This window comes from Staurois parvus, unplaced genomic scaffold (assembly GCF_062004578.1).
Source record: "Staurois parvus isolate SC_StPar_1 unplaced genomic scaffold, SC_StPar_1.0 ptg000466l, whole genome shotgun sequence".
Taxonomy (NCBI): domain Eukaryota; kingdom Metazoa; phylum Chordata; class Amphibia; order Anura; family Ranidae; genus Staurois; species Staurois parvus.
Genome location: NW_028318262.1, coordinates 1405019 through 1693376, shown reverse-complemented (window position 1 = coordinate 1693376; position 288358 = coordinate 1405019). Strand labels below are relative to the sequence as shown.

The following is a 288358-nucleotide window of genomic DNA, read 5'->3' as shown; positions in this document are numbered from 1 at the left end:
ATGGGAATATCTCAGGTATCGGCTATGCAGGGTTATTCCCCAACACTGCAGTCCTGCTGTCATTATCCTTTTAAGCACAGACAGCTTACCGGATATGTTCTGTGTACGCGTTCCAAGTTAAAAGCCTATCACAAGGCAGCAAATATGTATGGAGTATGTATGCACATTCCATCCACCACCAGATGTGTGAGTACAACACACCCAGAACACACAGAATTACTCATCAACCCAACAGGTTAAACAATGCATAAATGTACGCAGACACTAAAGGATATAAAGATAAAAATAGCAACTACATGAAACAGGTTTGGTGTATTGATTGCCAAGCAATATAAAGATGTGGATCTGCCATACAAAGAAAACGTGGCAGCTGGAGACCAACCCAGTGTAGAAGACCTACAAGCCTCTGCATCTACATAGACCAGGTTCTGTACTTTATGGCCCCATCCACACTTGAATAGGCCCATGAAGGATCACCCGTGGGAGACTCAGCGGGGTTCTCAGCAATAAGCTGCAGGTAGGAAGCCCCACCAAAAGCAATGGAAGCCTGACATACGCCAGAGAATAGGGGACAGAAGAGACTTGGAGGTCGTGGACAACACTTTGGTAACACTGATGTAGGCCCCTGGCTGCTGTAGGGAATACAAGAATGAGCAGGCCCTGACACCAATGTCACAGTACATCTGTGTTTACACCAGTAATCACCAACCAGTGTCTCATCTACCTCTGCCAGTACTTCACAACCTCTCAGGAGTGCATGTGATTCATTATACACAACCCACACTCATGAAGACAGGGAACCCTTTATATCATGTCAGCAGCTCTACCATTAAAGTGGTTGTAAACCTCAGACATTAAATCTGAACAAGTCACATATTTCTATAATGTTTACTTGCCTCTCTTCAAAGTGTCATTTCTCTCTGCTGTCTAGTTCCTCTGTTATCAGCATGAGTCACTTCTGACATGTTTTCCTGACGCCAAGAGAAAAATGGTGACAAGGGAGGGACATTTAGCAGATTGACAGCCTCAGCTCTGGTTATTTGTGGTGTGTGAAGGGGGGGGGGGTGTGTCCCTTCAATCGAATCAGCTCTCAGAGCTCTTGTACAATGTGTAACTGCAGCTCCCCACCCTCTGCTCTTTGAGTCTGGGAAAAATACTTTTCACCTCTGAGTATTACAAGGATGCACAGGACAAATTTCTGCAGATAAACCAGTACAACTTATGTAGGAGGATTCGTTTCATCTCTGTATCACCTGAGGCCAGTCACTTCACTGGGTATATGTAAGGGTTTACAACCACTTTGAGGATCCGTTCACACCAAGTGTTGGCCGTCCCAACACACAGAAAAAGCTATTTGCTTTGAGTCCTATGTGTTCAGGTCATACCAATGCACTGTGGTGATGTGCATTGGTACAAACAGTAGGACATGCACTGCCTTTTCTCAGCATGGTGTGCGCTGAAGAAGTACACCACAACTGACTACAGTATGCGGTGAATAAAAATGAAAGAAATGTCACTTTGTGACACCAATCAATGCTGAGGATTAGTATTGCAGCCACTGACACCAGTGCTGGTGGTTATTGGTCAATAATACCAATTTGGGGCCATTAGTGCAGTCAATGACACCAATGCTGGGGGTTAGAATTGTGCCCACTGACACCAATACTAAAGATTATTATTGCACCCAATGACACCAATGCTGAGTATCATTATTGCACCCACTGACACCAAAGCTGAGCATCATTATTGCACCCATTGACACCAATGCTGGGGGTCATTATTGCTCCCAATGACACCAACACTAGAGGTGGGATTGAGCCCAATAACACCAATGCTGGGGTCATTATTGCACCCACCAATTCCAGTACTGAGAGCCTTTACTGCTCCCACTGACACCCATGCTGGAGGTAGGACAAAGGCCAATAACACCAATGCAAGGGGTTATTACAGCACCCATGCACACCAATACTGGGGGTTCTGTGTTGAGCCCACTGACACCAGCGCTGGGGGTTATTATTGTACCTGCTGACACAAATGCTGGCAGTTATTATGCCTTTTGACACCAATGCTAGTGGTCATTATTGCACTAATTGACACCGGTGTTGGGAATTATAACTGCAACCACTGACACCAATGCTGGGGGTTATTATTTCCCCTGACACCAATGCTGGAAGTTATTAGTGTGTCCCCTGACACCAATGCCGGAAGTTATTATTGTGTCCCCTGACACCAATGCCGGAAGTTATTATTGTGTCCCCTGACACCAATGCTGGGGAATATTATTGTGGTCACTGACACCAATGCGGAGGGTTATTATTGTGGTCACTGACACCAATGCTGGAGGTTATTATTGTGGTCACGGACACCAATGCTGGGGAATATTATTGTGGACACTGACACCAATGCTGGGGATTATTATTGTGGACACTGACACCAATGCTGGGAAATATTATTGTGGACACTGACACCAATGCTGGGTATTATTATTGTGGACACTGACACCAATGCTGGGGATTATTATTGTGGACACTGACACCAATGCTGGGAAATATTATTGTGGACACTGACACCAATGCTGGGTATTATTATTGTGGACACTGACACCAATGCTGGGGAATATTATTGTGGACACTGACACCAATGCTGGGGATTATTATTGTGGACACTGACACCAATGCTGGGGATTATTGTGGTCACTGACACCAATGCTGGGGATTATTATTGCGGTCACTGACACCAATGCTGGGGATTATTATTGCAGTCACTGACACCAATGCTGGGAAATATTATTGTGGACACTGACACCAATGCTGGGGATTATTATTATTGTGGACACTGACACCAATGCTGGGGATTATTATTGTGGACACTGACACCAATGCTGGGGAATATTATTGTTGTCACTGACACCAATGCTGGGGATTATTGTGGTCACTGACACCAATGCTGGGGATTATTATTGTGGACACGGACACCAATGCTGGGGAATATTATTGTGGACACTGACACCAATGCTGGGGAGTATTGTGGACACGGACACCAATGCTGGGGAATATTATTGTGGACACTGACACCAATGCTGGGGAATATTATTGTGGACACTGACACCAATGCTGGGGATTATTATTGTGGACACTGACACCAATGCTGGGGATTATTATTGTGGACACTGACACCAATGCTGGGAAATATTATTGTGGAAACTGACACCAATGCTGGGGATTATTATTGTGGACACTGACACAAAAGCTGGGGACTTCTTCTCACTTTCTCTCCAGTGAAAATACAGCAGATTATACATTTTCAGTTGCTGAGATGTCTAATTTAGCACAACGCACCTCAACACATACAATAATGTGCTGCTACTGCACAGCCTTCTCCAAGTGTTTGGGCCACACAGGAGACAATCTGTAATACAGTTTTTCAATTCCAAATTACCTCTCTGGGCGATCACAGTATGGAAGCCCTACCGGTAACGACAGGACAGGGGCCATCTAGTTAACAACAGAATAAGGGCCCTCCGGGTAATGACAGTATGGGGGCCCTCTAGTTAACAACAGAATAGGGGCCGACCGGGTAACGACAGTATGGTGGCCCCCTGGGTGATGACAGTATGGGGGCCCTTTAGTTAACAGAATAGGGGCTCTCCAGGTAATGACAGTATGGTGACCCTCCGGGTAATTACAGTATGGCGGCCCCCCTGGGTGATGACAGTATGGGGGCCCTCTAGTTAACAACAGAATAGGGGCCCTCCGGGTAATGAGAGTATGGGGACCCTTTGGGTAATGACAGTATGGCGGCCCCCCTGGGTGATGACAGTATGGGGGCCATCTAGTTAACAACAGAATAGGGGTCCTCTGGGTAATGACAGTATGGCAGCCCCTCCGGCTGACAGAACGGGGGCCCTCCTGGTGATGACAGTATAGGGGCCCTCCGGGTAATGAGAGTATGGGGACCCTTTGGGTAATGACAGTATGGTGGCCCCCCTGGGTGACGACTGTATGGAGGCCCTCTGGGTTGTGACAGTTTAGGGGCCCTTCAGGTGATCAGGGAACCCATTCCTGTGATGTAGACAATATGGTGCCATGTTGGGGCTCCTATGTTGATGTACTACAGATCCCAGCATGCCCCCAGCCAGTGTTGTGGTAGATGTTGAAGATCTGTGGGAGGAACTACAAGTGCCAGCACAGCCGGTGCAGCTGCTCCTCAGCTGTAGGGCCCCCCGGGGCCCCGTCCCAGGTGCAGCTCCCTGTCAGCCGCCCTCCAGTACTCCAGGGAAGGAGGGCCGGGCAGGAAGAGAAGACAAATCAGAGCTCACCCAGAAATTCTCCACGAAGTAGGCCATCACCATGATGCTGGCGGAGGCCGGACTCAGGCCCCCCGTGTCTTCTCCAATCCGGCCCAGTGTCCGCCGGCTCCCCGGCCCGATCCGCTCTCCCTTCTCGGCTTCTCCCCAAACCTACGGAACCAGACGGAATCCCTCCTCCCCCTCCCCGGACTGGGAGTACGCATGCGCGGCACGGCCAAGGGAGGGTCACCGACCTACAGCGCCAGCTGCTGGCTGAGTCTGGCGGTGCCGCCCATTCCTGCTGCAAACTGGGATAAACACAAGGACAGCAACTATGAGCGCCGTACTGTACTGCACCTCACTGACAGACCTACATGCAGCGTGCGGGCCTCAACCCACTACTGTGTCTGCAACAGCGTTTTAGCAACTTTATGTGCACTTTAAAGTGTAAAGGAAAAACATTTTTTCTTCATTTTGGATAGAGTAAGGGAGGGTTATCGCCCCTGTCAGGTTTTTATTTGCCATTTGTGCCCATTGGAGAGATCTCCCTTCACTTCCTGACCCATAGCCAAAACAGGAAGTGAAAGGAAATCCCTCCAAAATGACAGAATCCCAGGTTGTCACCAGAACTAGTGAAGATTTCCCCTCTATTCCTGTTCTGTTAACCCATAATTTAGGTTTCTTTTGCTTTCATTTTCAGTGATAACAGTAAACAGGACTAATATAGAGGGGGAATCTACCTAATGGGGATCCAGACAGCAATAAAAACCTGACAAGGGTTCTAATCCCTCCACTCCAAAACTAAATTTTAGGATACACAAACACCATAAACTTTCCAATTTTGGTAAAATATAAAAGATGAGGTTGCACCACGTAAAACATGTAAGTTAGCATGCCTGTAATGGCCACAAACTTCAGCAATTTCCATAGGCGATATTTTAAAAGCCCCTACTGGTCACGAGTTTAGCGTCAACTGCAAATAACAGGCTGAGACTGATTGCTCCCACGCCAGTGTGCACAGTGATTTGTAACGTGTAGCGCAAGATATGTTGTTATACATATGCAAACCCCAAGGCATGCATTTACTTTTGTACATGCATGTAATGGGGTGGGCTCAAACTGTTTTTTTTTTACTTTTTTTTTTACACCCCATGTCATGCATTTTTTTTTTTGTTCTCTTTAATGAGAGATCAGGGGTATGTGGAAGGGATCCAGCCGCCAGATCACTTACATCTGGCAGACTGTAAAACCCCCACAGCCACCAATGTAGTTTCTATGTTGGTAGTTTAGGCTGCATACCAAATCTTTTACAGCAAAATAAAATGTCTTTCACCACGGGGACACACAGGAAACAGTTCTTTTCTATGTGTCCCATTCACACTGAAAAGCATCATATGGCTGCGCTAAAATGCAGACATGCTGCATTTTATAGCAGCACACTGGGCCAAATAACATGGCAATGTATGAAAGCACAGCGTATCGCACTGGTCTACATTGCCATGAATGAAGTGTACATTTTGTACACTTCAAATAAAGTTTGTACAATAGAAAAAAGGAATCCATGTGATGTGCGGAATTGTACACCACACTGCCCCTACTACATTCAGGAACGTAGAGTTGTCGGAGCTGCAAAGCTCTCCAGCAGCTTTCTCCATTTATTGTGAATTCAGCCTCAGAATTATTATTATACAGGATTTATATAGCGCCAACAGTTTTCTCAGTGCTTTACAATATAACGGGAGACAATACAGCAACAATACAGTTCAATACAAGAGGGATAGGAGGGCCCTGATCCTTGGAGCTTACAATCTTGGAGGGAGGGGCTAGTGGTACAAAAGGTAGTAACTGTGGGGATGGACTGGTTGGAAGAGTAGAAGATTCCATTATTAGCGGAGGGCAGGATAGGCTTCCCTGAAGAGAAAGGTTTTCAGAGATGGCCTAAAAGTGAGCAGAGTAGGCGATAGTCTGATAAATTGGGGTAGAGAGTTCCAGAGGATGGAGGAAGCTCTGGAAAAGTCCTGGAGACGAGCATGGGAGGAAGAGACCAGGGAGCTAAGGAGCAGGAGGTCTTGATCACAAGTGTTTGCTTACAGCCACCTGTAAAGATCAGGGGCGGACTGACCATTAGGAAACTCGGGCACTGCCCGAGGGCCCGGGGTCAGTAGGGGGCCCCATGACATGATATGCCCTTGGTACCTTTTTCATAGGCTTTTTTGAGTTTGGGCAAGGACACAGGGGCCCCATGATCCCCTATTGCCTGGGGGCCCCATGACTTGTCAGTCCGCCCCTGGTACAGATCAATGACAGGCTGCAGTTTTATAATGAACATACATCAGAGCATTTATGTACGTACAGAGAAGGATACATGTGCCCCTGGAAGAAGACAGTTTGCATCTGGCTCCATTCATTTGTCCCTGTAAATGCTCAGATGTGCATTCACCAGCATACAGCTGCACCCCCATAATTGATTTGTACAGGCAGCTGTACACAAACACTTGAACTCCCAGTGCAGAAATAGATGCTTCAATTGGCGGTGTATGGTCCTCTATGGACCAAAAGTAAAAACTCATAGGATGGTAGCTTAAAGTGTTACTAAACCTACAACAGTAAAATCAGTCTGTAGATGCAGTAAAGCATGCTTGTTATACTCACTGTGGAACCTAAGGAGTTAATCCTCTGCATTGTGTAAAAAGGCTGTTTGATCCTGACTTCTCTGATCCTCCCCTTTTTCCACTGCCCCCCTCTTATTTCCTGATTAGATATTGTGTGGAGTTACTCTGCACATACTCAGTTTGGTGTGTATTGCTAGAGTTTTTTTTTTTCTTGGGAGAGTTCATGTGATCAGCACAGGGCCAATCAGCACTGTATGGACAGAGGGTCAGGGGTCCTGCAGTCTCAGAGGAGAATGAAAACTCCTCCTACGAGCTTTAACCACTGCTCTGCTGGACACTGACAGAAGTCACAAGACTGCTCAAGCTGCTGACAAAAGTTATTTAGCAGTTTATATTTACTAAAATGATTACACTTCCTTTTTCTGTGTACTGTGAGAGACCAGATATAGTGATCGCAGGGTCCTGGGTTTATTAACACTTTAATCTGACTGTGAAGGTCATCATTTATCCAGGTCATGATATATCTAGTAGTAGTCGCATTGAACTGGACTTGTTCCGTAATGTTAAGAATATTTCATAGCTTGTCCAAGCTTCTTAGTTCTAATGAGTGTCAGGAAAATAGCCCCAGCATTTATATACCATACACAGGTAGCACCCACATGTAAGGGGGCTTGTATGTTGGTACCAAATTGCTAGAGCCCCCCCTGTCCTGCTTCTTCTTGTGCTAGTTATGCATATTAGGCACATGGAAGCTGTAGGCGACATCCATCGTGTTCAGGTCTTGCATATCCTAGTGTTCGTACCCCTTCCCTCCTCCTTCAATCTATGGACTTCATAGCCTTAACTTTTAGTACACTACAGAAGAGCCTGTTATCTCAACTTAGGGACAGCAGACAGCAGCACACAGGCTTTAGTCAGAGCTGTAAACAGCTGAGTCCTGTCAGGATGTCTGTTAGTTTATGCTGACCATAAAAAACTCCTACAGCTTATCACTTTCCAGAGGGGATTGGAAGTGATCCATCGTAAAACTCTGAAAAATCCTTCAGGCAATTAAAGCACTACAAACACAACCATAAAATGTCTACACAGAAAGCAGCTAGGTGTGGGGCAAACTCTCCAAGACCTCTGCCCAATTCACAACTTAACAAAATCCACACACAATTCATAAAATCCAAACAGGACCAAGACACAATAATATTAAGTATATATTTGAATGGAGAATATCATACCGAACAAATCAAGGTCACACATGACTAAGCCAGCACATATGAAAGGGGAGATCGAGGTCTCCTACCTCCTGGGTGACAGACCCATCCTAAATATTATAGGAGTATAAGGTGAAGAGCTGGCAGTTCGTTCTCCCGATAAAAGTACTTTATTCATAAAAAGGTACAGTTTTGGTAAAAACCTTATTCATAGCCCATCCTAAATACACCATGTTTGGTATCACTAGACACAAAATATAATGCTAAACAGTAATCTACCAGTTTCCAGAATGCAATCTGTAAATCTGTACATAGTGGAAGATATTAATAGTAGTATAAAACTGTAAGGGATGGCCACGATACAGTCAAACATGGTGACCTCCTAGCCACCACCCCTTAAACTTGGTAGTTGGCCTCATCAACTGATTAACATGATGACAGATTTAAAAAAAAAAAAAAAAAAAAAAAAAAGAGTGCAAGCAGTTTGGCAGCTCTTGTTTTAACATCAAGAAAGAAACACCTAACCTGGATGTGAGAGAGCCACTGTACCATTTTTGCTTGACCAATTGGACTCTAGAACCAAAGACTTTGCAAGTGTTCTTCCTTTTCAACTCCTTTTTTAATTCTCTGTTGCTTTATTGTCTCTTTATTTCTTGGTAACACCTTAGTTTTGTAGATATTTTATTTGCACCATTTTGACCTTTTCATTATTAAACCCTATTTTGAAAAGTGTTAAAACTGTCCCTAAGGCTGTTAATGCAAACTAAAGAATCCCTGTCTCTTGAAGAGTGCTACTGTATATTATACATTTCTGAATATACCTCTCTGTGGTGACAGTGTGTGTACAGACGTTTATTTTTCATATTTGTTCTTGCTAATATTGTGAAGGGTCGATATGCTTAAAGCTATCTGGTGGCAATTTGGAGTTTAAAGAGTTAATTGTTTAGGTAACTTTACCAAGTGGCAATCGCTCTCAGGCTGCTGGCACCTAGATTGTGGTCCCCCAAGCTGGAAAATCTTTGTGCAGGGTGCAGCTGAGAGTGGCATTGTTACATAAGTGACAGTGCACTGTTAGATTGGCCAGTTCTTTGGCACAAGTTGGTGAGAAGGCCAGGGGTTGGGCACTGCATTCATCACAAGTCCCTGTCCTGCTTCTTCTTGGATAGGACATGGACCAGCCTTCACTATATTGTGTCCAACTATTGGCCATTGTTTTCGCTATGCTACATATAAGCTTTGCACACAAGATGCAATCTGTTTTATAGTCCCTACACCTTCCCCTATAGGTGGCCACACATTTATCAACATGAGCATTCAATCGATAATCCAAAGTGACTAATAATGGCCATACACATCACACTCTAATCAAACAATCCTTAACAGAATCAATAATATGACAGAATCTATTAATTATTGAAAAGACAAACTGTGTCACTGTTTGTTTTTGAGCAAAACCAATCAATTTATTGAAATGATTTTGATCAGTCTTAACAGAAATTCTGATCGTAGGAAAGTAAATAGGTTAATATGATCATTAATTAGTTGCAGACTTTGGGCGTGCTATACATGCCAGAAAAAAAAAAACTTAAAATCGCTGTACACAGGTGTATGTAGCTCATCCAGTCTCTCTACCTCACTTCTGGGACCCCCCCCTCCCAGTATACCATGACTGTCGGCTGTGATTAATCATAGCCAGAATTACAGTATACTCAGAGAAGTCTGCAGCTGTAGCTGTCAAACCACAAACACTACTCTAGACCTTGATTATACAAGGATACAATGTAATATATTGTTACATTTGTATCTTTCTGTGCACTCATCTGCAGATGAAAGGGATAAACTTAGATCTTAAGATGATGTCATTTAAAGCAGCAATCCTCAACCTTTTTTGGCTCTGGGGACCAGTTTCATGGAGGAAAAATTGCCAAGGACCAGGGGGTGGGGGAGAGAAGATTCACCCAATTATTCTAACACCATGGTTGATATAGTGCCAGGATGATTGAAGTGCATTATTTCTATTACATTGTAATATATAATGAAACAGTTAAACTCACCATAATGCAGAATTAGTGGAAGTCCTGAACTTGTCACTGTATCTTGCCACCAGATGCAGCAAGTAACTTGTCTCCATTGCCTACCAGCAGATGCAGCGTGTCACTTGATGCCATCACCTACAAAACAGATGCAGCATGTCACTTACCACTGTATTCTGCCTCTAGATGCAGCTTTCCACTTGCCACCTTCGCCTACCACCAGATGCAGTTTTTTCTTTGCAGCGAAACCTCTCAATGTATGGCTATGCAGCCTCTCCCCAGCGCTAGCTACTCAGGCAGCTAGCATTAGATTCTCAAGGAGGGAAACCTACAATCGGTACATGCGCAGTTCACAATAGGTTTCCCCTCCTATGAGAATCTAATACACTGCTGATGTCACAGGAGGAGGAGTCCCAGCTCACAGGATCTGACAGCGGTGAGAGACACTATGTAAACAAATAGCCTCTCTCATTCCAGTGGCAGTGCAGCTGGTCCGCAGCCTGGGGGTTGGGGATCCCTGAGTTAAAGCAACCTGACAAGTAAAAAAAAAAAAGAAAAAAATTAAATTTTTAATAAAATGTTCCTCTGTTTAAACCCTTATTACCCCTTTACTCTAATCAGTCCTAATTAACTCCTATTTTATTAACTATTAATATTTTAATTTTGTTTTTGTTTTGTCTGTTAATATTTTTACACAATTCCTCCCAAAAATACTAAAAAAAAACCCCAACCCCATTCATTTGTAAATAATTTTGCAATGCTTTATATCAGAATCACAATTTTAGACTAATTTTGAACAGGTCAAAATACAGAATAAAATGTGCAATTTTTTCGTGTGTAGTAACACTATTTTAAAACTAAGGACTATGAAAAAAAATGATTGTTTCAAGACAAAATCATGAAAAGAAAGTCTTGTTTGTCTTAAAAATAAAACAATATACACTATATTTCCAAACGTATTGTGACATCCCTCCAAATCATTGGATTCAGGTGTTCCAATCACCTCAATGGCCACAGGTGTATGGGTTGCTCTTAGGAGCTCAGTGAATTCGAGAATGGTACCGTGATAGGTTGCCACCTGTGCAATAAGTCCATCCGTTAAATTTCTTTGCTACTAAATATTCCACAGTCAACGGTTAGTGGTATTATAACAGAGTGGAAGCAACTGGGAACAGCAACTCAGCCACCAAGTAGGCCACGTAAAATGATAGAGAGGTGTCAGCGCGTGCTGAAGTGCAGAAGTTGCCAACTGTCTATAGTCAATAGCTAAAGACCTCCAAACTTTGTGTGGCCTTCAGATTACCACAACTGTGCATAGAGAGCTTCATGGAATGGGTTTCCATGGCCGAGCAGCTGCATCCAAGCCTTACATCACCAAATGCAATGCAAAGCGTTGGATGCAGTGGTGTAAAGCATGCCACCACTAGACTCTAGAGCAGTGGAGACGTGTTCTCTGGAGTGACGAATCATGCTTCTCTGTCTGGCAATTCCGATGGGCGAGTCTGGCTTTGGCTGTTGCCAGGAGAACGATACTTGCCTGACTGCATTATGCCGAGTTGTAAAGTTCGGTGGAGGAGGGATTATGATGTGGGGTTGTTTTTCAGGGGTTGGGCTTGGCCCCTTAGTTCCAGTGAAGGGAACTCTTAAGGCGTCAGCATACCAAGACATTTTGGACAATTTCATGCTCCAAACTTTGTGAGAACAGTTTGGGGATGGCCCCTTCCTGTTCCAACATGACTGCGCACCAGTGCACAATGCAAGGTCCATAAAAACATGGACTGGCGAGTATGGGGTGGAGGAACTTGACTGGCATGCACACAGTCCTGACCTCAACCCGACAGAACACTTTTAGGATGAATTAGAGTGAAGACTGCAAGCCAGGCCTTCTTATCCTACATCAGTGCCTGACCGCACAAATGCGATGCTGGAAGAATTGTCAAACATTCCCATAGACACACTCCTAAACCTTGTGGACAGCCTTCCCAGAAGAGTTGAAGCTGTTATAGCTGCAAAGGATGGGCCAACTCAATATTGAACCGTACGGACTAAGACTGGGAATCCACTAAAGTTCATATGCATGTAAAGGCAGGCGTCCTAATACGTTTGGCAATATAGTGTATATATTACCTTGTTATCTTTAGTAATGACAGTTATTGCCAAATAAACAGGTCCATAGGAGGTTGAAGGGGTGTGAGAGAAAAACAGAAGTTTCACTTTCCCCCTCTCAAAAGCTGACACAACTTTATATACTCTATCATAGTCTATTATACCCCTCAAAAATTGTTTCATGGAGTTAACCTTCTGTCAACTGGGCACGTTAATTCATAAGTTATGGCATTGTGCTAAACTATTTTGTAATTAGAAAAATATATTTTAAATTCTATTTGAACTTTGCTCGATTCAATTGACACCAGATCCTAAACTTGTCCTGTTGGACATATTTCCGGAGGATTGGCCACTATTCTCCCACAAAATTTTACTTACCCGTTTGTTATTTCTTGCCGTAAGTTGATTTCTCATTGTTAGCTATCTCCTAAACGTATGTTCAATGGTGCAGAATGGTAAATGCTGTCCTGGAAAGAGAGCGCTCTATTTCCAGGCACAGGGATTGCATGAATAACTTTAATAAGATCTGGTCCTCTTGGTTATCTTCCCCATACATAGTGTCCACTAGTGTGGATGATCTCCTGAATTCTGTCGATAGTGCTGCTACTCTATGATGGGTCTATGGTGCAGAACTTAAAGTGGAGCTCTAGTCTCCAGTGAAAAAAAATAAACTGAGGCTGCTAACTTAAAAAAACAGCCACTCACCTGTTCCTTGATCCATCGGTGTGCTCACCACAGCCAGGTTCACCGACCGTCCTCTGTCCCCAACTTAAGTGTGGGCAAACAGCTGTAACAGTTTTTGGCTTTACAGCGGGGTGCCCACTGCACATGCACGAATAGCGCTGCGGGTCATGAACGGTCCCCACAGTCTTCTGGGACCTGTCATATGTCCCAGAAGACTGTGGGGGGGGGGGGGGAGCCCAGGCAGTCAGAGGAAGTAGTGAGAGTGTGTACATGGCAAAATAGGGTACCCGCTCCCCAAAGGTGCCAACTCTTAACAGGGAGCGGGGGACGAGTACTTAAAGCGGAACTTCCCCTTCTGGTGCAGCTTAATTGAATTTCTGATGCTGTGATGTTAAACATTTCTCAGCAATGACTGCTAAATACTGGAACAATTCATTGTTATATTTATCTATTTTAAATAATTTTTAATACTGTGTAGGTATTTGTGTTATGCTTTGTTTACCCCCCTTAATGACCAGGCCTCTTTTTGGCGCTCGGCGCTGTACTAATTCAACTGATTGCGCATGCAATGCTGTACCCAAACAAAATTTACATCTTTTTTTCACACAAATAAAGCTTTCTTTCAGTGGTATTTGATCACCTGTGCGCTTTTTATTTTTTGCACTATAAACAAAAAAAAAAAAAAAATTTTGAAGAAAAACAATATTTTTTACTTTCGGCTATAAAAAATATATAGTGAACTGAGTTATAAATTTAGACCAAAATGTATTCTGCTGCATGTTTTTGGTAAAACAAAAATCCCAACAAGTGTATATTGATTGCTTTGTGTGAAAGTTATAGCGTCTACAAACTATGGTATAGATACTGCAATTTACACCTTTTTTTGCTATACAGTACTGCATTAGTTTAACTGACAATTGTGCAGTCATGCAATACGGTACATAAATGAAATGTATGTCCTTTTTTTACACATATAGAGCTTTCTTTTGGTGGTATTTGATCACCTGTGCGCTTTTTATTTTTGGCGCTATAAACAAAAAAAGTTTTGAGAAAAACTTTATTTTTTAAATAAACAATATTTTCTCATTTCTGTCATAAAAAATATTCAAAAAAACTAAAATTTAGGCATAAATTTAGGCCAAAATGTATTCTGCTACATTTTTTGGTTAAAAAAATCCCAATAAGTGTATATTTATTGCTTTGTGTGAAAGTTATAGCGTCTAGCAAACTATGGTATAGATAATGGAATTTACACAGCTTTTCCTTTCTGACTGCTCATCACGTTTCTTGAGGTGCTAACATACCAGAATAGTACAAACACCCCCAAATGACCCCTTTTCGAAAAGTAGATATCCTAAGCCATTTGCTGAGAGGCATATTGAGTCCATGGAAGATTAATTTCTTTTCCACAAGTTTCCGGAAAATGACAAAGTTTTTTTTCTTTTACACAAAGTTGTCATTTAAATGATATATTTCTCACACAAGCCATGGGCATACTGTATGTGGAATTACACCCTAAAATACATTCTGCTACCTCTACAGAGTATGGGGATACCACATGTGAGACTTTTTGGGAGCCTAGCAGCAGAGGACCCTGAAATCCAATGACCACCTTGAAAGCCTGAAGGTGCGTAACTTCCTCATTTCACTTCCTCACTACCTATCACAGTTTCGAAGGCCCTGAAATGCCAGGATAGCACCAATCCCCCCCCCAATGACCCCTTTTTGGAAAGTAGACACCCCAAGGAATTTAAGAAGAGGTATGGTATTTTGCAGATCCCTTTTTTTCTCACAAGGTTTTGAACTATAAAAAAAGAAAACAAAAATATTAGTTTTTTTTCTTCATTTTCCAAAAACGTGTGGCAACAAACGAGATCTGCAAAATACTCACCATGCTTCTTATCAAATTCCTTGGGGTGCCTACTTTCCAAAAAGTGGTCATTTGGTGGAGTTTGGTGCTATCCTGGCATTTCAGGGCCTCCAAAACTGTGATAGGTAGTCAGGAAGTGTAATGAGGAAATAAAGCCTTTTAAACGCCTGAAGGTGCTTATTGGATTTTGGGGTCCTGTACTTGGCTAGACTGCCAAAACGTCTCTCACATGTGGTAGCCCCATACTCGGGAGACGTAGCAGAATGTATTTTGGGGAGTAATTCCACATATACCCATGGCATGTGTGAGCAATAAATCATTTAAGTGACAATTTTGTGTAAAAAAAAAATAATAATTTTTTGTTTGTCATTTTCCAAAAACTTGTGGTAAAAAAAGAAACTCTTCTATTGATTCAACATGCCTCTCAGCAAATAGTTTGGGGTGTCTACTTTCCAAAAAGGGGTCGTTTTGGGGGGTGGGGGTGTTTTATGTCCAACATTAGAAGTTTATGCCACACAATGCATGCTTCTAACCACCTGAAGACCAAGCCTTTTCTAACACTTTTTGTTCACATGAAAAAAATCAGTATTTTTTGCTAGGAAATTAATTTAAACATCAAACATTATATATTTTTTTAAAGCAAACACCTTAGTGAATAAAATGTTGGGTGCCGCAATTTTTTATGTCACATATTAATCGCACAGCGATTTTTCACTCCATTTTTGTTTTTTTTAATATACTTTTTTTTTACTTTTAATGCACAAAAACACAATATATTGGGCAATTATTTGGTAAAGTATAAAAGATGATGGTATGCCGAGTAAATAGATACCAAACATGACATGCTTTAAAACTGTGCATGCCACGTGCAATGGTGACAAATTGTATACATTTTTAATATCCATAGGCGATGTTTTAAAAGTCTTTACAAGCTACCATTTTAGATTTACAGAGGAGGTCTAGTGTTAGAATTACTGCCCTTGATCTGAAGTTCGTGGCAATACCTCACATGCATGGTGCAACTGCTGTTTCCATACTGGCACAGGGTCAAGGCTCATGAACACAGGTGCGTGCGTGCGTGCGTGCGTGCGCAGGGGGGGGTGAGGGTACTTTTTTTGTTATTTTGATTTTTTTTTATTATTTTTACACTGTCCCTTTTAAAGTTTTTTTTTTTATTATCACTTTTAATGCTATCACAGGGAATGCAAATATCCCCTATAACTTCAATGGGCATTGTCATATATTAATTTTTCAGAAATCTGGGTTCTATCAGACTCTAGATCTCTCCTCTGCCCTTACATCATCTAATCAAACCAGGATTGGTGTGATCAGATGCTTTCCCAATTTACAAATGGCGCTGTTTATATCCTGCGAAACTGAAGTGATGAAATACTCGTAGCTTCTGATTTCTTAGGTTATAGAGATGATTGGCACCACTCTGGTCTCCAATCAGCTCTATGGTCAGCTGTCAGAAACACCGATTGCATTCTCAGGTTCCCCCGATGGCACGGGACTGCCCAAGAAGGCCGTGGAAGGCGGCAGGGGAGGGGGGGGGCATTGCCTCCCACTGCTTGTAAAAGCAATCCTGCAACTAATTAGCCACTAGGATTGCTTTTACATGAAAGTCGATCACCAGCAGAAAAAAATATACTAGGATGGTGCCTGCAGCTGTAGGCATCATCCTGGTATAACCAAAGTCCAGTGATGTACCAGTACGTTGCTGGTCCTTGTTGTGTATATATGCTATGTTTTTTTTTGTATGCAGCCTGTGAACTGAATGAAAAATCTCTGCCAAAAAAAAGTGTGGTATGCCCACCATTAGAATATACCACCCTGCATCCACCCACTTGTGGGCACACATTAGGTCCCACTTTGCCACATGCGCCGGTTCCAGGATTGTACAAATGTGTAAATAATGGCATGCTTGAAGTTATAGTGTTTACAAATGGCTGTATAGATACTGGATTTTTTTTAATATACTAATAATAGTGGTGATCAGCGACTTATGGCGGGACTGCGGCAGGCATTCTGACACGGGGGGAACTGACTTGGGGTCACTGACATCCCCAGTGACACCAATACAGTGATCAGTGCAAAAAAAAAAAACACTGACACTGTAATAATGGCACTGGGGAGGAAGGGGTTAACTTTTGGAAACAATCAAAGTGTTAACTGTGTGCAGGAAGTGTTTTACTAGGGGGCGGGGGTGTGTATCTCTCTGTTACACACGGTTCTGGAAGGCTGTGATCAGCGATCCCGGAACAGTGTGCTGAAAGCTGACAGGGAGGAAAGCTCCATTGAAAACAATGCAGCCTTCCTGTCAGTGATTGCCGGTAATCGCCGGCTCCGGCGGGTAAACACCGGCCGGGACCAGGTGATTGGCACCCGCGATCGGTGCCGTGGGTACAGCGGTAACGCACCTCGCACACACCCCCTACCCCGGAATGCAGGATCACGTTTATATACGTGATCCTTCACACAGGGGCCACCTTATAGCAGTATATGTACTGCGGGTGGTACCCTAATGGTTAATAAAAAGTATTTAAGGAAAAAAAAAAAAAGTAGAACGAAATCCAAAACATTTTTTTGTGTTTTGCATAGAGCGTACTGTAGAGGAATTAGAATACCTGTCAGATTTGTATTGCTGTCTGTGCCCTATTAAGAAGATTCACCCTCTCTGTTTGTCCTGGTGACAGTTATCAAAAGTGAAAGACAGCTCCAAATTGTGGGTTTTCACCAGAACAGGAATATGATCTTCCAATGGGAGTCCTAGTGACTCTAGTGACAACCATGGATTCCCTCGCTTTAGAGAGATATCCTCTCACTTCATTTTTTATATATGGGACACAAAGCAAATGGAACCTTCCAAATGGGACACAAATAGTAAGAAAAATCCTGTAAAACATAAATAAAAACCCTCCCTAGCCTTCGCAGTCCTGCAGCATTTGTTGTGAATATACACTTAGAATACATTCATAAACCCATATAATTGCTTTAATGATTTTTTTAGTGATGCCATTCACATTTTGCAATTAGGCACAGTCAGTTTAGCTGCCTTTAGAGAAAACAGTTCCTAGTGCCATGCCATAGTTTCTGCGTGTGAGAAGCTGCATTCCAGGCTGATTGGACAGCAGCTGAAAGATCTCCCTATCACCGTTGATCTTGGCTTCAGGTCTATGACACAAAGATGGATGCCACATTGCAATCATCCTCAGGGGCCACTGCAACTGAACTTTTCTGCAACCTTTGTCTGGAAGTATTTCTGTTAACTATATATACCCAGGTATATGTGCACAATTCTACTAGGACTCCTACCGGGCCCTTTGCTGATAATACCGGTTTGTAAATTGGATGTATGTACTATGATTTATCTTTTCATATATAAAACTTGTAGTATCTCCATACTGATATGCATCTATATACATATGGTTAATGTTATATGCTGGTTACAGTAGTTCCTCTGCTCCCAATTACTTTGATTAGAATAGTGGCAACCGATGCCTGAGCCTCCATCCTGGGGTGAGGAAGCTCACCCTCTATCCACTATCTGTGACTGAAATCTCCCTCCCACCCTTCCCTCTCAGAGAATACATTAATGTAAGGGGTGCTCTGTGGACTCTAATGTAAGGAGGGGCTTTGGTCAGCAGAGACTCCCTTACATCAGAGTCCACAGCATTTCCCCTTACATCTGAGCCCTCTCAAATCAGGGTTCCAGAGTACCCCTTACATCAGAGTTCCCCTTTACATTAGAGTCCACAGAGCTCCCCCTTTACAGTGTAAGTTGAAATTCTGCAGACTCTGATGTAAGAGAATTCTGTGGATGCTGATGTAAGGGAGATTGTGCAGACTCTGATGTAAAGGATGCTCTGTGGACTTTGATGTAAGGGAGAACTCTGTGGACTCTGATGTAAGGGGCGTTCTGTGGACTTTGATGTAAGGGAGGACTCTGATGTAAGGGGGGCTCTGCGACTTTGAAATAAGGGAGAACTCCGTGGACTCTGATGTAAGGTGGGCTGTGTTGACTTTCATGTAAACAGAAAACTCTGTGGACTCTGATGTAAGGGGCGTTCTGTGGACTTTGATGTAAGGGAGGACTCTGATGTAAGGGAGAACTCTGTGGACTCTGATGTAAGGGGCGCTCTGTGGACTTTGATGTAAGGGAGGACTGTGATGTAAGGGAGAACTTTGTGGACTCTGATGTAAGGGGGGCTCTGCGACTTTGAAATAAGGGAGAACTCCGTGGACTCTGATGTAAGGGGGGCTGTGTTGACTTTCATGTAAACAGAGAACTCTGTGGACTCTGATGTAAGGGGGGGAATGTGCAGACTTTTGGATGTAAGGAGGCCTGTGCAGACATTGATGTAAGGAGGGCTCTGCAGACTTTGATGTAAGGGAGAATGCTGTGGACTCTGATGTAAGAGGCGGTCTGCAGATTTCGATATAAGGGTGGCTTTGTGGACTTTGATGTAAGGAGGGCTGTGCAGACTCCAATGTAAGGGGGGTCTGCGGACCTTGATGTAGGGGGCTGTGCAGACTCTGATGTAAGGGGAGCTCTGTGGACTCTGATGTAAAGGTGGCTCTGGGAAGCCTGATTAAAGGGGAATGCCTCAAACACTGATGTAAGTAGGGGCTTTGGTTATCAGAGATCCCCTTATATCAGAGTTCCCTCTGTACTTCAGAGTTCTCAGTGTTCCCCCTTGGAGTCCCCAGAGTTCTTGCTTACATCAGAGTCTGGAGAGTCCCCCCTTACAGTGTAAGGGAACTCTTTAGACTCAGATGTAAGGGGGAACTTTGCGGATTCAGATGTAAAGGGAAACTATGGATACAGATGTAAAAGGGGGAAAATGTTTTTTGCTGTGCACCGTTAAAGTGTTAGGGTTTGGCTTGAAGAAAAGGTGGCGACCTTACCCAAGACAGGAGGAAGGGGGCGCACTGCAGAACATCTGAAAGGGTCCCACGGTGGAACTGTAATAAAGGGTCCTGTGAAGGTAGTAAAAAGCCCCAGGTTTGGTGGGAAGTGAGGGGTCAGGGGGCCCTTGATGGTTTCTTGCATCAGGGTCCTGAAGGTTCTAGCTACACCTCTGGTTCTTTTCTTTACCCACAGGTTTAGTGCACTAACCGGTTATTGGATCATGTCATTTCTCAGCCATTGAAATGAGGGAGCAAGAACGTGCTCCCTCATTTCTGGGCCCTGCCATTCTCCCACCAAATGACTAAGGCATACCTATATCATATCCCTGAGCACAGAGGAGATAGCTGAACATACTGTTGGATGTGGATTTTACCATGTCATCACTGCGTTTGTGAAATCTTTCAATTTATGCTTTGCTTGAAACGTTTTTTAGTCTAAAATACAAGTTATATCTTTTGCCATAACCTTGAGCGGTCTACTATTCTCAACAGTTATTTTATGGTAGTTGCCTGGGTCTTGCAACTTCTGAGCCACTGTAAATGCTGTACAGTGGGGAAAAACTGACATGGCAATTTTAAGAACCTTTTAGAATGCATTCCCTTTCTTCTGTGTCCTGCCTTGTGTCCCCCTCAAGTGGCTAAGATGTGGTGTTTCCATGTACAGGATGAGTGGTGTTATGCATTTTATATCATTATCAATCAACTTATATGCATAAGAAAATGGAAACAAAATTATCCACAAACAATTATTTATTTTCAGACTTATTTTTTTTATCACTTTCAGTTAACCTTAATATAAAACTGTTAAGTACAAATGTTTGAAACATTCACAATCCAATACTTCAGACTGTTTTCTGTTCAGTTGGGGCAATTGTGGGGGCTTTCGATATATATTCAAAGATAGGGCAGTTGTCATGTTAGAGTGTCAGAAATCTAAAAGAGTTTGTATAATCAAACTGAAACGTGTGGCCAGTAGTGAGGAACTAAAATGTCCCCAGGTTCAGGTCAGTGAACTTTAAGTTTGGATCCAGAATCTGAACCCCAATGAAATAAATAAGAGGAGAATGCTCATTTTTAGTAATGGCCATTTTCTAAGCTAAGAGTCAAAAGGATTGACAAAAAAGGGCATGCATTTGTGATTGGTTGTCATGCACAACTGCTTCAGATTCTGGCAGCTTCAGTTTTGATAAATTACAACAAATATCTTTTTCTTCTCCGTAGACCCAATTATAAAAAATTAATGCAGATTTCTTGAAGCCGTTTTGGTATTGTGCTATTCCAGAGGGAGAAAGTAGGCAGATGTGAAAAATGAAAAATTAGAGCTATTTTCTAAGTTTGAAGGACACCTTTTAAACTCTTATCACATTGGCTGACATTTTTGGAAGGAGAGAGAAATCAGATTGCACCCTGAAATCTAAAATATGTGCCTGTATAGATGGAAAAATGTGATAGTTTTTCAGTACAGTCATTAACCTTGTATGGACAAGTCTCAATTTATGAGCGGTTCAAAAAACATTTAGCATCCAAACACGGATGATGGAAATAGCATACAGATTTCTACCACAGCTAAAAATTTCACAATTTCTGGGAGACATAGCAGGCATTTAGCATCCAAAAAGAAAAAACGGTCTTTTAGACACTGATCATAGAAATAGCATACAGGTTTGCCCCATAGCTTGAAAACCTTTTTTGAACACCAACACCAGAATGAGGACACATGCCAGGTAAGGCACATGTTTGCACAACACCATTCCTGGTACAAATTACGGGGGGGGTGAAACATTTTTGGGCCTGCCCCTACACAGCCGAGAGTCTCTGCTCCAGGTGGCTCTTGTCCCTAATACATACATCACAACATGTCAACTTTTTGCCTATGCTGTTGCATAGCTTCTCGAATTTTTCTTTTTAAAGTCCGCAAACGTGCAACTATAACGAAAAACCCGTAAGTGTTCACAAAAAAGTGCGAGTGCAAAACACCACACGAAAAAGTGCACTTAGGGGTGTGCTTTGTCCTTCCCCGGAAGGGGATGGACCACTACCCTGATCCCCCGGGGCACGAAGCTCCTGACAGGGACAAGGTTCCCATTTGGTCCTCCTGGCCAAAAGGCCTGGTGGACCACCGTTCCTTGTGTCCAGCCGAAGCCGGACACCCAGTACTTGGTCAGGGGGCTCTCCCGAAGAGAAAACCCCCTAGGGACAGGGGAGGAAGGAACCAAAAGGCCACACATCCTCCCCCTAGACTTCAGGGCAGGCCCGAGGACCCACACCCACCTCCCTCCAAACACACACATAAGTAAAGAAAAAGTGACAAAACGTGGGAGGTGTAAAATTAAATAAATAAAAAAGTGGCCGTGCCAAATAGTGCACAGACCAGGCCCTGAGGCCTGTAGCAAAAATTGCCCTGGTCCTAGCCAAAAGGCCTGGTCCTAAGGGCGCTGTGCAGAAAAAGTGGTAAAACAGTGACCATGTGCCATCTTCACACTGTGGGGTCCCACACCCAGGTGTTACTAGTGGCACCCCTGAGGCGACTACTCAGGGGGCACTGGTTTGTGGACTCTCTGCCTTCCCGACCCCTGGCCAGACAAGGTAGATCCGTCCAAAATCAGGAGGACTTGGGTCCTTCCGGTCTCCTCGGAAGAATTACTCACGGGCCCCAGCTACTCGTGGGCACCACGCTTTCTGTCCCCCCAGTACTAGCCGTCCAGACCCCCATCATTCCAACAGGGGTACTATACAACCAGTCATCCCCGCAAAGCTAGAATGACCGTGGAGCACCCCTACCGGACACTGATGAGAACAGATACTACACTTGATCTTAGCCAAAAGGCCGAGAAGCGATAGCATAGCATCTCGAATGCTTAAGTTGACCTTATGGATCAGAGGAGCACTCAGGAGAACAGGGCATTGAGGAGGAGGTGAAGATGACAGGTCTGGCACCATCACCACCAGTTGTAGGGAGTTGGGGCGATTTTGCATTTCCGGGTAGGGGGCACACACAAGCTGTGCACTTGCCCTACCTGCGCTGCCATTTGTAGCCACGGCTGTCAATCACTGGGTCCCAGCCAGTAATTACTTGCCAGCACCCAGTGATTTCCGAGGATCTGTGACGGGGAGGACGACTGTTTTGTTTACTAACAGTCCTCCTCCCTGTCAGCTCGGGCACACTGCTGTGGATGGCTATGCACAGCACAGCCATCCATAGCAGTGTGATTACAGTGATTCACACACATTCCCCCACCCCCCAGTAAAACACTCCCAGCACACAGTTAACCGCTTTGATTGCCCCTGTTAACCCCCTTCCTTCCCAGTGCCATTAGTACAGTGTCAGTGCTTTTTTTTTTTTTTTTTTTTATTAATTTATAACATTTAACACAGGAGCAACAAATCACGCCCACGCAGGGGCTATCAATTGCACATAGAAGAATTAGAAAATTAGAGAAATCAGTGCTCTAACACCAACAGGGCAAAAGATACGCCCACAGAGGGGCTATCAATGGCACTTAAATAACAAAACATAAATATAACACTGATAATAACTCAGACTAAAAGGCAGCTATCCACTGCCACACCAAGAGCAAACAGTGCTTTTTTTTTTTTTTTTTTTTTTTTTAGCACTGATCATTGTATTGGTGTCACTGGGGATGTCAGTGACACAAAGTCAGTTCCCCCAGTGTAAGAATGTCTGCCACAGTCCCGCTATAAGTCGCTGATCACCGCCATTACTAGTAAAAAAAAAAAAAAATAATAATCCCAGTATATATACTGCCATTTGTAAACACTATAACTTTCACATAAACCAATTAATTTACACGTATTGGGATTTTTTTTTAGCAAAGACACATAGCAGAATACATTTTGGTGTAAATGTATGAAATTTGATTTTTAAGATTTTTTTACTGGACATGTTTAATAGCAAAAAGTAAAAAATATTGTTTCTCTCAAAATTGTTGGGTTTTTTTTTGTTGTAGCGCAAAAAATAAAAAAATGTACATGCAATCAAATACCACCGAAAGAAAGCTGAATTTGTGGGAAAAAAAAAGGACGTAATTTTCATTTTGGTGCAGCATTGCATGACCGCACAATTGTCAAAGTAATGCAGCGCAGTAACGCCAAAAATGGCCTGGTCAGGAAGGGGGGATAAATCCTCAGGGTTTAATGGGGATTTTAACCATTTGACCTCCAATAATTTAAAGCTCAAACACAAAAGCACAGTAAAAATGAAAAAAGTAAACACTAAAGAACATTAAATAACCAACCAAATTCACGTGACAAAACTTACATATAAAATATTACATATATGAAAACAATATAAAACCAACCCAACCCCTTGTTGCTTGCTGAACACAGATCAAATGAATCTCACCTCACTCTCAAGAGATATACCTCTTAAGAAAGTGCAGAACAACTCCCTCAGTACACCCCCTTCCTAAACAATACTTATACCACTACTAATAATGAATGGTGATAAACAATCGTGATTATAAATGTCCCATTAACAAAAAGTACATACAATACACCTATAGGTGTTAAGTGACACTGTGAATATTATTCTTTTCACTGTTTGGTGCACCACCATCACACCAGGTGAATGACCTGCTCACCTCCAAATTAAGTCATTAACGCTCTTCTGGATAACTCAGACTCAAATCTTCCTCCCCTCTTTTTGGTCAGACATCCAGCAGGGATGGTCTCATAAAGCAAAAAGGCCAACACGTAGTGCTCTCCATATAACACTTTGTTTCCCCACTAAAATAACACTTACAGATGTAAAAGACAAAACACATAAAAGGAGTCCACATATAGCTCATCGCTGCCACCATCTTGCTAGCAGAGCGCTGAGCTGGATGTGGACTCATTTTATGTGTTTTGTCTTTTACATCGGTGTTATTTTAGTGGGGGAAAAAAGTGTTATATTGAGAGCACTATGTGTTGGCCTTTTTGTTTCCCGAGACCATGGACTAGTGTTGCAAATCACAGCCTTTTTCCAGCCAGAAAGGATCCACAAAAATTACCGGTACTGTTTGCACCTTCTTCAGAGCCTGCAGAATTAGTTGAAAGGGGGGAAAGCATAGCATAACTGGAAGCTCCACCTTTGAGCAAGAGCATCTATTACCACTGCTCCATCTTCTCTGTTCAGGGAAAAAAAAACTAACCAGCTTTTGCATTCTTCCAGTTCACAAACAAATCAATTAGCGAATGACCCCATTCTTGAACTAAACTGATAAAAACTTCCTTATTTAGGCTTCCCTTCTCCCTCCTTCACTTGATGCCTGCTCAGGAAATCGGCTACCAGATTCAGCGGACCCTTGAGATGTGTCAGATGAATTCCCAGGTGTGCTCTCCAGCCCCAGGAACTTGCATATGTGATGAGGATCCTTTCTACTGGAAAGGACCAGGTTAGACCATTTGAGAGAACTTCTTGTTTCTTCCACCACCAGAGGGATCTCTTTACCCTGGAGGTAACCCTCACCTTCTTGTCTAGCAAGGCCAAGTCTTCCGTTGCAAACTCTCAAGATGAACAGTTGTAGGGGCCTGAAATGTATTCTTGATCACTGGACCACCAGGAGGGAGGCTGTTATCAGTCCAAGAGCTGACATCAGAAATCTGATTGATACCTGCTGAAGCAGTCAATGTCGCCTGTATTTTTGGCATTTGTTCTTCTGGCAAGAGAATCTTCTGTTCTGCCAAACAAATGCAAAACCCCAGAAACAAGACTTTCTTGGACAGGGTCAGGTTGGATTTTTATTTGTTTATGAGCTAGCACAGGCTCTCCTGATGATTGTGGGCCACCTGAAGGTCCTCCCTCAACTGATCTTGCCAGGAAAACATCATCTGTGTAGGGGATTACCATACCATCTCTGAGCCTTAAAGGAGCTAAGGCTTCCGCCATCACTTTGGTGAAAATGCGGGGAGATGATGATGGCCCAAAAGGCAGTGCCTGAATTGCAGGTGCTGAACCTTGTGTCCTGATCTCGGGGCCAGCCTCAAAAATCTTTGGGAGCACTCCCTGAATGGGATGTGCAGATAGGAGTTGATGCCATGACAATTTGGAAATAGCAGATTTGTGACCAAAAAGATAAAAAGTACATTTGGAACCTTTTGTATTGTACGGTTTTGTTCAAAGGTTTTAAGTATAGGAGGAAATGGAAATATATAGGAATAAAAAAAACTGTCTGATCTTCTCCTGATAGGACTGGAACCACCACTCTTTAAAATTAGATACTGAACCAGATTCTTCATGGCAAGAGCTTTTTCCAGATGTTTCAGAATATCCATGACAAAATACCTTCTTGGAGGAATCTCTGCAAACTCTATTTTGTAACCCCTGCCGAAAAAAATTTCAGATACACAGCCTTGAAATTATTTTCTCCCATTGTGGAAGGAACACCTGTAGTCTTCCTCCCACAGGAAGCAGCTGATTCATGGGATTTATCAGGATTTGCAGGAGTACGGAAAACAATCCTTTTTTTCCTCTTGCTCTCTGCAATGCCCAGACATTTTTCCTCCCTTGCAACTTGTCACCTTGCAAACCTCTCTAGGGGCAAAAAAAGTTTTGGAACTTGTTTCTTCTTCTTCACAGGGAAGGACTTTTTCCTATCTGCTGTGCGATCCAGAATTGACTCTAAGTCAGGCCTAAAGAGGAGATCTCCTGAAAAAGGGATTCCACACAGCCTAACTTTGGAGTTTGAGTCCCCCTGCCATGTTTTTAGCCATAATGCCCTTGTAACGCAGAGTTAGATAAGGCAGCTGAGCGAGCCGTCATGTGTACAGATTCTGCGAGAACATCCGCTATATATCCTACTGCTCTTGAAATCGTAGGGAAAAAATCTACAATCTCTTCCTTTGGGGTCCCTGCATTAATGTGCACTTTTAGCTGGCTCAACCTATGCTCAAGATTCCTTGCTATGCATTTGACTGCCATAGCTGGATTCAAATTCTCCATTGTGGCATGCCATGCTCTTTTCAGCAGCAAATCCATCCTTTTATCCATTGCCTCTTTTAGGCTTTCCGTGTCTTTAAATGCTAAATCTCTGCTTTTCGAGACTTGGAAGAAAGCAGAATACAACTTAGGCAGTTTGTACACTGACAAGGAGTCTTCTTCAAACAGGAACCATCTCTTGAAAAAAAAAAAAAAAAACCTGTTTCCTTTCTGGATCCTGACATTCTTTTTTTTTTTTTTTTTTTTATAACGTCTGAGACAGCTGAATGTACAGGAAAACATCTCCCTTTTTGTTCACGAAGCCCCAAGTATATCTTATCATAAAGGGAGAGCTCCAATTCCTCCTGTTTAATGCCCAAGATGATGTCAGTCACTTTGAGGAGATTCTCTACATCCTCCAGCAACAATTTATACTTATATGCTGAGGAATCCTCTGCCTCCTCCCCATCATCTTACAAATCTCCTTCCAACCAAGGGGAAGAGACAGCAACCTGTGCCGAGGGTATCCCTGACTCTGCATCTAAAGAAACTGATGACTGTGGTGTGGCAGTGGGCTCAGAAGCACTCTGGGAGGAAGACCCCAACATATCTCTAAATGACTGCATTCCTTGCACGAAGGGTTTTTCCATGGATCTGAAACAAAAGGACACTGCCTCTTGCTACTAGACTCCTTTTCATTGCTCTTAGCCTAAGAAAAAGCACAAAAAGAAACATAACCGCTTCAGCCACTGATTGACTAACACACCACCAACAACCGCACCCAGTGTAGCCAGATCCCAGACCTCCATACCGCCAGTGCACTGACCCCACACACAAAGGATCCAGTCAACAGACAAGCCCTCAGCCACCAGGGGGATGTGAAACCCAAAGTGTACACATAGGAAAAGCAGCATAAATTGCCCATAGGAAACGCTCTTCTACCTGGGCTTTGGCAGACCCTCCGACTGTCCCAGGAACTGTAGCCACTCCTGTTTCCTCCATAGCAGAGCCTGTATTGATCCACGTGGCTGTGACTCCTGTTCCTGGCGTCCTGGAACCCCACTGTGCCGGCCTGAGACCGGAAATAGGCACTGCCTGGGTCCTGCCCCCTCCCCGTTTCCTGCAACCAGAACAGATGCCGCAGGGCCAACTGGAAGCTCCATCTCTGCCCAGATGCCACTAGACACCAAAAACATGGCCTCCTGCACAGAGACATCAGGGCTATAAGCTTCCTGGCAGTACTGGCTCTCCCCGAGCACTGCACATGGAGAGTGGAACCAAGAACAGGGGCTGCTAACTCAGAAACATGGCTGACAAACTTGATAGCCACTTTGCAAAGACATTACCCAATGGATTTTCCATAATTGCTTCAAAGGGTGGATTCTGCAGGTCACAGAGAACCAGATTCAAAAGAACAGGGTTTTGTAAATGGTCTGACTGTGGAGACACCTTGAATAAAGGTTCTAACAAAAAGGAGCAAAGCCGGGAGGCTTGTGGAATAGGATGAATAAGAGTACTTCAGGCCAAATTCTGGTCAAGTCCCAAATGTAGGAAGGCCAGAATGTGAGCAGTCTCTGGGGTTGGTTGAAAACACGGTGTTCACATCTGGTGAAAAATTATTTCTAATATAGTAGTACATTTTTGTGGAGTGGCTTTTCTGGGGAGAATCAGAGGTACCCCTGTCCATTAATGACCTATGGTTCAATAGTCGATAAAAGCCAGTGACTAAGAAGCAGGATGGAATAGGGGACCTTGAGGCAGCGGTTCTGGTCTGTTTGGAAGAAGCCAGGAGTGCCCCACAGATGTTTGATTATGTCTGTACTAGGTTGTTGTGAGCCACTTTGGTGCAATGAGAATCTCCTGCTCTATTTTGAGGAAAAATTAAGAAAAAATTCACACCAGAGGAAGGGTCTATATTAGCCAGAATGAAGTCCAGAGAATTACGAGAATTTCCAGGACATCCAATGTCAGTGCTAGAGGATCCTTGGTCCTACCCGCAAATGGTAATCTAGGGCCCCTCATTTTTGACACAGCAGATTGAAGATGATGGGATGAAGGGACCATTCTCCCTGGACCTGGCGGGTCGCGGGAATACACTTTTTATTCGGCCCCACACCTGAGCTTTTGCAGAATAGATCACGTTTTCATTTCCTTACAACATTTATCTTTAATTCAAAAGATTGTTATCTCGACCTCACCCTGGTCTGATCATGATCCATTGATCTTTTCACTGTGTCTTTCTGGTATGGCTTGGCCCTCTTTTCTGTGGCGACTCAATGAATCCCTGCTCACCACTCAGGCTTCTTGTTCCCAGGTTCTTTCGCACATTCAATCCTATTTTATGGACAATGTGGGTTCTGTATCCTCGGCCGTCACTCTGTGGGAGGCTCACAAAGCCACTATTAGGGGTCACTTGATTCAGATTGCCTCGTCCAGAAAATGGGCCAGAGAGAAGAGGATGTTGGAATTTACCTCGAAATTGGCTGTGGTAGATGCTACTTGGAAAGCCTACCCCACTACAGCAAATAAGAAAGCTCGAGATGTGGTGGCTGCTGAACTTGATCTTTCCACTACACGAGCTGAGAAGGCTTTGCGCTGGGCCGGACATAAGTTTTATACATGCGCCAATAAACTGGGGCCAATGTTGGCCAAAAAGCTTAATTCGCTAGGTCGCATGCATAAACCTGTTCAACTCCGAATGAGGGGCAGTGGCCTTATCTCGGACCCTGTGCAGATTACTCATAGATTTGCAGATTTTTTTGTCCTCTCTACCAAAAACCGAACACTTTTGACGTTGAACATGTTGATAGTTTTTTCGCTGAGCTGCATCTACCCTCTTATCCACTGCAGCCCGTGATGCCCTGAATGCGGATATCTCTGAATCTGAACTTTATCAAGCCATCAAATCTTTGAAGGCTTCCAAGGCTCCAGACCCAGATGAGTTTTCTGGGTTTTACTATAAAAAAATTTGCCACCGTTCTGGTTCCTCACTTAACAGCCTTTTTCAATTCTTTGAAGCAGGGTTCCCGGCTTTCTTTTGAGTCTCTTCAGGTGCATATTACTATGATCCCTAAGAAATCTGAAGATGCCTTTGAACCGCAAGCTTTTAGACCAATCTCGCTGTTAAATGTGGACTTGAACATTCTGGGAAAGGTTCTGAGCACTCGAAAAAGTATCTACTCTCACGTCTTCATCGAGATCAGGTTGGCTTCGTTCCGGGACGTCAAGCTGCTGATAACATCCGTAAAGTCATCCATCTCATTCATATTTTGCATCGCCGCAGGATACCAGGGTTTCTTTTATCCCTGGACATTTATAAAGCGTTCAATTTGCTTTCTTGGGAGTACGTGACATATACGCTGTCTAGATGGGGGTTTGGTGACGCATTTCTGGCTTGGATCTCAGCTTTATACTGGTCCCCCTCGGCCTCTGTTTAATATGCAGGGTTTGTTTCCTCCTCTTTTCATATTATCAGGGGCACGAGACAGGGATGCCCATTATCACCTGCTCCTTTTGTTCTCGCCCTTGAACCTCTAGCTGCAGCCATTCGAAATCACCTGGATATTTCAGGAGTTCCCTATGCCGGCAGTCAATATAAGGCCAACTTTTATGCAGATGATGCTCTTTTGGTTTTAACCAATCCTCTCATCACTCTCTCCAATCTGCAGGTCATATTGGACCGTTTTTCAACTATATCTGGCCTTCACATCAATTTGTCTAAAACCACGGCATTGAATAGTACGCTCCCTGCCGACCTGGTTGCAGACACAATTTCCCTACCGTTGGGCATCCCATTCTCTGGTTTATCTTGGCATTACACTTACTTCTTCCTACTCTCATTTTCGGCGAATTATTACCCCTTACTGCGCTATTACTTCCCTGCTTCATTCTTGGCAGTTTCCTTCTTTATCTTGGATTGGCCGGATAAATGCTGTCAAGATGACTATCTTGTCGAAGATTTTGCACTTTTTCCGCACTCTCCCTATTCAGGTCCCTGCGTCTTTTCTTTGTGTACTGCAAAGCCGGTTTCTCAGTTTCATTTGGGCTCATAAACGTCCCAGAGTGCCTAGAGCCACTCTGTATACTCATAGTTTACAGGGAGGTTTGGGAGTTCCACATATTTCTAGATACTATTTGCGGCTCAGATTTCCCAGCTGTCTATGCTTCATGCCAAGACAGATATCCAGTTATGGGTACTCCCGGAATTACCCAACTGTGCTCCGCTTTCTTTAACTGCATTGCTTTGGCTCCCGCCTAAGATGCGTCCTCCGGATTTGAGCACTATCATGCTTCACAGTTTACGAACCTGGGATTCTGTTAAATATTCGGGTAATTTGAGATCGTTTATACCCCTTTTGCAGATTACACATAATACTCTATTTCCACCAGGCCTAGAACATCCCACTTCTTTCTCTTGGTGGACCTCCCATGGCTTTGTCATTGCACATGATTTCATGAGTTCTCCTATGTTTCCATCATGGGAATCTCTTCGAGAGGCAAGGGACGTCCCACCACGGTAATATTATCGGTATTTGCAGTTGCGCCACTGGGTTTTATCCCTCAGTCGTACCTCTACATATCCTTACCGCAAAATGCCCTTTGAGCACGTCTGTCAGCATTTCCCAGGGTCCCCTGGTCTCATTTCTGTAATGTATGCCTTTCTTAACAGTAGGTCCTCCTCATCACCCGTCTTATGTATCTCATTGGGAGCGAGATCTGGGTGTCTCGATTGCGGCGGAGGAGTGGCGTAGGGCCTGGGGGATGGTGGCGAAATGTTCATTCAATACAGTCACTCTTGAGGCAGCCTATAAAGTTCTCCTGCGGTGGTACTGGGTCCCGGCTCGGACTGCTCACTTTAATCCGACTGGCGGAGATAGGCGTTTACGGAACTGTGGTCTACGCGGTGACATCCTGCACATTTGGTGGTCGTGGCCACGATTGATAGGCTTCTGGTCTAGGGTTTTTGGTTTGCTACAAAAGCCATTTCAGATTACAGTCCTTAGGGATGCAAAGGTGGCCCTCCTGCATTGCCCAATTTTGGGTCTGTCTAGGTCTCAGCAGAAATTGGCATCCTACCTTTTTATTTTGGCCAAACGTGCTATAGCTCAAGCTTGGAGAACCCCTTCGGTTGTCTTCCAGGGGGTGAAGACCCGGACGAATGCTATGTTGTTCAATGAACAGATGTCTAGCATTCTTCATGATTCTCATTCGAGATTCCTTAAGGTTTGGGAACCTTGGATACGTTATTCCTTGCCATCCCTGCCTCCTACTAGTTATGGCCTCCTATAGTCGCTGCCTATGCTAGCCTAAGATCCATGATCCTTCTAGTTTCCCTTCTTTCATGTTTCCTTTCTGATACCCTTTTGTTTTCTTTTCTTCTAACCTTTTTTCTTTTCTCTTCTTTTTTCGATATTATGTTGGATTACTGCTGCTATTTGGTTCGGCATTTTGCCGTCTCTTTTTGATGTCATCGGACATTTCGTTATTTGACTAATACAATTCAGTAGGATTTCTCTGTTTATGTGTTATTGTTCTGCTCTGCCCCTGCGAGGGCGTATTTTGAGCTTGTTATATTCTTAAAAACAAAACTTTCTTAATAAAAATATTGAAACAGAAAGTTTACTGATGTGAGATATTACTCTTGCCTCAGGGGCATTTACTGACCTTAATTCCATTCAAAACTTTGGAAAACAAAGATATCTGTTTAAGTCCAGAAAAGTATGAATACTACCATAGGGTTTTGGTACCATAAAAAGGTTTGAATAGAATCCTCTAGAGAGATAGACCAGTCCCCTGGGACACGAAAAGGCTTAGGGCAGTCAGCAAATCTGACTGTCCTTTGGCATATTTGGTTGTTTTGGCATAGAAAATGAATTCATAAGTGAAAGAGGTCCATCACCTAAGGACACCAGCAAATAACTGAGGTTTAACATAGTGGGGTAGGGTTATAGGGGTATGCCAAGTGTGCATGCCCAAAAGCTTTGCTAGTGTTCAATCACCTGAAGGTAGCAGCCTATAACTATGATTAGTCGCCTGTGTCCTGTTCGATGAAGATTAGTGATCCATTTTATCATTTAGTCATAGTCAGCATATACAGGGTTAGTTTTTCCCAAGGGGCTCTTCAGTTGACAACTAGGTTTAATGCTAACAGGAGGTTGGTCATCATAAAACAAGCCACCCTAGGGGATGATCACCAGCATTTTAATCCATCAGAATGAGCATTATTACATACAGAGTCCATCCACCTAGGAATGGAACAGAACATCCCATCCAAACAAGTGCCATAGGTCATAAAGTACACTGTGCAAGGTCACAGCACACACAATATTGAACCTAAATGAACGTAATTAAAACACATCATAAACTTTATGTTTGTCATGAAGATGTGTCAGCATGAAAAAAAAAAATTATTTGGTTATCTATGTGTGTTAAAGCATGTGTTTTCTACGACTTTGAAACATTGAAAAGTATTTTTAAAAAAATGTTATTTGAAAAGCAATTGCAGTTTTATTACATTTGCTAACCAGGTTCCTAAAACACAACGGGGCCTTCCCATCTAAAAATAAATAAATTGTAAAATGGAATGTAGGCTCCTTTTTAGCCTGGGATCCTGATAGAGAGTAACTGAAAAAAATGTTAAAATGGTGGCTGTTATACTGTCATTCAACTACTTCAGGGTCAATGTCATTTTTAGAGTCAAATCATACAAGCATGTTATCACAATGGCAATTTTGGATGGCACCCCACTGCAGCAAGACAGTAGAGGTGTGGCCAGGTGCCAGCTATATCATTATGACTTTCAGGAACATTTACCAATATTAATCCTTTTCCCCCTGGTGCTCAGTACTGGGACTGCCATTCTCCTCCAGAGACATGTTGCCTACTGCTGTAGGACTCTGCACATCAGTTCAGCACAGCAGTGACACAGATCGCCACACCAGGATCACATCAGCTTATCTGCATCAGGACTGTCACTATCCGGTCTTCACACAGACACTTCTGCACGCTGGGCTGACAGGCCATCAGGCAGCAACTCTGCACATCCCTGCAAACAGCCAAAAGCCTGTGTATGAACTCTAATCCGAAGAGGGTGTGCTATCCATAGGATTGGTGAGTGGGCGGATGCCCAACCTTATCCTGTCATCACTCTAGATACTGCATGCAGACACCTTTATACCCTATTACAGGAGATCTTTGCTTTGAGCACTACCACAGCCTGTATAACTTCATTGAATTACCAGTATTTACTACTGTTCATGGTTCCCACCATTGCTAGCAGAAGACAACGGATACCACAATATCAGGAACTTTAAACATCGCAGGGCTCAACATACAATCTCTAGTTAAAAAGGGACCTCTTCTCTTCTAAGGGCATAAATATTCAAATTAGGATACTTATATAATTTTATGTCAGGAGTATACATTTACATAATTCTCTGCATCCACCAGTGGCCTAGAACAAACCTTTTCAACAAGGCGTTTATTCCCCCTATTTTTTTTTTTTAATCCAAACATTTCACCTTCTTACTGCTGGTGTTGCAGTCTAATAGTTGAAGCTTATTACTCATGACTGTATAATGTTAAAAACTTTGCTTAACTGATTATTCCCATTTTACCAGTGTTCTATCGTTATGTGTTAACTGGGCTTGTATATCCTAAACTTATTATTCTTGTGGTCTACTCTTTTGAACAAGACTAATATAGAGGTGTTACTAAAGAATTTTATCCTATACTGTTGAAATATGTCTGAACCCAAAGTGTCAGAGCTGTTGGGAAGCTTGCAAGATCAGGACAACCACTGGGGACAAATTTTATCAAGCGGCCCCTGTGGAGGTAGCGCTACAGAGGGTAAAAATACACCAGCACTGCAGTGCACCTAAAAACAACCCTACAGTACAAATATGATCCTAAGAAAATTAGGTTCTAGCCACCTACATTGCAGCCAATGGGGTCAAATACAGTCAGACCCACTTCTGGGATATTTACTATGTAACCTTTCCCCAACGCTGCTTGGCCTTTTGCTGTAAGGAGGTACATCCACAATGCATGTGCACCATTTGTCCCATTCATTCGTATGGGTGGGGCCATACTATAGTGCCTAGGACCAGCACCGTGCAGTGGTAGTGGGTGCACAGATTGGAGGACAAATCAACACTGGGCAATGCCACACAAGGAAGACCTGTCAGATGGGGCTAAAGAAAAAAAAAAAAAAAAAAAGATTTATTGCTACTGGGTATACTGAAATTGGTTCGAGGGGGTGCTATAAAGAATAACTTGTTGATGTCTTTCTAGGATGTTTACTACTACACCAAAACTGCATTGTGAAAACCCACTGCTCTCTTTTAAAGATGATCTCCAAGTTTTATTTGCCTTTAAATAGTTGTTTGGACAACGCTGGTCCACACAAACTATTTACTTCACTAACAGTTGCAGAGGCTGGGAGTGCTGTATAAACTGTATTTAGCCTCAGCTACGTACAGTGTACAGTGCTGTGTTCCTGCAGCAGGATGGAAATTCCCATCCTTCTCCAAAAACAAAATCAAGTTGCCACTCACAGGGAGCTTTGTATGCTTTGAATACAAGGATTCCTATGATTAGCTGAATCAGAGATCATGACGTCTTCCGCTTGCCTCAGCCAGAGGAAATTTGTATTTATTCGTAGATTGCAAATCTGCCTGTGAAAGGCTGAGCTAAGCTCAGCCAAACTCGATTTTGTTCTGTGAATGGGACAGGAAGTTCCCGTCCTGCTGCCAGAACAGCTTTGTACACTGTATGTCGCTCCCTCCAGTGGTAGCACAGGGTCAAGAAGTGAGAGGAAGTCTCCCTCCAGTGGGGTCACAGAGTCAGGAAGTGAGGAAAAAACTCCCACCAGTGGAGTCACAAACAGGAAGTTTCCCACCAGTGGGGTCACAGGGTCAGCTAGTGAGGGTAAGTCTCCCTCCAGTGGGATCACAGAAACAGGAAGTCTCCTTTTATGGTGTCACAGAAACACGAAGCGAGGGGAAGTCTCCCTCCAGTGGGGTCACAGAGTCAGGAAATGAGTGGAAAACTCCCACCAGTGGAATCACAGAAACAAGAAGTCTCCCTCCAGTGGTGTCACAGGATCAAGAAGTGAGAGGAAGTCTCCCTCCAGTGGGTGTTACAGAAACAGGAAGTCTCCCTCAAAGAGGAGTCAAAGAAACAGGACATCTCCCTCCAGTGGTGTCACAAGGTCAGGAAGTGAGAGGACATCTCCCTCCAGTGGGTGTCACAGAAACAGGAAATCTCCCTCTAGTGGGGTTACAAAAACGGGACATCTCCCTCCAGTGGGGTTACAGAAAGAGGAAGTCTCCCTTCAGTGGGGTCACAGGGACACCTGTATAAGGCATGTATAGTGTTAAATGCTTTCAGCTCCAAGCTTGCTGACAATTCTTTTTCCATCGGGGTTACCCAAGGTTCTGTTCTTGGACCCCTTTAATTCTCGATATACACCTCCTCTCTGGGTCACCTGATGGCCCTCCCATGGCTTTCAATATCATTTCTATGCTGACAACACCCATATCTCTCTACCCTTCAGCTTACATCAATCTCCTCACACATCACTAAGCTACTGACAGACGTAGCAGTCTGGATGTCACATCACTTCCTCAAACTGTCCAAAATTGAGCTTATATTTCCTCCCTCACATGCCCCTTCCCCTGGCTTCTCTGTCAAGATCGATGGCACAACTATTAACTTGCCCCCATTGCCAGGGTGCTAGGTGTAATCCTGGACTCTGAACTCTTTCAGCTCCACATCCAATCACTGTACAAAGCTATCTGCCTCACCCTCCGCAACATTTCCACAATATGCCCCTTTGCAAACCAATGTCAGCACAAAGCTTTGAATTCCCTTCCAGGTTACTGCAACTCCCTCATCATTAGATTACCTTTACATAGGCTATCCCCCCCTTCAGTCAATCATGAACACTGCTGCCAGACACATCCACCTCACCAACCGTTCAGCATCTGCTACCCTTTTCTTCAGAGAAACCTATACTGTCTCCACCTAACAGTATTTTCACTTTCTCCATCAGCTCCTCCCCCAGTTTACTAACTTTTGTTTTATTTGACCCTCCTTTTTAGACTGTAAGCTCTAATAAGCAGAGCCCTTCGATTCCTCCTGTATTGAATTGTATTGTAACTGTACTATCTGTCCTCATGTTGTAAAGCGCTACACAAACTGTTGGCACTTGTCTCATGGCATGTCCTAGGGCATCCACAAAAAGCAAAGCAGAAGGTAATTGCTGTAATTGCCGTGTAACAGAATTTTATTATACAGGATTTATATAGTGCCAAGTTTGCACAGTGCTTTGCAATATGAGGGCAAACAGTACAGTTACAATAGAATTAAATACAGGAGGAATCAGAGGGCCCTGCTCCTTAGTACTTACAATCTAAAGGGGAGGATCGAGTGATACAAAAAAGTTAATAACTGTGGGGGAGGAAATGATTTCAGTGGCAAAGGAACACCCCGAGAGATTCAGGAAGACTTGGGCTTGTTGGACTCACTTCCAAACTACTGATACTTATCGTTGTTTAATGAAGGAATGAACAAGAAGAGATTTGGAGACATGGAAGGCCTTTAAAGCTTTCACCTCAGGAATAGCTCCATAAATGGACTCTAACCGAACTGTATCCTTAATAAAGATAGAATCTGTGTCAGTTTGGCTGTTGCTTATTGATGTGACTGGTTTGGTTGCGCTTACCTAATTATAAACCCCATCCTTCCCCCCCCCCTTTTTTTTCCTTCTCTCTCCTTCCCCTCTTCCCTATATATTTGTCTTTTTTGCTCCCCCCCACCCCATTATATTACTTTTCATATTCCTCTTCCATTCACGCGCTCTTCTCTTTTACACCTTTTTCATACTCTAATTAATCATATTTTTCATAAGGTACAGAGTATTCATACATGTACAGGTGTCACGGTTATCTACAAAACTAACCTACACTTTTCGGATACGGAAACATAGGACATATATGCCTTGAGATGACACTTTTGTCTTACACTTCACAGTCCTGTTATCTGAGATCTCCCTACACAATGGACTAGTGTGCATCATACTTCTCTAAATTACATACTGTTATTTTTATTGTTATATATTATGCATCTGCCTTATTGTAGGACTTTGTTTCAGGATGATCTACAATTAAATGTCTTGGTCCCGTCTGCGTTACGGGAGAACATGTAAGAGGACATGCGCGGACTGTGATCCGTATCTGTATATGACTTGTTATGCCTTTCGTATTTCAATAAAACCTTTTTTGGGAAAAAAAATAACTGTGGGGGATCAGCCGATGGAAAAAATATATGTAGTTTTTAGGATAGGCTTCTCTGAAATGTTTTCAGGGATCACCTAAAAGTGGACAGAGTAGGAGCTAGTCTGACAGATTGGAGTAGGGAATTTCATAGGATGGGAGAGGCTCAGTAGAAGTCCTGCAGGTGAGCATGGGAGCAGGTGACAAGGGAACTAGAGAGCAGGTCTTGGGAGGAACGAAGAGTGTTATTTAGCTGATATTTTGAGACTAGGTTAGTGATGTAGCTGGGGGCTGAGTTGTGGATGGCTTTGTAAGTTCGTATTTTGAATTAAATTTGTTAGGTGTGTGGGAACCAATGGAGGGATTGGCAGAGAGGGGTAGCAGACACTGAACAGTTGGTAAAGTCTGGCCTAGCAGCAGTATTCATTATGGACTGGAGGGGAGATAGCCTATGTATAGGTAAGCCAATGAGGAGGGAGTTACAGTAGTCGAGGCGAGAGATAACCTGGGAGAGAATTAGGATTTTTGTTGTGTCGCTGATTGTGACGGGACGTATTTTGGAGATGTTGCTGAGGTTGAGACAGTAAGCTTTGGAAAGTGATTGGATGTGGTCCTGAAAGAAGAGGTCAGAGTCCAGGATTGCACCTAGCACCCTGGCATGCAGGGGACAGGTTGATGGTTGTGCCACTGAATTGACAGAGAAGTCAGGGTAAGGGGGGAGGTAATATTAGGAGCTCAGTTTTGGATAGATTGAGTTTGAGGAACTGGTGTAACATCCAGGCTATATCAGCCAGTAAGGTAGTGATACATGAGAAGACTGAAGTTGTGAGATAAGGGGTAGAAAGGTAGATTTGAGTGTCATCAGCGTAGAAATGAGTCACGGAGGTTATCAGTTGACCCAGGGAGGAGGTGTATATTAGAAATAGGAGAGGTCCAAGAACAGAAAACCTCGGGGGACCCCAATGGAAAAAGGAGGAAGTAGAATTGTAAGGGACACGATAGGTGTGGTGGGATAGGTAGATAGGAGAACCAACGAAGAGCACAGTCACAGATACCAAGGAAGTTTTTTTTGTTTTTTTTTGAGGAGACGGTGGTCAACCGTATTAAAGGCAGCAGAGATGTCCAGAAGTAGGAGTACAGAATAATGTCAATGGGTTTTTGTTAGGAAATCATTTGTGAGTTTTAGGAGAGCAGTTTGTGGAATGTTGAAAGGTAAAATCCAGACTGAAGTGGATCAAGGTTATTCTTGATGAGGTGGTCGCTCAGTTGGTAATAGACCAGGTGTTCAAGTTTACAGCAAAAAGGGTAGCAAGGAGATGGAGCATAGGTTGTTAAAATTGGCAAGGTCCAAGGATGGCTTTTCAAGTATGGGGGTGACTGGTGCATGTTTTAGTGTTGGGGAAAGTGCCAAAAGAGAGGGAGAGATTGAAGATGTGAGTTAGAGTGTGTAGGATAGAGCCAGAGGGTGACTGCAGTATTTGAGAGGGAATAGGGTCCAGGGGACAGGTTGTTAGGTGGGCGTTAAAAGTTTGGCAACCTTGTCTATAGTAGCAGCATTGAATAAGGGTAGTGTTGAGTGTACCTGTGGAGATAAGTGGGGGAGTTATCTGTAGAGTGATTTCATTACAAATTGTATTGATCTTACTTTATAAGCAATTGGCGATCTCCTGGACAGCGAGTGAGTTAGTAGGTGGAGGCAGTGGAGGACAAAGAAGCAAGTTACAGGTAGAGAAGAATTGACAGGGACTGGATAAGGTGGTGTTAAAATAGTTCTGCTTGGCAGTGTGGAGGCAAGAGTTGTATTTTTGGAGAGCAGTTTTATATTGGTTGCAGTCTTTGATTCTGAAATACAGGGTCACGTTTAGCTATTCATTGTTCTAGTCCAGTTAGCTGCAGTTTCACATGCTGAAATCACAGCAAGAACTGGTTGCCGACTCGGCCTGCATGAATAATAAGCCTTTAAGAGCATCACACATTTTATGGCTGTAGAATCTTTGAAAGGAGGAACATCTTCAAAAAGCACATTGTGATATTTATGACAGATGGCAGGATCAACCACAGCAACAGCTTATTTCTTTGAGTGATCCAGTTGTTAGACTGAACATGAACAGGGCATATTTTGCAGGTCTCTGTACCCAAAAGGGGCACAGCGAGATGGAGGAGAGTCAGGTTTCACTATGGCAGGGCATTTGTGGGAAAAGGCAATTAGCCTTTCAGCCTTTGCAGAGCAAATATTCACCTGTGATTCTGCTTTCAACTCCCTTTCACATGATCTCCACCATAAAGGTGAAGGTATTCCCCTGTGGGGTGCTCACTGAGTGGACTGTGGAGTATAGGTTAAGCTCGTCCATAAGTGGTACACAGTAACCCAATTGTAGAACATCCTGTAACAAATCCTTATGGCAAACGTGAACTCCTGCGTACCTTAAAGGCTCTAGGCAAAAGTGGCAGTAAAATGACCAGAGTTGTGATATAACACCTAGTCATCCACCTGAGACTTAAAACTTTGGTGGTTCAGTTTTAGGGCCAAGTTTGAAAAGTTTACACTGAGATGAATACAGTCCAAATGTATACACTTTTTTTCTTTATTACAGTAATAGATACAGGGTGACCCTGTCTTACCTGTCCATGACACTGGATGGTATATACAGTCATGGCCGAAATTGTTGGCACCCTTGATATTTCTCCAGGAAATCATGTATTTCTCACGAAACGTATTGCATTAACACATGTTTTGCTATACACATGTTTATTCCCTTTGTGTGTATTGGGACAAAACAAAAAAAGGGAGGAAAGAAAGCAAATTCGACATAATGTCACACAAACCTCCAAAAATGGGCTGGACAAAAGTATTGGCACCCTTTCACAACTGCGGATAAATAAGAATGTTACAAGCATGTGATGCTCCTGTAAACTCACCTGGGGCAAGTAACAGGTGTGGGCAATATAGAAATCACACCTGAAAGCAGATAAAAAGGAGAGACGTTCACTTAACCTTTGCATTGTGTGTCTGTCTGTGCCACACTAAGCATGGACAACAGAAAGAGGAGACGAGAACTGTCTGAGGACCTGAGAACCAAAATTGTGGCAAAATATCAACAATCTCAAGGTTACAAGTCCATCTCCAGAGAACTAGATTTGCCTTTGTCCACAGTGCGCAACATTATCAAGAAGTTTGCAACCCATGGCACTGTAGCTAATCTCCCTGGTCGTGGACGGATGAGGAAAATTGATGAAAGATTGCAACGCAGAATAGTCCGGATGGTGGATAAGCAGCCCCAAACATGTTCCAAAGACATTCAAGCTGTCCTGCAGGCTCAGGGAGCATCAGTGTCAGCGCGAACTATCCGTCGACATTTAAATGAAATGAAACGCTATGGCAGGAGACCCAGGAGGACCCCACTGCTGACACAGAGACATAAAAAAGCAAGACTACAGTTTGCCAAAATGTACTTGAGTAAGCCAAAAGCCTTCTGGGAAAACGTCTTGTGGACAGATGAGACCAAGATAGAGCTTTTCGGTAAAGCACATCATTCTACTGTTTACCGAAAACGGAATGAGGCCTACAAAGAACAAAACACAGTACCTACGGTAAAATATGGTGGAGGTTCAATGATGTTTTGGGGTTGTTTTGCTGCCTCTGGCACTGGGTGCCTTGACTGTGTGCAAGGCATCATGAAATCTGAGGATTACCAAAGGATTTTGGGTCGCACTGTAGGGCCCAGTGTCAGAAAGCTGGGTTTGCGTCCAAGATCCTGGGTCTTCCAGCAGGACAATGACCCCAAACATACGTCAAAAAGCACTCAGAAATGGATGGCAAAGAAGCGCTGGAGAGTTCTGAAGTGGCCAGCAATGAGCCCAGATCTAAATCCCATTGAACACCTGTGGAGAGATCTTAAAATTGCTGTTGGGAAAAGGTGTCCTTCCAATAAGAGAGACCTGGAGCTGTTTGCAAAGGAAGAGTGGTCCAAAATTCCGGGTGAGAGGTGTCAGAAGCTTATTGATGGTTATAGGAAGCGACTGATTTCAGTTATGTTTTCCAAAGGGTGTGCAACCAAATATTAAGTTAAGGGTGCCAATACTTTTGTCCAGCCCATTTTTGGGGTTTTGTGTGACATTATGTCATATTTGCTTTTCTGCCTCTGTTTTATATTTGTTCCAATACATACAAAGGGAATAAACATGTGTATAGCAAAACATGTGTTAATGCAATACCTTTTTTGTGTGAAATACTTGATTTTCAGGAAAAATATCAAGGGTGCCAACAATTTCGGCCATGACTGTAAATATAAGTCCAGGGTTCGCCAGTCACGATGGACATACTTTACTCTGTAGACTTTGCTCGTTGGAAGTGCAGCAGGACAAAAGTGCATAGTTTGAACAGCAAACAGCAGTAGATTGAAACCAGCAGGAACTTGGAAACAGCCAACTATCTTTGGTTAGTTCGTGTGTTGAATTCAAATAATTTTTTTTTTAAATGTCTGGTTTAGTTCAGTGCAGTACTTGTTTGGCATTTTTTGTGGTGCTTTTTGGAAGCTGGGATGCTGTCCTATTTGTATGCAGATTTCTAGTCTACGTATTGACATTGCTCGTCTAAATTCACTGGTTAGTGCCCTGCAGTCTGAGATCAAGAGGTTGTTTAAGCCACTTTTTTCTGTTGAGCTGCCTTGTGAAAAGCCACCTCTTCCTCAAGGACTGCACAGAAGGGCAATGTGGACAACTGTTGGGTCAGGAAGAGTGAGGCCTGTGGACCATAAATATGTATTTGGTATGACACTGCATAACTCCTATAGTGTTCTTTCTGAGCTAGAAGCAGATACAAAAGGATGTAAACGTATCTGATTGTGTAGCATAGGAAGGAGGAACCTGAGAAAAAAAATTGCTTTTGCTAAAAGTTTTATCAGAGGTTCCTTTCCAGGCAAGTGTTGTGGATAAGGCTCCTAAAATGAGAAGTCATCTTCTTGTTAGTGATTCAACTGTAAGAGGGATTTCTTTAGGAAATCATGTGGAAGTGTCAAAGGAAGTTAGATGTTTACCTGGTGCTACTGTTGGGCGTAAAAAGGCGTATTTTAAAAAATTGTCAAAAAAGCTAGTGAAGAATGCAACGTTGATGTTTTCGTGCACCTTGGCACAAATGATTTGTCCCAGAATGATGTGTTCTGTACAGAACAAGTTTCAGTATTAGGGATAGGACCTTCAACAGTTAGGGTGTACTGTTGCATTTTCAGAGGTGTTACCTGTGCATAATGGACAATAGAAAAGACTTTGTTTAGCAGAGTTCAGTGCTTGGTTAAAGGATTGGTGCAAAGCTGAAGGTTTTAGTTATGTTAGTCATGATGCTATCAGGTAGTCTGACATTGAGCTGCACAAAAGAGAGATTGTCGGCATCCCTCACCCAAGGGCACTGAGCTTCTTCATATGGAATTTAGGAGTTTTTTGGACATGCATTTAAACTGAGAAATGGGGGTCAGAGATGTAATTGTTGAGCAGCATTTCTGTCCCAAGCAGGTTGAAACAAATATGAGGGTTTGTGTTGCTAAGGACTGGTCTGATGCGGTGGTCACTTCAGTTAAAGTTTCTGGTAATAAAAGTAAAGCAGTAGATATCAGCGTTTGTCATGTCATGTGCACTAATGCTCGTAGTTTAGGCAATACGCTTTATGAGCTGATAGCTTTTATGTTTAGAGACAGCTTGGACCTTGTTGCAGAGAAGTGGTTCAAGGATTCAAATAACTGGGAAACAACTGGGAAATAACTATACCAGGGTATACACTATACAGGAAAGTATGAAAGAGGGGACATAGAGTTGCCATATATATAAAAAACATATAAGGCTAACATTAATACAAAAACAAATGAAATACTTAAAACCCTCTGTGTCTGCCTTCCAACCAGAGAGGGATCCTCACTTAGAATTGGTGTAATACACAGACACCCAAGACAGACTGAAGATTATAACTTGTTGATTAACGAGGTAACTCAAATGGCAATGAAGGGGGAGGTTTTGATTATAGGTGATTTCAACATGCTTGACATTAACTGGAATTCTCAAACTGCTATTACAAGCAGGGGCAGGGATGTACTGGAAGCACTGAATGAGCTTTCACTAAAACAGCAAAAAGTCCAACCTGAGGTGATCATATTCTAGAGCTAGTACTAACAAATGGGGATTGACTGTCTAATGTTTAGGTGGGAAAAAATTGTGTTCTAGTGATCACCAATGTCTTTGGTTTATTATTAAAATAAGAACTGAAAAATCATATACAAAAACAGATGTCAAAAAGAAAAATTTTGCGGAAATGGATGAATTTCTACAAAATGAGTTGAAAGGTTGGAGTAAATCGTCAGAAGTAATCAGTGGGCACTGTTAAAGTCTACCATCCATGAGGCAACTAGATTATACGTCAGGCAAGTAAGAATAAACGAAAGAAAAAAAAAATATGGTTCACTAAAGAGTTAAGTAGGATAGTATATAATAAAAAAAAAAAAATCAGCATATGAGATTCAAGGAAACAGGAGGTGTAGCGGACAGAAGAGTATAAGAATAAACAGGAGGCCTAACACATCATCAGTGCTGCCAAAGCACAAAAAGGAGGAGGAAATGGCTAAATCTATTAAAGTGGTAGTAAACCGCAACTGGAGGGGAACCCCCCCCCCAAAAAAAAACCCTGGAATGTAATATAATGTGCTAACATGCATCACATACTAGCACATTATGCAGGACTTCTCTTAAAACAAAGCCCTCCAGCGGTGCAGTGTCCCCGCTGCAGAGGCTTCCATCTTCACCCGGTCTTCCTTCTGGGTTTGAGAGTCCTGTCCGCCAGACTGGCATGGACGAGAGTCTTGGGACACGGCCCAGTGCTCTGAAGGAATGGCACGGGTGTGGCACTCCTTCAGAGCGCATACACCAGAGGACAAAAAGCGAATATTTCCTAAACGATGCACGTTTAGGAGATATTTTACCAACAATGTAAGCTATATTGTAAACTTACCTGTAGATAAAACCTGTAGTTGGTTTACTTCCACTTTAAGGAAATAAAACCTTTTCTAGGTAGATTAGTGATGGAAAGAAAAAAAATACGATGGGATCACTAACATGAAAACTGGGCACAACACTTATATTAAAGGGAGACCTGGATGTAGCAATCCACTTAATTACTTTTGTTCAGTTTTTACAGATATAAATTATACCAAGTTGGGAAACTATATTGGTTCTAGTAATGATGGTTCATCTTTAGGATTTCCGGAGACAGAGGTAGCAGAGGAACTGGCTCAGTTAAAGATTAATAAAGCAATGGGCCCTGAGCTTACTCATCCCAGAAGAGAACTTCGAGGTACAGTTGTTGGACCATTAACTGATCTTTTTAAACAAATCTCTTCTAACAGGAGAAGTTCCCCATGACTGGCGGACAGCTAATATTGTACCTATCCACAAGAAGGGCAATAAAGTAGAGGCTGGCAATTACAGTCCGTGGGTTCAACATCTGTTGTAGACAGGATAATGGAATCACTCCTGAAAAGAAGTATCATTGATCGCTTAAAAACCCACAACTTTACTAGATTCAAAGCAGCATGGCGTTACTGAGAGCAGATCATGTCAGACTAATCTGATTGGATTTTTTTACTATATTACCAATACTTTGGACCAGGATGGTGCTGTGGACATACAGCGGCTAAAAAGTATTGAACATGTCACCATTTTTCTCAGTAAAAATACATTTCTAAAAGGTGCTATTGACACGAAGTTTTCACCACATTCAGACAGTATTCAAATCTTGAAGGTTCCATGGGCCTCTTCTATGAACTCTTGAGCTTTAGCACTTTCCATAGATTTTCTATTCGATTCAAGTCAGGTGATTGGCTGGGCCATTCATGCAGCTTAATTTTCTCTATGAAACCAATTCAGCGTTTCCTTGGCTTTGTGTTTGGGATCATTGTCTTGCTGAAATGTCCACCCTTGTTTCATCTTCATCATCCTGGTAGATGGCAGCAGATTTTTATCAAGAATGTCTTGGTACATTTTTCTATTCATCCTTCCTTCAAAGACATTTAGTTTGCCAGTACCTTATGCTGAAAAACCCCACACCATGATGTTCCCACCTCCAATCTACACTGTTGGTATGGTGTTTTTGGGGTGATGTGCAGTGCCACTTGACTTCCAAACATGTTGTGTATTATAGCATCCAAAGAGTTCAATTTGGTCTCATCTGACCAGACTATATTCTCCCACTACTTTAAATGAGCTTCAACATGCTTTTTCTTCAGCAATAGTCTTGCGTGGTGAGCATGCATACAAAACAATTGTACCTGCTAATTCCAGGTCTTTCTGAAGCTCTCCAGTGGTCCTTGGCTCTTGAACAACGCGTCTGATAATTCTTTTCACTCCTCTGTCAGAAATCTTGCAAGGAGCACATGGTCGTGGCCGGTTTATGGTTTAGGAATCCTTCTGTAACCAATGCCATCAGTATGTTTTGCAACAATAAGGTTGCAAAGGTTTTGAGAATGCCCTTTGCTTTTCTTGTTCGTGTGACACCTTGATAATGAGACACCTTTTTATAGGCCATCAGTTGAGGCGGAACTTTATTATAACATGTAACTGCACTTGCATTTAGCAGAGTACAAGCACATATCAAAACATAACAGCCGGGACCAAAGATGGGAGACGATCGTGCGTGCCAACGTCACCATGTAGGCCACGCCCTACATGTTTCATCATAGACTGACATCATCAGGGGTACTCTGTGCTAAATATAAGTGTAATTACATGCCACAATAAAGTGCCTTAAGGATTTTACACTGTCGTCTGCAGGCTTTTTCTCTTTATATGCCATATGGTCATTTCCACTTGGAAAAGAAGTTTGGAGTCAATACGGAGTCTGGTCGAATAAGATTTCTGAGGATGCGCAGTAGTGAAGTGCATTAAGGCTTGAGACATTGACATCACTTCCAATGTTTGGAACACATGCCAGCCCTTGCGCATGAGAGCAGCTGTGTGAGGAAAATGATCCCCCTAGTGAGCCATTTGTGTTGCTGCCCCTTCTGACGCTTGCATCCTGTTAGTGTATAGCAATCTGTTTTTTATCCTCATTTAATAAAAGTACTGCACTATTTTATTCTTTTTCCTCATCTAATTTTGGGTTTATGAGGATTTTCCACTACTGATATTCATGAGCGAAGTGGTCTCAGTAATTTCATGGAGAATAAATATCACCTTATACACAGAACCTTATTTCTAATGCCTGCTAACTGCTTTGGTGGCTGCTGTAATTTGGCGTGATCAGCTGTAATTTGACATTTCAGCTGATCACGTGCTGGAGCACCATTAATTGAAAGCAGATTTGGTCATTTCTTTTTCCACAAGATTATGGTGATTGGAGACTTTTTGCACTTGATGCGGACATTTTAATCATTTTTGTATGTTTTATTGTGGGAGTATTTTTGATTCACATATGTTACCATGAGTTTCCATAAGTATTTAAAGGGCTAGTGCCTTTTACCATTTGCACGGTTTATCATTATCACTGAAAGTAAAAGAAAATCTCAAATTTTGGGTTGTCCCTAGAGCAGGAATATAGGGGAAATCTTCCAATGGGGACACTTGTTCTGATGACCTGTGGGCCCAAGAGATTCCCTTAATTTTCAGGGATTTCCATACTTCCTCGTTTGGCTATGGGACAAGTGAAGGGAAATCTCCCCAATGGGATTTAGATGGCAAACAAATTGACAGGCGTTATACCCTCCCTTCCTTTATCCAAAATGAAAAAAAATTGCTTATAGATCCACTTTAAATCAGGAGAACTTTAAAGCCTTGTCTTCCTATCTTATTGTGAATATATGATACATACTTTATAAATGAGTATGTTAGACAAAAAAACCCATGTCAGTTTGTACTTAAACAATTTTATTAACACAGCCAAGCAGTGATTAACATTCACATCTATTATCACATCATACAAATGTAAATACAAAATTACTACAGTACAATATATATATTCTCTGCATGATCCAAAATATTTGGTGGCCCCAAAAATGTTTAAAATTCAGCAGCTTATCAAAAACTAAAACCATATTTATTTTTTTCTTTTATTTAAAGTGTAGTTCAATAATCATAGGCAAACTTGAGAAATATCACTCAGTTGAATAGACCGGCAAAAGGAAGCCTTTGGCTCTCCAGCTATTGAGCCACCACTACATGCACATCCTGTTTGCATCTTCAATGCTGGACAGCCACAGGTTGCCCTATACCTGTATTAGACGGTTACGTAGCATGAGGATACAAGTCTAAAAATTAACATCTTCTAGGGTAAGGTAAAGAAATTGAATATAAAGCTTTCATTCAGAAATGCTCTCAACCTAAGTTGCCAGCAGAAAGACATCTGCTTGTAACAAAGCAATACAGTGGATGTTTTTCATGGGAACATCGACCCCAAATTCTTCTTTATGTATATGTGCATATTGCTTTATAAAAATATTACATTTGATTGTTTTCTCACATGGCTGATTGAACTGTTCAGAAATCACAGTGCTAGAGATTCTATTACTGATGGCTATCTATTCCAAATTTAGTGCTGTAAGTACCCCCACCCCACCCAAAGCAGTGGTCCTCAAATTTGTCCTTCGGACCCTGAGAACAAACAGGTTTCTGGGAATCTTGAAAAACATTCTGATTTATGAATTAGTAACATTCACCTAAAAGCACAAAATATGCTTGGTTCTAGAAAAATAAACCTTAAGAACCACTTCCAAGGCTAAGTTTTTTTTCCCCATTAGCGAGCAATACATAGAGAAGAGTAGTAGCTGTGACATTTGGAAATGATGCACAATGAAACATGCTTGTCTTGCTTTCACAAAATGACCACACAAATGACAAACTCAATATTGTGAAGAAAAGTACACATAACACACATACATACTATTTTCATGTTGTGGAATCACCTCCAAAGTAGCCATCTACCAGGTGCAGGTGTCATTTATTAATTCAGTTTGGTTACTTTTTTTAAATCTCAAAATAGATGTAAACAGTAATGGGTGCACTGCTCTAGAGCATCCAATCAGCATTTAATGTGCTTGAGTAGACTAATGTTTAGAACCTGTCTGATGGGCTGCCTACTACCCAGTCTAAATCAAGCAGGGGGTATTCAATGAAGGTAACTATAGGGATGACTGGACTCTATAGGACAGCAGAACAGGGGCAGAGCTAGTACATGATCAGGTGTTCTGCACAGCACAATGTTGGTAAAAAAACAGGGTGAGTGGAGGAGAAAGCACCGTGAGCAGAGGAATAAGCATACCAGTCTGCTGTGGCTCCTTCACTGTTAATCACATGCTTGAGTTAAGGAGCTGACTAAGTTGTATTGTTTAAATGCAGAAAAGAAAAAAAAAAAAATCAGATTACCCACCTGGCTTCACATTTTGGCTGGGCTGTGTAAATCTCAGACTGAATGAACAGAATTGCATGTAAAACAATGTATGCAAAAGGTATGTGAACTGTGTACTTTATAATTTTCCTACAGTTAAGCATTTAAAAAATCCTGTAGCTACAAACGTTCATGGAGATCAGAAGGGCTATCTGACCCTCTCTAAAGCCCAACTCCTGGAACAACAACCTTCCTAGGGTTAAAGCAGTAAAACTTTCTGTAAAAAAGCAGCCCAAGTTTTGTATAAATCCATCAAATCTGCTTGCGTGTCCAAATTAGTACAGCTCCTACATTACCTGTGCTTAGCTTAGATTAAAGAGCTGCAGGTCTCTTAGACGCCAGTGCTAAAGAGGTATATTTACCTCCTCCTGGCCATTCACAAAATGAAGCATGGGGCCATGTGGTTTGCAAATGGACTGAATGAAGTGGGGAGGAAAGGCCATGGGCTTTAACACAAAGGCAATGCTAGGGCCGAGCTTACATTCATACAGAACCGGAAGTACAATGAAAGCTGTACTAATCCCAGAATGTAAACAAGCAGATTTTACAGATGTAGAAGAAAGCCTGCAAGAAGGAAGTTTGATTCTGAGGCAAAGAGATGTTTGCATGTTTTAACCCCAGCAAGATCATTTGTGTCTGAAGGTGGGCTTTACATGGCCCATTACATAAGCCCTAATGAGAACTACTTTTCTTGGTTTGTATAGATTATAGCACACCACTGTTCTTCAGGACTGTCTACTGCAAAAGCAATAATATGCAGTGCAGCTCGTTTTCATATGAAGTCTTGCTATCTATTTTCTGAAAAACAACATCTTTTATGATTATTACGGCTTTCATGCATGCATTTAAGAAAAAAATCCTTGGAAATATGCAAATAATGGAATTTTAAAAGCCTATAAATGTTTTAGCGCATTTTTCAGCTTCCCCACAATTTTGGGTTTGGTTCACAAACCGACAGTGGCTCACATATATATAATTAAGCATTTAACCAGAATGCAACCCTGGGCACATGACCATTAGGTAATAGGTCATCCTTCCTTCACCTTTCCAGAGAGTTTTAGCTGTGTACTTCCCCCACTAGTAGCAGTTCTTTCACTGGCAGCTGTGTGTAGAGGGTGGCAACATAAAAAGTTGATAGTGAATTATATGCAAGGTCTATCCTTCCAATACCAGAAATACCCTTTTGTCAAAAAATATATTTTGTGGTTTCTCATCTAAATGGAGAAAAAAAATCCAATTATGCTAGTGTAAATTGCTGGATAACTTTAGTCTGTATAGTTCTTTTTTACAAATCAAGAAAAACTGAGCTGCTTCATTATATGACAAAACACAATCTAATATTTTCATCTTGATCACTTACACCCTAGGTTATTGGGTCCTTAGCGCTTAGTAACTATAAGAGAGCTGAGAACAGAGAAGGATCTAACTGGAAATGCTAGCACAAACCTTTACATCTACTCTGCGCATTTCTGGGCTCAAGAACATGGATTTTTGACTAATTAAATGCTTAAATCATCTGTTCTATACATGCAAAATAAAAGCAGCATTTCATAAGCTGTACTAGAGAAGGCAACCTTTTAATTTAAGACTAGTGGCATGACTTATACTGGCTCATCCCCAAAACTTATGTCATTGGGCTTAAATGAGAAGTGCTTAAAAATTCTGTTAATATGATCCAATGTAAAATATTTAACTCTTATTAAAACATTTCAATTTATGTTGGATTCCAATGCGCTGACCCCTTTGGGTTCAGGCATCCCTTGGGGACTCCCAGGTAAAGCTCTCTTTCCTTAACTTACTACTTTGGTTAGCCACTGCAGATATAAATTGGATGTCACTTCCCCACAAATGAAATTAAAAGTATACTGTATATTGCACAAAGAATGCAGAAGGAGGGGCTAGACCCTTTGCAATGACAGCAATGAAAAAGCTTTGTTCTGGGGAGATCAAGCAGGTACTCCCCAGTGAGATGTTAGAAACCTGGAGATGATTCAACCCACCAGAATCTATCTGTAATTCAGCTGTGGATGGTCTCAGCCTTTAACTACAGCACTAAAGTGAGATTCCCAAGATAGGTCCTTCCTACATGACAACTGAAGAATGTGCATGGATTTAAAGTGTTCAATTTCTGTTACCAACTTAGGTTGATGGGCAGTTTTGATCATTGTTAGAGTCCTTCAAAACAGGGAAGCTCAAACAGGAAAGAGAAGGTAGATATAAAAACAGTAAACACAGACCTCCTGAGGTTCCTACAACATAAAAATATTCAAGTAGAGAATCTACATCACATAGCAGCGGCTATTTCTGTAGTTTAGCACTCTAACAGCACTTTTATTCAGTGTGAAAGACAGACAGTTGTAAGCCGTGCTTTTAGCATGCCAAGAGGCAGAAAACACTGGAATGTAACAAGACAAAGACCCACAATTCTATAAACATTCCACTGACATTCAAAAACTGTCAAAACGAGACCACAATAGTAAGATGCTTTTAAATATCCCATGATGCAAGAATCGAACAATTAATAGAACAAAAACACAACTAAAAAGGAAACCCTGTCTCCTGTAACCATCAAGATGGAAAGACTGGTTTTACAGTGTCAAACATGGCTTGTACGTGAATTAAAACAGGTTTAAAAAAAAAAAAAAAAAAAAAAAAAAAAAACTCGTTTTGGAAAAATTTTGCATTTGAATGGTTTTATAATAACGTTCTTATGCTGGCAAAGTTTTGTGACAAATCAAATTAATTGCAATGGACAACTGTCAATACATCTAAAAATACGTAAGCTACAAATTATAATGGCTATACATTTAGCTTGTCACAACTCAAGATCTACAATGAAAAAATTATCTCTGGCAATCAAATCAAGTAAGAACGTCTGTAAAATAGTAAATGGCTAAACTGTAACTAAAGAAAAAAAAACTGTTTTGGATAGTGCACAAGAGGGTTATAACCCCTGTTTTTGCAATCTATGCCCCAGAGGAGACATTTTACTTCACTTCCTGTCCCATAGGTAAAACAGAACATGAGGAAATAAACCCCCCCCAAATGAGGGAATTCTGGTGTGTCATCAGAACTATCACCCCTCATTGGAAGATTTCCTCTCTATTAATGTTCTGATGTCAACCAAGCAATAAAAAAGGACAGGTGTTTTAATCCCTCTCCACTCTATCCAAAACTAAAACAGTTTTTCCTTTAGTTACACTTTAATGCTAACCAGTACCAGTAATAAACAAAAACAACTTTGTGCTGCCATTTAGAGACAATGAGAACTTAAGCACTGAAAAACTGAAAATTTGCCAAAGAAACAAGTTGGGTTGAGTTGGCAAACGTTTACATTTTATTAGATTACTACCTTAGCAGCATTATTAATACCAATAATTTATTAGGTAAATTAACAGCATTCACCATGTTTTTTAAAACACAAATGCACTTTTTTGTTTATCAAAATATGAAAGAAAGGGGAAAGTTTTGCTTTCTAAGCCTTTGATTCCCTTACAGCATTTTCCATCACTTTTCAAGATATAAAATAAATGTTTTTACTTGCCAAAGATTTGCCACAGCAAGACTAAATGCTTCCCAGCACCCCACTTAAATTAATTTTCTTTTTAGCCCACCTGTCCTCAGTTACCATTTCAAGCAATAGATATTCATAAAACCATGCAAAGTAAAGAACATTTCTTACTAAATGTATTTAAATGTTTTAATTGCAAAACGAGTTCAGGGCAAAGTAAATATTTTACTAAAATGGTTATGGCTTAACATTGCAAGTTTTTAGAATCTGCTCTAAGAAAGTTGAAAACTGTCTGTTTCGGCTCTGACCGGCAGAGTTTAAGTCAGTTACTTTTCTTCATCATCATGGGATACCTTTGAGGCGACTTGAATTATTAAAGACTTGCACTTTTACATCGGCACTTCTATTAAAGAGTGCCAGTTAAAGTTTTCACATTCACAGTACATAAGAAAATACACATGGAAAGAAAAATAAAAGGTTAACTTAATAAGGGTTTATTCACAGGAATACAAATGAGGGGGGGAAGCAACAAAAGAGCTGGACAAATTAATTAGGGGATGTAAAGAGGAACCAGAACCCAACATTCATTCTGTAGCTTTTTAACTTGTACCCCAAATATTTCAGCTCAGGGTACATAGGGCCACCAACATGCGCCATTGATACAGTGCATATACCCTGCATCACATCTACAAAATCAATGCTTTATGATCATGCTTTGACAAAAAACATATGAAAAAACTTATGATGGGTAATATGTTGTGAAGTGTCAATGAATACAAAATTATAGCAATTAACTTGTTGTCTAAAGTTTTCAGTATGCGCCATCTAAATTGATCTTACTCCGTGTAACTTTTAGTAATCACTAGTACTTAATCATGCAGAAAGCACATCACACTGATAGCACAAAGGCAAACAGGTTTTTGCACAATTCAACCAGCTTTCCATATCATGTTGCTATATGAAGTTTATTTTTTTTCCTAACAGATGCTGGAGATTCTCATTTAACCCTCCCTTCCCCAACAATGAGACTTGCAGGGCAGTGAGGTAGACCCTGCTGACAAACAAAAGGTTTAACCGTATTTTGTAGCACTTAAAGCAATCATCTATGATACCTAAAACAGACAATATGGATGCAGGGTGAATCTTAATGAATTAACCGCAAAAAAAAAAAAAAAAAGGGGGGGCGCATACAGGTAATGTTGGCCTACCTTACTATGTGATACAAACTTAACCCCACTAAAAATTATTCATTTTTAACCACTACAAGAATCCTGGACTGCATGCCCTGGGAGAAGGAAAACCCTCACGACACTGGTGCAAAAAAAGTTCATACTCTCCTCTAAACTGGAAGAAACAATATGCCTTGGTCTATTGTTTGACGATTGCTGCCAAAAAAAATTGCAAATTATCATTCAGCAAAGGAGTGATTCTTAAAAAAATATATACTTATATTAAAGGTTCTTCGTAAACTAAAATAAGGAGTTTTTTCTTTACTTGTTCCTTCCCCTCCTGAAGAGAAAAAAAAAATAAATAATATAAAAAAAAAAATACTAAATTTGGCATTTTGGTGGACATCAATTTATGCAGTAGATCTTAACTTATTTCACAGGCATTTGAAGTGCAGACTGCAATTATCTGCTCTTAATATGCGCAGCAAGCTGTGTTTAACTTTGCCAACTTCATCTATTTATGTCTTCATTAACATGCAAACACAGAAAATTCCCAATTAGTGGGATAGTTAGGCAACCCTTTTGCTTTAAAATAAATGCCATTTACTGCTATAATCCCCCATTCTTAAGATTTCCTCTGAAGTGTGCAAAAATTAGTTTCTTCTTACTTAACCCTCTAGAGTTCAATTATAAAGGTACTCAAGTACAATTCCCCATATACCAGAATGTGCTGTTTGGCGATGAGAATTTGCTTCTTCACATCCAGTGCAGAATTGTAAAGGAGACATATTTCCACCCACAAAGGCTCCAGACGGTTTAAACGTTTCCCAACATCGACTTAATACAGTGACGGCAACACCTCCCTCCCGCCCCTCCCAGTAGGCTTTGGGATTGTACTGTGTTTCCTACTGGTATGCCCTTCCCCCCTCTTAAAGGGTAGCTTTTTTCCCTGGGTGCAGAGGCTCCCCCGCTGTCTCCCAGACCGAAGGACCTATGAGAGGGGAAAAAAAAAAAATTGAAAAAAAAATTAATATACATAAGTGAACAAGCTTTTTAAAGCAATTTAGGTTTTGTCACCTGGCGTTATACAACATTGGGTCTGCAAAACCACACACTTACAGATAGGATCTACAATAAATGCTTAAGAGATAAGTGTGGGGCAACCTTAAAAATAGATCCATTCAGTGAGTAAATCTGATCATGCCTAGCTCGAATTTTAGTTGAAGCCTGAATTGCCAAAACATTTAAAACCCACCCCTAGTTTTGTAACCCCATATCTAAAAAAAATTTAAGAACCCTTTACAATAGTCAACTGGAAAAATGCAAAAAAAAAAAAATATATATATATATTTTTTTTTAAACAAACATTTTCTATTCATCTGCTCTGTGCAATGGTTTTGCACAAAGCAGCCTTATCCTACTCCTCTGGGGTCCCCCACAGGAGCTTCTGGCTCCTCTTTGGTAAGTGCCCCCATAGGAAGCCACCTCCTATGGGGGCACTTAGACTTATGCATGCTCGTTCCTGAGCTGTGCTGCCTGCATCCCTAGACACAAACAGCAGGGCTCAACCCAGACCCCATATCACAGGATTTGATAGGAGCTTCCCGCTGCTATCTGCCCTGTGAGGAGGGAGAGAGCTGCTGCTCTCAGGCACAGGGCTGGAATGAAATCGGCTCAGGTAAGTATAAGGGGGAGATGGAGGTCATGGACACAGTTTTTTTGTTTTACCTTCATGCAGAGAATGCATTAAAGTGAAAAACCTTAAAGCTTTAGAACACCTTTATGCTGAAACTTTTCTCAAAAGGAAATATTGTTGCTGCCAATATGGATCTCCTAGAAAAAGGTAATTACCTGGCTAGTATACCGACTCTCAATACTTTCTGAATCACTGACCTAAAACAATTATGCATAGCTAGTCAGAATAAAGTCAAAATCCCTTATCTACAATATTTGTTTTGGATTTGTGAACTAGATTAAACAAACAAGTGGTCAGCCAAGTACATATCTCTCAGAGGGGGAGGCTACAAATGGCAATCTTTAGGTTCCTCAGAGGAAAGGATTATCGCAAAGTGATTGTAAAGAGTCATTTTATTTTTAATTAAAAGAACAAATATGTTATACTTACCTACTCTGTGCAATGGTTTTGCACACAACAGCCTCAAACCTCCTTTTCTCAGGTCCCCCGAGGGCGCATTTGGCTCCTCTTCGTCCGGTGCTGCTTCTTATGGGGGCACTTGCTCCTGAGCCTTGCTGCCTGTGTCTATAGGCACAGACAGCAGGGAACAGCCCAACCCCTCACCAGAGTTTGACTGACAGCAGTAGAAGACAATGGCTCCAGCTGCTATCGATCAGCCCTCTGAGGAGGAACGTGATGGGGCTCAGGTAAGCAAACATATCATACTTACTGCTCTGTGCAGTGGGTTATACACATAGCAGTTCCAATCCTCCTATTCTGGGGTCCCCCGCAAGTGCTCCTGGTGCCTCCCTCCTGCCCACACAGCAAGCAGCATGTTATGGGATCTCCCAAGCCACTGCTATCTGTGTCCATTCACACACTAACATGGCTGGGCCCTGCAATCGCTCGCTCTACACTGGCTCACTGGCTGTGACTGACAGTAGTGGGAGCCAATACCTCCTACTGCTGTCTCAGCCAAAGAGGAGGAAGAGTCTCCGGAGAGCCACTGCTCTTGCGCACATCGCTGGATTGAGAGGGAGCTCAGGTAAGTATGATGGGAGGTATAAAATTCATAAAGGTAAAAAAAACCTTGAGCCTTTACAACTAAGTCTTACAAAGCAACCAAAGAGCTAGTAGATTAAGATCAAATTTAACATTAGTAGAGGCAGGAATTGCTAGAACATTATATACCATTTTGCAATGCTACTTACCCCTAACGGTGAGACTGCAGCTAGAGCACATCTAGGTTAAACTCCATAGTATGCTGCAAGACGTTCTTTAAGCGGAAGTGGAAACTGGTCTGAAAAGCGTCTCCAATTTTCATCCCCTACTTGGTTTTTAAATCCGTGAAGAATCTACAAAGAAAATCAAATTTCATTGCCTTAGACTGCAGAATCAAAACGAAGCAGCTGAATACATGCCTTGGCTAAAACACCATTAGTCCCCTCTGTTCACTAGCTTGAATATATGTAAACATAATATTCTGTATTATATTTTGGTGGCCCCATCCACATCATTATGCAGATTCCATATCCAACCTGTCAACCTGCAGTTTCCTGATCATGTGACATCTTAATACTGGGTTCACCGCTTCTCAGTAAACAATTGTGAGGAAAAAGATGAAACGATGGCTTCTCTATGTTATCTGAAGCTACCAAATATAGCAGCTCCAGAGCATTGGAGAGTGTTTGCCCCTTAAAAATTCTGGTATTAAATTACATTAGAGAGAAATATTTTTGCTCTTCTTAAAGAGCCAATAAGGAAAAGTACTCTTTACAGCACCACTGGATTCTATAGGCAATACACAGAAAGAAAATACAAAATTTAAATAATGCCAATCAAAAAATGGTGAGTGGTAACTACATTTCCAGCACATGAAATAACTCTACTATCCATCTGTTCCGTAACAGTGTTAAACTGCAGTGCTGTACAGTAACAGAATTAAAACAAACTAGGATATTAAAAGTCCAGAAGAGTCTTGTCAATAATTTGGAAAAATTAGAACTGAAGTTTGTGTAATACCTTACAGAACATGTCCCGAAGATCTTCCTTTGGATTAATCCACGATGCAACAGCATCACAGAAAAATATAAAATCCTGAAAATTATAAAAATGAGATCAATATCCAAGTACTACTTTGGCGAATGACGTTTTCTTTTAGAAACATTTATGAAAACTATAGTATACCTGTCCAATCCCATAATAAAAATATATACAACTTAATACTATAGATCAAAGAACGGATAACTAAAGTGAGGAGCATGTTTTTGCTCTGTTAGAAGTGTACACAGGAATGATAAGATAAATGTCAAAATTTTTAGATGCAACAATAAAAAAAAAATATAAAAAATTCAAGGCCATTTTTACCTGAACAACACCTCCAGGATTAACACTGATCATAGTACAAATTCCACGAAAAGCAGAATCTTTCTCCTCATTGTCCCGGATGTTTCGTAATGATGTACACCTAAGGAAATCCCAGACAAGTTACACTACCCTCAACTTTACCATAATATGAAAGATATAGAAGCAAGTGTTAAAACTCTAAATGCAAAGATGCTGAAGTGCTGGTGTTTTCTTTTAATTTTCAGAAAAATACATTTAACAGGCTAAAGGGAAAAAACAAAACAAAAGAAAAGTAAAATGGTATCGCAAATCTCACACACTATAAGGCACTATTGAAATGTCCATTCACATACAGAATCTGTAGAGTAGGATAATTTAACCCCTACTCTACCAATACCCAGCACACTTCAGCTGCAATTGACCTTTACCTGTTGGGACATCATCTGAACATGGAGAGAGATGATCTGGCATGTGTGACCCAAGTAAATTTTGACTACGTATTGACTATTTATCATATTTGGCCATCAGCATTGATTGTCTAACCTGTTGTACATGTGGCAGCCAGACAAAGAAGAGGAATCTAAGGTGGCTCCATCTGCCTGTGTATGTCCTCTTTTTAACAAAAGTCCCCACAGTATGGACCACTGCCTTAAAATATCTTTAATGTAGCAAAATAAAAACAGCTGTATATTTAAATCTGCCATATACCACAAAAAATACATTTCAGGAAAGTCGCCAATGTAACTAATGTATTGTAAGACATAACTCATTGGCGTGCAGAATATATGCATGCATCATTTCTATCAATTCACAATTGATGCCGCTTTAAGTGTACCTGTAGTTTACGCATGGGAGAGGGTTGAAGAATGTATTTTAACATTGAGATCACTAGTTTCTAGTTCAGAAAGGAGGCAACATCCACAAAATGGCTCCCTCCAATGTCTAGACTACAGGTAAACTTGATATACAACAAGCTCTAGACACAGCAAGCATGTGACAATCTTATCCCATGCTCCCATGCATCATCAATTAGTTAGCCACAACAAAGAAATAGGTAACAGTTTACATGACAATGTTTGAAAGGAAAAAAAAAAGTGACGAAACCTAGGACAAGATTAGTCACATTGTTGACAAATGACTTCATGTAATAACTGACGAAGAAAAAAAAAAATAAAAAAATCCAAAAGATGTGAACTATAAAGAAAACATGAAGAGAAATGATTTAAAAAAAGATTGAAGAATACACACCAGGGTCTTATAAACTGCTGTAGCATGGGGGCCACCTCTTGAGGACAAACGTAACCAAGACGACCAATTGTTATTGCTAAGGCAACGCAATCACGGTTATACACCACCAAACGCCAACCAAGACATGAGCAAATGAGGGGGGGAGGAGAAAAAAATAAAGAAAAAAACAACAAATAACTCAGAAACAGAAAACAGAATCTGTGTATGATAATAAACATAAGATATCACTAGTGTAGTTTATGAGCACTGCCTTTGCAAAGGTAGTGACACATGGCAAAACCATCTGAAGAAGGTTAGAGGTTTGGAAGGTAGGGGAAGGCAAGGGGAATGAAGAAGGGGAAGCAAATGAGAGAACACCTAAAACACAGAGCTTACTTTGCTCGATTGACAGACTGAATGCACAAATATGGAAAACTAATTATTAATTTTACAGCCGTAACCATTTACTGATAAAAGCTCTGAAGTTCCATATTGTCAGTGATCTATCTTCTAGGCATCTGATCCATGCCTTACTCTATTTTTTTAACCCCTTTAATAATCAAATGATACCACTTTTTACAACACATGCAATGTCACTGTTTTGCTATTACTGAAAATGCAATCAAGGACTGAGCAATCCAAACTGGGCCACAATCAGACACTATGATGTTTCACTAGAGATTTGTAATATTTTATCAAGCCCCATCAGATCTGTTTTTTGCTAGTGAGAAGTAACACATAGGCCTGATATACAAGCAGTCATCAAGAGCTAATCAGTTAAATCTAGGAGCAGACGGGCATCTTTAAGAAGCAAAAAATGGAGCCTGTGTGCTGACTGCTTTCTGGGACTTTTCCTTTTATTTCATATTAGCAAGTGCACTGAATAGCACATGCAACTTAGCTTCAGATTACTGCAGCTCTTTCTCAAAGGCACCAAAAAGTCATGCATGCTCTGCTTTAAGCCTCAGCACTAGGGCTTGTGTACAGGAGAAGTTGTTTACACTAGGTTTTCTCTTCTCCCATGGGCCAACGTGCCTGCAAAAGCAACTCAGAAAAAGGTCAAAAGGAACACAAGCTGAATGTAACTAAAAAATTATGCTGTTTTTTTTCTTTCTAGAAAAAACCTTTATGCTGTGTAAGGGACATGCTTACATGCATTAAAAGGCATACACCCCAAAATCGACTATGATCCAGAATCATTTGTTTCCAGATGGACAGACACTAATTGATAAATTTTGTTGTGTCCAGAGAAATCCTGCAAGTAGCATTAGGCAAAGCTAGACAACTACAGAAAAACTGCTCTTTTTGTGCACCCACCTATGACTTGCCAGTAAGGTCATGCTTACATTGACAGAATATGGCTCAAAAATACACCAGCAATGAACTACGCATCTGTCATTCTTGAAAATGTTTGTGACAAGGGATTCCTTTCATTTTCTTAGAGTTAAACAATATTCAGGGTGAGGAGTTAGAGCTTATCTAAACTCAAGAGCAAAAATGTGTACATAAAAGCTTACTAATACTTAGATGTGGTGACTGCATTAGTTTCCTTTATTCAAGCTTTTATTTATTTTCACCTGGTAAACCAGCCAGTAATATGCTTGTTTTCCAAAGGTGACAAGTTCCACTGAACTTTATCTGTGAGGTGTAGGACCACCCTAGGCTATTCTCCTATTTGGACTACAACCACTGCTACCTTGCATCTCCATACCATAGCAAGAACATTTACTATAGCCTATATTAAGTTTAGCGCACGAGAAGTAAAAAGAACATTGTGGGAATATATTCAAACTCCAGCAGTCAGAATCTGGAGCAGCTGAGCATAGTAACCAATCAACTTCTATTTTAACTTGTTTAGGCTTTCAAAAGTGGAAGCTGAATGGTTGCAATGCACAGCTGATCCAGTCTTTGTAAATTCCTCTTACTGACTTGGGCAAAAATAATAATAATAATAAAAAAAAAAAAGGGAGGGTCAATACATCTAAGAACTGTTTGATAAGCTGCAATATTTTAAAGCAGAACTAATAAATCCCATCCTTTACAGCCATAAACACTGCTATCTTAGCCTCTGCTTGATCTGCAGTAACCATGATGCTGCAGGTTTTCAGTTATGACACCAGTTATTTGATGGCTAGACAATTCAACTGGGAGCAGCCAATAAGCACACTAGAAACTATGAGGTTGCATTCACACGTGGAGATTTGGAATTGCTGGCAGAGTCGCAGTGATTCAGCTGGCAATTCCAAATTGCAGTAAAACGACTGATGCATGCTTGGGTGGCATTATCCTTCATGGCACCCAGTATGCATTGCAATTCTGCTGAGACTGATTTACGCCAAAATGTGCATTTAAAAATTACCTTAAGCGTGTCACCCTAAAAGGAGGAGTTTCTTTCGAGTGACAAACGTGCATAGGGCAGCCCAATGGTTTGAATGGGTTGCTCTATTTGTGACACGCAAAAGCTTTCAACAGAAATCACTTGTTCCCACAATGCAATGTGTTTGGCACTTTACAGTTATTCAAGGAAGTTAAATTGGTGGGTTTAGTTCCGCTTAATTTTTTGTTCCTGGGTTTAGATATACTTTGTCATGGAAAGTGATACCAATAGGATCAAGCAGATCATTACTGTAGAGCAAAAGGGATGGACTCAGCAGCTTCATAATCCAAATCTGGCTAGTGCAGAAGCTGCTCAGCGCTCACTCCCAGAAACAAATCCCAGAAAGTGCATGCATTAAAAAGACCCAAGTGACTGGTCAAACTGTCAAAACCAACTTGCACGTGTATTGCGGCAGGAATACCTGCCCTTTATGGAGTTAAGCACGTTCACGGCACACACTGTATAAAAGGTGGGGATTTGAATATACATATACAAATATCAAAAGCCAAGTTATTTCAAAGAGGCAAAAGGAGACTAGGAAACCTAGTAAGTATATAGCCAAGATGATAGTGTAAAAACAGGTATTGCAAAAATTGTATTGTGAAAACTAATTCCAAGCACTAGAAGAATGAAATGCTTTTAAACATAATCATATTGTTCTTTTATTTCAGTCTGTGCATTTTAGGTGTGCTCTCTCGTTAGGGGTGATTTAATTGTCCAGACAAGAGAAATGAGAGGGGATGCTGGAAGTAATTTAAAAATTCTGTAAGCAAAGTAAACAAATACTAAAAACTCAGCAGATCTGTATAGAAAGCAGCATAAAACAAAACCCATGTTCAGGTGACACAAACTATGCAACATTCCCATTAAACAGGCATTTGTGAACAGTCTGATGACAGCATGCAATTAAAAGCAGATGATGTTCTTTCAGTTTAAAAGCTCAATGTGGGATCATTACTTAATCACAGTTTGCCCTTCTGTCTTTTTTATGTGGGACAAAATATGAGGGGAAATCAAAAGTTAATGGCTGTCGCACTTCCTGTTTTGCCTGCAGTACAGAAAGTGAGAGAAAGTATTCCCAATGGGGACATAGATAAAAGAGCAATAAAAAACAACAGGGAATCTATCCCAAAACTTCAAAATCATTTTGGTTTGAGTTGTATTTTAAACTAGAATATTTCAGTATTTTTTAATGTACATACTGTTCCATAAGCAAAGCTTGTGTGGTGCAAAAAACCATCACAATCACTGCAATACCCAAGAGCAGCATGTAATTATGCAGACAGTAAATCTACTGTGGGATGTTTGCCATTATCACCTCGACTGTGGCAGCTATGTCTGCAGATATTTGCTCGGTAGTGTAAAAGATGCCAAGTTTTTCTTTCCTGCCGCACTCAGTGTCTGCTAAAGATTCCCATAATGGCTCTGTCATATCCAAACATAATAGAAAACCTTCTCTCCCAAAAAGCCAATGATCAGAAGTGTCAACATAACCTGTCTACACTCTGTATTGCCTTATTCTAGTGCAGAAAGCTCCACAGGTTATTTGGTAGGAACCCTGTTAAATTGCAGTATGTTGTAGAGAGTAAAGTTGGCCATAGATGGATCGAAATTCTGCAGCTTCAGCAGGGACCAGCCAAATTTTCATCCATCTATGGCAGTTTCTGTTTTACTCCCACCTATCTTCAAACAAAAAATTTTCACTTGGTGAGAATGGTGAGAGCAGAAGCATGTTAACAGAACCTGACGTGTGCTTTAATAAAAAGGATCTATTGAATTCCTCTTTTTAAATGTAAAGCACTGCTATTTACCACCCAGACAGATCAAGTACCATTCCCTGGGAAACTGCTTTATTCATTTAAAAGACAGAATGGGAAAAAGTATATAGAGGTTGCCTATAATAAAAAAACTGCATTAAAGGTTAATTTCACACCTTTGGAACATGTTCCAATCGTTTTTAGGGTGGAACATGCAACATGTTCCCGTTCCTGCAGCCACTCCCTGATACTCTGTCTCCCTTTGACCGCAAGCCAGGGATCTTCTCCTTGCACTCGCTGTCACTAATAAAAACGTGGCTGTGCAGGGCTCCACCCACATGGCCACGTCATTCATTCACATAGTTCTGTGAATGGAAGAACTACAGCTATGGTTAGCAACTGACAGCTTGTAGTTCTTAATGAACTACCAGGGTGCTGGTGAACGCTCTACGGAGTCAATTGATCTTTCCTGTCATTCAGTAAATGCCTGCTTGTATGATGTCCTGAGAAAGTCTGCAGGATCCAGGCACAGCAATCACGATCTGCACCAAAAGTTGTGCATGGACAACTTTATAAATAGAAGGAAAAAAAAAAAAAAACTGCACTGCAACTGGATCACATGGTACTTACAATTCGGTGCAGGAAAATGCACATTTGCAATCTGCATTTGGGGTGTCGTTAACTAATGCAGTGTGCTTGAACACGGTGTGGGATACGTGCACGGAACACTGGTTTTCCGCACCCAGTTCTGGTGTATATAAAAAAAAATTAAAAAAGGTATAGAAAATAAAATAACCGTACTGTTGCTTGTAAACACAGCCAGTCTGGAAAAGAAGGGGATAAATGTATACTTTTCTGTGGTGTGTGTTTTCGAATAGTTACACTGCTGCTCCTCGGCCACTGCAGGAATTTTTCCCTTCCAAGTGTTATGATTACCTGCTACCCTGGCAGGATGATGTGGTTCCTCCTTCAGACTCAAATGTCTGACAGTGACATACGAGTCATTGGGTGGAACAAAAGTATGCTGTGGAAGGAGCAGGTATACGTCGCACCCAAAAGTGTAATACCTGCAGCGGTGAAATTTGAAGAGAAGGGCCTCTGAAAAGGTAAACATGCTCTTCTTTTACAGCTTGGGCTGTGTCTACAAGGTACCATGTGGTGACAGGGCTACTTTAAATGGTTGATTCATTGGCTTTCATCTCATACATATACACTGCTCAAAAAAATTAACGGAACACATTGAAAACACATCAGATCTCAATGGGGAAAAATATCCTGCTGGATATCTATATGGATATGGACTGGGTAATGTGTTAGGAATGCAAGGATGCCCCATTGTTTGATGGAAATGAAAATTATCAACCTACAGAGGACTGAATTCAAAGACACCCTAAAAACCAGTTAAAAAATGATGGAGCAGCTAGTCCATTTTGCTGAAATTTCATTGCAGCAAGTAAAAATACTCAGTAGTTTGTATGGCCCCCACATGCATGTATGCATGTCTGATAACGCTGGGGCATGCTCCTAATGAGATGAATGGTGTCCTGGGGTAATTCCTCCTAGATCTGGATCAGGGCATCACTGAGTTCCTGGACAGCCTGAGGTGCAACCTGGCAGCGCCGGATGGACAGAAACATGATATACCAGTGGTGTTCTATTGGATTTAGGTCAGGCAAGCATGGTGGACATTCAACGGTATCAATTCCTTCATTCTATAGGAACTGCCTGCATACTCTCGTAACATGAGGCCAGGCACTGTCATGAACCAGGAGGAACCCAGGACCCACTGCACCAGCATAGGGTCTGACAATGGGTCCAAGGATTTCATCCTGATACCTAATGGCAGTCAGGTTGCCGTTGTCTAGCCTGTAGAGGTCAGTGCACCCCCCATGGATATGCCTTCCCAGACCATCACTGATCCACCACCAAAATGGTGAGACACAGCAAACATTCTGCCAAAGGCACGTATTGATGTGCTATCCTGGAGGAGTTGGACTGCCTGTGCAAACTCTGTAGGGTCCTGGTATCACCTCATGCTACCAGTAGTGACAATGACCCTAGCCAAATGCAAAACTAGTGAAAAACAGTCAAAAAGAGTAGGGAAAAAACGTCAGTGGCCTCCACCTGTAAAACCATTTCTGTTTTGGGGGTAGTCCCATTTTTGCCCATCTAGTGCACCTATTAATTTCATTAACACCAAAGCAGCTGAAACTGCTTAACAATCCCCTCTGCTACTTAACTGAGCAGATCAATATCTCAGGGGCCTTATTGACTTGATGCGATACTCTGATTAAAATGTGTTCCTTTAATTTTTTTGAGCAGTGTACATTTTCTTCAGGACTAAACCTCTTAGTTATTTTTTTAAATGTAGTCTGGTGATTGTGAAATATTGCATTTGAACATTTACTTTTTCCAGACAGCAAGAGAAGCTCCAGGACCTTTTTGCATATTACCAGATAATCTTAACTGCTCTGCTCAGAAAAGGCCTTTTTTTAGAGAGCACAAAAGCTCAAGCCCAAAATGCAAAAATTAAGGGGTCAGAGAAGTCTACCACATGTTGCATTCTCTTACGTCATTTTTCATCCCACAGTGAACTTTTAGTCAAAAAGCACATCACATTGAACATTTATAAAAAGAAAATACAAAAAACAACTAAACAAAAATACAACAGTACATGAGCCTTACAACAATGTTGCTGTAAATATATCAACTATTTCCCTACTATGGCTTGGAGATTATAGTTCTGCTATACACCATCTCCAATCACACAGGATTAAAACAATTCACAGGCTAAAAACCCTGCTGTAACGGACAACATTGAGCTTCCGTGACAAAAGGCATTCTCTTTATAAACTTAACACACTGCAAAAATGCATTAGTTTGTAAATGTGGAAGTTTTCTGATCATTTAATGTAGAAGTAAAAGCTAAAACACTAAAGCCTTGCCTCCCCACTGTTGATAAATAAGCTGCATACTACTTGCAATAAATTACAGTGTAAATACCTTTTCTTTTTCTCTTTTGGAGCGGTCATGTGGCTACACAGTTTGCTGTGTGTCAGTGAGAGGCTTGCTACAGCTACTGAGTGGGACCGCTCTCCCCCTTTGACAATGGTAGAAAACTGGAAGCTGGCGGGTGACATTACAGCGAAGTGAATTCAGTACTGCTGCCAGGCCTCTCACGGATGCACGGTGATGGAGGTGTGCAATCACGTGACCGCTCCAAACTATTGAGGGGGTAAAAAAAAAAAAAAGTATAATTTAGTGCAAACCGTGTGTAGCATGATTATCAGCAAAGGGGAGGACAAGGCTTTAAACCTTATTTTTGTCTTTACTTCTACTTTAAATTCACATTTGATAAAAAAAAAAGACAATAAAATGTTCAAGTCCAGTCTGTTACAGTAAAGCTGTAGAAAATCTATAGAAGCACGACTCAACATTTCTAAACCTTTTTATAGTTATCAATGAAAATTAAAAGTTCCCTGGCATCAATATGAATTCTAGGTATGGTATATTTATGACAGTTACACTGGTCCAGCTTGGACCAATGTAACTACATATATATCATACCTGGTCCTGGAAGCTGGAAATAACTGAATTAGACACCGCTACTCCATTGTTCTCTCTTGTTTTTGGGTCCTAAGCAGCTAGCCTGCTGCATTTAGAACACAGGAAGTTAGCCACTCAGAACAGGTGGCATTTATCACTGGCCCACCTTTCCACCTCATCCAATCAGAGAATGATTTGCATTCATTCAGAAAATGCAAAGAAGTCTCTGAAAGGCACTCGTGCTGAGCAGCTAACCTCCTGTGTTCAGCATGCGTCAGGCCAGTCACTCAGCATGGGACACAGAAGCAAGTGGAGATCACTGGAGTAGCAGTGTTTACACTTCAGTGATTTCCAGCTTTCAATGGCTTCAGCCAGATATGGTATTATACATTGATACATTGGTCCAGCTTGGACTAATATAACTATATATATATAAAAATCTCTAATTGAAAGTCCACTTTAAAGCCTAACTCCAGCCAAAACGATAATATTTTTAGACTTGTAAGAATAAAAACTCAAGTAATTTGTTTTTATTGTTGTTCATAATGCCATGGTATTCCTCTCCATTCCTACCCGTGGCACCAGGGCAAGAAATGAGAGCAATGAAAGGAATTTTTCACTTTCTGTCCTGACAGTAAGCAAGGGGAAACCTTCCTAATGAGGACATACACCTGAAAATAAAAACAGAGGTTCATTTAATTTCTGACTCTGTCCATATCTAAATATAAAACAAAGAAGCCTGGCTGGAGCTGAGCTTTAACCCTTTAGGTGCTGAACAAATTAAAATTAAACTTTTTGGCCTGAAAAATTAAACAGCTAAATACGTCATTTTTAGAAAGCAGAGGAATTGTAGAATAAAATATGGTAGTAGACATTTTTGAAGTCGTTAAAGATATTTGCTCAACTTTATCAAACCAATTTTTGCAGAAAAAATAAATTTTAGTGTACAAAAACACATTATCCATTTTTTTTTTTAATTTAAAAGATAAAATTTTGTAAAGCAAATATCAAATAAGTCAGGCCTCACAATTCCATGCACCTGAAAAACTACAACTTACGAAACTGTAGTAATAGCACATCAGCAATTTTTTAAAAATGTTTACAGGTTATCAGTTTAGAGACGACTGTAAAATGATGGCCCTGGAATTATTCCTCACTCTGGTGTGTGCGATCAGACATAATATGTGTGACACGATCGCTTACATATGCATCCTAGGTGTGCGTATGTTTCTTTGTGGGCCAAATGTATGAAGAATAACTCTTGGTGACCACATTTAAGCCATCAGAAAAAACAGACTATTTTAACCCTTTAACTGACATGGAAATTACTCACGACATGGAAATGAGAAATGCCTTAGCTGTCCTTTTCCAAGACCACTGGTCTCCAAATTGTGGAGCGCAAGCCCGATGCGCCCCTCTGCTAGCCTTTATCTGGCCCTTGGGGGGACTACTCCTCCCAATGATAAGAGGCACTAATCCTCCCACTGACACCAACAATGGGGCACTATTTACTCCACTGAAACCAATGATGAGGTACTACTCCTCCCACTAAGACCAATGATGGGGCACTATTCCTCCCACTGACACCAATAATGGGGCACTACTCCTTCTATCCCCACTAGCCACAACCTGGCCCTCCTTAAGTCTGAAAGACAATAAACTGGCCCTTTGTTTGAAAAGTTTGGAGACCCCTGTCCTAGACAATTAAGGACAAGTCAACACTCCTTTTCCCTGTGAAAGAGAAACTGATGTATTTGGAAAAAGTGGCTTGGCCACATGGAGTAAATAAATGGTTACAATACAAAGTGTTTTATTCTTTCTAGGATGTACAGCATTGGGGAACATTTTCTTTTGATAACTACTAAATGTTGCGAACTGCAAAACAACTGTGGCTTGTAAACATTTTGGCATTTAAAGAAGTGATCATGAGTATAAAAAGCAGAAAACTCCCACATCTTTAGAAAAAAAAACACTCGCTCTTCAAACAGTTGGCACAGGGTACCTGTATTCTCTAAAAGAGTCTTTGGCGTGTTGGGTTTGTTAATGATTTCTACAAGTTGGTGCAACACCATTGGAATATAAGGCTGCATTTCAATTCCTAAAAAAAATAAATAAATAAAAAATAAATAAAAACAGGCTTCTTAGTTAATACACCTGCTGTGTATTCACATCCAGTAGGACAAAAAAAAAATAATTTTTTGGTACTCACCATAAAATCCTTTCCTTGGAGTCCCTGAATGACACAGAGGTCTTTCACTTTCTTGTTATACTGAAGTATTGGACAATGGCAAACAAAAAGCAGTAGGCCAGCCAGGGATAACACGTTCAGCTACTAGCATGTCACAACTAGGTAGAAAAGCATATACCTCCAAGAAAAGGATTTTACAGCACGTACAAAATTCCAATTTTTTTTTTCTTATCCATTGAGGGACACAAGAAATATTTCACCTTTGGGACTTCCACCTGCTAGTAATTTGAGAACATGTAAACAGAAGACCAGGGGACTATGCTGCAAAGAGGAAAACTGTTGCTTGAAGCGGAAAAAGCCCAAGAAGCACTAACTGACCTAGCAGAGTGTGCCTTGACAGGAAAGGGTGGGAACTGATCCTCGAGTCCATAAGCTTAAATTACAAATCAGTCTGCATCACCTTGGAGATGAAGAGGGGAATCAGCCGTTCTAAAAGCAGTGGCTAAGAAAAACTCGGACAGCCAAAGCCACAACCATACAATGGAGGGAAATTCCTTTTGGACAACTAAAGCATGTTGAGGTGAAAGGCAGAAAAAAGTCCCAAAACCGCCTTGTCCACATGCAAAATCAGAAAAAGCTCCCTGTAGGATGACAAATTCAACATTTGCCTTACAGAGATGATGGCTACAAGGAACACCACCTTGTGGGTGGGAGTAGAAAGAAGAATGTTTGATGGCTTCAAGCAGCAGCTTGTGAAGCACAGAGAGAACCAGATTCAGATCTCACAGTCACCCTGGAACAGGAGAAGCTTAAAGTTTGTGTGCGCAACGGTCTCTGAAACAAAATAGAGCATGAAAAAAGACAGGAACCTGACCTTAAGTAGCGTTTAGAGACAATGCTGATCCAGACCCAACTGTTGGAATGAAAGGATTTGTCCCTCAGAGAAACACCGAGGGTGGAAACCTTGAGACACTTGCAATATATAAAGTATCCCTTTCATGTCTGATGACAGTCCTTGTTGGAAAGAGGGTTCCCTAGCTTATAACACCATAGAAATCAGATTGAGATATCCCCATCTCAAAACCTGGGCTTCAAGAGCCATTGCATTAAAGCCAGCAGACAAAGCAGGATGGCAAATCTCTCTGAGACAAAAAAATCCTGATGACCTGGCAGAGCCCACAGAGCATCCACTAGAAGTCTTACCAAGTCACATTCAACATCTGCCTGAGCCAGTCCAGAGCAACGAGGAACACTAGAAGGCCATAAGGGCCTTACAAGATAACCAAAAGGTGTTTACACATTATGCAGGATTTGGATCACCTCACTTTCCTGTTCTTTGGAGTACAATACAGGGATGCCCTCTATACCCCTAAATAATTCGCTCCTGCGATTGAAACATGTCCTTCAGTACTAAGGCCAACCTGGACATTCAAAGCACAAGGGTGGCCAGATACCGACATAAGTTGTGTCTTTTTCAGACAGTGTCTTTTTGTTTCTTACTACTCCACTATCTTGCTTTCAAACCTTATTCAAATCTTAAATGACTTTCAGCTATTTCAGGATTGCTAGTTAACAAAATCCATGATCTTAAGTGTTATATTTACAGAGGATCAAATCCAATCTCTCAAAGATAACTTTCCCTATCGTTGGGTGTCTTCATAAGATTTATCATTGTTAAAGATTTTACATCCAGTTAACCAGTTTTTTTTTACAAATCGTATCTACAACTGAATCCTGGAGGAAAAATGTAATATCTTGGCTGGAAAAGACAACTGTAAATTCAGGGTCCTCCCATTCATAAATTCCCTTCCAGTTATCACAGTCGATTCAACAGGCATGTAAAAGGTTCATGTGGCAAGATTTTAGATGAAGTCTCTAAAAAGATTTTATTTTTCCCAATGGCCAAAGGGAGATCATCAATACCATATATTACTACCTAGCAGCACAAATTACCCCCCTGGCCTCTTTATCATACACTCCATTTTAAAACAGCATCAGAGAATACCTGGTCAGGCTCCTGGCAATAGACACTGTCCTATCGACAGCTCCTGACTCTCAAACAATAATTCAGTGCGCTAGCACTAGCAAAATAATAGGGTTTCTGTAAAATATTCTAGGAGACTACTTACATCCCTTGCAACCCTCACTAACAATCTTTTTCCCCAGGATGCAATGAGCCATGTTGATTTTTGTGGTGGTATAAAACAGATATTCGCTGGGTGCATGATTTGTAAAATTTCTCTTCACTGTAAATCTTCACACCAGGCTCCATCTGTAGAACTAATTATCTTCAAATTTGTAAAAAAGTACAGTCGACCATAAAAGACAATCGCTTTTGACTCTCACCACTTTTAAGCATATATTGCCTGCACGATCCACTTTCTAAAAACGGTATACTATCTTCAATCTATAACTCCCCTTTGGAGGACAATCTGTCATACCCCTACCTTATGTCTTTTGGTGGGAAAAAGACCTGGGCGGACCACTGGAGCCGCACCAGTGGGTCCAAATCTGCGATACAATTGCACATGTATTGTTAAACTCATTTATTGAAGGCAAATATAAGCTTTTGTTTAGGTGTTAAGTGGTAGCTTAAAGATTGGCCAAATTTGTCTAGGGCACCTCAAACCTCTGCTTTCAGGGTTGAGAACCTGGTATTCTAGAACACATTTGGTCAGAATGTGAAAGAACCAAACTTTTATACTAGGGGTTATCAACTAGCTTACATGGTCTTGGGCTTTAGCGTCCCTAAAAATTAACCATTGCAATGCACCGCACACCAATTTAAGCTCCTGACTTATCTTTACATTCACTAAACAGACTTTAGAAAGACCATGTTGGTTTGGAACTCTGGTCACAGGTGAAATAAAAGGTCATGGTACTTTTTAATCAAAAGCTGGCAGCTATCTTACAGGATAAAGTAAAAAAAATTAAATAAAAAGGCATGGAATCCATGTACGATTTAATTCTCCAACCGTTTACCTTCCTGGCATCCCTTCTCACTTTACAAACTATTTCTCTGTTCAATTATTTCTATTTTTTTGGATTTGTCACTTTTGTCATACACAGCCTCCTTGCCTTGGTTTAGGCCTCAGGGATCTTCCCTGTGTTGGGACACTTAAATATTTACAGACCTACTGTAGATATCTAGAGTATGTAGAGTCCCATCCAAAATTAACCTTTCATTATTTGCGTCGTAACTTGAAATATACACAGAATGGTCAAGTGCAGCAATTTGATGTACTCTTATTTGTACTCTCTTATTGTACCCTGTGTTAAGACATTTACACTTGTGCCACTGAAGTTCGATAAATGTATTGAAACAAAGAACTAGAAGACTCCAAGTGGAATTTCTCAACACAAAGGAAGACATTCAGAGTTTTGAGATCCAAGAGAGGGTGGTGCCCTCAGAGAGACTGGAAACTGACTAGCTTGGAGTAAAATTCTTAAAATCTTTCTACCATAGGAAATGGGGTAATGACACATTGGTGCATAAGATCATGGAGGGCACTACAGAAATCTGTTAATCTCTACAGCGACAGGAAATTTTAAGGTGGAAAAGCAAGGAGCAGGAAACAAAACTCCTTCCACAGTGGAAAGATGCGGAAAAGAGGGAAATTTTTAAGGCATCTTTATAGACAGGCCAAGTGCTAAAGCAATGGAAGCTCCTATAGACCTGGAAAGTGTTAAATATGATAAGGGAGTCACTGGAAAGCGCTTTATGTTGAACGTAGGGCTCAAATGTCATTCTCAAGACTATCCATGTCCAGCACAGAGGAATTCAGACACAACACTTTAAATCCAGGCTAAGAACAGCCATGTCATATCGCTGCAATTGAAGAGGCAAGCTTCAGCAGTGATCCTCCTATGACATGAAAAAAAAAAAAAAAAAAATGAGGCATGCTAGTACAGGGGAGGGGATAATCTGGGCTGGATTGCAGTCTTGTTTGCCAGAGTCCAAATATCTTGCAGGAGGTAGCATAACCTGATCGTTATAGACTTCCTGTGTCTCTCAAAGGACAGGAAAGAAAACATTTTTAAAATAAAACACACACAGTATACCAGGATGAATGCACAACAGACTAGGTGGCAGGATTAAAACAAGGTTAAAGTAAATATGACAGTATTGAAAGTCAGTCGAAAGAGCTTACGAGTTTTTTTCCATATAAGTGATAAAATCAGCAATTACACCAAATGCCCTTTATAAGCACTCTTTCAAGGCAGCTCTAATAAGCTAGATTGTCTCAGCATACCAACTAGAACAGGAAGTTGGGGGTTGAAAAGGCCTTTCCTACACCAGCTCCTCATGTTGCCAAATAGAGTTGCATTCAGAGCCAATTATTAAAGAATTCATAAAGGGAAACAGAATTATCAGGGTGCAGTAAAGATTTCCACAAAAGCAGTTACTGTATTTCTGCTCTCTCTTGCCCTCCTATACCTTTATAAATTTACCAGATTAAAACTTGGGTGATAAAAGCCTAGGCAGCCTTTTCAACCAGGTCCACCCGAGGTTAACATGGGTTCCCTGAATAGTGGTTTTTTGAAGCCTGCCAAGTTTTAGCATCAACATCTCACACTAGCCAGCAGTGAAACCTCTCCTCTCATCTCTCAGGTAAGAAACCAATGGTAGTTCTGTAAGAGGGGATCATTCATCCAGTGGACATGTATGCAGTCAATTTCCACTAACCACCAATGCAGGAAAGCCCTTTTACACTGACCACCAATGTAAGTCCTTCTCTATTAGCTACTAATGTAAAATGACAACAATTATCACTGTCTGGTTTCTTTTCTGGCAGTTAATAATTTCGACAACAATTTTTCCTTCTAAAACATGGAGTGTTAAAAAAACGGTAAATTCTGAATGCCAAATACACTAGGTATGCATGTGAAATTTATTTATATTGACAACTAATATTTTTAACAGGTGTTACCTGAGACCTAAAAAAAATTGTTTATCTGTAGTAAAAAGGTTGAGAAAAGCTGATCTAGGGAAATGTCAAATCAAACTCTCACCAGCTATTACATTTATGCAACTTAAAAGGGTAATATGTTATTTAAAAAAAAAATGCAGCTTAAAAGCACAGACACCATCTGAGCAACAAAAATGTTAAAGGGAAACTGATTGTGTAACAATCCCACCCACCGAATGAATAATACAACCCATAAATTATTGTACTTTGGTAAAATTGAGTAATCTAATCACCACCTTAAACCTGTCCATACATGGATCAAATCTCAGCCGGTCCCTGCTGAACCAGCTGAAGTTTGATCCATGTATGGCTGGCTTAAAGTGGTAATCAGATTATTGTATTTTTGGTATCTGCATGGGGTAATACCTGATCATTTTCAGTATACGAATTCCCATATTTCCCTTCATGTGCCCTTATATTTTTTCCCCACCTCTATATGCAAGCCAAGCTGTGCAACAAAAAAAAAAGGACAGACGTCCCAGTTACAGACGATGGGACAAGCCATACAACACTGCCAGGTGGGCTTAGAAAGGCTGGCTTTTATTGATATGGTTTTTAAACTTTGTTCTAAAAGGAAAAAACTTGTTGCTGTAACTGCCTACAAAATGTTACTGGACTTGAGCTTAAGCTTGTCACTTACAGGTCTAAGGAAAATAAGAGGAAAGAGGTGTTTAAGTACTGCAGTTGGAAAACAGTAGCTCTGAAAAAGTGATTTAGACAAACCATATTGAAAAATAAACTGCATAACTTGCATAAAAACTGATGAATATGACATTCAAAAGTGACAGATTCAGGTTAACGCTTTGAAGGTGAGGAGAGAGAACATGTTACTTTTTTTGCTGGTAAAATTTAAAATTTCAGTTAAACTTCTTTGAAAACAAAAGTGACAGATTCTTTGTCAATTACCAAGCATGCATAACCGGTGACTGCTTCACTACAAGGCAGTGGCACACCAAGTAGTAAAGGACATAGCCAGCAACTTGGCTTTCATCCCTGTAAAGCAAGAATAGGCTTGGCCACCTGCTATGCCACATTTTGCACTTGCCAAGAATCCCTAAAAAGAATGCACAAAAAGGAGGAACATTAAATAAAATGGCATGGTCAGATTCTTCACCCCATCAGATGCATTCTTTAAAAAGCTCAACATTAAAATATGCCCCCTTCAGTGGGGCTCCCCCCCATACAGCTAGGGATAAATGTTTTTTGTCAAGGGGAAATAGCAACCATAAATACCCAATTGGGGGGGGGGGGGGGGGGGAAGAAGACAACACAATGGCAAGAGTTCATGTTCAAAAACAGAGTGGACTCGAGTATAGCATAACAGTAATGGTTTTTTTTTTTGTTTTTTGTTTTTTTAGAACACTAGCAATTCACAAAATTATTACAATCATTTCCTTTAAACACCTCTGAACTATACCTAAATTGAGTAACTTAATGACAGCAGTCAAGTGTCCACCTGTTTTACACCAAGTAAAGCTTACCCATTTGTATAGAAATTTCACCAATTGCCCAGGTAGCATTGTTGCATACAGAAATTAAATCAGGGTTTAGGTTTGTTCCTAAGATAGGCATGAAATCCGCTATAAAAAAAAAAAAAAAAAAAAAAAGAAACTAAGTATGTTTAATAAAAATTCTCAAGTATTAAATGTTCTAAGGTTAAAGCAACTGTCACTACTTTTTACATGGTTATCTTTTTTTTTTGTATTATACTTATGTCACCCATGTCTTGCTCTCCTTAACAGTTATGTCAACTGAAGAATCTTCAGCATCTAAAACTTACAAAAAAGTGTTCGAGGCCCAGTCTCCCAAAGTGTGCTGGACACAGCAGTGAGTGGAAATCAGAGGGTGGGAGCCACAGTGCATGGGGTGGAGGATCAGGCATCTTATGCTCCCAGCAGATACTAAAGATTCTTCAGCAGACGTAGCTCTTGAAAACAGTGAAGACCAGAAGTACGGGTGCATGTATAACCCCTTTAATAGAATATTTTTTTGTATATTTATTGTTTGTGACAGAGTGGCTTTAACTGTAATAGGAAAGCATAGTAACATACGTACCAATGCATGATTTGACATGTTGAAAGCATGCCTTGGTAAGGTCTCCCAATAATGCAAAAGAACTTTGCCTCACCTCTGGCATCTTATCCTAGGGAAACAAAGTTTACACTGAGGTTAAGAGGCTGCAATACAAAACGACTTAAGATTTAGGAACAGATGGTAACATTTTCTACTGTTCTGTCACAGGCAGATCTCTTACCTGCATACACTGGTACATTAGAGTCAGGATGTTGCTCCGAGCCACAAGCTGTTCAATGTTACCACCAAGCCCTTCAGCTAGCCCACTCAGTAGATCTAGGGCCACAATCATAAAATCTTTATCTGGAGACTCGTACTGGTCCGGCTGAGCATTGTGCATCTGAAATTAAATAAAATGTTGCTACTTTTTATAGATATAAAAACCAGGGGGGGGGGGGGGGGGGGGTCATGGCTGTGCCCGCTGAGAGTAAATAAAGCTTCCTGGGTATTAAGGGAAGAAACATTTAGTGCCAGTGGGAGGAATAATGCCCCATTGTTGATGTCAGTAGCAGAAATAATGCCTCAAGGACTGGATAAAGGCAAGTAAAAGGGCCGCAGTTTAGAGACCACCGGTTAAAATCATTGTTTTTTTCTTTAATTCAAGGAGATTGCTGTTTCTGAAGTGATTAAACTACAGAAATTCTGTAAAAACCATAACTGTACAAAATTGCATTCTATATCAACTGGAACACACTACCCCAATTTATCAGACTATCGCCTACCCTGCTCACTTTTAGGCGATCTCTGAAAACGTCTCTCTTCAGCTAATAATGGAATCTTCTACTCTTCCAACCAGTCCATTCCCCACAGTTACTACCTTTTGTACCACTAGCCCCTCCCTCCTAGATTGTAAGCTCCAAGGAGCAGGGCCCTCCTATCCCTCTTGTATTGAACTGTATTGTCTCCCGTTATATTGTAAAGCACTGAGCAAACTGTTGGCGCTATATAAATCCTGTATAATAATAATTACAGTGGAACATGACACTACAATTATGTTTTTTATTTTTATCTACATACATACTATATAGCCAAATGCCTGAGGAACGCCTGACCATCACATATACACTATATTACCAAAAGTATTGAGACACCCCTCCAAATCATTGGATTCATGTGTTCTAATCACCTCCATGGCCACAGGTGTATAAAATCAAGCAACTAGGTATGCAGACTGCTTCTACAAACATATGTGAAAGAATTGGTCGCTCTCAGGAGCTCAATGAATTCAACAAGGGTACCACACATGATAGGTTGCCACCTGTGCAATTCCATCTGTGAAATTTCCTTGCTACTAAATATTCCAACTGTTAGTGGTATTATAACAAAGTGGAAGCAACTGGGAACAACAGTAACTCAGCCATGAAGTGGTAGGCCACGTAAAATGACAGGAGCGGGGTCAGCGCATGCTGCAGCGCAGAAGTCGCCAACAGTCTGCAGAGTCAATAGGTAAATACCTCCAAACTTTGTGTGGCCTTCAGATTACCACAACAGTGCGTAGAGAGCTTCATGACATGGGTTTCCAAGGTCGAGCAGCTGCATCCAAGCCTTACTTCAAGTGCAAAGCAAAGTGTTGGATGCAGTGGCGTAAAGCACGTCGCCATTGGACTATAGAGCAGTGGAGAGGTGTTCTCTGGAGTGACGAATCACGCTTCTCTGTCTGGCAATCTGATGGATGTATCTGGGTTTGGCGGTTGCCAGGAGAATGGTACTTGCCTGACTGCATTGTGCCAAGCGTAAAGTTTGGTGGAGGGGGGATTATGGTGTGGGGTTGTTTTTCAGGGGTTGGGCTTGGCTCCTTCATTCCAATGAAGGGAACTCCTAAGGCATTAGCATACCAAGACCTTTTGGACGATTTAATGCTCCCAACTTTGTGGGAACAGTTTGGGGATGCCCCCTTCCTGTTCCAACAGGACTGACTGGGGTGGAGGAATTTGTCTGGCCTGACCTCGACTCGATAGAACACCTTTAGGGTGAATTAGAGTGGAAACTGCGAGCAAGGCATTCTCGTCCGAAAGCCGTGCCTAACCTCACAAATGAGCTTCTGGAAGAATGGTCAAACATTCCCATAGACACACTCCTAAACCTTGTGGACAGCCTTCCCAGAAGAGTTGAAGCTGTTAATTATTATTATACAGTATTTATATAGCGCCAAAGGGTTTGCTCAGCGCTGTACATTAGCGTGGGGGACAGAACATGAGACAAAACAGTACAATACAATACACGAGGGGTTCGAGGGCCCTGCTATTTCGAGCTTACAATCTAGGAGGGAGGGGATAGTGGTACAGGAGGAAGTGGCTGTGGGGGATGGAGTGGTAGGAGTAGTGGAGATCGGTTGTTAGGTTAGGGTGGGGTAGGCTTCCCTGAAGAGATGGGTTTTTAGGGTGCGCCTGAAAGTGAGGAGGGTAGGTAACAGTCTGATGGATTGGGGTAGGGAGTTCCAGAGGATGGGGGAAGTCCTGGAGAAGTCCTGCAGTCGGGAGTGGGAGGAGGAGACTAGGGAGCTGGAGAGTAGGAGGTCCTGTGAGGAGCGAAGGGCACGGGTAGGGTGGTATTTGGGGCAGCGTTGTGAATGGCTTTGTATGTCAGAGTTAGTAGTTTGAATTTAATGCGTTGGGCAATCGGGAGCCAGTGAAGGGATTGGCAGAGGGGGGTGGCAGAAGTGGAGCGGTTGGTGAGATGGATGAGTCTAGCCGCTGAGTTCAGGATAGACTGGAGTGGGGATAGCATTTGTTTGGGTAGGCCAGTGAGAAGGGAGTTGCAGTAGTCCAGGCGTGAGATAATGAGGGAGTGTACAAGTTGTTTAGTAGTGTCTGGGGTGAGGAACGTACGTATCTTGGAGATGTTGCGAAGGTGGAGCCTGCATGACTTTGATAGTGATTGGACATGAGGTTGGAAGGAAAGGTTTGAGTCCAGGGTGACACCCAGGACTTTGGCGTGTGGGGTGGGATTGATGGTGGCGTTGCTAGTCGTGATTGAGAGGATGGGGGGCGCGGGCTGGGGGGAAAACTAGGACCTCGGTTTTGGACCGGTTTAACTTGAGGAAATGGAACGACATCCAGTCAATGTTGTTCAGGAGGTGGGCGATGCTGCAAAGGGTGGGCCAACTCAATATTGAACCCTACGGACTAAGACTGGGATGTCATTAAAGTTCATAGGCGTGTAAAGGTAGGCGTCCCAATACTTTTGGCAATATAGCGTATATCAGCCTGTTGGACATTCCAAAACTATGAGCAATAATAACAGTTTCTGCCCCACTTTGTAGGTTTAACACTCTTCTTTCATCAGACTTTGGGGTGTCTGTGAGAATTTACAGCCATTCAAAAAAATTTAAATAAATAGTGAGGTAAGGTACGGATGTTGGTAGAGAAGACCTGGTTCACAATCAGCATTCCAATCATTACAAGGATGTTTAGTAGGGTGGAGGTTAAGTCTCTGGGCAGGGCACCAAAGTGCCCAGGCACCATTATGCTGGAACAGAAAATGGCCTTCCCCAAACTGCTGCCACACGGTTGGATAGCGATAGTCATTTAAAATGTCTTATAACATGCAAGCATTATGAGGTACCCAGAACAATTTATGCTATAACATATTTCCAATGTTGTAGAAAACCTGGCAGGCATCACTATCAAGATGCAAGACCTCATGGAAAAAAATTACTGCAGTATGCACTAAAAGCCCCATATTTTATATAAACAAGCACACTTGACGCAGATATTAAGAGTTCAAGAAAAACTGTAGCAAAGACAGACGCAGCCTTTTAGTATGCCATTGTGTAAACGTATGTTAATAAAACATTACCATTGCTTGTTGAAGAGTCTTTTGTACCAAGTTCACACAACGCTGGTATACAGGTTCACAGTATGGTAAGAAACCAGACTGAAGTGCAGTAGCAACAGAAGATAGGCACTGAAACATAATGAAAAATATACACAAGATTACTTTTTGTGCAAGAGCACATAGTATTGTGATCTCTTTAACTTTTCAGGTGAACAGTCTTAACTTTCCAAACCTATTTCACATAATGGACAGTGCAATACTTATCTCCCGATGCTTTCTTGAAAAACCTTACACATAGATGTGTCTTATACTTTCACTCTGAGCCATTAAAAAAAAAAAAAAAAAAAAAAAACACGTTCTGCAAAAAAAATTAATATTGATACTTACAGGGGAAAAAACCCCCCAAAAAACCTATATGGACCCATCATTAAACCCACGGTATTTTCAGCTTTGCAAATTTAGCACAATGAAAACATTCCCTAGCAAGCCATTAGTCAAAATTCTTACTCCAACAAACTTTAATACTGCTGACTCCTGTTCTCAGTGCCGCTTCCCTGAACCTGTAGTCTTCACAGGACAGTCCACCTTACACCAGTCTGTTAGCATGGGAGGGGCAGAGGAGTGTTTCCCTGTTGATGCACACAGTGTAGGGAAACATAACTAGTCCCTGCATGAAAGAGTGACTTCAAAAGACTCTTCAAGAGAAAGGAACCACCCTGAAACAGGGACTGGGTACTGTGCAATGCACCTAAGAGGACAAACACCTAAATCTGACCTAGATGTGAAAAAGACCCCTATAAGATAGGGGACACTACTAATGAGCAAGGAGAGAACACACAGTCAACCTGATGCTAAAGTGTTACTAAACCCACTACAGTAAAATCAGCCTATATATCCAGTAGAGCATGCTTGTTATATGCACTGTGCAACCTAAGGAGTTAATCCTCATTGTGAAAAAAATAATTTTTGATCATGTCCTCTCTAAACCTTCCCTCCTACTGTCCCCAATCCATCTGCTGATGGAACAGAGACTTGGGGGCCAGTTGAACATGCTCAGTTTGGTGTGTATTGCTATTGCTGAGTTTTCTTTTCTTGGGAGAGTGCATATGATCAGCACAGTGCCAATCAGCACTGTCAAGACAGAGGGTCACGTGTTATGCAGCTTCATAGAAGAGAATTAAAACTCCTCCAACAAGCTTTAACCAGTGCTCTGCTGGACACATAGAAGTCACAAGACTGCTTTAAATGCTGAGTGGAAAAGGTATTTATCAGTGTCTACTTACTAAAATAATATCTGTGTACTGTTGGAGACCTGATATAGTGAATAGATCAGAATGGAGGAAATCACCACCAGATGGGAATGAACACTACCAAGCCTGAACCAGTGAGAGACAAGGCAAAAATCAGCCAAAACAGGTATAAGATACACAAATTTTTTTTGTCTTTCAGCAATTGGCTGCAGCGGCTATCAAATTAAAGTTTTCCAGCAGTCCCTTTTTACAGGAGTCGGTCTGCCGATTGACCTATGTAAAATGGAGGACCACAGATTGAAATTTGGCCAGTCCCAGCTGAAACAAATGAATTGCGATACATGTATACCCAGCTTAACACCTGGGGGTGTTTCAAGTGTCTGGTAGAAGAGTTCAACAGTGCTAGTCTTACCCCTAGTACAGAAAGTAACTTTCAGCAAGTTAAGAAAAAACAGACTCAAACACCTGTATCCTTTTAACATCTAGTTAGTAACTAGGAAGACCTTGGGATAACGGATCTGGCCTGTTGGGAAAAGACCAAATGGTCCTTGCCAGAAGTCTGAGTATGTTTGCGTAACAGGTTCTTCAGGGCCAATTTGCTGCCAGACTAATCACAGTCTTCCTTCCTTGTTTTATTTTGTGTGAGGAAAGAAAGATTTTCCTACTGTCAAAGCTGAAGCGGTCATCAACCAAGACAAGTACTTTCTTGCTTGGGCTGTAGGAGCATGGGGAGACCTAGGAAAAGAGCTAGTTTTTTTCCATGTTGACTGGATGTTTAGTTGGAGTGTTCTTAAATGGAATTGGGTAAAAAGTACTGCGTCAAAAGAGGCCACCATTAGGTCCAAAACTCACTATAAGGATTTCTTTTGGATCCAAGTTCTCGAGCACAACCTCAAAGAACTTTCTTTCTGGAAGAAAGACCTTTGCCAAGGATGTTTTCAGGATAAGACCCAAGGAGGGCCAGAGAGTAGATTTGTTAAAGGTGATCACTAGAGATGAGCGAATTTTTCAAAAATTCGATTCGGCTGATTCGGCGAATTCCAGGAAGAAATTCGATTCGATGCGAATTAATTCGCTACGAACTTAACTTATAAAAAGGGTTTCTAGGCTTCAGAGAGCCTTTAAATTAGTGCAGAACACTGTACCTTTAATTTAAATGCCCTTGGAGATGGAGAAGGAGAAGGAGAAGGATGAGAAGAAGGAGAAGGAGAAGGATGAGAAGAAGGAGAAGGATGAGAAGAAGGAGAAGGAGAAGGATGAGAAGCAGGATGAGAAGAAGGAGAAGGATGAGAAGAAGAAGGATGAGAAGAAGGAGAAGGATGAGAAGAAGGAGAAGGAGAAGGATGAGGAGAAGGAGAAGGATGGGAAGAAGGAGAAGGATGAGAAGAAGGAGAAGGATGAGAAGAAGGATGAGAAGAAGGATGAGAAGAAGGATGAGAAGAAGGATGAGAAGAAGGATGAGAAGAAGGATGAGAAGAAGGATGAGAAGAAGGAGGAGAAGGAGAAGGAGAAGGAGAAGGACGAGAAGAAGGATGAGAAGAAGGAGAAGGATGAGAAGAAGGAGAAGGATGAGAAGAAGGAGAAGGATGAGAAGAAGGAGAAGGATGAGAAGAAGGAGAAGGATGAGAAGAAGGAGAAGGATGAGAAGAAGGAGAAGGATGAGAAGAAGGAGAAGGATGAGAAGAAGGACAGTTCTGTGACCGTTTCTGTCTATTTCTGACAGTTCTGGGACATTCACTCCATACAGCGGTTTCAACCGCTGTATTGAGGGAATGTCCCAGAACTGTCAGAAATAGTCTATTTCTGACAGTTCTGGGACATTCCCTCCATACAGCGGTTTCAACCGCTGTATGGAGGGAATGTCCCAGAACTGTCAGAAATAGTCTATTTCTGACAGTTCTGGGACATTCACTCCATACAGCGGTTGAAACATTGTATCTATTTGTTTCCATAAATGACATTCTGCAGATACACTTAGAGGAGCTCTGCAGATACACTTTTTGCCGGCTTGGAATTATTCTTATTTTCATCCTACTTCTTCTTCATCCTCATCCTCAGAAGAAGAAGAAGAGGATGAGGATGAAGAAGAAGAAGAAGTAGGATGAAAATAAGAGTAATTCCAAGCCGGCAAAAAGTGTATGTGCAGAGTTCCTCTATTCTGCAGATACACTTAGAGGAGCTCTGCAGATACACTTAGAGGAGCTCTGCACATACACTTTTTGCCGGCTTGGAATTATTCTTATTTTCATCCTACTTCTTCTTCTTCTTCTTCATCCTCATCTTCTTCTTCTGAGGATGAGGATGAAGAAGAAGAAGAAGAAGTAGGATGAAAATAAGATTAATTCCAAGCCGGCAAAAAGTGTATGTGCAGAGCTCCTCTAAGTGTATCTGCAGAGCTCCTCTAAGTGTATCGGCAGAATAGAGGAACTCTGCACATACACTTTTTGTCGGCTTGGAATTATTCTTATTTTCATCCTACTTCTTCTTCTTCTTCTTCATCCTCATCCTCTTCTTCTTCTTCTGAGGATGAGGATGAAGAAGAAGAAGTAGGATGAAAATAAGATTAATTCCAAGCCGGCAAAAAGTGTATGTGCAGAGCTCCTCTAAGTGTATCTGCAGAGCTCCTCTAAGTGTATCTGCAGAATAGAGGAACTCTGCACATACACTTTTTGCCGGCTTGGAATTATTCTTATTTTCATCCTACTTCTTCTTCTTCTTCTTCATCCTCATCCTCTTCTTCTGAGGATGAGGATGAGGATGAAGAAGTAGAAGAAGAAGAAGTAGGATGAAAATAAGAATTCCAAACCGGCAAAAAGTGTATGTGCAGAGTTCCTCTATTTCTGACAGTTCTCTGACAGCTTCTTCACATGTACAGCGGTTGAAACATCTGTATCCTAAATGGAAACTAATAGATACAATGTTTCAACCGCTGTACATGTGTTCCTTCTGTCAGAGAACTGTCAGAAATAGCGGAGCTCTCTGCAGGGACACTTTTGCCGGCTGATCGGGAAAAATCCGATTCGCGCACCCGAAGTAGGCAAATATTCGGATTCGACGCGAATCGAATTTTTCCTGAAATTCATATCGAATTCCGGTTCGCCTGCTTCGATTCGCTCATTTCTAGTGATCACCCAGCCTGAAGCGGTCTTTTGGATATTTTCTGAGAGTAGTAAGGGAGGTGAATTCTTCAGGATAAGGTCATCTATTTAGCCTTAAAGAGAGAAGCAGCGACGACTAAGTACAGCACTGTAAGCAAATTATTTCCACAAAACTGGCAACTCACAATAGTAGTAGTCAAATGAGCGCTTGTCAAACTAGTGTCAACCACTGTGCAACTCTTGGCCGGTCCCAATGCGGACAGGTCTCCAATACACTGTCCTTGGCAGTGCTGGTGGTTCCCAGTACTTCCTGATCAGTGTGGATCCACAGGGCAGGCAGGAGTGATGTCAGCTCCAGGAACAGCAGCAGTAGACGTGGCACGCATGCTCCTTCATTAGGCCATAGAGAGAGCATATATTGGCAAATGATAGTGGCGGACTATAGGGCCCAGCCAACTCAGAGAGGCCCAAGTGTCATCATAGGTTAGTACAAAAAACACATCACGCCTCCCTAACTTAAACAAATTAGACTAAGCGCTCTTAAATTACAATAAATAAAATACAACATATAAGGAGGATATTATAGGAAAATTATGCAAATTAGGTATGTATCTCACTATATCTTGGAAAATGACTGAACATTTCTGTCATAATTAAATAATTGTTCTTCATAAATAAAGGCCAAAATGTATTCTGCTACATTTCTTTGGTGAAAATAACCCAAATCAGTATTTATCTGTAAGAAATTAGTGTGTAAGAAAGTTATAGAGTCCAAAAACTATGGTATATATCTGAAAATCCATAAATCCTGAAGGACAATCTAATTTCCTGAGGCCCAAAAATGTCAGGACAGTACAGATATTCACCAAATTACCCTTTTTTACAAAGTAGACAGTCCAAAGTATTGAGTAAGAAGCATGGCACGTTTTTTGAAGTTGTAATTTATCATACTTTTTTTTGAAAATTAAGAAATCTAAAAATTTTCACAATCAGTGCAGTACAGCGTCATCATATAACTGGTGTGGCGGTGATCAGGAACACTTACTGGCGACAGTAGGAAAAAACCCAATTCTCATGTGACCTGTTGTGATTGGTCACAGCAGTCACATGATACTGGCAACAGGCCGGTACACAGATCTGTCATTGGCTGTGTCCGAGGGTCACAGCCTGTGATAGATCACAACACAGCACAGGCCTGCGCGGGGAGTGATCTTGGTGGACGTTATATGACACCCACCTAGATCGCCGAGAGTCTCGCTCACCCGTCATTTTGTTATTAGCTGAGTGGGAACTGGTTAAAAGGCTTTTTTTAAAAAGTTTTTTTGGAAGAAGGATCATTATTACGTACAGTTAGAGGTTTAGGACAGAGACCGTGAGGTCAACCAGAGGAATAACCCATTTTTGTTCAAGCACTTGTTGCACTGAGCAGAATTCAGCAATGATTTTTAAGGGCATAAAAAAAACCTTTCATGAATGACCTAGTCATTATAGACTGCACATTCTATCTGTTCATAAACGGGAAATATTTTGCAAGTTTTTGTAGGCCTCTCTGTACCGGAAGCGACATGGTGAAAGAAAAGAGTCAACCTGTACTATGCCCAAGTTTTTCCAGACAGAGGAAATTAGCTTTTCAACATTACAATGCATCTTGTATGAAGCTCCCTCTTCAATACAGTGACAATGTGGGGGAGAGAATCTTCTATAGCTTCCTCCAATGCTGTCCTGACATCCTCGTCATTCCCCCTTTTCCATATTCCTCTAGGACAGGCATACCAGGGTCTGACTCAGGCTGAACAGGGGTAGAAGAGGGAGGGCTTTTCTGAGCTCTGGATAAAGATGGTTGCATTAGGGCTTTAACTTGTCAAAGGTATTGGGAGAAATTAGAGGATTACATGAGCACCTGCCTGAAGAAAAGGCACAATAAGAAAGTAAAGCAGTGTGGACAAAGGTAAACTGGTTGCAGTTGTAAGATATTTTCTGTAGAGGGGGCCTCTTTAAGGGTTACCCTGGGTCAGACGCTGATGAAGACTAGACTGCAGAAAGGCCAGAATATGAACAGGGTATTCCCTGGGTCTCAGCGGTAGATTTTCTTACAGAGTAAGGTGGAAATCCGAAATACTGAAACCCAGGAAGGATAAGTGGTAACTACGTTGTTAATGTCAGTGACTGAGAAGTAAGATGGTATAGGTGTCTTCACGCAAGGAAGTTTTGGTCTGTTTGGAAGACGCCAAAGCTCGTCCACCAGGAGACCGCATATATGTCTGTTTACAGTGTCTGCTGGTTTGAAGTGCTCTACATTATCATTAGAGTATTAGGGTAGATTACATATATCCTTTATACTTTCTTTTTGGGGATGTGCTTTCCTCTGGTCCCTGACAGCGCCTCCTCTCTTTTCATGCCCTGAAAACATGGCTATCCACATGATTGCATGTGGAAGGATTTTATCATACCTTCTTTTAGTATGATATACGCTAGATTGATTACCTTTCATTAACCCCTGAAGATGTTGGAAATATTCAACAGGTTTACTATAAATGTACTTTTAGAAGATGTTGCTCTAGTTACTTAAAATGATATACAGCAACAAGGGGAATAGACGCATGGTGGTGTAGTGCTTAAGAGGTTTTACTTTGTGCGAGTTGGACTGTGTACAGTTTTAAGACTGTTCAAATGAAATCTATCGATTTTTTATTACAGTGTATGCACAAGTACTTTTATGACTTCTCTAGTACACTGAAAGTCCCTTAATCTTTTTCTTCTATATATAACTAAAGAAAAAAAAGACCACTATACAATCTCTTTAGACATCACTATTCACCTTTAATTCCAAGACTGGAGGGACGCACACAAAACCATGCATGCTTAATTCAGACCAACCTTAAACAAGATGTTAGGTAAATAACCAAAAGAAGCCTTACCTCAAGTAAAGGGAAAAGATCTTTGTCTTCATCCTTTAAAACATTCCATTTTTGAATAAGTGGAGGCATCAGCATCTGAATATATTCCTATGGCAAAAGAAAATGATTAAATTAGGCAATATCTATAACCACTTCTGCCCCAAGGCATTTCTAGCACTTTTCTTGTTTACATTTTAAAAACAGTATTTTTTTGCTAGATAATGACTCTTGGAACCCCCAAATATTTTTTTTTAAAGCAGAGATTTGATGGTTTTTGCTTTTTTTATGTCACAGGATTTGAGCAGTGGTTTTTTTTCAAACGCGATTATTGGTAAAAAATACTTTGCATTTTTGCAAAAAAAAATAAAATGTATTTTTGTTGTGAAAGATAATGTTGCGCCGCGTAGATACCAATTATGTCACACTTCAAAATTGCGCCCACCTGTGCAATGGCTAGAATTACTGTCCATGATCAGATGATCTTGGCGATACCTCACACGTGTGGAACAATTGCTGTTTGCATGCATGCAGGACCAACCTGTGCATTCACTTTTGCATGCGGGCACTTTTAACTTTTTTTTTTTATTTTTTTAACTGTCCCTTTATTTTTATTTTTTTTCAATCACATCCCCTGTGACAGCAATAGACATGTGACGTGTATTTTTATGGAGGAATCTGGTGTTTATGAGACCCCAAATCCCTCCTCTGCACTTGAAAGCATTCAAAACACAAAGATCTGTGTTTTTGAATGCTTTCAGATTTTTAAAAGTAGTGCTGAAAGTTTACAGGAAGTGATGTCAGGTCATTGCTTCCAGTTTACAATAAAAGAGGGCCGATCAAAGCTGATTCCAGGTCTGCTGGGACGAGAGTTTCTGAGAAAGCGGAGGTGTGCCTAACTACGCCTAATGGTAAGGGTAGGGTGGAGCCTATCTGGTGACGTCACGCCGTTCGGGCCACGTGGAGGCCAGCGGCCATCTTTACTGCTTTTTTTTTTGCTGATTCCCTCCCCTTTCAAGGTGGATCCCTGTTTTGGTGCCCAATACCTGCCACTGTGAGTTTTACATGCTGGATGGCTTAGTATCTATGATACCTGGATCATGACCCCCTGCTAGATGGATGAGTAATAGCACTTGGAGAGAGATGACATGCTGATCGCCTGTCGTGCTGCTGGTTTGCCAGATGATCTCCTGATTCTTGCCTTTTCCAGATCCTGATGACCAGGAGTGGTCTGACAACTCAAAAGGCACATACATTTGCGCTATCTGGTTAGTGCAATATATAGACATTCACAGTCACGGGAGTCACTGTTTTCACCTTTATTTGAATATTGGACATTATATCATTACTTTGCGCAATTTCATATCCAATTTACTATATGTCACTTATTGCACTTTAAATGTCACCATCATAGACGTTTTACACTTGCTATTACATTAGCTCTCCACAGCGCATTTATATGAATATATGGCACATTGTCTATTTTTACTTATATCTTTCAATATAGAGCTGCATTTTCTGACAGTACTTGTTCCTCATGACAATATACTCCTGATAAAAAAATAACTTCTTTAACCAAAGCCGTACTTAAATAAGGTTTTAACATTGCACTGTTTATCTCCTACTCATCTCCCTGCCTGTCTCCAGCACCACACCTGGAGTCTAGGAAGGAGGGGAGAGACCTTGCAGTGTGACAAGCACCGATTGGGTGCCCATCAGGAGAAGGGCGTGCCGGGCTCTCAGTGTTCAGCAGAAGCACATCTGGTGAGTAAATGAAGCTCCAGCCCAAATGAGGGGGGACAACAAAAAAAACCCTCTATTACTTCAGGTAACCTTCCCACACGGAAGCACTTGATTTGGCTGCTCAGCATGCTCTTGTACTAAGCATTCAAGTCTGCTCCATTAGACCTCATTTACACCTGGGCATTTTAGGACTGAGGCAGAATCACTGCTATTCTGTCCGCAATCTCGAAACACACTGCAAGTTGCAGGTTCTGGTGCCATTATTCTCAATGGCACTGAAAATGTGGTGCAGTTTTTCCACGACTGTCGCGCGATTTAATACATCATGTGAAGCTTGGTGCCCAAAAGAAGCTCCTGCTCATTTTTGGGAAACAAGCTTCACATAATGCCATTTGCCATGATAAACTGCAGCAAAACCAAATAGCATTTTAGGTGCCATTAGAAATTATGCCACCTGAACCAGCGTTGTGATTGTAGTGTGCTTTAAGAACGCGGGCAGAATCACAATGATTCTGCAGTGAGCCCAAAACGCCTAGGTGTGAACAGAAACTTAGCCCTGATTCACACCAATGCGAATCTGATGTGATCCGAAAGGCACAGATTCACATGGCATCTAAAAATACATTGTTTTCTATGAAGAACCTTTACATCTTCACTTGCCCAGCACCCGGAACTGCATGCCCCGGGTGTCAGGCGAAATGATTTGTACATCCTCGTAACTGCATTAAAATAAAATCCATCTTCTCTGAGGATTGGATTTAATCTTCCTTTGTGGAGCTGATTTTGGGCTTGCACATCCAGGTTAGATCTCTACATGAACATATGATGGGTGAGTTGGTCATTACAAACTTTCTATTAATATACAGTATTCAATAAATCGAGGAAAAACAAAAAACTTGATAGCTATAAAGTCAACTGTTTGCACCCAGATACAAAATACTTATACAATGATTGGCAGAAGAGTTAAAATGGTTGTAAACCCCCTACATGTACCCACTGAAGTGACTAGCCTCAGGGGAAACAAATCATCCTACAAACATTGTACATGTTAATTTGCAGCCTTTTCTCCTCTACATTCTCCTAAAACACACAGACCAAAGGCTATTTCTCAGTAGTAGAACACAGGGGGCAGAGATCGGATATTTTACACTGCAGAGCTAGAGCACAGTGCTCAGTGAAAACTTTGTATGGACACACCCCCCTTTACACACGGATAGGGAAATGTACACAGTTCAGGATGTACGCTGTGTGCTAGGGGGGAGGGGTGTCAGTGTGACTCATGCAGATAGAGGGAAGAATGATCAGGGAAAAAGGACACTTTGTGCTATGGATGGACGCAAACACACACTATAGAAGGATATGCTTTGTTCATGTTTCATGTGAGAGGTTTACAACCACTTTAACCTATATTAGACTCAAAAGGTCTCATGACAAAAGGTATCTCTATATGATCCAGACCACTTCAGACACTGCACACATGCCAATGTTCAGCAAGGGTAAACAGAATTCCCGGTGATGCTTCAGCATTATACTTGTGCATAGGAGGTTTCTGAAGCTCAGACGTAAAAACAGTTATATTGCACTATGCTGATATATGTCAAAATTACCAATTCCTAAAGTTTTTAATACAAAACAAAAGCAGCCAGTGAAAAAACTGACAGGAAGAAGTGAATGTACTCACTGGCTTATTTAAGTGATGTCCAACGGAATCCGCTAACGTTCCTATAGCATCATAAAGGATGAGAAGGTTTTTGTGCTGGTATTTACTGAATGCAAAGACCAATGTATCCAGAATGTAAGCTAAGTAGGGAACAAGCTCTGTACAAGCTTCCTCTTCTAAAGTAGCAAAGGCACTAGAGAAACACAAAAATGAAATGGTATTCAAAACACATCAGGAATATTATACCACAGTGTTTAGGCTTTGTATACACCAGCATCAGATGCCACTTCACATCTAGCACTCTTCTTTTGCTTCATCAAGTAAATGGCTCCTCCTGCAGTCAATCAAATCCTAGGAGTGGGGCCCAGCTACGCTGTGTCCCCCTGGGCACACAGCCCAGCTCGGGAGCAAGCCCGCACATTTGCCCCCATATCAAGCACTTGCTATGGGGGCAGACACAAGAGACGTAGCCAAGAGCACAGTGGGAAACCCCAAAAGAGAAGGTTCAGACAGCTCTGTGCAAAACCATTGCACAGAGCAGGTAAACCATTTATTTTTTTTTTAATGCAATCATTTTAATTACAGTCAAACGATGGCAGTTCCCATATTTCTCACAGCAGATTCATTGAGCTTAATTCACTGTTTCTCACGCCAACATCAATTTTACAGAACTTTATAATAAATTAGTAGTTCTAGGATGATGAAAAAATCGACCACAGTATCTTATTGCTTAGAACCACCACAGTATTAGTGTTAGAAATTACTATGCATTATCATCAAAGTGTAAGATGAATATCTCATAATTTTGAACAAAAACATTTGTTACAAAAAATACACCAAAAGTAAGCATACCTGCAAGCAGCTTCTTGTACTCGCTTGTTGCTGTCAAGAATGCGTTTTAGCAGCTCTGTCATTAATGGCTTTAAATACATGTCTGGGGGCTGGCTGACTACCCAGTGTGCATAGCGGCTAAGGGTCCAGCAAGTAATGGAACGAACAAGAGCCTTCTTATCAGCAAGGCACTGAATAAGATGGGGGATCAGCTCAGGAAGGTAAGGAATCATACCCTGCATGCAACCTAGAACACAAAACATTAGTAATCATTAATAGGTACTCTTATACATTTCATCACCATCTTGAAAAAGTTGCTGTTTCCCCCTTTACACATTTCAAGCCATCCATAGAGTGAAAGTGGGGAGAAAATGTCAAAATGGTCTTCATGATTTGGTTTATGCAAGCTTCATTCCCATCACAGCTTAAAAGCCCAAATGAATCTTCAGTTTAAATGGTCTCTAAACACATCCCCGGTGCACCAAAACAAATAGGCGATCGATATCTTAGAGTGCATTTTTCCATCTAAAGTAGCCAGAAATCTTCTGTCCTGCAGGCTTGAAGCAGAGAAGGACCCTTGCTCTCTGTGGGTAGGCAGAAATGTCTCTGCAGAGACCCAACACACCCCTGCTACCTCATAACCAGAGCGCTCCAAACAGAGTGTACGTCAGAACTCACCAGAGAGAATTCTGCTTTCACACAGAGCACAAAGGATCCCAATCTACAGCTCCCAGCAGGGGACATGCTTTTCTGCTCAGGATACATGAATAAAACTGGAAGACATTGAACACTTTGTTTTGAAGCACCTGGAATGTATTTAGCAGATTTAACCTAATGCAGGGTACACACTGAAAGGAAAAAAAAAAACCTGACAGATTGCTGTACTAACATCGCTTTTGTTAGTACAGCAATCTTCCCCGCTGATGAGCTATTGTGTTTTGAAGGGCGAGGGCGGGGGTTGGGGGCAAAGGGACCGCCCCAATGCTTCTTCAGGGGGTTATCAGGATGTGGTGTTCTTAGCAACCCTTTACATTATGTCTTATAACACCAGAAATAATGACTGTCTAATCCAGCAATGGGCAAACTACGGCCCGCGGGCCGTATACGGCCCGGCGGACCTTTTAATCCGGCCCGCGGAGCTAGGCTCCCGCTAGGCTCCTCTCAGTCCGCCCTGAAGACTGGTGTAGCATGAAAATCTGTCTCCTATGAGGATCTGTCCCCCTCGACGTATCTGCGCATGTGCCGGAGATCGCCGATCGGCTGCTAATGCCTGAAACTGGCACATGCGCAGATACGTCGAGGGGGACAGATCCTCATAGGAGACAGATTTTCATGCTACATGAAAATCTGGGAAGACGGGAAGACGGTGAGAGGAACGCGCGGAGCAAAGGTAAGTGAATTGACACAGGGGGGACTTGGGGACTTAATATGGGGGATGAATTAATATGGGGAATGAATTACTATAGGGGGGATGAATTACTATATGGGGGATGAATTACTATATGGGGGATGAATTACTATATGGGGAATGAATTACTATATGGGGAATGAATTACTATATGGGGAATGAATTACTATATGGGGGATGAATTACTATATGGGGAATGAATTACTATATGGGGAATGAATTACTATGGGGGATGAATTACTATGGGGGATGAATTACTATATGGGGGATGAATTACTATATGGGGGATGAATTACTATAGGGGGGATGAATTACTATATGGGGGATGAATTACTATAGGGGGGATGAATTACTATAGGGGGGATGAATTACTATGGGGGATGAATTACTATATGGGGGATGAATTACTATATGGGGGATGAATTACTATATGGGGGATGAATTACTATATGGGGGATGAATTACTATATGGGGGATGAACTACTATATGGGGGATGAACTACTATATGGGGGATGAATTACTATGGGGGATGAATTACTATATGGGGGATGAATTACTATATGGGGGATGAATTACTATATGGGGGATGAATTACTATAGGGGGGATGAATTACTATATGGGGGATTAATTACTATGCTTACTATGGGGGAATATTACTATACTTACTATGGATGACATATACACATCATTCATCTACTCTTGGTCCGGCCCCCGGGTCCAATATATGAACCCATTGCGGCCCTCAAGTCAAAAAGTTTTCCCACCCCTGGTCTAATCAGTCTACTAGTTATTTGCAGAGTGGTTAGCTTCCTTGTCATGCCAACTCCTGCCTGTGACAGTCTCTTCTTCAGAAAGCAGATGTCATTGAAGTGGTAAAGAATGGGAAGGTGGTAGAACTAGGCACTCAAACTTTCAATTTGCAGTTTTGCTGCTTTACTTGCTTCACAAAATTAATAAGCATGCAGATTTATTAATTGAAATTACATCAAACAACAAAAGTCTGCACTATGCATTGGAATCTGAGATATCGCCATTTCCATTGCATAATGCAGATTTGGCAGACATTTGTAATTTCAATGGTCAACATACTTATCAACTTTGTGAAGGAAGTAAAACTGACAGATTAAAGCAGCAACACTGCAGAATGAATGTTGGTCATGAGTGCCTTGCTCTACCACCTTCCCATTCTTTACCAAGGAGGCACATTGCAGAATGTTGATGTCACTGCAGTGGTAGAGTTACTGGCTGGTCCTACAGCCCCCAGGTGGAGAAGCAGAGGAGAGAAGGGGAGACCGTCACATCTATCACAGGCAGGAGCTGGCATGAAAAGGAAGCTAAACACTCTGTAATCATGCTGTTTTTCCTGCCAAGAACTTGGCAGCCATTATTTCTGGCGAGTGTGTGATTCACTTGGTGACTGGCAGATACTGCACACTGAAAGATTTTTTTGGTTCACGATTGGATGAGGTGGCTGATGTTATAAGCCTTATTGGGTTGATTAATTGGGATGAACTTTGACAGTAAAAACTTTATTTGTATAACCCTTTGGTTTGGATATATATAACAATTTTCACATTGATCTGCATAATGTATAACAAATATTCAAGTAAATGGTGGTGGATATGGGACGTGCACTTCCAAAAAGGTCATAAGAGAGTAAATACTAACCTTCTGCAATAGCTCCAAGAACAAGGATTCCAGACTCCTTGACTACCCATTCTGGATGAAAAAGAAGCTCTTTTAAAAGAGGCAAAATGTGTGGCAGAAGCTCTTCCCGAAATACATTGGCTAGCACATCAAGAGCTGCAGCCGAACATTTCCCTGTAAAAAAGGAGACATAAATCAATAGCACCAATTTGGAAAATTTTTTTTGTTCCATGTTAAGCTAAAGACATACAAGTTATCAGTCACCAATTCAATTACTGTTCACAGCTATTCTGTGTGAAATATCACAGGATTCTAATAAGTAATATTCAGGGCTGTTGTAGGGAGACCTTCCCCAAACTTTACTGGGGCCATAAAATCCCAACAAGCTGCAGTGTTACAACAGTCAAGTTCTTGTCTATTCATACTGAGAATCCACCAGTGACACCACTTTTGGGATCACCAATCCCAAGCATAAAAAAGGATAATCTAGTTTAGCCTCATCATCTAGCACACTTCAGCATGAGATTAAGACTACGTTTTTCTCAGTTCACAGGAAGGATAAAATACTTATGCAGGCCATAGATGGGTTGAACTCCAAGCGATTTTCGTCTGAAAATCAAAAACTTTGTTCGCTCGGTAATCCGATGGTGCCATCAATGATTTTGAAAAACGGCTGACCAAGACATAAGGTTCACACCATGTAACAGGTGAAACATTTGTTCCTTCCAGGTCACGGCTCATGCGCATATCCTTTGACGATTTGACCATCGAGTCAAAAATGGGTCTTTTTTCATGAATTTTCCAACATGCCCGATCACCGAAAAGGGAGGGAAAAGGAAAGACAAAAATTGCTGGTGCCATTGACCCACTAACAGAGCGAAAATCGGCCGATTATTCTTAGGTCCAATTATTTCTTAGGTCCGATTAGACTGACAATCAGTACTTCAGGAATGATCAAATTTCAGAAATATACCACAGTTTGTGAATTCTATAACCTTCCTACAGACTAAATAAATACTGATTTGCGTTATTTTCACACAAAAAAATGGAGCAGAATACATCTTGGGTCTAAATTTATGAAGAACAATTATTTGCAAAATTTTTGAACAGAAATTTTTTTTCTTCTTCAAAATTTTCAGTAAATTAATTTTTTCATTAAATTTAGCAAAAAATAAAAAAACCCTGGTGCAGATTAAATACCACCAAAAAAGAGCTCTACATATGTGAACAAAATGATAAAAATTTAGTCTGGCTACAGCACTGCATGATCGTGCAATTGTCTTTCAAAATGTGAGCGCTGAAAGCTAAAAATTGGCCTGGGCAGGAAGGGGCTAAAAGTGCCCGGTATTGAAGTGGTTAAGAATGAGCTAGCTGGACCTTTTTGGCTTGAAGATGGACTCAAAATCAACTCCAAAACCTACTGCCAGTTTTTAGAAGACACTTTTTTCAAGCAGCGGTACAGGGAAAAGACTGCATCTTTCAAGAAGACCGTGACATTCATGCAGGACAATGCTCTATCGTATTCATTTAAGTACTCCACTGTGTGGCTAGTCAGTAAAGACCTTAAAGATGAAAGAATAATGACGTGGCCCCCTTCCTCACCTGACCTAAACCCTACTGAGAACTTGTGGGTCCTTCTTAAATGAGATTCACGGTGAAGAAAAATCCTACACCTCTCTGAACAGTGTCTGGGAGGTTGAGGTTGCTGCTGCACAAAAAGTTGACAGATCAAAAAACTGACATACTCCATGAATGGCAGGCTAATGACTATTGGTCACCAATAGTTTTTTTTTCTATTATTATACAGGATTTATTACAGCATTTTTCTAAATGTCAGAAATGTTTATTTGTACATTTCGAGTTGTCTGATATTCTCACTTTAACCACTTGCCCTCCAGAGGATTTACCCCCCTTCCGGACAAAGGCCATTTTTTGTGTTATGGTGCTGTGTTACTTTAACTGACAATTGCGTGGTCATGAAACGCTGCACCCAAATTAAATTTACATCCTTTTTTCCCCACATATTGATCTTTCTTTCGGTAGTATTTGATTGCCTGTGCGGTTTTTATTTTTTGCGCTATTTAAGAAAAAGGAAAAAAAAGAATTTTGAGAAGAAAAAAAATTTTTTTGACTTTTTGCTATTAAACATGTCTAGTAAAAAATGTTTAAAAAAAAATCTAATTTAGTTATAAATTTATGCCAACATGTATTCTGCTACATATCTTTGCTAAAAAAAAAAAAATCCCAAAACGAGTAAATTAATTGGTTTACCTGAAAGTTATAGTGTTTACAAATGGCAGTTGGGATTTATATACTGGGACTTTTCTTCTTAATTGTTTATTTTTACTAGTAATGGCAATCAGCTACTTCTAGGGGGACTGCGGCTGGCATTCTGACGCTGGGGGAACAGACTGTGTGTCACTCACATCCCCAGTGACACCAATACAGTGATCAGTGCCCAAAAAAAAAAAAAAAGCACTGACGGTACTAATGGCACTGCACAGGAAGGGGTGTGTTCGTGTGCTTCACTGTAAGCACAGCGTTTGGCATGGCTGTGCACAGCCAGCCAAAGAAGTGCGCAAGCTGACAAGGAGGAGAACTCCTCCCCGTTGGAGATGCTTGGCAATCACTGGGTGCCAGCGAGTAATCACCAGCCGGGACCCGGTGATTGACAGCCGCGAATGGTGACACGGGTAGGGCTCGCACACTCCCCCTACCTGGAAATGCAAAATCACGTGTATATATACACGTGATTTTGTGCACCCGTGCCGCCCTGTAGCAGTATTTCTGCTAAAGGGCGGTTAACAGCTGAAAACAAGTGAGATGGGAATATTTTTGTTTTTCATTTAGGTGTATAATAATTTTGCACACTAACAGTTGCCCAATAAATGTGCACACATTCTCCAAAATCTCACTTTTACTTTCTTAAATATTCAGGTTTGAGGTTTATTAACATTTTGGATTGACCGAGAGCACTGTAGTTGTTCAATAAAATTAATCCTCAAAAATACAACTTGCCAATTATACCAACTGGCTTATGCATACAAATTTTCCCTACAATACATAAACCGTCTGCCAGTTTAAAAGAGAAATGGGAACATACAGTAACTTTGCAGCATGCTCCTTGAACATGCGGGAATTGCTGAAACAATATTATGGCACAGAAATAAAAGGAGTTGGAAATGGATAGTCAATATATTTGAAATTACATGCATACCAACAATCTCCTGTATTTCAAGAACTCAGGGAATCTATTGATAAATACAATAAGTGCTTAATGGACACAAAAAACAAGAAATTTTCTAGGGACATCATTGCCTGGACTGGAATTGGACTGGCAAAGCCTGTAAGTGGCATACTAATCAGAGGCAATATAAGAAAAGACATCCACTTACAAAAAAGGAATGATGGCAATATTTCTGATGCCTCTACCTCATCTGTTGTTTAATTTCAGAGTTTTTTGAAGATCCAATTATGAACATGGTCAGGCCTTAGCTAACACACCAGGACTGGGTGATGGTAAATTACGTGGTGCTCACACTAATAGCCTATCCGCATGGCTACCTCCTATTAAAAGAAAACCCCCACCAAGATCTGCAGGGGTGTGGCATTTTTGAAAAAAAACACTTGTTCAGGGACTAAATCGGGGCCCTAATATAATTGTCCCTCAAGACAATCTACTTGGTTAGATATCGAAAAAAAAAATTAACCAAAATCGTATTTAAATCGGAGGTGATTTTAGGAATGTCTGGGGCTTTTAAAAACAAAAGAGGTTTTATGGCGATTTAAATGTGTAATATTTTAACCATTGCGCTGTTTATCTCCTCCTCCCCTGCCTGTCTCCAGCACCGCACCCGGGGACTGGGAGGGAGGAGAGAGACTTTGCAGTGTAATGAGCACCGATTGGCTGCTCGTCAGGAAAGGGTGGGTCAGAGTTTATACTTTATCCCTTTCGCTGCCAGAGCCTTTTTTGCATTTTTGCACACGTTATAAAATCATTTTAGGCCTGAAGATTACATAAAACCCCCAAACATTCTATATTTTCTGAAAGCAGAGACCCTAGAGAATAAAATAGTGGTAGTTCCAATTTTTATGTTGCATGCAAAATTTCAGTAAAAAATACAAGCAAGTTAATTTTAGGGCACAAAAAAGGAAATAAATTACCTTATTTTTTTGTAAAATATAAAAGATGAGGTTGCAGCGAGTAAGAGAAAGCCAACTTGTCAAACTACCTGCCCGACGCCCGGAACTACATGTCCTGAGCATCAGGCGATAGGAATCCAATCCTGATCTGAATTAGATGATTCACCTCACACACTGGGAGATCAGGTGGAGGGATCTAGCTATGCAGTTCAGCACACTCAGCAACATAATCTATTACCCAACACACCATTACTGAAAGCGTTTCATTGCCAGGTTAAATCACAACAGTGAACTACCACTTTAGGGAGTTTGCACACATACCTCACTTAAAGTCATACAGTCAAGATTTTTCACACTCCACTATTATTATTATTATTATACAGTATTTATAAAGCGCCAATAGTTCGCTCAGCGCTGTACATTACAAAGGGAGACAGAACATGTGACAGAACAATACCAATACAATGCAAAACATGAGGGGATCAAGGGCCCTGCTCTTTCGAGCTTACAATCTAGGAGGGAGGGGGTGGTGGCACAGGAGGAGATAGCTGTGGGGTATGGAGTGGTAGGAAGAGTGGAGGAGGGAGGCAAGTTAGCAGGGGGTGGGGTAGGCTTCCCTGAAGAGATGGGTTTTCAGGGTGCGCCTAAAGGAGAGGAGAGTAGGTGATAATCTGATGGGTTGGGGCAGGGAGTTCCAGAGGATGGGTGACACCCTGGAGAAGTCCTGGAGGCGGGCATGGGAGGAGGAGACCAGGGAACTAGAGAGAAGGAGGTCTTGTGAGGAGCGGAGTGTGCGTGCTGGGCGGTACTTGGATATTAGGTCAGTGATGTAGTTCGGGGCAGTATGGTGGACAGCTTTGTACGTCAGCGTTAGGATTTTGAATTTGATCCGTTGCGCAATCGGAAGCCAGTGGAGGGATTGGCAGAGGGGGGTGGCGGAGACAGAGCGGTTGGAAAGGTGAATGAGTCTGGCAGCCGTGTTCAGGATGGACTGAAGAGGGGATAGCCCGCGGCGAGGCAGGCCAGTGAGGAGGGAGTTGCAGTAGTCGAGTCGTGATATGATGAGGGAGTGGATGAGCTGTTTAGTGGTTTCTGGGGTTAGGAACGTGCGGATTTTGGCGATGTTGCGGAGGTGGAGTCTGCACGAGTTTGTTAAAGATTGGACTTGGGGCTGGAAGGATAGGTTGGAGTCCAGAATGACACCCAGTACTCTGGCCTGCAGGGCGGGTTTGATGGTAGCGTTGTTGGATGTGACGGAGAAATCAATGGGGGGTGGTGTCCGGGCTGGGGGGAAGACAAGAAACTCGGTTTTGGAGAGGTTCAATTTAAGGAAGTGGAGCGACATCCAGTCTGATATGTCGCTCAGTAGGTGTGTGATTCGGGCTGAGACCAAGGGGGTGAGGTGGGGGGTTGAGAGATAGATTTGTGTGTCGTCAGCATAGAGGTGGTAGTTGAAGCCGTGAGAGTGTATGAGTTGGCCAAGGGAGGAGGTATAGATGGAGAAGAGAAGGGGCCCGAGGACAGAGCCTTGAGGGACCCCAACAGAGAGGGGGAGTGAGGGGGAGGTGGTAGCATTATAGGTAACGCTGAAAGAGCGTTGTGACAGGTAGGATGAGATCCAGGAGAGAGCAGAATCTCTGAGGCCGAGGGAGTGTAGTTTTTTGAGGAGGAGGGGGTGGTCGACTGTGTTGAAGGCCGCAGAGAGGTCAAGGAGTAGGAGCACTGAATAGTGTCCATTAGCTTTGGCGGTTAGCAGGTCGTTGGAGAGTTTGAGTAAGGCAGTTTCGGTGGAGTGTAGGGGACGGAAGCCGGACTGTAGGGGATCGAGGAGGTTGTTGTCGTTGAGGTGAGAGCATAGGCGGGTGTAGACTAGGCGCTCGAGGAGTTTAGATGTAAATGGGAGCAGGGAGATGGGTCTGAGGTTGTTCGGGTCATTGGGGTCCAGGGAGGGCTTTTTAAGTATGGGGGTGATGTGTGCATGTTTCCAATCTACGACACAACATCATACACGTATTGTGGGCAGGGACACACAGACATCTACTTTTGATATCATCTGACTGATGTTTCTCTATCAAAAAGGTAGAACTTTCTGTGTTGAAGCTTGGACTTAATTTTTGTCCTTCAAAAAATTATGATCAATTCGAACTTGTTAAAGATCTACAACTTTTTGCTCGGAAATTAAATTTTAAATCCATATTTGAGAGTTCAGCTCTAGCACAACAAAAACCTGTACAATCTGAAAATCAATTTTACTAGAGCTGACCATCGAGCCCTTTAAGGCATTGACTCTGGAACAGGAGGAAGACGTCTGGGATAATCAAGACAATCTCCTTTGTGAGGAAGAAGATAATTCCTTAGATGAATCGGTTTGTCCTAGATTCCTACTGCCACAAAAATATAAGAATAAGTCAAATATATTTCCATCCTCTGTTATTTCCAGAGTGAAACTTTTTCTTGAACTAGTTACCAAAGATATTGAACAAATCCCAGTCCCAACACAGAGTTCTGATTTATCAAACATTCAAAGACGGACTCTTCAACAACTCCAATGTATAGGGGTTGATTAATTTTTGCTATAAACTATGTTGGCAATCAAGTGCACCATACTGATGAATCAATCTGTATGTGTTTTTTTGGTTTCTATTTTGTTGATATTGTTAAATCCATCTATGTGCTTTTATATATATACAGTTGTGTTCAAAATAATAGCAGTGTGTTGAAAAAAGTGAATAAAGCTCAAAATCCTTCTAATAGCTTTTATTTCCATACACACAAATGCATTGGGAACATTACACATTCTATTCCAAATCAAAACATGAAGAAAATTATATCAAACTTGTGTCGTTCCTCTCAAAAAATTGAAGAAAGTGAATATTAGACTGTTCAAAAAAATAGCAGTGTTTGTATTCTTCTTTACAAACTCAAACATTCACTATATAAACTGAAAAATGTTTGAAGATTTTGCTTTCTTTTGAATCACTTAATATTTAGTTGTATAAGCACTGTTTCTGAGAACTGCAGTACATCTGCGCTGCATGGAGTCAACCAACTTCTGGCACCTGTGAACAGGTATTCCAGCCCAGGATGATTGGACTACATTCCACAGTTCTTCTCTATTTCTTGGTTTTGCCTCAGAAACTGCATTTTTGATGTCACCCCACAAGTTTTCTATTGGATTAAGATCCGGGGATTGGGCTGGCCTCTCCATAACGTCAATCTTGTTGGTCTGGAACCAAGATGTTGCACGTTTACTGGTGTGTTTGGGGTCGTTGTCTTGCTGAAACACCCATTTCAAGGGCATTTCCTCTTCAGCATAAAGCAGCATGATCCCTTCAAGTATTCTGATGTATTCAAACTGATCCATGATCCCTGGTATGCGATAAATAGGCCCAACACCATAGTATGAGAAACATCCCCATATCATGATGCTTGTGCAACCATGCTTCACTGTCTTCACAGTGTACTGTGGCTTGAATTCAGTGTTTGGGGGTCGTCTGACAAACTGTCTCCGGCCACTAGACCCAAAAAGAACAATCTTACTTTCATCAGTCCACAAAATGTTGCGCCATTTCGCTTTAGGCCAGTCAATGTGCTCTTTGCAAATTGTAACCTCTTCAGCACATGTCTCTTTTTCAACAGTGGAACTTTGCGGGGGCTTCTTGCAGATAGCTTGGCTTCACATAGGCGTCTTCTAATTGTAACAGTACTCACAGGTAACTTTAGACCTTCTTTGATCTTCCTGGAGCTGATTGTTGGCGGAGTCCTTGCCATTTTGACTATTCTTCTATCCATTCGAATGGTAGTTTTTTGCTTTCTTCCGCGTCTTTCAGGTTTTGTTTGCCATTTTAAAGCATTTGCGATCATTTTAGCTATGCAGCCTATCATTTTCTGCACTTCTTTATATGTTTTCCCCTCTCCAACTTTTTAATCAAGGTACGCTGTTCTTCTGAAGAATGTCTGGAACGACCCATTTTCCTCAGAATTTGAGATAAATGCACTGTAACCAGCATGTACATTTGCTGCCTTCCTTCCTTAAATAAGGGCAATAAGTGCCACCTGTTTTTCAAAGAATGAATGACCTCACTAATAGAACTCCACACTGCTATTACTTTGAACATGCCCCTTTCAATTAGTGATTCAATTACACAGAATCAGCAGCATGCATGCCATGACTGTTGGTTCTGTTGGATTTCTATTACTCTACTACACCTGCTAGTAAATTATTTGCCATGTAGAAATATCATTTCTACCAAAAACAGTGATTGATCAGGTTAGTGATGTCTGACTGCTATTATTTTGAACACAACTGTATATATAATTTGTTTTGATAGCTGTGTTTTGCTGTTCTGTCAGCTCATATCCCTTTTTTCTATTTATTTCCCTTGGGTCAGAATTTCTCCCTCTTTTCTCCTTGATTGATACTGAGTGATATTTGAAGTGAAACCACTTGGTAGCATTGTTTTGGCATTTAATTGGCGGAATCTATATTGCAAGGTATTGTGACATAGGAGTGCAGGCCGTATGCATACAGTCCAATTATGTGGGGCCGGTATGTGCTTGTAGTATTCTGATGCTATATTTGGGGACACTTGTTTCCAGCTGCACGGTCTACAATGGACATCTGATCCACCTGAGGATGACTTAAGTTCTGGGATTACGTAACTTCTGGTCCGGCGCCATTTTGATCCACCCAGGACGCCAGTGGAGGAAAGGGAAGGGACCGCTGACATGCCCTGAACACAGCTACCGCTTGTTAGGCACCTCTCCATGGCATGATGGGAGCTGCTTGGAGAATCCTTGGAGCTATATAAGCTTCGCCTTTCTCTACGAACATTCTCTTTGAGACCCTGAAGGATACAGCCATGTGTTGTACTGCAGAGGAATAAGCGAGATTAGATTGGGTTTTACTCTCCAGTAATGTGCTTATGAGGGCCATACTGGTGGAACAATGGATGGTGTTTGAGCCTGGACATTAAGATACTGATATACACTCACTGGCCACTTTATTAGGTACACCTGTTCAATTACTTGGTAACACAAATTGCTAATTAGCCAATCACATCTCAGCAACTCATTGCATTTAGACATGTAGACGTGGTAAAGACGACTTTCTGAAGTTTAGACGTGGTGAAGACGACTTTCTGAAGTTGAAACCTAGTATCAGAAGGGGGAAGAGTGAAGATTTAAGTGACTTTGAAAGTGGCATTGTTGTTTGTGCCAGACGGGCTGGTCTGAGTATATTTCAAACACTGCTGATATACTGGGATTTTCACACACAACCATCACTAGGGTTTACAAAGAAGGGTTCGAAAAAGAAAATATCCAGTGAGCAGCAGTTGTGTGGATGAGAATGCATTGCTGATATCAAAAGGAGAATGGACATATTGATTGCTGCAATATTTCGATGGTAAGGTCAGAATTTTGGCGTAAACATGAAAGCATGGCTCCATCCTGCCTTGTATCAGTTCAGACTGGTGGTGCTGGTGGTGTAATGGTGTGGAGGATATTTTCTTGGCACTAGCAAGGTGTACCTAATAAAGTGGCCAGTGAGTATATATTTTATTTTTTTTGTTTGGTTTATATTCAGACTCGTATAGTATGTTATATTAGGGCCAAACGCCCTTGGATTAGTGGCAGTTGGATACAGCTAAAAAGAGGAAAACTACCACACTTTTTGAATTACAATCATCAGTTTTTGATAGGCGGGTTTGTTAAATGAGTCACTATGGGAACACCCACCTATATTGTCTTAACCACTTGCCTACTAGCAACTTTTACCCCCTTCCTGCCCAGGCCAATTTTCAGCTTACAGCGCTGTTGCACTTGAATGACAATTGCGCGGTCATGCAACACTGTACACAAACAACATTTGTATCATTTTTGTGAGACAGACAAAGCTTTCGTTTGGTGGTATTTAGTCACCACCGAGGTTTTTTTTTTGTTAAACTAAAAAAAAAAAGACTAAACAATTGTTACTTTGTTTTGGTTATAAAATTTTGCAAGTAATTTTTCTCCTTCACTGATGTGCGCTAATGAGGCTGCAGTGATGGGCACATTGACTGCACTGATAGGCATTACTGGTGGGCACTGATAGCTGGCACTAAGGCAGCTCTGATGTGGCATGGATGTGCACTGGTATGTGGCACCGATGGGGCTACACTGATAATCAGTGCCTTGATGATTAGTGTACATGTCACCCTCTGCTGCGAAAGATGTAGACTAATTAACAAGGACATAAAGCAAATACAGTGGTGGCTATATTTTAATGTATTTGGATAAAACCCTTTTTTATTGTGATCGTGATAAAATAGATTAAAAAATTAAAAAAAGTATTCATTTTTTGTGTGTTGGATGGCTACCAATAACATATCTAATGTCAAACATACTTACACACTCCTTTTGCCTAATAAATGTGCACACACTATATATTTGTGTTCAAAAGTATCCTGTTCTCTTTGAATTGCTTCCTTTGAACCAAACACCCGGTGATCCTGCTAGTCCCTCCTCTTTCTCATTGAAAAAGGACCACTCTAGGCACGAGAGCACATCAATCCTAGCGTGGTCAGTTTATGGCTGCGTTGGAAGTATAACCTGCCTGTCCTCCAATGGTGAAGACTTGTGCTGACAAGTCCACTTAAACAGCTCTCCCATGGCAATTATTGCAGTTTCTCTGAATCCTGCTGACACAATCCCTGCAGTCTCCACCCCTACCTCTTTAAGCCCCTTACGCAGTTGAGAACAGAGGTCCTGTGATCACCCCTCAAGCTCCTGCTGCAGTCAGAGCCTCCAGTGAATACAGAAAGAGAAGAGCTGCTGATTGGCACAGCGTTGGATCAGAATTTTGGTAAGAGTTTAAGGGGAGAGACTGGGGGAAGCTGCTATTGAAAGTTTAATACAGAGAATGCATTAAGGTAAAAAAAAATACCTTTTGATTTTAGACCCACTTTAACTCACTTATATTCCAGTCAGATATCGTCTCATCATCATCAAGGTCATCGTCATCCTCCTCATCTTCCTCAATACCATCCTCCTCATGAGGCTGGGCCACCGTTCGCGATCTGTGAAACCGAGGTCGGATATCCTGCTCACTATCAGGCACAGCTTCATCCTCTTCTACATCACCCTGGAAAGTAAACATCAAACATGGCACAATCAAAATCTACAGTGTGTAGATCAGCAGGGATACCTGCTTAAAGCATATTGAAAGGTCCCTTACCTTAAGTAAGATGATGTCTATTTCTGAATATTTCATGCCATTCACCAAGATCGGTATCAGCCTATCAAGAAAATATAAAACATTACCTAAAAATATACAAAACATTTTAGGAAGTCACTTTCCTGGTGACTTCAAACAGTAAAAGCAAAAAGCCAATTAAATGTCAAGTTGTGTGTGCATCTCTCTAAACGGACATGTATCCTGCACATATGAAAAGGTTAGCACCAACAAAATTGCCATTTAAAAAAGATGTTGGCAGGCCAAACCACACTCTGGTTTCAAATATCAGCTGACTGCACAGATCATCCCACAAGCTTAAGCCACTAGTAGGCATTGTCAGCTTATTTCCTGATTTAATTTTACATTAAATAGATCGAAAACAAGTGTTCACCCACCTGTACAACAGTGTGGCACCATGACCTGGGCAAGGTCACGTGTACCAACAGTAAGATTTGCCCAGTGGGGAAATGGGTAAGAAACCAGCTGGTGATTCACTCCAACATACAGCATTTTAGGAGGACTTGCCCTTCAAATGTACACCACTTATTTAAACAAATGCAGTCACTTACTTCGCAAGATGCCGGCAAAGTACTTCTTTGCAAATTGGCTGCTCAGCAAGTGTCAGCCAAAACTCACAAGCCTCCAACGCCACATTTTCATCATGGTCCTGTGTCCTCAGCAGCATGTACTGTTGTCACAAGGCAGAACAAGGGGAAAGGCCACATAAGAACAGTAAAAACAGTCTACAAACATAAATTATATAAACGTTTGTACGTTAAAACAGCACTAATTCATTAAGCAGAGCCTGAATTTGGTCACTGAATATAACCAGAGCAGGGTTATGTCCCTAAAGCCATCCTCTGAAAGCACACTCACTTCTATGGGATCCCCAGGGCTCTAACAGTTAAATGGCAGCACCTGTATGTATTATGACACCCAAAGTCACCATGACATGGTAAAAGGTATGTTAATAGATACTGGCAACCTCTAGGTGGCGTTGATAGGAATACCCGGCATGCGCACCCTCTGCACTCCTATCCCTGGCTGACTTTGGAGGAACAGAGCTTTTTTTTTCCTGTGTGGTAAATAGGGAGTTGTTTGGCATTGTTTTTAAATCTTCCCCACCTGCTTTCTGGTGTCAGAAGCTGCTTCTTCAGCTGCCTGGCAACCACTGAGATGTATGACCATGTTGGTGTCTTCTCCTGGTTTGCTAGTGACATCACAATGGTGTGGATGTTGTGCCAGAAGTGACACCACTGAACTGGAAGATGGTGGGGCACTGCTCAGAGACGGCATTCTCATGGCATGTTCCCCTTCCTACAAACTCACTGACACTTTTGGTGCCAGTTTGGAGCACTCATTGGCTTTTTTTTATCACGTGACAGTATTGAACACATGAAGAAAGGGAGGTGCAAAAAAGGCATAGAAATCGAAGAAACCAGCTGAAATCTGTCAGTAATTAGAAAACAATGCTGCCACTTGTCAGTGCAAATTATTATCAGCTGGTTCATTCTCATCTGATGGTCTATAAAAAGGTGTCTCATTACCAAGGCGTCATACAAGAAACATCTCATGATGGGTAAAAGCAAAGAGCTCTCTTAAGACCTTCGCAACCTTATCTCGAAAAATAGTGATGGCATTGGTTACAGAGGGATTTTTAAACTTCTGAATGTTCTAGTGAGCACTGTTGGGGCAATAATCCAGAAGTGGAGAGAACATAATTTTACCTACAACCGGCCATGACCAAGTGCTCCTCACAAGATTTCTGTTAGAGGAGTGAAGAGAATCAAAAGAGTTGTCCAAGAGCCCAGGACCACCAGAAAGACATGAAATTAGCAGGTACCACTGTTTCAAAACAATAATGGCCTATATGCACGCTCACCACACAAGACTCCATTGCCGAAGAAAAAGCAAGTTGAAGTTCATTTAAAGTTTGCTGCACAATTAGACAAGCCTGTGAAATACTGGGAGAATATAGTCTGGTCAGATGAGACCAAAATTTAACTCTTTGGATGTCATAATACACACCATGTTTGGGAGATCGAATGGCACTGCTCATCACCCCAAAAACACCACCATACCAACAGTGAAGTTTATTAGGTGGGAACATCATGATGCGGGGCTGTTTTTCAGTATACAGTACTGGCAAACTTTAGACACACACAAAAAAACCTTTAAAGCTTAACTTCACCCAGAAGTGGAAGTTCCGGTTGTTTACATCCTGCCCCCTCCACTGCCACATTCAGCACTTTTTTGGGGAGGATGCGCTACGGCGATCTGAGACAGAAGTTCACCCCCCCTCCTGGGACACTTCACAGGTCCCAGAAGACTGCAGGACCATTCACAGAGTGAAGCATTTAGCAAATGTGTAGTATGAAACCGGCTGTGAAGCCGCAATGCTTTATTGTCGATTTCTCCAATTGAAGATGCCGGCGCTGGCACCCAAAGCCGATTGAAGAATCGGCTCGGGTGAGGATATCGCTGGATCCCTGGATAGGCAAGTGTCCTTATATTAAAAGGCAACAGCTACAGTATTTGTAACTGCTGATTTCATTTTTTTGGGGAGGGCCTAGAGCTCCACTTTAAGTTTAGCTTTATGCTGGGGGTGCACCTTTAAGCAGAAATCAGTATTGTCTGAAGATATGACAGACTTGCAAGTGAAGAGGGAGCCAAGCTTGGGTGGCCCCAACATAGAGGTACGGAGAGTGAGATTTATTTGCAGTCTTCTGCGGAGGAAGATGGGTGCTTTTTTCACCAGTCATGTTAAGAGCTTGTCTGAAAAGACACTTTACAGCTTCAAGGCCAAGTGGATCAAACTCTACAGTAGTCTAAGAATATGCACTAATAAGACACATGCAACAGGAAACAGGCTAACAGTCATAGCTTACATTTATTTATAAGTAATCTGTGTCACATGTTCTAGAAGCGAGCAATCTACCTCGGTAGTGGTGAGATCTCTTTGAAGGATTTTGACCAGTCAGATGTGGTTTGCCAAAGTAAGGTCAGGATGAAGGGTAGAGCTCATCAAGAAGAAAGTTCTAAAAACACTTCCCAACTGCTTATCATTTGGGTCTTTAAAGATAGGCATGTCCTCTCCCAAATAGCAAGAACTCTTAACATGGGAAATTGCCAGACCCATAGAATACACTACTTTTGCACAAAACCTTCATATGGGGGGGGAGAGCTAATAAGCATGTGGAGGGAGCAAATACTGGAAATTTTCCAATATCCACAGAGATAGCTGGAAAAGTGGGTGCAAAGGGAAAGTCTTTGTCCTTAGGAGTTTTAAATGACCGAGCCTGGAAAACAGCACTGTAAGACTCCAGGCACACTAGCTTAAAAAAAGCAAAACAAAAAAACCGCAAACGGTCATGGCAGAAAACCCCGCTAACTTCTAGTGTTTTTTTGTACTAGCATTTTTTTCTGCCAGAAAACCACTTCTTTAAAAATGCAAAAAAGAAAAGGGATTTTTTTCTTCCTCTAAACGCAGAGCTTAAAAAAATGCCTGTACACCACCTCATGTGCATGGACATATAGGATAACAGTTGCTTCTACAGGAAAAGTAGCGAGTAGCATCTTTTTTAAGCCAGTTAACTGGTTGATCCTATAGTTTCAGAGTGATGCTCGCTGCAAATGAAGTTGAAATTGTCACCTTTAAATTGAGCATAATAGCACTAGACGGACTTGGTGGTAAGGCTTAATCAGACTGCCTATGTCCCTCAATGGATGAGAAAAATATGCTTTTCTTTAATGGAAAAGAAAACTAGATTAAAATATACCCCAAAACTGTCACACCCTCAATTATGCCATAACTGCATGGGTTAACTTATTTGTGTGAATAGCAAGAAACCAGTTGGTATGGAGGTTGCTAGGGGTTCCATAACAATGAGCAAATTCTGTTGGTCAGATGAGTTACTACTGACACCAACTACTTTTTCAGCTATCTGTAAAGGGGTATTCTTTCCACTGACCACCAGTGTAAAGGGACCTTTCCCAATCAACCACCAAAGTAAGGGGCACTGCACTGACCACCAATGTAAGGAGCACTACACCATTGGCCACCAGTGTAAGAGGACACTTATCCTTGGCCAACCAATGTGAAGTTAACACTACAAATTCCAAGGTCTGCATTTCTTTTCTGCCTATTTAATATTACTGTAAATTATTGCCATAGAGCAGTCCAAGTGTCAAATACCCTACAGTATGCCACAATCCTTATTCAATAATTTATTCCTATATCTGTAACCTGCTGTACACACCGATGTCTTGTGAGCCGTAGACAAATTATAAGCAGGGGTTCCCTTGAGACCTGAAAGTAAATTTAAGGTTCCTCAGTTTTAAAAAGGTTGAGAAAGGCTAACATAACTACTCGCGCCAAAGAGCTATTATATAAATAGATGACAGAAAGCAGCAGAAAACAGTCACTTGTCAGGGTTGTGCGACACAGGGGCCATTCTAGGTCACCATGGGGAGCAATTCAAATGCAAGCTTTTCAGACTTGAAATCCTTTAGCACATGTAAAGAGAAGGTCTGCATCCACATGTCACCAACAGTGAGAAGGTTCATTAGGAGAACACATTAGGTGCAATAACCCATGGCATCTAAGCAGAACTAATTTTTCACTGCCAAACAGCTGCTAGTTAAAGTTGTTGCACAATGCATAGCTTTGTTGAATAAGCTTGAGTCCTGTAGTAATCTCAGTTCTGTGCATTAAAATGGCATTAAACTCAAAAACAAACATTTATTATTATTAGGCTTACCATTCATGAGATGTGATGGCTGCATTCCTTTTATTTTTTTGGCTTCTAATTTCATCTGTTCATCCATCCAGCAGAATGTATCAGTTACAGAGATGTGACAAACCATTACCAGCAGGTGTGCTTACAATGATCAGTTTTTTTTCTGTTTTTTTTTTTTTTAATAAGCACATTATGCTGAAAGAAAAACTACTGTTGGCTGTAACTGCTTTTTAAAGTGGAGCTCCGCCCAAAAAGAGAAGTTCCGCTTTGAGCCTTTGTCCCCCCCTCCCCATTAAGGATTGGCACCTTTGGGGAGGGGAGGGCGCGGCGGTTACCCGAATTTGACAGCTACCTGCTTCCACTGTGATCGCCTAGGCTATCGGAAGTTGTCCTCGCCCCCCTCCCTGCCCGTAGTGTTCTGGGACATGGACAGCTCCCAGACCATTCACAAAAGTGCAGCGCTTCTCGCGCATGCGCAGTGGGCACCTGGCTGTGAAGCTGCAAGCTGTCACAGCCAGGTACCCACACTGAAGATGCCAGCGCCAGGGAGAGAAGACGGGCGATGAAGACACCGCTGGACAAGTGTCTATTTTTTTTTTTTTTAATCAGGTGGAACTCCACTTTAAGTACTTGCTGGAGTTTGGCTTCAATTTGTTAGTGCATTTAAATCTGTCAGTACATCTAATACTCCCCTTCCCCCAGACTGACAATGCTTCTGTCCAAAGGTGTCTCTTGCTCCTTCATCCAGAGCGGGGGCACTCTAATACAGGAGGTGTGTACTTGCCAGATCACCAGGGGAAAACAGAGGGGAAAGAGCCTAAGAAAAAAAAATTGATGCAGCCAACACACCTAATGATGGGTAAGCTGCAAAGTATTACATTTTGGTTTGGGGTTTAATACTGCTTTAATATACGATCATAATACAAATTATAAATGTTCTGTGAAAACACACAAATATCCCACAAAGCAATATGTTCACAGCCATACAAATATCATTGTGAAGTAAAAATGAAAGCTAACCTCCACTATGTTGTGCATATGAGGAAACAGGCGGTCCATCCGTACTTCAAGCAGCATTACAAGCGCCCGGCAAACATTTTTCCGAACTTCTGGCTCATCATCCGTGGCTAATGCAAACAAATTCTGTAACACAAAGCACACTAGTTACTTTTGTCACATGCCATGCAGAGCCAGAAGGCAAAATTTACATACATGTTCTTGGTCAACGATTCAACTACTGAAAATCCACATGACAGCTAGATAAGCACTTTCAGAAGAGAACAGCAAAAGCAGCCTTCTTGTATTATTTCAACACAAGGTTTCTTAACACTGTTGCAGGACCACCAGGATACATGAATAAACAAATACATGCAGAAATCTTGAGCCAAGTTGTACAATCGAGGAACAGAAAGGGGCATATGCACTGAAAATAGAGGCTCATGAGTTAGATTGGATCTAATTTTAAAGAGAAGACAGAGGCCAACTGTTCTGCTGGTTTGGGGGAATTTCTAAAATCAGGAGACTCTTAGTGATTTATCTAGGTCTATGGATACCCTTCAAGCTTTCACTTTTTTTCCCACGTGTGTGCATTTCAGTATGTGTAAACTGACTGGCACCTCAGATCTGCTCTTTAGCTCTGTTACACTAGAAGTGCTTTAGCTCAAATCAAGTTCTACTTGAGGTAAAATTGTAAAGATGTAAATGAGTAAGCTTTCATTTCAGTAAAGGCAAATCCACTTGCTTTTGTAGTACACCAGCATATACACTCAATAGCTATAACTTTATTACCACCCACCTAATATTGAGTAGTTCCGCATTTTGTTGCCAAAACAGCCCTGACCCATCACGGCATGGACGCCACTAGACCTCTGAAAGTATACTGTGGTAGCTGGCACCAAGCCATCAGCAGCAGATCTTTCAAGTTCTGCTGAAAGAGGCCATTGCCATCAGATAACACGGTTTCCATAAAAGGGGTATACTAGGTCAGCAACAATGTTTAGGTAGGTGGTATGTGTCAAAGTAAAATCCACATGAATGGCAGGACCCAAGGATTCCCAACAGAACATTGCCCAAAGCATCACAATACTTTATGCCATCTCTTCCCCATGTAATTGATGCACTCCGACCAGGCCATGCACATGATGTAAAAGAAAACATGATTCATCAGATGAGGCCACCTTCTTCCCTTGCTTCATGGTCCAGGGCTGATACTCATGTGCTTTTGGCTGTGAACTGACCAATCTGCAGCTACACAGCCCCATACACAACTACGATGCCCATTTTTTCTGCTTTCAACACATCAACTTCAGGAAGAATGTGTTTGCTCTCTGCCTAATATATCCTACCAAAGTTTAGATGTCATCGTAACAAGATAACCAATGTTATACACTTAAATGATGTTATGGCTGATTGTTGTAAGTGAATTCTTAAAAGGATAAGTTCACCTTTGGTTCCCACAGCTGCAGCCACTGCCCGATCTCTCCCCCCACCCAGACAGCAGTACATGGAGAAGTTCCCCTTACTAGCTGTCACTTTATGGAAATCGTGCGGCTGTGCGGGGCTCTGCATGCACAGCAGCGTCATTCATTCACATAGCCTTTGCTGCTGTCAGCTTGTAGTTCTCAAGTAAATGCACATTCTTTTACCTGCAAAAAAAAAATGGGCATATATTTTTTTTAAAGTGAACTTATCCTTTAAAGAATTATTTTCCCTTTGTAAACAAAAGAGCTAAGTCAGCTGAGTAGGTAAATATGCAGCTTTTTAATAAATTTTTAGATTTATAGTTTTGCATATGCGTAGTGTGTTCTCCAGCTGCGGTGGCAAGATAGAGTAAGCACTGCACGCGCATGCACTGAACTTAACCCCCCCCTTTCTGCCCAGGCCAATTTCCAGCTTTCAGCGCTGTTGCTCTTTGAATGAGAATTGCGTGGTCATGCAACATTTTACAGATATTAAATTTTTATCTTTTTCACACAAATAGAGCTTTCTTTTGGTGGTATTTAATTGCCACTGGGTGTTTTATTTTTTGCACTATAAACAAAAAAAGAGCAAAACATTTGAAAAATAAGTTTTTCTCCATTTTGATTATAAAATTTTGCAAATAGGTAAATTTTTCTCCTTCACTCATGTGCATTAATGAGGCTGCACTGATAGACAGCACTGATGGGCACTGATGAGGTGGCACGGATAGGATGCAGCAATGATGGGCAATGCTCACTGACGGCACCGACAGGCACAGATGGGGGCCACAGATGGGCACTGGTGGGAAGCACTGATCATCATTGCCAATCTGTTTTGTGTCAGTTGCTGGTTATCAGCAATACTTTCCTCAAGCTGTGACAGCATGAGGAACGTGCTGCCGATAACTAGCAACTGTATTTACTCCGTGATCTGAGTGTCATTGAACACAGCTGATCATGTGGTAAAAGGCTACTGTGATTGGCCTTTTACCTCATCACGTGATCAGCTGTGTCCGTAGGACACAGCGATCACAGAGATCGCTGGTTGTGTGCAGGAGGGTACGTTCTGGGAGGATGTCATATGATGCCCTCCCAGAACTGGGAACCGCACTGTATCCATCATTCGGCTATAGTGCGGTTACCAAGTGGTTAAAGTATAACTAAAGGCAAAACTTTTTTTTTTTTAAGTTATGGAGAGAGTGGAGATGGATTAGAACACCTGTCAATTTTTATTGCCGTTTGTGCCCCCATTAGGGAGATTCAGTGAAAGTAAAATAAAACCCCAAATTTTGGGTTATCCCCAGCAAAGCAATAAAGGGGAAATTTTCCAATTGGGACACTGGTTCTGATGACCTGGGGGTCCTCAAGGAATTCCGTTAATTTGTAGGGATTTCCCCTAACTTCCTGTTTGGGCTATGAGACAGGAAGTGGAGGTAAATCGACCCCAATGGGACACAGATGGCAAATATTAAACCTATAGACGTTACACCCCTCCCCTACTCTATCCAAAAGGAGGGAAAAAAAAAAGTTTGCCTATACTTCTACTTTTACAAGGACAGTGCTTGCTTCTGTGTTTCTGGGGCAAGTATCCAATGACTAGACTGCTCTGGCAAAAGGAAAGTTATAAAGAACATTGGGAGTTTTTTGGACAGGCTATGGTGGGAAGCAAATGGCCTAAAGGTATCCCTCAAATCCATCCCTATTTACATATTCACCTGCCAAATTAATCTAGCGCTGTTTTGCTGCTCAAGTATTGCTGTCCCAGGTACTGCATCATCTTCCACTGTGATATCCTCAGAAGCCCTGCTGCCTCTTCTGGGTTCTCGCAGCCAGCTCCTGTTAACATGAAAGGCCTGGCCCCTGCCTCCTGTGAGACCCTGCTCCTGTAGATTTCTACGATATGTGACAAGGATATCCCAAGAGGCTGCAGGAGCAGACATGCCATTCTCTCCCGTTTCCCTGTCTCTTTTTTGAGACATGCTGCTGCCATAAATTTCAAAGTTACCTTATTTTTTTTCCTTATAAAGAAACATTTTCTCAGTTTACACTTTTGACTTGTTTTCTATTTTGAATAAAATATGAGTTTGTGAGATTTGCAAATCATCGCATTGTTTTTATACTGATTTTACATAGCGTCCCAACTTTTTGAGAATTGGGGATAATATATTGTTCACTCATTATGTAATATGAAAACAAGATTTTTAAATGACAGTGCAATTTTGTGTTTTATTTTAGTTAACCTTTCATCCTGTGTGTCAACTTGGCAGATCATCTGCTAGCATATTAATAGCATTTCCGCTGTGTCAGATTCCAATATTGCAAGTATCAACATACTGCTTGTGTCAATATCTGCAGGTTCCAAACACATCATCAGCCTGATCAGTCAGTCATGCTTATTGGAGATCAATGAAACGTCTATAGCACTGAACAAAAGGAAAAAAAAAGAAAAGAAAAAAAACACAACCTCTTATTCTCCCTGGAAACCTAAACTGCTTTTCGAAAAAATGTTTTTGCATTGTATTTTTTAATCTTTCTGGTGTCACAGAGAGGGCTTTCCTTGTAGGGCAGGTGAAATTAGTATTTAAAGCCCAACTCTGGACTAAAAAAAGGGGGGGGGCATGTTTTTTCCATGCAGTGGAGCTGTACCCACACTGCACAAGTCAACTGCTCGTTTTGTCCAGGGGGGAGAAGAAAGTTGTATGCTTACCCGATCCTCCACTCAACTGGCAAACAGCGCTCCCCCACGAACTGTCCCGTCCCTGCAGTCTTCACATCTATTCCAGGTCTCTAAGCAAGAAGACCTCAGGAACAGTCCACCACACAAGACTGCTAGACCACAGTGGGGCAGGAGCCACAGGAACTGTTGTGTGGGGAGGATCAGAAAATTAAGTATATCTCTGTTCTCCAATACAATAAAAGAAAACGAGCAGTTAAGCCATGAAGTGCAGGCATAGCCCCACTGCATGGGAAAAGTTTTTTTTTACCCAGAGTTGGGCTTTAACCAAATATATGTTATCAGTATTGTTCACAATGTATTTTTATATAAACAAAGGAGAATGGTTAAATCCCAAGTTCCCCTTTCAGTTTTGGAGAGCTATTTTTCCCACTTCTGTTGGTACATCATGTATCACCAGGGGAAAGGCAACTGTCAACCCTATATCACTTGGGTAACAGCAGAAGAATTTTTTATTACTAAATATTTTTTGCATGTCAACATTTTTTATTTTTTTTTAAAAACACTGGGTCATGCTCAGGGGAGGGTGTGACCACAACCTTTAAATGATCTTAAAATACAACATTACTACTGAAGTTTTCAGTCGCCGTGTAAGGAATGGGCAGAGTTGGATCCGCTTTGTTTTAACAGAATCTTGTTCACCATATGTATGTGTCCTCGGATGGGAGCAGTGATATGAGCATCATGACTGCAGCTATGATCCCGGTATTACTCTTTAGAGCAGATGAGTTTCTTGTAAAAGTGATCCAAGAAGCTCTACAACCACATTAAAATTTATGGGCAGCTGTGCCATATTTAATTATATTTAAAAAAATAAATATTTCTATTGTCAGACCTCCTGCGCAACTCTAAACTGGCTTTTAAATCAACTCATATGGATAACTGAATGTACAGTAGTTTGTCAGGATTCCATGGGGGTGCACGATTTAAAATTGTGACATGTTCAGTATCGATTGGTATTGTGTTGTGTACTAGTTCATTAAAGTGTATTTTTTCCTGAAAATTTGCTTTTAAGAAACTGCTGAGCAAATAGTGTGTGACACAAAAAATTGCAAAACCCACCATATTATTTTCCAGTGATTGAATATCGAAGCTTGATAAACTGTTGTGTAAATATTGTGACAAAAAATTGGAACCATTTTATTCTCCAGAGTCTAGTCTTTCAGAAAATACTCTGTGGTTTTAATTCTAGACGTAAACAGACACCTGGTATGTGTGCAAAAAAAGCAAAATCTTTGCCAGTAAATAGGTTAAACAGTTATCTACAAAATGGAATTGATGTTTCCTAATTTAAAGTCATAAAATCACATTAACCACTCAAAAGGCAGCAAAGTTTACTGTTTGTATTATGGCAGGTTGCAAAGTTCTATTGGTCTATGGTGTAGAATTTGCTTATGTTGCTATTTTCCCTACCCTTCATTATCCACTTGAGTCCTTTATGACCAGGACATTTTTTGATATTCGGTACTGTGCTATTTCAACTGCTAATTGCGTGGTCATGCAACCCTGTACTCAAATGAAATGAATAAAAAACAAAAAAACAGCGCAAATCAACACCCTGACTCAAACAGTGCTTTAGATATCATATAGTGTTAAAAAAAAAAAAAAAAAAAATTAAATAATAAAATGAATTATAGTGACTTTTCAAAAAAATATATAAAGATATGTATAAAAAAAATCATTCCTATTATAGTATCCAAATTATTATAAAGAAAAGTCCTTTCTCCTCAATGATGTGTGAAAAAAATATCCAAACGAGATAATGCTTCCACCAATCACCAGTGAAAAACCAACATGAACCGCACTCACCAGATGATGGTGAGTAATGCGCCTTTTAGGATGTTATGAGCTCCTAAGCCTCTTTTATAAGCTCTCAGGACTCCTTCCCACCATATAGGATATAAGGTATTTTCTTCCACTCACTCCTGCCTTCTCCTCTCACCAAACTCCACAGCAGTGCAAGGGAAAAAAGTAAATAGTGTAATACTGCTAGTGAAAAGTGCAATATTTTGTAAGAATTGCCAGACCACTCACATTTGTTAAGATGAGTAAAATCATCTATTTTATTGCCTTCATAGGCTAAAATGAGTTCCACTGCTTCCACATCTCATAACAGAGACCTCACAGCCTGGTTGTAGCAAGGGATGACAGGATTACACTCCAAAAATGGCCGCTTGGAACGCTCCGCTCACCGGAAGTGACACAGGACGACAGATCGGAAGTGCGTCAACGCATTTCGCCCCACCCACAGGGCGTTCTCAAGAAACCAGGGGCTCCAATGTGAGCCTTTGACCAAGAAAAAAAACGATAAGGCCGCCACCTGCACCTTTAGGGTACTTCGTGCTATACCTTTATCCACCCCTGCTTGGAAAGTCCAGTCACTGTGACCATGGGAAGGAAAACCCCTTGTTCCTGACACCCTCCACACCTTGGCGTATATTTTTCTGGTGACCTGTTTTCTACTGGAGGAGGAGAGTGTCTATTACTCTCTCCGAACACCTCTTTATTTTTTTCTAAGAATCCTCCTTTGAAGAGCCAAGCCGTTAACTGAAAAAAACTTTGGATTGGGGTGTAGAGTTGGCCCCTGTAGGAGAAGATCGCTCCTGACTGGGAGACTCTGCAAGGGAGCCACAGTCCACCTCTTCAAGGTAGCAAACCAGGCCCATCTTGGCTACCACAAGGCCAGCAAAATTAGTCTGCAACCTGATCGCTCCAGCTTCTGGGGTACCCATGGGATCAGCGGCAGAGGGGAGGAGGCATATGCCAGCTCAAAATCCCATACTTGTGCTAATGCGTCCAGGCCTTCGGATCCCTGTTCCCAAGCCAAGGAGAAATACTGTTTCACCTTCCTGTTTTTCCTGCAGGCAAAAAGGTCTATCTCTGGGGCAACTAAAGACCTGACTTAACTGAAAGAAAAAAAAAAAAAAAAAAAAAGAACTTGTGATTGAGTTCCCACTCTCCCTGGTGCACCGTTAGCTGAGAAAGTCTGCTTTTGTGTTGGCCAACCCCTTTATTTGGACCACCGATACCAAAAGCACTTTGCTCTCCGCCCACCCTAGAATTTCTTGTGCTAGGTTCAGGAGATTCTGGGATCTGGTGCCCCACTGATGATTCAGGTATGCCAATGTTGACATATTGTGACAGAATTTGGACAACTTCGCTTTTGATCCTGGTTGCAAAGGCTTTAAATGCATGACCTACTGCCAACAGCTCTCTGCAGTTGGAGGAGGTCCCTTTTTAGCGTGAATGCTACGGGCCTTGGGCACCCACGGACTCCTTGTCCCCAAATTCCAGGGCTTGAGCCACCATCCCAAAGACATCTTTACATTCTCTGGGAGGGAAACCCCCAAGTCCAGTGACTCCTCTTTTCTGTTCCAGGATAGGAGGAAGAATTGAAGCTCCCTGGAACGCAATTGTGTCCACTCCACGGCCGGAATACAGGCAGTCATGAGACCTATAACTCTCATGATGTGTCTGCAGGAGCTATCAAGTCAGAAACTGCCTGCACTACCTTTTCGGTCTTTTCTTGGGGTAGAAATAGCTTCTGGACTCTGGAGTCCACTATGTACCCATAGAACACCTTGGTTTGGGAGTAAGTCATTGAGGACTTCTCCCAATTGACAATCCATCCCAAAGATTCCAAAAAGGTAAGGCACACCTTTTCCACCTCTCTCAGGACTTGGTACCGTGAGACTCCATAGATCATCAAACTGTTGGCGCTATATAAATCCTGTATAATAATAATAATCATCAGATCACCTAGGTAGAGAAAGAGGGAAATTCTCTGAAGGTGTGAAAAGGCTACTACCTCTGCCAAGACCATGGTAAATATTCTTGGACTGGCCACTAGTCCAAAAGGGAGAGCTTGGAACTGCCAGTGACCGATGCCATGCTCCATAAAGATGCCAAAGTGTAAGAAGGCTTGGTATTCAGGGGCAAAAGGAACGTCGAAGTAGGCATCCCTGAGACCCACGGTGGCCATGAAGATGCTTTTGAGCAGATGCTTCTGTTCAATGTAGATACTTTCAATGCAGAACTTCTTGTACCATAGGAAACTGTTAAACTTTTTCAGGTTTATGATTAGGCGGAAAGTCCCGCCCTTGCCAGAAGTCCTATTGGGAGTGCTATTGAGAGTCCTATTGGGAGTGATGCTTGGACCGCAGCCCCTTCCTGTTTCCTCCAACTTTCGGTCCTGCGCCCTGAGCTCTCACTGGTGGAACCAGTGATGGACTTCACCGCAGCTGCCCGCTCGCCCTACAGGGGTGTGCCGCTTGGACATCAGCATACCCGCGAGAAGAGTCTCGCAGCCCAGTCCTCACCTGACATGCCTCCCTGCTGCCTTGGAAGCACTCTTTCCTGGAATGCCGGGCACACCTCCGGCATATGCCCAGGAATCTCCGCACATGCGGGACCCCCTGGAGCGGGCGAGTAAAAGCCTGCCCTCCCTGGCTTGGCTAACTACTCCCGGGGGGTTTGGTTGATAGGGGTACCTCCTGCCCCCACAAAAAAGTAAATAAAACGTTTCGATGCCAGGGAAAGAAAAAAACGGAGGAGTGGAGAGAAGGGCACGGAATTTAAACTGTCAATTGTGTTTCCTGTCAGGTGGAGCTAGTCATCTCTGTGCCACCCTGGAAACTGACTAGAGAACTTTTTTCTTGCTAGAAAATTATTTTGAACCCCCAAACATTTTTTTTTTTTTTTTTAAAAGCAGAGGCCCTAGAGGATAAAACGGTAGATGCTGCAATTTTTTTTTGTCACACAGTATATGCACAACGATTTTTCAAACGCAGATTTTTTTGGAAAAAGTACACCTTTTTTGCATTTTAATACACAAAAACAATATATTGCTCAACTGTTTGATAACATATAAAAGATGAGGTTATGCCGAGTAAACATACCAAAAACAGGCTTTAAAACTGCCCGTTCAACCGTGACAAAACTACATAAATTTTTAATATCCATAGGAGACGCTTTAAAAGCCTTTACAGGTTACCAATTTAGATTTACACAGGAGGTCTATTTATTTATATAATTACTGTCTTTGATCTGACTTTCGCAGTGATAGCTCACATGCATGGTGCAATCTTTGTTTACATACCAACATGGCACAGACGCTTGCATTTGTGCAAGCACAGGGATGGGACCAGGGATAATTATTTTTTCTAATTATGTATTTTGCTTTTTTTTTTTCTCTTTCACAATGTCCTGTTCATTTTTTTTTTATCACTTTTATTATCACACAGAATGTAAATATCTCCTGAGATAGCGACAGTGACAGGTACTCTTTTCTGAAAAACCTGGGGTCTATTAGACTCAAGATCTCTCCTCTGCCCTTCAAGCATCCAACCACACCAAGACTGTTGAGGGTTAGGCCCCAAAAAAGTTAAGTTCGGAAACCGTGATAGGTTTCCATGCGAATTGTCCGTCAAGAGCTGAATTTGGGTGGGAAGCTATGTACAGTTCTGCGTATAAACTGCTTTGACCCCCAATAAATTTATACAAATCTTCTGTGAAAAACAGCTGAGGGGGCTAAATGCTAGTGCTGGCAGCAAACAGGATGATCCTGCTAACACTGTTTTTGGAGACACTATACTAAAGAGGCACTAGTATAATTCAGGTCCTTAATATATTGATCCGTACAAACACTATACTAATAATGGCGGTAATTAACGACCTATAGCATGAGTGCGATAGTGTGCAGGCAATCTAAACGCTAGCTGACCCCGGCTGGGAGGAAGAGCCACTGCTTGCCCATTGCAGGCTGGTAAAAAGTAGTTAAAAAAAATAAATGTTTTAATTTCTCACTATTTTAATTTTTAACATTTTTCCTTTTCTTGTTCCCATTTAAATAAAAAATACTTTCATCAGAGTAGTTCAGTGTTACCATAGTAACATTGTACTATTCCGGTGAAGGGGGAGAAATCAGGGATTTTTTCATTTATTTTATTTTTTTACTCTTTGCTTCGCAGGAGCAAAAATATTGCTCCTGCAAATGCAATGCTTGCTTTGAACTGTCATGAATGGGTTAAGTTCATAATAGTGATCTGTGGTTGGCTATAGCTAATTACATGGTACAGGGTGCTGAGACTGGCTAAATTACCATGTGAGAGCTGTGGGCCAATCAAAGCCCTAGGAAGAAAAGCAAAGCGGTTATGAATCAGATTGATTCATAGCAGCTTTGCTAACATTGTTATTGCAATGTGAGTTGATACAGCCACAGTGTTGCTCATCCTGTAGCTGCCGCCCCTCTGCGATATATTGCGGGCAGGCGGTCTTTAACTGGATATTTAGCACACACTACCTATTGCAGGCTACCAACTACACCATACCTCAATAAAGGAATCAATATGCATCATAAGAGCTTGGGTTCTCCCAATAATGAACTGGTTAACACAGGCAACCGCATGTGACCTATGGTGAAGGAAAGAAGAGGGAATACAGTAATAAGTACATAGGCAATAAACAGTCTACCCACAGAACACACACACTACACAAGTATTAGAATGTAGAAAGACATATGACACAAAGAACAAAGACATGAGACAAAACATACTGAAATGCTTTACTGAGCGTTAAGGAAGAAATTTGTCCTTACCCACTTGCCTACTGAGCACTTTTATCCCCTTCACCTTCAATTTTCACCTTTCAGCACTGTCGCACTTTAAATAATTGTACGTTCATGCAACACTATACCCATATGAAATTTTCATCTTTCCAAACAAATAGAGATTTATTTTCTGCGCCATAAACTAAAAAAGAATTTGATTTGGGGGGGGGGGGGGGAGAAAGTGTTTTTTTCTTCATTTCTGTTATAACATTTTGCAAATATTCTTTCTACTCAAATTTAGGCCAAAATGTATTCTACTAAAGGTCTTTGGTGAAAATAACCCAAATCAGTGTTTATTATTTAGTTGGTAGGAAAGTTATGAAGTCCACAATCTATGGTATATATTTAAAAATTGATAAAGCTTGCTGGCTGATCTAATTGCTTGAGGCCCAGAAATGCTAGGACAATACAAATACCCCCAAAATGACCGCTATTCGGAAAGTAGACAGTCTGAGGTGTTTAGTAAGAGGCATGACGAGTTCTGTCACCAATGCAGTGCAACGTCGTCATAAATGGTGCGGCAGTGATCAGGGACTGGCAACAGAGTGTTAAAAAAAAAAAAAAAATGTTTTTACTTTTTTTTTTTTTCATTTAAGATGACTTGATTTTTTTTTCTTTACTCCGTGACCAGAGCAATACAATGTTACCATAGTAACATTGTACTACTCTGGGCAAGTGATAGGGATTTTTTTTTTTGCAATGATTGCTTATACCAACCAATTGGTTTAAGCAAGCATTTTTATTGAATGAAACTGATTCATTCAGTAGTTTTTGTTGTGATCAATGATTGGCCATAGCTGATGACATGCTATAGATGGGCTGTGCTTGGCTCAGTCTGGACATGTGACCACTGTTACCAATCACAGTTCGCAGCACAGTTTGTAAGCAATGAATGGCATGAAGGGAAGCCATTCATTGTTTACAACTGTCATGTGATCTGCTCCGATTGGTCACAGCGATAACATGACACTGGCAGCGGGCTGGTGTAGTGATCTGTCATTGGCCATGTCCCATGGACACACCCGTGACAGAATGTGCCAGAGCGCAGCATGATGTCCTCACAGAATAATAAGGTTCCCACCCGGCCGTCAAATTGCAATAAGAATGGGAAGGAGTTAAAACAGCAGTTAGAATACACAAATGATAAAGCTGAAAAAGTAGGCATATTTCCTAATAAAACCATTCAACGAGGTCTTTCCTACTTTCATTGAGATTTGAACTGGGATGCCCTAGAATTGATCAACAGGCCTGATGTAGAACTTTCAATCAGACCTCTGCAGCAAACGTTCAATAAGCTGTATGCTAAATACAGATTGCTAAGGAAAGTGGAGAGATGGTGCCAGACATACAAGGTTAACTTAAGATTAAGTTAAAGGCCAGGTGGAATAAAATAGAAGTACCTTTAAACTCAGATAGTGGCTTTTTTTTTAACCCTATAACGTGTTGACTACTCTTGATTGTCCATCTTTACTGGAATAAAGTCGTATCTGGACCATTTAGCAGTGATGTGTTGCTTCAATTCACATTTCTGATAAATACAGGTGGACATTTCACAGAGACCAAATATTACCAGATTTTTCACAACTAAAAATACATGTATAGGAGATGATTAATCTAAAGATTTATATTTTGTCTAGACAATCCTAAGGTTTACAGAACCCTACCAGAAAGCACATGAAGCTTGGTAATATTTCTCTGACTGCAGTTGACCAATAAAGCCTGGTCATTAGGCCATGAAGGAGCAGCAGCTGCCTAATCTCTGGTTCCTTAACCATCTCCCACCTGGCCAATGTACATAAACGGCCTCCCCGTTCTAAATAGACGTTCCTGTAGGTCTCTCAGAACATATGCCTGCGTGCGGCCCTGAGGCCACACAGCAGCACGATTCTGTGACGGCTGTATCCCTCGGACACAGCACATTACGGATTGGGATATGGGCTCTCTGATTGGCCCTCCCGATCACGTGATGACTGTGTCCAATCACAGTAATCTCTGAATGTTGACACCACGTCTGTAGCTGATTATTTTATTTATCAAGTACACAGATCTGCAGCCATCCCACGCCAGTGCACCAAGCCCCATTTGTCTCTGTCCACATGTCAACATCTGTCACAGTGTACCAGTGCAAAAAACAAATAAAAAAAAAAATTAAAGTACCCGTCCCCTCTTGCTCACATGCAAAAGCAAACGAAAGCATTGGTCTGATACGCATATGTAAACAGTGATCACGCCACACGAGGTATCGCCACGAATGTCAGAGCGAGAGCAATGATTCTAGCACCAGACCTCCTCTAACTCTAAATTGCTAATCTGTAAAGGCTTATAAAGTTTGGCACCATTCCATAAGCGTGCACAATTTTAAAGCATGACATGTTTAGTATCCATTTACTCGGTGCAACACCACACTTTATGATTTACCAAAAATGGAGGGATTATATTGTGTTTAAGTGCATTAAAATTATTTAAAGTATGTTTTCCCAAAAAATTGCATTTGAAAAACCGCTACGCAAATACTGCATGACATAAAAAAAAATAGCAAAACCCACCATTTTATACTATAAGGCCTCTGCTAAAAAAAATATGCAATGTTTGGGGGTTCTAAGTAACTTTTGGTAAAAATACAGAAAAAAAGTCTCACACATGTGGTATCCCTATACTCAGGAGGTACCCCCATATTGGGGTGTAGATGCAAGCATGCCTATGCCATGTGTGAAAAATAACTTAATATGAAGTTTTTGTTAAAAAAAAAATTAAATAAAAGTACTTTATTTTTTAAAGAATTGTGGGGGGAAAAAATGACAACTTCAAAAAACTCACCATGCCCTTACTAAATACTTTGGAATACTTTCCAAAAAGGGGTCATTTGTACTGTCCTGGTTTGTCAGTGTATCCAGAAATGAGGCTGTCAGTATATCAGCTGTGATCAGGTGTGAACAATTTTCAATGATTGGTACCATAGCTTGTAGACTAATGCAGGCCATAGACGGGTGGAACATCGGGTGATTTTTCGGTAAAAAAAAAATATATAAAAATCGGTCATTCGTTCGGCCGACGTTACCACAAACTATTTAAAAAAAAAAAAAAAAAAAATCTGCCATCTAAATCATAAAGTTCACCCCATAACTTCTGTCCCTTGCAGGTCACGGCTCATGCGAAGATTTTTTATCCGTAAAACGATCGGCCGATTTGCCCATCATTGCCGGGAAAATCGTCCGATCGTCAAAATCGCCCGCGATTTTTCCAACATGACCGATAAAAAAACTGGGCAAAAAAAAATTAAAAACGGCCTACCAATTAACCCACTAACAGTGCGAAAATCGGCCGATTTTTTTTTCGTCTGAAAACCCCCCGCCAATTTACTAAATGCCGGCCATACATGGGTCGAATACCGAAAGAATTTTCTTTTGAAAATCTTTTCTAAGAATTTGCGTTCTAATTTCGCAACATTAGTGGGTCACAGAAACAGCCGATTTTAATGTGACCATCGTATTTGAGTGATATGGCATATTGGAAATTTTTTGAAAAATCAACAAATTTTGTATCAATGATGGGAGAATCGTGCGAGAAAGATAAACAAGAAATAAGCATGAGCTGTGACCTAGAAAGAAAAGAAAAATTATTGGCCATGAAAATTCTTTTCTGTAACAACATGAGGTGAAATTGAAGGCTTGGTTGTTTGAATTTCTAAATCAATGGTGGCACCATCGGTTTACAAAACGCACAAAATTTCTGATTTTCTAAAGAAAATTTGTTTGGAATTCAACCCATGTATGGCCTGCATAACTTTCACACAGACTAAATATACACAGATTTGGGTTATTTTTACCAAAGCAATGTAGCAGTATAAATTATGCTCAAAATTTATGAAGTTACTTATTTGCAAAATTTTTATAACAGAAACGAAGAAAAACATTTTTTTTTCCAAGCTTTTTGGCATTTTTTCATTTATAGCACATAAAATAAAAAGCTCAGTGGTGATTAAATGCCATCAAAAGATAGCTACTGTTGTGAACAAATAAAATGATAAATATTTCATAAAGGTACAGTGTTGTATTGTCACTCAAAGTGTGAGCGATGAAAGCTGAAAATCGGCCTGGGCATTTTTGAAAGAAAAATTATATTAAACTCTTCTAATAGCTTTTATTTCCATACACACAAATGCATTGGGAACACTACACATTCTATTCCAAATCAAAACATGAAGAAAAATATATCACATTTGTGTTGTTCCTCTAAAAAAAATTGAAGAAAAGTGAATATTAGATTGTTCAAAAAAATAGCAGTGTTTGTATTCTTCTTTACAAACTCAAATATTCACTATATAAACTAAAAAATGTTTAGGGGTTCAAAGGAAAGCAAAATCTTCAATTAATATTTAGTTGCATAAGCACTGTTTCTGAGAACTGCTGTACATCTGTGTTGCATGGAGTCAACCAACTTCTGGCACCTGTGAACAGGTATTCCAGCCCAGGATGATTGGACTACATTCCACAGTTCTTCTCTATTTCTTGGTTTTGCCTCAGAAACTGCATTTTTGATGTCACCCCACAAGTTTTCTATTGGATTAAGATTCGGGGATTGGGCTGGCCACTCCATAACGTCAATCTTGTAGGTCTGGAATCAAGATGTTGCACGTTTACTGGTGTGTTTGGGGTCGTTGTCTTGTTGGAACACCCATTTCAAGGGCATTTCCTCTTCAGCATAAGGCAGCATGACCTCTTCAAGTATTCTGATTAGAGATGAGCGAATCGAACATGACGAAGTGGAATTCGTTTCGAAGATTTGGAAAAATTCGATTTGCAACGAATCCGAAGATTAGCAAACTTCGGATGCACGAATCGAATTTTCCCAAAAATGGCGGCGACGTGTGGCGACAGGAGAAAATGGACAGAGAAGATGGGGCGGGGATCTCTGGGAAGGCGCGCAGACAAGGCGCGCTGACCCATAATGCATTCATGAGTCATGAATCATGACATGTGATCGCATTAGCCAATCAGCAGCCAGCCAGCCAGCACTGTGTAATGGTGGAGCTATAAATCGCGGTCATCTTCGAATTCTCCATTAGCCTCCGGTCATTCAAGAGAGACAGACCTCTGTGTATTGAGGGACAGAGTTAGGGCCACAGAATCGTTACTCAGGGACACAGAATCGTTACTCAGGGACACAGAATCGTTACTCAGGGACACAGAATCGTTACTTATTGTACGTTCAAAGAGTTAAATCCATTTAGACGCCGGCTGGCGGTAATATTTTTTGGGTGATTAGTGCATTCCAGTGACACAAACGTACAGTTTCCAGCCAACGGCAAGCTGCAATTGACCGATTGTGTACAATAAACTGACTTTCTGCTTCACAACCACTATTGTACGTTCAAAGAGTTAGATCCATTTACACGCCGGGTGGCGGTAATATTTTTTGGGTGATTAGTGCATTCCAGTGACATAAACGTACAGTTTCCAGCCAACGGCAAGCTGCAATTGACCGATTGTGCTAAATAAACTGACTTTCTGCTTCACAACCACTATTGTACGTTCAAAGAGTTAAATCCGGTTTTATTTTTGGGGTGCTTATTGAATTAAAGAGTATGTCAGACAACACGCAGAGGAGGCAATGTTTCAGGAGCAAGCAGACGTGGCAGCAGAGGAAGGGGTCGAGGCAGCACTAGTCGCAGCCAGAGGCCAGTGCTCCCGGTGTCATCCAGCGGTCGTGTCTCCACCGACAACCCTGCCGTCATCGATTGGTTGACTCGGTCGTCTTCCTCTTCCCAGGTCACCTCTGACACCTACAGCCAACGGTCGGTGGGTACGTCAGACACAACCGTTAGTTGGCATGGCCCGGGAGCAAGCCCACTGAAATCAAGTGTCCTCGACCTGCCCCTGTCCTTTGCTGTTCCCTCACCAAGCGAAGTATCGCATGCTGTGGGCTCAGCCCCACTGTACAGTGAGGAAGAGCTAACAGAGGGCGGTCAGGAACGGGGGGAGACATCCGCCTCTTCAGCAGCCAGGCGAAGAAGTACTGGCGAGGAGAGTGGCTCGGTAGCCGGTCTAGAGACAGGTCTGTCTCCTGACCCACACGCAGCCGAGGGGGCTAGTAGTGACGCGGAGACCCTAATTGATGATGAGGCTGATTGCACTTGGCAGCCTCGTCGTCATCAGGCTATTGCTTCCGCATCATCAGGAGAAGAGGGTGCCAGCTTGCCAGCGAGCAAAACAGTCGGTGGGTTGCCCAGGAGGCAGCAGGGTCGCAGCAGTGTCAGTGGAGCCAAAAGGCCACGGAGTAGAGCACCAGCTCCACTGCAGCCTACCACCACGGCCAGTAGTGGTGCCGGTGTGCACGGAGGAAGCAGCAGTCAGCCAGTGAGGAGTAGCGGGGGCAAAGTTTCCTACTCGGCGGTGTGGCAATTTTTCGTCAAGCCGCCCGAGGAAGTTAACGTAGCCGTATGTCGACTATGTGGCCAGAAAGTCAAGCATGGCCAGGGGGCCAATGTTGGGACTACAGCGTTGCGTCAGCATATGCAGCGTCGCCATTCGGTGGCCTGGGAAAACCGTGATAAAGATACGGCGGTTCTGCCTGCCCCAGCCCCCGCTCCATCACCCGCTCCGTTACTTGCTCCGTCACCCGACGTCAATCGCCCTCTATCAGCAAGTCAAGGCTCCAGCACCTCTGCTGAGGGGAGTTGTCGCTCGTTGGCATCTTCCGCTCGTTCAGATGCTCCTTCTCCTGCTACTCCTCTTCACGGATTCCGTCAGCAGTCTTTCTTGGAATCCGTTTCCAAGAGACAACAGTTTGCGAGCACGCACCCGACGGTGCAGAAGCTGAACGTCCTCCTGTCCAAGTTGCTGGTGCTGCAGTCCCTCCCTTTCCAAGTGGTGGACTCAGCACCTTTCCGAGAAATGATGGCTTGTGCCGAGCCGCGGTGGAGAGTGCCAAGCAGGCATTTCTTCGCCAAAAAGGCAGTGCCAGCCCTGCATTCACATGTAGAAGAGATGGTGGGCCAGTCTTTGAGCATGTCGGTCTCTGCCAAAGTGCACGGCAGCGCCGACGTGTGGAGCTGTAACTACGGTCAGGGACAGTACATGTCATTTACGGCCCACTGGGTGAACGTGGTGCCGGCACAGCCGCACCAGCAACTTGGACAGGTCACGCCGCTTTTGCCTCCACGTTTGCACATCCTTGGTCCAGCAAAGATGTCCGCCTCTACCACCTCTTCTTCCGCCGTGTCCTCAGCCGCCACCCCCGTGCCAAGTCCCATTACTCGACCGGCATATCACATGTGCAGGGCGCAACGGTGTCACGCTGTGCTGCACCTGGTATGCCTTGGCGAACGTAGTCACACAGGGGAGAAACTTCTGAGTGTAATGAACAGAGAAATCGACAGATGGCTGTCTCCGCGCAAACTGAAAATCGGAACCATGTTGACCGACAACGGAAAGAACATGGTGTCTGCTCTGCGTCAAGGAAGGTTGTGCCATGCGCCATGCATGGCTCACGTGTTCAATCTGGTTGTCAAGCGGTTCCTAAAATCCACCATCCCACTGCAAGACATGTCACGTAAACTTTGCATGCATTTCAGCCATTCCTACACCGCAAAGCACACCCTCCTTGAGCTGCAGCGGCAGAACGGAATTCCACAGCATCGCCTGATCTGCGACGTTGCAACAAGGTGGAATTCAACCCTACATAAGTTAGACCGCCTTTACGAACAGCGAAAGGCCATCACCGATTTCCTGATGTTACAAGCGGATAAAGGTACTCCCCTGTGTAACTTAGATGTCAGCCATTGGCAGCTCATGCGTGACACCTGCCGCTTGCTCAGGCCCTTTGAGGAGGCCACGCTATTCGTGAGTCGGCAGGACTATGGGATGAACGACGTCATTCCTCTGTTGCACGTCCTGGAACAAATGCTGTTAACAATGGCTGGTCAGGGTGCGGTAGACGTGGCGCACAGATCTCAACGCCACATGACCCCTGTGGGAGCAGGACAGGAAGAAGAGGAGGAGGTAGAGGAGGACATTGGTGCTCAGGAATTGAGTGAAATGGGTGGTTTTTCCACTCAGCGGACAGGAGTGGAGGAGCAGGAGCATCTGGTAGAGGAGGAGGAGGAGACAGAGGACCCAGACGCACCGTGGCAGTATGCTGTGGAGATGGAGGCAGGGAGTCCCTCGCATTCCTTGGCACAAATGGCCCATAGCATGCTCGGTTGCTTGCGTAGCGACAGCCGAATAATAACCATCAGACAGAGGGATGACTTTTGGCTGTCCACCTTGTTGGACCCTCGCTACCGTTCAAAAATGGTGGCCTTTTTCACACCTGCTGAGAGGGAGGCCAAAATAAAGTACTATAAAAACCACCTATGTAGTCAGTTGGTCTCTGCCTTTCTACGCCAACGTCCATCCTCAGACACTGTGGGCCCTGTGCGCTCGCGTTCCGCTGCCATGGCAGCAGGGGAGGGGTGGGGTGGTAGGAGCAGTGGCAGCTCCACCAGCAGCGGCTGCCTCAGTCTGCAGTCGATGATGAGTAGCTTTCTTCACTAGCGCAGTGAGGAAACTACTAACCAGCCGCAGCAGCAGCAGCAGCATCAGGTGGACCTGGAGCAGGACCTCAAACAACAGGCTTGGGCCTACTTGGACAGCACCCTGCCAACCAAGGTAGACAATCCCCTTGACTACTGGGCAACGAAACTTGACCTTTGGTCCCAACTAGCTGAATTTGCCCTTGAAAGGCTGTCATGCCCGGCCAGTAGCGTGGCATCGGAGCGCGTGTTTAGTGCGGCAGGAGGTATTGTAACTCCACGGAGGACACGACTGTCCACCCAAAGTGTGGAGAGACTCACGTTTGTGAAAATGAATCAGGCGTGGATTAGTCTGGATTTCAAACCACCAGTTCCTGACACAACTGACTAAATCCGCCATGAATCATGCCCCAAACATGTTATTAGGGACAAATAGGCCGCTGTCTTTACAACTTTATAATTCCATGCAGTATATAGCCCTATCGGCCACTTTCTGGCATCCAGTTGCTGTAGCCCCCATCACCACACTGTGCCACGGGCCCCTGTACCGCCTTCTCATACTGCTGCCAGATCCATCCTCTGCCATGTGCGTCTTTGTCGTCTGCTCACGCTGCTGGGTTCCAGTTTTAAACCTAGGCCTGTGTATGGCTTCCGAATACTGCTGCATCCACCGCCACCCTGCGCCATGTGCCTCTGTCGTCTGCTCACGCTGCTGACGGCTTCCGCTTTTTAACCGAGGCCTGTGTTTGGCTTCCGAATACTGCTGCATCCACCGCCACCCTGCGCCATATGTCTCTGTCGTCTGCTCACGCTGCTGACGGCTTCCGCTTTTTAACCTAGGCCTGTGTATGGCCTTCAATTGAAGCTGCTTCTGCTCCACCACTCTGCCATTGGACTCTTGATAGTCGTCTCCCCACGCTGCTGCTGGGGGGACTTTTTAACATAGGCCTCTGTATGGCCTTCAATTTTAGCTGCTTACGCTCCGCCACTCTGCCATGGCCCCCTGTACCGCCTCCTCATGCTGCTGCCAGGCCCGTAATCTGCCATGGGCCCCCGTACCGACTCCTCATGCTGCTGCCAGGCCCGTAATCTGTCATGGGCCCCTGTACCGCCTCCTCATGCTGCTGCCAGGTCCAGAGTGTGTCATGGGTCCCTTTACGGCCTCCCATTGCTGCCTTCTCCATCGCCACACTCTGCCATGTGCCACTTTCAGGTCTCCTCACACTGCTGGTGGGTTCCATTTTGTCATAGGGTGCTGTATGGTCTCCCATTGCTGCTGCCTCCACCGCCACACTGTGGCTCCACACTCTGGTTTTGGCCCCGTGACTGCCCAAATGAGTGAAGTGTGCGGTGATTCTAAGATCGACGGCACTCATCTGCATGTCATACTGACTGACAGTATTATTTCTCTTCCCCAGCAGACTCCAAGGGCATTTAAATTAAAGGTACAGTGTTCTGCACTAATATAAAGGCTCTCTGAAGCCTAGAAACACCCTTTTTATAAGTTAAATTCGCAGCGAATATATTCGCCTCGAATCGAATTTATTACGCGAATTCGGCGAATCAGCCGAATCGAATTTTTGAATAATTCGCTCATCTCTAATTCTGATGTATTCAAACTGATCCATGATCCCTGGTATGCGATAAATAGGCCCAACACCGTAGTATGAGAAACATCCCCATATCATGATGCTTGCGCAACCATGCTTCACTGTCTTCACAGTGTACTGTGGCTTGAATTCAGTGTTTGGGGGTCGTCTGACAAACTGTCTCCGGCCACTAGACCCAAAAAGAACAATCTTACTTTCATCAGTCCACAAAATGTTGCTCCATTTCTCTTTAGACAGGTCAATGTGCTCTTTGCAAATTGTAACCTCTTCACTACGTCTTTTTTTCAACAGTGGGACTTTGCGGGGGCTTCTTGCAGATAGCTTGGCTTCACATAGGCGTCTTCTAATTGTAACAGTACTCACAGGTAACTTTACACCTTCTTTGATCTTCCTGGAGTTGATTGTTGGCTGAGTCCTTGCCATTTTGGCTATTCTTCTATCCATTCGAATGGTAGTTTTTTGCTTTCTTCCACATCTTTCAGGTTTTGGTTGCCATTTTAAAGCATTTGCGATCATTTTAACTGAGCAGCCTATCATTTTCTGCACTTCTTTACGTATTCCCCTCTCCAATCAACCTTTTAATCAAGGTACGCTGTTCTTCTGAATAATATCTGGAACGACCCATTTTCCTCAGAATTTCAGAGAGAAATGCACTGTGACCAGCATGTACAACATTTTCTGCCTTCCTTCCTTAAATAAGGGCAATAATTGCCAACTGTTTTTCAAAGAATGAATGACCTCACTAATAGAACTCCACACTGCTATTATTTTGAACATGCCCCTTTCAATTAGTGATTCAATTACACAGAATCAGCAGCATGCATGTCATGACTGTTCGGTCTGTTGGATTTCTATTACTCTACTACACCTGCTAGTAAATTATTTGCCATGTAGAAATATAATTTCTACCAAAAACAGTGATTGATATTTTGAACACAACTGTATGTATGTATATGCATATATATGCATATATATATATATATATATATATATATATATATATACACACACACACGCATACATACATACATACATACAGTTGTGTTCAAAATAATAACAGTCAGACATCACTAACCTGATCAATCACTGTTTTTGGTAGAAATATTTCTACATGGCAAATAGTTTACTAGCAAGCAGGATGGATAAAAATCAATGATTTAAAAAAAAAATAATAAAACAAAAACTGATTTTTTTTATTTAAATCGGATTTTTTTAACCACTTCCAGACCTGACACTTTCACCCCCTTCCTGAGCAGGGCAATTTTCAGCTTTCAGCGCTATCACACTTTAAATGACAATTGCGCGGTCATGCAACACTGTACCCAAATGAATTTTTTACCATTTTTTTGAGACAGATAAAGCTTTATTTTGGTGGTATTTATTCACCACTGGGACTTTTATTTTTTTTGCTATGTAAATGGAAATGTCCCAAAATTTAGAAAAAAAGTGTTTTTTTAATAACATTTTTCAAATAAATAATATTCCATCATAAATCTTGGCCCAAATTTATTCCGTTATCTTTTTAGTAAAAAAAAAAATCCAAATTAGCTTATAACCAAAAATTATAATTTTTAAACTTTTTTTACATTTTTTTTTTTTTTTTACATACTGTCACCCTAGCAGTACAGTGTCACCATGGTGACACTGTACTACTTGTGGGGGGTGATGAAGATTTTTTTTTTTTTTTCTACACGGATTGCTTTTACACCCATATAGGATGTAAAAGCAATCATTTCTCTTTCTCTCTGTCTGCATTCTTGCATTCATTGAGAAATACTGAGTGAGCTGTGATTGGTCACAGCTTGTCACATGGTACAAGGCTGTTGTGAATAGCCTTGTACCATGTGACCTCTGTGATCATTCACAGATCTCACACGTAGTAAGCAATGATGTCACAAGTGACATTTTGCTTACTACTTTGCATGTGATCACTGATTGGCCAATCAGTGATCACATGATCGGGACCTCGTACAGAGGTCCCGTCCGACGATCGGTGGTTCACTGTGTCCGCAGGACACAGCGGGCACCGGATTGCGGTGCTGCGCGCTCCCAGGGAGCGCGCACAAGCAGGGTGCGGGGAGGCCGTTTATAAACGGCCACCCGACCCTGCAGTGCCACCGTCCGGCCGTTTATATGCAATGGCCGGTCGGGAAGTGGTTAAATAAAATGCTTTTTGAGGAAAATATATTGCCATCCAAAGGTTATTCCATCATGAAATAAAGATTAGTTTTTTAATTATGTAGAATAAGGCTGTATATGTTTAATTTTTTTGGTAAATAAATTCCATTAATCCATTCACAATGTCATGCTCTTCCAGAGGTTTTTGTAAGATTATTGGGCAGTTTCTCTGCCTACAAGATATTATCACAGATGTTTGGTTTACTTTTGCAGTTCTCAAAACTGAATTTGACTCAGCGGAGATCACATGCCTCTTCTTCACAGAAGAAATGTTATAACATGAACAGAGTTAAGAAAAAGACTTTAATCCTAACTTCTACAAACCTATGAATACAGAATCAACCCCTTCAGTGCTGAAGTTTCAAGAAGTTCAGTGAATAGAATAGAAACAATATTTTTCGGATTGTTTGGAGTGGAATAGATCTGCACAAGAAGAAAGTGAAACTAAGTGTGAGGAGGAAGGGGCTGACAGTCTAAGTTTCTTAAAATATATATATTTTGTTTAGCCAAAATAGTTAACAAACATGGATGTTTGTTTAAGCAAATAACATATGCTGGAATGTTATTGTTTCAGTTGAATCAATCTATTTAAATTGTTATTAAGGTAATGATTATTTTTCTTCTTCTTAAGTACAACAGAAAAGTTGTCCAAATATGAATGATTAACCTATTAAACTGGGGATAAAAAAGCTAATATGAAAAGTTGTTATTCTAAAAATCTTCATCTACTTGCATATTAAAGTTATACCAGCAAGAATTAGTCTATGTAGAAAACTAGGATTTAAATCAAGCCTTACTGACTAGTGATTCAAATTGTGATTTAAATTGGGATTTAAATCCGTTTTATTTAAATCAAATCCACCCTGCTAGCAGGTGTAGTAGAGTAATAGAAATCCAACAGACCGAACAGTCATGACATGCATGCTGCTGATTCTGTGTAATTGAATCACTAATTGAAAAGGGCATGTTCAAAATAATAGCAGTGTGGAGTTCTATTAGTGAGGTCATTCATTCTTTGAAAAACAGTTGGCAATTATTGCCCTTATTTAAGGAAGGAAGGCAGCAAATGTTGTACATGCTGGTTACAGTGCATTTCTCTCTGAAATTCTGAGGAAAATGGGTCATTCCAGACATTGTTCAGAAGAACAGCGTACCTTGATTAAAAAGTTGATTGGAGAGGGGAAAACATATAAAGAAGTGCAGAAAATGATAGGCTGCTCAGTTAAAATGATCGCAAATGCTTTAAAATGGCAGCCAAAACCTGAAAGATGTGGAAGAAAGTGAAAAACTACCATTCGAATGGATAGAATAGCCAAAATGGCAAGGACTCAGCCAACAATCAGCCCCAGGAAGATCAAAGAAGGTCTAAAGTTACCTGTGAGTACTGTTACAATTAGAAGACGCCTATGTGAAGCCAAGCTATCTGCAAGAAGCCCCCGCAAAGTCCCACTGTTGAAAAAAAGACGTAGTGAAGAGGTTACAATTTCCCAAAGAGCACATTGACTGGTCTAAAGAGAAATGGCGCAACATTTTGTGGACTGATGAAAGTAAGATTGTTCTTTTTGGTTCTAGTGGCCGGAGACAGTTTGTCAGACGACCCCCAAACACTGAATTCAAACCACAGTACACTGTGAAGACAGTGAAGCATGGTTGCGCAAGCACCATGATATGGGGATGTTTCTCATACTACGGTGTTGGGCCTATTTATCGCATACCAGGGATCATGGATCAGTTTGAATACATCAGAATACTTGAAGAGGTCATGCTGCCTTATGCTGAAGAGGAAATGCCCTTCAAATGGGTGTTCCAACAAGACAACGACCCAAAACACACCAGTAAACGTGCAACATCTTGGTTCCAGACCAACAAGATTGACGTTATGAAGTGGCCAGCCCAATCCCCGGATCTTAATCCAATAGAAAACTTGTGGGGTGACATCAAAAATGCAGTTTCTGAGGCAAAACATAGAAATAGAGAAGAACTGTGGAATGTAGTCCAATCATCCTGGGCTGGAATACCTGTTCACAGGTGCCAGAAGTTGGTTGACTCCATGCAACACAGATGTACAGCAGTTCTCAGAAACAGTGCTTATACATTTTTCAGTTTATATAGTGAATGTTTGAGTTTGTAAAGAAGAATACAAACACTGCTATTTTTTTGAACAGTCTAATATTCACTTTTCTTCAATTTTTGGAACAACACAAACTTGATATATTTTTCTTCATGTTTTGATTTGGAATAGAATGTGTAGTGTTCCCAATGCATTTGTGTGTATGGAAATAAAAGCTTTTAGAAGGATTTTGAGCTTTATTCACTTTTTTCAACACACTGCTATTATTTTGAACACAACTGTATATATATCCATCCATTCACACATTCAAGGTAATCCTTCCCACTGTGTCATTGTATTCTGACAATCAGGAGACTATCCTGCCTTCAGAATACACTGATCAGTGCTGCCTGCTATAGCCAGCAGCACCAATCAATTGCTAAAAACCCGACAGGGTGGTTGTACTGAAGTCGATCGGTAGTTGAAAATATAACTGTGCAGCTTTGACCACAATTTGATAATTTACTTGCTATATAACTGTGGCCATTTAAGTATTTAAGCTATCAACTGTCATGTTGCTAAAACATTGCCAAGACATACCCAGCTGTTACTTTTCACCACCATCAAAAGGGGGGGCTCTATCTCTGACCCTGTGTACATATTTGTCAGCACACCAAGGTCTTCAAACATCATCCAAAGGTTTTAATGATTGAATAAATTATTATTCTAGCCAATGAAATGAATTAAACGCCCAAGCACTTGATGCCTGTAAAAGCGCCAAAATGGTAGTAAATGCATTAGACACTTTTTCTGCCAAAACACTGCTGCCAAGCGGAGCAGCTTTTTTAAAACGTCCTGTGTGCATGAAACCTTCCATTGAGAATCTATATCAGTGAGAAATTCAGGGTACTAGGCGGAAGTGGTCGTGGTTTATTTTAACATAATTCTTAGCCAAGACGTTTTAGCCTTTCTAGTCTTTATGCATGTTGGTTCTATTTAGATGCAATTTAAAAAAAAAAAAAAAGTTTTGTATGTGGACCATGAAATTTTTTATTCGTTAAGATTTTTTTTCAAGCCAAGATATACTAGGTGGAGTCAGAAAAATAACCAGGCTTTTATTCTTTGTGAGTAATTTAGGCTTTTCATTTTTTGTACTAAAGAACATTACTATTTCAGAATACAATTTTTGTACTCCCCCCCCCCCCAAAACCCCTTTTTTTGTGTGTCAAAGTTTTAACCTTTAGGTTATAGGCCAGGACTGGACACTGGTTAACATAACTGTAAGTTAGTTAGTAATGAGAGCATGATCATAAACAGAAGAGCAGGACTTGTGTCCCTTAATGGATTCAAAGAAAAGGAATTGGCAGCCAGTGCAAGTCTTAACTTTCTTCCGACCAAAAACAGTCCAACTGCATAGTAGGTAACAGTTGAGGAAAGAACAAACAAATGTGGTACTGACAGCATCTTACAGACAACAGCCTGAAAGACCCAAAGCTGGCATCAGATGGGGTCACAACATCCACTTGGGAAGAACCACTAACAGAAGACCAGGCAGCCCGGTGTGCAAATCTAGAAACAGCTGCTTTATATCAAAAAGCCTAAGAAGCACTCAGAGGTCTAGCAAAGTGCACCTTGAGAATAATGGGTGAAGCCCAATCCTCGAGACCATAAGCTTGGATGCTGGTCTGCCTGAGCCACCTAGAGAAGGTGGAACAAGAAGCAGTGTACCCTTTACAGGGACAATCTGGAATTAACAAAAAGGAAAATAATATTAGCGGCTGATAGGTAGACACTCAGAGCTTGAACCTCAACCAAACAACATCAAATATAATACAGTGCAGCGCTACTCTAAAATACAATTAAGAACGTGCACAAAATAATCATTAGATTGTGGATAAACACACTATATTGGCATATAATACGCATGTGATATTCAAGGGAAAAAATAAATTTCACGGTTTTAGTGATATCACTTTGGACTTTTCACTTGTGGGACTTTATTTTCTGTATGAGGAATACTGCACAGTTTCAAAAAAAGTGGATTTTCTTTTATAATTGCATGATGCACATTATTTCTTACATGCTTATATTGTGTGTTTATCCATGATCTGTTTAATTTGTGCACACATTCTTATTTGTATTATGGGGTAGCCTTGCATGGTTTTATATCCGATACATCTTGCATGGAGCCCCAGTCCAAGGGTGACTAACAGTCATCTTTAGCCTCTTCCATTTTCTAACAATTGCTCCAACAGTTGATCTATTTTCATCAAGCTGCTTGGCAATTGCCCCGTAGCCCTTTCCAGCCTTGTGGAGGTCCACAATTTTGTCTCTGGTGTCTTTTGACAGCTCTTTGGTCTTGCCCATAGTAGTGGTTGGCATCTGACTGACTGTGGGGTGGACAGGTGTCTTTAAAGAGCTCAGACAGGTGTTACTAAGTTAGATTAATGAGTGGAGTAGAGGTGGACTTTTTAAAGGCACAGTAACAGGTCTTTTAGAGACAGAATTCTTGCTGTTTCTTAGGTGTTCAAATACTTATGTTCAGCAGTACAAGACAAATAAATTCTTTAAAAATCATACAATGTGATTTCCTGAATTTTTTTTTTTAATTCTGTCTCTCAGAGTGGGAATGCACCTACAATGTGAATTTCAGACCCCTCCATGATTTCTAAGTGGGAGAACTTGCAAAATCGCAGGGTGTTCAAATACTTCTGTTTTTCACTGTATATCATTCCAGAGGTGTTGTGAAAAACTTTTTAAGTGTTAGCTTGCAACCTCCCAGAGATTTTATTTAGGACTGAGCAGAATGATTTTTGAGCACTTACACAACCAGACTATGGAGTGAAATTTCCTTTAGGTCAACTGGAGCCAGGTAGGAGGGAGAGAAGAAAAATGTACTTGATGTGGGCCTCAATATCACCTCTTATGCAAATCCAGAAAGGGTCCCTTTCAAGATAAGGCCACCAGCTCATACATTGTCTTCCAAAAGGTGATGGTTGCTAGCTGGGCTCCTGGAGGAGGAAGAGGCGGAGAGTGGCCTCAACCAAGAGATGTGTCAGGACTTCAGAATGGTCTTGTTCCCGAAAGATGAGGACCGTCACTACGGCAGCCACAGAAAGGTGATGGTTGCAAGTAAAGAGGACTGTCTCTACTTGGTACAAATGGCAGTTTATGAAGTGCAACCAGAACCAGATCTTAATCAAAAGAGTGGTCTCAAACAGAATAGACAGGGAAGAAACTTGGCCCTTAATTCTAAAAGCCAAGGGCTTGTTCAGGTCTAGACAGGGGAAGGAGAGGATCAGTCCCAGAGCCATTAGTAGAGAGTGAGCTAGGAGCAGAGAATGTGCCCTTTGTGGAACCCAGTGTCTGAACACCTCTTCATAGCTGACTGACCCTGCAACATCTATCCTCCTAGGACACTAGCATGCTAGCAATGGATGGGGTTATACTGGGCTGGCCTATAGTTTTTGTTTGCCAGTATTCATTTTTGTAGTGGGTTGTACAACTGAAAAGTGAAGACTTCCTGTGTCCGTCAATAAATAGGCATGAATGTAAAAACGTTTTAATTTTAAAGAAGTGGGAGCACAACTGACACATTCAGCAGAAAATTAAAACTGCAAATCATGACAGCCTATTAAATAGAATGAGATTCAGTACCGTCAATATTACATGGTCACAAATAAAAGAAAACAAAGGTTACCTTATTTTTGGGCTACTGTGTTTGAAGAACTGCAAAAACTTGGGAATCATAACATTAAGCGGCCTTTCCAATACATCACTGTCTAAAATTTCAGCAGAGTCTTCACAGATTTTCTGAAGGGCTCCAAAAGCTCCCTGAGACCAGAAAAAGAATGTTAAAAAAAAAAAAAAACTACATTGCATTATTTCATAAAGGAAATTAATCAACAAAATTGATTTTATGGAAATTTGTAAGTTTGGAAATTGTTACCTGTAAACAAACACATTTAACATTAACACAGGGCTGGACAATTCTTGGTCACCATTGCGACCTTTACAAAAAAAACAAAAAACCCAGTCGACTAGATTAAGAACATGCCAGAAATTGTACTGCTCTCATTTATCTCTAGAATGACAAGTCCCTGGACTGCAGGGAACTCTGAAGTTTGGAGCAAAGTTTACTGAAGTTGTAATCTTGCTAATTCCCATTCACCACTGACTGCAATCTGAATACTGGTCCTTCAGATTGCTGTGAGGCTTTGTGACAGTTGTTAGCTCATGATGGGTAATGTGTACAGGCCACAATGCCAAGCCCTAATGTTCCAGGCACAGGCCACATGAAGAAGCATCACTGCGTGATACATCAGGGAAATGTGTGTGACTGGGGATAGTAGTACAGGGCAGTGTGTGTGGTGACATTAGTATAGGCAGTGTGTGTGGATGAGTGATTTATTGTAGGCCCGTTTTAACTTTAGCTGTTCTACTGGCAAAGTAGTAGTCTTTTCTATCATTAAAAATCATTAAAATAAAGCATGTTAAAAATGAGCAGAATACATATTTCATTAACACTGTCGCACAACAAAGTATCTTTGTTGTGAATCTTGCCTGTGAGGGTTTCTTCCAGGGACTCTGGTTTCCTCCCACACTCCAGAGACATGCTGGTAGGTTAACTGACTCCTGTCTAAATTGGCCTTACTATATGTATAAATGTGGGTTGGGGACCTTGGATTGTATGCTCCTTGAGAGTTAGGGACTGATATGAATGTACAACATACTGTATGTAAAGTGCTGTGTAAATTGATGGAGCTATACAAGTACCTGTAATAAAATAATAAAAAACATTCAGCTATTTAGTCAAAAGTAGGTTGCATAGTACTGGCTCTTAGTTCTGGGTGAGATTTGTTCAAAGGCTGTATTAAAATAGTTTAATAATAATTGCCGAAGGTATATGTGGAAATATTACCATGTTCTAGGAAAAATATGATTTTATGAAGGTTTTGTCTTATTTGCTTGCCATATACTCAAACACATTCTGTTTCTTTGTGCATTCACACAAAGTTAACAGGTTTACTGGACAGCAGATAGGAAGGTTCTTGAGTTCCCTGAAAAGCATTGTGTACAATCCAAAACACACGCTGGATTGGAGAGTACACCCATTCATTAATCCCATATTACAACATCCAGGTCTGGTGACTGGCCATGCAACATGGCAATGTGCTCTCACATATCCAGAAGTATAAGGCATTTTGAAGCTCTAGCAAGCGCATAGGGAAGCACATTGAAGGCAAGTAAGGCTCCATGCACACTAGCGCTTTTTTTAAAGCAAAAAAAAAAAAAAGAAAAACACTGGTAGTAGCATTTTAGTAGTGTTCAGGAGCTTTGGCGTTTTTTTATTGGAGTCTTTACAGTACATAATATAGAGGGGAAAAAAAACCCTAGGGAAAAAAAAAAAAAAACCTGTTAGGAACGTTTTAGTAGCTTTTTTTCTCTTGGAAAAACTCTAAAAAAAAGACTCTACAAAAACAAAATTCTTTCTCTGCTCCTAGACCCTGAAGCTCAAAAAATGCTAATAGCTAAAGTAGTGTGCATGGACACATAGGATAGCACTATTTAGCTTCTAGGAGCAGATAAAAAATGCCAACAGCAGCTTCTGAAAGCTTAAAAATACACCAGTGTGAATGGAGCCTAAAAGGTTTCCCCCACAGGATCCGCTTTCCCTGTCTGAGACAAATCAGGAAGTGAGAGGTAATCGGTCCAAAGAAAGTGTGAATTAGGGTTAGCGTCACCTGCGCCTGTCTGGAGCTGGCACCAGTGGTGTTTATGATTACATGCTTGTGAACATTAACGCTTTGTATGTGTAATTTGAATTCCTTTTTTAAAATTGTTATAAGGTATCACACTATCTGGAGTCTTATTGTCTTGACCAAGCATGCAGTGGATTAAGTAAGAGGGAGGAAGAGAGGAGTGGTGATACCGGTGATCTGTGACATCTTTCCCCATTTCGGAGGTTACCTAGCAAGACATATCCAGCATCATGCTCCCATTAGACCACCTATAACAGTGATGGCGAACCCGTGGCACGCGTGCCACAGCCGGCACGCCGAGCCTTATCTGTGGGCACGCCAGGAGAATCCAGCGGCGCGCTGTCTTCCCGGCTGTAGTGTGCGTGACAGCCGGGTCCCAAGTGCGCATGCACAAGAAGCAGTGCTGTTTGTGAATGGTAAGGCGGTACCTGGGACACATGACAGATCCCAGAAGCCGCCGGACCAATCACAAAGCGCAGCGCTTCTCGCGCATGCGCACTGGGCATCCGGCTGTCCGACGAGCGCCCACACTACAGAAGCCGGAAAGACAGCGCGCGGCTGGATCGAGGAACAGGTAAGATAAAAAAAAAAAACTCTGCGGAAGTAAGAGCGGGTACCTGTCAAATTCAGGTACCCGCTCCCCCTCCCTCCCCAAAGGTCCGCAGTCTCTGGTCATCTCTGTACTGTCCGCAGTCTCTGGTCATCCCTGTGCTGTCCGCAGTCTCTGGTCATCCCTGTGCTGTCCGCAGTCTCTGGTCATCCCTGTGCTGTCCGCAGTCTCTGGTCATCCCTGTGCTGTCCGCAGTCTCTGGTCATCCCTGTGCTGTCCGCAGTCTCTGGTCATCCCTGTGCTGTCCGCAGTCTCTGGTCATCCCTGTGCTGTCCGCAGTCTCTGGTCTACCCTGTGCTGTCCGCAGTCTCTGGTCATCCCTGTGCTGTCCGCAGTCTCTGGTCATCCCTGTGCTGTCCGCAGTCTCTGGTCATCTCTGTGCTGTCCGCAGTCTCTGGTCATCCCTGTGCTGTCCGCAGTCTCTGGTCATCCCTGTACTGTGTCCGCAGTCTCTGGTCATCCCTGTACTGTGTCCGCAGTCTCTGGTCATCCCTGTACTGTGTCTGCAGTCTCTGGTCATCCCTGTACTGTGTCCGCAGTCTCTGGTCATCCCTGTACTGTTAATTAGTTTGCACTACTGTACGAGTTGTTTTTTCTAAACCAAAAGCTCGATATTCAGGTTTCATTGCAGTGTTGGCACTTTGAAAGAAATAAGTTGGTTTTGGGTTGCAGTTTGGGCACTCGGGCTCAAAAAGGTTCGCCATCACTGACCTATAAGATGGGGTCGAATTGTCTGGTAAGAGGAAGATTTGCGGTGGTGAGCACAGAAGTCACTCATATGTAATATTGAAGATACTGTGGATATGATCATTCATTGCTCATTAGCCTCCCTAGCGGTCTGATTATGTCCATATTTCTGTGCTCAAAGCGGTACTTTTTTTGCATGGAAATATGTATTTTTTTTATTGTAGGCCTGTAATTTTTAGGAATAACTCTCTGAAATCTGTCCGAACAAGAGTCTAGTAAACATCCCGGGTATGTAAAAATTTAAAACATGAAATCATAAATTAGAATTTAATAATCATAAAAAATAATAATACTTTTAATTCACTAATATAATAAAATCAAACACACTGAAATTTGAAATATAGCGCCAAATTCGCACATCACTGAGCAAAGTCGTAAAATCGTTTTCAGTGTCTGATGATGAATTTCCCCACGAATCATCACTCAATTCTGCAAGTAGTTCTAATTTACTATCGCTGTTCTCTAGCTGGTCTAAAACCGCTTTTGACCTAAAAGAGACATTTTTTGGACGCCATGGACGTTTCTCAGTTTCCAGGCAGAAAGAACAGTAAAAATGCAGGCAGGGCACAGGACAAAGCACTAGGGACAAAATGTATGTGAAATGGTTTGATACAGTAATGTTTTACTATGTGATTTTAGTGTATTTAGTGAATGTCACTTTTACAATTTTCAAATTCCCCGCCAGTTCTGTCCCCGTACGTCCCGACGTCGCAGGGAACGGAACCCAGAAGACAGATGCCGGCATCCACCGGAGGACATTGCCGGGGACACTGCAGGAGGGACATCGCGGGAGCACAGGACAAGGTAAGTGAAGAAGAGATCTTGGAGCAGCGCTGCAGGGTATTCCATGTGTGTAGCTCGGGGTTACCTCTTGTGGTGCTGAAACTTTACCCCGAGCTACACTTGGGAATACTGCCAGGGAGGTTAAGAGACTTTAGAATTTGTATTCATTTTCTCACTGTTTGGCGTTTTGGACACATCACTGATATTGTTAATTTGATGACCTTTCACAACAGTGCAACAATATTTGGATATACAGTTGCAAGAAAAAGTATGTGAACCCCTTGGGATTACGTGGAGTTTTGCATGAATTGGGCATAAAATGTGCTCTGAACGTCATCTAAGTCACAACAATAGAAGAACACAGTCTGCTGAACATAATACTACACAAACATTAGATGTTGCCATGGTTTAATTGCACATAACATGTAAACATTCACAGTGCAGGGGGGAAAAAGTATGTGAACCTTTGGACTTAATAACTAATTGACCCTCCTTTGGCAGCAATAACCTCAACCAAACATTTCCTGTAGTTGCAGATCAGACCTGCACAACGATCTGGAGTAATTTTGGACCACTCCTCTTCACAAAACTGTTTCAGTGTAGCAATATTCTTGGGATGTCTGGTGTGAATCGCTCTCCTAAGGTCATGCCACAGCATTTCAATCGGGTTGAGGTCAGGACTCTGACTGGGCCACTCCAGAAGGCGTATTCTGTGCTGTTGCAGCCTTTGTTTTGTTGAATTACTTGTATGCTTTGGGTCATTGTCCTGTTGCATCACCCATCCTCTGCAGATCTTCAGTTGGCGGACAGATAGTCGTACATTTGCCTGCAAAATGTCTTGATAAACTCTGGAATTCATTTTCCCATCAATGACAACAATCCATCCAGGCCCTGAGGCAGCAAAGCAGCCCCAAACCATGATGCTCCCTCCGCCATGTTTCACAGTGGGGATGAGGTTTTGATGTTGGTGTGCTGTGCCTTTTTTTCTCCACACATAGTGTTGTGTGTTCTTCCCAAACCACTCAATCTTGGTTTCATCTGTCCACAGTATATTTTGCCAGTAGTGCTGTGGAACATCCAGGTGCTCTTTTGCAAACTTCAAACGTGCTGCAATATTCTTTTTGGACAGCAATGGCTTCCTCCGTGGTGTCCTCCCATGTACTCCATTCTTGTTTAATGTTTTCCTTATTGTAGATGTGTCAACAAAAATGTTAGCATGTGCCAGAGATTTCTGTAGGTCTTTAGCTGACACTCTGGGATTCTTCTTTACCTCATGCAGCATTCTGCGCTGTGCTCTTGCAGCCATTTTTACAGGACGACCGCGCCTAGGGAGAATAGCAACAGTGCTAAACTTTCTCCATTTGTAGACAGTCTGTCTTACCGTGGACACATGAACATCAAGGCTTTTGGAGATTATTATTATTATTCAGTATTTATAAAGCGCCAATAGTTCACTCAGCGCTGTACATTACAAAGGGGGACAGAACATGTGACAGAATACCAATACAATGCAAAACATGAGGGGATTGAGGGCCCTGCTCTTTCGAGCTTACAATCTAGGAGGGAGGGGATAGTGGTACAGGAGGAGATAGCTGTGGGGGATGGAGTGGTAGGAAGAGTGGAGGAGGTCGGCAAGTTAGCAGGGGGTGGGGTAGGCTTCCCTGAAAAGGTGGGTTTTCAGGGTGCGCCTAAAGGAGAGGAGAGTAGGTGATAATCTGATGGGTTGGGGCAGGGAGTTCCAGAGGATGGGTGACACCCTGGAGAAGTCCTGGAGGCGGGCATGGGAGGAGGAGACCAGGGAACTAGAGAGAAGGAGGTCTTGTGAGGAGCGGAGTGTGCGTGCCGGGTGGTACTTGGATATTAGGTCAGTGATGTAGTTTGGGGCAGTATGGTGGACAGCTTTGTACGTCAGTGTTAGGATTTTGAATTTGATTCGTTGCGCAATCGGAAGCCAGTGGAGGGATTGGCAGAGGGGGGTGGCAGAAACGGAGCGGTTGGAAAGGTGAATGAGTCTGGCAGCCGTATTCAGGATCGACTGAAGCGGGGATAGCCAGCAGTGAGGCAGGCCAGTGAGGAGGGAGTTGCTGTAGTCTGTAGTCGAGTCGTGATATGATGAGGGAGTGGATGAGCTGTTTAGTGGTTTCTGGGGTTAGGAACGTGCATATTTTGGCGATGTTGCGGAGGTGGAGTCTGTACGAGTTAGTTAAAGATTGGACTTGGGGCTGGAAGGATAGGTTGGAGTCCAGAATGACACCAAGTACTCTGGCCTGTGGGGCGGGTTTGATGGTGGCGTTGTTGGATGTGGAGATACATTTGTAACCCTTTCCAGCTTCATGCAAGTCAACAATTCTTGATCGTAGGTCTTCTGAGAGCTCTTTTCTGCGAGGCATGGTTCCCATCAGACAGTGCTTCTTGAAACCAGTAAACCCAAAACAGGTGTGTGTTTTTTAAGGGCAGGACAGCTGCCAGCAACACATCCAATATCATCACACTGATTGGAGTCAAGGTTGGCTCACTCCTGGCTCCTCTTAGCTCTGGGAGAAGTCATTAAGGTAGGGCCTCACATACTTTTTCCTCCCTGCACTGTGAATGTTTACATGTTATGTGCAATTAAACCATGGCAACATCTAATGTTTGCGTAGTATGTTCAGCAGACTGTGTTCTTCTATTGTTGTGACTTAGATGACGTTCAGAGCACATTTTATGCCCAATTCATGCAAAACTCCACGTAATCCCAAGGGGTTCACATACTTTTTCTTGCAACTGTAAGTGTGAATTTACTCTTAGCTCACCAGAACAAATGGTCCCACTGGAGGGTTTTTACATCACAATCTGTTCCTGTGACAGTGGTTAAAGTGGAAGGACATCAAAACCTAAATAAGCATAAATCTGTTCACACCCCAATTCTATCTACCCTGTAAAAGGAATGGTGCCTATACTTGCCTATTTTGAAGTTGCTTTGGTCCAGTCACATGATCTCACCAACATCAGCTTCACTGTGCCAACAATGGGTGCAGGGTCTGGGCGATTACATCACCCACAGGCTTACTATGGAGCATCCATTCTCAGCTGTCCTTCCTCTACACTGAAGCTGCCGCTGGAAGACAGTCATGTGACCAGACCACAGCAACCTCAGAATAGGCAAGCAAAGACATCTTTCCTTTTACATAGCAGAAAGAATATACTTAGAATAGGGGTGGGAGTAGATTTAAGTTTAGTTAGGTTTTGAATTTCCTTCTGCTTTAGGGTTTATATCTCCTAACATCTTTGAAGATAGTGAACTTCCCAGCAGGGAATATAAACCAGAATAAAAAAATGAATTACAATGCTACGATACTCTATTCGAGGTGAAAAAAAAAAACAAAAAACAAAACAATGTTTTGGCTAGAGTTACACTTTAAGAATGCTGCACAATATTTGTGATTTACTGTCCCTATCCATGGATCGAACTTTAGCTGGCTCAGCAGGAACCGGCTGATATTCAATTCAGGTGTGGCCACTGCGGTTTTATCAACTGTTAGATAAAATCCACTCTGCGCTGCAGGCAATAGGGACTTAAGGTGCCACAGAAGACCCAATGAAATAGAATTTTAACAACAAGGGTGTGAGTCCATATCCAGGGGTCTTCTGCGGCACCTTAACCACTTGCCGACCGCAGATAGCCGAATTACGGCTTCACTGCGGCCAACCAGTTCTGGGAGGACGTCAGAGTCTGTGGATTTTTTGTTCACTTGCCTCGAGGATTGACCATAAGTTCTCAATGGGATTAAGGTCTAACCATGGAACCAAAATTTTGATGTTTTGTTCCCCAAGTCACTGGGTTATCACTTTTGTCTTATGGTAAGGTGCTCCATCATGCTGGAATAGGCATTGTTTGTCAAACTGTTCTTGGATGGTCGGGAGAAGATGTTTTTGTACCATTCTTTATTCATAGCTGGGATCATAGGCAAAATTGTGAGTCAACTCCCTTGGCTGAGAAGCAACCCCACACATGAATGGTCTCAGGATACTTTACTGTTGGCATGACATAGGACTGATGGTAACACTAACTTTCTTTTTCCGGACAAGGTTTTTTCTGGATGCCTCAAACAATCGGAAAGGGGATTCATCAGAGAAAATTACTTTATCCAAGTCCTCAGCAGTCCAATCCCTGTACCTTTTGCAGAATAAAAGTCTGTCCCTGATGTTCTGCCTGGAGAGAAGTGGCTTCTCTGCTGCCCTTCTTGACAACAGGCCATCCTCCAAAAGTCTTCACCTCAATGTGCGTGCAGATGCACTCATTAGGCAAACATTTATTTCTGGCCCAGGCATGACTGCAAAAAAAACAGTAAGCACCCCACAGAATATTGGCAAGGGTGGAAATTTATCCACATAAGCATGCCTTCCAAGTACAATGATACTTTTCAAGAAGTCTCCTTCGGGGCCTTCATGAGTGTGGGAATCACTGAATCCACCTATCCTCCTCTACCTCAAGGCCTGGGCTTCATCATCCATGCCATTGAAGCCAGTTACCATGAAAGCAAGTTTGAAGATGGAACCATGAGAGAGATTTGGTCGGAACAGAAAGGCAGGTGAATCGTATCTGCAAATCAAACCCTTTTTGGCCAGTTTTGAGCTACCAAACACCCTTGCTACCGAAAACACTTGTGGATCTCCTGCATTCTGGCCACAAATCTGTCCACCTTTTTGTTGAAGTCCCCACCAATGACAGAATGTTGTAGATGCAGCCACTAAGTTGGACTACTGGGGGAACTCTGACTATCTGATGAGGAATAAAATTCTGATCCTGGAGCCCCCACAAGCAAAAAACAATGCGTGGGATGGTCGTCAGTGACTACATCTTGGTCATTGTTGCCTTTAACCTTCCTGCTAAGCCTTAGTTTCTCTACTGCTCCAGCCCAGTGGGTTACTCACAAACTGGGAGTTCAAAACTGCCTGGTCCCTGGAGTTACTATCATAATCAGGCTTAATATAGCTTTGGTCATTCCACACCCCAGACTGGTCTATTGTGGTAAATGAGACTGATGAGTACGTATCCTGTACACACCAAAATGGATGCTGACTATGCACCAAGGCAAAGGAATAGAAAAGTTCTAAATCGAGAGAGAGATCCTGTGCCTTCCCATAACCTTTTTTTGTGTGAATCATCTAGTGGAAATTGTTCCAGGGAATGCAACTGCCACCCCTGCTAAAAGGAAAAACTTGCATTTTGGCAGCACCAAACAGGCTTCCTTTATAGCAGGCACCACAGGCATCTTTAATCAGCTTCCACTGCAGCAGGTTCCCTGAAAACTACCATAAATGGGGAGAGGGGACAATGGCACACACATTTTACTATTATGCAGTGCTAGACCATCACCAGGCACCAGGGAGGCGTTTGCATAGCCTTCTCCTTTTAATATCAGTTTGAAGACAATGAGTAAAAAAACAAAGCAAAAAACTGAAGAAATCTTGTTTAGAATTTGCTAGCTGCACGTGGTGAAATGTTTATTTGCATATATTTTAGGTGACTTTCAGATAAATATGAAATACATATGAACATTTCAAAACCCCCACTTACAGCCAAAAATCTTGAAGATTGATCGTATTCTCAGGCTTATTTTACAACTGGCAGAACATGGAGAGATCAGATTGCACAAGCTCCTAAGAAAGACACATCCCATCTCCAAACTAACGCCTGACATAGTTATACATAGGAATGTATATTATATCATTCCAGAATGTCATCACTGCATATATAAAAGTTACACTAACTACATACAGTGAAGGAAATAAGTATTTGATCCCCTGCTGATTTTGAATGTTTGTCCGCTCACAAAGAAATGATCAGTCTAAAAATCGGTAGGTGCATTGTAACAAAGACAGAATAGCAACAAAAATATGAGTGGGCAAACATTCAAAAACAGCAGGGGATCAAATACTTATTTCCTTCACTGTATTACAATACATGCAAAAATATATAACTGCAGAAACTAAAATACAGAAACATGGTATATAAAGCACGATTTCAAGTTTACATAAAACAAAACATCACCACATTCTACTTTTAGCCAATTAAAAAAAGCTGCAAAGATAGAGTTGATGAGGCAGACATACTACCAAATATATCCTGGTTCTTCCAATTATAAAGGTTTTATTGTATTTTGTATGAACCCATTTTAATGCCTACAGAGGTCCAGAGTCTCTCTATACAGCTAGACTGTTACTACAGCGAAACATGCAGGATAAGCAGTTAAAGAATTAGATGCCACAGGATCACTGTCCCTTAGCACTCACAAAACATTTTGGATATGTAACTGCAGTCATTTCATTATATCTAAATCAAAAACAAGGTAAAAGCGAGCGCTATAGATCAAAAGAGCAGCCAATGCACCAAAGGATACCAAACAACCTTTCAGAACATAAATATATAAAGGGTGCGGCGCTCAAGCAATAATCAATACAATAAAATCTAAATAAGAACTATATAAAATCCATAAAGTGACTTGTGACAAGGTGCCAACATATAAAGTGACTTCAGTGATATCATATATTCCGTCACTGTAGAAGTGACTCCTGGTGACCAATAATGATGAAAATAGATAGTCCAAATGTGAGTATAAGAGATCGAATTATCTCCAGCAATAGGTGCTCCGTTCAAACCAGGTGGTGAGGTGACCGGTATATATGATAAGGCTGTGCACTCATCAGATGCACAGTTAATCTGCGCATGTAGAGACAATGCTCCTGTAGGGGACGCTCCAGGCTCCCGTAATAAATTTGGTCTGGTCAGGTATTCCTCTCACTGCTCTCCTCAGCTGGCAATGTGGCCTCACTAAGGCTCTGTGGGTTGTTGATGACTCACAAAGAGCCCAGAAAAAGAGGAGGCATTTATCAGTTTCAAAATCCATCACTACACAGATGCCACATCCAGAAAGCCTGCACCTTCAAGATGAATATATGATATCACTGAAGTCACTTTATATGTTGGCACCTTGTCACAAGTCACTTTATGGATTTTATATAGTTCTTATTTATATTTTATTGTATTGATTATTGCTTGAGCACCGCACCCTTTATATATTTTATTATATCTACTTGCAATGCCTTATTTTAAGTGGAGCTCCAAGCAAAGATTTTTGATAGGAACTCATTTAATTTTTAGAACAAGCATTTACCCCTAAACGTCTTTATGTTAGCTTCCAGTAATCCCCTGCACAGCAGCACTTACACAAAGACTAGGCAACAGTATGAGTGTCTGATCTCTACAGCATTGCACAGCGCTTGTCAGATCAACAATGACAATATTTAGAGAAGGGGAAACCACATTAATGACCTCATCAGTACCATGCCGATACATTACTGTCCAATCGGCAGGCTGTAGCCTAAGGGGTGGCAAAGTAAGTAAAACTTCTATTACTTTCCTTTTGGCCTGTCATTAGATGGGCAAGTACAGATATTGTGATTTGAGAGGAGAAAAGGTGTTTAACTGTACACACAGAGAAGGCAAATTCATGAAAACTGGAGTGGACAGAATGTGAAGCAGCTGTGCCTGCCAACCAGCTTCTATCTTCTGCTTGTTCAGTGAAGCTCCGCTAACATCTCGCATAGGAAGAACGCACATTCCTGCTTGCGATTTTTATGCGTTTCCACATGTCATGCATAGGACAGCCAATTCATTTGAAAGTGTTGCCCTGTGGGCATTTTGGTAGGGATGCACCAAAATTTCAGCAACCGAAACATATCAGCCGAAAATAGCCCTATCGGTATTTTGCCAATAGGAGCAATTTAGCCATTATAGGTGCCGGCACAGGGGACTGTGTGTACTGCAGATGTGAGAGAGGTGGGGGGAAAGGCAGGAGAGGAGCAGTGTATACAGTGACTGGCTGTCACTATATGTCACTGACGGTTTTTAAATTTAATTACCGGCTTTTTTTCTTCTTCACTATAGCTCAGAGAATGAGCTGTCGCTTTCCCCAGAGCTAAAAGAAACTAAGGGGCAGGGTCACTGGGTAATGTCACTGGGTGCCACCGCCCATTTGTTTCTTTTAGCCCTCTGAGAATGACTGTTCCTTCTTTGAGCTATAGTGAAGGTAGAAAAAAAAAAAAGCTGGTTATTACATTTTAAAAAATGGCATTGTTTTTAAATGCAATTGCCGACTTTTTTTTTCTTCACTATACCTCAGAGAATGAGTTGTCACTTTCCCAGAGCTAAAGGAAACAGTTTCTTTTTAGTTTCATTCTCCCAGCTAAAAGAAACAAAGTTTCCTTTAGCTCCAGGGAAAGTGACAAACTCATTCTCTGAGCTATAGTGGGAAAAAAAAAAAGCAGAAAAAGAAGAAGCAGGCAACTGCATTTAAAAACCAGCAGTAACATAGTGACAGTCAGTGAGGGAGCCTCTCTGTATACACCCCTCCCTCACTGTATACACTGCTCCTATCCTGTCCCCTCCTTGCACACACTGCCCCCCTAACCCTCTCCTCCTACAAAGATGGCCTGTCACTCATATGCCATCACATAGGGGACTATTGGTCCCCTATGTGATAGCAATAAAATTATAAAATTAAAAAAAAAAAAATACAAAAATTGGAGCCTCCCCACCACCACATACAGAGACATTTCGGTTTTCGGCCACATGCATTCTGAACTTTCTGTATCGGTTTCAGCATCAGAATGTTCATTTTGGTGCACCACTAGCATTTAGTGCACAAAAGAAGCTTATGCACTTTTTTTTGGGAGACAAGCTTCCCACGATTTGTCAATTGTATTTTAGACTAGGCATAATTGCACTGCATTTGGGGTGCTATTAAGAATGAATGGCACCCAAACACGATTCACATGTTTTGCCGTGATTTCAGCACAACTTAAAATTATACAGATTCTGCCCCTGATTCCAAAGTGCTAGGCGCGAATGGGGCCTAAAGCTTTGAAAATGAGAGATCAAAGATGCATTTTTGCCGTGCACAGGTAATTCAGATTTTATAAATTTCCCTAAGAGGATGTTTGCAACAACCAAGTACAGTGCCTTAAAAAAGTATGCATACCCCTTGAAATGTTCAACATTTTGTCATGTCACAACCAAAAACGTAAAATGTATTTTATTGGGATGTTTTATGATAGACCAACACAAAGTGGCACATAATTGTGAAGTGGAAAGAAAATGATAAATGGCTTTCAACATTTTTTACAAATAAATATCTGAAAAGTGTGGTATGCATTTGTATTCAGCCCCCTTTACTCTGATACCCTAACTAAAATCTAGTGGAACCAATTGCCTTCAGAAGTCACCCAATTAGTAAATAGAGTCCACCTGTGTGTAATTTAATCTTAGCATAAATGCAGCTGCTCTGTGAATTCTTCAGAGGTTTAGAGGTTAGAGAACATTAATGAACAAACAGCATCATGAAGGCCAAGGAACACACCAGACAGGTCAGGGATAAAGTTGTGAAGTTTAAAGCAGGGTTAGGTTATAACAAAAATCCCAAGCTTTAAACATTTCACAAAGCACGGTTTAATCCATCATCTGAAAATGGAAAGAGTATGGCACAACTGCAAACCTACTAAGACATGTCCATCCACCTAAACTGACAGGCTGGGCAAGGAGAACATTAATCAGAGATGCAGCCAAGAGGCCCATGGTAACTCTGGAGGAGCTGCAGAGATCCACAGCTCAGGTGGGAGAATCTGTCCACAGGACAACTATTAGTCGTGCACCCCACAAATCCAGCCTTTACAGAAGAGCAGCAAGAAGAAAGCCATTGTTGAAAGAAAGTCATAACTCCTGTTTTTAGTTTGCAAGAAGCCGTGTGGGGGACACAATAAACGTCTGGAAGAAGGTGCTCTAGTCAGATGAAACCAAAGTGGAACTTTTTGGCCCAAAAGCAAATGCTACGTGTAGCAGAAAACGAATACTGCACATCACCCTGAACACACCATCCCCACCGTTAAACATGGTGGTGACAGCATCATGATGTGGGAATGCTTTTCTTCAGCAAGGGACAGGGAAGCTGGTCAGAGCCGATGGGAAGATGCATGGAGCCAAATACAGGGCAATCTTAGGAGAAAACCTGTTAGAGTTTGCAAAACACTTGAGACTGGGTCACCTTCCAGCAGGACACGACCCTAAACATACAGCCAAAGCTACAATAGAAAAGTTTAGATCAAAAAATGGTTTAGAATGGCCCAAAGTCTAGACCTAAATCCAATTGAGAATCTGTGGCAAGACTTGAAAATTGCTGTTTACAGACACTCTCCATCCAATCTGACAGAGCTTGAGCTATTTTGCAAAGAAGAATGTGCAAAGCTGGTAGAGACTTACCCAAAAAGACTTGCAGCTGTAATTGCAGCGAAAGGTGGTTCTACAAGGTATTGACTCACGGGGGCTTAATACAAATGCATGCCACACTTTTCACAGATTTGTAAAAAATTTTGAAATGAGCCACTTTGTGTTGGTCTATCACATAAAATCCCAATAAAATAGATTGACATTTTTGGATGTAACATGACAAAATGTGGAAAACTGCAAGGGGTATGAATACTTTTTCAAGGCACTGTAAAGCAGAACATAAACTATGAGGTACACAGTTGAAATCCTGATATATTATTTGTCTGGAGTTCTACTTTATCCAATGAAAGTTTTCATTTCTAATGTATCAATATGAACCTGCTAGAAGACATCAGTATTTTAGCATACATTTTTAATTAACTTTTACAACAAAACACTAAAATCCATAAAATGCATGGGGCAAATGCAACAGATAATTGCTTTAAAAACATCAGCATGGAAAACACATTTCACAAGCCCTACAGGAACTCTTTAAATATTCTTACTTCACACGTGTTATAATCCTCAGAGTCCAAGAGACTACATAACTTTGGCAGCAGCTCTGGCCAATTTTGCAACTCTCCTTTTGAAGCAATTGTTGTGATTAGGATTCCTAAAAAATAATAAAAGGCAGATATGTAACAAGAAGTAATAAATAGCCTTCACATATATAACCTTCTGTAACACTTTCTTCAGTTGGCTATGTCCACACAAATTTTTTCTCAGGAGGAAGATCAGCTTAAGTTAAGTTTGGAAATAATTAACACCCCCCCCACCCCCCGATGAATGCAGCATTGGTCAGATGCTGCATCTGTCCCCCAGCTGCCACTAAGCCATGAGTGATCAAAGACCAGCTTGACTCACAGTCTTCAGTGAGCAGATAGCTGGTGACTGATAGTCACCGGCTCTCTGCTCTACCCCTCCAGCACCAGGCTGTGGAGGGGGCGGGAGTGGCTCCCTGGGAGGCTGAGCCAGCTGCCAGTCAGGAATCTGGGAGGATCTTGACTTTAAAGTCAGGACCTCTCCAGAGATGGACCAGCTCAGGGAAGTCAGCCAACCTCCTGTGACCCACAGGGTGCTTAGAACTACTTTCCTATGGCAATTATTTGACGATCCAAATTAGAATAGGAAAAAAAAACAAACAAACCACAATTGCAAGTATTATTAAGAGTTACTGGAGAGACACCAATGTTTTTAAACAAGTTGTCAAGAGTTAAAAAAAAAAAAAATAAAGTCCACTTTTTGCCCCCAAAGTCCACAGTTTTTCAAACGATCACAGGAATTGAAAAAGCATGTCACATATAGAAGGAAAATAAAGCATTTTTTTTGTACCGATCAACTGCGTTTGTCGGCTTAGTTCTGGAAAAGGTTACTTTGCCCATTGTTAGTGCTCCTTTAATGTTTTGATTTCCTTCTCTACATGCAGGTTGTATGTACCCTGGCACTTGTCTGCATCTCCAGTTATATAACCTCTTTGTAGATTTTTGCTCAGCCACCTCCTGGCATCTCTAATTCTTTCCAACATCTTGGTTGGTTATCCCTCTTTCCTTGAACCATGTATGATGCTTCCTTTCAGGACCAAGTACCAAGAAGTTGGTGGTTCTTGCTTTCCTGGGTCTCTGTCTTCCCTTCTATGGGACTGTCATTCTTTACTACGTTCAGCCTGAAGGCATGTCAAACATTTTACAATTAACCTTATGTGTGGGGCTGTCATGTATGGCTATCTGCCATGTCTTCATTTGGGAACTAAACCCTCTACACTTGCTTCACAGGGTAGCCCTGCTATGGGATTACTTCCTCATCTTCCACCTGCATGAGTGGCAAGTTTATCTAGTTTTCTAGGGTTTCTGCCCTCAAAAGAACAAGTCCCTCCTCCCCTGTCTGAGCTCATTTGCTTTAAGAGATCTGGGTTCTTGAGGGGTTTTTTTTTCCTTAAACAGCATCTAGCATTTTTACTTTTCAAACGTTGCTGGGCACCACCTGTTCACATTTAAAACCTTTGTTTGCCAGGAATCAATTCCTGTGTACTGTACATTTAGGATAACAGGAATTTCAATGTACCTGTAAAGTCCATATCTTGGGGTACAGTGTAGGACACATGTCCCTCCTACAAGGAAGAAAGGGATTTCTATTGCTACACCTGGGGAAGGGGTGGTTCAAATGAAGCCTTTAGCAGTGTCCATTTTCAGTGCAAAATTCCAAAGTAGTTCAGGTGCAATTTAGATGCGGTTATGATGCGCATTGGCAAGGCTCAATTCGTGTTCACAACTGCGATCTTAGAAGCGTTCCCATTTAAGTCAATGAGCCTGTAATTTGCACCAGACCCGCACTGCTCAGCAAACGTTCAAGTCTATTTGTACTGCAGGTGCACTGCATACATATGAACGGCCACAATAGATCCCAATGTTATTTTACATGTCATGCGAATCAATGTGTTCCAAATCACAAACCAGGTTCACTGTCGCACACAAGTCTCGCTCTCTTCATTTATCATGCTCTATGTTCTGCTTTGCTACAAAACTGAGGCATGTTGGTACTGGGAGGGGTTATTTTGGATTGGCCTACAGTTGTTTGCCAGTGTCCAATCCTCCTTTAGGTGTTCGTATTAGCCAAAATTTAAATAGATGCCAAGAAAAGGTCTTTAGAAGAGAGTGCAAAAATTCCATTTTTGATAAGGTGAGAGCACAATGGCTTCATAAAAAATATATAAGTGAACAGCGCAAACATAGACCTCTACATCAAATCAATATACAAAGTGCAAACATATATAAAAAATTAAATAAATAGTGAAGTCCATCAAAATTAATAAACATAAAATTCAAAAATAGTTTGTGCAAACAGAAATTTTCAAATTCTTCTTCTATTATAAAGAAACTTCCACCTTCCACCCGTGAAAACCAACATCAAATGCACTCACCAGATTAAGGTGAATGAAACGCCTTTTAGGAATTTATGGGATCCTAAACCCTCTTTGGTATCCACTCTAAAGGAATCCTCACCTCCAGCATAGACTCCACCATCAACTCCACCATCCAACCAGGGAGAAAAAAACTCAGATAGTGTAATATTGCAAAACACCATTCATAAGTGAAATCAAGGATTAAGGCCACTCACATTATAATCACTTTAAAAAGGCATATTTATTAAGACCAGCTTCTTTCCAGATGAACAGTAGATGTAAGGCAACCTCTCACAGAATCTCACATCACAGCTCCAGGTTACAGCAGAAGCTCCACAGAGACCACACATATACAGATCCCAAAAGATGGCCGCTGGAACGCACCGCTCAGCGTGCGCTCCACTCACCGGAAGTGACGTCAGACGTACGGGGTAGTGACCGGAAATGCGTCAACGCGTTTCGCCCCTCCCATCGGGCGTTCTCAAGACGTTCATTTCCTGTCTCAAGCTCCCTTACATACCCAACAGGGACCCTCCCCTCCATTCCGATTGGTCAAAAACTCCTCCCCGAGATTATCAAAAGACTACTCCTCCTGTTTATGTGACGTGAGAGTCCTTTACAACTGAGGCATCTGTTTACACAATATACAATCCTTTTTAACACTGTTTACTTATCTCCCAGAAGCGACATGCATATTAGTACATGTCCCCAGTGGGAAAAAAACCAATACAATCTTAAACAATACAATAATAAATTTTTTTCACAGAATATAGAGAACACTGATTTGTCTAAGGATTTTAGAACTTTAAAAAATTCTTTGGACAAACAGGTGAGAGCGTGGTGGGATGTAGTGACACTTGAAAAATATATTAAAGAAGGAATTACCCCAAGGAGGCTCAGATGGGAAGTTGCTCCCAGTGATGGCCTTGTGGGTAAAGAGTTGGATGATGAGTGGTTTTCATTTTTCAACCATGTTGAGAAAAAACTTATGGAACTAATTGTGCAAAGAAGAAAAAGGAAACTAAAAATTTTGGAAGATATAATTTACAATTTAAAGGAGAAAATGGCCCCTTTCAGTGAATCAATGGATTTTAAAGAAAAGGCGAAACAAACTCAAGAATATATTAACAAAGTAGATGAGGATACTAAAAAGAAGAAAATTAAGAAATATGGCAGAGATATACAGGATTATAAATCCCATAATGTTTACAAGTGGCAGGATGTTAATAGTAAGGGAACTGATGACTCTAGAAATTCTTCAGTTGAGGGGGATAGCAGAGATTCAGGTTCTAATTTGGAACCATCTGGAGTGAAGATTAAGGCAGCTACGGTTGCTTTTTCTAAAAACGTACAAAAGAATTCTTCCCCTAGAAAGAACAGAGATGAGAATCCAACTTCCAACTACGGGGTGCCCACATACAATAGATTTGGACCCCTAATGGGATCCCCATATAAACATCAAAATGAGGGAAAGGTTTTTCCAAGAGGAGGGTTTGTGGGACCGCCATGGAGAGGGGGGAACCAAAGGGGAGCCTACAATTGGAGAGGGAGAGGGGGTCAGTATTACCCAAACAGAGGGGGGAGGGGTGGATGGAATCCACCTCCAAACTATCAGAATTATCAAAACTACCAGGACCCAAATTATCAGGATCCCTATTGGGAAGGAAGAAATACAGGGGATGTAGAGGAGGTAAAAGGAAAAAGGAAAAGGTCAATGTAAACAAAGGTATTTTTAATTTAAGTGATTATATTTTAAAAGAGGAAGAATTGAGGGTCTTAGCATTGGGTTTGAAGTATGCACCCGATAAAAAATTAAATAAATTGGAGACATACAGTCATGGCCGAAATTGTTGGCACCCTTGATATTTCTCCAGGAAATCATGTATTTCTCACGAAACGTATTGCATTAACACATGTTTTGCTATACACATGTTTATTCCCTTTGTGTGTATTGGGACAAAACAAAAAAAGGGAGGAAAGAAAGCAAATTCGACATAATGTCACACAAACCTCCAAAAATGGGCTGGACAAAAGTATTGGCACCCTTTCACAACTGCGGATAAATAAGAATGTTACAAGCATGTGATGCTCCTGTAAACTCACCTGGGGCAAGTAACAGGTGTGGGCAATATAGAAATCACACCTGAAAGCAGATAAAAAGGAGAGACGTTCACTTAACCTTTGCATTGTGTGTCTGTCTGTGCCACACTAAGCATGGACAACAGAAAGAGGAGACGAGAACTGTCTGAGGACCTGAGAACCAAAATTGTGGCAAAATATCAACAATCTCAAGGTTACAAGTCCATCTCCAGAGAACTAGATTTGCCTTTGTCCACAGTGCGCAACATTATCAAGAAGTTTGCAACCCATGGCACTGTAGCTAATCTCCCTGGTCGTGGACGGATGAGGAAAATTGATGAAAGATTGCAACGCAGAATAGTCCGGATGGTGGATAAGCAGCCCCAAACATGTTCCAAAGACATTCAAGCTGTCCTGCAGGCTCAGGGAGCATCAGTGTCAGCGCGAACTATCCGTCGACATTTAAATGAAATGAAACGCTATGGCAGGAGACCCAGGAGGACCCCACTGCTGACACAGAGACATAAAAAAGCAAGACTACAGTTTGCCAAAATGTACTTGAGTAAGCCAAAAGCCTTCTGGGAAAACGTCTTGTGGACAGATGAGACCAAGATAGAGCTTTTCGGTAAAGCACATCATTCTACTGTTTACCGAAAACGGAATGAGGCCTACAAAGAACAAAACACAGTACCTACGGTAAAATATGGTGGAGGTTCAATGATGTTTTGGGGTTGTTTTGCTGCCTCTGGCACTGGGTGCCTTGACTGTGTGCAAGGCATCATGAAATCTGAGGATTACCAAAGGATTTTGGGTCGCACTGTAGGGCCCAGTGTCAGAAAGCTGGGTTTGCGTCCAAGATCCTGGGTCTTCCAGCAGGACAATGACCCCAAACATACGTCAAAAAGCACTCAGAAATGGATGGCAAAGAAGCGCTGGAGAGTTCTGAAGTGGCCAGCAATGAGCCCAGATCTAAATCCCATTGAACACCTGTGGAGAGATCTTAAAATTGCTGTTGGGAAAAGGTGTCCTTCCAATAAGAGAGACCTGGAGCTGTTTGCAAAGGAAGAGTGGTCCAAAATTCCGGGTGAGAGGTGTCAGAAGCTTATTGATGGTTATAGGAAGCGACTGATTTCAGTTATGTTTTCCAAAGGGTGTGCAACCAAATATTAAGTTAAGGGTGCCAATACTTTTGTCCAGCCCATTTTTGGGGTTTTGTGTGACATTATGTCATATTTGCTTTTCTGCCTCTGTTTTATATTTGTTCCAATACATACAAAGGGAATAAACATGTGTATAGCAAAACATGTGTTAATGCAATACCTTTTTTGTGTGAAATACTTGATTTTCAGGAAAAATATCAAGGGTGCCAACAATTTCGGCCATGACTGTATATAGATCTTCATAGATTTATTAGGAAATTAAATTTAAAAAAATATTGGAGTAAAAATTCCAAATCAAATGTTATTGATCCTCATAAGGGTGGAATAATGAGCAATGATGGGAATGAAGGGGTTTATAAGCACACCAATTTGAGGAACAAGTCTGTGTTCAACCCTAAAGTAGGAAACAATTGTTGTATTGATACATTCAAAAAGATGGTGGAATATGATTTGGAGGTATTATCCGTTCCAAATAAGAGGATGAAGCATGATTTAATTAGAGGAATCCAACAATTAGAAAAAAATAATAATATTGTAATAAGATCAGCAGACAAAGGGGGAGGGGTAGTGGTGTTGAATAGGAATGATTATTATGAAGAATTAAATAGATTGGTAGGTGATGAAAATACCTATGAGAAATTGAGGGGTAACCCTATAAAAAGCTATAAGAATAAATTAATGAAACTAGTGAAAAGAGGTGAAAAAGAAGGTTTTTTAAATAAAAAAGAAGCAAGATATTTGGTACCAAAAGCACCTGTTACACCTGTTATATATCAACTACCCAAGATCCATAAAAGTTTATCAAAACCACCTGGAAGACCCATTGTCAATGGGATTGACTCATTGTTTTCGAGACTAGGGGAATACGTGGACGAATTCCTACAACCCCTGGTATCAGGGTTTCCATCTTACTTGAAGGATAGTGGGGATTTGATCTCAGTTTTGAAAAAAATAAGGATTAAAGAGAACTGTGTTTTGGCCAGTATTGATGTTAATGCATTATATACCAACATTAGACATGAGGACGCTTTAAGAGCAGTGAGGTGGGCATTGAAGAAAAAATCGGGTTTAAAAGGTAATCAAATTGAGTTTTTACTAGATTGTCTTGACCTAGCAATGTCAAATAACTATTTTTGGCATTCCAACAGTTATTATAGGCAGTGTACTGGAGTCGCGATGGGAGCGAAGTATGCTCCATCAGTAGCCAACCTTTTTATGAGTATGTGGGAAGATAAGGCTATATTTGAAAAGATGAATGAGAAATTATTACTTTTCAGAAGGTTTATAGATGACATCGTGATAATCTGGAAGGGAACGAGGAATGGTTTAGAGGAATACATCCGTGGAATGGAGTGTAATCCTTATAATATCACTTTCACTAACCATATCGGTATGGAATCTATAGATTTTCTGGATTTAGTCATCTATAGACAGGGGGACTATCTTCACACAAAAACATATTTTAAACAAGTGGATAGGAATGCGTACATCCCAATCCACAGCTGTCATCATAGAAACTGGCTGAGGTCCATTCCTAAAAGTCAATTGATTAGACTTAAACGGAATTGTGATGACAATAAGATATTTCAAGAGCAAGCAAACATGTTGTTGGAAAGGTTTAGAGAAAAAGGCTATGAAGAAAATATTCTAACAGGTGCAATGGATCAAGTGAGGAGGATGAATAGAGATGAATTACTAACAAATAGCAGGAAAAAGAAGAAAACAGGTGAACTGGCTTTTATTACGGGTTACTCTAATCAACATAAGGTTATTGAAAACATCATAAGGAAACACTGGTTGATTCTGAAGAGGGATGAGGTTCTCCATGATTTATTACCTGGGAAGCCTTCATTCATTTATAGAAAACCACCCACATTGAGGATGAAGCTAGCAAAAAATATTCCAGATATTCCTAAGAAAAAGGCAACTTTTTTGGACACTGTGGGGTTCTACAAATGTAATAGGTGTATGGCATGTAGAAATATGAAAGGAGATACCAAGAGGAGATATGATTCGTTTCATTCTTGCTCTACGGGTTCCTCTTATAAAATAAACTATTTTATATCTTGTGACAGTTCCTTTGTTACGTATTTGTTGGAATGCTCTTGTCACCTTCAATACGTAGGTAGAACTTCCAGGAAACTGTCGGTGAGATTAGGTGAACACATTAGAAATATTAAAAAAGGATATAAATACCACAGTTTGTCCTATCATTTTAGAATGTGTCATAATAGGGATCCATCGTGTTTGAAATTCTGCGGGATTGATCGGATTTTTTCCCATTGGAGGGGAGGAGATATGGTAAGGAGTATCTCGCAGAATGAAACAAAATGGATATTTCAATTGGGATCTTTGCACCCTAAGGGGTTGAATTCGGACATAGACATTAATTGTTTTTTGTCTAATTGGTAAGAGCATAGTTTATTTTCAATACATATCCTCAGGTGTGTTTTATTACTAGTAAAAGATTTTTGATTTTATTTTATATGTATTTGTATTTAATAAAAATTATAAAACAATTTATATTTTAATATTTTTTAGTATTTTCATTTTTATTTTCATTTTCATTGTTATTGTTATTGTTATTGTTATTGTTATTTTTATTTTATTTTAATTTTATTTTCATTTTCATTTTTATTTTTATTTTTATTTTCATTTTTATATTATTTTTATTTTTATTTTTATTTTAATTTTATTTTTATTTTTATATTTATTTTTATTTTCATTTTAATTTAATTTAATTTACAATTATATTGCCATCTATTAATGGTGATATTCATTGCTCATTTATTAAAGAATGTTTTTTATAATAGGTATTGTTTAAGATTGTATTGGTTTTTTTCCCACTGGGGACATGTACTAATATGCATGTCGCTTCTGGGAGATAAGTAAACAGTGTTAAAAAGGATTGTATATTGTGTAAACAGATGCCTCAGTTGTAAAGGACTCTCACGTCACATAAACAGGAGGAGTAGTCTTTTGATAATCTCGGGGAGGAGTTTTTGACCAATCGGAATGGAGGGGAGGGTCCCTGTTGGGTATGTAAGGGAGCTTGAGACAGGAAATGAACGTCTTGAGAACGCCCGATGGGAGGGGCGAAACGCGTTGACGCATTTCCGGTCACTACCCCGTACGTCTGACGTCACTTCCGGTGAGTGGAGCGCACGCTGAGCGGTGCGTTCCAGCGGCCATCTTTTGGGATCTGTATATGTGTGGTCTCTGTGGAGCTTCTGCTGTAACCTGGAGCTGTGATGTGAGATTCTGTGAGAGGTTGCCTTACATCTACTGTTCATCTGGAAAGAAGCTGGTCTTAATAAATATGCCTTTTTAAAGTGATTATAATGTGAGTGGCCTTAATCCTTGATTTCACTTATGAATGGTGTTTTGCAATATTACACTATCTGAGTTTTTTTCTCCCTGGTTGGATGGTGGAGTTGATGGTGGAGTCTATGCTGGAGGTGAGGATTCCTTTAGAGTGGATACCAAAGAGGGTTTAGGATCCCATAAATTCCTAAAAGGCGTTTCATTCACCTTAATCTGGTGAGTGCATTTGATGTTGGTTTTCACGGGTGGAAGGTGGAAGTTTCTTTATAATAGAAGAAGAATTTGAAAATTTCTGTTTGCACAAACTATTTTTGAATTTTATGTTTATTAATTTTGATGGACTTCACTATTTATTTAATTTTTTATATATGTTTGCACTTTGTATATTGATTTGATGTAGAGGTCTATGTTTGCGCTGTTCACTTATATATTTTTTACAATTTGTGTTGATCACATTGCACAGCAGCAGGATAGAACCTATAGTAGGGTGTTTCACTAGGCGCAGGAAGAATTTTTTAGTACAATGGCTTCATAGCCTGTAAAATTAGTGACTTGGCAATCCGCAGCCCTGATAACAGGAGGGGAGGGTAAATCAGACCTCAGGGCAGAGAGAGGGTTGCAATGAGGGGCAAAATAAGCTATAGGTAGTGGAGCTAACCATCCTTCGTCCACCTGTGTTTGTGCATAAAATCGAACGCATATGTAAACAGTGTCCACACCACATGTGGGGTATCGCCGCAAACGTTAGAGAGCAATAATTCTAGCATCAGACCTCCCATGTAACTCTAAACTGGCAATCTAGAAAGGCTTTTAAAGCATTGCCAATAGAGATTTTTTAAAAGGATAAGTTTACCTTTGGTAACATGTTGTACCCATATTTGGGGTGTAACATGTTACAACTGTACCAGGCCCCGCACAACAATCCACCGAGATGAAACCTAGCGGCGGATCTTCTCCCCCCGACCCCCCACAATTATTTTTAAAAAACCTCAGCCATGCGGGGCTCCACCCGCATCACTTATTCCCAGTATTCTGTGATTGGGAAGACTACAAATCCCGACAGCCTTTGGGTCTCTTGGCTTGTAGTTCTCAATGAACTAGCACAGCGCTATGGTGATTCAAGGATTCTTCTTGTCTGGATAAAACGGTCTGCTCGTACAAGCACACAGATTACACTGACAGTCTGCAGGAGACCTGTATGGTACCAGCAATCTGCTGATAGCTGGTGCAGGGCTTTCCAGGCTCCTAAAGTAAAAAATGGTAAATGTACATTTTTTTTATTTACCTGCAAAAAATGTGCAGTTAATTTGTGCTAAAAGGTGAACTTACCCTTTAAGTACCGCAGTTTGTCGCCATTCCACAAGCGTGCACAATTTTAAAAACGGGACATATTAGCTATTTAATTGGCTTAACGTCATCGTGTTTTTGTGCATTAAAATTCATCAGAGTATTTTTTTACTAAAAAAAAAAAAAAAAAAACTGTGCAAATACCATGTGACATAAAAAATTGCAACACCAACCACTTTATTCCCTAGCCCCTGTGCTAAAATATATGTTTGGGGGTACCATGTAATTTTCTAGCAAAAATGCAGATTTTTACATGTAGGAGAGGAATGTCAGAATTGGTCTGGGGGTCAAATGATTAGGGCAGAAAAACTGTTGCATGGGGGATATCGTTGCTAGTCTGTAGGAGACCAGTCCGAAGTCTAGCTATTGCAGTAGACATGGCGGCAGGTCTATTGGAGACCTTGCAGGAGTCAAAAAGCCAGCCATAGATTGATCGAAATTTTGAACCATTCAAATTCTGACGGCTGGGAAACATCCCGCTGTCAGAATACAATAGTGAAACAGCAAGGATTCCCCCATCACTGACTGTTGAGATGGGGGAAATCAGGCGATTTTCTTTCTTTCAACCCTAACCACTTCAGAAATTTGGACAGATGTTTTAAGAGCATGATTCGATATATATCCTTTGGTTCTTGTGTAGGATTTGGCAAGTCCTTGTAATTCTTCCTGAAAGGAAGGAGGTAATCACCACTTGTGATTGTAAAAGGTTTGCCTTCGTGTGAAACAGTAAGTAGGAACAGGTAATAGAAGGAAACGAGAGGACAGAAATAGAGACTGTGTGTACCTCTCAGATAGATATATAGCAGGGAAAATTTTTTGATCCCTTGCAGATTTTGTACCTTTGCCTGCTTACAAAGAAACAAAAAGGTCAGTTTGCCCACTTATAAAGAAATGAAGGGTCAGAAATGATAGACAGAATATCAACCAAAAATTCAGAAAAACCACATGATACAAATGTTATCAATTTTGCAGTTCAGTGAGTAAGGTATTTGATCCCCTACCAACCAACAATTCTGGCCCCAGCAGACTGGCTATGTGCTCATGTGGTACACAGATTAGTCCTATCAATTTAAGAAGGTGCTCCTAACGACAACTTGTGAGTATAAAAGACACCTGTCCACAGAATCTCTTTCTTCTATTCAAACCTCACCATCATGGGCAAGACCAAAGAGCTGTCAAAGGAAGTCAGGGACAAAATTGTAGACCTGCACAAGGCTGGAATGGGCTACAAGACCAACAGCAAGAAGTTTGGTGAGGAGACAACTCCTAGAACGATTCGCAAACGGAAGAAATACAAAATAACCATCAATTACCCTCTATCTGGAGCTCCATGCAAAATTTTGCCTCATGGGTTAAGGATAGTCATGAGAAAAGGGAGGGATTAGCCCAGAACTACACAGGAGGAGCTTGTGAATGATCTCAAGGCAGTTGGACTGCAGTCACCAAACCATTGGTAACACAATACGCCTCTATGGATTGAAATCCTGCAGTGCCCGCAAGGTCCCCCTCCTCAAGAAGGCACATGTACAGGCCTGTCTGAAGTTTGCCAATAAACATCTAAATGATTCAGAGAAGGGTTGGGAGAAAATGCTATGGTCAGATGAGACCAAAATTGAGCTCTTTGGCATTAAATTGACAAGCCGTGTTTGGAGGAAGAAAAATTCTCACTATGACCCCAAGAATAAATCTCTACAGTCAAGAACGGAGGTGGAAACATTATGCTTTGGGGCTGTTTCTCTGCTATGAGTACAGGCCAACTGTGACGCATTGAGGAGCCAATGAATGGGGCCATGTATTGTAAAATCTTGAACGAGAGGCTTCTTCCCTCAACCAGAAAACTGAAGATGGGTCATGGATGGGTCTTCAAGCATGACAATAACCCAAAATTAAATAATTATTTTTCCCACTGTAAAATGCCAGGTGACTGTTCTAAACTGGAGCAAATGTCAGTAGATGTTGCCTTAGTGGTGGAAGGGAACCTTTAATGTGAAAGCGGCTTCTGAGCAAGTCCAGTGGGTTTAGAGATGGACAATCCGTTAAAAAACAGAAGGACGCCTTGAGGTGGTGAACAGACTGTACACGTAAACTTAAAGGAGGTCCATTCAATAGGGAGATGAAGTTGTGGATATTGAGGTAGGAACCCAAGTTCCACTTCCATAGCTGCCTCAATATATTCCTTAAGGATATTCCCAGAGACACTAACCTTTAAAAGGACCTGTGCAAACAGGTAACTTTCTTGATCCAGGTCAGCTGACCAGGACAAAGCCATAAAATTCCGTGCACAGAAAGAACATTCTGGAGGTTTGAAAAAAATCAAGGCATCCACATAGCATACTAGGGGTTTCTTTGCAGAAAGAATAGGATAGGTTAACTATTGTTATCCAGTTTGCCATAGTTGGGACAATTGATACATTGGCAATAGCTGGCTTGAGGGCTGGACCTGCCAGTGCAAAGGAGGACTTCATCCCCACTTACCACCAAACTAGTTAAAAAGGAGGGAATGTCCTCAATAGATTAGATTATTTAGTGCAAAAATGGCAAAGTCCATAGTGGGAACAGTCGATTACTTTTTCAATTTCACTTCTACGGGATACAAGACATGAAAATTGTTAGGGAGAGTGAAAAACCTGTTGGAGTTAAGCCAATCATTGTATAAGGCCCAATCAGCTTGATCAAGAATAAGGAAAGGCCTTCAAGGAATAGGCTTTTTTGAGTGCGTAGGAATGTGTGGGGGATGTGCAGAACTAGGTGTGTCTAACCAAAGACTAGCACGCACTGCATCAATTATTGAGTCCACAAGCCACCACATGGCAGGAAGCAGGTAGTTCACTTTTGGCAGTAAAAAACAGTCTTGCCTTCTGCAATGGATGTGCACCAGGAAGTTGAGATTATAGCCCATTAATATACTCAAGTTGAGGAGAGGTAGAAGAGTGTTTACTGTGTGGCACATGCCGATTCCAGTCATTGGAATAGACCATACATCATAGCAAAAAAGTCAGACAGGTCACATGCTGCCATTCTGTAAGGAAGCACGAATCAGGGGCTGGAGTGGTGTCTGTATAAGATCTTGCAAGGGAACAGGTATCAACTTGAAAGATTCCTGGAGTTTCCTCAGGGCCTGCAGTGGAATCTCCACTGATTGTCCCATATGCTCCCCCACCCAAGCGCCTGTAATCCGTCAATAAGTGAGGATCTGCCCTTCAGAGGAACTCATGGGATGGATGGGAAATGAAGGGGTTCAGTTTGACCAGTATGAAGTAATCACAATCACCCAGGCGCTAACCAAGTTTCTGTGGCTGTGTATCAGGCAATAGGTGAGATCGCAAACGTTCAGCTTGCTTCATCAGTTGAAAATGGCAGCCAGAGTGCACAGTTACTGTAGGTGTCTTACAAACACTACAAAACTAACCAGACAGAAACTTCCAGTAGTGAGGTGGAAATAAAGATTGCCAAATTTGAACAGGTAAATAATAAAAACGCCACTAATGAGGCCAAGTAACTTTAGACAATAACAGGCAGAGAAAAACAAGTGTAAATTACCATAAAACGTGTGCCTTCAAAATAGCTTGCGTGGTTAGCACAGCAGTGTGCTATATTCAAGGACACAATGAAGGTTATTTTACAAAGACTGGAGTGTGCAAAATCTGGTGTAACTCTGCAAAAAAACAATCTGCTTCCAGGTTTTAATACCAAAGAGTAAATGAATAAGCTGAATTTAGAAGCCGATTGGCTACCATGCACACACAGGTACACCAGATTCTAAATGTGCACCAGTTTTAGTAAATCTACCCCAATATAAAGTACATTACAAACTCAAGTAATGACCCAAAACAACATATGTAGCCAGGGACCAATATAGTAATGGCACAGGGAAATCTTGTCTAACCTTGTACACGTTGCTGGTACCGTTCAGTGTCTGGGTGCCATAGGAATGCACTACAGCCCTGCACCTGTACTACAGTCATGTCAAAGTGAAAACCAAATGCAGGATCCAGTGCCCGAAGCAACACATTACAGGCTGGCCCAGCTACTACTGGGTCCAGGCACAGCTGAAGAAATCTGCCTGTCAATTGTCTGCGCCTGGATCATGCAAACAAAGCTGGAACATGAAGTTCTGCTCATCAAGAGATATGTTATACTGCTCTTGCCACAGCAAAATCTCTGGTTTCCATCTGATATTTTAAATATGCACCACCATGCCATTGTTTAACAAATGCAACACACAATACTCCAGGTCAATTGGCCTACACTCTGGCCCCAAAGTTGCACAGCAGGTGCCGATCCTGCTCATCAACTGTGGGAATACAGAAAACAGGATATATGGCTGCACAAATACTCCAATATCTTTTTTGTAGTGGTAAAAAAGTCACATCACAGGAACAAGGCAGTAGAAGATGTCAACAAAACTTCACACTTAAAAGCGCTTACTCATAGCATACCTAAAAACGCAACTGGTTAAATACGGTTTGCACTTAAAATTAACAGCTGTGCTCAACCAGTGGTCATTCAACACATGAGATGAAAACCAACATGCACAAAATACACCGTAAAAACTGTAAAAAAAAAAAATCCTAATGAGCAGAAAATATTATAAAATAAGTACACATAAAAAGATTAAAAATACAAAAAAAAAAACAAAACTGTATAAACCTGTATCAGGAAACCGTAATAACAGCGAAACCAAGGCACAACCTACTGATGAATAGGTTGAGCTCATACCCAAGACCCACACTATATAAAAAGGAAAGAAAAATATAAGTACTATTTATAAGGGAAGAGTACCCAACCCCATGCATGAAAAACAACCAGAAGTAGATCTAGGACTAGGCATACGAGTTCCAATAAATGAATCTTGCACAAAAGTCAAAACAGAATCTCTTAGGTGAGCTCACCTTCTCCATAGGTTGGATCAAAACTGCAGTAACAACTGCATAGCAACCGTAGAAATATCGAGTTACATTGGTGGAAAGATGCTGCTCTGTATTGCAAATATTGTGAAGGCGACCCCTCAATCTTCTAGTCCTTCCCACATTTTAAAAAGAGCAGATTTTACAAAAAAACATTTTGTGGCGGGTTCTGCAATTAAAAAAAATACTTTATGACATGCTGTTTAACTGAATTTGAAACAGATGATCTTTCAACAGGGTTGTCAAACACCACAGAGACAGTCAAATCATCCGAAGATCTAAAGAACACGGATCAGGAGACGTGACAACTCCGACGACAAAGATCCTGCACCAATAGGTGCCCAGGACTTCTTTCCAAACTTATTGGCTGGCATCCTTCAGAGGATATTCCAAAAAGGTGAGAAGAAAAAAGAAGGGACATCACCGATCTGAGATCCACTTTCCCAAACTGCCCAACCACAGAATATCTGGTCCTCAGTGCCAAGCGAACCAGTCTGTCCAGGAACTTGGCTGACTTGTCCCACAACAACAGGTCTGAAGTGAGATTGGGCAAACTGCCTTAAATTAGGCTACCATCAGACCTAGGATTTTCATGCAAAAGCAAAGAGTTGGATGACTCCTGAACTAGAGGAGTTTGAACCTAAGATCAGTGAGTCTAAAGTTTCTCCTATGGAAGAATCATTCTGGTCTAAACTGTGTTCAGGACTAAACCGAGATACTTCAGACAAGTCTACTCCAGCAACAACAGCCTTAGGACTATCAGAACCAGTGTAGCATTTGGAAAGTGAAAAGCCTTATTGTTCAGAGTCTCAGCCACTGTTGTTCAACAGGCGCTAGTCTAAGTAACCCACATCTGGAATGCCATAAGAGCACAACAGGGCTAGTACCAGAGCAAAAACCTTGGAGAAAACCCAAGGTGCAAATGAGAGGCCAAAGAGCAAGGCCACAAACTAGTTGCATGAAGGACCCACAACAAAACGAGAGAAACATGGATGCGCTTCAAAAGTGGGTACATGTAGATATGCATCCTTGACATCCACATAAGCCAAGAGGACTGCCCTGGTGATGAGTGATGACTGAACCCAGCAATGAACAACCGGGTGGAGACCATGTGAAATTTCTTGGCTCAAAGAAAGACATTCAAAAGCTTTAGATCCAAGATTGGACACATGCCCCATTTGATTTGAACAAGTTAAAGTAAATTCCCTAGAACCGTTCTACCACAGAAACTGGGCAACATCTTGGTCCAGCAGACCCAAAAGGGCTTGATGGGGGATCTGTTAATCTGTGTGGTGACAAATTCGGAGGTAAGAAACAGAGGAGGTGGCATGGAATAAAGCTCCAGCTTGTATTTCTAGGATACTACCTCCTGTACCTAAGCATCTGAGATGCAAGCTATCCAAATGTCCACAAACATGCTCCAGACCTTGTGAGTGAACTAGGAGACAAATTTGGCAGATCTTGATGTGAAAGGTGCAGGATAAGAAAACATTTAAAAAAAAAAGAAAATGTAAAAACCAGTGTTAAATCCAAAAACAAAAATGATATTGCCACTTACCAATCCCTAGATGTGGTGGCTGTATTATCTTTTATTAGGCCATTTCATTTTCATCTGATGATTCAGCCAGCAAATACGCTGTATTTCAGAAGCTCAAGCTCTCCAGCAGAATACATCAGATTACATGGATGAGACAATCCATTTACCACTGACAGCGGTGATTAAAATGATAAACTTACTTATTCATGTAAAATATTTAGACCAAAAAGGAAAAAAAAAAAACTGTTTACTGTAACTGAAGTGTTAACTGGAGTTTGGCTTCAATTTGTTATTGTATTTAAATCTGCTAATACATTTAACACTCCCACTCTCCCCCCGAATGACAATGCATCTGTCTTGTGCTCATTCCTCCAGAATGCTGTCTAACACTGGAGGTGTATTACTGACCAGATCACCAAGTGAAAACAGAGGTAAAAAGCCCAAAAAAAAAACAATGCACCCACCACATCTACTGTAAATAATTGGTAAGCTGCAATAGAATACATTTTTGGTTTTGGGTTTAATGTGGCTTTGATAGTAAAGACAATTCAGCATATTTCTTAGACATCTTCTGCTGAGGTGCTCTGATCATCTGCAGTGTCCAAATGATTACATTAAGAGTTGGTTTGAAGAGATGGTCCTTGAAGGCCATGCAGATGAAGCACTTCCTAGATGCAGGTTCTGAAGTCTACTACTTTAACATAAGTATCCTACGCATCTACAGTTGTGGCCAAAATTATTCAACCCCCAATGCTGTAAAGGGGTTTAGGGACTATAGTGTACATTTGGAATTGTATTCAGAATCAAATCCTACAAGGACGTTGTAACTACCCAAATGCAACTAAAATGACATCAATTGTTTATGTAATACAGTAGTAAATGGTTCTTATGTGGTTTCTTCATTGCCACAATTATTCAACCCCTTAAAGACTACCACTCTGAAGAACAGAGGTTCATACAGGTGCTTTCCATCAGGTATTGAAAACACCTGTGGATGTCACCGAGCAGCAATCAAGCATAATAAGCACCAATTAGGCAGCTTTAAAATGACTGTGATACTCAGCTCCTTCTAGACATTTACTGGTGTGGTTACAAACATGGTGAAGGCAAGAGAATGGTCCAGGAAGACAAGAGAAGAGGTGATTTCTCTTCACAGGAAGGGCAATGGCTATAAGAAGATTGCAAAGATGTTAAACATACCAAGAGACACCTTAGGAAGCATCATTCGCAAATTCAAGGCAAAGGGCACTGTTGAAACGCTACCTGGTCGTGGCAGAAAGAAGATGCTGACTTCGACTGCTGTGCGCTACCTGAAGCGTAGAGTGGAGAGAAGTCCCCGTGTGACTGCTGAGGAACTGAGAAAAGATTTGTCAGATGTGGGTACAGAAGTTTCAGCCCAGACAATAAGACGCACACTGCGTAATGAAGGCCTCCGTGCCAGAACTCCCAGGCGTACCCCCTTGCTGTCTCCAAAGAATAAGAAGAGTCGACTGCAGTATGCCAAAAGCCATGTGGACAAACCACAAAAGTTGTGGGATAGTGTTCTGTGGACTGATGAAACAAAATTAGAACTGTTTGGGCCCATGGATCAACGCTATGTTTGGAGGAGGAAGAACAAGGCCTATGATGAAAAGAACACCTTGCCTACTGTGAAGCATGGTGGAGGGTCAATCATGCTTTGGGGCTGTTTTGCTTCTGCAGGTACAGGGAAGCTTCAGCGTGTGCAAGGTACCATGAATTCTCTTCAGTACCAGGAGATATTGGATGGAAACGTGATGCAGTCCGTCACACACCTGAGGCTTGGGAGACGTTGGACCTTTCAACAGGACAATGATCCCAAGCATACCTCCAAGTCCACTAGAGCATGGTTGCAGAGGAAAGGCTGGAACATTTTGGAGTGGCCATCGCAGTCACCAGACTTAAATCCGATTGAGAACCTCTGGTGGGACTTAAAGAAAGCAGTTGCAGTGCGCAAGCCTAAGAATGTGACTGAACTGGAGGCCTTTGCCCATGAAGAATGGGCGAAGATACCCGTAGATCGCTGCAAGACACTTGTGTCAAGCTATGCTTCACGTTTAAAAGCTGTTATAACTGTAAAAGGATGCTGTACTAAGTACTAAGATTGAATGTCACTTGGGGGTTGAATAAAACTGATAATGCTGTGAGCACAGAAAAGACATTTGTGGTTATTTCATTATAACTGTTATGTTATATTTGTCTGACCTACAAGTGCCTCTTTAATGTAAATGTAAGCAAGATGACTGAATGATCAAAAGCAATGTCAAACTGGCCAAAACACTCAATTTCAGTGGGGGTTGAATAATTTTGGCCACAACTGTATACAGTCACAAGACCCATACGAGAGACAAGTCAAGAAGTCTGTACCAGATCACTAAAACTGAAATTTAAAAGCTACTTTAAAATGCATTCTGTAATTAACCACTTAATTAATTCACTTGCCCTCCGGAAGATTTACCCCCCTTCCTGACCAGAACATTTTTTGCCATTTGGCACTGCGCCATTTCAACTGGCAATGGCGCAGTCATGCAATGCTGTACCCAAATGCAATTTACGTCCTGTCTCTTTTTCACAAAATAGAGCTTTTGTTATAAATTTATACCAAAATGTATTTTGCTGTATGTCCACGCCAATGGACAATGTTTACGCCAATTTTTGCTACATGGCGCTGCATTAGTTTAACCACTTGCCGACCGCAGATAGCTGAATGACGGCTTCACTGCGGCCGGCCAGTTCTGGGAAGGTGTCATATGACGTCCTCCCAGAGCGCGCCCTCCCGCGCCACCAGCGATCTCAGTGATCGCTGTGTCCTACGGACACAGCTGATCACGTGATGTGGTAGAAGGCCAATCACAGTGGCCTTTTAACATGTGATCAGCTGTGTCCAATGACACGGCAGATCACCGGTAAATGCAGTTGCCGGTTATCGGCTGCACTTGACAGCGCAAGGAAAGTACTGCTGATAACCGGGAATTGTCAGAGGAGGGATCGGCAACGATCATCAGGGCAGATGATCAGAGCAATGATGATCGGTGAGCAGCAGTGCCACCCACCAGTGCCCATCATTGTTGCATGTCAGTGCTGCCTATCACTGCTGCCTCATCAACGCACATCAGTGAAGGAGAAAAATTACCTGTTTGCAAAGTTTTATAATAGAAACAAAGAAAACATTTTTTTCTTCATAATTTGTGCACTTTTTTGTTTATGGCACAAAACATAAAACACACAGCAGCGAGTACATACCACCAAAAGAAAGCTCTATTTGTGTGAAAAAAATGATAAACATTTCATATGGATGTAGTGTTGCATGACTGCGCAATTGTCACTCAAAGTACTACAGCGCTGAAAGCTGAAAATTGGCCGGGGCAGGAAGAGGGTACAAGTGCCTGGTAGGCAAGTGGTTAACTGACAATTGCACGGCCATTCAATGCTGTACATAAATGAAATTTATGTCATTTTGTTCCCACAAATAGAGATTTCTTTTGGTGGTTATTTGATAGCCTGTGTTTCATTTTTTGCACTATAAACAAAAAAAGGACAAGAATTTTGGGGGGAAAAAAATATATATTTTTTTCTCATTTTGGTTATAAAGAATATCCAAAAAAATCTAAATTTAGTCATAAATTTTTTTGTCATTTTCCTAAAACTTGTGGTAAAAAAAAAAAATTATTCTATTAACTCAACATGCCTCAAATACTTTCCAAAAATAATTGGGTCATTGAGGGGGGGGGGGGGGGGGGTTATCTTGGCATTTTGTGTCCAGCATTAGAAGCTTATGCCACGCATCACTCACTCTTCAAACCATTGAAGACCAAGCCTTTTCTGACAATTTTTGTTCACATGAAAAAATTCAGTATTTTTGATAGAACATTACTTTTAACCCTCAAACATATATATATTTTAACCTCCCTAGCGGTCTGATTATGTCCATATTTCTGTGCTCTAAGCGGTACATTTTTTTGCATGGAAATATATATTTTTTTTATTGTAGGCCTGTAATTTTTAGGATTAACTCACTGAAATCTATCCGAACAAGAGTCTAGTAAACATCCCGGGTAGGATAAAACACAAAATCATAAATTATAATTTAATAAATAATCATAAAAAATAATATAATAATAATACAGTTAATTCAATAATATAATCAAACCAAAAACACTGAAATTTGAAATATAGCGCCAAATTCGCACATCACTGAGCAAAGTCGCAAAATCGTTTTCAGTGTCTGATGACAAATTTCCCCATGAATCATTATCACTCAATTCTGCAAGTAGTTCTAATTTACTATCGCTGTTCTCTAGCTGGTCTAAAACCGCTTTTGACCTAAAGGGATGCTTTTTGGACGCCATGGACGTTTCTCAGTTTCCAGGCAGAAAGAACAGTAAAAATGCAGGCAGGGCACAGGACAAAGCACTAGGGACAAAATGTATGTGAAATGGTTTGATACAGTAATGTTATACTATGTGATTTTAGTGTATTTAGTGAATGTCACTTTTTGTCATTTTCAAATTTCCTGCCGTGCCGTCCCCCGTACGTCCCGACGCTCGCAGGGGACAGAACCCAGATGACAGATGCCGGCATCCGCCGGATTACATTGCCGGGGACACTGCAGGGGGGACATCGCGGGAGCGCAGGACAAGGTAAGTAAAGAACAGATCCCGGAGCAGCGCCGCATGGTAAGTTTGAGTGTAGCTCGGGGTTACCGCTTTTGGTATTGAAACTTTACCCCGAGCTACACTCAGGAATACCATCAGGGAGGTTAAAGCAAACGCCCTAGAGAATAAAATGGTGGGTGTTGCAATTTTTCATCTCAATGCTTGCGCAGCAATTTTTCAAACACCATTTAAAAAAAAACAAAAAATACACTTTTTTGAATTTCAATGCACAAAAAAATATATTGGCCAGTTGTTTGGTAAAATATAAAAGATGTTATACCGAGTAGAGATAACTAAACATGACTTTAAAACTGTGCATGCCCCGTGCAACGGCGACAAACTACATACATATCTAATATCCATAGGCAACATTTTAAAAGCCTTTACAGGCTACCACTTTAGATTTACACAGGAGGTCTAGTGATAGATTTGCTGTCCTATTCCTCTATTCACATCTATTGAAGGGGATGAAGAAGAAATCTCTACTAAAAAAAAAAAAATTTAAAAAATATATATGTGGAAACATAGGAGTGATCCACCCACTGACCACCACAGGCCCCCATGCTTGGGCATATATGTTCTTTTTTTAACTGTGGATGCAAAAAAAACTCATCCAGTAGCACTGCACACACTGACGTATATTCTGAGAGCGCATTTTATTGCTGTCAGAATAAACAGATTGGAGCTGCAGCAGAATGGTGTTCCTGCAAAGAAAACAATAACTTTTAATAAAACAGTAACTGTATAAAACAACTTTTTATTGAAATCTGTGCCAAAATTATATAACAACTATGCCGAAGCACAAGAGTGGTCCACCCACTTGCCATCCCAGGCCCCCATGCTTAGACATATATGTTCTTTTTTAATTGCTGATGATAAATCTTATCCAACAGCACTGCATATACTGACGTATATTCTGAGAGCACACCCTGTTGCTATCAGAACAGATTGGTGCTGCAGCTGAATGGCATTCCTGCACAGAAAACAATAATGGTTAACAAAAAACGGCAACTATTTTTGCTGTTTATTTTTTACTTTTTAAATTGTAAAGTTCAATTGTTAGGTTCTCAAAATGCAATAGCCAGTTTCCTGACTACCTAACATCTTTCAAGACCCTATGTATAGATTTGCCCTAGACTGTGCCATGCTGTACCCTATACTAACACTCCACACTAGTGTGTGGTAGTGACAGAAGCAGTCCTTGAGGCAAAAACCAGGTTGGCCAGGACAGGAGGGATAAAGACAAAAAAAAAAGAAAAAAGAAAAAAAAAAAAGCGTGTCACGCCTAATTCTGTGTCTGCTACAGACACTACATCTTTTTTGGGGTGGCTTTTGGGTTGGGGGGTACCAGAAATGGCATCAGGAAAATGCCTCTCATGCAGCCGGCTCACTGCATCTGGGTTGATGGTTTGGGCCACGGCACCTTCTGGATACATAAGAGCTGTGATTATCTCTTCCTGGAATTCTAGGAAGGATCCACTTTGTCCAGTTGCTTTGTAAAGCACAAAAGCATTGTACAGAGCCAACTGAAATAAATATAAAGACACTTTTTTGTACCAGCGTCTAGTTGTTTGGGAAATTGGCTTCATCATCTGGTCGTTTAAGTCCACCCCTCCCATGTTAAATTTATAGTCGGGGAAATGTGGATGGTCGTGTCGGGGAAATGTGGATGGTCGTGTCGGGGAAATGTGGATGGTCGTTTCCATGAAAATGGTCTGGCAAAGTTTGAATTTGGGCTAGCAGCGATAAATTGTGCATATAAATTGCTTTGATCCACAATCCATACAGATCTTTCATGAAAAAAAACTTCAAAAAAATCAAGGGGAGTAGTTAAAATTTGCTGTTTTGAATTCCGGGTTGGGCAGTGGTGGAAATACGGGTGCTACAGAATTTGTGGGCTGCCAATCAAGATTTTCAATCCGGAAGGACACTATGGGCTCTACGGGCCTATGTTTAAATTCTTGGTGGCTGCGGGACAATACTTGTGCTAGCCACCGCACCAGTTTGTACTGCACTTATGGGACTCACCACGTCACCAAGTGATACTGTAATAATGACACTGGTGACAGGGCAGTTAAAAGGTTACTTTGGGAGGTGATCAGGGGGTTAAATGTGACCTAGCTGTGCTTTTACTGTAAAAGTGTGCTGCTTGGATCTGCTTCTTTTCTCTCTAGAACGGAATGTGCTCCAGGGAGAGAAGATTGCATAATTTCCTGTGCCTGTGTAATGTAAACACAGGCACAGGACTGAGCCAATTAGGTACAGCCAATCAGCAGGTCTAGGCCAAACATCATTGGCCTGAATCTGATGAGTGATCGGTACGGTACCGAATCACGACACTGGCAGGGGCGCGCGCCCCCTGCCCGTGAACGCTGTGGGAGTGAGGATCAGGTATACACACACGCGATTTTGCGCAGGGAGTCTGTCCTGTAGCAGTAAAACTGCTATTAGGTAGAGGGAAACTGGTTAAGGGATCAACTGCAACAGTGGCAAGATCTCTGACTAATCAGCCAATGTTGAGCAAACTAAATATCAGACAGGAAGAGATGAAGGACAGAATCCGCCAATGCGAGTCAAGTTCTAGAGATTGCTTCCAACCACTTATCAGGTCCTTAGTGAAATTCAAAGTTAAACTAAGTTTAAAACGGTTTCCACCCTCCTAACATCTATAACTAGCCCTGTGGAATGAAGATGCTTATACTTACCTATTTTCAGGGTGCTCTGGCCAATCACATGATCTGCCCATCAGTTGGCCTCAGTGGAGAGGAGACAGCACCAACAGATCAAATGTCTTGGCAGTGACATCACCCATTGACTTACTCTGCAGCATTCGTTGACAGCTGTTCCTCCCATCTCCTGAAGGCAAACGCTGGGAGCTCATCACGTGACCAGAGCATAGCACCGTGAGAACAGGCAAGTGTATAAGCATGTTACTTCTACAGGACAATTAGCATAATAGCTAGAAGGGGGCAGTTTTAAGCTTAGTTAGTTATAGCCTGGACTTCCACTTTAAAGACAGATGAATTCTCCACCAGTATGGTAGTCACTTTGTTAAAGTGGAACAATGCCAGATCCACAATCCTCCCCAGACAGTGACAAGGTTTATAAGTGCTTGAGAGAAAAACAGTTTTTCAGAGTGCTTCCAATCTCCATAGAGAGGGGAAAGGTTGAACAGTGGTGCATTGGACAAGTCTGTTGCCTAAAGCCTTGTACACACTATGAGAATATCGGATGAAGGATCATCAGGTTCTTATTACATGCTAGTCTCATATTGAAAACGAATAGGTTACTAGAGTTATGAAAATTCTCATAAGACAGAATACAACTCCCGCAATGATGTTATGTATTCTTTAGTTTCCAAGCATGCGCGGTCTTGGCCACACTTTAATCCATACAATATTTGTAATAAAATAAAAATCAGTAATTTTTGTGCTTGTACCTTCGAATAATTTTGCACAAACTGTTGTGATCTGCTCTAAAAAGCTGTGCACCAACGATCAGATTATGGGATGATCGCTCTGAAAGCGGTATTTTTCATCCAATTTTCATATCATGTGTAGTAGGCATTAGAGGTTTTAAAACGACCCTTTATGGGTGTAAAAGCAATCAGTGTAAAAAATCATCATCATCCCCCACAAGTAGTACAGTGTAACCATGGTGACACTGTACTGCAAGGGTGACAGTATGAAAAAAAAAAACAAACATAAAAAAATAAAAAAAATGTAACAAATTATAATTTTTCATTATATACTAATTTGGGTTTTGTTTGTTATTAAAAAGATAACGGAATCAATTTTGGCCAAGATTTATGATGAAATACTATTTATTTTCAAAATTTTATAAGAAAAACACTTTATTCAAAAATTTTGGACTTTTTATTTACATAGCAAAAAAAAATTTTAAAAAATCCCAGAGGTGAATAAATACCACCAAAATAAAGCTTTATCTGTCTCAAAAAAATGCATATGGGTACAGTGTTGCATGACCGTGCAACTGTCATTCAAAGTGTGATAGCACTGAAAGCTGAAAATTGGCCTGGACAGGAAGGGGGTAAAAGTGTCTGGACTAGAAGTGGTTAAAAAAAAAAAACTGTCAAATAGGAAGAGGATCTGGCCATATCAGACAGTTAAAGACTACTATAATGATGGAACAAACTCTAGCAGTACAGCTGGGCTGCAGATGTTGACACCATTAGTAGGCATAAACAAGCAGTCCCCAAACTGTTAGAACATGAGTTTCTGCACACCAGGAACAGTGGGACTGCACCCCCTTCCCTTCAGTGCTTGAATAACTCCACCACCTGACAGGTTTTGTCACGTAATTTCCTCATAGGAAGTCACCAACAAAACATCAGGAGGTGGAGCTTAATGACAATTTACACCAGAAGTCCAAGTATGTCAGGACGTGGAGCTTAATGATGTAATTTCCATCGAAGTCTTTACATATAGTATTCACAGAAGTTTAACCTTGGAGGCAGCAATCGGTTTTCAACATTAACTTCTTGCCGACCAGCCACTGTAGAAATACGGTGGCAGGTCGGCACGGCTGGGCAAAACCACGTTTTAAAACATGCTTTCACAAAACAGGTAGGGGGCGTGCGCGAGGCGCGCCACCGCCCTAACTGCACCGCCGATCCCGGCCGCGGGTGTCAGTCGCCGGGTCACGGCCGGTAATTACCGGCCGTGTCCCGCTGATTAGCGGCAATCACTGACAGAGAGCAGGGCTGCAGTAGCTCTGCTGTCAGTTCCCTGACAGCTCCTGACACGCTGATCCAGAGAGAAGAGTTTCTCTCTCCCTGTCAGCGTGTCCCCGTGCAGTACACACCCCTGCCCCCTAGTAAAACACTCCCCTCACACAGTTAAACCCTTTCAGTGAATAAAAAAAGTTAACCCCTTCCTCTCCAGTGCCATTAGTACAGTGTCACTGTTTTGTTTTGTTTTTGCACTGATCACTGTATTGGTGTCACTGGGGATGTCAGTGACCCCAAGTCAGTTCCCCCCAGTGTCAGAATGTCCGACACAGTCCTGCCATAAGTCGCTGATCGCCGCCATTATTAGCATAAAAAAAAATTAAAAATCCGAGTATCTTTCCCGCCATTTGTAAACGCTATAACTTTCACGTAGACCAATTAATTTACAAGTATTGGGGTTTTGTTTTTTAGCAAAGACATGTCGCAGAATCCATTTTGGCCGAAATTTATGACAATTTGATTTTAATTTTTTTTTTACTGGACATGTTTTATAGCAAAAAGTCCAAAATATTTTTGTTTTCTCAAAATTGTCACTTTTTTTTTTATAGCGCAAAAAATAAAAAAGCGCACAGGTGATCAAATACCACTGAAAGAAAGCTCTATTTGTGTGAAAACAAGGACATAAATTTCATTTATGTACCGTACTGCATGATCGCACATTGTCCATTAAACTAACGCAGCGCTGTATAGCAAAAAAAAATGGCGTAAATTGCAGTATCTATACCATAGTTTGTAGACACTATAACTTTCACACAAAGCAATCAATATACACTTATTGGGATTTTTTTTACCAAAAACATGTAGCAGAACACATTTTGGCCTAAATTTATAACTTTGAGTTTACTATATATTTTTTATAGCTGAAAGTAAAAAATATTGTTTTTCTTCAAAATTTTGGGTCTTTTTTTGTTTATAGCGTGAAAAATAAAAAGCGCACAGGTGATCAAATACCACCAAAAGAAAGCTATTTGTGTAAAAAAAAGGACGTAAATTTCATTTGGGTGCAGCATGAATTAGTGCAGTGCCGAGTAGCAAAAAGAGGCCTGGTCATTAAGGGGGGGGTAAATCCTCATGAGGGCAAGTGGTTAAAAAGGAGATTTATCTTGTGCACTGGATCTTTCAGTGCACTTTTTTGTGAGTAGTTTTAATGTTTTGGGCTTATCAAAGGATTGGGTATTTATTACACCATGTGTTTTTTTTTCTTCCCGGTCTGATGTGTTATATTTGAATCAGACCATGGATGGATGAACTACCTGAAGCAGTTTGAAGGATTGCTGCAGGAAAGCACATGACATTACCTGAGTGTGGGTCAAACTGCAAGGTAAGAGGCTGAAGTGACAGGTGGTGGGCACTGTGGTGGAGCACAGACTGCTATATATTGTGGATAACATATGAAAGACTTTTTGAGATTAATATATGGACTTCACTTTAAGAGATTTGTTTTTTCAATCATGGTGTAATTATCTTTGTTATATTACACATTTAATTTAAATTGTTCCTATTGTTGCACTGCACTTTCAATTATTTTCACTTTTTTTGGGGTGTATGAACATGATAGCTGCAGGTGGCAACATTTCTTGGTCTACTTTTTTATTTTCGATTTTTTTGTATTTGAGGTTTTGGTTTGGCTAGCGCTGGGTTATTCTATTTTTGCTACAAGTTTTTAACTATACTGGCTACACTTGGGAGTGGTTTACTCATTGACAGTTTCATGAAAAGTCAAAAAATATTCTAGAAGAACCTAAGGGTCAGTCCACCCAAATAGTGTAGCTGGCTGTTCTGCATGGCAGAGCTGTACATATATAAAAAAAAAAAAAAAAAAAGAAGTGTTTAAGAAATTTTTTATAAATTTGATTTCTGAAAAATTACACATAAAAATGAAGACAGACCATTAAAAGCCTCCAATTAGATATTTTACTGACAGTGTAATTTTGCCACAAAGCACTTACCTACTGTTGCTCTAATTAGTGGGGATGAGTCACCAATGTTATTCAAGCACTCGCTCTTTATAAAGTCAGTCACCCCATTGGGGAAGTTCTGAAAATGAGCTTTCACATTATTTTTCAGGATCAGTCCACTCAAAGATCGTGTAGGCTCATCTGCAAGACAGAAACAATTGGCATAGAGTCACTGTTGGTTTTAGAACTTGTTTACCAGAACAGCCAAAAAAGTATGTAGTGACATGAAATTACAAAATCCTTTTTGCAAGTCACATAAATCATGTTTAAAGCAGAACTATACTCACCTTTTATCCAGTGCCGCACTGTCATTTTCAGCCGCATCAGCCATTTTGATTGGCCGCAGCCGAGACTACGTTACTCCCGCACACAAGTTAATTCATTCCAGCACTGCTGAAATTTGGTCATAGAGCTACATGTGCCCAGCTCAGTGTACAGGGTATACAGGCAGATAATGTAATTTTAATGCAGAAGAGAGTGCCTGTGTGAAAGAGTCCTATCCTCAGCACTGGATAGAATACAAAAAAAGTCAATGTAAAAAAAGGTAACACCACATGGTTTTCTAAATGATTATAAACTAAGATGTCTAGATTGCATTAAGCATTCCTCCCATGATACAAAGAACCACATATATATATTCTGATGGGAAAAACTCTCTCTCAATGAAGTTTTCTTCTGAATGCTATCAGAGTGATTCCTGCTTTCCCATCTTTATCTTCATGCTAGGAATTAAGGTGGTCATAGTTGAATCAAAATTCGGCTGGTTTAGCAGTGACTGGCCGAATTTCAATTTATGCATGGATATTGCAGTTGAACAGAAGTCGATTTACTGAATAGCTTTAGCCAACAGAGAGGCTGAACAGACATCTATAGATGTCCTTCTGTTTAATTCCCCTATTGGTTAAAGCTGTACAATCAGGTGCTGCAGCACTGATCTGTGTATTCTAACAGTGGGAAGTCCCCCTGCTGTTGGAATACAATAGCGCAGTGGTGAGGATTCCCCTATCCACCTTGAATGAGTGGATAAGAGAATCGGTTCAGTTTTTCTCATCTAGCCAGCTGACTGAATGAAAAAAAAAAAAACCACCATGTATGGCCATATTTAGAAGCAAAACTGAGGAAACCAGATGCTAGATTGAAAGTCCAGACCCGGTAGAGTTCATCTATGTCAGGGCACATTCCCTCAACTTGGACACAAAAAACTTTTCTACTTTGCCATTCTTCTATCTATCATGCATTCAAACAGGTCCAGTTGGGAAGTCCTCCCAATCTATTTGCCAAATCTTATGTCATCTAAAAATATTCACCATCGAATTAACTGCTTTCCCGCGGCCCTATACGCGATTTGCATTTCTGGATAGAGGGCACACGCGCCGCCAGTGGCGCCTAAGGATGTCAATCACCGGGTGACGGGCAGAGATTCCCCGACGGCACCCGGCGATCATCAGGCAAAGCTAACAGGGGAGAGACCTGTGTGTAAACAGGTTTCTCTCCAACCAGCAAGGACAAGCTGCTGTGTATTTCTCTGCACAGCAGAGATACACAGCAGCATGTCTCCCTAGTAAAACACTCACAGCACATCATGTAAAACACACCATTAACCCTTTCACCGCCTCAGATGTTAACCCCTTCCTGCCCAGTGTCATTAGAACAGTGTCAGTGCTTTTTATTAGCAGTGATAACTTTGTGTCATTGGGATGTCAGTGGCAGTTAGTGCCCACCAAGTGTCAGAATGCCCTCCGCAGTCCTGCTATAACTCGCCATAACTAGAACATATATAAAAAATTAAAAATTCCAGTATATATACACCACCATTTGTAGATATAACTTTCATGTAAACCAATTAATTTGCATGTATTGGGATTTTTTTTTTTTTTTTATAGAAAAGACATGTAGCAGAATACATTTTGGCCTAAATTTATGAAGAAATTTGTTTTAAATATTTTTTACTAAATATGTTTTATAGCAAAAAGTCAAAAATATTAAAAAAAATTTTAAAAAGTGTCAGTCTGTTTATAGCACAAAAAATAAAAACCGCACAGGCGATACCACCAAAAGAAAGCTCTATTTGTGAGGGGGGGGGGGGGGGAAAGGACATAAAATTTAATTTACATACAGTGGTGCATGACCGCACAATTGTCAGTTAAAAGTAACAGCGCTGTATCACAAAGTGGCCTGGTCAGGAAGGGGGGAAAATCCTCTGGAGGGCAAGTGGTTAAACTTTTGATTAGAACCACTGAAATGGAAATCAGGTTCAGCTCAACCCAAATTAGAATGCTGTTGAAATATTAAGAGATGGGTGTAAAAGGCCTCTAGATTTCCATAGGAGACTGCTGTAGAGTTGTCTGGGGGGGAAGAAAACCAAGCTAGAAAATGGCCTGTCCAAAGATACTGACAATTTCACAACCATGAGAGATCTTGGATAAACACAGGAAACACTATTTACATGCCCATTTATACCAGGAATTCTAACTTAAACATTTGGGTGTGCAAATAGCAAATCTGAGAAATCTCTGATTGAACAAATAGATTGAAATAAGAAGGTAAGGGTTATGTAATTTTAAAATCTGCAGCTTTATTAAAATCAACAGTAATACAGTCATGAAGGTGCTTCTTCAGGTTCCTATTATTATTATTACACAGGATTTATATAGTGCCAACAGTTTGCGGAGTGCTTTACAAAATTAAGGTAGACATTACAGATACAATACAATTTGGTACAACAGGAAACAAGAGCCCTGCTCATTAGAGTTTACAATCTAGGAGATCAGATGACTGTTTCCCCAAATACTCTTCTGCAGCATCACCCTCAAGTAGCCACACCATCACTCAATGCGCAGGCAGGCTTCGCCACCATCAAGAAACCCACTCTGAGAAAGGATATGAAGCTGCTGTTGGAACAAAGAAGTTGCTGCATGAAGGCTAGAGGAAATCAAACACCAAGTTGTAAAAAACATGGAAGAGTAAGAAGAGTATTCACTAACTACTTGCCATCCGCTTACAGCAGAAGTACCGCTGAGCAAACTCATATATATATATATCAGTTCTGCCAATGCCATTTAATCATAATGTGCTAACGAAAGGCACAGTTTAGCTTTAAAAATAAAATCTGGTGAAATATTAGTTGGCCAAGTAACCCAACAGATGGATCTTATTTTTCATTCCAATTGACTTACACAAGTCGAATCAGGCCTAGATGTGAAACAACGGAAGAAATGAAACATTTATTGCCATGTAGATAAATTTACAGGAAAAAAAAAAAAGGTAGGCAGAAGCTGCACATATTTCATAAACATTTAACATAGTTTAAGGGTGAGTAATATACTATATCACTGACTCCCAAGAACAGCTCCTCCTAAACAGTAAGCTCGTAAGCAAAATAAGGAGCTAAAATTCACAAACACAACTAAATTTAACAGAATAAAATTTGGCATAGAATTTTTAAGTCAATACAGAGAATGATTAATTCAACCCGTGTGGTGAAAAAAAATTAGCTGCCACACAGTCCACCCTTCCTTTGAAAATGCCAGTTGCTTGGCCGTGCTTCTTGCCTGAATGCTTGAAAGACACTCACTTGTAAGAAAAATTCCCCACTCACTAATGTTCGCCTTCCCACGCTCTCCTCCTTTAGAGATGGGAGTTTAACCACTTACCACCCAGCTACAGTACATTTACTGCAGCAGGGCAGCACATGCAGGCTCAGCGACACATTTTATACACACACACACACACACACACACACACACACACACACACACGCAGCCTTCAAAAAGTATTCATACCCCTTGAAATTTTCCACATTTTGTCTTCATGTCTCAACCAAAAATGTAAATTTATTTTATTGATAGATCAACACAAACTGGCACATAATTATGAAGTGGAAAGAAAATGGTAAATGGTTTTCAAAGTTTTTTACAAATCAGTATCTGAAAAGTGTGGAGTAAATAGAATCTACCCGTTTGCAATTTAACCACTTCGCACCAGCACCTCCCGGCCCTTTAAGAGTTTCAGAAGCCGGGAGGCGGGCAGGGTTATAGGGTCACGTGACCACCGTGATTCACCATCACAAGATTGGAAAAGGTCCCGATCACAAGGGGAGATCGGGACCTTTCCATGAGTCATCGACACATGTGCTGGCTCCCTCCGCACAGGGCACACGCTCTCAGCACATATGTATTTTCTAATGGCCACAAAAATATGCGGCCGCTCGGAGTCAAGGCCCAGATGCTGAGAGGCCGCATGTTTGCGTGCGCTCGGCATCAAGGAGTTATGCTCAGTATAAATAAAGCTGTTCTATGAAGCCCTCAGAGGTTTGTTAGAGAACACAAGTGAACAAACAGCAACATGAAGGCCATGGAACACAACAGACCGGTCCGGGAAAAAGTTGAGAAATGTAAAGCAGGGTTAGGTAATAAAAAAAATATGCCACGCTTTGAACATCTCACTGTTTAATCCATCATCTGAAAATGGAAAGAGTACGCCACAACTGCAAACCATGCAAGGACATGGTCATCCACCTAAAATGACAGGCCGGGCAAGGAGAGCATTAAATCAGAGAAGCAGCCAAGAGGCCCATGGTAACTCTGGAGGAGCTGTAGAGATCCACAGCTCAGGTGGGAGCATCTGTCTACAGGACAACTATTAGTCGTGCACTCCACAAATCTGGTCTTTATGGAAGAGTGACAAGAAGAAAGCCATAAGAAGTCCCGTTTGCAAGAAACCATGTGAGGGACACACCAAACATATATCTCTCTCTCTCTATATATATATATATATATCTATACACACACAAAGTTAGGTCCATATATATTTGGATACAGGCACAATTTTCATACTTTTGGCTCTGTATGCCACCAGAATAAATTAAAACAAAATAATCCAAATTAATTTGAAGTGCTGACTTTCAGCTTTAATTCAAGGGGTTGAACATAAATATAAAAGTACAAATTTTAGGAACTGGAACCATTTTTATACACAGTCCCTCCATTTAAAGGGGCTCAAATGTAATTGGACCAAGGAATATCATCATAAATAAAAATGTTCACTTTTAATATTTTATTGAGAATCCTTTACTGGCAATGACTGCCTGAAGTCTAGAACCCATGGACATTAACAAAGACTGGGATTCCTCCTTTCAGAGGCTGTCTTCAGTTCTGTGTTTGTGGGTCTTTCTGCCTTTAGTTTTGCCTTCAGCAAGTGAAATGCATGCTCAATTGGGTTGAGATCAGGTGATTGACTCGGGTCATTGCAGAATATTCCACTCTTCCATCAAAAGCTCCTGGGTTGCTTTTGCAATGTGTTTTGGGTCATTGTCCATCTGTACTGTGAAGCGCCGTCCAATCAACGTTGCTGCATTTGGCTTAATCTGGGCTGACAAGTATCTGTAAACACTGCAGAATTCATTCGGCTGCTTCTGTCGGTCACATTATCAATAAACACCAATGACCCAGTGCCAGTGGAAGCCATGCATGCCCATGCCGTCACACTGCCTCCACCATGTTTTACAGATGGCGTTGTGTGCTTTGGATCATGAGCTGTTCCAAGCCTTCTTTCACACTTTCTTCCCGTCATTTTGGTACAGATTAATTTTATAGTTTCATCCATCCAAAGAATGCTTTTCCAGAACTGGTCTGGCTTGTTTAGATGTTTTTTGGCAAAGTCTAATTTGTTTTTTCTATTCTTCAGGCTTATGAATGGTTTGCACCTTGTGGTGAACCCTCTGTATTTGCGCTTGTGAAGGCTTCTTGATTGTAGACTTTGACAATGATACGCCCACTTCCTGGAGAGTATCCTTCACTTGTCTGGATGTTGTGAATGGGTTTTTTTTTTACCATAGAGATCCAATGTTGTCTCCCGTGAACGTACATGCCTTTTTATGTTGCTCACCTCATCAGTGCGTTCTTCTTTCCTCAGAATGTACCAAACTGTTGATTTGGCCACTCCTAATGTTGCTGCTATCTCTCTGATGGATTGGTTTAATTTCTGAAGCCTTGCAATGGCCTGTTTCACTTGCATGGACAGCTTTTTTGAACGCATGATGTAGGTTCACAGCAATAGGTTCCAAATGCAAATACCATACTTAGAATCAACTCCAGACCTTTTACCTGCTTAACTAATGAAGAAATAATGGAAGTAGCCCACACATGGCCATGAAAAAGCTTTTGATTTAATTGTCCAAGTACTTTTGGTCACTCGAAAAAGGGGGGATGGCTACTCTTAAGAGCTGTAATCCCTAAACCTTTCCTCCAATTTGGATGCACATACCCTCAATTAAAGCTGAGAGTGTGCACTTTCAGCCCATATCCATCATAGAACTACAGCTTGAATATGTTTAGGTAAATAAATGAAAAACACGAACATTGTGCCTGTGTTTTATAAATATATACACACACACACACACACACACACACACACATATATATATATATACACACACACACACACACTTTTTTTTTTCTTTTATCATCATCGGTCAGTATCCATGATAACCACCACATCAATCATCACAAAATCAGACCAAAAAAAAAAAAAAAAAGTCCAGCGGTGGTGAGAACTCTACAATCAGTGGTCATGTGTGTCCCTTAGAGCCGGTGGGGGACAGATGCAACATAACGATTTGAGATGGAAGAAAAAAAAAATATTAATTTCTGCACATTCCAAAAGTGACAATAAACCTCAACATGCCTTTTACTAAATACCCCAGATTATCTACTTTCCAAAAAGGGTATTTTGGGGGGTATCTGTACTGTCCTGGCATTTTAAGGGCCTCAAGAAATGAGAAAAGAAGTCAGTACATCAGCACTGACCATTTTTCAAATGTATATATACCATAGTATGTAGATGCTACAACTCTCACACAAATACACATCTTTTGGGATTTTATTTATTTTTTTTTAACCAAAAACATGTAGCAGAATACATTTTTGGCCTAAATTTATAAATAAATTTGATTTTATTGCATTAGAAAGTAGAAATTTTTTTTTCAAAAACTTTGGTTATTTTTCATTTATTTAATAAAAAACAAATCCCTGGGGTGATAAAATACCAAAAGAAAACCATTTGTGTGAAAAAAGGGTATAAAATTTCATTTGCATAGTGTTGCATGACTGCACAATTGCCAAAGTGCCAGAGTGCTGAAAAGCAAAAACAGGGCCTGCTCATAAAACGCAGTAAAAACTTCCGGAGCTCAAGTGGTTATATACTGTATACGTTTACACAGGGTTAACTTCTTCCCTCTTACGTGACTGTGTTCGGGTCTGACGATTGCCCACTCCAGCCAAAACACTGCATTCTGGGAAGTGGTGGTCACATGCTCTTGGCATGTAGCAAGAGTGCTGGTGGCAGAGAATGGGGAAAGTTATCGAGTGGGAGAGATTTTTAAACCTGGTCATAAACGAATCGGTACTCTCTCAACCTCCATCCAGCGCTGAGCGAAAAAAAAAAAAGCCGCAAACTGCTTTCCCCATCGGCACCATTCAAGGAGGGGGGGACGGCAGGGGGGATGGAGGAATTAAAATGAATATTCTGATCTCGCTCCAGAAAAGCAGGAACTGCTATAGATGCTTGTATTGCCATATATGGATTGAAATTAGATTAGTCCCTGCCGAACCAGGCAAATTTGATCCATCTATGGCCAGTTTCACAAGGGAATCTGTCACTGTGCCTTGAATGGGCCAAATAAGATTTTTTTTTAACATTAACTTACTGCCCGGAAAAATAGTGCAGAGTTCTGACTTCAGTTGCTATATACAGTCAGGTCCATAAATATTGGGACATCGACACAATTCTAACACAGCAGTTGAACTAAAGCAGGAGAAAGACACAACAACAGCAAGAAACTCTACTGCATGCTGGACAGACTGCAAGCAAACACCCTGGGAAACATCTCTTACATGCCTGACTCCCACTCTGTGTACTTTTATATAATACACTCCTCCTCTTCATACTACTATCCTCTGTCCCCAAATCTCATTTCTTTACCCCTCTGCTCCACCCCATAACCTGCACATCTCCCCCTCATTGCTATCATCTCCCTACTACTGCTCTCATCACCCCCCACAATGCCTCTTCTACTCCTTCTCATTTTCCTCTCCTCCATCCCCAAAATCCATTCACTATATCCCTCTGCTCCTCCTAAACATTTGTATATTGTGTCCTCACTGCTTCCTTCGCCCCTCTATGGCACCCACCACCTCCTCCTATTATTCCACTCTCCCACTGACCCCAACACCTCCACTAGGAGTTTCTCACGCTCCTGCACATCCCGCTCCCATGCCACCTTTCTCACCCTTCTCCTCCTCCTAGCCGCGGGAGACATCTCCCCGAATCCTGGCCCTCCACCACCTCCCTCACCCGCACAACACCCTCCCGCCGCCATGTCCTACCGCAACCTAGTATCTGTCCCCCTGCTCCCTAAAATCTCCCCCCCGTTTTCATGTGCACTCCTGAACGCCCGATCGGTGTGCAACAAGCTTACCGCCATCCACGACCTCTTTGTTTCCCGCTCCCTCAACCTCCTGGCGATCACGGAAACCTGGATCCAGCCCACTGACTCTACCTCCCCTGCTGCACTCTCCTATGGAGGTCTCACCTGGACCCACTCACCCAGACCTAACGGTCGTAAAGGTGGTGGGGTTGGTCTGCTCCTGTCACCGCGGAGCACCTTCCGAGTCCTCCCAAACCCCCCCTCCCTATCCTTCTCCTCCTTCGAGGCCCACTGCGTCCGACTATTCTCCCCAACCCCCCTGAAGATTGCTGTGATATACCGGCCTCCTGGATCCATACCCCGCTTCCTGGAAGACTTCTCCTCCTGGCTACCCTTCTTCCTCTCCTCTGAGCTACCCACCATCATTCTTGGGGATTTCAACATCCCTGTCAACCTTGACAACCCGGACACAGCCCGTCTCCTCCACTTAACCTCCTCCTTTGCACTTGCACAGTGCATACAATCCACCACCCATTCCGATGGAAATATCCTTGATCTCGTCTTCTCCAACCGCTGCGCTCCCCACAACCTCACCAACACCCCCTTCCCTCTCTCTGACCACAACCTGATCACCTTCTCTATCTCCTCGTCCTCCAACGCCTACCCCTCCAAATGTCACACTACTACCAGCCGTAACCTCCGCAACCTTAACCCTGCCCCCCTCCACTCTGCAGCTGATCAACTCCACGACCGCATCCTCCCCCTGTCCTGCCCCGACTTGGCTATGACTGCCTACAACAACGCGCTGTCAGCAGCCCTTGACTCACTAGCGCCTTTAACCACACGCAACATCAGACTCCGACCGCTCCAGCCCTGGCAGACTGATCACACCAAAACCCTCAAACGACGCAGTCGTGCCCTGGAGCGACTATGGCGCAAAACAAAATCCCAACAAGCTTTCACCTGCTACAAATCTGCCTTCCGCACCTACACCTCCTCCCTCCACGCAGCCAAACAAGCCTACTTCCTGACCCTCATCAAGGCCCTCTCCTCCAATCCTCGCCGACTCTTCTCCACCTTCAACTCTCTACTCTCTCCACCCCCACCTCCACCCAGCACCTCACTCACCGCCCTTGAGATTGCCAATCACTTCAAAAACAAGATTGACACAATTCGCAAGGACATTGCCGCAACTCACACGCCCTCTCAACCCGTCCCCTCTCACACAGCTACCCCCTCATCCCCCCTCCCCCTCGACATTACCCGCAGGGACTTCGTCACTGCTCAAACTCCCTCCGACCCCGTTCCCCCTCACTCGGCTACCCCCTCATCACCCCTCTCCCACGGCCCCACCACTGCTCTGACCTCCACTCCCACCCCACCCTACATTCCTCATACTGAAGCTCCCCCAACACTCCACACCTTTGACCTTACTACCATTGAGGAAGTCTCCAAGATCCTCTCTGATGCCCGCCTCACCACCTGCCCCCTCGACCCTATCCCCTCACAATTGCTACGACCTCCCTCCCCCTCCATCCTACGCTCCCTCACCCACATCTTTAATCTCTCCCTCTCCTCCGGCACTTTCCCCTCCCCACTGAAGCATGCACACATCACCCCCATACTTAAAAAGCCCTCCCTGGACCCCAATGACCCGAACAACCTCAGACCCATCTCCCTGCTCCCACTTACATCTAAACTCCTCGAGCGTCTCGTCTACACCCGCCTATGCTCTCACCTCAACGACAACAACCTCCTCGATCCCCTACAGTCTGGCTTCCGTCCCCTACACTCCACCGAAACCGCCTTACTCAAACTCTCCAACGACCTTCTAACCGCCAAAGCTAATGGCCACTATTCAGTGCTCCTACTCCTTGACCTCTCTGCGGCCTTCGACACAGTTGACCACCCCCTCCTCCTCAAAATACTACACTCCCTCGGCCTCAGAGATTCTGCTCTCTCCTGGCTCTCATCCTACCTGTCACAACGCTCTTTCAGCGGTACCTATAATGCTACCACCTCCCCCTCACTCCCCCTCTCTGTTGGGGTCCCTCAAGGCTCTGTCCTTGGGCCCCTTCTCTTCTCCATCTACACCTCCTCCCTTGGCCAACTCATACACTCTCACGGCTTCAACTACCACCTCTATGCCGACGACACACAAATCTATCTCTCAACCCCCCACCTCACCCCTTCGGTCTCTGCCCAAATCACACACCTACTGAGCGACATATCAGATTGGATGTCGCTCCACTTCCTTAAACTGAATCTCTCCAAAACCGAGCTCCTTGTCTTCCCCCCAGCCCGGACACCACCCCCCATTGACTTCTACATCACATCCAACAACGCCAATATCAAACCCGCTCTGCAGGCCAGAGTACTTGGTGTCATTCTGGACTCCAACCTATCCTTCCAGCCCCAAGTCCAATCTTTAACAAACTCGTGCAGACTCCACCTCCGCAACATCGCCAAAATCCGCACGTTCCTAACCCCAGAAACCACTAAACAGCTCATCCACTCCCTCATCATATCACGACTCGACTACTGCAACTCCCTCCTCACTGGCCTGCCTCGCCGCTGGCTATCCCCGCTTCAGTTGATCCTGAATACGGCTGCCAGACTCATTCACCTTTCCAACGGCTCCATTTCCGCCGCCCCCCTCTGCCAATCCCTCCACTGGCTTCCGATTGCGCAACGGATCAAATTTAAAATCCTAACACTGACGTACAAAGCTGTCCACCATACTGCCCCGAACTACATCACTGACCTAATATCCAAGTACCGCCCAGCACGCACACTCCGCTCCTCACAAGACCTCCTTCTCTCTAGTTCCCTGGTCTCCTCCTCCCATGCCCGCCTCCAGGACTTCTCCAGGGTGTCACCCATCCTCTGGAACTCCCTGCCCCAACCCATCAGATTATCACCTACTCTCCTCTCCTTTAGGCGCACCCTGAAAACCCATCTCTTCAGGGAAGCCTACCTCACCCCCTGCTAACTTGCTGACCTCCTCCACTCTTCCTACCACTCCATCCCCCACAGCTATCTCCTCCTGTACCACTATCCCATCCCTTCTAGATTGTAAGCTCGAAAGAGCAGGGCCCTCGATCCCCTCATGTTTTGCATTGTATTGGTATTGTTCTGTCACATGTTCTGTCCCCCTTTGTAATGTACAGCGCTGAGTGAACTATTGGCGCTTTATAAATACTGTATAATAATAATAATAATCTAACATACACCACCACAATGGATTTGAAATGAAAACGAAGAAGATGTGCTTTAACTGCAGACTGTCAGCTTTAATTTGAGGGTATTTACATCCAAATCAGGTGAACTGTGTAGGAATTACAACAGTTTACATATGTGCCTCCCACTTGTTAAGGGACCAAAAGTAGTGGGACAGAATAATAGTCATAAATCAAACTTTCACTTTTTAATACTTGGTTGCAAATCCTTTGCAGTCAATTACCGCCGGAAGTCTGAAACGCATAGACATCACCAGACGCTGGGTTTCATCCCTGGTGATGCTCTGCCAGGCCTCTACTGCAACGGTCCTAAGTTCCTGCTTGTTCTTGGGACATTTTCCCTTCAGTTTTGTCTTCAGCAAGTGAAATGCATGCTCAAATCGGATTCAGGTCAGGTGATTGACTTGGCCATTGCATAACATTCCACCTTCTTTCCCTTAAAAAACCCTTTGGTTGCTTTTGCAGTATTCTTTGGGTCATTGTCCATCTGCACTGTGAAGCAGCGTCCAATGAGTTCTGAAGCATTTGGCTGAATATGAGCAGATAATATTGCCCGAAACACTTCAGAATTCATCCTGCTGCTTTTGGCAGCAGTCACATCATCAATAAATACAAGAGAACCAGTTCCATTGGCAGCCATACATGCCCACGCCATGACACTACCACCACCATGCTTCACTGATGAGGTGGTATGCTTAGGATCAGGAGCCGTTCCTTTCCTTCTCCATACTCTTCTCTTCCCATCACTCTGGTGCAAGTTGATCTTGGTCTCATCTGTCCATAGGATGTTGTTCCATAACTGTGAAGGCTTTTTTAGATGTCGTTTGGCAAACTCTAATCTGGCCTTCCTGTTTTTGAGGCTCACCAATGGTTTCCATCTTGTGGTGAACCCTCTGTATTCACTCTGGTGAAGTCTTCTCTTGATTGTTGACTTTGACACACATACACCTACCTCCTGGAGAGTGTTCTTGATCTGGTCAACTGTTGTGAAGGGTGTTTTCTTCACCAGGGAAAGAATTCTTCGGTCATCCACCACAGTTGTTTTACATGGTCTTCCAGGTCTTTACGTGTTGCTGAGTTCACGGTGCATTCCTTCTTTTTAAGAATGTTCCACAGTTGTTTTGGCCACGCCTAATGTTTTTGCTATCTCTCTGATGGGTTTGTTTTGTTTTTTCAGCCTAATGATGGCTTGCTTCACTGATAGTGACAGCTCTTTGGATCTCATCTTGAGACTTGACAGCAACAGATTCAAAATGCAAATAGCACACTTGAAATGAACTCTGGACCTTTTATCTGCTCATTGTAATTGGGATAATGAGGGAATAACACACACCTGGCCATGGAACAGCTGAGAGGCTAATTGTCCCATTACTTTTGGTCCCTTAACAAGTGGGAGGCACATATGCAAACTGTTGTAATTCCTACACCGTTCACCTGATTTGGATGTAAATACCCTCAAGTTTAAGCTGACAGTCTGCAGTTGAAGCACACCTTGTTCATTTAATTTCCATTGTGGTGGTGTATAGAGCCAAAAATGTTAGAATTGTGTCGATGTCCCAATATTTATGGACCTGACTGTACATGCTGTGTGTTTCTAAGTTAGCATTGAAGGCAGAAACAATATGCAAGTAGCTTATCTAATTCATATGACATTCATAAGGCAATTTAAAAGTTTGTGCACTTTCCATTCAGTCCCATGAGAAGTTCATACAACAAGCTAATGGAACACCATGCGCAGAGCTCAAGATATGGATTGAATGTGCTGCTGAAAGGAGAGGTCAGAGTCTAAGATTACACCAAGCACCCTGGCATGAAGGGAAGGACTGATTTGAGTTGTACTACTGATCTCAATAGAAAAGTCAAGGAATGGTATATGGGAATAAATGAATTGATATTATCCATATGGGTTTCCTTCCAGATCATGTTCTCCTCTAGCAGGAATTCCAGCTCTAGAATGAACAAATTACTAGAGTTCAGTTACTGAAACATAGAACTAGATTCCCAAGCTCCAATTTCTATCCCAGAATTCCAATCTCAAGTTATTATTTATCTAGAGATCATTTAAATAGCAATAGGAACATGTGATAGTTTGAGACTTCCAGCAGGAAACACAGAGAACTGTGAGGGGACGCTATGCCATTAGTATGTCTAGCTAGCATTTGATGCAATTTGACAGAACACACACTGAAAGTAAATATTTCCACCTTGAGCTCGCCTTTAATCTTACAGATCTTACATATGCCGTTTGGCCACCACAAAGATTCTCCTGGTTCCTTGGATTAAGATAGAACTCCTCCAACTCGGCATTTCAAAACTAAAGCACACATTTTCACGTAGCAGTAATTTACATGAAGGCAAATATAGTACACTTAGCACAGAACTATTTAACGTTATGCAATTAAGTGCAAATTTGCCAGTGCCTGGATACAATTCACAGAGTAATCACTGTCAGAAGCTAATTTGTATTTTTCAGCCTGGAATGGGTGGGCAGAATGATGCAGAATTGCATAAAAAAACCTGAAACGGAGTGTGCATGCGCGGCCGGCGGGACGGACATGCTTCGCTGAGGCTCCGTCTCCCCGTCGGGTGACAGCGCCGCGAAGCAGCGGGTCCCGGCCCGCAACATATTCCAGGGGGACCCGACCGAGGAGGCAACCCTCCCAGGGACCGATCCGCCTTGATCTGCGACGGCTCCGACGGGACACATGTCCCAGCGGCAAGCGCCGCACAGACCCGCCCACCACAGCTCATACTGAACCTGGGCAGGAGTGAGAGAAAAGAAAAGGGGGGCTGAGAACACCATAACAGGCCCCCCGACTAACAGATAACAAAATGGTTAAGGGGGCACCCCGACACCAGGTCCCCCCTTCTACAAAATCAATCAAGGAGGCCCTGGCAAAGGCCTCCAAAAAGATGGCCACCGCCCCAGCAAATGGAAGTAAGGTGACAAATGCATATGCAGCCCTACAGGATCCGCAGCCCAGCCATCCCTGCACGTCTGAGGGTGAGTCTGACACTGAAACAGATGCCCCTACACAAGCCCTGACGCCTGACCTTACACCCCCAGACCTGTTAACTCGCTTTGAACAAATGCTACACAAAGCTTTGAAGCAAACCTCGGACCGCATCACTGCCACACTATCTAGGGAAATTCATGAACTGGGGCAACGCACTGCGGACCTAGAACAGAGGGTAGATGGTCTTGATGCCACGCTTCAGACACATACGGATGACCTTGACCTTCTGCGTGACGAAAACGCAACACTACTGACACGACTGGAGGACTTTGAAAACCGGGCACGACGCTCAAATCTGCGTATTCGTGGCCTCCCAGAAACGATCGTCGATCTCCAATCAACAGTAACTGCTCTGTTTCAAGAGCTTGCCCCAGCTATCCCAATCGAAAGATTGGAATTGGATAGAGTACACAGGGCGTTAGCACTACGACGCACGGATGGTCCACCACATGACATTATAGCCAAGCTCCACTTTTTCCGCACTAAGGAGCAACTATTACAAGTTGCACGTAACGCAGAATCTCTACAGTTCCAAGGTCATTCATACCAGTTATTTCAAGATTTGAGCCCCACAACAATCACCAAGCGCAGGGCTATGAAACCCCACCTACAAGTACTTCAACAACGCGTTATACCGTATCGGTGGAGCTTCCCCTTTGCAGTGCGATTCCGTTACCAATCCCGGGATTACAACTGTAAGACTCCAGAAGACCTACTAGACATCCTGCGGATCTTACAATTGCACTCCTCAGCGACGCCTTCAGAGAGCACCAAGGTCTACATCCTGCTCACCGCGGAAGTCCCTCCCCACGCGTGCCACCGCAGGCCCTCTCAATCTCCACAAACGAGGCCGCTTTTCATCTCCGGGTCTATCTTCACAAGATACCATGGACTGAACTGTGTCTCATGTATATCCTTCTTCTCTCCACTTTATTTTGGCCACACACACCAAACGGTGTATGCCTTTGACTGTCATTACTGTCGGTGCGGTTAATATCGCCAATATCCTCTCTCCCTTTATCTGTTAAATTTTGGTTGACCCATCACCTGGGAATTATTCGGCTCCTCCCCTCTTCAGAGCCCCATTTTAGGTCAGTTTGTTTGGGAACCTAGGCTCTGACGGCATGTGACGCCACACCCCTTCCCCTATGTTGTTTCACTGATACTGCTAATGCCGTTTGAGTTTGGGATAGCATGATCTTTACGAATGTATTTTCTTTATGTACCTGTTGGTTTTTTTGCTTTTTTTTCTACCGGGACCTTACTACCCTCTCTTAATCAAGTAGCTGTCATCCTCACGGACCGTGTACCTGCGCACTCCAACCTAGCCCCTGCGTTATTGGCTATTTTAATAACGCTTGGGCTACTATTGTTCCCTAGCCCACCCTGACTCAGGGTGTCCTTGGGAACCCATCTTTTAGGCCTCATATGGCCTCATACACCCCCTCCTTCCTGTTACCTATCCCATGTTGTACCCTTCCTCCCTCCCTCCAACATGACTTCAGGACTCTACACAACACACTCCACAATGCCCTCATCCCCCGTCAGGCTCCACCTTGGGTAGTATTGACAGGCTATCTTAATCACTATGCGTTTTCTCCATGGGTTCATTAAATATCCTCACCCTGAACGTACAGGGCCTCAATATCCCACAGAAACGTAATAAGGCCTTCCGAACCTTTGCTACGCTTAAAGCTCACGTGGTTTTTCTACAGGAAACACACTTCACTCCCAACTCCACTCCTAAGTTTTTTGGCCCCCGATATCCTCAGGTCTATACAGCCTCTGCCGCCACCAAACGCAGGGGGGTACTGATAGCCTTTCACCGCACCCTTCACGTTGGGCACTGAAATCAAAGACCCGGAGGGTCGCTACCTCCTGTTAGTTGGGCAACTCTTGGACATAGATGTCACCATTGCTGTATACTATGCCCCAAACCAAAACCCTCTACCATTCCTTTCCCATATACTCTCGATTATAGACCACCATAAGCGCGGAACTTTAATTGTTTGCGGAGACTCTAATAATGTAGTATATCCCTTCCTCGATAAATCCCCTCAACTATCTCCTGCCCCGGCCTCTAAACAAACTTTTCAAGCCATACTGCACCATTACTCCTTGATTGATACATGGCGAGAACTCAACCCGGCGAAACGCCAATACACCTTTTATTCTCACCCCCACCAGTCTTTCTCCAGGATATATCATATTTTCCTTACCACCGCTACCACCCCCCGGCTCCTGACTTCTGAAATAATTCCAATACCCTGGTCTGATCATTGCGCAGTATTCACTGCTATGGCCTCCTTGGCCCCATCCCCTGCTGAATCCTCTTGGATAATTAATGATAACCTGCTTGCAAACCCAGCCCACTGTTTAGAAATCGAAGCAGCCCTTAAAGATTACTTTTCTCTTAACCAATCACCTGATATTTCTCCTCTTCTGTTATGGGAAGCACATAAACCGGTTTTGCGAGGGTTTTGCATTAGCAAAGCATCCTTCCTAAATAAAAGCAGAAGGCAGCAGTGCCTCACACTAGAGCAAACCTATGATCGTTCCCATCAAGCCTTCCAGGCAGCTCCTACGCCTGCCAATCGTGAAAATCTGGAACGTTCTAGATTGGCTCTAGATCTTTTTCTCACAGATCAAGCTGAACTCTCGCTCCGTAGATCTAGACACAAATATTACACCAAGGCAAATAAACCCAATACGTTCCTGGCCCTCTCACTTCGTAGGCTTGACCAACTCACTAGACCTATACGGATACGCACTTCTTCTGGCAATCTCACTAGTAACCCAGAACACATTCTACAGATTTTCCACAAACACCTGTCGCAGCTTTATTCCTCTTCTACACCTTTTGACCCCTCGCAAGCAGATACTTTTCTAACCCCCATCTCCTTCCCAAAACTTTCAGAATGCCAGTTGGAGGCACTTGAGCGACCCATATCTCAAGCCGAAACCTCAGAGGCTATTAAAAATTTAAAACTACGTAAACGCCCAGGACCAGATGGCATCTCAGCCACTTATTACAAAAAATTTGCTCACCTCCTTGCACCTATCCTCACTAATGCCTTTAAAGCTTTATTGTCTGGCCAAATTTTCAACCATGATACGGTACAAGCGAACATTTCCATGATCCCAAAGCCAAACTCTGACGATTCGCAGTGGTCCAATTACAGGCCAATTTCTCTCCTCAATATTGACGTTAAATTGTTAGCTAAAATACTCTCTTCTCGTCTTAACCTATGTATTGGCTCTCTAATTCTTAACGACCAAGTGGGCTTTATCCCAACTAGGCAAGCAGGAGATAACATCAGACGTGCATCTCTCTTGGCTATTTTAGCTAGGTCTCGCAATATTCCTGCCTGTTTCCTGTCTCTAGATATCCGGAAAGCATTTGATACAGTCTCATGGCCATACCTCAACTATATATTGCGTCGTTGGGGCTTTGGTCCACATTTCTTAACCTGGATCTTCTCACTATATCGAGAGCCCTCAGGCAGAATTAGGTATCTGGGTCACAGGTCAGCTCAGTTCCCGATCTCCAGAGGCACGAGACAAGGCTGCCCTCTGTCTCCTCTGCTCTTTGCCCTGGCTATAGAGCCTCTGGCCCTCTTAATCAGAGCTAATCCGGATATCAGGGGACTTGAGATAGGGGGCACGCATCATAAGTTATGTCTCTTCGCGGATGACGTTTTGCTCTTTCTCACGTCCCCATTGACTTCCACTCCTTCTCTACTCCGGCTTCTCGAGGCGTTTGGCTCACTCTCTGGATTGATAATAAACCCTAATAAATCAACAGCACTCAACATCTCACTTCCCCCATTAGAGTTGACGAACCTCAAGCAGATCCTACCATTCCCTTGGTCGCACTGTCATATCCCGTTCTTGGGTATTAAACTGACCCCTAAGTTATCAGACCTATACGCAGCTAATTATCTCCCGATGCTAAACCATCTTTCTGCCCTTTTGACCAAATGGTCTTCCTTACCCCTCGCATGGCTAGGCAGAATAACAGTCATCAAGATGTCTATCCTCCCAAAAATTCTATATCTATTTAGAGTCCTCCCAGTCCCAGTCCCCCCTCACTACCTCCGCACACTACAGCGTCGTATTTTTTCCTATGTATGGGGTAAAACTCGTCCTCGTATACCTCGCTCCACCCTGTACCGCCCTAAGCTCAATGGTGGTCTAGGCCTACCTGACATCAGCAAATACTATCAAGCAGCGCATTTAGCCCAGTTACCAAAATACCATGCAACCCTTGAAATCCCTCAATGGGTTGTACTTGAATCGATAGAATGTGACCCCTTATCTACAGCTAACTTACTCTGGTTGAGGCCTATAGACCGTCGTTCTATAACTAACCCCATCACTTCTCACTTTTTATCCTTATGGGATAAACTGAAAACCCAATATCCCCTCCAGTCGCTACACAATCCTCTGCTCTCGTTTTTACGAAACCCAGCCTTTCCCCCGGCCTGGCAGACGCCCCTTTTATTCAAAGCCTGGTCCTCCTCTAATTTGCTCCGCACACATCATTTCCAACAGAGGAATAAGTTTAAATCTTTTACCTCGCTGCGGGAAACACGACCTCCCAGCCTCCGAGATCTTTAGATACTTACAACTACAACACTTTTATGCTCCCTACGCTACAACGACAAATCGGCCAGATGCTATGTCTTTCTTTGAACGAGCGTGCTACAAAGACCCCCATAGGCGTGGGCTTATTTCTAGCTTATATTCACTCTTCACTACTTCGATTACCACGTCCCCCCCTCCGTATACCCACAAGTGGGAAGTGGATTTAGACAAGAAACTTGACCAGTCTGACTGGGATCACATTTGGGCCAACACAAAATCATCTTCGCAGAACATTGTAGCATTGGAAACGAATTATAAAGTTTTAACCCGTTGGTACTTGGTCCCAGCGAGAATCGCAAAATTTACCCCTAATTACTCGCCCAACTGTTTTAGAGGCTGCACAGACTTAGGGACACATTACCATGTGTGGTGGGAATGCCCAGTGGCCCGAGCCTTTTGGGATGAAATTTTCACCATGCTATCTACACTTAGCGCTATCGCCCTACGACCTGACCCATCAACAGCCCTACTCAATCAGTGCCCCCCTGACGTCTCCAATTCGCAATTTAAGCTCCTTATGCAAGTTACAACAGCGGCTAAGCAGGTTATAGCGAAATCCTGGAAATCCCCCACTCTTAGTGTTGCTGCCGTCAAAACCAGAATAACACAAGCCATGATACATGCAAAGGTGGAAGCCACAATACAAAACATGATCCCTAAATTTCTGCACATATGGAACCCCTGGGTAGAGCACTTCCTCCCGCCTAACTTTGACGAATCACTCCTTCTTCCTTGATTTCTATATTGTGTGCCCAGGATTCTGTCAATAGTCCATCGTGGGCTACAAGTAGAGTCTGCTGTAAGTTAGTTGATTGTACATGGAGTCACTGTTATTGTTCCTTTTCCAATACCCCCCCTTCCTCCCCGTCTGACCCCCCTCCAAACTTCCCCCTATTTCTTCAATGCACCTAGGAGATGTTATTTCGATTGGCTAGGACGATAATGTCATCTATTGTCGACTTTTTTTGTTCCTGCTTTTGCTAGAATTGTATAGACATCTGTAATGTGTTCCACATTCATTTTTCTTCATTGTCCTATTGCCTCTTCAATATCCAATGTATATCAGCAAAGTCTCCTTGTTTGTGCTGTTAAAATTTCTCTCTTGTTAATAAAAATGTTTGAACAAGGAAAAAACCTGAAACAGAAAATGCTCACAGCCAAAAAAAAAAAAAAATCTTTGGCTGCAAGAGAACTCTGTACACAATAGACTATTCAGAATATCTACATTTAAGACTGCCTATTGTAAAGTAGTAATTGCTAGCCAAAAAAAAAAAAATTACTACTGTATATACCCATCTTCAACCAACCCCTTCCAGCTTGCTTACCTTAGATGGTTGGTTGGAGGATATGGAGACTTGCTGTCAAGATACTAGTACTGCTGAGTGATTTATTCTATTTAAAGTTTATCCACCTTCTTCACCATACTTCTGCTAAGTTGGCCCGCATGGGATTTGGATCTGCATATGCTTTTCCATGTTTTGGCCTTGTGTGCCTTGCCAGTCCCCCATACCCCAGAAGTTGGATTGCTGGATATCTTTAATGACTATGTACCTTGGACATATGCTTCTATTTGGATTCATATGCTTTTATTTTATGCTCAGAAATTAATGTAACAGAATTAGAAAAATGCAGCTGCACCTTCTATACAATAAATTTATTGTCGGGTCAATAAGGATCTACCTATATTTAATATGGTCTTTCCCGATAGAGAATATAGAAATGTGCAGAATGTTTTTTGCATTAATGCCAGCCCGCTCATGCACATGTTCACCTTTCCTTCATGCCAATTTGTGCACCATCAGAAGCAAAGAAATACCTGAAACATCTGGTTCTAACAGGTGATTCACTCATCTTCAGCTAACAAGACGACACTGGGGTGGGAAAAATAAAGCGCTCAGCCCCATGTGAGCTCTGACTGGAAATGGAGTTGAAAGCAGCAATAAAAACAAAAACAAACGCAACTTAGCAATTCTCAAATGCAGTGAATGCATTAGTTTTATTTGAAATTCTTTGTTTCCTTTACCTTCACATGCTGATCCAGCCAGTAGTCCTATTTTAATACTTTATTTAATTCAAGTAACAGGGCAAGTAATATATCTTACAGCAACTAATCAGCTACCCTTATGTAAAAAAACAATCATCATTCAAACAATTGACAACAGAAAACATACACTGACCGGCCACTTTCTTAGGTACACCTTGCTAGTACCGGGTTAGACCCCCTTTTGCCTTCAGAACTGCCCTAATTATTCATGGCATAGATTCAACAAGGTGTTGGAAACATTCCTCAGAGATTTTGGTCCATATTGACACGATAGCATCACGCAGTTGCTGCAGAGTTTTCGGATGCACATCCATGATGCAAATCTCCTACACCCCCCCAAAGGTGCTCTATAGGATTGAGATCTGGTTACTGTGGAGACCATTGGAGTACAGTGAACTCATTGTCATGTTCAAGAACCCAGTTTGAGATGATTTAAGCTTTGTGACATGGTGCATTATCCCTCTGGAAGTAGCCATCAGAAGATGGGTACACTGTAGTCATTAGGGGATGGACATGGTCAGCAACAATACTCAGGTAGGCTGGGGTGTTTAAATAATGCTCAGTTGGAACGACGGGGCCCAAATGTGCTAAGAAAATACCCCCCACACCATTACACCACCACCAGCCTGAATCATTGATACAAGACAGGATGGATCCATGCTTTCATGTTTACGCCAAATTCTGACCCTACCATCTGAATGTCGCAGCTGAAATTGAAACTCATCAGACTAGGCAACGTTTTTCCAATCTTCTATTGTCCAATTTTGGTGAGCCTGTGTGAATCGTAACCAGTTTCCTGTTCTTAGCTTAGGAGTGGCACCTAGTGTGGTCTTCTGCTGCTGTAGCCCATCTGCTTCAACGTGTTGTGCGTTCAGAGATGGTAATCTGCATACCTTGGCTGTAACAAGTGTCTTTTTGAGTTACTGTTGCCTACCATCTCGAACCAGTCTACCCATTCTCCTCTAACATCAACAAGGCATTTTTGTCCACACAACTGCTGCTCACTGGATATTTTCTCTTTTTTGGGCCATTCTCTGTAAACCCTAAAGATGATTGTGTGTGAAAATGCCAGTAGATCAGCAGTTTATGAACGAATCAGACCAGCCCGTCTGGCACCAACAACCATGCCATGTTCAAAGTCACTTAAATCCCCTTTCTTACCCATTCTGATGCTCAGTTTGAACTTCAGCAAGTAGTCTTCACCGTCCACATGCCTAGATGCTGCCATGTGATTGGCTGATTAGCAATTTGTTACCAAGCAATTTAACAGGTGTACCTAATAAAGAGGCCCTTGAGTGTATATTCTGCGAGAAAAAAAAGGCTAATCAAATCTACTGTATAACCTGTATACTTTTATAGAGTATACAGGTTATACAGTAGATTTGATTAGCCTTTTTTTGAACATTAGGCAGAAACGAGTAAATCAAAGAATATAAAACTGAGATAGAAAAACAAAAAAAAAAAAAACAACAGTGGATAAGGAAAGGGAAGGGGGGGGTTGAGCGGAGAGAAGACAGGGAAGATATTTCTATTAGCGGAGATGACTGCTTAGAAAGCCTTTTCCCATGACCATTATGAGTTGTAAAGACGTTTTTTATCAATATCGCACTGTTGTCCGTTTTGCAATTTAATGATTTTTTACAATATTCAGAAAGTTCTTTTTATACATGGTGTAGTACCTTAACTAGTTGCCGACCGCAGATAGCCGAATGACGGCTGCACTGCGGCCATCCAGTTCTGGGAGGGCGTCATATGACGTCGTCCCAGTACACACCCGGCGATCTCTGTGATCACTGTGTCCTACGTTCAGAGCTGATCATGTGATGTGGTGAAAGGCCAATCACAGCAGCCTTTTACCACGTGATCAGCCATTTCCAATGACACGCTGATCACCGGGAAATGCAATTGCCGGTTCTCGGCTTTCCCTCTGTGCAGTAAAGAGGCAAGGGTTGAGCAACATGGCTTCGGGGGGTTTGTGGAGACAGTAACATTCATGGCTATGGATTTTGATGTGTTGACAAGAAGGTCTGATAGGGCTGGGAAGCACTTGAGTTAATCTTATGCAAAAGTTGTGGTGTTTAGTATCACCTGGTGAGTATTTTATAGTCATTTCTCTTGATAAGTGTTTGCCAATGAGGCTTTATCAGCAAACATTTTGTTAGCTTTTTGGGAATGGGAGAACACAACATTCAAATCCTGTTTCCATTTCCTCAGGAATCCAGTTGATTGTCTCCATCTATCAGCAAGAAATAGGATTGCAAGTCTACTAGGCACCAATTGCAAATCCTTTCAAATAGTGGTAGCCTCCCTAGCGGTCTGATTGTGTCAGTATTTCTGTGCTCAAAGTGGTACTTTTTTTGCATGGAAATATGTATTTTTTTTATTGTAGGCCTGTAATTTTTAGGAATAACTCACTGAAATCTGTCCGAACAAGAGTCTAGTAAACATCCCAGGTATGTTAAAATTTGAAACACGAAATCATAAATGATAATTTAATCATAAAAAATATAATAAATTTAATTCAATAATAAAATAAAACCAAAAACAAATTTGAAATATAGCGCCAAGTTCACATATCACTGAGCAAAGTCGCAAAATCATTTTCGGTGTCTGATGACGAATTTCCCCACGAATCACTCAATTCTGCAAGTGGTTCTAATTTACTATCGCTGTTCTGTGGCTGGTCTAAAACCGCTTTTGACCTAAAGGGACGATTTTTGGACGTCAAGGACATTTCTCTGTTTCCAGGCAGAAAGAAGGATGAAAATGCAGGCAGGGCACAGGACAAAGCACTAGGGACAAAATGTATGTGAAATGCTTTGATACAGTAATGTTTTACTATGTGATTTTAGAGTATTTAGTGAATGTCACCTTTTCATATTTTTAATATTTCCCACCGTTCCGCCCCCCGTACGTCCTGACGTCGCAGGGAACGGAACCCAGAAGATGGATGCCGGCATCGGCCGGAGGACATTGCCGGGGACACTGCAGGAGGGACATCGCGGGAGCGCAGGACAAGGTAAGTGAAGAAGAGATCCCGGACCAATGCTGCAAGGTATTCCCGAGTGTAGCTCAGGGTTACTGCTTGTGGTGCTAAAACTTTACCCCGAGCTACACTCGGGAATACCACCAGGGAGGTTAAAGAACAAACAGTGTGATATTCCAATGGAAGGGCTCATAAGCATGAGCCTAACAGAGAAAATCCTGAGCCAAAACATAGCCTGTACAGTTACAATGGACATAGGCTTGTTTTGCAGAGAAAGATGGCATGCAGTAACAGTCTTGAAAATGGAATTCGCAGTAGGAAAAAAAAAAAAAAGTGTCCGAAAGAAGAGGATGGAGTCATAATTATCTATTCAAAGAGGAGGCAGGATACGCCCAGATAATACCATCCAATGGGACAATAATAGCGTTTGTTCCAATTCTAGCCATGGTCAGATTGCCTTCTGGGTACACCAGTCAATCACCCTTCTCAAATGAACCTCACCATAATATTTAGTAGGGTCTGGAAACCCGAGGCCTCCCCTTGGTTTGGGAAGTGTCAAAGTCACCCTAATTCTGGCCTTCTTTCCTCCCTAAAAATGGTGCAGGAATTGGGTCCTTAGATATTTCAGAAAATTTTATGGTGGAGACACCAGGAACGTTTGTAACAGATAGAAAAGCCACGATATAATATTCACTTTCAAGACACTACTTTATCTGAACCAGGTTAGGGCTTGCTTTGTTCCAGTTCCGTAGATCCGCTTTGATGTTTTTAGCCAGCTCTTGGAAATCAAATGAAAAGAAAAAAAAAAAAAAAAAATCTTAAAACTGGTTGGAGTGCCCAAATATTTAATATAGGAGGAAAACCACTTAAAAAGGTAAATTGATGTTGCAGGCTCTCTAGTTGTTGAGGGGATATCATAATAAGGGCTTCATTTCCAAATGTTGCATTCTTGTAACAAGAGGACAAGTTTGAGAGGACGAAAGAAAGAATATAAGATAGTCTTATTTTTCAATAGACCTGGCTCTCCAAGAAAAGCAGCAAGGGTTGAGACAAACTATTTAAAGTGAAACTAAAGGTAACAAAAATAAACTGCGAACAGAGGGCTTTTTATTACAGAAGACACCTTCAATTTCACAATCCTCTAAGCAATATACCTTGTCTGCACAACTATTAGGAGAATATTTTGACCAAATCATTTTTATGCATACTGTCCAACTGCAAGCTGTAAAAACTTGAATGCTTATTGGATTTAAGCATATCAGGTGATATGAATTTGTTTAATAAGGGAGGGTGTGGCCTAAGGAGATCAACACCCTATATCAAGGCGTGCATAAATAAGGCAACTTCTTTTCCCCAGGAAAAATAGGCTAAAAAAGATTTAACTGAAAGACTTTGTACAATTTTTGACTTTTCAGATTCAGAAGGATTCAGCACTCTTGAAATTAAGATAATGGGGTGTGACCTCAGAACCAAACGTTTTGTTGCAAATAGTCAACAGGGTCGCAATAAACTTGAGGGAAAAAAATAAATAAAAAAAGACACAAACTAACTGCCAAAGATTTGAGAAGAATCAAAAACGTGAAGTTACCAGGAACCCATTATCCTCCAGAACTGCAATCTATCTGGAGTGCCCAGAAGTACAAAGTGTTCAGCGCTCAGATACATGGCCAAGGTAACAAAGGCTGAAACCCGACCGCTACTGAACAAGACAAGTTGAAACATCATGACTGGGCCAAGAAATATCTGAAGACAGATTTTTCAAAGGTTTTATGGACTAATGAGAGTGACTTAACAGGCCAGATGGATGGCCCCTTGGCTGGATCAGTAACTGGCACAGAGCTCCACTTCGACTCAGGACGCCAGCAAGGTGGAAGTGGGGTACTGGTAATATTAAAGATGAGCTTGCTGGATGTTTTCAGGTTGAAGATGGACTCAAAGTCAACTCTCAAATCTACTGCTAGTTTTCAGAAGACATCTTCAAGCAGTGGTACAGGAAAAAAAGTCTGCATCTTTCAAAAAAAACCATGATATTTTATGTAGGACAATTCTCCATCGTATGCATCAAAGTACTCCACTGCCTGGTTATAAGGCCTTAAGATGAAATAATGACATGGTCCCCTTCTTCATCTAACCTAAACCCTATTGAGAATTTGTGGGCCCTTCTTAACAGGAGAAATTTAATGTGAACGAAAACAGTACACCTCTCTTAACAGTGTCCAGGCAGGCTGTGGTTTTTTTTCTGCAGAGCTGATCTTTTCATTTTGGCATGGGGTGCCCCTCAAAACTCATACGACCTAAGACCTAAGAGTCTAGCAGGATTTTTTTTTTTGGGGGGGGGGGGGGGGGGGGGGGGGAGAACCACATGCCTTTTTTCATTCTGGGCATGTGGTTCCCCCAAAAATCCACATCAGATCCGAAGAGCCCATACATAAATTAATGCTGGTATTCTTTTATGTACATTCAGGTGAGGCGGCGCTCACTCCTTAGCAGCTCTTAGGAGCCCGTAGGAGCATTTTTTCTGATGGAAAATTACTCTTTAAAAAAAAAAAAAGCAAACCAGAGTTTTTTTTCCTGGTCCTAAACGCTGAGCTTGACCACTTAACCATTAGCCGCCCAGCCAAAGTGCATCGGCATTCCGGGTGCACGCCATTTGGCGTGCACCCGCACATGCGCAGTTTGCGCTAATGTAGAGCCTCGCAGCGGCGCGATCTGTCACCAGCCGTGTACCTCGGACACGGCCGATGACAGATCTGAGTACCGGCCCACGTTGCTGGTACCATGTGACCTGCTGTGACCAATCACAGCAGGTCACATGACAGTTGTATACAATGGATGGCTTCATTCATGCCATCCATTGTATACTAGTGCCTAGCTGTGAATGGTCACAGCTAATCACATGCATATGTCATGTGATTAGCTGTGACCAAATCACAGCTAAGCACAAAAAAAAAAAAAAACCTGAATGAATCGATTTCATTCAGGTAAATGCTTGCTTATAGCAAAGTAATTCTTTGCTATAAGCAAATTGTGTAAAAAAAAAAAAAAAATACTGATCACTTCCCCAAAGTAGTACAATGTTACTGTGGTAACATTGTACTACTTTGGTCATAGTAAAATATGAAAAAAAATCTTAAAAAAAATTTAAAAAATGTAATAAAAAATTAAAAATAAAAAAATACATATATTTTTTTTTTTTTCATACTGTCACCAGTCAGTGTCCCTGTTCACCGCCATGCCAGTTATATGATGACGCTGTACTGCACTGGTGACAGTATGTAAAAAAAAAATAGTGAAAATAATTTTTTAAATGTTTTAATTTTCCGAAAAATTATGACAAAAAAAATACAACTTCAAAAAACTCGCCATTCCTCTTATGAAGTATGTCGGACTGTCTACTCTGCAAAAAGGGTCATTTGGGGGATATCTGTACTGTTCTGACATTCTTGGACCTCAAGAAATTAGATTGGCTGTCAGTACTTCAGGATTGATCAATTTTCAGATCTATACCATAGTTTGTAAACGCTATAACTTTCCTACAGACTAAATAATACATCCTAATTTGGGTTTTTTTCACCAAAGACATGTAGCAGAATACATCTCGGCCTAAATTTATGAAGAACAATTATTTATTTGTAAACTTTTATAACAGAAACAAAGAAAAATGTGTTTTTTTTCAAAATATTTGGTCTTTTTTTGTTAATTTAGCAAAAAATAAAAACCCCAGCGGTGATTAAATACCACCAAAAGAAAGCTCTAGTTGTGTGAAGAAAATGATAACATTTTAGTTTGGGTACAATGTTGTATGACCACGCAATTGTCATTCAAAGTGTGAGAGCGCTGAAACGTGAAAAATGGCCTGGGCAGGAAGGTGTAAAATTGCACGGTATTGAAACGGTTAAGGACCGCCCTATAGCAGATATACTGCTACAGGGCGGCACCTGTGCGCAAAATCACATATATACACGTGATTTTGCATTTCCGAGGCACACACGTGAATGTCAATCACCAAGTCCCAGCCACCAATTACTTGCTGGCGCCCGGTGATTACCGACAGTCACCGATGGGGAGAAAGACTGTCAGCTCGGGCACACTGCTGACACACTACTGTCAATGGGCAGGAAGGGTTTAATGCGAGGGGCGATCAAAGGGTTAACTATGTGCTGGGAGTGTTTTACTAAGGGGCAGGGGGAGGGGGTGCTGCACTGGCGGCTTAGAGGGAGATAACTCAACAAGCCTTTTCTTTCCCCTCTTGCTGCTGGTGTTGCAGTTTAATAATTGAAGCTTACTACTCATAACTGTATAATTTGTTAAATGTTGCCAATTTATTATTCCTATTGCACCAGTGTTCTATTTGTATGTGCTAACTGGGGTTGTATATCCTAAACCCATTATTCATTGTGGTCTACTCTTTTGAACAAAACCAATATAGAGGTGTTAAAGAATTGTGTCTCTTGAGTTATTATCCTATTCTATTGAAATATGTCTGAACCCAGAGTGTCAGAGGTGTTGGAAGGCTTGCAAGGTCATGGCAACCACTGGGGCATTATCAAGCAGCCCCTGCAAGTGTAGCGCTACATAAAGAAAAAGAAAATAAATACAGCCAACACATTTAAGGATAGGTGAGCAGCATTACAATTTTGTTTTGGGGTTTGTTACCACATTACGGTTTACCATGATTAATCCCCATCTGTAATGACGTGGCAGAACTTAATAGCTGTATACTAAAACTGAACATTATCTGTCCTAGCAAAGGGTTAAAAAAAAATTCAGGGCTTGGGTTCTGTATCTTAATGAGAGGAAACAGTCTGTCTCCACTTTGTCCTTCCACTTGCTAAATTGTTCAGATTAGGCCCAGTTTGCCCAAGAACCTGCTTCAAAGGAACTAGAAAGGTAAAAATCTACATAGTACAGTGGATATAAAAGTCTACACACCCTGTTAAAATATCAGGTTTCTGTGCTGTAAAAAAAAAAAAAAACAAAAAAACAAATAAATCATTTCAGAACTTTTTCCACCTTTAATGTAACCTATAAACTGTACAACTCAATTAAAAAACTGAAATCTTTTAGGTGGATCTTTTAATATGGTTGCACAAGTCTGCACACCCTTAAAACGAATACTTTGTTGAAGCACCTTTTGATTTAATTCCAGCACTTTTTGGGTATGAGTCTATCAGCATGGCACATCTTGACTTGGCATTATTTGCACACTCTTCCTTGCAAAAACACTCCAAAACTGTCAGATTGCAAGGGCATCTCCTGTGCACAGTTCTCTTCAGATTAGCCCACAGATTTTTGATCGGATTCAGGTCTGGGCTCTGGCTGGGCCATTTCAAAAAAACTTTAATCTTCTTCTGGTGAAGCTATTCCTTTGTTGATTTGGATGTATGCTTTGGGTCGTCATGCTGAAACCGTTGATAATTCCCTCTACCTTGACTATGGCCCCAGTTCCAGCTGAAGAAAAACAGCCCCAAAGAATGATGCTGCCACCACCATGCTTCACTGTGGGTATGGTGTTCTTTTGGTGATGTGCCATGTTTTTGTGCCAAACATATCTTTTGGAATTATGGCCAAAAAGTTAAACCTTGGTTTCATCAGACCAGAACACATTTTCCCCACATGCATTTGGGAGACTTCAGATGTGTTTTGGCAAAATTGAGCTGGGTTTGGATGTTTTTCTTCGTAAGAAAAGGCTTCCGTCTTGCCACTCTACCCCATAGGCCAGACATATGAAGAATACGGGAGATTGTTGTCACATGTACCACACAGCCAGTACTTGTCAGATATTCCTGCAGCTCCTTTAATGTTGCTGTAGGCCTCTTGGTAGCCTCCCAGACCAGTTTAATTCACGTCTTGATCAATTCTGGAGGGGCGTCCAGTTCTTGGTAATGTCACTGTTGCACCATATTTTCTTCACTTGATGACTGTCTTCACTGTGTTCCATAGTATATTTAATGCCTTGGAAATTCTTTTTTACCCTTCTTCTGATACCTTATAACAATGAGATCCCTCTGATGCTTTGGAAGCTCTCTACCGACCATGGCTTTAGCTGTAGGATGCGGCTAAGAAAATATCAGGAAAGACCTACTAGAACAACTGAACTTTATTTGGGGTAATCAGAGGCACATTAAATGTTGGGAGCTGTGTACTGACCCCATTTAACATGATTTTGAATGTGATTGCGTAACTCTGAACACAGCTACATCTCCAGTTATAAGAGGGTGTGCACACTTATGGAACCACATTATTTTAGTTTTTTTTATGTTCAGTACATATACTCCCCATATTCTAATAATGGAATCTTCTATTCCCCCTACCAGTCCATCCCCCACAGTTATTACCTTTTGTACCACTAGCCCCTCCCTCTTAGATTGTAAGGAGCAGGGCCCGCCTAACCCTCTTATATTGAACTGTATTGTTGCTGTATTGTCTCCCGTTCTACTGCAAAGCGCTGAGCAAACTGTTGGCGCTATATAAATACTGTATAATAATAATAAATAAAACCAAGCCCTACAAAAATAAAATTTAAAAAAAAAAAACACAACATCAATTTCAGAAAAACAAGCCTTTTTTTGTTAAAGCTCTTGCACGGATCCAGGTTTGACTACCTAGTTAGCAACAGACAAGAAACAGGCATATGAGATGGGGGGGGGGGAATAAAGACTGGCTTTTTTTCGTGTTCGGCTCCATGCACACTGTGCTAAAAAAAAAAAAAAAATAAAAAAAAAAAAAAAAAAAAAGGGGGAGCAGTTGCCTTGGCAGGAAAAAAAAAAAAAACAATAAAAACACAAACAGAAAACAAAAACGCTGATATAGACAACACTTAGTTTTAGTTAAGTTTAGTGGAGTTTTTTTCTGCCAGAAAGCTCCAATCACAAGACACAAACCAGAAGGGTTTTTTTTCCCTGCCTTTAAACGCTGAGCTTAAAATATGCCTCTACTCGTCCTATTGTGCATAGACATAGGATAACACTGAGCAGCATCTACAGGCAAAGGCACGAAATTCCTGTACAAGCAGCATTTTTTCTGTTTCAATAGTTTATATTAAGAAATTTTTGTTTTAAAAATACAAGCTCAAAATAGGCCCACACGGGCCGAGCAGAATAAGAACACATAAAACAGACATCCACAAGCAGCAATTTTTAAGCCAGTGTGCATGGAACGTTACTCACTAGGTAGTCAAGAAAACACTTGAACTTTACACCAGCAGTTAGTCACATATTCTTATCACCAATTACTGTTAAATCAGAGAACAAAACTAGTTACTCTAGACCAGGGGTCCTCAAACTTTTTAAACAGGAGGCCAGTTCACTGTCCCTCAGACCGTTGGAGGGCCGGACTATATTTAAAAAAATAAATAAAAAATTGCTATTAGTAAAATACCAATATAATATTATATATACACACACACACACACACACACATATATACATACACACATACACACACACAGCGCTACAAAAACAATATACCAGCAATAACTTTGTCCACACAGAGACATACAGACTGCACTGCGCATCAATGCAGTCTGATCAGTGCCCATCAATGCAGCCTCACCAGTGCCCAACAAAGCAGCCTTACCAGTGCCCAACAATGCAGCCTTACCAGTGCCCAACAATGCAGCCTTACCAGTGCCCAACAATGCAGCCTAATCAGTGCCCAACAATGCAGCCTAATCAGTGCCCAACAATGCAGCCTAATCAGTGCCCAACAATGCAGCCTAATCAGTGCCCAACAATGCAGCCTAATCAGTGCCCAACAATGCAGCCTAATCAGTGCCCAACAATGCAGCCTGATCAGTGCCCAACAATGCAGCCTGATCAGTGCCCAACAATGCAGCCTGATCAGTGCCCATCAATGCAGTCTGATTAGTGTCCATTAATGCAGCCTAACCAATGCCCATCAATGCAGTCTGATCAGTGTCCATTAATGCAGCCTCACCAATGCCCATCAATGCAGTCTGATCAGTGTCCATTAATGCAGCCTCACCAGTGCCCATCAATGCAGTATGATCAGTGCCCATCAATGCAGCTTCACCAGTGCCCATCAATGCAGTCTGATGAGTGTCCATTAATGCAGCCTCACCAATGCCCATCAATGCAGTCTGATCAGTGTCCATTAATGCAGCCTCACCAGTGCCCATCCATGCAGTATGATCAGTGCCCATCAATGCAGCCTCACCAATGCCCATCAATGCAGTATGATCAGTGTCCATTAATGCAGCCTCTCCAATGCCCATCAATGCAGTCTGATCAGTGTCCATTAATGCAGCCTCACCAGTGTCCATCAATTCAATGCAGTCTGATCAGTGTCCTTCTCCTCGGCTGTCTGTCACTGCCCAGCGCAGGAGAATTGCAGGCAGCCCCTCCAGAGATCACAGACTCCACCCCTCTATCATTTACTCACCGCGCTGGCCGGATCTACATCCCCAACACCCAGTACTATCACTGGGGGTGGAGCCGAGGGGCAGGTGAGGGAGGGAGAGGCAGAGCTAGTCAGAGCGGTGCTGGTGGAATGAAAGTGAAAAGTATGCAGTGGATGCCGCCGTGAAAGTACGCAGGGGGATGCCAAATATTTCAAAACACCCGGCGGGCTGGATAAATGTCCTCGGCGGGCCGTAGTTTGAGGACCCCTGCTCTAGACGTTCGGTTAGATCAATTATTAGAGAACCCCCCAGGCTCACCCCCATCCCCCTTCCCCAGCTTCAGAAATTGAAACACCATTGCTAGATTTCAAAATTTATACAGAAGTACAGATAATTAAAAGGAACTCTTCACTAAATAAACTTATTTTTTCCTTCAGAGGTGGTTAAAAAAAAAAAAAAAAAAAAAAAAAGTGTGTAAAGAATGAAAAATTACAAATGTACAAGTATAATGGAAAAAATTTTTTAATGTAGAAAAATGCTATGGAGAAAAACCCATTATATGTGCGTGTTACCATAGCAATAGGCGGCAGAAAGTGTGGCATTAGCTGCTTTAAAATTACTTTCAAGTCTACAGAACAGTAGCTGAAGAGGCACGTTTAAACTGCCTCAACATCATTTTGCAGCAAAAAAGGTTTAAAGAAGCAAAAATGTTCCATAACAAAATTCTCTTAAAACCTAGATTGACATACAGATAAAGGATACCATGACTGTAGAAAAATACAAAAATAAAAGTGCGGAAAACACAAGGCATATGCTAAAAAGCAAGAAAGTATAAGTTAAGGCCATGTTGAATTTTTAAAATGAGCTGCAAATACACCAACTATTAAAGCCGAAATCTAAGCAAATACAAAAGACGCAAAATGCAGCTCTAATCATTAACACATTGTTAAATGCAATTTTTTTCTTTTAATGCAAGTAATGTAATTACCTGAATTCCACCTATTATCAGCCTCTTGCAATCCCTATACAGTGATGGAGTTTGAGGAAGCAGTACAAAGAGCTAATCTGTTCATGTTCTAACAAGAAGCATGCTAATAGGAGAAAGCAAAAGGATAGAGGGGGGTCAGTCCATCACTGCACAGTCACAGACTGGGGCAGTTCCACGGTGACCTGGCCTCAAAGAAAGTGTGTTGAATGATGCTGGCCATCAGACTGATGAAATCTAGCAACAGAAACGTACTGCAGGGGAATTCTCTGATACAGGTGCATATTACAATTCGTTCTGCATTTAATAAGACCATTTGCCCTTTTCATTTGGTTACTGTTGACTTAACCACTAGGGGACCGCCCACAGTACATATACTGCTACAAGATGGCTACTGTGTGCAAGATCACGTATATTAACGTGATCATGCTTTCCGGGGTAGGGGGCACGCGACCACACTACCTGCGGCACTGATCGCGACCTCGGGTCCCGGACGGTGATTACCCGCCGAAGCCCGGCGATTGCCGGCAATCACTGACAGAGGAAGGCTGCATTGTTTTCAATGGAGCTTTCCTCCCTGTCAGCTTTCAGCTCACTGTTCTGGGACCCCAAGTCAGTTCCCCCCCAGTGTTAGAATGTCCGCCGCAGTCCCACCATAAAGTTGCTGATCATTACTATTAGTATAAAAAAATTTAAAATCCAGTATCTATACCGCCATTTGTAAATGCTATAAAACTTTCACGTAAACCAATTAGTTTACACATATTGGGATTTTTTTTAGCAAAGACATGTCGCAGAATACATTTTGGCCGAAATTCATGACAAAATTTGATTTTTAAATTTTTTACTGGACATGTTTTATAGCAAAAAGTCCAAAATATTGTTTTTTTTTCTCAAAATTGTCGGTCTTTTTTTTTGTAGCACAAAAAAAATAAAAAAAACGTACAGGCAATCAAATACCACCAAAAGAAAGCCCAATCTGTGGGGAAAAAAAAAAGGATGTAAATTTAATTTTGGTGCAGTGTTGCATGACCGCGCAATTGTCAGTTAAAGTGACACAGCGCCGTAATACAAACCGCTTATGTAACCGCTTCCTGACCGCCCTATAGCAGAAATACTGCTACAGGGCGGCAAAGATCACATATATATACACACACGTGATTCACGCTCCCGTGGTTTTTACGCCCCTCCCAGATGGCATCAGATTGCACCAGTACACCAGTAATCACTTTAACCTCTTGATTGCCAGGAACACGCTCATACACAATAAATCTCCATTGCTAGTATAGTGTCAATCAATATGTTTGATCAGATCAGCACTATACCAGCGTTCACATTAGTATAGCGTCCCCAAAAACACAGCGTTAGCCCCGGAACCTGCCAGCACCTGCGTTAAACCCATACTCTTACACCCCCCTTCTCCCTCAGCAAGTGCAGTGCCAGTAGGTCACTGTCACTTGATACATTGCACACAAAACCGCAGTGTTGGCAGAATCAGGCCTGATCTCTGTTAGCACTTGCCGGTAAATTTTGATGACCTGCATTTGCAGCAGAGTGCCAGTACTAGTGCCACGCTACCTTTTGCTGAACTGGCATGACCAGCGACCTAGTACATCCTGGTCTTTCACATACCTCTTAGATTGCAAGCTCCAAGGGGCAGGGCCCTCCTAACCCTCTTGTATTGAACGGTATTGTTGCTGTATTGTCTCCCGTTATATTGTAAAGCACTGAGCAAACTGTTGGTGCTATATAAATCCTGTATAATAAGAATAATACCAGCACTGCAGTATCACTTGGTGACGTGGCGAGTCCCATAAGTGCAGTACAAGCTGGTGCGGTGGCGAGCACAATTATTGTCCCGCAACCACCAAGAAGTCGCACACAGGCCTGTAGAGCTCCTAGTATCCTTCCGGATGTGCTTGTAAATCCCGATTGACAGCCGACAAATTCTGCAGCACCTGTACTTCCCCCATTCACTGCCCAACCAGGAATTCAGGTGGAAATAGCAAATTTAACTACTCCCCTTGATTGTTTGGAGCCGTTTTTCACGGAAGATCTGTATGCATTGATTGTGGATCAAAGCATTTTATATGCACAACAATGTATCGCCGCCAACCAAAATTCAAACCTTGCCAGACCATTTGCATGGAAACCCATTATGGTTTTCGAATTTATATTTTTTTGGGGCCCAACCCTCAACATGGGCATTACTAAATTAAAAAAAAAAAAAAAGTGAAGGGCATTACTAAAAAAAAAAATGAATTGCGATTGTATTGGTCCACAGACCCGATTCATCATATAATAACCAATATGTGATAATAAAATATAATGCTTAATATAATAGAACCACAAATAATAGCGCTCACAAAAAAAATAACGTACTAATAAAAATAATAATACCACCACCAAATTATGTGTGTGAGAAATAAATTAAATAAATAATCAATGGATCCTCATAGTCCACATATCAATGTTATATATGATCTTCAATCAAATTAAGTTATAGAATCTTCCTTTACCGATATATACTCCAGTGCTCAACACCCATCAAAATGCAAACTCACCAGATACTGGTGAAAACCCAGTATATCTTTATACACTCAATGATTGTGATACACTCCACAGCTTAGCTCTCTCTAGCTGAAAGATCCCATATGCTCCATAGATCACATGTGAATAGAATAAAGAACACTTGCCATAGTAGAATAACGTTTGAAATTATTTCCAAGTAACCCCCATAAAACCGCACTCACATTGTGTCAGTACAAAACAAGCATTTTAGATTTAAAATCTTTCACAGCAGCGTTCTGTAAATGCTCCCTGCTCCTACAGTGGCGTCTCACCAGCCTGCAACAGATTGCGTAATTGCGGTCACATAGTCCGGACAAGTGGCGCGGCGTACATGATGACGTCACTGCTCGATCCAAAATGTCTCATGTGGTACCCCCATACTCGGGAGAAGTAGCAAAATGTATTTTGGGGAGTAATTCCACATATACCCATGGCATGTGTGAGCAGTAAATCATTTAAGTGACAATTTTGTATTAAAAAAAAAATTTGTGTTTGTCATTTTCCAAAAGCTTATGGTAAAAAAATAAAATTCAGGCTTTTAAAAAGGGCCTTATTTCCTCATTACACTTCCTGACTACCCTCTATCACCGTTTCGGAGGCCCTGAAATGACAGGATAGCACCAAACCCACCCAAATGACCACTTTTTGGAAAGTGGGCACCCCAAGGAATTTAATAAAAAGCATGGTGAGTATTTTGCAGATCTCGTTTGTTGCCACAAGTTTTTGGAAAATGAAGAAAAAAACAAAAACATTTTTTCTTTTTTTATATTTCAAAAGTCTAGCCAAGTACAGGACCCCAAAATCCAATAAGCACCTTCAGTCTCACACATGTGGTATCCCCATACTCAGTATAAGTAGCAGAATTTATTTTAGGGTGTAATTCCACATATGCCCATAGCTTGAGCGACAAATATATCATTTAAATGACAACTGTGTAAAAAAAGAAAAAAAAGTTGTCATTTTCCAGAAACTTGTAGAAAAAAAAAAAAAGCTTTCATGGACTCAATATGCCTCTCAGCAGATAGCTTAGGGTGTCTACTTTCCGAAAAGGGGTCATTTGGCGGTATTTGTACTATCCTGGTATTCTAGGACCTCAAGAAATGTGATAAGCAGTCAGAAAGGAAAAGTTGTGTAAATTCCATTATCTATAGTTTGTAGACGCTATAACTTTCACACAAAGCAATAAATATACACTTATTGGGATTTGTTTAACCAAAAACATGTAGCAGAATACATTTTGGCCTAAATTTGACAAAAGTTTAGGTTTTTTTTGGATATTTTTTATGACAGAAATGAGAAAATGTTTGTTTTTTTTTTAAGAAAAAAAAAATCTAAAAACTTTTTTTTGTGCATAGCGCTAAAAATAAAAAGCACACAGGTGATCAAATACCACCAAAAAGAAAGCTCTATTTGTGTGAAAAAAAGGACATCAATTTCATTTATGTACCATATTGCATGACCGCGCAATTATCAGTTAAACTAGTGCAGCGCTGTATAGCAAAACAAATGGCGTAAATTGCAGTATCTATACCATAGTTTGTAGACACTATGGGGTTTATTTACTAAACCTGGAGAGTCCAAAATCAGACTCCCTTCTGCATAGAAACCAATCAGCTTCTAACCTCAGCTTGTTCAATGAAGCTTTGGCAATGAAACCTGGAAGCTGATTGGTTTCTATGCAGAAGGGAGTCTGATTTTGGACTCTCCAGCTTTAGTAAATAAACCCCTATAACTTTCACACAAAGCAATCAATATACACTTGAGATTTTTATTAGCGAAAACATGTAGCAGAATACATTTTGGTCTAAATTTGTAACTAACTTTGAGTTTACTATATATTTTTTATAGCAGAAAGTAACAAATATCAGGTTTTCTTCAAAATTTTCTGTCTTTTTTTGTTTATAGCAAAATACCACCAAAAGAAAGCTCTATTTGTGTGAAAAAAGGACGTAAATTTTGTTTGGATACAGCATTGCATAACCGCGCAATTATCAGTTGATTTAGTGCTGCGCCGAGTAGCAAAAAGAGGCCTGGTCATTAAGGGATGTAAATCCTCTAGAGGGCAAGTGGTTAAGTTAAACTTTCAGGAAGCTCATCACTGCTCAAGAAAAACATTTTTTTTTCCCCCTTTTACACTATAGGTTCTATTTTTCCCTTCCATAGCTCACTTCAGCAGCATAAAATAAAGTTTACCCACACAAGTATTGGAGGTTTCAAAGACAATGAGGCAGATTTGCTAACATTCAGGAAAACAAAAAACTAAGAATATTCATTTCAGCTATCTAAGTAACAACAGGGATGCGCCATTTCTATCGCCCGACATCCGGGACATCAGGTCCGGGCGCCGGCCAGGTGGTTCTCTTTTAAATTTCCTTTTTACAAAAAATTTTTTTTTTTTTGCTCCTTAACGCCAGTGTAGCATGAAGATCTGTATCCTGTGGCGAGCAACAGCTGAAGGGATACAGATCTTCATGCTATACCAGGAACAGCAGGCGGCAGCGGGTCCAAGCTGTAGCAGCTTTTCTGAAGTACCTGGAAACAGACCTACAGCTGGCACTGCATGAGGGAGAAGTCCCGAAGAAGCCGCCAGTGTCAAGGGAAGATGGGCCGCCTGTTCTGTCAGAGCTGTGTGATCAGATGCTTGACAAGTGTCACCAGGAGTAAGGGGGGATGGGTGTTAACCACCTACACTGGTATATTGCCAAGAGGATGAAGACCAAAGACCATAGGAAGGGTGGGGGGCGCTACCCACAGTCCACCCGGCCATACATTCAAGTATGTTAGAGGTGTCATATCTATCCTCCTATTGGGCGAGACATCTGTCCTCTTATGCGAGGGGGTTGGAGAGAATGTGTATCCTTCTTATAAGGGGGGGGGGAGGGGGTGTCATGCCTGTCCTCTGGTAAGAGAGGGGGTCATGCCTGTCCACTGGTAAGAGAGGGGGAGGGGTCATGCCTGTCCACTGGTGAGGGAAGGGGGGGGGTCATGCCTGTCCTCTGGCAAGAGAGGGAGGGGGGGTCATGCCTGTCCTCTGGCAAGAGAGGGAAGGGGGGGGGTCATGCCTGTCCTCTGGCAAGAGAGGGAAGGGGGGGGTCATGCCTGTCCTCTGGCAAGAGAGGGAAGGGGGGGGTCATGCCTGTCCTCTGGCAAGAGAGGGAAGGGGGGGGGTCATGCCTGTCCTCTGGCAAGAGAGGGAAGGGGGGGGGTCATGCCTGTCCTCTGGCAAGAGAGGGAAGGGGGGGGGTCATGCCTGTCCTCTGGCAAGAGAGGGAAGGGGGGGGGTCATGCCTGTCCTCTGGCAAGAGAGGGAAGGGGGGGGTCATGCCTGTCCTCTGGCAAGAGAGGGAAGGGGGGGGTCATGCCTGTCCTCTGGCAAGAGAGGGAAGGGGGGGGTCATGCCTGTCCTCTGGCAAAAGAGGTAAGGGGGGGGTCATGCCTGTCCTCTGGTAAAAGAGGTAAGGGGGGGGTCATGCCTGTCCTCTGGTAAAAGAGGTAAGGGGGGGGTCATGCCTGTCCTCTGGTAAAAGAGGTAAGGGGGGGGTCATGCCTGTCCTCTGGTAAAAGAGGTAAGGGGGGGGTCATGCCTGTCCTCTGGTAAAAGAGGTAAGGGGGGGGTCATGCCTGTCCTCTGGTAAAAGAGGTAAGGGGGGGGTCATGCCTGTCCTCTGGTAAAAGAGGTAAGGGGGGGGGTCATGCCTGTCCTCTGGTAAAAGAGGTAAGGGGGGGTCATGCCTGTCCTCTGGCAAGAGAGGGAAGGGGGGGTCATGCCTGTCCTCTGGCAAGAGAGGGAAGGGGGGGGTCATGCCTGTCCTCTGGCAAGAGAGGGAAGGGGGGGGTCATGCCTGTCCTCTGGCAAGAGAGGGAAGGGGGGGGTCATGCCTGTCCTCTGGCAAGAGAGGGAAGGGGGGGTCATGCCTGTCCTCTGGCAAGAGAGGGAAGGGGGGGTCATGCCTGTCCTCTGGCAAGAGAGGGAAGGGGGGGTCATGCCTGTCCTCTGGCAAGAGAGGGAAGGGGGGGGTCATGCCTGTCCTCTGGCAAGAGAGGGAAGGGGGGGTCATGCCTGTCCTCTGGTAAGAGAGGGAAGGGGGGGTCATGCCTGTCCTCTGGTAAGAGAGGGAAGGGGGGGTCATGCCTGTCCTCTGGTAAGAGAGGGAAGGGGGGGTCATGCCTGTCCTCTGGTAAGAGAGGGAAGGGGGGGTCATGCCTGTCCTCTGGTAAGAGAGGGAAGGGGGGGTCATGCCTGTCCTCTGGTAAGAGAGGGAAGGGGGGGTCATGCCTGTCCTCTGGTAAGAGAGGGAAGGGGGGGTCATGCCTGTCCTCTGGTAAAAGAGGTAAGGGGGGGGTCATGCCTGTCCTCTGGTAAAAGAGGTAAGGGGGGGTCATGCCTGTCCTCTGGTAAAAGAGGTAAGGGGGGGGTCATGCCTGTCCTCTGGTAAAAGAGGTAAGGGGGGGGTCATGCCTGTCCTCTGGTAAAAGAGGTAAGGGGGGGGTCATGCCTGTCCTCTGGTAAAAGAGGTAAGGGGGGGGGTCATGCCTGTCCTCTGGTAAAAGAGGTAAGGGGGGGGTCATGCCTGTCCTCTGGTAAAAGAGGGAAGGGGGGGTCATGCCTGTCCTCTGGCAAGAGAGGGAAGGGGGGGTCATGCCTGTCCTCTGGCAAGAGAGGGAAGGGGGGGGGTCATGCCTGTCCTCTGGCAAGAGAGGGAAGGGGGGGGTCATGCCTGTCCTCTGGCAAGAGAGGGAAGGGGGGGGGTCATGCCTGTCCTCTGGCAAGAGAGGGAAGGGGGGGGGTCATGCCTGTCCTCTGGCAAGAGAGGGAAGGGGGGGTCATGCCTGTCCTCTGGCAAGAGAGGGAAGGGGGGGTCATGCCTGTCCTCTGGCAAGAGAGGGAAGGGGGGGGTCATGCCTGTCCTCTGGCAAGAGAGGGAAGGGGGGGTCATGCCTGTCCTCTGGCAAGAGAGGGAAGGGGGGGTCATGCCTGTCCTCTGGCAAGAGAGGGAAGGGGGGGTCATGCCTGTCCTCTGGCAAGAGAGGGAAGGGGGGGTCATGCCTGTCCTCTGGCAAGAGAGGGAAGGGGGGGGTCATGCCTGTCCTCTGGCAAGAGAGGGAAGGGGGGGTCATGCCTGTCCTCTGGCAAGAGAGGGAAGGGGGGGTCATGCCTGTCCTCTGGCAAGAGAGGGAAGGGGGGGTCATGCCTGTCCTCTGGCAAGAGAGGGAAGGGGGGGTCATGCCTGTCCTCTGGCAAGAGAGGGAAGGGGGGGTCATGCCTGTCCTCTGGCAAGAGAGGGAAGGGGGGGTCATGCCTGTCCTCTGGCAAGAGAGGGAAGGGGGGGTCATGCCTGTCCTCTGGCAAGAGAGGGAAGGGGGGGTCATGCCTGTCCTCTGGCAAGAGAGGGAAGGGGGGGTCATGCCTGTCCTCTGGCAAGAGAGGGAAGGGGGGGTCATGCCTGTCCTCTGGCAAGAGAGGGAAGGGGGGGTCATGCCTGTCCTCTGGTAAGAGAGGGAAGGGGGGGTCATGCCTGTCCTCTGGTAAGAGAGGGAAGGGGGGGTCATGCCTGTCCTCTGGTAAGAGAGGGAAGGGGGGGTCATGCCTGTCCTCTGGTAAGAGAGGGAAGGGGGGGTCATGCCTGTCCTCTGGTAAGAGAGGGAAGGGGGGGTCATGCCTGTCCTCTGGTAAGAGAGGGAAGGGGGGGGTCATGCCTGTCCTCTGGTAAGAGAGGGAAGGGGGGGTCATGCCTGTCCTCTGGTAAGAGAGGGAAGGGGGGGTCATGCCTGTCCTCTGGTAAGAGAGGGAAGGGGGGGTCATGCCTGTCCTCTGGCAAGAGAGGGAGGGGGGGGGGTCATGCCTGTCCTCTGGCAAGAGAGGTAAGGGGGGGTCATGCCTGTCCTCTGGTAAAAGAGGTAAGGGGGGGTCATGCCTGTCCTCTGGTAAAAGAGGTAAGGGGGGGGTCATGCCTGTCCTCTGGTAAAAGAGGTAAGGGGGGGGTCATGCCTGTCCTCTGGTAAAAGAGGTAAGGGGGGGTCATGCCTGTCCTCTGGTAAAAGAGGTAAGGGGGGGTCATGCCTGTCCTCTGGTAAGAGAGGGAAGGGGGGGCATACCTGTCCTCTGGTAAGAGAGGGAAGGGGGGGGGTCATGCCTGACCTCTGGTAAGGGAGGGAAGGGGAGGGTCATGCCTGTCCTCTGGTAAGGGAGAGAAGGGGGGGTCATGCCTGTCCTCTGGTAAGGGAGAGAAGGGGGGGGTCATGCCTGTCCTCTGGTAAGGGAGAGAAGGGGGGGGTCATGCCTGTCCTCTGGTAAGGGAGAGAAGGGGGGGTCATGCCTGTCCTCTGGTAAGGGAGAGAAGGGGGGTTCATGCCTGTCCTCTGGTAAGAGAGGGAAGGGGGGGTCATGCCTATCCTCTGGTAAGGGAGAGAAGGGGGGGGTCATGCCTGTCCTCTGGTAAGGGAGAGAAGGGGGGGGTCATGCCTGTCCTCTGGTAAGGGAGAGAAGGGGGGGGTCATGCCTGTCCTCTGGTAAGGGAGAGAAGGGGGGGGTCATGCCTGTCCTCTGGTAAGGGAGAGAAGGGGGGGGTCATGCCTGTCCTCTGGTAAGGGAGAGAAGGGGGGGGGTCATGCCTGTCCTCTGGTAAGGGAGAGAAGGGGGGGTCATGCCTGTCCTCTGGTAAGGGAGAGAAGGGGGGGGTCATGCCTGTCCTCTGGTAAGGGAGAGAAGGGGGGTCATGCCTGTCCTCTGGTAAGAGAGAAGGGGGGTCATGCCTGTCCTCTGGTAAGAGAGAGAAGGGGGTCATGCCTGTCCTCTGGAAAGAGAGAGAAGGGGGGGGGGGGTCATGCCTGTCAAGACTACAACTCAGGCATGTTATTGGTCAGGATTCAGAAGCTTGGGCACCCGATAGCCGAGCGGGGACACAGGCTCTGGTCATCATTAACAGTGCTACACAGGGAGATGCAGGATTTCACAGTGGCTGTAGCACCCCATGCCTGTGCTGTAGTCTGACATGTAAGGAGTGAAGTGACTTCAGGTACCTCTCTGGCTTTAGCTAAGCTCGTTTTCCCTGACTCCAGCTCATGCACAGTTGCTGCAGGGGATACAGTTCATGGGATACACATCTTCATGATACACTGAAGCTTGATTTGGCTGCTCAGCATAGGATAGTACTGAACACCTAAGTGATTCCATGTGCAGGGGTAACCTGACAGAATAAAAGAAGTTTTTGTTCTCTCACTGGGGCCAATGCCTCATTTACTCGCTCAGCGTTTGCCGAGCCCAACACTCCTTTACTGACAAGCACCCAATCGGTGCTCATTACCTTGCAACAGGGCTTAACAAGTCTGCTTTGAATCTAGGAGCCAGCTAAAAAAAAAAAAAAAAAAAAAAAAAGCTAGGGGCCAGTTTGGGTTTTTTTGACCAATGGCTTTATTTTCGATGACAGATGGCAGATCTTGAATTTGCATATGGAGGGGACTGGAGCCAAGGTTTTTGATGTGTGCCATGCTGTGTGGGGCTGGGCTCTGCTTGCCTTCAGCACCACGTGTGGGAACTGGTGCCAAGAGAGGTGGGCCATGGTATGCACAGAATAGCTGGTGTCAAGGGAGAGGGGGAGCATTTCTGAATGGCAGCGGCGGGACTGCTGGGGTCGGGGGCAGAGATTGAATGGGGGTGTCGGTGTGTGCACAGGAAGAGAGACACTTTGGCTTTTCTGTGGGAAAGCTGCATGTCTGGGGCGTTGGGCAACAGAAGTTGCTCACGCCTGGTGGTGGCGCTGAGTGGGCAGTGGAAGGCCAAGTGCCGGGATGTTGTTTATGGTTGCCATGGTGACTTGAAATTTGTCATGCCTCCAGCCCTTCCCCCCCATATACATTCCTCCTCTATATGAACACTGGATCTGGTTCTCCCCCACCCCCTTCTATTTGCACCCTGCCCCCACCCACTGTATACACACACTTGTTCTGTCCCCCCCCCCCCCCCGTATACGCCCCGGGTTTGGTCCCCCCCCCTCCGTATACGCCCCGGGTTTGGTCCTCCCCTCCCGTATACACCCCAGATCTGGTCCTCCTCTCCTTGTATACACCCCAGATCTGGTCCTCCTCTCCCTGTATACACTCAAGATCTGGCCCTCCCCACTGTGTGTGTAAACACACTCACACAGGCATAGCAGGTGAACCATACAGCCCAGGCAGCTCCATCCTCCACAAGAACAGTTCCACCGCATCAAGCTCCTGCCAGTCCGCCCGCTCCATCAGGTGGAGGTCACACGGGGCAGCACACAGGCCGCCAGGTCCCCACCTCACCCCCTGCTCATCCCTTCGCCTTCCACACCGTGTGCGCACCAGGAGAGCTCCGGGTGGAGCAAGGCCAGCTTGGCAGTGATGTGCCTCAGGCACGGCAGGCAGCAGAAGAACCAAACAGAGCTACCCCAGAGAAGCCGTTCCCTCATTAGACCCTGCTCAGGCATTGGGGGAGGAGATAGCGTCCTCCTGAGGAAGGAAGCCCAGCCACCCCAACTGTCACTCACCCCAGGTGACGGAGGGACACTGGAATCCATCCCAGCCTACTGCCAGCTTCCAGGGAAACTATGGAGACCAGCAAGGGAGAGAGGATTGGTTGCCCCACACCCGGAGCTGCATGCCCGGAGCGTAGAGCAATTGGAGTTGCCTGTGTGAGTGGGTTGACCAGTGCCCAAGCGCCAGGTCGCCTTAAAAAAAAAAAAAAAAAAAAACAATTTTATCTATATCTATCTATAATTAATATATATATATCTATATATCTATCTATATATATCTATCTATATCTTTTTTTTTTTCTTCTTTTTCTTTAGGACAAGTAGATCGACATGAGGGATAAGAAGATTAGGACCCCGATGTAGTACTTTGCAGAAGTTGTTTGTTTTTTTTGTTTTTTTTAATTTCCACATCCCTGGACAAGCATAAGCACACGAGTGGGAATTCGTAATGATTAGGATGACATGATTGCATAAGTGATATAAATATTCACAACATTTTTTCCTTAAAGATTTCCACCTTGACGGAAAAAAAATTCTGTATTCACGCTTTCAAAAACGTCAGATGTGTTTTACATACAGTTTGAGGTGATACTTTAAATCGGTTTCACAAAAGCAAATTAAATGAAATTGACTCTTACAAGCTTGAACATTCCTACCAGCAAATAGGGCATTACAGTGATGGGCCAGGACTTCTCAAACTACTGCATTGCTTAGAAGAGTCAGCTCTCTGTAAGCCGGAAGTGTCAGCATTCAGACATAAAAAGGATATTTCACTTGCCTGTAAAATCCTTTTCTTGAAGAAGAGAACAGGACACAGGCCCAGTTAGTACTAGACCTTGACTTATAAGAAGCAACCTCCAGGTGAGGACATTGCCAAACAAAAAATTGTGGGACAGAGATTTCAGGCTCAGGACTTATATTTATACATGGAATATTAAAAAAATTCCTCAGAGTATCAGGATGAGACATTCCTTTCTCAACCCAGCTGCACCTACAGCCACTGCAACTACCGACTGCTGCTTCTGGATTGGTAACCCTCAGCACCAGCTTCAGTAATCGTACCTGGATTTAGCCACAAGGAAGAGGAGGGGGTCGGCCTATAATGTCAGCTCTAGCACTGATCCCCGTGTATGGCGCTCATCCTTGGTACAGTGAGATGCAGTTAGGTGCAAGGCGATCTACAGGTCCAGGGCAGTGGCAATCCACACCAATGTGACCCACAGACCCTGCGACATCCTGAAAAGAAGCAAGTCTCTCTACATGAGGATCCACCCTCCATATACCCCCCCCCCCATTCCTGGCGGTAATCCCTGAACCATAGTTCCATAGAACAGAAGGGCATGTGTTGCAAGTCCTCAGGCAAGGAGCAATGGCTTGCGAAATGGCTGCAACATGACTTAGGTGTCGCGGTCATGGTGCACAATGCAACACTTTTCTCCTTGCTGTTGCAATTGAGACATTCAGTGGGGCAGAACCAGTGTGCATAGTTCCAACCCTGGAGGCAGTACCTTGGTTCTCCTCAGCTCTGGGCAGCAGTTAAGCACCAGCTAAGCTACAGAACAAGGCACACTACTAGTTCAGGCCCAACCCTGCTCCAAGTAGAGGTCCTGGTCTCCTCATACCACCTTCACTGGATTACCCAGCAGCCTTCAGTAGGGAGACCCAGAACAGCTACACCCCTTCTGCTCCATAGCACAGGTCACAAGCACCCTTTCCTGAAGATAATTACCCAGAGACTATGATTAACCACCACCAATTTGTGATTCGTGTGCTCACTCATTCTCCCCCTCCAGAACCTCACTCACCGCAATGTATTGACCCCGTATGCATAGGGGAGTCAAAAGTGCTTTTGGATGCTTTCCTTCCGCAAGCCCCTGCAATGGATTAGCCTCCTGCGAGTCGCTAAGATGATTACCCACTATTAGGATCCTCCTGACGGAAAGAGACCTTCCAATATAGCAGATGACCACTTGTCCTCCTCCACCACAGAGATATGCAGTAGGAATAATCAAAGGGAAACTACCAGTGTTCTACTGTTTTGAGTAAAATCACATAACATTGCACTCTCATTTCCATGTATGTGGCACTTTAACAAAATGTATCCTAGAACGCAGTTGCGCTCCACATTAACCCTCGTATGAACTGGAAGTGACCATTAGCACTCCCAAAGCGTTTCATCATAGTGACATCATCAGGAGAGTACTAGAGTGGATAATCATCTTAGCGGTTCACAGGAGGCTAATCCATTGCAGGGGCTTGCGGAAGGAAAGCACCCAAAAGCGCTTCTGACCCACCTATGCATAGGGGGTCAATACATTGCGGTGACTGAGGTTCTGGAGGGGGAGAACGAGTGAGAGCATGAATCACAAATTACCAGCTATGATCACCAAGTCACCATTGTATTTAAGAGGTGTAAGGTGTTTTGTAGTACCGGGATTTTATAAAAATGAACTGCCATTTATTGGACTGTTATATATTGACCTTTTCTAAGGACATTTTTCAGCACAAACCTTCAGTGTGTTTTTATGGTTTTTAGTCACAAAGTATTATATTCAAAGAGTGCTGTATGGGCATCGTCATTGAGGAGGGAGGTGCATTATAGCATGATACATCACGGAGTACTGTACAGGTATCCTCATTGAGAGAGGTGCATTGTAGCCCGATAAACAATAGAGTTGTGACTAAACATTTATTCATGGAAGAGGGAGGTGTATTGTAGCACAATACACCTATTTAACCGCGTATCTTTTAAAGTGGGATTCATACACTCATTTATCACTATTTTCTCAGTTTTAGGAGTAGCAGCGCAGCATCCTAATTGATTATCACACTCGTGTTAGTTGCTAGCAGCAGCCTACAGACCCTAATCTCTCCTTTGCACAGGATTTCTCAAAATTTTTTTTTTTTATTCTTGGAAGCCACCATATGATGTCCACCCATTCGCAAACACAGAGGAACACAGATCAGTGTACTGGGTCGCTGCGCACAGCCCTGGTACTATGTGATCACTGTGACCAATCACAGTGATCAGACAAGCTGTCAACAATGGCTTTTATTCATAGCTATTGTGTGTACTCTAAAATAGAATCAGTGAGCGCTTTAAGACTAGCAGCTGAAGCACATAAAAGGTAACCAATTAAAACCTCGTAAAAACTGATAACAACAAAGTGCAGCGCCAAAGTAATAATATATGAATAGCAAACGAACAAAAAATATCAAATAAATGATGTGACAGTTCATGGTAAAGTGCTTGATACAGGGGTTGATAGTGACTTCAAACTTCAGTGGCGTGTCAAATATATGGCAAAAATACGCACTCACCAGATGCGTATTTTTAAATACGCATGTAAAGTAATATAGCCAGAGGTCCCCCTCTCAGGATGGGATGGATGGGGTGTGCCGTTTACGGACTATCCTCCCTCTGGATGGTACACAGCTTTAAAGATGTCTTCCTTGGTGGGTGCAGATAGGGTCCAGCCAGAGAACTCCTTAATGGATGGATGGATGGATGCTTGTCAACCAATAATGGAACAGCTCCCTCCTCTGGAATAATGCCACATGAAACTCTGCCACTGTATCATCCGGGATGGGCTCTACAAGTGATTAGCTCGCATTTTCAGCCCCGGCTGCCTCCATAGCCACTTGAGTCTCGTAGCCTAGTCACGTGCTTGCCGTAATGTGTCCGGGTCGTTGCCAAACTTGGTTCACACTTACTTAACCACTTACGTAAGTGTGAACCAAGTTTGGGAATGACCCGGACACATTACCGCAAGCACATGACTAGGCTACGAGACTCGAATGGCTATGGAGGCAGCCGGGGCTGAAAAGGCAAGCTAATATTCACTTGTAGAGCCCATCCCGGATGATACAGTGGCAGTTACATGTGGCATTATTCCAGAGGAGGGAGCTGTTCCATTATTGGTTGACAAGCATCCATCCACTCCTAGATTGTAAGCTCGAAAGAGCAGGGCCCTCGATCCCCTCATGTTTTGCATTGTATTGGTATTGTTCTGTCCCCCTTTGTAATGTACAGCACTGAGCGAACTATTGGCACTTTATAAATACTGTATAATAATCCATTCATCCATTAAGGAGGCCACTGTCTTGACCCTATCTGCACCCACCAAGGAAGACATCTTTAAAGCTGTGTACCACCCAAAGGGAGGATAGTCCGTAAACGGCACACCCCATCCATCCCATCCTGAGAGGGGGACCTCTGGCTATATTACTTTACATGCGTATTTAAAAATACGCATCTGGCGAGTGCATATTTTTACCATATTTTTGACACGCCACTGAAGTTTGAAGTCACTATCAACCCCTGTATCAAGCACTTTACCACGAACGGTCACATCATTTATCTGATATTTTTTATTCATTTGCTATTCATACATTACTTAATGCTGCTTTTTGTTATTATTGTGTGTACTGCTGTGATTAGCAGAGAAGGAGAACCTGTGTCAATCAATGAACATAAGGGAAAACAGGATTTTTTTGTTACTCATCGTAAAATCCCTTTCTCTGAGTTAATTGATGGACAAGCTTCTCCATTATTCATCAGTAAACAGGGTTTTATAGCGCAACCGACAGGAGTAGGACACTAGGCAGAAAAAGAAACAGCACCACCTATAGACGGTCCTAGCTGGTATAAACCCCCCCTCTGCTATAGGCAATCCAGTTTGCAACAAAGCAGTGATAAGTATAAACTCCAATGGAGGGGTGGGTGCTGTGTCCATCCAACTCAGAGAATGGATTTTTTATTTGTTACTTACCGTTAAATCCCTGTGTTCCCTTATATTCATTGATAGACACAGCATTCATAACTAAACAGGGATGTCCCAAAGCAGTGCTACAAGGAGGAGCGGGAGTTTGGGGGCAAACCAAAAAGGCAACTGAAGCAAAGCAAACATGTCAACTACCCAAAAACCCCCAAAGGGGGCAAACAACGAACCAGCAGCCTGCAAAACCTTGCGGCTAAAACAAGCATCCAAAGATGCAAATAGCCCAACTATGTAATAACCGCGCAGAAATAGTGCACAACCAGGTAGTCTTCATACAACCAGAGACACAGATGCCAGAAAGTACAGAAGTCACTATATCCCCAGTGGAGCATGCCAAAGCTGGGAAGGGAGAAGCCCGTCCCTTATTAGTCCCAAAACACACATCAGCCAGATTCAACAGAAACCGTGGCAGTGGATGCCACCAGACCCAATCTTGGGCCGTCCATGAGCAAAAGAAGAAGCTGACTTCCGGCAGGGGGCCATAGTGGACAGGTACACATGAACCACCAAGAACACCTCCAAGGAGAGCAACACATCCTCCGTAGGATGCAACGGCCAGGCACACAAGGAAGGCAGGACAATGCCCTCAGTCAGGAGAAAGTCTGACACAGCCTAAAGTATAAAGGAGGGGTAAAGTAGAACCACCTATCCTTGTGTTGCTCCAAACAGACATATATAGGACTGCCCGCTTAGACACCCGCCTCACAGAAGCAGTGGCATCCGAGAAGCCAACTTCCAGAGAATGGAGTAAGGGGGGGATATCCCGATTACACTCTGACAGACCGAACTGGGACAGGGGCCTTTGGAGGGGACTGCAGGCTAGCCTCTTGCCTACTGACCATGACCTTGGCATCTGAGGGGGCTCTATTCTTTGGTGTGTGCCTGGGAAGGGGGGGGGGGGACCTTTGGAATAGGTTACTTCTGTGTCCAAACTAGCATTGACTGCTTCAACCCCTTTTCAAGAAAATGTTGATATAATCAGCAAAATCACCTAATGCTGAGGGCCCTTGCTCTAATTTATTAAGGTGTTATGAGTTTGTCTTCTCCCACTGTATGCCTCTAGGTGTGCATTCCCATTGTTAATTGAGTCACATATGGTTTGCTGGCAGTTCCTTCTGGAGGTGCCTACATGATAGGATTAGACTGATGTCAGCTTCACCTCCTTACCTAATCAGTGTGGGATGTTTATCCCAAAGTGTAATATTTGTTTTAAGATTCATGAGGGGATGGGACCTATTTCTGGAGTGTATAAAACCTGTGTTTTCTGTTCAGTAAAGATTTGCTGTTTGGCAGCTAAGCTAATCTCTAAATGCAAATGAAAAAACAAAAACAAAAAGAGGGCGCACCGGCCTAATGCATTATCATTTAAAAATATTTGAGAGAAAAAAGGTAAGTATCATACTCACAATGGACATATAAAACACAGGCATATCACAATCCAAATAGCATCTGAGTCCATACGATGGAACCCTGGATGACCAACTGGCTGACGCGTTTCGAGGACTCAGCCTCTTCCTCAGAGCCAACACTTCAAGAGTCTGCACTTCTCCTATATAGGCCTATGATTAGGTAAGTATGATATTTACCTTTTTCTCTCAATAAATATTTTTAAACGATAATGCACTAGGCCGGTGCGCCCTCTTTTTGTTTTTTCATTTAGTGACTTTGGATCGCCCCGGTCTGTTTAGGGCAGCAAGCAGTGCATATTCCAGAACGTTCACACTGGTTCTGCTGAGTCCATTCCCAGTGCAGGAGAAAAGTGTTTGCTGTGTTGGATCTAAGCTAGTCTCATCTGGTCTTGGGTGCAATGCCCAGATATAATGCCTTGGTCCTGTGTCCCAGTGGCGAGGAAGTGGATCTGACAATCACCTATTCCGTCACATTTGGCAGCAGCAGTGGGATGCTTCCTGCAGTCTGGGACATCCAAACTACCATCGGGATCTGAGATCCGGTTAGCAGAAGAGGAGAGGTACAGACACCAGCCGCCATGGAAGAGCAATCCGTAAGGAGATGCAAGTGCAGCACAAAGGATCAGTGCCAGAGAAGGTCCTTCTGGGATGGTAGGACTTGATTCGCTGTGGAAGGAAGAGCTAGACCGAGAGCAGCGCTGTCAAGGAAAAATTCCCCTCTCCATCCTGGAAAGGTACTGGTTGCAGTATGAAGTGCAAGTGCTGTTATTGGGGGAACAAAACCACAAGGAGTGGAAAGCAGAGTTAAGCAGGCTGGTCCGGGCAGATGCGGCTGGACAAGAGCTACAGAGCCCTCAACTGGCATGTATCCCAAACGTGCCCTAAGACAGCAGACGACAGCCCAACGGAAGGCTTTGGCTATGACAGCTTGGGGCTGTTGTACTTGAGAGGCTGTCACAGGCCCTGACTCCCGGAGTGTTCTGGAATGGTGTTTGGAGGAAATCATGGATTACAGAGACCAGATGCTGAACATCTTGGAAACGTGCTGGGCACAGGAAGATATGGATTTTCTAGCCCTTAAGGAATGGGAGCTGGAACAAGTATTTAAGAGACTTTGACAAAGCTCAACAGTATGCCTTGGGCTGGCACTGGGCCCAAAGACTGCCAAGTCTGTGCCCTGGATTTTCAGCAATCCCAGAGACTGGAGATTTAATAGACTTTTCTGCTCAGGAAGAACAACCCAGTGAGCCTCCAGCAGAAGAGCTGGCTTCGAGGCAGAGCACAGCAGACCTCTGCCTACAACAATCGGTGGCCCTGGAGGATTTGTGCAAGGCCACCGAATTTTCATTTTACTTCCCAGAGGAAAAGTTGGCATTAGGGCAGAGCTTCACTGACCTCTGTCCGGCACCAACAGCTCTTCCGGAGCTCCAGGGAGCCAGGGCGGGCAGCCCTTCTCCCCAGCAGCAGGCCATTCCAGTGGAACTCCTAACCCCAGCTGAAGTGCTGGCAGCAGGGCAGAGTTCCTCCAGTCTCTGCCCAAACACAGTCCCAGCTGAAGCACTGGCAACAGGACAGATGGTCCAAAATCTCTGCCCCACACTCGCAGTCAGCACATCTCCCCAGTGGCAGTTCCAGTTTGGGAGAGGAGGTGGTTGTCCTACCTCCCCGGCAGCAGTGTAGGAGCTCGGGAGTGCAGGAAGTCACCCTTGCTCCACAGCGGAAGTCCGGAAGTCCAGAATATGGAGCTGCCAGCTCATCTCCCCAACTGCAGTTCAACAGTCCATGAGAGGAGGTGGTCATCCTCTCTTCCCAACAGTCAGCTACAGCAGAGGAAACTGACTTCCCAAGCAAGAGAAGTCAGCTGCTCCACCTCTCATACCCTCATCCCCCCCCCCCCCCAGCGGCAGTTCGAGGATCGGGGAAGGGAGGAAGTAGTTCCCCCCCAATGGCAGATACACAGTCCGGGAGGGGGTCGTTCTCCCTCCCAAGCGGCAGATCCACAGTCCGGGAGAGGAGGTAGTCATCCTCTCTCCACAACAGTCAGCTAGAGCAGAGGATTTGTGGTCCCAGCTGAGGCGTTGGCAACAGGGCAGAGTGCCCCTGGCCTCTGTCCAGCTCCTACCATGTCTTCACGGCTCCAGGGAGTTGGGGAAGTACACCTCTCTACCCAGCAGCCGTCCGCAACCCAGAACGGTAAAGACCTCCCAGCTGAAGCACTGGCAGTCAGACAGAGGGTCCACAACCTCTGCGCCTCACCTACAGATGAAAACATTTTCTTGTGGCTAAGAATGGAGATTCTTGGCCACAAGATTCTATTCTTTGATGTGTGCCTGGGGGGTAACCAAATGCAAGTCCCATGGTGTAACAAGAAGCGCACGGAGAGTGACAGAGCAGAACCTGCACCCGTAATAGTACTACAGGCAAATACTGCATAATGCCCTGTGAAAGAAAGGCCAGCACGTATAGCAAAAAATACCCGCTGCAACCCAGCGGCAGAGATGGAAAGCTGGAAGGGCAACGGAGCTGCCACAAATTGTGTGCACACACATACAAAGGGCCCCAGAAAAGCACTGGTCCCCAGTTCTCATACCTCGGAGACACCAGGTCCGCCCCCACACCTTGTTGCGGAAGTGTGGCCCAAGCAGCAAACATCAGAAATACCCGGGGGCAGAGTCAAACTGCCGAATAGTGCAGACAACTCCAGTGGATACACCGCCGGAATCTCCAGACTTTCGAAAAGTGAACTGCTACAGAGCATTCCACAGCCAGCAACACCCCGTCCCCAGCACACTGCAGTCAGTCTGCAGCACACCACACGTGGGGGAGTAGGGGAATGGGGAACCCCAAAACCCATCTGCTACCCCCAGGTACTGAGAAAATGGGGAAGGAACCTGATGTCCCCTATGGACACTGCTGCATCCATCCAATAGGACACCACACTCAACGTGGGACCAGGTGCTAGGTCTGGAGGGGAGGAGGGAACCCAGTAGGGACTGTGCACCCTAGGGAATACCTGCGCCCCACACCACATACGGGATGGAAGCGAGGGGACATTTTCTACTTACCAATCCAGCAGAGCATGTGTGTAGGGCTCCCATGACAGATATTCCTCCTCCACTGAGGTGGGGGGCTGTCAACCAGAGTAACACGGTGACACAGACTATAGGCGTCTGGTCATACGTGTCCCCGCGAGACGTTTCACTCCCTCACCGCAGAATGGGGCTTTGTCGTGGCCCACCTAGCATGTAGCTGACAATCTGCATGCGCTCACTGGCCAAACTGGGGTGACCACTGAATCTATATTATCCAGCCTGTCGGCCAGCCCAGATGTTGAAGATCTACGCAGAAAGAAAATCCCAGGGAAAAGAAAACAAAAAAGAAAAGACTATGGAACCAAAAAGGTACAAGTAGGGGCCTATAGCAGACAAGGGGTTTTATACCAGCTAGGATTGCCCATAGGCGGTATTTCCAGCAGCTGGGTCCACTCTAAAAGGCTCTAGAGACAGGAGAATTAATGGGAGAAGTGAAAAGAACAATGCCCAAGATGAGAACGAGCAAAGAAAAATATCTGGTCCCAGGGCAAGATATTATGAGGTATGCTCATAGAAGAAATTGCGACTTTGATCCATTACACTTCAGGATGATATAGGAAGGAGGTCTTTGAAATCAAGACTGAGCAATAAGATAATTGATACACAATGCACTATTTAGTATTCATTTTTGCCTGGAGTTGGGCTTTAAAGGAACTAAGACCTTAAAGCAAAGATCGACAAATCTCAGGCACCAGATTGCCATGGTGTCTATAAATTGCATCCTGGCAATTTTGCTTTTGTCAGCCCATTCACTGTTGCAGGGATGCCCACCCTTGTCAGGTGGAAGCACTCAGGCAGCTCCACTACCACCCAACTGCTTCCACACACCCAGGTAAAAACGTACAGGCAGGCAGTTACACAATGACAGGAACCATCAATGAACTACTTAGAGCGCTCACCAGCTCGCTGGTAGTTAATTGAAAACTGTTGGTAGTTTTTCCAATCAAAGAACACTTTTTCTTTGTTAAATTGTGAGTATGGGAAGAAGATAACCAGCTTGCTGTCACTAGAGGTGACGGATCGGGGACAGGCTGCAGCAGTGGGAATGTTTTACTTGCTCCACCCTAAAAAACGGCTGGAACAGGTTCCCAAAGGTGAAATTATCCTTTAAGAGTGTGGATAAGCATGGCATTTACTTTCAGTGGTCATCAAAACACATGGGATTTCAACCTATATTAACAGAGGAAATTAAATGCTGTAATTGTATATACTGATAGCGCTATGGATTTTTTTCAATGTGTTCAACTTTTTTCAACTTTGTGAATGTTTTTTCCACCTGAGTTTCACACATTTTCGAACAAGACTCATTGCAAAACTATGCAAATGTGGGTGAAAACATTTATAAATAGACAACCTCAAGTCTTGCAATTTCAGCCAACAAAAATACACACAGTATTCTTTCACAATGAAAAATTAGGAACAAAGTACATTGACATATCAACAGGTATTTTTCTGTACTGGCAAGGTCTTTAATGGGAAAACACATGTATAAATGTGCCTGTACTTCACAGATATATGGTTTATTTTAATGTTTTTGGTTTGCCTTGAGAAACACTAAGATTCAGGTGATAAACTGCTAATTTCTCATCTCTTGAAAAATGTTTTCATTCACTGTTGCCTTTATGAAACAGGTCAGCCTCAAGTTATGACCGTCCCTCTACCAAGCTTCATAGTGTGCGTTTTTCCTGAAAAAGAAATTCATCAACACTGACAGACATCATCAAGTACATGATTAGAGACACTGACAAGTTCAAGAGATTGCTGCACTGCAGTTTGATTTTTGCAGGACACTCAGTTCTAGGGAGAGCAGCAAACAGCACTACACTTCATCTGTAGATTATTTGTCTTACGGTGGCTGAATGAGCGAACAAACAGTGCTTCAGAAATTTCTTGAGTGTAATTCATGAGAAAAATGTCCAAAAATGGCTACTGTAAGTTACTTGCTGTCTCTTTCACACAGAAAGCCTAATATACCAAAGTGTCACTACTAAATTTAGTGCAGTCACATCAATCTCACTAATCAGGATCAAACCTGACATAGAATATGGCTAGGTCTGATACAGTAAGCAGAAATAGAGGAAGTTACAAAGTGAAGATTCAGGAAGCAGATTCAAACATGTGAGGAACTTTGAAAAATCTGCCAGGAGTTTAATATATTGAAAGTAGAAAAAGAAAATATTAGTAGATGTACGGTCTTAAACTCTTCCCGTACGCCCATTGCATATAGATGGCCGACTTTGCTGAAGTGTGAGAGCAGAGAGAAGCAATCATGCAGTCTGAGTGTACAGCAGCCTATCAGGCTGCATGTACACTCACAAACTGCAGTGCCAGCCACCCCAGTGTCCCAGTTTAGTGCCCATGTCCCTGATCACTGCCCCAGTATATCCGTAATAAATGTCACCTGTCCCACTGCGCACAAAAACTCTGTTATGCCCCATACCCACACCCTGGTCGCTGCCATGCCCCATACCAGCATCCTGACTACTGCCATACCAACATCCTGATCACCCCCATACATCATGCCAACGTCCTCAACATCGCAACACCCCATACCCCTGATCATTGCCATACGTCATACCAGCATCCGGCATTTTAGAGTCTCAACTGATCAATTTTCAATTATATAGCCCATAGCTTGTAGATTCTATAGCTTTCACACAGACTAAATATACACTGTTTTGGGTTATTTTTGCCCCAAAAATGTAGCAGAATACATTTTGGCCTAAATTTATGACAAAAAAATTGCAAAAGTTTATAACACAAACTAAGCAAAAAATTATTTTTGTGTAAAAAAAAAAAACAAAATTCAGTATTTTTTTTTAATTTCTATAGCAAAAAATAAAAACCCAGTAGTGATTAAATACTACCAAAAGAAAGCTCGGTTTCAAAAAAGGGATACAATTTCAAAAGGGTACAGTGTTGCATGACTGAGTAACTGCTAAAAGCGGAAAATTGGCCTGGATTGGAAATAAAAACACATCTACTGTGTTTACTTGATAGAACGCGATCAGTTCACCAATTTCACTTGTATTGTATTGCTCTTTCATCACATACAAATATACAGTGAAGGAAATAAGTATTTGATCCCCTGCTGATTTTGAAGGTTTGCCTACTCGCAAAGAAATGATCAGTCAAAAAAATCGAATGGTAGGTGTATTGTAACACAGAGACAGAATAGCAACAAAAAAATCAAAAGAAATGCATGTCTAACAAATTATGCACTGATTTGCATGTTCATGAGGGAAATAAATATTTGATCCCCTATCATTCAGCAGGCTTTCTGGCTACCAGGTGTCTTTCATACAGGTAACAAGCTGAGATTAGAAGCAGTCTCTTAAAGGGAGTGCAGTTAATCTCATTTTGTTACCTGCATTAAAAAAAAAAAAAAAAAAAAAAAAAAAGAAGGAAGACCTGTCCACAGGAGCAATAAAACAATCAGATTCCAAACTCTCCACCATGGCAGAGACCAAAGAGCTGTCCAAGGATGTCAGGGACAAGATTGTAGACCTACACAAGGCTGGACTGGGCTACCAAACTATCGCCACGCAGCTTGGTGAGAAGGTGACAACAGTTGGTGCAATCATTTCCAAATGGAAGAAACACAAAACAACTGTCAGTCTCCCTAGGTCTGGTGCACCATGCAACATCTCACCTCGTGGAGGGTCAATGATCATGAGAACAGTGAGGAATCATCCCAGAACAACACGTGAGGATTGTGTCAATGATCTCCAGGCAGCTGGGACCACAGTCACCAAGAAAACAATTGGTAACACACTACTCCGACAAGGATTGAAATCCTGCAGTGCCCACAGAGTCCCTCTGCTCAAGAAAGCACATGTCCAGGCCCATCTGAAGTTTGCCACTGAACATCTGAATGATGCAGAGGAGGACTGGTTGAAAATGTTGTGGTCAGATGAGACCAAAATCGAGCTCTTTGGCATCAACTCAACTTGCCGTGTTTGGAGGAGGAGGAATGCTGCCTATGACCCCAATAACACCATCCCAACTGTCAATCATGGTGGTGGAAACATTCTGCTTTGGGGGTGTTTTTCTGCTAAGTGGACAGGACATCTGCACCGCATCAAAAGGGACAATGGACAGGGCAATGTACTGTCAAATCTTGGATGAGAACCTCCTTCACTCAGCCAGGGCATTGAAAATGGGTTGTGGATGGGTGTTCCAGCATGACAATGACCCAAAACACACGGCCAAAGGCAACAAAGGAGTGGCTCAAGAAGAAGCATATTAAAGGTCCTGGAGTGGCCTAGCCAGTCTTCAGACCTTAATCCGATTGAAAATCTGTGGAGGGAGCTGAAAGTTCGAGTTGCCAAACGTCAGCCACCAAACCTTAATGGCTTGGAGAGGATTTGCCAAAAGGAGTGGGCCAAAATCCCTCCTGACATGTGTGCAACCTGGTGGCCAAGTACAGGACACATCTGACCTGTGATTGGCAACAAGGGATTTGCCACCAAGTCATGTTTTGTGAAGGGGATCAAATGCTTATTTCCCTCATGAACATGCAAATCAGTGCATAATTTGTTAGACGTGCATTTCTTTTGAATTTTTTGTTGCTATTCTGTCTCTCAGTGTTACAATACACCTACCATTCAATTTTTAGGACGGATCATTTCTTTGTGAGTGGGCAAACATTCAAAATCAGCAGGGGATCAAATACTTATTTCCTTTACTGTATATTTACACACACACACACACACACACACACACACGATTTGCATTTCAGGGTAGGGGGCGCCGTTGCCCTACCCACGCCACCATCAGCGGCTACAGATGTCAATCACCAGATCCCAGACGGAGATTCCCCGCTGGCACCTGGCAATTGACACCAACAGGGGAGACCTGTGTGTAAACACAGGTCTCTCTCATGCCAGCAAGAACATGCTGCTGTGTATTTCTCTGTACAGCACAGGCAAAAAAAAATACACAGCAGCATGTTTCCCTAGTAAAACAGCACAGTTAACCCCCTTTGATCACCCCAGATGTTAATCCCTTCCTGTCCAGTGTCATTAGTACAGTGTCAGTGCTTTTTATTAGCACTGATCACTGTATTAGTGCCATCTGAATGTCAGTGGCAGTTCCCACCCAGTGTCAGAATGCCTGCCGCAGTCCCGCTATAAGTAGCTGATCGCCGTCATTACTAGTATAAAAAACAAAAAAATTCAAGTATATATACTGCCATTTGTAGACGCTATAACTTTCACATAAACCAATTAATTTACATGCATTTGTTTTTTTATCAAAGACATGTAGCAGAATACATTTTGGCCTAAATTTATGACGAAATTTGACCTTGTAAATTTTTTTACTGTATAGGAGTCAAAAATATCTTTTCTTTTTCAAAATTGTCAGTCTTTTTGTTTACAGAGCAAAAAATAACGCACAGGTGATCAAATACCACCAAAAGAAAGCTATTTGTTCCGGAAAAAAAAAAAAAGGACACAATTTATGTATAGTGTTGCATGACCGCACAATTAGAGTAACGTAGCGCCGTATCGCAAAAAATGGCCTGGTCAGAAAGGGGGGGGGGGTTAAAGAGCAATTCCACTTTTGTTAAGAAAAAAAAATCCTGTCTGGGTGATCAATGCACATTGCAAGGATTTAACCACTCCGGAGGAATAACCCGCCTCACTGACAAGATGAAAGGTACGTCCTTTTTTTTCCCCCCACCAATTGAGCTTTTGGTCGTATTTGATCGCATGTGCATTTGTTATTTTATAGCACAAAAACTTTTTTTTCAAAAAAACCAACAAAAAAAGATTTTTTTTTAAATTTTTGCTTTTAAACATGTCCAGTAAAAAAAATTTTAAAAATCAAATGGTTATAAATTTAGGGCAAAATGTATTCTGCTACATGTCTTTGCTAAAAAAAAAAAAAATCCCAATACGTGAAAATTAATTGGTTTATGTGAACGTTATAACGTTTCCAACTTATTTTTATTTTTTTTTAACTAGTAATCCAGTAATGGCGGTGATCAGCGACTTATAGCGTGACTGCGGCAGGCATTCTGACACTGGGGGGGGAACTGACTGTGTCACTGACATCCCCAGTGACACTAATACAGTGATCAGTGCTAAAAAAAAAAAAAAAAAAAAAAAAAAAAAAAAGCACTGACACTGTACTAATGGCACTGGGCAGGAAGGGGATAACAGCCATTCAAAGCAGTGTGCACAAGCTGACAGGGAGGAGAACTGTATTGTTTACATACAGTTCTTCTCCCTGTCGAAGATGCTTGGCAATCACCGGCTGGGACACTGTGATTGACGGCCGTGAACGGCAGCACGAGTAAGGCGCACGCTCCCCCTACCCGGAAATGCAAAATCACACACATATATATATATATATATATATATATATATATATATATATATATATATATATATATATATATATATATATATATATTTATTACACACACATACATACATATACACACACACACGTGATTTCGCGCACCTGCGCCGCCCTATAGCAGTATATCTGCTATAGGGCGGTCGGGAAGCGGTTCAACAAATGTTGCTGCAGATTCCATTTGATTTTTAAAAAATTTTAAAAATCAAATGGTTATAAATTTAGGGCAAAATGTATTCTGCTACATGTCTTTGCTAAAAAAAAAAAAAAATCCCAATACGTGAAAATTAATTGGTTTATGTGAACGTTATAACGTTTCCAACTTATTTTTATTTTTTTTAACTAGTAATCCAGTAATGGCGGCGATCAGCGACTTATAGCGGGACTGCGGCAGGCATTCTGACACTGGGGGGGAACTGACTGTGTCACTGACAAATGTTGCTGCAGATTCCTACCTTTAGTTGCTCTAAAGGAAGAGCTGTGAGACAATGTGCACAGTGAATGTGAATGGGAGTGACATTTTCATTATCAATCTGCTGATGGTCTGGCAGGGTTCTAAGGAGGAAACTTACACATCCCTTTAGATATGATCAACTCTTTGGGAATATCTCATCAAAAACTATTTTTTTTGTTGCAGAGGATGCCTAAAATCTGACCTGTATCTTAAGTGCAGACTTCTGGGAATATCGGTAAGCCGATCACACAAGCAGGAATTGACATTTCAGGAGGCATGCTGTATATCAACTGTGTACAAAACACCTATAGTTTGCCATTTTGCATTGAATTTTAGAGAAAATTACAGTGCTGCAGATTCAAAAAAAAAGGTAAGGTAAATTTTAAATAATGTTCAACTACAAAATGGTTTGTGTAATAATTGCATAAACTATATTTTTTATTTTCTATTTTTTCCCCCCACAAAAGTGGAGTTACCCTTTAATAATCCATAAACATTGATAAAAAGGAAAAGGCACTTACCTTCGGATTTTAATTTTGTAAGAACAAAAATTAGATAATTGTTGAAGTCTGGAAACTGATTGAGCTGTTCCAATTTCTGAGATACTGAGTCAAGGATGTAAAACACTATAAAAATAAACAAAAAACACCCCACACAAAACTACTGACAAAACAATTCCACCAAGTCCACTTACTGAAGAATGTTGCCATGAACATAGAACATCAAATTCTAAAACAAAAATAATTTTATGAAATGAAAAAACATATGTAGGCCATACATGGGTTGAATTCTGATTTGTCAATCTAAAATCAGAAATATTGTGCGTTTTGTAATCTGATGGTGTAATCCTTTTTTTTATAATCCTCATGTTGCTACAGAAAAGAAATTTTGTGGCAAGGAATATTTTCTTTCCAGGCGAAAGCTCATGTGCATTTCTTTTTCAATTATATTTCTTGCACAATTCTCCCATCAAGGATTAGAAATTAGGTTGTTTTTAAAAAAAAAATTCCAACATGACAGATGACTCAAATTTGATGACCGCACAAAAAACGGCCCTTGCTGCAGCCCACTAATAAAGCGAAATTCGAGCGAAAATTCATAATTACTATTTATGAAGGAAAAATTCATTTGGAATTCGACCCATGTATGGCCAGCTTTAGAGGCATCTTTATACATCAGTAAATGTGACACATTCAGCTGCTCACAGGTAGTGAATCACTTTTTAAAATGCACATGCAGCCCAAAGATTTACCTGCAGTAAATGCTTGGTTGAGGTCATATTCACTGCTTTATAAACATGCTCCTTAGGTCCTTATTAATCAACTTGTTCTTGGGACAGCATTTCCCAAAGTATGGCTCAGGAAATAAATTGGGTAATGCAAGCGCCATATTAATACTTTTCATGGGTACAATATGGTATTGATGTTCTTATTTGGGTTCTTGGATTTGAAAGAAAAAAAAAAAATGCCATTGATCATGGCACCCCAGTTATATGTAGTTGCACAGACACGTGCTATAGCAGTTATTTCTGTATCCATTTAAACATAGCTGCTACAAAGCTACCAATGTGATACATACCCAAAGCCACCAAATCGGGGTTTAACTTTCAAGGCACATTTAATGCGGATTGGTGGCACACACTAGCACATAAGGTCCTTCAGGTTTGAGGTCTTTGAGGCTCTTTTAGAAAAATGAGAAGGTGAGAAGAGGCATATTTACCATCTCATTTGATAAATAGCCCAAATACAGTGTTAAAAGTATATGTAAACCCTCACCTTTGAAATAACCCATCAGTTTAAAATAGAAATGAAAAAGGTAAAACATTTGTGCATAGATTTTAATGCCCCATGTACATGGGACACTTCTAAACGATGGAAAAGGTAGGTTAAAAAACATCTGTTTAGCTGCATTTGCATATCGCATTTGCGTTTAGAAGCGTTTTTCATAGATAAGCACAGGAGAACCTCCCAAATGCCCAGAATGCACTGAAAAGTGGTAAATTAACTATTTCAGAGAAATACAGAGAGTAGAAGCAGAGACAGCAGTATGTGTTGAGATTAGCTTAGGGTTGAGTTGCTCATTAACATTTCTTTTGTTTCCAAGGGTAGGATAGGTGTCTGGTGGAGTGAGTCAATAAGGCCTCCTGGCAGGGGGTCTTCATGAGGAATGAGGTGTGAATGGTCATTAACATAGCTTTTGTTTCCAAGGGTGGGAGAGGTCTGAGGTGTCAATTGGTCATTCCAATGTGTGACAAGCTTGGTGGGAACATTCTGTGTTCAGTGTTTTGTCCATTTGAGTACCCTGAAAACAATTTGCATGCATGTTTCATGATGAAAAAAGGCTCTGGACAGCATCGGGAACTGGAAGAGTTACAAAAAATATTCAAACACAACGCTTATAAACACAATTTGCCACGTTTACAAGCGTTTTCTATTTGAAATGCTGATAAACTCAAATGCCCGTAAACTAAGATGTGTACATGGACACATAGGAAAACATTAGGGTAATTTCAGGTGCTGCTGAAAAAACAAAAAAAACGCAGAAAAGCTCCTGAGTGTGACTTTATCAGCTGCAGTGTACATGAGCCCGAACACATTATGGTTTTTTTTTTGTTTTTTTCTGTTAAATTATCACTGTTCTCAACTGCTTAAGAGTTGGAGGAGAAACAGCAGCATCTTCCCAGTGAAGGCTGCACAGGTGGAGGGGGGAGGGCGGGATGGCTGTGGTGTCAGGACAAGTCTGGTCATTGGAGGAGAGCAGACTTAATTCCCAACATACCATGCTGTGCACGCCTGGTTAGTGTGGTCAGTTTTTTAATAGGAAAGCAGAAGGACTGACAGAAAACCAGGGATTTCACACAAAGGCAGCAATACAAAAGAGAAGAAGATAAAGGTCTCATGCAAGTACTTAGTATCTAAACCTAGCATTTCATATTCCTGATATGTGTCTGTTGTACTAAAGCAGGCCATAAACTATTCGATTTTCTTTCCTGCAACCGCGGGTTGCCAGGAAAACAAAAAAACAAAGTGATTACTGCTAGCAGCTGTAGACCCAAATCCTACAATTGGACTGGGTACAATTAGCCTGCCCATAATTGGTTCAAATCTCAGATGGTCCCTGCTCAACTGGCTGAACGGCTTAGAGTATAGTGAAGACCGCTTTTCATAAAAACCTGCAATACAAGTAAAACATCCCAGTCGAAATCTTGATATATGCTTAATTTGCCACAGACCATTTACAGTCCTTTTAACACCATTACACCAAACATATATACCTTTCATAGTTTTTTTTTTTTTTTTTTAAAGTAGAAGGCAGCAATTCCAATTTCTTAAGAAGCATAATGAATATTATAAACCTCTAAACCTCTAAACTAGCTTTTATACACAATCTGCAAATTTCAAAACTAATTTTGAAAACACTTCAAATATGCCCATGTATACAAGAGTTATGCTTTGAATGTAAAGTATATTCCTAACCAGCATCTATTTTTACTCTTGACGATTGGTTATATTAATAACTGTGTGACAAAGCGCTGCAACAAGCCCCTTCTAGCCACATCCTCCGATGCAGCACAAGACAAGATTCAGTGAATAAATTACCTCTTGAGTACTTCCATGTATTACTATAAAATGGTCTGAAACACAATTAACATCAACGCAACATGTTAATGGCAACATTAGCAAACCTAATTAATGAAAAAGTTATCACAAATTAAAATACAGGCAAACAATTGCAAGAATCTTTACCTGAGCCCACTCCTAAAGAATTTTGTCTGATTAATACAGCAAGTCTGTGGAAAAGCAGACCCAAAGGCTCCCTCCAGAAAAATCAAACTTGACAGAAACAGGGACAAAATCCAAAGCAATGCTCTTCTCACAAGAGCTCGTTTTCCTCACAGGTGCTAAGGGCAAGTAACTACCTCAATGTCCATTAATGCCCTTCTTGAGAGACCTGCCAGGGAACATTGCCAAGATTTATGATGAACCATCTCATTTGAAAATCCAGAATTGATTCAGGAGATGAGAACTCACCAATGACAGAATTTTCTTTAAAGTGAAAAGCCTTAATTTTTTTGTTTTAAAATCAGACACGGACCTGGAAAGATGATTTATCAGGACAGGGGATACCCAATACTCAGAGGAAGACAAATTCGTACTTTGACTGCCTCAGCCCCCACTCTCTACTGCTGTGAGTGAAGATCCTGAAGAGACACAGGAAAAAAAAAAAAAAAAAGGGTAAAATGAAGAGGGAGACCCTTCAATGCCAGACTGTCTACAATGGTTGAGACCTGGTAACCACCTGACCAGGGTAGAGAGATGTGAAGACAAACTTGCTGTAGATCCTTTAAACAAAAGACCCACACTGGTTAAGTTTTCCGACCGTATAACTCAGTTATACGGCAGCAAAGCGGCCACCTTGGGCTAAATCTCGTACCTAGTAAGTGATCCATGCACTCAGGTAGGGGGAGCATGCCCACCAATCGGGCTGTGCTGTGATTCGTCAGAGGCTACTACAGCCTCTTGGATACAATGTCTGCCTTCCAACACCTTATCCAGAGTGCTCGGCACATTTGTATTGACAGCAGACCCATATGAGACAAACTTAGATGCTTCCAGCAGGCCATCACAACTGAAGCAAAGGGCTGGAGACATACTTTCCGCTGCTGCAGTGAAAAGATCCCTTTTAGCCCTTTAGTTGTACTTGTGTCTGTAGCAACAGGGGTTTTTACACATGTCCCGGGCTGCTACAGCAACAGAATGTTTTTAAACTATTAAAGCTGAACCAGGGGATGTAAAATTGAGCAATCTGTACACTGACCTAACTAAAACAAACATTTACTAGATAGTCTAATTTTCTACTAAACAGTGAGGTTTATAAACTAATATTTGTGACATCATATCTCAGTTCATAAAAACTGCAGCTTCAGCTTGCTCTGAGAGAATATTCAAATCCAGGCATGTACATCACATCCTAGTCTTGCTCACCTATGGGAAACTACAGTACCCATCTTGCAATGGGAATTGTAGTGAATGGGCACAATTGACGGTGTGAATGTGGGCGGGTACATCTATCATGCAGTTACTGTACTGAATGAGCCTGCCTGGCCACCTGCAAACCTCTGACTGTGCCCCTTCCCCTTCCGTTAAATCTTCATGGAGAGATGTGACAGACCAGGAGACTCCTGGCCTGTCAGACATTGTGTGAGATCAAAAAAGGCTGGGAGCCTCCTTGCATGTCACAAAGAATAAAGGTCAGATTCAAATAATACACACTAGAATTCTCAAAGATGAAACACGGGGGAAAGATAAAAGTGTATTGCAATGAGGAATGAAAGTGTCAATATTGAGGAGGTCATACAATTTCTACCCAGAGTTCAGCATGAACGCTAAACTCTAAGGCTTTTAAAAGTGGTGCTTTTAAAGCTTGACATGTTTGGTACCCATCTATTTATTTATTTCAGGTACTTATATAGCGCCACCAATTTACGCAGCGCTTTTACATACATATTGTACATTCACATCAGTCTATTTGGCACAACTGAACCTTTCCTATTTTAACCAAAACTGGGTAATATACAGTTTTATTGCTCAGAAACAATATATTTTTACTGAAAATTTGATAAACTATTGTGCTAATGTGACAAATTAATGTATAAAAAGTAGTATAAGCGCCTTAGGAGGAGCCACACCACGCCGTGACGTCACGCCGCCGGAGCAATGTGGAGCTCCGGCGGCCATTTTAACATACCAGCTGGTCAGTGCTTTTTCAGACTACTGTCTGCAACGATTTTTTCCTAATCTACCCAGATGTACCCTGATGTATCTTTAATAATAAAAGCCTTCACAACATACTACACTATGGGAGTGTTTTTGTCACCCCCTTGGGGAGTGTTCTAGCCCACAGATCCACTCTAAGGAAGGAATACCACCCACTACCCAGACTATCCGGAGGGACAGCATCCATCAGGTTTACACAGGGGGACCCGTTTGAGGAAGAGGACCACCTACCTCAGACCCCATAGAGGGAGGACTACCTAACATCAGGATAATCACACATAAGGCGCATTTAATATGCGCGTCCGGTGAGTGCGCATTTCATTACCACTACCACACGGATACCCAAGTCACCTCAATTTTTTATATTCATCTATATATTTGCTGGACTGTTCTATAATTCTATTACTAAGGACTTTACTGTTCTCTTTTGTTCACCTGTTTATAAGCGCTGCACTCTTCATATATAATGTGACAAATTAGATTGGAATTATAACCATTTGCCAGGGTCTCTGCTTTCAGAAGATATACTATGTTTTGGGGTTTTAACTAAACCAATTACCAATTGCATTTTATCATGTGTGAAAACAAATATGCAAAAAAGCCCAAGGCAGCGAAAGGGTTAAGGGATTTACCCATTCTGTAATGGTTTGACAGATTAAAGCGGAGCTCCACTCAAAAAGGGGAAGTTCAACTTTAAGTCTTTGTCCCCCAGTCCCCATTAAAGATTAGCACCTTTGGGAAGCTAACCTCTCCCACTTCTGCTGCGATGGCCTAAGGCGATCGGACGCGGAAGCTGTCATCTTCTGGGACACGTGACAGGTCCTAGAAGGCTACAGGGCCATTCACAAAGCACAGTGCTTCTCTCGCATGCGCACTGGGCACCCGGCTGTGAAGCCGCAAGCTGTCACAGCTGGGTGCCAACACAGAAGATGCCGGCGCAAGGGAGAGAAGACGGCCGGTGAAACCAGCCGTGGTGAGGACACTGCTGGACCGAGGGACAGGTAAGTGGCTGTATTTTGAAAGTCAGCAGCTACAGTTTTTGTAGCTGCTTTTTTTTCCCCAGCTGGAACTCCGCTTTAAGGTCACAGCTAGAATAGGGCAGTGCCCACCAGCAACAAATGTGTAAAAGAAGGAGCCTAGTTGCTTGTCAGTAGAATCCTAGAAGGTAAGAATGCTCAATGTGCAAGCACAGTGCTAAAGACTTTGGACCAAAGGACATAAATAGCTGTGAAAAAATGCAGATCAGAAGTTTTTATGTTAGTTCAGATTCGGGGGCTACGGAGGGTGGACTTGTATGTTGCTGTGCTGGGAGCTACACAAGTATAACAGAAAGCTCCCGATGCATACTTGCAATCGAGTAGTTTGCAATCATGTGATCGCTGTGACAGCCAATCAACAGCGGTCAATGAACGGAATGCCCGCCTACCGGCATTTCAATCCAGTTAAGGGGACGTGAGGTAGCAGCGGCAGAATGGGTTAAGCTACAGCTCTGCTAGGACTAAGCAGTTTGGATTAGACTCCACACCTACTTATCAAGAATTGGCCCTATGAGGGATCCGCCAAGCATAGAAAAAATGCCCACTTCTCATAGATGGAATAGTGTTTTTCCCATGTCATCTTCTAGGATGGAACTCCGTATTATGTATGCCATAATGGAAGATTCCTGGAAACTAAGTAACTAACCAACTTTTAATCAAGAAATACTTCAGGTTAATAAAATTAAGCAAAATTAGTCTTGCATGCAAGAAAAAAAATGCACAGTAAAATTGTCATGAGAAAAGGGGAAAAAAAAAAAATCAATCTTGCAAGTAACACCTACAGAGTGGTACCGATAATATCGCGTAAATATACATTGTTACAGATCATAACATCTATGAAACAAAAACCTATGCGAAATACAAGGAAAGCTCAGCATAAACAGATACAGCTGTGCTCAAAGGTTTGCATACTCTGGCAAAAATCATGAAATTTTGACAGATCATGCCAAAAGCTTTTAAAAGGATAGTGATCATATGAAGCCGTTTATCATCACATAGTTTGGCTCCTTTTTTAAATCATAACAATAACAAATTACCCAAATAGCCCTGATCAAAAGTTTACATACCCTGGAATGCTTGGCCTTTAGTACAGGCACACAAGGTGACAAAAAGTTTTAAAAATGGCAATTAAAAGTTAATTTCTCCACATCCGTGGCTTTTTAAATTGCAATTATTGTCTGTGTATAAATAGTCAATGAATTTGTTTGCTCTCAGGTGGATGCACTGAGCAGGCTAAATACTGACCCATAGGGAACAGAAAAGAACGGTCTAAAGTTCTATATAACAAGGAAATGGAAATTTACAAAGATGGAAAAGGAAATAAAAATATGTCCGAAGCCTTAAATATGCCAGTCAGTACTGTTCAATCACTTAAGAGTGGAAAATTTGGGGATCTCGACACCAATCCAAGGTCAGGTAGACCAAGAAAGATAGCAGCCACAAGTGCCAGAGCAATTGTTTGGGATACAAAAGAAAAAAAAAAAAACACAGGTTTTGCAGGCTGCTCTGCTGGGAAAAAAAAAAAAAAAACACGCTGTGGTCGTTTCAAGGAGCATAATACGATGATACATAAACAAAAATAAACTGCATGGTCAAGTTGCCAGAAAGAAGCCTTTACTTTGCCAATGCTACAAAAAAAAGGCCAGTTACAATATTTCTGACAACACCTTGACACGCCTCACAGCCTCTAGCAAACTTTTATCTGGAGTGACGAGACCAAAATTGTGCTTTAAGATCACAACTATAAGCGCTGTTTGGAGAGGGGCCAACAAGGCCTATAATGACAGAATACCATCCCCACTGTGAAGTATGGTGTTAGCTCTAAATGCGCGGGGGAATCATGTGAAAATTGATGGCAAGGTGAATGCAGCATTTTATCAGAAAATACTGGCAGACAATTTGTATTCTCCACATGCATGGAGGCTATGCATGGGACGCTCTCGACTTTCAAACAATGACCTAAAACACAAGGCCAAGTAGACCTTCCAGTGGTTACAGCAGAAAAAAAGGTGAATATTTCAGAGTGGCCATCACAGCCTCCAGACCTTAAAGTGTTACTAAACCCCCAACAGTAAAATCAGTCTGTATCTGCAGTAAAGCATACTTGTTATACTCACTGTTTGATCCTCTCTTCTCTAATCTTCCCCTTCTTACACTGTTCCCTAAATATCTGACAAAGCATAGGCTTGGAGTCATTCTCCACATGCTCAGTTTGGTGTGTATTGCTAGAGGTTTTTTCTTTTAGGAGAGTGCATGTGATCAGTACAGGGCCAATCAGCACTGTCCAGACAGAGGTCAGGGGTCCTGCATCCTCCTAGAGGTAAATGAAAACTCCTCCTACAAGCTTTAACCAGTGCTCTGGTGAACACTGATAGAAGTCACAAAACTGCTATGTACTGCTGATGAGAAAAGGTATTTAGCAGTTTATATTTACAAACATAATTGCATTTCCATGTTCTGTGTATTGCGGGAGACCAGATATAATGAATTCAGGGTCCTGGGTTTAGCTACACCAATATCATCGAGCCACTCTGGGGAGAACACAAAACGTGCAGTTCAAGCAAGAAGACCAAAGACACTGCATGATCTGGAGGTATTTTGCCAATACAAATGGGCAGTTATACCACCTGCAAGAATTCAGGGACTCAAACAACTATTACAAAACACTGCACACTGTCACTGATGCTAACGGGGGCAATACACAGCATTAAGAACTAAGGGTATGCAGACTTTTGAACAGGGGTCATTTCATTTGTTCACTTGTCACCATGTTATGTTTTATGATTGTTCCATTCTGTTGTGATCTACAGTGTAATATGAATCCCATAATAAATAAAAGAAATGTGTTTTGCCTGCTCACTCATGTTTTCTTTAAAAATGGTACATACTTTATTTTACTAATTCTCCAAGCGTATGCAAACTTTTGCGCACAACTGTAGTTTGTGTGATACAACACAAGATCATTTATCTGTCCATACAGTAATCAATTGGATGTCAGTCAGCCCTGGAAGGCTTTCACCCTTAGACAATCATTGTAGGACTGCCAAATACCACCTTTTATGCCAGGACAATTAAACGCTCGCTGTATTTAACCTCTTTCCGCCTGGCCTATGGCCGAATGGCGGCCGGCAAAAACCCTTACCTTTCCGGGTGGACGCCATATGGCGTCCTTTAGGGCATGCGCAGTTTGCGTGCCTGCAGAGCCATGCGATCTGTCACCAGCCGTGTACCTCGGACACGGCCGATGACAGATCTGAGTACCGCCTCGTTGCCGGTACCATGTGAACTGCTGTGACCAATCACAGCAGGTCACATGACAGTTGTATACAATGGATGGCTTCATTCATGCCATCCAGTGTATACTAGTGTGTCTAGCTGTGAATGGTCACAGCAATTACATGCCCACCACACTATCACACCCCCACTATAAGTCACTGATCAAAGCCATTCGTATTATATTAAAAAAATCCAGAATGCACAGTTTGCAGACGCTATAACTTTCACGTAAACCAATAAAATTTTGGCCAATATTTATGAGGAAATATGATTTTTTTTCTTGTTGGATAGGTTTTATAGCAGAAAGTAAAAAATAGTGTTTATATTGCAAAAAATAAAACCCAGTGGCGATCAAACACCACCAAAAGCAAGCTCTATTTGTGTGAAAAAAATCATAAATGTAATTTGGGTACAGTGTTGCATGACCAATCAATTGCCAGTTAAAGTAGCACAGTTCTGAACTGCAAAACATGGCCTGGTTTTGAAGGGGGTAAAATCTGGAGCTCAAGTGGTTAAAGTGGAACTTTAGACTCCACAATGAAAATTGAAGACGGGCAGGAATTTTAATGCATGCATACATGCTGTGTCCCTTCTGCATTAAGTGCCTGTTTATACCAGAAACTGTAAATAACTGCACATTTTTTCCCTTGTACCTATGCATGCAGTTGACGCGTGTTTTTCTATATGCATTTGTCCTGTGAGGTCACTGCCTTCTTTCTTTCTGGGCTTCTATGTGCCCTTTGAAGAGTTGCAGCACGTTTGCATACGTTTTTGTGCATTTGCGGTGTGGAAAAATGCAGCATGCTATACTTTTCTTCATAGCAATGGTGTGAACTATGCCCATAGAATAGCCTGGATTTCCGACTGTCTATGCAGTTGAGTGAAGTCAACTGCATTCGGTGTGAAAGGACCCTAAAGCTACTTATCTGCCTGTCCACCCCTGTACAATAGGCTGCCTAAGTGCAGCTCTCTGCACACCTTCGGCAAAGCTGAGTGACAAAAAACTTGTGAATGTCGTCCTCTCTGCTCAGACAATGACAGTGGCCAGCAAACGAGACCTGGAAGTCTGCCGCCCAAAGATTTCAGCGGCTGGCAGCGAGTTCCGGGATCAGTGCATCATAATGTATCGATGTCAGTCTTTGTGACAACAATGGATCTTTCCATGGAAACTGTGAAGAGTGTAGATACAAAGGGGCATGAGTGTTATTTATGGCATTACCTGATGAAATTCATTAAATTTTAACTTTTACATACAATTACGGTTTTTCCACTTCCTCATTCCTTAGGATGATATAACCAGGACCTAACAGATGCATCCTGGGAAGTTTTCATTTGACTGGCAGAGCTTTGTTTTCGGTGACAGAGATGGCCAACTGTTGATCTCTAAAAGAGGTCACTAATAAAAAGGGGACTCTGATATAGTGAAGGGTGCTAATATGAAGGGACACTAATATGGGATGGGGGGGGTCTCTAACGGGTGTGCGGATAGGTGACCAATATAATGCAAGGTCTCTTAAGGGGATGATATCGGGGGGACTGATCTAATGGGGGGGGGTGCTGACTTCTGAGCAGCAGCAAGCACCCTCCCTTAGCTCACAGTACCCTTATATCAGTGCCCCCCCAAGTCTTATTTCCTGATCTACTAGAAGCAGATAAAGATACTTCTTCACCCGGATAATCACATTTAGATGACAAACTGCTGTGATTGGTGCAGACATCCAATAACACTGATATAAAGGTGTGAACACATGGAAGATGCACTCCGCGCGGGAAACGTTCAATGAAATGACAACTGATAGGTTTCCATGGAAACTAAATGCTTCTCATAGCAACACACAGCTCGAGGCTGCCTGTCCTAAAATTGCAGGACACATCAGGCAGGAAACATCTATTGCTGGAAAAATGCAGTCAGAGTCATACATTTCTCTCAGTGTTCCTCTCTCCACCTTATACATTCCTCTCAATGTCCCCAATCTCTGTTCCTGTTGGTGGGGCTCCTGGGTGTCTCCTCTCACCTGAGTAGAGTTCTGCCAGCTCCTGGGCCCCCCACCCTGGGCTGCCCTCTTTGTGGGGTATGGCCAGGTCACTCTCGAGCATTGGGCAGAGTCGGGGCTCACTGTAGGCTCCTCCGTGAGCCGTCCTCGCCATCTTTCCTGCAGCCAACCGGAGAGGCCAATGTCCCCAGCTTGCCTCCCGATTGGGGGGGGGGGGGCGCGGAGGATCAAAAGGGGGCTGGAAGCTCCGGCCAACAGAGAGGCTGACTGGCTGCCCACTCATCACTCCCCCATGCAAGGTACAGTGGGGCAAAAAAGTATTTAGTCAGCCACCAATTGTGCAAGTTCTCCCACTTACAAAGATGAGAGAGGCATGTAATTGGCATCATAGGTAGACCTCAACTATGAGAGACAAAATGAGAAAAAAAATCCAGACAATCACATTGGCTGATTTGGAAAGAATTTATTTGCAAATTATGGTGGAAAATAAGTATTTGGTCAATATCAAAAGTTCATTTCAATACTTTGTTATATATCCTTTGTTGGCAATGACATTTCCTGTAAGTCTTCACAAGGTTGGCACACACTGTTGCTGGTATGTTGGCCCATTCCTCCATGCAGATCTCCTCTAGAGCAGTGATGTTTTGGGGCTGTCGCTGGGCAACACAGACTTTCAACTCCCTCCAAAGGTTTTCTATGGGGTTGAGATCTGGAGACTGGCTAGGCCACTCCAGGACCTTGAAATGCTTCTTACGAAGCCACTCCTTCGTTGCCCGGGCGGTATGTTTGGGATTATCATGTTGGAAGACCCAGCCACGTTTCATCTTCAATGCCCTTGCTGATGGAAGGAGGTTTGCACTCAAAATCTCACGATACATGGCCCCATTCATTCTGTCCTGTACATGGATCAGTCGTCCTGGTCCCTTTGCGGAGCAACAGCTCCAAAGCATGATGTTGCCACCCCAAAGCATTCACAGTAGGTATGGTGTTCTTTGGCTGCAACTCAGCATTCTCTCTCCTCCAAACACGACGAGTTGTGTTTCTACCAAACAGTTCTATTTTGGTTTCATCTGACCACATGACATTCTCCCAATCCTCTTCTGGATCATCGAAATGCTCTCTAGCAAACTTCAGACAGGCAGGGGGACACGTCTGGCACTACAGGATCTGTGTCCCTGGCAGCGTAGTGTGTTACTGATGGTAGCCTTTGTTACGTTGTTATGTTGGTCCCAGCTCTCTGCAGGTCATTCACTAGGTCCCCCCATGTGGTCCTGAGATTTTTGCTCACCGTTCTTGTGATCATTTTGACCCCACGGGGTGAGATCTTGCAGGGAGCCCCAGATTGAGGGAGATTATCAGTGGTCTTGTATGTCTTCCATTTTCTAATTATTACTCCCACAGTTGATTTGTTCACACCAAGCTGCTTGCCTATTGCAGATTCAGTCTTCCCAGCCTGGTGCAGGTCTACAATTTTGTTTCTGGTGTCCTTCGACAGCTCTTTGGTCTTCACCATAGTGGAGTTTGGAGTGTGACTGTTTGAGGTTGTGGACAGGTGTCTTTTATACTGATAACAAGTTCAAACAGGTGCCATTGATACAGGTAATGAGTGCAGGACAGAGGAGCCTCTTAAAGAAGAAGGTACAGGTCTGTGAGAGACAGAAATCTTGCTTGTTTGTAGGTGACCAAATACTTATTTTCCACCATAATTTGCAAATAAATTCTTTCCAAATTAGCCAATGTGATTGTCTGGATTTTTTTCTCATTTTGTCTCTCATAGTTGAGGTCTACCTATGATGCCAATTACAGGTCTCTCTCATCTTTTTAAGTGGGAGAACTTGCACAATTGGTGGCTGACTAAATACTTTTTTGCCCCACTGTAGGTATGTGATACGCAGCCAGAGAGAAGCTCAGTAGGTGGCTGCCTGGGCATACCAAGGTCATGATTTCTGGTAGCTGCGACAACCTGGGATTTGTCGAGCCCTGCTTATAGTAGACACTGGGGTCATGAAAATAAGAATTTTACCCAACACAGCAGCATCCTCACATGGGACACCCATCATTAAAGATCATATATTTTTGTATAGCAAACGTCTGAAAAATGTTTCCTCTCCTCCTCATCCAATCAGTGAAAGCCTTGTATTCTTTGAAAAAAGATACAAGATATTCTATGAAATGTGGTAGTGTTGAGCAAGTGACCACCTGTAGCAGTGCTAACTACCACAGTGAACATAATCTGTCAGATCTGCATACTCAACCCTGCTTTTACACCTAGTAGGAGTTTATGTAAGCACTTAAAACAGGCTATTTTTTAGTGTTTCTGCACAAGAATACATGGTTTTTGAAGTGTTGCAAGCATTTATGCAAATGCATGCAAGCTCCTGGGTGGGATGAGAGCAGTTGTTCAGACACAAACACAAAATAAAACTATTCTTGTGCATTTACAGGTGCTTCTATTAAAAAGTCCCCATGGACAAAACACACTTCCCAAAAAATGCTCATGTACCTTTTTGAATTTCCAGTATACGCATAAGCTGCAAACAACCTCTTTTGAATGGGATTCCTACTGCTGAGCATTTTCACATGTAGGCTTAGGCACAACAAATGCTCAGGTGTGAATGAGGGATGACACTATGCTAAGCTGTACAGATGCAACCCAAATAATTCCAGGGGTTCGGCATTGATTGTTTTTAGGTTAAGATACACTTTAAGCTAAACATAGAGCCATCAACTAAAACTAGATAACCACAACTTGTTCACAAGCAATACAACAACTTGGTTTAGGTCAATTTGACACAAACCAAAATACTGTTGGGAGACATCTCTGGACTTATGCAGCATTGTTAAATCTTAACAGCTTTAGCATTACTGCCCTGAAGCTACTTGTCCTGGAATGACAGCTTACAGCAGAAGCATCTCACACAGATATGCTGCTCTGTGACACTCCCTATAGCCCTAAAGAGATAATGAACACTTTCAAGCCATCAGAAGTACTCATTAGATGTCACCCAACTTAAAGATCAGCAAGCCAACGTCTGCACACGGTGCACCAGAAAACACCGAGTTGTGAATAAAGGTAAAGCTGGCGGTGGAAGCAAACATACAGGACTGCAGCCACAGTCTCTGCACCAACCAGTTGTCGTAACTAGAGAGGAGCACAGGTTTGTTCCAGACTTAAAGTGGTATAAAACCCAAAAGAAACATTATAATGAAGGTACCAATTCTTAGATGTGATGGCTACATTCGGTTTCTTTTTTTAGTCTCTTATTTTGATGTGGTGATCCCACCAGTCTGTATGTCAACTAAATAGGCTGTCCTTTAGATGTAGCACAGTTGAGACAATCCATTTACCACCAACAGGAGTGCTTACAACGGTCAACTTTTATGTAAAACCTTTATTCCAAAAGGAACTAAACTGTTTATGTAACTGCTTACAGTGTTGACTGGAGCTTGGCTTTAATTTGTTAGTGTATTTAAATCTGCTAGTAACACTAACCCCCCCCCCCCCCAGAACACTGCTGCTGTCCAAAGTCATCTCTGTTGCTCCTTCACTCAGAATGGGGGCACCAGAACTCCAGGTGAAAATGAAGGGGGAAAAGCCTAAAAATGTAAACTAATGTAGACAAATCTATTAATTTGTAAGCTGCAATATATAACAATTTTTGGTTTTAATACTGCTTTAACCAGTTCCTGTCCGCGCTATAGCCAAAAGATGGCTACAGCGCAGACGGCTAGTTGGGGGAGGGCGTACTTCGGACACAGTTGATCACATGACTAAGAAACAGGTCAATCACAACCGCTTTTACCATGTGACCAGCTGTGTCCAATCACAGCTAATCACCAAGTAAATAGGAAATGCCGGTTATCGGCAGTCCTCTCCTCACACTGACAATGTGTGAGAAGAGGAGAGCCGGTAAGTGGCATCTCGCAGGGGAATATCTACACTGATCATCAGGGCATTGATCATCAGTATCCTAGTGATCAGTGTAGCCCTAACAGTGCAGCCAATGGTGCCCATCTGTGCTGGCAGTGCCTATCATTGAAGGAGAAAAATTACTTATTTACAAAACTTTATAACAGAAACTAAGAACATTTTGTTTTCTAAATTTTTGGTCTCTTAGTTTGTTTAGCAAAAAATAAAAACCCCAGTGGTGATCAAATACAACCAAAAGAAAGCTATATTTTTCTAAAAAAATGATAAAAATTTAGTGTTGCATGACCGCGCAATTGTCAAAGGATGAAAGCGCTGAAAGCTGGTCTTGAACTCGGCAAAAGTGCCAGGTAGGCAAGTGGTTAAAGGACAAGTTCACCCCCCCGAAGAGCATGCAAAGCATTACACCCACGATCACTGAATCATGGATACAATTTCAAGATTCCTGCAGACAAGCCCTACAGCTTTCAGTCCATACCCCTGTACAGGCTGTCAATTTGAAAACTGCAGTGTTTGGGAATAAACTAGCGCACTCATCAGCGCCCTCACTGCTCATTGAGAATTACAAGATGTTTGCAGTGGTGGCCGACAGGACTTGGAGTTGACTCACAGATCCTAGTCAATGAATGACACGGCTACGCAGGTGGAGCCTCACACAGCCGTGCCGTTTTGAAAATCAACAGCAGGTAAGGGGACAGATAGTGCTGGAGCATGTGACACCCTAAATATGAGTGTAATATGCTCCAGAAGGTGAACTTACCCTTAAGGCTCCGTTCACACCAGTGCGGTTTTTAGTGCTTTTTGCAGAAACGCACTCCAGTCCATTTAACATGGTTTCCTAAGAAACATGTTCACATCTATGCTTTTTTGAGCTGCTGAGTTTTTGAAAAGGGCCAGGGACTTTTTTTTAAAGCAAAAAGCAGCGTTTTTGCTACAACAGAGTTCAATGGAAAATCTGCTGAAATGCATGGTAGTGCATTTTTGCAGCATTTTGCATTTTTATTCTGCTCATCAATATAAAAAAAAAAAAAAAAAAAAAAAAAAAAAAGCTGAGCAGAACGTGGTAAAAACATGTTAAAAACGCATCGAAACTGTGTGTAGAAAAACACAAAACAAACTGTGCAAAGCACTGCAAAATGGACAAAACGCAAACTGCATTGGTGTGAAGGGAGCCTTAAAGTGGATTTTGTCAAGTCAGCAGCTAAAAACTGTAAAAAAAAAAAAAAAAAAAAAAACACGCACTCACCTGTCCCTCGATCCCGCGGTGTCCTCCCCTCAGCACGTTTTACCAGCCGTCCTGTGTTCCCGGAATCTTCAGTATGGGCACCCGGCTGTGACAGCTTGTGGTTTCACAGCTGGTTGCCTACTGCGCATGCATAAGTAGCGCTGTGAATGGTCCCATAGTCTTATACAACCTGTCAAGTGTACCAGAAGACTATGAGGGGTGGACAACTTCTGCTTCCAATCGCCTAGGTGATCTCAACAGAAGTGGGGGCGGTCACCTGTCAATTTCGGGTACCCCCCACACCCCAAAAGGTGCACATCCTTAACGGGGAGTGGGGGACCAGTCCTTAAAGCAGAACTTCCCCTTCTGAGTGAAGCTTCGCTTTAAGTTTGGATTAAACCTGGAACCAAGCAAGCTTTCCCTCCCGCCTAATCAGCTGCTGCATTCCCACCAAGAGTGGTGGGGATGCTGGTGACATCATTGACCAAATAAGGCCCCATGGCCATATTGTGTCAATGACATGGTCCAAATATGGTCTCATGGCTGCATTAAGTCGGTCATGTCACGAGCATCACCATCCCTTTGTTGCATGCAAGAGAATACGCTAGCTGTGGCTGATCGGGTACGAGTGGTAGTTTGTTGCTGGGTTTGTCCTGAACCTAAAGCTGACCACAAAGGGATTTGGCTGGTTCAGGAGGGACTGGCTAAATTTCCTGCTCAAGAGAAGTCGTTCTAATAATAGACTTCTTTTGAATGTGAATGTTGGATTTCTCCATCCACCTTTCTTGTGTGGATGGGGGAATCTGTTCAGTTCACCCCACCAACAGTACATTTGCACAGTGGATAACCATACATGTCACAGCATACATAGCACACCGCATTGCTGAGCAGCGACATAAATAATGGGTCATTTTGTACACTTCATATAAAGTGAAGAAAAAAAAAAAAAGCTGTGTGCTGCAATAAAACATACATCATAACACCCCTGCTGCACGCCACTGCAGTTCAAAGGCTTCCCTCACAATTTCAGTGTGCAGGCAGATGCGTTGTGAACAGGCCCTACGTTTATACCAAACCCATGCTGTGGTAATAACCATGTAAACGGACTGTCCCAGCATAAGCCTATGTAAACGTGTTCACATGCCTGCCAGCCTGCATTTTCCTGCAACACAGAGTCCAATAACACTGCCCTGGACATCTGTCACATGCTAAACTGCAGCAGTTTAGTGTGCGGCAGCTGTCAGTTCCAGCTGTAGTCAGCCAGAATAGGGAGCTGTGTAATACACATTTCAGCACATCAGTTTTTTTTTTTTTGTACCAACTTTATTTGAAGCATGCAAAAGTGATATTTCATTCATGTCACTGTATAGCAGTGTGGTGCACTGTTCATATATATCACCCCACCTGTCCAAGTAGGAAACAGGATGTGACAGGGAGGCTGCAAGAGCTGCCTGGAGCACTGTGACCCCTGACAGTTTGGGGGGGGGGGGGGGGTAAAAACAACTCAACTAAGGGGTTTTACCACCCCCTATAAGTCTGCATTCGCACGAACATGCTACGGTTTACCCTTGCCGCAGGTGTAGCGTAGTGTGCACCGATGGCTTTTCTGCGAGCTAGCCGAACTTTGCCATAGACTTCTAATATATTGTGTGGCTGCGGTGCACCTACTGAAAGTATACCAAAACTGCATTTGCGAGATTTGGTGTGCTCTCAGAAAGCGCACAACACCCGCGCTGCACTCGTGGATCCGTGTGACAGAAGCCCATTAGTTAACCTTTTTATATGTGCTAACATGCCCACTGCAGAAGTGCAGTATGTGTGTAGGTTAATACACCGACCTTTTCCTCTTCCAGCTTCTGCTGGCATCGCTCTCCAGGCTGCTAGAAAGGTCCCAAGCAAAGTGCACTTGATATCACTCCACCTGTGACAGGTTATTTTGACACGCTGGGACGGTGGGTCGACAAGCCCAGATCACGATCAATGGGTTGCTGACCCCGAACGTGTTTTTCTGTTGTGAAGTCGAGGGCCACATCAGAGGGCTCTGTGGAACGCAGCCACAGCTAGAGCACCCTTGGCCTAAGCATATGTATGTTAGAGTGGGCAACCTGAGGCGGCCCTCCAGCTCTTGAAGAATTACAAGTCCTGTTGTGCCTATGAGTCATGCTTGCTGTCAGTCCTGCAATGCCACATGGGACATGTAGTTCCACAACAGCCGGAAGGTCACAGTTTGACCATCCCTGGTGGGAAGGTGGCTTTGCACACACCACAAAAGCTGGGCATTTTCCTGCATGTGTGCTGAGGGCCCATAGGAGACAATGGTTTCTGTCCTGTCACACCATACACGTGCAGGAAAAGGCAACACAGCGGTGAAGAAGCAGACAGGCGCAGGCTGACATCTGGGGGGGGACAAACAGGTGTCTGACCCCGGTGCGATCAATCATTCCCTAGACAGAAGTCAGCCGGTGTCTCCCAATCCTGATAGTGGGTTTGGCTAGCCATGGTCTCAAGTCTATGGCAGGCTATAAGGACACACAGACTTCCTGCCAGGGGCTCCTCTTGTCTCCTGTGACAGGTAGATGGTGACAACAGGTCACCCTGAGCAGGAACATGTGGTCACCCTCTGAGCACCCTGCCATTCTCCTCCTAGGATGCCCTGGCCTTCCCATGACCCCATAATCCCTCCCCGGCCTGTGTCTACGGCCAGGCCTGACATGTGCCGGGTGTGGCGGGAAGAAGGCTCAGGCCTCGGGCTCGCAGTGACGGAGAGCTGTCAGCACCCCCCCACACACACCCACTTCCGCGCCCCGCAGCCGGCTTCAACCCTGACTAGGCCCCAAGCCTCCGACCTGTCCACCGCTTCACAAGCCGGAGCGGACAGCAGGCCTTGGCGCACACATGAAGGATACTTGTTGCACGGCTCTCTGGGTGGACGTGTCCGGAGACTGCGACTCTTTCAGCAGCTGCAGGATCTGCTGGAGGCCCTGCTCGTCCGGCTTCCACTCGTACTCCATGCTGGGGGGGCGCGGGACACGGACACGGCGCGGCTTTCCCGAGGCGGAGAGGAGGAGGCGGCCTGCCTGGCCGGGAAATGGAGGCGGCTGCGTCGCGGTCCTACTGCCCGCCAACAGCACCACCACCGACCGACCGAGTGCCCGCCCACCGCTACAGGCTCAGACACATCGCGAGGAGCGCCACCTACAGGCACATGAAGGAGGAGCCCTCCTTGTGTGCACGGCTGTGTGTGCTCAGCTATCACCTCACTAGTCTGCCACTCTCATAGCAACACTCCCCAATGTCTGCAGGGTGACCTTCATCACCATATATATATATATATATACATCAATAAAGTATATTTAACAACAATTATTATAAGACAGGATTTATAGTGATAACAAATTGCACAGCACTTTACAATATGAAGCCATATAACACATCACTCAGCCATAACATTATGACCACTAACAGGCTAACGCAACAGAAATATGCAGCCTTCTCGGTGCGTGGGCCTTAACACTGAGCGGTCGCATGTATGCGTACCTAAAAAAAAACAGACCTGTGCCAAGAGCGCACACAGTGCATGCTCATGGCACAGTTACCAGCGGCTAACAGCTCCCACTCTCTGCAATCAGGAGCTTTCTGAACATGACAGCCAATCACGGCAGACCCCACCCCTGACATTTGAAACTCCTTAAAAAACTGCCAGGTGGTACCGGCGTCAAGGGGTTTAAGTAGGACTAGAGGCATTTTTCCCCCCCATTTTGGATAGTGTAAGGCCGGCCATACATGGGTCAATTTTCTAACAATTTTTCATTTGAAAATCGGACCTAAGAATAATCGGCTGATTTTCACTCTGTTAGTGGGGCAATGGCACAGGCCAATTTTTGTGGTTCCTACACATTTTGTTTATCAGGCATGCTGGAAACATTATGAAAAAAGACCGATTTTCGAAATCATTGGTGGCAACATTGGATTACAGAACGAAAGATGTTTTTGATTTTGGTTCGAAAAATTGTTCACAATTCGACCCATGTATGGCCTGCTTAAGATTTTTTTTTTTTTTTCCATCTGTGTCCCATTGTGGAGATTTCCCTTCACTTTCTGTCCCAAAGCCAAACATGAGGTGAGAGGATATCCCTGCAAATTAAGGGAATTCCCTGGGGACCCCCAAGTCACCAGAACTAGTGACCCCATTGGAAGATTTCTCTGCTATGATTTTCTGGAGACAATTCAAAATTTGGGTTTTTGTTTTCTTTCATATCAATGATAATGGTAAACAGGACAAATAGAGAGGGGGAATTTCCCTAATGGCTGTACAGACTGCAAAAAAAAAACCGACAGGTGTTCTAATCCCTCTCCACTTTATCCCAAATTAAAAAAAATATTTTTAGTTATACTTTAAATTATATTCTGATGACAAGCAGGGATTCTCTCACTTTGGAGGGATTTCCTTTCACTTCCTGTTTTGGCTATGGGACAGGAAGTGAAGGGAAAACTCTTCAATAGGACACAGATAGTATTAAAAAAAAAAAAAAAAAACCAAAACCTGACGGGGTTATAACCTTCCCTTTTGTTTATCCAAACTTAGGAAAAAAGTTTTGCCATTCTACTTTAAAGTGGTAGTTAACAGAAAAAAAATGGGCCCCTGCAGGATAACGTCATAATGTTCTTGCAGTGCATTATTACATGTCAGATTTACCCACAACAGTAAAATTAGTCTGTATATGCAGTAAGGCTACGTTCACACTAGCCTTGTTTTCAAGCACCAGAAAGGTGTTTGGGAAGCGTTTTTACCGCTTCCCAAACGCCTCGGACAATTCTGCCCATTGCAGCACATGGTGCTGTTCTAGCGGTAGCGTCGCAGCGCGTCGCGGCAAAACAGATGCCTCTGGTCAAGTCAGGAGGCGTTGAAGCCTCCTATTCTAGTCTATGGTGCCATTCCGCAAACTCCCGGCCAGCGTTTGCAGTGCAGTTGCGAAGCGGTTGCGGGGAGTTTGCGGAGCGGTAACACCATCCAAACTTCGTTATAGGCGTTTGTGGGGCGTTTTTAACGCTCTGCAAACGCCTAGCAACCCCTGCTGAACCGCGCATGCGGCGTTTGCCGAGCGTTAAAAAACGCCCCGCAAACGCCGGACCAATGCTTGCCAAACGCTATAGGGGCGTTTGGCAAGAGTTGGTAAAACAGTCAAGTGTGAACGAGCCCTAAAGCATGCTTGTTATACTCACTGTGGAACCTAAGGGGTTAATCCTCTGCATTGTGTAAAAAGGCTGTTTGATCCTGTCTTCTCTGCCTCTCCTCTTGTTCAGAGGTCCACCGTCTGATCTCCAGATAAGACATGCTGAACCCATAGCCACATGAGCGTCTCCATAGCGTGGCTCCATAGACACATAGCTCAGGAGCGAGCAGACAGCATGTGCCCCCATAGCAAACAGCTTGCTATAGGGACACACAAAGAAGAGGAGGAGCCAAGTGGGCTGGCAGGGGACCCAAGAAGAAGAGGATGGGGGCCGCTCTGTGCAATACCACTGCACAGAGCAGGTAAGTATAACATGTTTGTTATTTTAATTTTTAAAAAATAAGACTTTAGTAACATTTTGGATCTGCTACTGATTGGCTTGTTGCCAGATACCACAGCATACCTTCAGAGGTCTAGTAGCATCCATGCCTCAATGTTTTTATGGCAAAAGGGTGACCTACTCGATATTATGTGGGCGGTCATTTTGTTATTGCTGATCAGTGTGTTTCCACACCTGGGACTACAGCTGCCTCGTATAGCCACCTCATACAAAGCTAGGTTCACACCTATGCAGGTTGCGTTTGACCCGTTTATGCATTGAATTTTGCGTTGCATTTTTGCACCTGCATTTGTGACGCATTTTGCATTTTAAAAATTTTTCTTGTTGCTAGGCAGATTTAAAACGCATCAAAAACATAGCAAAAACGCATTACATGCTTTTCTGCAGCATTTCCATTGAAGTCTATAGAACCAAAAATGCGACTTTTTGTGTTAAAAAAAGTCCCTGACCCTGTCCAAAAAACGCACCGGTTGAAAACACGGAGATGTGAACATGTCCCATAGGAAATCATGTTAGATGGACTGTACTACATTTCTGCAAAACGCTGCGGAAAACGCTTAGGTGTGAACCTAGGGTAATGAATGGCTGTACAAGACTGTACTCAGGTTAAACGCTGCTACCAGTGAAGCCCACCATGTGTACAACCCTAGACAGAGACAGTCCATATCCAGAGGCAAACATAGTTATGCATGTAGTAAAAAAAAACCTGAAAGGTAAAGGGATAAATAAGTGTTCCTTGCTGTTCTCCATGCCACTCAGTAAACTTAGCCACCACATACTCTACAGCAATGAGCCAATAGAAATGTTTCAAAGTCTACACACCAAAAAATCCAAGGGGCTCCCACCTCATTCCTCCCAATCGTCCTTCATTTGGAACCTGATCCCTCTATGCTTCTTTCCTTCTCACTTATAAAATATATTAAATGTAACACTTGAAGAATTCCAAGCATTGTATCATTTTTACATGGTTACATTGATCCAGCTTGAATAAATGTAACTATGTACAGTGTAAACCATACCTGGCTGATCTTTGTGGAAGCTGTTAACCACTTGCCTACCAGGCACTTTCACACCCTTCCTGCCCAGGTCAATTTTCAGCTTTCAGCGCTGTCACACTTTGACAATTGCGCGGTCACTCAACACTGTACCCAAACAAAAATTTTATAATTTATTTTAGACAGAGCTTTCTTTTGGTGCTATTTAATCACCACTGGGTTTTTTTTATTTTTTGCTAAATAAACTAAGAAAGACTGAAAACTTTGAAAATAACTATTTTTTTTCTTAGTTTCTGTTATAAATTGTTGTAAATAAGTAATTTTTCTCCTTCACTGATGTGCACTAATGAGGCTGCAGTGATGGGCACTGATAGGCTGCAGTGATGGGCACTGATAGGCGGCACTGATGGGCATCAATGCATCACTGGTTGACATTGACAGGCATCACTAATGGACACTGAAAGGCAGTACTGATGGGCACTGATAGGTGGCACTGATTGGAACTGTTAGGCAGCACTAACTGGCACTGATAGGTGGCACTGATTGGAACTGTTAGGCAGCACTGACAAACATTGATAGGCGGCACTGATGGACACTGATAGGTGGCATTGACTGGCACTGATAGGCAGCACTAAAAGGCAGCTCTGATGCGCATTGATATGTGGCACTGATGTGCACTGATATGTGGCATTGATGTGCACTGGTATGTGGCATTGATGGGCACTGACAGGTGGTCCTGATGACCAGTGTACATTTTCTCTCTGAGGAATGCCGATCAGCTGTGATTGGACACAGCTGATCACATGATAGAGCCAATTCCATCGGCTCTTTACTGTGATCTGATCTGTCTCAGGGACACAGTGCACCACCGATCGCCCCCTGGGGGTGCGCATGCGCAGCTAGAGTGGGAGGAAGTCATATGACGTCCTCCCAAAATGAGGGACTCATCGCCCTCCTGTCATTTCCCTATATGGCGGGCGGGAGGCAGTTAATCACTGCAGTAGACACCACTACTTCTGTGATCTCCATTTACTACCAGGTCCTGTACTGACCGGCCACCCTGCAGCATTGTGATCACATGAAGTCAGCCTCTCAGCACAGGAGCCATTCAGAAAATGCTTTGCATTTCCACTGTTCACACAATTGCACTGCTGTAATGTGCATTTTACATTTTCAAGCACTATGAAGCCTATCATTTTTAATTGCACCCCAATGTACCTTGCCAATAGTGTTGGGTGAAATTTACAGCAATACATAGAAGCACACTAGGTTATGTTGTGGTGCTCTGTGCTACAAAAAATAGCACACGCACCTTTTCGGTGCAATAGGCAGTCCTTTCAAGCAAATGGGCTGCCTTTTAGGCAATACACGTTAGTGCCCAAAATAAGATATGTTAATGCCTCTTGCATAGTCTAACCAGTGTACATTCAGTCTGGGCATTTTAGTGCACCCAGGTTGTCACTTTCATCCTGGACATTCTACCCTGAACGCACAGGGCGCTCAACGCCAGTACCACTTGATATATCATTCAGTCCATCATAGACTTTGACCGACTTTGTCAGCAGAGTTGTTTGCTGCCCCTGTGCCTCCTGGGCACAATAAATGCTGGGATTGGATGCACACAGACTAGAGGCACTAGTGTAGAAGAAGCCTAAGCACTCATGCGCACTGGACGTTTTTACAGCGGCTGCTTTTGGCTTTTGACATTTTTTTCTACAGCTGCACACATAGACTGTAATCAATGTTTTTTGGCTGGAAACAAATCCAGGACTGGTGGGTTTCCAGAGGAGTTTTTTTAGCTGTAAAAATGCTCTAACACTGAAAAGCATACCAAAATGTAGTAAAACACCACAAACCAGTGTTTTTGGATTTTTTTGACCAAATAAAAAATTTTGGAGGTCAAAAAATGCTAAAAAACGCAAACGCGGGGAAAACGCCGCAAAATGCTAATGCAAAAAGCACAAATTTTTAACATGACTTTACACAGCTAATGTTACCGGCGTTATCAAAACGTCCAGTGTGCATAAAGGTTTCAGCTCTATCCCAATGTAAATAAACAAATAATAAAAAAAAAGGCTGTGGGGAGCCACAGCTACTTGTACCTGTTGGCACAGCCAGATTTTGCTTGCATTGATCATGACTGGATGCGCACAAAGTGATCACTGCAGCTATTTGCAGGCAGCTGTTTTAATCTCAGTTGCAAGAATCAGTAGATTCCTGTTGCTGGGATTTGCAGTGTGGCTACAGGTGGCTTATGTGAATGGTACCCTATGTTCACACCTAAGCGTTTTCCGCAGCATTTTGCAGAAACGCACTACAGTCCATTTAACATGATTTCCTATGGGACACATCTATGTTCACATCTCTGCTTTTTCACCCAGTGCATCTTTTGGAAAGGGTGAAGGACTTTTTTTAAATGCAAAAAGTTTTTGGTTCTATAGACTTCAATGGAACTTCTGCAGAAAAGCATGTAGTGCGTTTTTGCTGTGTTTTGCGTTTTAAATATGCCTAGCAACAAGAAAAGAAAAAAAGCGAAATGCATCAAAAACACGTGCAAAAACGCAAAATGCACTGCAGAAATGGATCAAAGGCAAACTGCATAGGTGTGAACCTAGCCTTAGGCTGGCCATAGACGACTGTTTTTCATGGATTTTCCAGCATGACCGATAAAAATAAACGAGAAGATCCGTGAAAAACCGCCGACGGGCTGGCCCCACTATCGGCGTGAATATCGGCCAATTTTGCATGCGGATGAAAATTCGGCCGATAAATGACCCATCTATGGACTGCATTAGGAGCACTGACAAACAGTTCCTGGTACACAAAGTGGACTCAGCTGTCATACTGCCAGACAGGCCCAGCAGGGCTCCTGAGACACAAAGCAGGGCTCAGCATTCACAAAATGTTTTAGGACTGGTTCACATCTGAATTGCACAGCAACATGGTCTACGTTCCTGTGCAATTCAATGCTGTGCAATTTTCAGCCTACTCATTTGAAAGGGCTAAAATTGTACTGGATCACACCAAAAGTAGTGCATGCACTACTTTTCCAAATTGCACTGCATTTTGCAGTGTTGTTAGGAATACATTGACAATCGCAGCAGATCACATGCCCAGTGAGTTTTTAACACTGTGCGGGAAATGTACATGGAACACCACGTACTGGTGTGAAAATGCCCCTAGGGCCGGTTCACAGCATTCACATGCACTCCAGGTGCAGTGCGATTTCGGCGTATTCATTTAAATGAGGCTGAAATCCCGCCGGACTGCACCAAAAGTAATGCATGCACTACTTTACAAGACACACAGCAACTGGATTGCATGGTACTACTGTACCATGTGATCTGGTGCAGACAAATGCACTGCATTTGCGGCCTGTGTTTGGGGTGTCATTAAGTTAACACTGACACCTGCTGCAGATCGCAAGTGCAGTGTGTCATTCCTTTCCTTTTTTGTCGTGTACAAGTTTTCTTTTAGCCTGGGTTCACATATATGCAGTGCAGTATATCGCATGTGATTTGCACAGGAACCACACCGCATTCCGGTGCAAATCACATGTGATTTGTGTGCGGTGCGATTGGAGCCATACATTTTGTATGGCTCTAATCGCACCGCACCCGCACCACAAAGGTGCAGGATCCTTTTTTTGGTTTGCACTAGAATCGGATTGCATGGGTATTCACACCTATGCGATCCGATTCTGCACATTGGGACCACTTTTCGCTTAACATACACACCCGCAGCGGTTCACATGAACGGGGTGCTATTCTGATGCAGTGCGGAAATCGCACACAAAACGCTGCAAATTCTGCACTGCATCACTGTGAACCAGGGCTGAATGTTTTCTGTAAATGTGCGTTTGAAAATGTTTTTGTACTGTATTTAAAATGAAAAAATAATAAAAAGAAGAGATGAAAATGTTTCTTATTTATTTGTAAACAATGTCACCATGCTTTGTAGCAGAAACGTAATTAGCACCCATTAGTTATGCCTGCAGTTCAATGAGGGGGTTTATGTACTAGGCATTAGAGCAAGCCTTCACCAATGTGACCCAGGCTGCAATAGAAGTGGGAAGAACATTACTGAACACAGCTATGTGAAAATGGAGAAATCTCTTTTCCTGTTTGTGTGGTTGGCCCACTGCTTTTCAAAGATAAGGTTTGTTGTCACTGGCACAGAAAGTGATGGTTAATCTAATGTTTTACAGATAAGGAGATGAGTACTCTCCCTATGAGGACTTACAGTAGATGTCGGCTGTCCCTCCTCTACACTGAAGCCCACCATGGGAGAGATCATCTGACAGGACTGGCTTGCCCTTAGAATAGGTAAGTATAGACATTTTTCCATTACAGGGTAGTTAGTATAGGCTTAGAATGGGTGTGGGCACAGGCGCAGGTTTACCCACTTGCCTACAGGGCACTTATACCCCCTTCCTGCCCAGGCCAATTTCCAGCTCTCAGCACTGTCACACTTTGAATGACAATTGCGCAGTCATGCAACACTGTACACATTTTAAATTTTTATCATTTGTTTGTGACAGATAGAGCTTTATTTTGGTGGTATTTAATCACCTCTGGGTTTTTTATTTTTTCTTAAACAAACCAAAAATAGCTGAAAATTTTAAAAAAAAAAGTTTTTTCTTAGTTTTTGTAAACTTTTGTAAATATGTGATTTTTCTCCTTCACTGATGTGCGCTAATGAGGCTGCAGTGATGGGCACTGATAGGCTGCACTGATGGACACTGATAGGTGGCACTAATGGGCACTGATGAGGAGGCGCTGGTAGGTGGCACTGATGGGCATTGACAGGCATCACTGATGGGCACTGAACGGTAGCACTGATATATGGCACTGACAGGCGCACTGACTGGCGGCACTGATAGGTGACACTGATGCACACTGATAGGCGGCACTGGTTGGCACTGATAGGCAGCACTGACTGGCACTGATAGGTGGCACTGACTGGCACTCATGGGTGACATTGAAAGGCAGCTCAGATGGGCACTGATATGTGGCAATGATGTGCACTGGTAGGCACTGATATGTGGCATTGATGTGGCACTGGCAAGTGGCACTGTTCAGCACTGGCAGCTGGCACTAATGGACACTGACAGGTAGCACTTCTGGGGCCACATTGATAATCAGGGCACACTGATCATCAGTGCTCTGATGATTAGTGTACATGTCCCCTCCGCGGAATGCTGATTACCGGCTCTCCTCTCCTCTCAAGCTGTCAGCATGACAGCTCGTGAGGAGAGAAATGCCGATAACTGGCATTTCCCTGTTTACATGTAATCAGCTGTGATTGGACACAGCTGATCACATGACCAAGCCGACATCTTCGGCTCTTTCCGTAGTTCGGTGATCCGCTGTGTCCGAGGGACACAGCACACCGCCGATCGCTGTGCGCTCCCTGAGCCGCGCATGCGCGGTAAGAATGGGAGGACTTCATATGACGTCCTCCCAGAAGAAGAGAACCACCTTGCGCCCGTCATTGGACTATATCATGGGTGGGAGGTGGTTAAAGTGTAACTCTACGATTGTGGGAAAACAAATAGCAAAAAAATATATATATATAACACATACAATTCCTACGCAATTCATATTGTAATTGAATGTTATTAAAAATTACCTTTCAGTTTCAATCTGTGGAGCTGTCATTTTCTCTAAAATGCAATGCAATATGGTAATCTGGAGGCGAAATGTTATTTTCCTGTGTGATTGGCTCACAAATTTTCCCAGCAGTCTACACTAAGATACAAGTCAGATTTTGCAACAGAAATATAATTTTTGATGAGATACTCCCAAAGGGAAATCACATCTAAAGGGATGTAGACCTTGCCATTTTCCTCATCAGAACCCTGCAAGTGCAGCAGCTGATTGATAATCATAAAATCACTCCCATTCACATTGATTTTGCAAATGGACACAGACAACAAACAGCTATTTCTACAGATTAACAAAAGGTTGAAATCTGCAACAAAGTTTGTTTAGCCACTTACCGTCCGCCCTATAGCAGAAATACCGCTACAGGGCCACACGGGTGCGCAAAATCACGTATATATACACGTGATTTAGCATTTCCGGGTAGGGGGCGTGCACGAGCCCTACCAATGCCCCCGATCGCGGCCCCGGGTGTCAGTCATTACCTGCCGGTGCCCAGTGATTGCTGTGGCTTGCTGATGGGGAGGAGGGCTGCTGTGTTTACCAACAGTCCTCCTACCTGTCAGCTTGGGCACACTGCTCTGGATGGCTGAGCAGAGCCATCCAGAGCAGTGTGTTTACAGTGAAGCACACACCCCCTGCCCCCTAGTAAAACATTCCCAGCACACAATTAACCTTTTGATCACCCGTCATTGTTAACCCCTTCCTGCCCAGTGCCATTATTACAGTGTCAGTGCTTTTTATTGGCACTGATCACTGTATTGGTGTCACTGGGGATGTCAGTGACACCAAGTCAGTTCCCCCCAGTGTCAGAATGTCTGCCACAGTCCCGCTATAAGTCGCTGATCACTGCCATGAGTCGCTGATTGCCACCATAAGTCACTGATCATCGCCATTATTAATTAAAAAAAAAATTACAGTATCTATACTACCATTTGTAAATGCTATAACTTTCACGTAAACCAATTAATTTACACGTATTGGGATTTATTTTAGCAAAGACATGTCGCAGAATACATTTTGGCATACATTTTGACAAAATTCGATCTTTAAAATGTTTTTTAATGAACATGTTTAACTGCTTCTGGACCTCCCTATAGTAGAAATACTACTACAGGGCGGCCCGGGTGCCCAAAATCATGTATATATACGTGATTCACGCTCCTGCGGTTTTCGCTCCCCTCCCAGATAGCGTCAGATTGCCCGTCAGTACACCAGTAATCACATTTAACCCCTTGATTGCCGGGAACACGCTCACATACACAATAAACCTTCATTGCTAGTATAGTTTCTGAATGGATCAATATCTTTGATCACATCAGCACTATACCAGCGTTCACATTAGTAGTCCCCAAAAATGTATCTTTAGCGGGATCAGCCCCAGCACCTGCCAGCACCTGCGTTTAGCCCCTACTCTTACTCCCTCCGCTTCTCTCCCAGCAAGTGCAGTGTCAGTAGGTCACTGTCGCTTGATAAATTGCACACAAAGCAGTGCTTGCAGAATCAGTCCCGAGCTCTGTTAATAAGTGCAGTACAAGCTGGTGCAGCGGCGAGCACAAATAGTGTCACAAAGCCACCAAAAATTCGCACACAGGCCCGTAGAGCCCCTAGTATCCTTCTGGATGTAGCCCACAAATTCTGCAGCACCTGTACTTCCCCCATTCACTGCCGAATCCGGAATTCAGGTGGAAACAGCAAGTTTAAATACTCCCCTTGATTTTGGGAGCTCTTTTTCACGGAAGATCTGTATGCATTGATTGTGGATCAAAGCAATTTATATGCACAACAATTTATCGACAATAACCCAAATTCAAACCTTGCCAGACCATTCTCATGGAAACTCATTACGGTTTCTGAATGAAACATTTTTTTGGGCCTAACCCCCAACATGGGCATTACTAAAAAAAATTAATTGCAGTTGTATTGGTCCACAGACCCGATTCATCATATGCCCGTGTTTTCTGCTGCCATGGCCAGGCATAGATATGAGAGTATAATGTGTTTTATGCATTTCAATGACAATACACTCTATCATCCTCGGGGTGACCCTGAATTTGACTGGCTCCACAAAATTCTGCCTCTCGTAAATCATCTTAACCAAAAATTTACAGATGTCTATACTCCCCAGCAAAAACAACCCCTTTTTGAAAAGTAGACACCCCAAACTATTTGCTGAGAGGCATGTGGAGTCAATAGAAGAATTTATTTTTTTTACCACAAGTTTTGTTGACAGATTCCAAATGCAAATAGCACACTTGAAATGAACTCTGGACCTTTTATCTGCTCATTGTAATTGGGATAATGAGGGAATAACACACACCTGGCCATGGAACAGCTGAGAAGCCAATTGTCCCATTACTTTTGGTCCCTTAACAAGTGGGAGGCACATATGCAAACTGTTGTAATTCCTACACCGTTCACCTGATTTGGATGTAAATACCCCCAAATTAAAGCTGACAGTCTGCAGTTAAAGCACATCTTGTTCGTTTCATTTCAAATCCAATGTGGTGGTGTATAGAGCCAAAAATGTTAGAATTGTGTCGATGTCCCAATATTTATGGACCTGACTGTATATCACCCTATGTGGAATCACCCTGGAAGGAGATTCAGTAAGAGATCGTTAAAGGGAGAAATAACATCTGAGGAAACTACACTCCACCTCTAAGTCTGTTTTTTTGTTTCTCAAAGCCATATCAGCTTGAGAATCCACGGTATTTGGTGAGTGTGTAGCAGTTGATTTATCACTGATGATGTGAGCACACTGGAAAATGTATGAAGTTTGTGTTATATTTACAATTTATTGGTCACAAATTTTTGGGACACTGGACTTTAATTTGGGACTTTGTTTTTGGACTTATATTAATTTTGATTAAAAAATATATATATATCTGTTTATTATTTGTGCTGTGTCACTTTATGAGTTTTGTTTGATGTTTAGTCATTTTTTTGAACAGCAGCATTTACTTTGATTCATTTTTATTACTTTGGTGTAAGATTTCTATTTATTATTTGTGTGTGCAATATATCATTTAAGTGACAACTTTGTGTAAAAAAAAAAAAAATGTGTTTGTCATTTTCCAAAAACTTGTGGGAAAAAAAAAATCTTCCATGGACTCAATATGCCTCTCAGCAGATAGCTTAGGGTGTCCTGGTATTTTAGCACCTAAAGAATTGTGATAGGCAGTCAGAAAGTAAAAGCTGTGTAAATGCCATTATCTATACCATAGTTTGTAGATGCTATAACTTTCACACAAAGCAATCAATATACACTTATTGGGATTTTTTTTTACCAAAAACATGTAGTAGAATACATTTTGGCCTAAATTTATGACTAACTTTGAGTTTACTATATATTTTTTATGGCCAAAAAATATCGGATTTTTTACAAAATTTTTGGTATTTTTCTGTTTATGGCGCAAAAATAAAAAGCACACAGGAGATCAAATACCACAAAAAGAAAGCTCTATTTGTGTGAAAAACAGAATGTAAATTTTGTTTGTGTGCAGCATTGCATGACTGCGCAATTACCATTTGAAATAGTGCAACGCCGAATAGGAAAAAGAGGCCTGGTCAGGAAGGGGGGTAAATCCTCAAGATGGCAAGTGATTAAACCCTTGAAATGTACATAGATCACCTAGAGGAGAATGTTTTTTCTCATAAAAAGTGGAGTTACTTTTTAATCAGTTTACGCCCGCCCGAATGCCCATAGTGTTTTGTGGATGGGTGGCCATTGTAGGCAAAGCAACATACGGGTACATCACTGCCTACTTCCAGGTTTCAGGCATGCATGTGCCTTCCCGTAAGCACCCACTGTGATTTTACACAGTGGGAGCCAGTCAGTAAGTCCCGGCCAATGATTCACGGCCTGCTGCTTGGCTGTGTACAATCACAGCTCAGAGCTCTGTGTTGGTAAACAACACAGAGCTCTGTACAGTGGGAGCAATCTATCAGTTTTAAGGTTGCCACCTCATCCCTTTAAACCCGAACGCATAATAATTACACTGAGGCTTCTGAGGCTAATATAATGCAGATAAGGTGCTATGTGAGTTTAATTACCACCTTAATCAGCCACAGAACCTGTGTAATGCATATGTGTTTGGGTTTAAAGGGATGAGATGGCAACCCTAATCAGTTTCTCAACCCCGCAAAGCATACTTTACAAATTACACATAGTTAGGCAAACATTGATCACCCTAGATGTTAACCCCTTCCCAGCCAGTGTCATTAGTACAATGACAGTGTGTAGTATTATCCCTGTAATAATGTTACTGGTGATGTCAGTGGCAGTTAGTCAGTGTCAGTTAGTGTCAGATTTCCTTGCGCACTCCTGCAGTCCCATTTTAAGTCGCTGATCACTGCCATTAGTAGTATTAAAAAGAAAAAAAATCTGGTATATATACCATAGTTTGTAGATGCTATAACTTTCAATGCAATTGCAAACCAATTAATATACACTTTTTGGGATTTTTTAAAGAAATGTAGCAGAATACATTTTGGCCAAAATGTATGAAGAAATTATATTGTTTATTGGATATATTTTATAGCAGAAAGTAAAAAAAACTGTTAAAGCAGCAAAGTGCGGTATAACAAAAATGGCCAGGTCATGAAGAGGGTAAAACCTTATGGAGCTGAAGTGGTTAAATATAGTTAGGATTTGACTGGGCTTCCACTTTAAAGTGGAGCTTCACTTACTAAAGGAAGTTCTGCTTATTGTTCTTGACCCCCCTCCCCTCCACTGCATGTATTGGAGATTTTTTTAAGGTACCTATTTTTGACAGGCACCCGCTCCCACTTCGGGTTACCTAGTCGTGAAAACTTTGTTATTGTTAACACGTGGTCACACCTTTTTAGCACTTTCTGGATTATATATATGTATAAAGTACTGGAATTAGAGCACAGGTATATCTTACTTCTATTGCACAGTTCCAGTAAGGCTGCATTCACACTTGAATGTTTTGTAGCTTGAAGCTCAAAACTCAAAGCTCCAAAAATGCTCAAACTTAAAAAATCAATTGTTCTCTATGATGTCTGTTCGCGAGATCTGGTGTGAACTGGCACCATGGAGAACAACTTATTTGTTTAAATTTGAGCTTTTTTTGAGCTTCGAGTTGCAAGCTACAAAAGGCTCAAGTGTGAATGCAGCCTTAGTGTCCAGACCTGCCCTGTAGCTCTCCCACAGCTTGTGTCTATCTGCTCCATATTTGCACTATATCCACTGCAACATTTGCATTTTGCAGAGCAGAGTAGGGACTGGCCGGAGAGAGATTGCTTGGTGCAGTTGGTCAGTTTAAACATGTATTGAAATGTATGTGAACTAAAAATTCTTTTTTTTTTTTGCAAAGTTTGCAAAAAATTTTTTGCAAAGTTTGCTAGCAGTGTGCAGAGGGTTCATCCAGAATTTTTTCTAGTGAAAACTAGCCACATTTCCTTTTTTATTGAAATAAAATACAGTGGCAAACCCTTTTTATAATAAATCAGCACACTATTTCTATAGCTGCCACAGATGGATAGATCTATAGCTGTGTTCATCCTTCCAGTGGATGATCATCACTCCCAACTCATACATGTTTACTAGTGAAATTCTGGTATTTACTGTCAGAAAAATGACAGTCTTTGTAGTCGCTATGACAACAAAAGATCAGTTATTTGTATCTGTTTGTATCATTGTGTTCCTGATAACATTTTTATGTAGTATATGCAAGTGTGTGTGGGTGTTTTCATTTAAGCTGACACTGTCTTCACCCCCCAAAAGTCTTAACGGTCCCTGCAAAAAAGCTTTTATACTTACCTCTCCACCAGTCAGTCTTCTACCTTTCGCACCTAAGCCTTTTCTGCAGAAACGCAGTACAGTCCATTTAACATGATTTCCTATAGGACATGTTCACACCTGTGCGTTTTCACCTGGTGCATTTTTTGGAAAGGGTCAGCATTTTTAATAATGCAAAAAGTTGTGTTTTTGTTTCTATAGACTTCAATAGAAATGCTGCATGTATTGCGATTTTGCTGCATTTTTGCCACATTTTTTATGCGGATTTGATGTATTTTACATTTTAAATCTGCCTAGCAACAAGAAAAAAAAAAGCAAAATGCATAAAAAATGCAAGTGCAAAAACGCAATGCAGAAATGGCTCAAACGCAACCTGCATAGGTGTGAACCTAGTCTTAGATCTCATTCACATGGGCCTACCTATCCACATACCTGTGTGAAGGGCTGGGATGCACAGAGGTTCTGTTCATGTCTATTGGGACAAAATGGCTGCAGAGACATAGCTGCTTGTCCCAAATTGACAGCTGTGTGGGTGCCAGTGCATGTCCTGAAATGCACATTGTTTACGTTCAGTGACCTGCACCTGTATGGCTGTCAAATTGGAACCAGGATTTGAGTCCATGAAGCTGCTGTGACCCAATAGACATGAATAGGACTGCTTGCATGCAGATGCATTTAAAATCTGTGTATCCCATGCACATAAAGGTGCATGGATAAATAGGACCATGTGAAGGATGGCCTAATTCCGCCAGACTCATCAGTACAGTTTAACACTCCCAGGTGTGTTGAATTTCCCCCTCGTGGTGCCGTGGTTTCATCTTCTGACTCTTTCATCACCAGAGGACACATCACTTACATAAGAGTCTAAGGAATAAACCAAAGTGTGAGCATCTTAAACAGTGTCAACATTGATGTTTTGATTGGCTTTTGGTGCTTTTGCCCATCTATGTCCAGCCAAAATGTGTTTCTTAGTGTTAAATAAAGTAGGAACCGGCTTTGAAACCCTGACAGTTTTCTAATACTTAATTTGATGAAACAGGCAGCACACCGCCCATGAACCCTAAAATTCTAATAAGGGCAAAAGGCAAAAATTGTCACAAAAAGGTAAAGAGATCATATGACATCAACTGGCATTTTAATGCCACAAGGGACCTCTTTCTCAAGGTGACAGCAAGATATGAGTAAGGTGTTGGATGAATTAGAGCATTTTTTTAGCGTTATAGTCCTATTCAGGGCTGTGTTAAGGAGATCTACCCTCACATCCTGTCCTGCAGACAAGATTAGAGAGGAAATCTATACTGGGTGAGGGTGCGTTTCCCTACGCACCGTCTGACCAATTGAAAATGTATGCTCAGCTGTAATTAATGCCTATTGGAGTGGAATGTACTGCACACAGCAATATGACTGGACACCATTGCAATTTACCTTACATCCAAATGGTTAATAACACCAGATCAAATACCATACCGTTTTAGATGAAGTGACGGCATACAAAGAGGCACTGTAGTTACCCCATGGACAAAACGAACTAGATAGTATAATCCATCTTGCTACAGATATGTAATATGGGTAGAGAGGAACTCACGACACAGACAGAAATAAAATGTCCTAGTAGAATGTTCTGTTTTAGTTGAACAAGAAAAACTAGGATACCTGTTAAGTTTGTATTTGCACCTGTATCCCTTCTGCACATTTTCCCTCACTTCCTGTCTGTTGAAATTGTCAGCAGGAGAGGAAATTTCTCTAACAGAGCCTACATAGCAGCAAAAAACATGAGTAGTTTTAATCCTTCCCCACTCTATCCAAACCAAGATAAAAAAGAAATTTGTCTTGAAATACACATTTTTCACATATGTATTTTTCTTGACATTTATATGCAATCTTTCACCATTAATTTTGCATAGTTTGATTTGTCCAGATTTGTGACAGGCTATTTTTTATCACTGTTCTTTTCCAAGCAAAAATGTTTATCATTCAGAGTATTTACTTTTGATTTGATAGTTTGTTATTTCTTCTCTATCTTCAGAATGATTTATTGTGTCATTAGATTTATTTTTTTTACGGAAGGATGGCTCAATCATCTTGTTTTCTGCCAATATTTATAGAAGGGTACATTTCACTTTATCTTGATGCATTTCACTTTATCTTTTCACACCTGTAAAATCATTAGATCACATGACAAACATTATATGTTCATTGATATTTATGATCAATAATTGGAATTTCCATAGGGAAAATGTTCTGTTTTATCCATCATACAATGATCTTAGGGCCAGCTGATGGAAAATAGTGGTAGACTGCTTTATTACCTGCTGGAAAAGTTGGCCAACCAAGCAAGTACCCAGTAAAGAACTCTGATGGTCACCTGGTAACAAGATGCAGTATAAAGCTGGCCATACAAAGACCCAATGCCCTCCTGAGGATTTACCCCACTTCCTGACCAGGCCATTTTCGTGTTATGGTTCTGCGTTACTTTAACTGACAATTGAGCGGTCATGCAATGCTGCACCCAAATGAAATTTATGTCCTTTTTTCCCATGAATTGAACTTTCTTTTGGTGGTATTTGATTGCCTGTGCGTTTTGAATTTTTTGCACTATAAATAAAAAAAAAGACCGACAATTTTAAGAAAAAAACAATATTTTTTAATTTTTGCTATTTAACATGTGCAGTAAAAAAATTTTAAAAATAAAATTTCATCATAAATTTAGACCAAAATGTATTATGCTACATGTCTTTGCTAAAAAAAAAGTTCCAATATGTGTAAATTAATTGGTTTAAGTGAACGTTATAGCGTTTACAAATGGCAGTATAGATACTGGAATTTTTATTTTTACTAATAATGGCGGCGATCAACGACTTACTGCGGAACTGCGGTGAGCATTCTCACACTGGGGGGAACTTACTTGGTGTCACTAACATCCCCAGTGACACCAATACACTGATCAGTGCTAAAAAAAAGTACTGACACTGTACTAATGGCACTGGGCAGGAAGGGGTTAACATGACGGGCGTTCAAAGGGTTAACTGTGTGATGGGAGTGCTTTACTGGGGGTCCTTCACTGTAAGCACACTGCTCTTGATGGCTGTGCTGTGCACGTTTTCCGCAGCAAAATCACCTGCACATCATCGCTTGCATGAGAGTGAAGTTGGAGCACGTTCATATATATATTTTTGGGACTTGACTATATGATTATTTATTTGTGGATTAAATTGAATATTGTTTAGTGCTATTTGTATTTCTGTTTTGTGTGATGTATGACACATAGCACTGTTTGCACTAATGTTCCCTTAGAGGGAATTCACGTGTTGCACATATTATTTATTTAGCATATTGGATCCCTCAAGTGTGGATTTTAGGGGGGATTGAGTGTTGTGCACTTATAGATGTTATATTATAATATATATATGTTTTATTATATTAACTTATTATTTGTATTTCTATTTTTGGAAGTATTCATCACATTAGTTTTATGTTTAGCGCTACACTGTGTTTATTATACGTTTTCCGCAGTGTTTTGCAGAAACGCACTATGGTCCATTTAACATGGTTTCTTATGGAACACATTCACATCTGCCAGTTTTCACCTGGTGCGTTTTTTGGAAAGGGTCAGGGACTTTTTTGAATGCAAAAAGTTGCGTTTTTGGTTCTATAGACTTAGTGCATTTTTACTGCATGTTTGCCATGTTTTTGATGCTGTCTTGCTTTTTAAATCTGCCTAGCAACAAGAAAAAAAAATACAAAACACATAAAAAATGCATGTGCAAAAACGCACTGCAGAAACAGATCAAACACAAACTGCATAGGTGTGAACCTAGCCTTATGGGATCTGAGCTTCAGCAAAATGGCAGAATCTGGCAAGAAGAATCAGGAGCAATGCTGAAGGCAATTAACAGCACACATTCATTTTAGTAGCATAATCATTAATATGGAATGTATGTTCTTTGCTAGAGAACATTATTTTTTATCAAGTTGTTAAAAGTTCCACTTTTATGTTTACGTTCAGAGACACTGGAGAGGCAGGAGTGGTTGTCAGCATTGTCGATCTATAATAGGGGTGGTCTTGATCTCACTAGTAGGATTTTTCTGCAGAAAATGATCATGTCAGAGCTGCAGGAACTCAGATGTCTGATTGGAGTGCCACACCCCAAACACTGATCCCTTTGCCATCTGAGGATCTCCCAAGTGGAACCATTGCGTCTAGCTGCCGGGATTCTCCTTGGACTCATTATTACTTGTGGTGTCCTCTGAAGGGAATTCCACATTTGAATTACTCTTCATAGGGCATTTGACAGGTGTGAGGAGGTGTTATCTCTTTAAACTGTGTACCAACATACCAAAACAGTTGAATGGGTTGTGTTTGGCAGACAGTGTAAATTTGATCAATGAAAATATTTTCGTAGACTAAATTAGCACTATTTTAGTCAAGTAAAATACAACTAAAACTAAAACAATTCAGATGACTAAAATACGACTAAAACTAAAATGGCATTTTAGTCAAAAGACTATGAATAAAACTAAATCAAAATTTGATGTCAAAATTACCACTGCACTACCACATAAGAATAAGTAGAGGGCAACTACTAAGTTGCTGAAAGAAAAAAAAATTAAGAAACAGGCTTTTCCTATTTTTTTTATTAATATTTAGTATTGGTAATATATTCAGGTAATATGTGCAATGAATATAATGACTTTTTCTTTATCCCCTAAAATTATACCTTCTAAAGTGAAAATCTACACATATATAAGATGTAAAATTATAACATAATACAAGATAAAATATAAATATAAATAATGTCCCAAAATGTCTCTAAAAATTCAAATCACTTTCTCTTCCACCTCCACATCATCTCTTGTGATACTGTGTACGAAATTCCAGATATACTGATCTAACGTTGAAAAACCTCAAAAAATATAAACTACAAATAGTGTATTACCTTAATTAAATCATAAATGTGCAATATGTGTCATGCACACTCCATAACAAGTGTCAAAACAGTGAGGACATTTTTTTTTATATATATAATTATAACCAAGGAGATAATAAATGAGCGTTAACAAAATTATTCCAAAATCACTCAGATATGTGTAATGTGTATCTTACTAATTGTGACAGTGAACTCAAACACTGCAAACACTACTATTATAAAACAAACAAACGTGAATACAAAAAGCTGTGTCATAAAAGTGAACACTCCAACGTAGTGCAGCAAATGAACAATTACCCTATAGAGGTAATAATCTGCTTTTCAAAATAATAGATGCTGGCACCTCCAAACTTCTTGCAATTCCTTTAGGCATCCATCCATATCCCTCATAAGGCAAATCAATAGTTAGAGGCTGGCTGATGGTGTCCTGGTCTGGAGGTGGATGTGGAGCTCCTCTGATGATTCTCTGGTCGGGTTCCTCTCCTCTGCTTGTGTGTGACCCCTTTGTCCTGTGTGAGCTGAATCTCTTTGCTGTGCTATCGCTCTTTGTATATTTTTATATATATATATATATATATATATATATATATATATTGGCTACATCTTTTTCTGTAGATATTTTTATTGCACCCTTTTGACCTTTTTGTAATAAATCTTACTTTCTGAAAGTGTTGAACTGTTTCTAAATCTCTTTAATGCAAACTAAGAACCCCTGCCTCTGAAGAGCACTACTGTGTGTGTTTTAAACTTCTGTATAACCTGCCTGCGGTGTCAGTGGTATACAGATGCTTTGTCAGGGACCATCGCGACGCATGGGTCTGCACATGCGTAGGTGTCTGTCAAGACATGCAGGCAGCAGGGCACTAGGACCCAGGCGCACCCGTCACCTATGACGGCGCTGGGCAGGCACTAGGACCTAGGCTGCGCCTGTCAGGCGCAGGGTGGGCTACTTAAACCAGCCCTGCACACACAAGTTGCCGTATGGTCTGATCTTGTTTCTGTGATCTGTGAGTTGATTCCTGACTGTTGCTGACCTTTGCTTGTACCTGACCTTGCTGATATTCTCCTGCCCTGACCCTCTGGCTCCTTTGACTACTCTTCTGGATATCCCTTCTGATCTGAACTTCTGTTACCAGACCCGGCGAGTGACCTGATTCCTCTGTGCCTGCTGTCTTGTACCACGCTGTCCGCCCGTTACCGACCTGGCCCGTCTGACCACACTATTGCTCAGCCATCCATCTGACCCACAAGGATTAGCTGCTATTCTCCAGACCTGTCTGCCTCTTCACACCCGGTTCTCCACCTGTCATTACCTCTGGTGATTCCTCTACCTCAGGTGGGTGTACTCAGGGCCGCGACCTGGTCACTGTCCGCTCCAAGCCCATCCCCACCATCAGGGGCTCTGGTGAACAAGCGGATTGGGGCTTAGACTCTGCGCCCTGGGGAAGACTGTCCTGTGGACTGCTAGAGTACACCAGGTGATCCATAACACACTTATGCAAACATCATAGTGTTATTTTTAATATTACTGAGTTTCCTCTTTCTCTGTACAAAAAGGAGGTGGTGGCAGTGTTAAGGGTTAATTGCGTAATTAACCTGACCCAGTAACAATCGCTCTCAGGTTGCAGGTAAACAGGTTGTGGTCCATTAGCTGGAAAAGCTGTGTGCAGGGTGCAGCTGGGCATGGCATTGTTGCGCACATGACAGCGCAGTTTTAGATTGGCTATTCCTTCGGGCACGAGTTTGGTGAGAAGGGCCGGGGTCTGACGCTGCGATCATCACAGGTTGTATATCAGATTTTTGTAGTGGTCATTTATCTATCATATCAGTTCTTTGTACTTAAAAAAAAAAAAAACAATCAAAAAATCATATATTAAGCAAAAAAAACATACAGAATCAAGCTTTAAAACTGTGTGCATCTGCAAAATGGCATAAAATTACAGTACCCAAGTTTAACTGCAAATGAAGGACCTAGAATTATTACTCTCACTCTGATGTTTACAGGGATACATGACATGTGCAGGACAATTTCCATTTACATACAGGGTGATGGGTTGATCCGTTGTGCACTTTCTACTATGGATTTTGACAGTTCTGAACCAGAATAGCTCAGAGCTGAGCACTTCCAGTTCACAATGCTACAGTGGAGCCCAGCCACCGGCAGATAAAAGGTGAAACAACCTCACAGCTGCTACTGCAGCAATGAAGTTCTTGAAGCCAGTTTACTGTCTGATATGTCCAGAGAGGCAAACTATCTAATTGATTGTGCCTACTGGACCCGAGTCCATTGCCCAATGATTGGAATACAAACAGTATCTTCTTTCACTCCTTGCCGCATAAGGACCTGTTGAGTAGATACCCAATACACATTAAGGACCTGCTGCTCCAAGATTCTATCCCTGACCATACACTCTCTGCAATTTATAATATCCTCTTGTCCTGCATGAATCCCAGTCTTCTGGAGTACATGAATCACTGGGCAACTGAACTTAACATCACAATTACTCAAGAACACTGGAATAAATCTTTTGCACTTACCCACCTCTACTTATCCTTGGCTAGCAGGGGACATGAGACTAACTTTAAATTAGTTAGGAGATATAGTTGCAATTTTTTCATCCACCAACTTTAACCTTTTGTGTCTAACCTCTGCCAGGGCACATTGGCTCATATTTGGTGGGCCATAAGTTCTGGGCCTTGATTTTAGAGTTATATGCTAAAATCACTGATGTGAACATTATAAACCCCCCTCAGGTTGTCTTTCTATCATTCATTCCTAGTTCCATTCAAATAAATAAAAATGGGCATTCCGAGACATTTCTTAACAGCGGGTTGCAGTTGTTATCCCACACCAGTGGAAGTTGGTGCAGGTTCCAACCCTCCTAGATTGGGTAACCAAGATAGATCACGTTGAGCGTATTGAGACTTTTTTTTAATCCATGAATGTCTGGGGTCATCAAATCTGGCTCTCTTGGAAGGTCTTGAGAATCTCAAGAATGAAAGGACCTTCTTGCTGAAAGATGATATGGTATGTGTCACCTTCTTCCATATGGTGATGCCCCCGGGGGTTCTCCCAGGCTCCCTACCCCCTTCTTCTCTTTTCCCCTTCTCCCTATACTTGTACCTAGTCTTTCCCTCACCCCTTTTTATTTTTTCTTCTTTCTCCTCTCATCCTCTCTCTCTTACCCTTTCCCCATCTCCATCCCTTCTTTCTCTCTTCCTTTTATGCCCTAGTCACCCCATGTTGGGAATGTGTTTGGGTTTTTGTGTTTCCTATGCGGAATCAGTGTTTCTACCAGTCTTCTGAAGTTGACATATTCATTTTTTTTTAAGAGAAGCCCGCTGATGTCCATTAAATCTTGTTTGTGCACTGGAGAGGCCCTTTTATACAACTGCCATTACTGTACCTGCCTTACTCATATAATGACATTGTTATTCTCTACTTGGCCATGGAAGATATAACATTTACTCTTTCCATGTTTTAACCTGCACTATAATATCCTTCTCTTGGATGTACCAGGATGGAATTAGTATTAGCTACAGTATGTTTCTTTATTTTGTTATTGCAAAATGTAAAAAATAAATTCAGGCTGAACACAGAGGTGAACCATACAAACAAATTGACTTGCGAGCCACCGAGGTATATTATAAAAATATGAGTATTAGATCGCTGGTTAATATGCCCACTCTCATGTGATGTGCGTTTATCAACAAAATATTTAAATAATTACCACGCTCTAATATCATCAAAAAGGTGTAATC

General features: G+C 42.4%; 2 protein-coding genes and 1 pseudogene across 3 annotated transcripts in view; all 3 read right to left on the bottom strand.

Moving 5' to 3' along the window:
• Positions 1-4476, bottom strand: part of LOC149452762 (F-BAR domain only protein 2-like) — a gene marked incomplete at its 3' end in the record, with an annotated part of 74021 nt that extends 69545 nt beyond the window's left edge. The window contains exon 1 of the mRNA XM_089689007.1: positions 4319-4476. Within this exon, the coding sequence (XP_089545133.1) occupies positions 4319-4351 (33 nt within the window). The remainder of the gene's footprint in view (positions 1-4318) is intronic.
• Positions 4477-22430: 17954 nt separating this feature from the next.
• LOC149452761 (U2 spliceosomal RNA) lies at positions 22431-22548 on the bottom strand (annotated as a pseudogene).
• A 25239-nt stretch (positions 22549-47787) lies between these two features.
• On the bottom strand, positions 47788-264820 carry TNPO1 (transportin 1). Of its 2 annotated transcripts, XM_089689021.1 has the most exons (24): positions 264576-264820; positions 244954-245029; positions 183548-183697; positions 155429-155535; positions 140418-140551; positions 122090-122171; positions 111588-111710; positions 106398-106516; positions 105829-105889; positions 105567-105735; positions 94491-94643; positions 91434-91659; positions 90603-90774; positions 87203-87289; positions 79958-80065; positions 76341-76499; positions 76142-76229; positions 75568-75666; positions 68931-69026; positions 59270-59345; positions 58043-58142; positions 57698-57772; positions 56887-57030; positions 47788-54991 (listed from the first exon to the last, which is right to left on the bottom strand). In XM_089689021.1, the coding sequence occupies exons 1-23, from the start codon at positions 264678-264680 to the stop codon at positions 56923-56925; spliced, it is 2673 nt and encodes an 890-aa protein (XP_089545147.1). In that variant the 5' UTR covers positions 264681-264820; the 3' UTR covers positions 47788-54991; positions 56887-56922. The 2 variants fall into 2 exon arrangements, 1 of the variants encoding a protein (XP_089545147.1); XR_016314853.1 differs by lacking the exons at positions 47788-54991; positions 59270-59345 and having other exon boundaries at positions 56973-57030.
• Positions 264821-288358: the final 23538 nt, after the last annotated feature.

Bases quoted from the DNA above. Each gene is read 5' to 3' on its own strand.
- TNPO1 (XM_089689021.1), bottom strand. From the start codon at position 264,680: ATGGAGTACGAGTGGAAGCCGGACGAGCAGGGCCTCCAGCAGATCCTG. The intron at 111,711-122,089 runs GTATGGTGTAGT...TTTGTGTTACAG, and splicing joins ATATTGATTCCTTTATTGAG to AATTTGTTTGCATTAGCCAC. The intron at 80,066-87,202 runs GTAAGGCTTCTT...ATTATGTTTCAG, and splicing joins ATCTTTTCCCTTTACTTGAG to TGCCTATCTTCTGTTGCTAC.